At 37.8% G+C, this 288,358-nt stretch overlaps 1 protein-coding gene across 1 annotated transcript; it reads left to right on the plus strand.

The window, feature by feature from the left end:
• Window positions 1-2,535: 2,535 nt before the first annotated feature.
• On the plus strand, window positions 2,536-235,102 carry SPATA16 (spermatogenesis associated 16). Its single transcript, XM_061193423.1, has 10 exons — window positions 2,536-3,150; window positions 56,510-56,655; window positions 99,085-99,174; window positions 145,958-146,042; window positions 167,578-167,725; window positions 187,426-187,572; window positions 188,606-188,718; window positions 200,211-200,375; window positions 202,945-203,028; window positions 234,980-235,102. Exons 1-10 carry the CDS (start codon window positions 2,536-2,538, stop codon window positions 235,100-235,102), a joined length of 1,716 nt encoding a protein of 571 aa, XP_061049406.1.
• The last annotated feature ends 53,256 nt before the right edge of the window (window positions 235,103-288,358 follow it).

The following is a 288,358-nucleotide window of genomic DNA, read 5'->3' on the forward strand; positions in this document are numbered from 1 at the left end:
TTCTACAAGAAGTGGTTGTAAAGATAAGTTTATGTGTTCAAGAGATATGAAATAAATACAAAAGAGAGAGGTAATGCCGCTGTAGATGTTAAAACTGTTACTAACTACAACCAACTACAGATATTCTGACACATTTTAGCTACTGCTGCTTGAAGTAGGGAGAGAGTTTAGAAAAGATACGTGGGAGATACTATGAAAATTTTGAAATAGCTCGCCGACATTTCCTGTTTGTATTTTCGAAGCTGATTGTAAGAACAAATATGAATCAGAGATCCTTAAAATCAGATATTTTGAGCTTTAAACAAGTCTCAAGTGCTTCACATCTCTTTTGCATTGCAGATAGTATTTGACAAAGAGGGGAACACAAATGTAACTTGTATAGTATTCATAAGTATCAAGCTTTATTTGGAACTTAGCCACACTGCAGTATATAAATTTACTAAAATTTTCACATGACGCTTAAAAGAATCATACAATATGCGTGTGGGGCACTGGAGTTGTGCTACTTCCATTTCTGCATCTCTGCTACTGAAACTTATCAGTATAAATGTATATCTCAAGTGTCCATCCACTGGAGATCTTAATTCAAGGACTGAAGCTAACTTTTCTCAAACTAAACCATATGCAGCATAAAAGGGCAAACATAAGATAGAGTTGTGGCAGACAGTTTTTTCCTCACCACCCTGAGTAGCCACACTAGTGGTCCAAAAGATATATTGGATGCCAGCAATGAATCCAAGAGAGGAAAAGAAAACAGGACCTTTCCCGAAGTAAAGCTGTGGTAATGGGTCTCATGATGATCAGTCATGGCTATCTCCTTCAATATTGAGCATAACACAGACTGGCAAAATTTTTAATCTTTTAGGTGTCTTCCCCCCCATAGACACAAAACTCTAATACATCATTATAAATCACTGGGGAAATATTTTTCTACTATTCAACTTTTGCGAATTAACATCCAAGACAGCTGTTATTAAAATTATTTGGAATGCGATCTTTCATATGAGATAATTTGGATCATAATAGTAGATGTTTCAATACGGCCACGTTTGACCTAAACCTTTTTCTGATGACACAAGTACAGTGGTAGGGAGGAGGAAAGTGCCTCAAAAGTTATAGTCATACATACAGCTTTGTATCTTCCTGTACTTTCCTTAAGAATTACTGTGTCAAATTTCAGGGTCTTTTAAAGGTTTTCTGGGGCAAACCAGTCTCTCAAGCAAACAAATGAAAATAATCAACAACATTAACAAAATCGTAAGATTTGAGAAGCTAGTCAAGACTTTATCTTGAGTCAGGCACTGTCCCTGTAGTAGATGAAAAGAAACAAGAATGTTAGCTTTTATCTCATTATTATCTTATTGTAATACTCTGCCCTTCTTTCTTGCATTTTCTCTTTTCTTTGTGTTCTGATGTGAGTTTCCTATTAGCTATCCTAAAGAACAGCATGCTTTAGAGGAAGTACCCCGAACTAGGAGTTAGTGAGTAGAAGTCCCACGGAGGAAATAGCAATCCAGGTTCTGCTAATGACCAACAGTGTGACTTTGACAAGCAAATTACCCTCTCTATTCCTTAGTTTCTTTGAAAAATGTGGTCCTTACTCCTATTTATCCTACAGAGTTGCTTCCAGAACAGGATATGATAGGTGAAAGAGTCTTAAAAATAGGAACCAAACTGACTACATCATTATTAAGTCTTAACACATTTTATATTTTGAAACTAATCTAGAAGCAGAAATGGTATGCAGAAACCTTTGAGTCAAAAGACTGTTAATTTTTTGAACATTAGTGATTTAGGAAAATGCCTCGTCTTCATATAATACAATATTGATACCATTGCTACAAAAATATGAATAGAGTAGACTGAAGATGAATATGTGACTCCATATTTAATGAGAAGGTGAAGGCCATGTTCTTCTGCTTTCAAGTCCGTTCTGAATAATAGTTACCTTTAAAGCTGTTTAAACTTGAGATTCCCATTCCTAATAGAAGAAACAAATTGAGGAAACATTGCGCTCATAACACTTCTGGAACATTTCCTTTCAGAGGAAGCAGCTGTGGTTTCTTTAGACTCCCAAGTCTATTATGCAGGTTAACAGTATATTTTATAATGAGTTCTAGACCACCTGCCTTCCTGAGGAAATTAATATTGAGATAGATTTTTTTTTTTGTTCCTTTTTTGTCCTCAGTGGCTATGTATAAGCTTTTCCTATTCAATGAGTTTGGGCACCCCATAAAAATGTTCATTCAACGTTGTTCAGCTATAGATGGTTATTTTTTAAAGACATTGTCTAAATGTGTTTTCAACAAATTCTTGGTGAATTTTGAGACTGAAACATATACTTCTCTAGTAAAACAGTCAGCAGATGATGTACATACAGTTTTACTTTAAGGTGATAAATACCTATAATGAATTAAAAAGTGTTTTCAGTGAATTTGACTATAGTCTGACTAAATTAAAGCCACTGGAATTTCAAAATTTTTTTGTAATTATTTGTCTTCTTCTCACCCCTACAGGTGTTTCAGGGGGAAATCAATGGATTCAGGAAGCAGTAGGAGTTTGGAGAATACAGTAAATAGGGTCTATCCTGATCAACTTGTTCCAAAGATAAACACAAGCAAGGAAATGTCCACCTTAGCAAACCCACCCAGCATCCTGGAAATGCCACAAGAGATTAAGAAAAGCTGTGGAGATAAACAGGTAGAAATCACAGCTGAGCGAATAAAAATGGCAAAGAGCGTCAAAGAAAAACAAAGCAATGATTTAGAGAAAGTGGCCTTTAAACGGAAGGCAGAAGGTGAAGAAAAGCCAGCTGGAAAGAAACAGGCAAAGGTAATAGAACTTGACAGCCCATTGATCACCATGCCTCTGCCTCAAATCCCCTTAAAGAATATCATGGATGTGGAGGTGAAGTTGGTCTACGTTGATGAAGAGGACGTGAGCTATGAGTTTGTAGAGTCCTACATGTCCACTGGGAATCGGCCAACATGCCAAGCTGCTGAAATAGTAGTAGACCCTTTCCGTGTACCTAATTTCAGCTTTCTGCCTCAGATTGACAAATGGCTTCAGGTAGCCTTAAAGGATGCCAGCTCTTGCTACAGACAAAAGAAATACGCCGTGGCAGCAGGACAGTTCAGAACAGCATTGGAGGTATGGGATTAAAAAAAACATAGATTGGTGATGGGAAGCTGTGAAAGGGAAAGTTGTGATTACATTGAGCAGTTCTGATTATACTGTAATGAACAGCGATCATGGGGTGAAAATATTGAATGATATCAAGACTATGCAGTTCTCAGTTTACATAAATAAGATGTGCCTGCAAATTAATATGCTTGTGTGCACTTGACATATAGAAATCACCCCAAAAGCACATCTCATGCATTTTCTCTAACAAACTCTGCAGTGGGTAACATATATTAAAATGCAGTTGGTTTTGTAATTTAGATGTATACCTATAAAACCCATCAAGTTTTAGTACAGTGGTGGTGGGTAGAGTATAGATCCTCTAGAAATAGGCAGTTAATGAATATACAAATTGTCCCCTTTTGATATGTAGTCTTCATGATTAAACATAACCATCTTACTTTTTAGCATGGGCTGATAATTTATGTATAATACTGATTAAAAACAAAACAACACCATTTTACCTTACCATCAAACTTCCCATTCTACTGAGCTTTATGAATAATTATTTTTCTCTCTGCAAGCAGGTAAGTTGGTCAATATCTTGGCATAAAGAAATAGCCCATGGGCTAAAATAAATGTGAGAATCACCAATAAAACACAAAAAAGACCATGGGGAAAACTGCACCATCTCATGACCCACTGAACTTATAAAAGGACCAAAGTGTGTAACTAGAACTCCCACTGGCTTGGCAACATTCGTGACTGCATATTTAATTAACTACAAAAAAAATTTCAAGGCATTTTATATATGCCTGGTGGCCACTGGAGATTTAAAAAATGAGTTAAGACAAGGTGCCTCCCTCTAACAATTGGTGAGGGAGAGAAAGCAGTAAACAGTTAAATAGAGATGGCATAAAGGAGTGACTGATCCACCATGGAACCTGGGGCATGGGCAGGAGTCAGATGTGAGATGTTTGTGATGGATATTTAAAAAGTATTATTTACACTGTTACTTGCAGGTTAAAAATGACTACATCTACAATGAATTGTTAATGGACAATACTAGACAATGATGCCCCTAAATATTTAAAAAGAAATTCTAGGCACAAAAAAGGAGGCCCAAAGAGACATGAAGTGGTGAGACAGTGCACAAACAGATGCATCTATAAATATTTCTGTCCTTATAAAGGATCATTTACACAAAGAAGCAAAGAGTGATGCACTATGTAAACTTCTGAACTACGTAAAAAGTGCCCCCAAATTAAGTTATCCACAAACCACTGAGAACCCTCTGCTGTTCTTTGAGCTAATGACCAGAAGCCACTGACTGGGGAAAGGAAGCTAAGTAAAGACTCCAGGAAGAACCGTGGGCACTTCTGCTAGGGCTATTTTCAGGTGAAATTTGGGGGCGGGGCGGGGGGCGGGTATGCAGGGCTAAAGGTGTAATTTTATAGATAAAGGAAAAGAATCATTTTGGCAATGGGAAAAAAAGCCATAAAATAAGAAAGAACATAAACTTCACGTTAAGCCTAGGTAGAAGTAAAAGATATTTGCAGTAACTGGAAGAAAATATCCGCTTTTCCCATAAAACCCAGTGCTCAAAACTGTAAAATTTGAATCAGGTTTTAATGACCCCAAGATGTGCAACTGTACTGGAAAATGCTTGTGTTCTGACTCTGCTGTACACATCCTCTCTCTCTCCCATTCCCTCTCCCATTCCCTCTCCCTCTCTCCCTCTCTCTCTCCCTCTCTCCCTCTCTCTCTCCCTCTCTCTCTCTCCCTGCTTCCTCCCCCTCCCTCAAGGGTTTTTAGGAAAGTGTTGGATGCTGACACTAATTACTGGTAATTAACAAAAGTAATTATTTTGAGACCAAAACTTAGCTTAGACATCTGGCCTAGCTTTTGTCTAATTACCTTGGGAGTTAACTTTTGAAATCTTACCTAGAATGTCTCTTAATAAACCAAAGTTACTGGGAATAGAAAAGATTTTTAACCTCTTTAACTCTTTCCTCTCCTGAATTTAACTTCTCTTGAATTTAACTTCTTCAATACTAAGTGTTCTCAGGTATTACTTAATGCATCTCTTGCTTTTCCTTAGGTCCTAACAAGACTAAGATAGGATGGATGACAGAGACCAAGGCATATTGATAAGGATCACACCTGAAAGATAAATGCATCAATGAATATTTCAGTGTGTGAAGTTAGGATTAGATTTGGCTTCAAGTGACAGAAACCCAAAATACCTGTGTCTAAAGTGAGAGAGAAGTTTTTGTTTGTTTGTTTTCATATAAATGTTAGGTAGTCAAGCACTGGTATGGTATGATCATCAGGTACCAGATTCTATTTTGTTCCTCAAGATGTGACTGTGACCTCTTGATCAAAATGCCAGTTCCTGTTGGTGTCATCACGCCCACCTTCTAACCAGCCATAATAGGGCAAAAGGAAGGAAAGAGTCACCCTGCGTTCTTCCGAGCACACTTGATGGGAAGCTGCACACACCATTTCCATTTTTTGTTGTTGTTGTTGACCCAAATTTGGTCATGTGACTGCACAAAGCTGCAAGGGAGGCTGAAAAATATGGTCTTTATTCCCGATGGCCCAAACATTCATGGTCACTAACATTCTAGCTGTACTTTCATGGGGAAAGGAATAATTATTAATAAAGACCTATAGGAAAACTTAAAGGTCTGGGAATGTGCTAATCATATTTTTCTTATTCTTATTACTGAAGAAGAAGGGGAGAATAGGTATGGCTATTGAAGGATAACTAGCAACTCTCCCATGGAGTGATTATTACATAGGAGGCATTGTGAGGCATATAAAATGCTTGGCAACTGAGTGGTACAGAGTCAGCTGTAGAAATATACAGAAGACCGGTTGTGGTTAAAGGTAAGACCACAAAAAAAGAAAGAGAAAGTAAAAACGGGGGAAAGGCCCTGGAAATTTGTGAATATTTATTAATAGACACAATAATTTCCAACTTATCTAATCAACGCATTAGAATGTTCTGCTTATACATTAGTTTCCCTGTGCTCTTGACAAAGTATTAACTCCTTTTGTTTTTATAACATGGTCACAAACTAGACAGGTAAATTTCTGATAGTTTATAAATGAAAAAGATAAAAATGATATGCAGTGATTCAGAAGATAACAGTTTAGCTTCCAAAAAGCAGTCAACTTTAATCTTCTAGGATTTTAGAACACAGGAGGCATTTACTTAAATGTGCTTGATGAAATAATTTATTTTTCTGTGCTTCCTTTTTACTATATAAAGTTGAACCAGTTAAGTAGGTTAGATTAGTCCTTAGCTCTGTGACTAACTCATCAATCTTTGTTAAAATCAGTCATCAGACTTCCCTGGTGGCGCAGTGGTTAAGAATCCGCCTGCCAGTGCAGGGGACACGGGTTCGAGCCGTGGTCCGGGAAGATACCACATGCCGCGGAGCAAGTAAGTCCGTGTGCCACAACTACTGAGCCTATGCTCTAGAGCCCACGAGCCACAACTACTGAGCCCGCATGCCACAACTACAGAAGCCTGCGTGCCTACAGCCCGTGCTCCGCAACAAGAGAAGCCACCTCAATGAGAAGCCCGCGCACCACAACGAAGAGTAGCCCCCACTCGCCGCAACTAGAGAAAGCCCGCATGCAGCAACGAAGACCCAACGCAGCCAAAATAAATTAATTAAAAAAAAAAAATCAGTCATCACTTGCTCTTGTGTTTGAAATCACAGCAGAAATCATACCAGATGGGCAAAAGGTACAAATTGAAGATAAAAACCATAAATTCATATTAAATCACAGTTTTATGCCTAGATGCTATTACCTATAATTTTTAAAGAACAACTATATAAATTCACCCCCTATTAAAATAGTAGGGATTCTATAAAAAATAAATAAATAAATGTAAGACATTGGCCTCATGGGCCAATGAAGCATATTAGGCAATACACACTATTTCCAATAAATTGCTTGGCTGTCAACAAAAAGTAAGAATAGATTAATTAATAAACATGCTAGCTGTACTTTCATGGGGAAAAGAATAATTATTAATAAAGTAAAGACCTATAGGAAAACTTAAAGTCTGGGAATGTACTAATGGTATTTTTCTTGTCATTTATAAGTTAGCAAAGGTTCTAATAATTTTGTGGCATGCAACCTAAACCATACCATAATTTCAACCTTAATTATAGGATCTTAGTAATTGAGAGGCTTCCACCTTTTGAATTAGAACAGATCTATACCCACCCTTTAAGATTCACAGCTTCAAACAATCCCACTGAACCAGCCAAAGAAGACAGACCACAACTTATCCCTCACCAAACGGAACTTTCAATTCTTCCAATTTCATCATGTAGGAACCCCTTGAGGGTTCCACCTTGAGGTGCTAATATTTTTTTTTAATATCTTGGCGCTCCAGTCACTGATCTGTGAAGTTAGAGTAATAACTCACATTTATGGAGCTCTTTCTATGTGTCAGGTACTGTATTTTTCATTCTGGGAATATTTACGTTCAATATTCCATTTCACTTTCACAATAAAAATGTGAGATGGGACTAGTATTATTCTTCTGTTGCTAATGAGAAAACTAAGGGATAGATAGGTTAAGTAACTGGCTCAAGGATCAACAGCTAGCAGTGGTAGTAACAGGAGTAGTTGAACCAAGGTGATCTGGTTCAGAGCTCACCACCTTAACCACTATGCCTTTGCTACTCTAAGTGAGAGTTTGTTGGAATTACAGAACTTTGGACTGTGCCAGACCTGCAGAATCAGGATCTGCATTTTAACAGATCCAAATGGTCCTGGTACACATAGGAGTTTGAGGAGTATTACACCCTGTGAGATGCTGACCGTAGACAAATTTGCCCTCCAATTAAAACTGTGCAGTTTGGTCCCCAATGGAAAATGCTCTATGCCCCTGGCTAATTTCATAGGAAAGAATTTCCTTTTAAGCAATTTTTTCTATAACAATTGTTCAGAATTGGGGGATTTCAAGGACCTTAAAACTCTTGTTAAAAGTTGGAGGGGGGAGAGGATTGACCTTGTATTTGTATTGTACAAGAACATTACAAAAATTACCATCTATTATCATCATTATTTCATTAAAATATGGAGCAGTTGAACACCAAAAAGATAGAAAATAGAAAGGGCATACTCTCAAAAAAGGGCATACTCTCAGAATGAAGGATATTTTTTAAATAGATTAAAATTCAACTTTATGAAAAGTTGACTAAATTGTCTTTTTTTTTTTCCTTGCCCCTTGGATCAGTAAAGTATTGGTCTGAGAACCAGCTTTTGGGAATCACTGTTCTAGAACACATTCCCTTTATGGTAAACATTAGGTATCCAGGACGACTGAACCCGCACCAGGGCCTTCTTACACGATTACTTCCAGTGTAATGGAATTTGGTATGAGGCAGGTCCATTTTGGAGCCTATCCAAGGGGGTTTATTTAATGAAATAGCAAAGATATCTTATTATAGGGCAGCCTCACCTATAATTGCTCTGCTGAGAATAATTCTGTAGCAAATCTCTAGGGCATGAAAATGTGGACATCCCAGAAAGCTTAATTTAAATGGATTCTAACATAGATAGTTCCTAGTCCAACATAATCAGGAAATCAAGAGTTCACCAAATTCGCTGAATGCCTGAGCTGTCTTTTTACACATCTGTGGATTTGCATAGAGCTTCAGTATGCATTTCTTAAACTCCTGCTGGGGTCCAGGCCCATTTATTTAGATAATCATCACAACAACCCTCAAAGACAGATATTATCATTCCCATTTCACAGATAAAAAAACAAAAACAAACAAAAACTGATGCTCTAAGAAGTTAAAAAAAACTTAAAGTGCCCCAGCTAGTTTGTGGCAGGGCTGAGGTCAAATTCAGGTGCCTTGATTTCACATCTGGAATTCTTTACACTCTTGCTTTTCATACTTTAACGTTTATAAAAGTTGTATAGGAGTATTGTTAAAAATGCATGGGGTCTGTGGTAGAGCATCCAGATGCCTCATTTCATATAAGCTCCCAAATGATGTCCATGCCGGTGGTCCAGGGACCACTCTGAATAGCAGAGACTTATGCCACACCACTGGTAGGTTTGCAAACACCTGCCATTGCAGGCGAATTAGCAGTTAGCACTTCGATGTATCTAGCTCACATAATCCTAGGTGGCCACAAGGATACAGAGCTCTGATGGACAGAGCACTGAATATGGAGTCAGATTATCTGTATTGGATACTGCTTCTGGTACCTAATTGCTGTGTGACTTTGAGCAACTTTCTGAACCTCTTAGAACACTGTTAAGCAGGAATGATAAGAACTAATGGCCAACCACAAGGTGCTTTCACAAAGGACTGCTTGTTGGGAAACATGATGAACTCTAAATCCATGTTCAAGTTGTCACTGTGTTTCTCAAGTTCCTCATTTCCCTGTACAGTATGTATTTAACTTAAAACTTTAGCACCCCAAAGGATTTTGACCAATTCAGTAGTTTATCATCACTTTAATCCATATCCCTTTTTCCTTTAATTAACATTAAAAATGTATAGTATTCTTTTAATGATATATGAAATTCAGTCAAAGCAAGGGACCAAAATAATTCATTGCTTTTTACTCTATTCCCCCTTTCAGAAGCAGTGAACTAAATCAAACACTATTTTGAATTCTTAACTGCTTCTCACACAAAAAAATATGAGCTTTCACTTAAATGCACAAATTGTTATGCTAGAAATAGTTCATTTTTTTCTTAGTTGTCACATAAATTGACTCGAACTCTGTATGGTCAGAATTAAACACTTCAGTTTTTATCTTGATTGTTGCCCTCTTTGCTCCATCCAGGGGCACCAGAGCTAAGTATTTAATGATAAAAAATATTGTTTAAATGCTAGCAAATTTACATAGCAGGAAAATACAAAACAAATGCTCCTCTCAATCTCAAAAGCAAAAGAACAGAATTAGATATAGCCCTATAATTAAGCACTAATTAAATAAAACTAATCTGTAGAAGAGCAGGATTTGTCACTATAAGAAAAAAGTATGTTAATACCACTAACACCACTGGCTGTTTCAGCCTGACATAGTGCTAGATGCAGGGAATGACACAAATATAAATAAAACTTAGTCCCTGCCCTCAAGAAGTTTTCCCATTGTGGTAGAGTGTGGAGGGAAGAGGTGAGTAGGAGAATTTTTCAATAAATAAGACTATAGTATAATTTGTATCACATTTACAAATGAAAGAAGGATGACGTTTCATATAAAAAATATTATAAATCTTGTAGATTCTTTTTTTTGTTGTTTTTTTGTTTTGTTTTAACATCTTTATTGGAGTATAATTGCTTTACAATGGTGTGTCAGTTTCTGCTTTATAACAAAGTGAATCAGTTATACATATACATATATCCCCATATCCCCTCCCTCTTGCGTCTCCCTCCCACCCTCCCTATCCCACCCCTCTAGGTGGTCACAAAGCACCGAGCTGATCTCCCTGTGCTATGCGGCTGCTTCCCACTAGCTAGCTATTTTATGTTTGGTAGTGTATATATGTCCATGCCACTCCCTCACTTTGTCCCGGCTTACCCTTCCCCCTCCCCGTATGCTCAAGTCCATTCTCTAGTAGGTCTGCGTCTTTATTCTCGTCTTGTCCCTAGGTTCTTCATGACCTTTTTTTTTTTTTTTTAGATTCCATGTATATGGGTTAGCATACGGTATTTGTTTTTCTCTTTCTGACTTACTTCACTCTGTATGACAGATTCTAGGTCCATCCACCTCACTGCAAATAACTCAATTTCGTTTCTTTTTATGGCTGAGTAATATTCCATTGTATATATGTGCCACATCTTCTTTATCCATTCATCCGATGATGGACAATTAGGTTGCTTCCATGTCCTGGCTATTGTAAATAGAGCTGCAATGAACATTTGGTACATGACTCTTTGAATTATGGTTTTCTCAGGGTATATGCCCAGTAGTGGGATTGCTGGGTCATATGGTAATTATATTTTTAGTTTTTTAAGGAATCTCCATACTGTTCTCCATAGTGGCTGTATCAATTTACATTCCCACCAACAGTGCAAGAGGGTTCCCCTTTCTCCACACCCTCTCCAGCATTTATTGTTTGTAGATTTTTTGATGATGGTCATTCTGACTGGTGTGAGATATCTCATTGTAGTTCTGATTTGCATTTCTCTAATGATTAATGATGTTGAGCATTCTTTCATGTGTCTGTAGGCAATCTGTATATCTTCTCTGGAGAAATGTCTATTTAGGTCTCTAGATTCTTGACATAATTACAATCACCTAGGGGAGCTATTAAACACACACACACACACACACACACACACACACACACACACACAGGGTGCCCAAACCCACCCTCAGAAAGTCTTATACAATTGTCTGAGGTTCAGACAATGACCATGCTTGGGGTTCTGGTATTTTTAAGTTCCCAGAGCAGCTAAAAACAGTTGAGAACTGCTCACATAGAAGATCCTTCTCCTTTAAAATTACCTAAAATAGATGTTAAACCATGTGTGCTTTTTTAAAGGGAATTAAGAGATGTAATATCTAAACATTCTAAAGCTATTACAAAGCATTAAGAAAAATGTGAATGTCACTGTCGTGAAAATTTACTCTTTGGAAATTTACATTTAAAACAATCTTCTCATATTCACTTAAAAAGCAAATTAACTCAATGACTACTTTTCTATTAACACTAATAAATAGGTTGATACTAAACACCAGTCAGTGGTTAGTTAGCATGTGTCTCTAAATCCATCCCATTAGTGATGACCGAGCAAGATCTTTTCAGTGAGCAGGATCATTTTCATAGTTTACGGGTCGTGGTTAGGGGTTGGATTCAAATGACAGTTAACCTTAGGGTATTTTTAAATGCAGTTAACTCTGTTTACATTGTTGTGAATCAAAACTCAACCAACTCACTCACTGAAGTCTTACACAACCCTGAACTGTAATTCAATTTGATGATTCCATGTGGAGGTTCACACACATTAAAAAAAAAAAAGACGACTCGTATCCAAATATTGGATAATGTTGCCCAACATTTTTTCCACTATCCAACTTTCTAAATTTCTTGCAAGGCTTCCAAAGCCAGATAAAGTTTAAAACAGCAATCCTCTCTCTCTTTCCCCTACCCCTTTCCAGCTTTCATACACAACACAGTGTGATGTTCAAACAGACTCTGCATGTAATGAGCAGATGAGGGCCACTTAAATTTGTTCACAGGAATGTAGAACAGAGTAAGGTAGTGGTTACTCTTTTGATTCAGATGATCTAGAAGAAAGTTAGGGGAAAACTTCTATTTAATCATCTAGTTTGACACTTCGGTTGCCTCATTTGACATTCACTAAAATAGAGAAGACTTTCTTTCCACCTGAGAGATGATTCTGTTTCTATCAGAGAACAGGATGTAGATAGGCAGGGTGTAATAAAAAGGGGGAACCAAATTTTCATTACACTCAGTATGGTTTCCTTATTTTGAATGAATTGTTATGAGTACTGAGAACACTGGATTCATATGTACTTGAAGTCCGCCACCAAAATATATTTTATATCCAGAAATAACTTCTGGAGTACTTGCTTTGGGATATGATGATGATGATTCAAATTATGCTGCTAATCTATGAGTAATTAATCATTGATTTTGTGGGACACATTTTACTAAGAAATCAACCACAAATTATTAAGTGACAACTTTCTCACTACTTTCTGTCAACTTGTTGGGTGATGTTGGGGTAAGATCACATTATACGACAGGGATTTGGTTCTCAAGGAACTTAGATTCAAGCTTTAGAGAGAAGTTCTATAACTGTAAGGAAATTAGAAATCTATCAAGTGTTCAGTGATGTGCAATGGCCGTGTAGAACAAAGCTTTAGGATAGGAATGTTTGATGTAGCTTGTGATACACATTTATGAGCATGAACTCGGTGGCAGGCACTTTATCTATACTAACACCTCTAATTCTCACAGTAACCCAGTGAGTTGGGAACTATTATTATTCTCTATTAAAGATAAAAAGATAAAAATGCATAAAGTACTCACAGAAATGCTGAGAGGATTTGCGGTGAATTTAAAGGTTTGAATGAACCTCAAAAATAAATAACTGAATGGAAAAGCGGGTGGGTAGAGGGGACAGAAAATGAGTGTGATATTGGAGATAAACATTGCTAACAGGATGGAGAACTTGAGGAAAGATGCATGAAACCTAATAAGGACAGCAAAGAGATGGGCGGGCCAGAGGAATGCGTTATTATGAAATAAAGGTGGAGAGATAGAGCCAGATGCTGGATAGTCTTAAAAACCAGGCAGAGGAAATTGGAATTGGTATTTAAGGCAATAAGTGGGTTCTTGGATAGGGAAGTAATGATGTGGAAAAAAAAAAGAAGGATTGCTTGAGAATCAGTGAAAAAAATATTGAATAGTTACTACTTTATCAACACTATGCTGGTTACTACAGGAGCTACAAGGAAGTATAAGATTTCAGTCTTATAGCTCTTTATCCTTTCTTCAGTTACATCTATAATATAACTATACTGTTCTTATAGTAGACATTTTATTTGCTATAATCCAAGTGTTGATTTTGGGAGAAAACAGCCAGGGGGATGAGGGTGTGAAGGAACTAGAAAGAGAAAACTCCAGGGTAAAATAGAAATGTGTAGAATGTTCCTATGGAAGAAAGTGCAGGGCAGAATAGGGAGAAATAAAGCTAGAAGAGCAGCAGGTTGCCAGGGAGCCATGCATACCTTGTCAAGATCTTGGACATTATTCAGTAAATAACAAGAGGCCTCCCAAAAGCATTACTGTGGGGAATGATGATGTCAATTACATATTTATTTATTTTTGCTATATCACTCTAGTGTATGTAGAGAACAAAAACAGTGCTCAATCTCTGGGTTATATCTTATTACTGGGTTATGAAATCAATTTAATGGATTGCGACCAGGATTATGTTTAACTTATATCAATAGAATAGAAATACAATAGAAAATATCAGAGTTCATGAAATATTGGAAAGTTTTACTCTGTGAAAATTTTGATCCTGTTATATACCCAGGTATATCTATATCTATCCATAAATAGAAATGTACCTAGGAAGAGGAGAGAGAAATAAATTAATTTTGCTCTCTATCTAGCTGTGTGTGTGTTTGTGTGTGTGTGTGTGTGTGTGTGTGTGTCCTTGTTGTGATGTAAAATGTATTTCTTATCATGGATCTTGGTCAAAAATATTTGAAAGCCACTGGTTTAGAGGCAGATTTGAGAGGGAAAAGACTAGAGGCCATTAGCAGGTTATACCATGACAATCTTGATGAGAAATGTAAAGGGCAGAACCAGATAAGCAATAGTAAGTATAAAGAGGAGAAACCAAAATAAGGGAGGGAAGAAAGGAAGGGAGGAAGGGAGGGAGGGAGGGAGGGAGGGAGGAAATAAAGAGGGAGGGAGGGAGAAAGGAAAATGTTCACACCTTAGCGGCAGTTGAGAAACAAAGAAGCATTTTCTAAGTATCAAAGCGCCACCAACTCAGGAACCTGAGGTGAAGAAGATGAATGCAATTTTGGATGTATTTTGTGTGAAGGCTGGTGACAAGCTCAGTTGGTGCAGCACAGTTGTTGCCTAGAGACACATAGGAAGCACAGAGGAAAGTTTATGACCAAAGATAGACATTTGGAGGAATCATCCATACCTGATGTCACCTGAAGTGTAACAAGAAAGAGAGATGAGGAAAGAATCCTGGAAAACGTGAATAGTTAAGAAAAGACTACCTCTCAGATTAAGAAATAATGAGACAAAATTAATTAAGAGAGACCTCTAAGAAGTTACTCCTCACGGACTGGAGGCTTTAGGAAAATACCTAGTTACAGAGTTTCTAAAGGTAGCATTAAGAGTGAAAAATAATCTTTGGCTGTCAAAGGTCTATGAAGAGAACAATTTTAATGGGTATCACTGCAACTCAACTAGAAAGCAAGAATAGGAGTGGACATGAGCTTAGCAAGCCCAGAGATGAAGTATCTTGGATCTGAAAAGTTAGACTAACCTTGTTCATATGTACCATATTTAGAACGTGGACTAAAATTAAGCAAGCATAATTTGTACCCTGAGATTTCACACAGTGACATGATTAGTCTTTGTACCTGTTATATGGTTGAGCATATGATATAATCTCAGTGATCTCTGTTCAAAGAATAAACCATCATCTGAAACTAATGCCTGACTTCATTGCTTGTAATCAAGGGTGTGCTTCTAAGACACAGCCTTTCTCAATAAAGCTAACTGCCAAAAGCAATGGTGAGATTTGGAAAGGGAAGAAGTAGGCACAGTGTCTAAAACATTTACCTCGAATGGAAGACGAGAAATGGAACAGTATTTCAAAGGGAATACAGAGTGAAGGGCTGATTTTTACTTTTTTTTAAGGATATGGACACTGGACATGATTATATTGAAAGAGCCCTTAGAGACAGAGTAAAAGTAATGAAAAGATGATTGAAGGTGTGAGATCCCCCAAGGAAGTGTGAAAGGATGGGGGTCTGGAAACAGATGGAAAGTTTAGATTTGAACACATGGAAACCTGTTCCCCTGTGATAGGAAGGAAGAGTTTTTATGAGTTGAGGGTAAGTTGAGAGAATTTTTTGATTGTTTAATTGAGTCAGAAGCAGTTGAGGAATTTGAGAAAGATTGGACAGATAGCAGAGACAAATTAGACAAAGGCTAAATAGGATTAAGGCAGAGGATTCAGGGATCCCTAAGAAGAGGGACCATGAATCTATAGTGAGAACAAACTGCAATGTTATGTGATTTTCTACATTGTGTCTCTGAGCATCCAAAAGTTTTCATTGACTCAGACTTGAGGTTTTGATGAAATGGATGACAGGGCAGAACTATTGTGATTAATGATGAGAGAATGATTACCATGGTGGACTCTAGGTCTGGGCTGGGTAAGAAAGGACAGAACAGAGGGTATGTAGTGGCCCAGGGTCTGACAGTTAAAGAACAGGCATTTGAGGAGAAGAGAGTGAAAGAGCTGAAAGGCTAGAAGATTTGGTCAAGGAGTAGTACTGGAGTATAAGATTTGAGAGGTTATAAGTTTCATGAGATTGGGCTACTAAATTAGAAGAGTTCAGGAATTAAAAAAAAAAAAAAAAAGCGAGAGGCCAGGATATTAGATGAGTCATCCACAGCTGGATACTGGATATCTGAAGTCACTCAGGATGATGTTGTGACAAAGAGCAAAGAGGAACCATAATCCAGGTGTCAACTCCTAGGAAATGTGGGGAAATAATGAGGAGTTTGTTAGATGACAGTTAGAGAGGGTAGGATAGCCAGATGACACGGTGTTCTGTGATACTGTGCTAAGGGACAGGAAGGACAAAACCTCCATGTGACAGGGGCTCCCTGGAGGGTCCAGCTTAAATTGAAGAACATGGAAAGAACCTCTTGATAAAGGGTATGGGGTGATTTGTTTACAGTGGGAGGGACCATGACCCTGAGAGTAGACCGGAAAGGAAGGAAGGACAGATTTCAGAGAGAAGCCACAGAGCACAATTGGAATGAGACTTTGGGAATGTCTCATTCAAAGAGGGGTTGAAACATGCTTGGAGCAGCAAGTATGAATTATCCCTCCCCTCCATTCTGACTGGTCAGTGGTCTAGCCCAGGTGAAGGTAAGTATGTATCCACTTGTGCTGAGTCATAGGAAGCTCAGCAAGCCTTAGTCTGAAGGAAGAGAAGAGGAAAGAGGGTTTTCATACCCAGCAAAGTATAAGGATAATTTTCTTCTTTTTGTTACTCATACCTCTCCCATGTCCTTTTTTCCTGTGTATGTACAGCACTAACCAAAAAACAGTAAGGGGTTATTAGAATTACTACAATGATAAATTGCTTTCATAATACACCTTTGAAATTAATCAGCAAGGTTGTTTTTATATCTTGGCATGTTCATTTATATGTATTGGATTTTTCTCTTGTTTTTTGATATTTGGAATATTACTGAATAATAGTTTATGACTGCTTTAGGAGGAAACATATCAATACATATAGTGAGAAGCATACCTTTTTAATAAAAAAATTACCTTAATTTACCTGAGTGCTTAAAAAATTAATTTAAAATATTGATAAATAAGAATTCTCAGTGGCTTTATTAACATACTGTGTGTGTGTGTGTGTGTGTGTGTGTGTGTGCGCGTGTGTGTACTCTGTGCTTTTAGTATACTGTATTTGGGATGTTTCCTAGAGCACTGGCTTTGAGATAGGGTGATAATTATTTGCTGGCATGTAGGATTTAAACACAACAAATAAATTGTTTTAAATACCAAGCATAATGGTGAAAAATGAAAACTAATGAAACAGTCAATATTCACACTTTCTGATGCTTTCCTAAGGTGTGAATGTTGAAAGCTGGTAACCTCACACTAGTTGCTTCTTCTGTTTTTATTTTAATCGCTTTTTAACTTTAAAACTTCACCCAGCAATGGACCAAAAAAAATACCCGAAGTAGTTTAAAGCAGCTCAGCCCTGATACAAATCTCAAATTAGGAATGAAGGAGATGTCCTACCATTTGTATGGGTTATGGGAGCAGCAATCAAGTATCCACTTAAGCAAAAGAAGTAAGATATTATGATCTCTAGCACCAGAGACACATGTCATCTTAGAGCACGGGAAGCCATTGCTGGCACCAGGGGCCTGCTCAGCATTTCTGGCTCCCACAGACAGTTGTCCTCACAGATACTTTAAAATTGAGTTATTGTATATTTCTCTCCGCTTTATTGGCATGAACACTGAGGGTGCATTCTAAAACAGTCCCTACTGCTAAGTAATGGATTTAGGCAGAATTCTTGTCAGAGGAGGTGTCCAGAGAACAGGATCTCACATGTGGTGACGTCCATTTATGGCATCATACAGTTGCTGCCACTGCCACTAGTTAATTTAGGCTAAGGAGGAATATGAAAAAATGAAAATGAACGCCAATAGGCTTAGCTGAAGCTGAAGAGAGGTGTAGGTGGCTGTGATAGGTTTCTGACCCCCACTTAAGTGCATCCTGATGACAGTAACATGCACAGTGCAATCTCAGGTCAATCATCAGCTCACCCCTACACAGCGTGACTATCACAAGTGGGAGGTGTGCCACTCACTGTGTTTGGATTATATATTTTAACTTTCTCACTTATTTTTTGAATAGGTAATATATTCGCATAGTTCAAAATTCAAGAGGTATAAAATAGCATGCAGTGAAAAGTCCCCTTTCTAGCCCTATCCTCCAGCCACCCAATTTCCCTCCAAATGGGTAACCATTGTTTATCTTTTAAGTTAATAAATACAAGCAATATGGTAGTACATGATATTCTTTCTGCAACTTGATTTTACTTAGAAGTAAGTCTTAGAGGCTGTTCTATATCAGCATATATTTCCTCCTCTTTATCATTGCATAATATTCTATTATATGGAAGATATCTATTCCCCATTGATGAACATTTGGATTGTTTCCAGTGTTTTGCTCTTAGAAATAGTGCTGCAATTAATAACCTTGTACACATGTCATTTTGCACAAATGCAGGCATGTCTGCAGGACACATTTCTTAAATTAGAATCCAAGAGTTTGCACATTTGAAATTTTAATAAATATTGCCAAGTTATACTCCCATCAGCTGTGTATGAGAAGACCTATTTTTCTTTATTCTCACCAAACCAGGGTGTTATCAAATTTTTTAATCTTTTCCAAAATAATAGATTTTAAAAAATCAGTAGAAGATAAATTTGCATTTCTTTTATGGTGTATGAGTTGAGAATCCTTTCCTATGTTTAAGTATCATTTGCATTTGCTTTTCTGTGTATTTCTGCTTCTATGCTATAAACCCCAAATTTCTAACGGGTTGTTGGTGTTTGTCTAGGAGTGCAATGGTTTTCCATTCAAAACAAGTTTGAAAAGTACCTTTTGGGCAAATGAGTTTCCCCCTATACAATTCTGGTAATTCTTTGCAGAGTAGGAGAAAACGACTTCCCTTTAATTTGTGTTGGGTTATAAACTTGCATTAGAACTCAGTTACCATCCTTTAGGAGTGCCAGTGCTGACCTGATTGGCCATTTCTTACAGAGTGAGGTAAATGTCTCTAAAATGAAGTGCTCGTATTTTCAAGAAATGGGATAGTAGTTAAGCAATAACATTTAGAAAAAATATTCCTAGTCTATAAAAGTCAGAAAGCTCTTTATTAGTAGTAAGGTTCTTGTATAAAAGCATAATTTCTCTTATATTTAGAGACTGTAAAATCTTCGGCACTTTAGGAATTGTGTACTATTTGAGATTGTAACATTTTAGATTTTGATGTCGTTTCTAATGCATCAAGTCTAGCATTGTTCTCTCCTAGAAAATCCTTAGAGGAAAAATAAACATGGTAGAGGTTAATAGCTACCTAAATGTAGATTTCACTTGGAATATTCATCTAATAATGTGTTTTATAGGTAGTATATTAATTCTGGATGAATTTTTCCTTATTAAATTTTGTTGAAAGTGTTACATTTTAATTGCTGTCTTGTATAAACCATTGATTTCAGATAGAAAAATAATGTGACTCCTCCTATTACATATTTACTCTAGAACAAGAAACAAAAAGACTGTCAATAATGATACCCAACTTGGAATTCCCTCTGACTGGTGGGAGTGATTTGATGGAAAGGCTGTTTTTATTCCATGACATCAGTGCTGAACTTTGAGTAGCAACTGCCTCCAGGATTACTGTTCTTAAAAAAATACCTGAAATCTATATATGGATTACAGATACATAGGTAGATTTAAAAATTCTTTCTATTCATTCTCCATCTCTAAGATACAAAGGAGAGAAAAAACACTTCCCAGCCAAAAAAAAAAGAAAAAAAAACAGTAGTTTTCTATTGTCCTGAAATTGCTTCCATTCAAATACTTAGAGGTATAGTCTTAACTCTGATTTGTTCTGTTGTTTGTGTGCTTAAGTCAGCATTTATTAAGTGGTTAGTGTGTGCCAGCTATTTACTGACTACACCTCTTTCAGTTCTCACAACCACCCAAGGAAGTAGGATTATCATTAGCCCCATTTTGCAGATAAGGAAACTAAGGCTCTGGGAAGTCAAATAACTTGCTTAAGATCACCCTACCTGTAAGCAGTAGAGTTAGAGCCTGAACTTAGGCCTATGTGATTCCAAACATATGGTAACTATAACCACTACGTAATGCTGCCTACTTAGTAGTGGAGCCACTTTTCAAATAAAATCCTAAATAGAACCATGAGTGATATTCAAAATATTTTATAATCAACATAGCCAAATCACAGCATAATCATAAAAAGGGCACGCACTAATGAACAGATGCCTACAACGAACGGCTGAATATGAGCTCAATAAATTTAGACAAATAAAGTGGAAATGTTCTGAGGTGGCTATGGAGGGCCTATGACTCACCTCTGTGGCCTGCCCATCACAGGAAGAAGCTCATTCTATCCTCACTTCCCGTTTCAACTCCCACCTCACAGAAACTGGGGTTTGGTAATAATGAAAAAAAAAAAAAAAAAACTCTCATGAAGCCACATACTGTATTTATTAAAACATGAGCCAATAGAAAAGCTTATATTCCTTTTACTTGTACTCTTTGTAACTAGAGATTAATCCCTTTAAAAAATCTTTTGACTAGACCTAAGTCTAATATTTCTAGTATCATTTCATAGGGAAACCTGTCCTTGTATATTTCAGCTTAGAAATACATATACCTGCTAGGAAATATATGTCTGTCCTTTATGGTCATTTACTGAATGTTCACAACTGTATACTTACAATTCCCCTTTAGCTCAAGATTACTTTCCTTTTTAAAATGTTATGTAGAGAGTATAATGTCCAAGAGGGGATTTGGCTTTTAAACATTTGATTCATTCATTTAAACAGTTACCAGGTAAACCGCACAGTGGGAAACTGGATGTTATTCTTACTGTGAGAAAATCAGACAAGTATTAGAGGGAAGAGTGTAAGACAAGCCTAGTAATCATGAACATTCATGTATTGGAGCCTCAATACATCAGTGATTGAGCCAGTTAGTACCTTAGTTTCTTTTCAGAAAGCACATGTGTTGGCTTACTATACAAAGAAACATAGCTAAAATAAAAGCAAAGGAACACAAATCAAAAAGGGAATCAAATAGGGAAGGGGCAGAGGAAGTAGGACGGGAAACAGGAAACAAAGTAAATCAGAAAACCTATTCTGTGCTTACTAGGAGCCAAGGTGAAAAGGGAAAAGGAATTCATTTAGCTAGCTCACATTTACTAATTTTAAGTAATACTGACCCATAGGAAGAGATAGTCTTTTTATTACTACTGAGTTCTAAAAGAAATTTGTTACATAGGAATCTCTATGAGGAGTATCAATATCTTTTGAGATCATTGATTTGGAAATATAAGTATAATTTTAGGAACAAGCAAAAGCAATGGCTCTATTTTTGTCTCAAAATGCATAACTTTTGAAGGTTTTAATCTTGTGGCATTTGCGTGCTTAATATAATCTTAATACTTATAGTATCATCATATACATATTAACCTCTGGGAAATTTTTATTTTGTCTTGCAATGTCATTCAACAAATTTTTATTATGTGCCTGTTCTAGGTACATTAGGCTCTGGAAATGCAGTCCCAAACAGTCATATTCTCTCCCTTCATGAGGATTCTTGTTCAGAAATAAAAAAGCAATGAAAAAAAAATGTGGTGTGTGTTGCAGTGAAGGAAGAATGAGATGCTATGGCATCTGACAGCATCTAAAGCTGTGGTTCCCAGATTTTTTATTTCATGAATGAGTATAATGTTTTTTAAAGGGGGGTCAATATAGGTTGCCAATATTTTGTTAGCCAAGAAAAGTCATTTAAAAGAGAGAAAGAAAAAGGCACTGCGGTGGACCCTTTAACAACGTGGGCTTGAACTGTGCAGGTCCACTTGCATGAGAATGTTTTTCACTAAATGAGTACTTCAGTACTGCATGGGTGGTTGAATCCGCAGACATGGAAATGAGGATATGGACGGCTGACTGCAAAGTTATACGCGGATTTTTGACTGCGCAGGAGTTGGAGCCTCTGTTATTCAAGAGTCAACGGTACCGCCTTCTAACAACATCATTTCATTGAAAGGACATTCTAAATTAAAAATACAGGGGAGAACATAGTTTTAGAATGAAGGGCAGCTTGCCGGGGATGCGGGCCCGGGCAGCCACAGGAAGCCAAGGATACAGCATTACATTTAGTCTTCATGTCTCCATAGGCTCCTCTTGGCTGTGACAGTTTCTCATACTTTCCTCATTTTTCATGACCTCGACAATATTGAGGAGTACTGCCCTATTCTAAAGCCTCAGAGTCTTCTGCTTCAGTTGGCAGAAAAGGAAAGAGACAGTGGAGGAGCCACTTTAGATTCACAGAAACCCCAGCTTAGAGGAGCTGTCCATCCTTTTTATTTCTGGTATGGAGCAATGGAGATCACCTCTAGCGTGCAGTGCTAAGGCAACATTTCCAATTTGAATATTCCATTGGTCAGGCTGCTGCAGGCAGCCCGGCTTTAGGAAGACCATCCAGGTGGCTGACAGTCTTGGTGCTCCAGCCGGGTGTCAGGCCTGAGCCTCTGAGGTGGGAGAGCCAAGTTCAGGACATTGGTCCACCAGAGACCTCCCAGCTCCACGTTATATCACACAGCGAAAGCTCTCCCAGAGATCGCCATCTCAATGCTAAGACCCAGCTCCACTCAACGACCAGCAAGCTACAGTGCTGGACATCCTATGCCAAACAACTAGCAAGACAGGAACACAACCGCACCCATTAGCAGAGAGGCTGCCTAAAATCATAATAAGGTCACAGACACTCCAAAACACACCACCAGACATGGCCCTGCTCACCATAAAGACAAGATCCAGTCTCATCCACCAGAACACAGGCACCAGTCCCCTCCACCAGGAAGCTTACACAACCCATTGAACCTCACCCACTGGGGGCAGACACCAAAAACAATGGGAACTATGAACCTGCAGCCTGCAGAAAGGAGACCACAAACACAGTAAGTTAAGCAAAATGAGAAGACAGAGAAATACACAGCAGATGAAGGAGCAAGGTAAAAACACACCAGACCAAACAAATGAAGAGGAAATAGGCAGTCTACCTGAAAAAGAATCAGAGTAATGACAGTAAAGATGATCCAAAATCTTGGAAATAGTATGGAGAAAATACAAGAAACATTTACCAAGGACCTAGAAGAACTAAAGAGCAAACAAACAATGATGAACAACACAATAAATTAAAAACTCTCTAGACGGAATCAATAGCAGAATAACTGAGGCAGAAGAACAGATAAGTGATCTGGAAGATAAAATAGTGGAAATAACTACTGCAGACCAGAATAAAGAAAAAAGAATGAAAAGAACTGAGGACAATCTCAGACACCTCTGGGACAACATTAAACACACCAACATTTGAATTATAGGGGTCCCAGAAGAAGAAGAGAAAAAGAAAGGGACTGAGAAAATATTTGAAGAGATTATAGTTGAAAACGTCCCTAATATGGGAAAGGAAATAGTCAATCAAGTCCAGGGAGCACAGAAAGTTCCATACAGGAAAAATCCAAGGAGAAACACACCAAGACACATATTAATCAAACAATCAAAAATTAAATACAAAGAAAAAATATTAAGAGCAGCAAGGGAAAAGCAACAAATAACATACAAGGGAATCCCCATAAGGTTAACAGCTGATCTTTCAGCAGAAACTCTGCAAGCCAGAAGAGAGTGGCAAGACATATTTGAAGTGATGAAAGAGAAAAACCAACAACCAAGATTACTCTACCCTGCAAGGATCTCATTCAGATTAGACAGACAAATCAAAACCTTTACAGACAAGCAAAAGCTAAGAGAATTCAGCACCACAAAACCAGCTTTACAACAAATGCTAAAGGAACTTCTCTAGGCAGGAAACACAAGAGAAGAAAAAGACCTACAATAACAAAACCAAAACAATTAAGAAAATGGTATAGGAACACACATATCGATAACTACCTTAAATGTAAATAGATTAAATGCTCCAACGAAAAGACACAGACTGGCTGAATGGATACAAAAACAAGACCCATATATATGCTGTCTATAAGAGACCCACTTCAGGCCTAGGGACACATAGAGACTGAAAGTGACGGGATGGAAAAAGATATTCCATGCACATGGAAATCAAAAGAAAGCTGGAGTAGCAATTCTCATATCAGACAACATAGAATTTAAAATAAAGACTATTACAAGAGACAAAGAAGGACACTACATAAAGATCATGGGATCAATCCAAGAAGAAGATATAACAATTGTAAATATTTATGCACCCGACATAGGAGCACCTCAATACATAAGGCAAATGCTAACAGCCATAAAGGGGAAATCGACAGTAACACAATCATAGTAGGGGACTTTAACACCCCACTTTCACCAAAGGACAGATCATCCAAAATGAAAATAAATAAGGAAACACAAGCTTTAAATGATACATTAAACAAGATGGACTTAATTGATATTTATAGGACATTATATCCAAAAACAGCAGATTACACTTTCTTCTTAAGTGCTCATGGAACATTCTCCAGGATAGATCATATCTTGGGTCACAAATCAAGCCTTGGTAAATTTAAGAATATTGAAATTGTATCAAGTATCTTTTCCGACCACAACACTTTGAGACTAGATATCAATTACAGGAAAATATCCGTAAAAAGTACAAACACATGGAGGCTAAACAATACACTATTAAATAACCAAGAGCTCACTGAAGAAATCAAAGAGGAAATCAAAACATACCTAGAAACAAATGACAATGAAAGCACGACGACCCAAAACCTATGGCCTGCAGCAAAAGCAGTTCTAAGAGGGAAGTTTATAGCAATACACTCCTACCTCAAGAAACAAGAAACACATCAAATAAACTACCTAACCTTACGCCTAAAACAATTAGAGAAAGAAGAACAAAAAAACCCCAAAGTTAGCAGAAGGAAAGAAATAATAAAGATCAGATCAGAAATAAATGAAAAAGAAATGAAGGAAACAGTAGTTAAGATCAATACAACTAAAAGCTGGTTCTTTGAGAAGATAAACAAAATTGATAAACCACTAGCCAGACTCATCAAGAAAAAAAGGGAGAAGACTCAAATCAACAGAATTAGAAATGAAAAAGGAGAAGTAACAACTGACACTGCAGAAATAAAAAGGACCATGAGAGATTACTACAAGTAACTATATACCAATAAAATGGACAACCACGAGGAAATGGACAAATTCTTAGAAGAGCACAACCTCCCGATACTGAACCAGGAAGAAATAGAAAATATAAACAAACCAATTTTAAAATTGGTGATTATAAATTTAAAAATCTTCCAACAAACAAAAGCCCAGGACCAGATGGCTTCACAGGCAAATTCTATCAAACATTTAGAGAAAAGCTAACACCTATCCTTCTCAAACTCTTGCAAAACATAGCAGAGGGAGGAACACTCCCAAACTCATTCTACGAGGCCACATCACCCTGATACCAAAACCAGACAAAGATGTCACAAAAAAAGAAAACTACAGACCAATATCACTGAAGAACATAGATGCAAAATTCCTCAACAAAATTCTAGCAAACAGAATCCAACAGCACAGTAAAAGGATCATACACCATGATCAAGTGAGGTTTATCCCAGGAATGCAAGGATTCTTCAATATATGCAAATCAATCAATGTGGTAAACCATATTAACAAATTGTAGAATAAAAATTCAACACCCATTTATGATAAAAACTCTCCAGAAAGTAGGCATAGAGGGAACTTATCTCAACATAATAAAGGCCATATATGACAAACCCACAGCCAACATCATTCGCAATGGTGAAAAACTGAAACCATTTCCACTAAGATCAGGAACAAAACAAGGTTGCCCACTCTCACCACTATTATTCAACATAGTTTTGAAAGTTTTAGCCACCGCAATCAGAGAAGAAAAAGAAATAAAAGGAATCCAAATCGGAAAAGCAGAAGTAAAACTGTCACTGTTTGCAGATGACATGATACAATACATAGAGAATCCCAAAGATGCTACCAGAAAACTACTAGAGCTAATCAATGAATTTGGTAAAGTAGCAAGATACAAAATTAATGTACAGAAATCTCTTGCATTCCTATACACTAATGATGAAAAATCTGAAAGCGAAATTAAGCAAACATTCCCATTTACCACTGCAACAAAAAGAATAAAATTACCTAGGAATAAACCTACCTAAAAAGACAAAAGACCTGTATGCAGAAAACTATAAGACACTGATGAAAGAAATTAAAGATGATACAAACAGATGGAGAGATATACAATGTTTTTGGATTGGAAGAATCAACATTGTGAAAATGACTCTACTACCCAAAGCAATCTACACATTCAGTGCAATCCCTATCAAACTACCAATGGCATGTTTCATAGAACTAGAACAAAAAATTTCACAATTTGTAAGGAAACACAAAAGACCCTGAATAGCCAAAGCAATCTTGAGAAAGAAAAACGGAGCTGGAGGTATCAGGCTCCCTGACTTCAGACTACAGTACAAAGCTACAGTCATCAAGACAGTATGGTATTGACACAAAAACAGAACTATAGATCAATGGAACAGGATAGAAAGCCCAGAGATAAACCGACACACCTGGGGTGTGTGGGGGAAGGGTCAGCTGGGATGAAGTGAGAGAGTGGCATGGACATATATACACTACGAAATGGAAAATAGCTAGCTAGTGGGAAGCAGCCACATAGCACAGGGAGATCAGCTCGGTGCTTTGTGACCACCTAGAGGAGCGGGATAGGGAGGGTGGAATGGGGATGCAAGAGGGGGGGGATATGGGGATACATGTATACGTATAGCTGATTCACTTTGTTATACAGCAGAAACTAACACAACATTGTAAAGCAATTATACTCCAATAAAGATGTTAAAAAAAAAAAAAAAGAATTAAGGGCAGACTTTCACCAAAAAAAGGAAATAGGCAAAGAGAATTTTCAATCTCACCTTGAGGTATATATAATGTTTTAGCTGCAGAAAAATCAAAACAAAATAGTGCTTTGAAAGAAAGTATCAGGAGGGGCCACTTCAGAAAAGGAGAACAAGGAGCTCTCCTTAGAAAAGGTAGAACATTTCAACTGAGGCCCAAAGGATGAGCGTAAGCCAGGCAGGCAAGGAGGAAAAAAACCAAAACATTCCCTGTCAGGAAGGTTTAACACTGTCCCCTCCTTATTTGTGTTTTGTGGTTGCCCTAAAACAGTACCACCAGCTTAAACAGAATTTATTACCTTAGTCTCACTGACGAAATGAGACTCACGGACTAAAATTAAGGCCCTGGCAGGAGGACTGCATCCTTCTGGAGGCTCGACAGGAGAGTCTGTTCCCTTGCCTTTTCCCACTTCTAGAGGAGGTCACCTGCCGTCCTTGGCTCGTGGCCCCTTCCTCCATATCTACAGTGTAGTATCTTCAAATCCCTCCTGACTCTGGCATTGACTCTTCTGCCTCCCTCTTCCACATTCAGAGAACCCTTGCGATTACACTGAGCCCACCCAAATAATCCAGGATGATCTCTTTATCTTGAAGGCAGCCGATTAGCAACCTTCATTCCATCTGCAACCTTAGTTCCTCCTCTCCTTGTTGCATGACATATTCACAGGTTCCAAGGGGTAGGATGTAAACGTCTTTGGGAAGCCTGTGTTCTGCCTCCCACACCCTCTGACTCATGGAGAACACAGTATATGCTAAATTGCTTCCTTCTCAACTGCTGGCTTGTGAAGAATTGTGAAGAGTATGAGATATTACTTTGCTTGCAAGCTAATAGGATGGCCTGCCAGGGTTTGTGGATGGCAGTAGAAGGCATGAGACTCCTGGGTCACAGACAAAGGACTTTATTATTCGTGGCACAGCAAGCAGCATGAGCATCACCACATTTGCCTCGGCTCCCCTTATCTCCAAGTCCCACAGGAGTGATACGGATGAGGCCAGATGGATACCTCCACCCACTCTGGACTGTGTTATAGGAGAAGAACCTCAAGTTTAGGGAACCCGGATCATTTATAATGGGCAGTAAGCATGCCTTCCCTTTTTTCAGAGGGAAACACTACCTCTTTCTTCCAAGGCTGTTCAATATACAAATATCCTTAAAAAGATGATCCAGAACAAAGAGTGGTTACTACCTTGTTTGCAAGATGTATGAAAAAACTAGAGAACCTTGGAAAATTGTCCACAAATATCCCTACACTGCGTCTGCTTTTAATAACCTGGTCTGCAGCTTCTGAAATGCAGGGACTAGTTCTTTGAAAAACATTTTAAAATCAATTCATTTTAAGTTAAAAGGTTTTCTCTTTTCAAATACAATTTTTTCAGCTTTTTACTTGTTCAACTCAACCTCTCTTTATACATTGCATTGAAATATTTTTCTAGTGCCTAATATGTTCCTTGTTATCCTTGCCTTATCGTCAGATAATTCTGTATGAAAACATGTTGACTTTTTGGCTAGTTTAATAAACAAATGACTAATGGAAAAAGACAGCTTGACCTCAGTTCATAATGAGGAAATAAATATTGGCAAATTTACTAATGAGGGCCCTGATACAAACAGGTAATTATGAAGAAAACCAGGTGCCAATATGACCTTAATGTGAAATGTCATTCTATGAAAAGAGTGACTTGAGAGGGGGCCTTTACTAACAAGTGGAAGACAAACAGATTCATTCATTTCTACGTAATTAAATCCAAACCCATTCTGAGAGCAAAAGATGGCTGCAAAGTTAGAGACCCAGTTAAATAAACAAATGATTATATTTGATATTAGAAGTATCAACATTCATGAATTTGCTAATGTGTCTATTCCCTCTTTTTCTGACATTCTTTTAAGTTAAAACTACTGATTAGATAGGTTTCTAGTTTTAAGGGCAAAGAAGGTTACAAGGAAAATCTTAAAGTATCTAATGATAAAAATGAGCTGGATCAGAAGAAAAAGGAAATGAAATACATTTTAGCCTCTCTGTGCAGAAATGATGGTAGTAGATGCATATCAATAAGACATACTCTTTGAGCAACTTTTTCTTCGAAGTGGTAATACATAAGGCAAGTTGTCAATGTCCTCCTGTCTAGTTGTCCTGAGACCAACACTGTGATATCAGACCAAGGGAAAGATGGCAGCCTTTATTCCTAAAAGAGAGTTGCTCAGAAGCCAACTAGATTATATTTATACTCTACATATGTAGCGATTACAATCTTGCCACTCATATTTTATCCTATTAGTGGTTCTGAAAAACTGAAATAAATCACCATCCCTACTTTTACCATATCCTTGTGCTTCACTAGATCATTGCTCTCAGGTTAAAGATATCAATTTGTATACTATGCTGACAAAAGAAGCACTTACAAATTGCCAAGGAGCATGACAAATGGCAGCAGCTTTCCTTGACAGGTAAAACGCTGCAGCAATTCAGTGGAAGGCGTTTAGGAACCACAATCAGAAAACCTGCGTTTTAAATCTGGCTCGTCCCCATCAGACCTCTGTGAGCTCTAAGCCTCAGCTTCCTCATTTGCGAAGAAAGGATGAAAGTGTGACGCCCTGTCTCTGATCTCAGGGTGACATGATGTGGTGTTTGTGGAAGCACCTTAACTCATAAGGGTAAGACTTTTTTTTTTTTTTTTTTTCAATCTGGATTTCATTCTCTTTGTTTTATTTTTGTTTTGGAATTTTCATTGAGCGAGTTCAGCAGCACCTGTTAACAACAGGATTTTTAGTAAATAGTACATTTGAAAAATCAGTAAATAGTACATTTGAAACTATTCAGTAAATAGTACATTTGCAAAATAGTACATTAAATAGTACATTTGAAAAATAGTACATTTGAAAATTTTTTTAATCATTTGAAAAATCAGTAAATAGTACATTTGAAAAATAGTATATTTAGTAAATAGTACTATTTACTAAAAATCATTTAGTAAATAGTACATTTGAAAAATCAGTACATTTTCAAATAGTACATTTGAAAAATGTACTAAAAATAGTACATTTTTAGTAAATAGTACACTTAAATCAGTGATTATAATCCACAATTTATGACCTGCTCAAGTCAGAAATCTCCAAGCAGGTCTCACAATCCCACCCACGCCTTAGGGCCTGCTGTGCGGAAAGGGCTGCACGCACTGAGTACAGGAGGAGCGGTTTACCGGCCTCTTCCCATTCCCTCCTGCCTGGAGTCCCATTCCCTTCCCGGGCGCTCATCAGCGACCCACTGGTGCCTTTCTCACTCCCGACTGCAGCACGGCTCGCCATGCTATACCCCTGACGGTGTCAGCGCCTCATCCTCACCTTTCATGTCCTGACACAAACTGCCACCACCATTTCTCAAGGTCCCCTCAAGTCACAGAGACTCCCCCCATCAGAACCTCCACTGCCCCACTTCCTGCTGAAACGAATGGGCCCTATCCTTGTCTCCCCTACGGCTGTCATTGATACAGGCAATCATGCTCTCCGTCTCCTCAGCTGTGAACTCCATGTCCTCCTCTCCCTCCCAGTTCTTTCCTGAAGCTTCCTTTCAGGTACTGATTTCCTCAGCCATCCACAGATAAGAACATTTCAATAGCTAAGCCAAGATAAATTTGCAGCGGCCATCAGATGCTGCCTCCTGCCTCTAAAGGAGAAGAGAATGCTCCACACGAGATGGGTGTTGTCACAGCCTCTGTCAGTGTTTCCTCTAACTTTTAGTCACAACCTGAAGTGAATTATTACTTTGAAAGCAAGTTCGTCCCTTATGTCCAAACCAATTCTCTACCAAGGTAGTTTGAGTCTTATTTCTCCTCTTTGGTCTCCTCTGGAGCACTTGTCTATGATTTGGGCATGAGATAGAGGGAATCTCAGAGTTCAAAAGTCTTCTGGTCCAATTACATATCTACTTTTAAAAGTAGCATCACCGCCAGTGGGTTGTGCAGGCTGAAGGGAATTTGCTTCATCGTAGGCGATCTGTCCATCCTTGAACAGCTCTGACCAGGAGAAGTGTTTAACTGAGTTCACTGAAACCTGACTTCCTGAGTGTTACATCCTCTGGCTATACTTTCTCCCATCAGGACCTCACAGTAGCTTCCATGGTCACTCGCCTGTCTAGTACTATTCATCACTGCTTCTCCAGCATCTAACATAGGCTCCCAAAGCATAGCAGGCTCTTAAGAAACATTGGTTGAATGAATGAATGTTTGTGGCCCTTTCTACAGGACTGCAATTTGTATCTAAGACATTTGTGAAATATAATCTTGGTCTTCTCCAGGCTAAAAGTCCTTAGTTTTCAAAAGGAAAAGTTTCAAGTTCAAGTTACATTTCCTTTCCTCTGGGCTTTCTCCAGTGTGTCAAAATTTATCTCAGTAAACTATATAAAAATAAAAAATATAAATTACATAAAAAGATAAATTATAGTAAAAATATAAATTACATTTAAATATACATTTTATGTATATGACTGTATATAATCATGTGTGGGTGAGTATAAAATTCAGTTAATCTACTTTTCTAAATAAATAAAGTTATGTCAACGTATAGAGCATGAGTAAACAAAAACTAATTAAAAGCACTCTCTTAACTGAGAAAAAATATACTTTGGCACTCAAAATCTACTCACACCGAAGTGGTTTTATTTAGTATTATTAAATTTTTTGTTTTATACAGAGGCTTTGCTATAATATCATTAAACTATTTTTAAAAGAGAAATTTGAACCACAATTCTACCACCCTGCTGCAGCTGTTATCATTTTTCTGTTTCCCCCATCTTGTTCATATATAAAAATAACTTTGTTATTGTAAATATATGGTATACATTTTGCATTGTACTTTTTTCACTTAAAATTATATTGCACATATTTTTCATATTATCATTAATGTTTATTTTAATTTCATCAGCTTATAGTACTTCATTGATTTGATATACTATAACCATTTCCCAATTAGTCCTGATTTAAAATGCTTCCAGTTTTCTTTCTTTAGAAAATGCTGTTAGAAATATTGCATACATATAGATTTTCTTCCTAAATATCTTGTCATATTTAAAAATATTCCCTTCTCTCTATTATCATTTGAAAGGATTTTTCAGTTTCTATGCGTATGAGTTTCGGTTATATGTATACTATTTATTTCCAGTTTTATATCAATGTAGTTAAAAGCTAAAGCCTGTAAAATTTTGACTTTTAATTAAAATTATTCATTAAGCCCTAAAACATTATAATGTTTATAAATTTCACAGATATACTTTAAAAGACATAGCTGCTTTTAAAAATGATTAGCATTTTTTTCATTCTAAGAATATTTATAAATACCTAATTGATGCCAGGCACCAGGCTAGGAACCTGTGATACAAGAATGAACAAGACAGACCCCTGCCCTTATGGAGTTTAAGGTCTAGCAAGAAACAAAGAAGTGAGAATAAACTGTGATGAGTGTTATGATGGGACGGTTCAAGGCACTACTACCCTTAGACCCGGGCAAAAAGGGTCCTTGGCCTCGGCCCCAGGTTTCAGAGAACCCCACTCTGGCCCTTCCCCAGCCATGCTCCTTCTCACCAGGCAAAGAGACAGCAGGCATCTGTGGGGCATCCTGGATATGCCCATCTGGAGCCCACAACAACCACTAAACCTCCTGTGAGTAGCAGGGATGCCAGAATTCCCTGCTCAAAAGGTCCAAACCCACTCCTAGGGCCAAAGCAGACTTCTCTAGAACCACCTGCTGAATGTGGACGGAGCCTGTGCTTATGCATCTACCAGTGAACATGTAAAGCACAATGCTTGGGGAAGGTTGTGAACAGGGACTGAATGTGTGGTCTGGGTTGCCCACACCCAGGCAGAAGAAGCCCCTGGCAGCTCTGGTCAGAGGCAGGGGTGGGAAAGGAAGGAGGAGTGGCCACAGAGTGAGGGCAAGGGACTAGGCCACTTCTCCCCAAAGTCATGTTCCAGCACAGAGCTCTGAAGATTCTGAAAATTCTAATTTGAACCTTGTTTTCCAGGTGGTTTTGAGGATATATTTGTCAAGGTAGGAGGATGGAACATATTTCATTTAATGATTTGTTAGCCTGATTGATAGTTTTAAAATATTTAGACATATGGGACGTAAGCCTTCATTTGTATTCTTGCCCCAGGCCTTACAAATGTTGGGGCAGGCTTGGTACAAGGTGCCACGGGGACGCCTAACAGGAGGATCTAACCTTTGATGGGGGTGTCATAGAAAGCCTCTCAGAGTAAACCATGGTTCAGGAGCCTAGGCTCAGCCACATGATATTCCACTTACGTAACCACTACATTTATAGGCTAAAGGTGGAAAAGTCATATGCTCATCTTAATAAATGCCAAAAATGTATTCGATGGAATGCAAGAGACAGTCATGTTCAAATTAACACTTAAAACCCTAGAATAACAACATAGGTAGCACAATAAATGCTTTATCTATATGAAATTAAACACTGACATCACATATAAATGTTAAGTACCAACGGTGTTCCCTTTAAATTTAACCAAAGACAAGAATTTCAACTATCACTCAATTCTTTCACATGGATGTTAAATCTCTAGCCCATTCATTTTGGCAGACGTTAATTTCTTTTCCCTTTTCCAATGGTTTAATGAACAGTTTTAAGTGAGAAGAACTGTGCTGTGTCATTTACTCCGCCACTTTTTTAAAGTCCTTTACCTTTTTCTGGTTTGTCATCGTCGTTGTTGCTAGTCTATACACCCTCTTGAAGGCACGAGTTCCATAAAATTACTACCTGCTTGTTAAAATATACTTTTATTTATTTCAAATTTTCCTCTTTCAAGATTCAGTGGAAGCCTCCATTTTCCTCCTGATGATTTTGTATTTGTTTGGTCAGCCATTGCCTGGAGCTGGTGTTTAGACCAGGAAGCGACTCATTATTCTCCCAAATGGTTCCTGTGTCTCAGTTATTAACCCGCATCAGCTGGAGGCAAATGGCATTCCCTCTACCCTCCAGTCTTAACACACAGCCAGGAACCTGGCACAGGAAAAGCGTGGTGGTGGAAGTTCTGGCCTGGCTGGCTTCGAGGAGCAAGCAGTTAATTGAATAGAAACAAGTCATATGGCATTTTTAATTTGAGTAAGAATACAAGTCTATTTTAAAGTTGTTTGCCTGGTCACTGCCAGGCATCTGTTAGCTACTGTGTTTACAGATTTATTCTCTCTGTCTTTCTCTTTCCCGATGTCTCTTTCTCTTGTATTTCTAAGCTATAGATTCCCAGATAAGATTTTGATTTTTGATACTTGATAAAGGATTGTTCTTAAACAATGACTAAAGGAAAGACAAGACATCTTCATGAAGCAGCAGTTTTGGTGTTCCTTTCTGGCTCCTTCTCAAATTTTACAATAGAACACGTGAGAACTGGGATGCTGCCTATTCTCGAAGTGTATTTGCAGAGAAATCATCTCATTCCGAGCTTGTATGCGATACAATTCTCTTCTCCCCTACAATTTAGGACCCATGATAATTTTTTGGACATCAAGCATGTTTATGCAAAACTCTTCTACTTTAGCGAGAAGACAGGACTTGAAGATATGTGCTTTTGATCATCCCTGCAGGACCATTTTATAAGTTCGTAAATCAGGGAATCCACTCAGGATTTGTCTAGCGACGCCCTGTTTGCTTAAATTCAAAGTCTTGGCAAGATCAGAAATTGCCTAAAACTGATTCTCCCATTATTCATCAAGTATAATTTTGACAACAAAAGTGATCTCCAAGATACTGTTTCCATAAAATAACAAAATTCTCCATGGTGGCGTCCCCATATGTCTCCACTGGGCCTCACTTCCCACCATCCTCATCCTCCTTTCTCCTCCATTCCCATTAACCCCTACAGCCCCGGGTCTCAGTAAGAAACATCAAATGACAAGTGAAGGGCACTGAAGTGGCTTCACCTAGCATTTTGGAGTCTCAACATGAAAAGCCCATTCTTGGTTTCTCCTCCTTGAAGGAGAGGGCTCCATTCACCTCTGCAGTGTGCTTGCCTGCTTTCTGACTCTCCAGCCTTTGCCTAGGCTTTAACTAACTACTTGATCCTCTGAGGAATTTCTTTTCTGACCCCCTCCCTTCTGCAGGGTACTTCAGTGGATTCTGGTAAAAGGAGTCCTGGCCTGAGCCTAAGGGAATCTCTTACCTTAGGGCATTGCCAAAATATAAGGCTTGTGTTCTGTCCCCTCCCAGACTTCTGTTCTAGAAAATCAAGTTGCATACAACCCCACGCACCTAATGAATAATAAAAAGAACATTAAAATCACAAATAATTCCATAACTCAACAATGATAAACATTGGTGATATTTTAGGGTATGGTGTGGCATGGTATGGTGTGGTGTGGTATGGTATAGAATATGTAATACATGAGACATAATTATACTAAACAATTATTCATTGTGTATATAAAATTCAGTTTTAACTAGGTGTCATGTATTTTTATTTGCTAAATCTGGAAACCCTATTACAGCTCTAATCCCAACAGGCTTGTTTTCCTTCACATATATCCTGACCAATAATTTCACATTTTCACTAAAATAGTGTTTCAGGAATAATTTTGCCCAGGACATTGATAACATTTGCTACTCATGCACCGGGTGGAAAAATTGTTTCCTTTATTGGTTAGTACTATGTTAATGAAGAAAAGGAGAGAGATTTTAGTTTACACTTTTATGTTATTGATTGGGAGTTATAGCTTCAATATGTACTAACTACTTGATCTCTGTATACACCAATTATTTCTGTTGATTCTGAATACTAAGTGATGAAAGAAGACTTTTATTTAAAAGTAAATAAACGATAAAGTTGCCAGACAAATATCATACAAAAAAGAAATAAATTCATGTGGAAAACATATAATAATATCATTGCTTTTTCTTCCCTAATGCATTTAAAAAAATGTGAGAAACACAATTTTTGTAACCCTCTACAAAGGTTAAAAAAAATGTTATTTTATCAATGATGGGGTTTCGTTTTAGGGATGGAGCTTAGAGATTATTTTATTAATTTTAAATTTTTTGGCTTATTTTAAATGAGAAGTTCATCATGGTTATGTTTTTTTCTTTTTTATGTTCACCATAATATTATCGACAATGCACTCCTTGAACCTAGAAGTGATTTCAAGTCATAATGAGGACTGCATACAAGATATTTGTGACTTGTCAAGCTCACCAGAAATACAGAGAATTGCACCTGAACTTCTGCCCTATCTATATCAACTCACTGTCAATCTTTTGACAGTATCATATTTCAGACAGTAACTTTATAAATTTGGGCACCTAGAAAAATTCTTCAACAAACTAAAACATTTTCAGGCTGACATTAACGATAGACATTTTTAGGTATCACATGTAGGCCAGAAATGCAAAATGGGTTTGTGCTGCAAACTTTTCCAAGTTCTTGTAATTAGTGTAGCCATAATAGATGGAAAATAATGGCAAGATTTCCTTCTTCTCATCTGCAGACCTGTTTCCTTCTATTCATCACCACCAAAGGCTAGCGTGAAAGATAGCCTAAAGGTTGGGCATTGGAGAGTCTGCAGCTGCTCAATGGGTATTTTTGGAAAGTGATGTAGCATCAGGGCTCACCAGGACCCTGAAGGAAGATCTGCAATACTAATTCGGGGAAAAGCAGTTCTCATTCATTTGGCTTGTTCTGATATCATTTCTTGGCAGCAAAAAGAGACTAAGATAATGTGCAAATCTGACAATTGGGAAGTCGATGAGTTAAAGTAGTACTTGATATCATCTCTCCCTTCTGGTCATCTGGCGTCTGTGCTATTTTGAATATTATTTTCAGTGTTGAAATGATTTTACATGGTCAGAATCACTCAGGTATGGTCCGCAGTAAATATGACGTGGCAACAAGGAAAATCAGAATCAATGCATGTTTCTAGTTGGTTCAGCCTTCAAATATATTTAACCAACTGGAGTGTTTTTATACAAAGAACTCCCCATCCTAAAGATATGATGCTTTTAACTGTTTTTTTTTTTCCCCTCAATACATTTGTCCTTTTAACTTTGCCATGACTGATAAGGGGCAGATTCCTATAGAAAGATATACACATTTCCTATCTGAGACCCAGCACTATAGTACCAGCACTGTAGTAGCCAGCATTTAAATAGTACTAGATTATTTTTAAATGCAGTAGTTTAACTATATATAAAATAAATAACTAATAAGAGCCTACTGTATAGCACAGGGAATTCTATTCAATACTCTGTAATGACCTATATGGGAATACAATCTAAAAAAAGAGTAGATATATGTATATGTATAACTAACTCACTTTGCTGTACACCTGAAACTAACACAACATTGTTAATCAACTAGACTCCAATAATAATTTAAATAAATAAATAAAATGCAGTAGTTAAGAGAACACCCTCTGGGCTCTCAGTTATGTGAATTTGAATCCAAGCTTAGTTGTTTACTATGGCTTTGTGACCTTGAGGAAGTTATTTAAACTGCCTACACCTGAATTCATCTATCAAGTGAAAATAATAAGGTGAAAATAATATTGTATCTATCTTATAAGGTAATACAAGTAAAGGGCTTAGCAGAATTCATGGCATATGAAATAAATTTCATTTATTACTGTAAGAATATTATTAACAAATTTAAGTTACATTATAGTATAAGTCACTACAGAAGTGTTATAATTATCACATTTCCTCATGAATTTTCTCCCCTCACATATGACTAGCTAAAATATTGAGGTAGAAATATATTTTCTCCTTCATACATTTTTCTCCTAGGGGTTCCTGCTATTAGCTAGCGTATAGACACAGACAGGAGATGGGAAGTGTTGTCTTTGTGTTAAACCTATATTTCCCAAACAAGGTTAATACAGAAACTCACTTTCTATTTGTCTGGGTGAGTCTTTCCCTTTCTTTCAGAAATGGAAAACATTTTCACAGAGCCTTCAGGAGGCTCTGATGCGAGGGTATTATTGGTGAGAGAGAAAGTAATTGTTCCCTTCTTGTGCACTTGGACTGAGAGCCATCAAAGTAAGTTATCACCTGTTCTCACATCCCTTAAAATCCTGATAAGTTCTCTAGCAAAAGTACTCCTTTCTGTAATGTCTCACCACCTGCTCTGGGAAACAGCATGCCTGCTTTTACGCTGAAACTTCAGTGGTTGTGCTTTAAATAAAGTTTTATCCTTGTATGGAGGAATGACTTGCGTGTACTATAAAAACTTTTCTCTGCATAGATCCATAAATATTGCTTTCAAGTCCCTTTCAGGAATTCAGATCCTCTTATCATTGCTTTTATGCCTCTTTTTTCCCTAACATATTTAAACTTGGAGACGATACTATTTTTCCTAAACTCTCACCCTTCCTACCTTTTTAAACTAAAGTCATGAGAGAGAGATGAAGTCTGATTTGTAACGTGAGCTATATGCATTTGGAATCAGCAAACAAACCTTGTGAACAAAACATTTCAGAAAAAAACATACAAAGATAGGGGAAACACACTGAATTTGAAATGAGAAGAATTATTTTTAGTTTCTTCCTCGGCTATTTATGAACCCTGTGACCTTGGGCAGGTTACTAGATTTCTCTGAATCTCAGTTTTATAACCCACAAAATGGGAGTCAGTGGCTGCCTGACCTGCTTCTTAGAGCTTCGGTGAAGAGATAACGTATACAACGGTTATATAAATTCGAAATCCCCATGCAAATATTTTTAGTAGTACAGGATTAACTGTTCAGCTGCTCTCCAGAAACCCCCTTGAAAGGTTCCGAAGAGTTGCTGCCCTCATAACTGGGGATCATGCACTGCCCTGGCATGTTCACTACTGCCAGAACACCATACACCACATAATCTTTCCTTTGACATTCGAATATATTGATAAGAGAGGGATTGTGCAAAAACATACTGACATTTTACCTGAAAGATAAGTGAATAATTTTCCTTTATCCTATTTTTAAGAGCAAACTCTTAAAAAGTCACAATACTGATTAATATAATCCCATCTACAATAATATAATATATTCTTCAAACTTTTTACTATCCCTGACTGGCTATAAAACCTCAGCTATTTAAAATGATTTTTTTTTCAGATTTATAACATTCTATAAAAATTTTAGGAACAAAAAAATATTTTCTACTGAGCTAAAACTGGCCTAGCCTCATGGGTGTTTTTTTAAAAGCGTTATTCTCCATAGCCTAACCTCAAGGTGTTAGTTTAAACATGTATTCTGAGAAGGAAAATATCCATTGGTATTGCTAATTTAAGAAAAAAAACAAACTTGATACTAACCAGAATTTTACACCTGATATAACAGTATGGATTAAATGACCCCAGAACTCCATTCATTCTGGGCCTAGAAAAAAAAAATCTCTTGACAACCACAAACATTAATTTCTAGTATGCTTTAAATATGCACATAAATGTCTCTGAATGTTTAAAAAGAGAATTTTAAAAGACAGTGAGACATACCTGGATTTGACTAACTTAATAGTAACATATACATTGAAATACAGTGTATTAACATATACATTGAAATAGAGTATACCAGCTCATACCAATAATATAACTACATTGCCTTCTGATCAGATGTGCTAACCCTGCTTCTTCCTCTCCTCAAATTCTTTTTAGAAACATTTATCTCAAAACTGAGGTATTAACCAGATGCCAGCCCCACTTGAACTAAGAAGTAAGGAAGATGGAAGTTGCCTTAGGATAGCATTTCCCAAAATGAATTTCACAAAATTCTAGGCCCTCAAGATGTTCTTTTTAAAAAAATGAGTTTGTTGCAGGAAGGGAATTCTATGGTCAAATAAGTTTGTAAAATATTGTATGCCATATCTTCCTCTTAGATATTTGCATGTCTTAGTATACATTAGCATGGTAAGTAGTTTTAATAGCTCTAAACTACTAAAACTACTTAACATATCACCTGCTTATTTGATCTGAGAAACGTTTTTGATCTAATAACTCCTTAACCTTCTGTGGAACATACAATTTCAGAACTGTTTCTGTCCTGAAGGAACCTGTGGTACTGAAAGAAAAGGAAAAAAACCAGTGGTAGTAGAGACCCAGACTTTTATCTTGTATCATAACCCACGTGGCACACCTTCACATGAGGGTGAATGGATGAGGAATTTGAAAAAATAATTTAGAATTTAGAGAAAGAAATCTATTTCTCTCCTTGTAGTAGATTAAACTATTGGTTCCAATTCTTCTCTCCCACCCCCACCCAGTCATAGCATTATTCATCCACATCCCACCACAGTCTCAGCCCTTGACATGGGGCTTGGCCGTGTGACTTGCTTTGGCCAATGGGATGGGAGTGGATCTGAAATGATTGAGGCCTTAAATGTGCTTATCCAGTTGTCTTACTCTCTTCTACTCCTGGCTTTTCCATGAGAAGATCATGTCTCAGATAGCTGCTGTTATAAGCCCTAGTTAACCTAGAGTTAACTACCATCTTAGAGCCAAGCCTAGCTGAACACAGCCTAGACTGGCCAACCTTAGCCAACCTGCAGATGTGTGGACAAAAAATAACTGCATATTGTTGTATGCCAGTGAGCTTAGGGGCAGTTTGTTCTATGGTGTTTTCATGGCAATTGCTGAATTATATAGTGCTCCATAGGAGTTTGCTCCAAAATAATTAATACTGCTATAAATGTCCATAATAGCTAAAAGAGAACACGGTAATGAAATCAAGTGATGTATCACAGGGCACTGAATTTGTGGATCATTGTTTTATTAATTCCCTTTATTCTTAAGTTTTTGAAAATGATGTCCTGTCAAAAGCATAAAATTTTTTGGTATCTTACTTCTCTTAGTACGGTTATCCCAACAGTTTTAAAGAAAATATACCCTCCCAGACAGCTCAGCTTTCCCCACTTAAACAAAATGAAGTAATGAAAAACATTTAATTGACATGAATATAAATTTTAAAAGAAATACATCTGCAGTTTAATATATTAAGACCAAGGATTCCACAGAAACCCCAATTATTATCAAATGTCCTCAAAATATTAATTTTAGTTTTACTGCTATTCAGCAAAGGGGATGAAGAAGTACATCAAAAACTCTCCTGCCTAAGGAACTAGTCATTCTGACATGACAAACTTTGGCCCAGCAGGCTGCTACCAGCGAGTCCTTCATCCCTGGACCCCAGGCAAAGACCCTGTGTTCTTGACAAGAACTGTGCTCTTTTTCTCCCCAGAGCACCTCCATTCTCTCTTCTTTTTCTCATTTTTGTGCATCATCTAATCCTTCTTCTCTCCATGTCTACACGTTCTAGACTCCTCTGCTTCTAGTCATCCCTCTGTCTATAAAATGGGTGATTGTAGGAATTAAGTGATTCTTGTATGTAAAAGTGCCTTACCTGGTTGCTCAACAAATATTGATCTATCTCTCTCTTTTCCTGACTATCCTACCTGTCCTACCAATTCCTTAATGGTAGTCCAGCGAGCTATGGATAGATAGATAGATAGATACATACATACATACATACATTCACAGATATCTATATCTCACTAGACTACTATATAATCTGTCTCACTGCATGTCGAATATGAAAGAAGTAGTCATAAATAATCACTGCATGTATGAATATGAAAGAAGTAGTCATAAATAAGAAACCAGCATTAACGATAACTGTTGGGATTCACATTTGTCCTTCTAGGATTTGACTGTGACTCACATTAACAGCCAGCTGAGGAACACACTATCTAAAAAAAACAGGATCTAGGTGAGACAGCAGATCTGGATTTGAATCATAGCTTTAGAACTTACTGTCTGATAAGTTAGTACCCTCTCTTCAACCCAATTTCCTCACCTGAAAATTGGGAGTAATAATATTTAATAGGATACCATCTATAAAAGATAATATCTAATGGAATACTATATATGAAGAGCTTAGCACAATGCCAAACACACAGCCAGCACTCAATAGATGCTAGCTATTATAATTATTGTACAAGAGCTGAGTTTGTAAGTGATAATATATTTACTTTATAATATAAATACCTTGAAACAAGCACACTATTAACATTATTTTCATTTTAAAATCACTACCTTTATGAGCTGAAATGCAGAGACAAGAAGGAAGGAAGATTTATTGTATTAATTCATCTCACTCCCACCATGTTTCTAATCTGCTTTACACATCAGATAGCTAGAGTTTAGGGGTATCCCTGAAAAAAAAAAAAACTGAAGGTTAATGTGTATCATTTACATGCTTCAGAGCATAAGCAAATTACTGGCTGGTCAGATCAAGGTGAAACACAGTGGAATGAACTCACTATGGCCACGCCTCTATTTCAAGGCTACCTGTAAGGGAAAAAAAAAAAAAAAAAGATTGAAGCATAGCTATTTTAACAAATAGGAGTAGGAGTGATTAATTACTTTTTACTGTCATTCAACAGTGTGTCACCCAGAGAGCAACCTCATTTCTCCAATTCTGCTATAAATTTAATAGTGGTCACATCATGGCCTACTTGGCTGAAAAGCATTGCTCCTGAAACCCTGATGGTACTTTTAAGTCCACTGATGTGTGAACATAATTCTCTGTGTCTCTTAGCTCCACATACTCTGTCTCTCCCAGGGAGACACTTTAGTAGATCTACGTGGCACCATGTGGAAAGTTACAAGGGATGAGCTCTCTGATTCTTTCCTCTTTCATGTAACAAGATGAGAGAAAATTTAAAACCAATGGGTGTTATTCTATGGTGTAGATATTCTTTCCACTCTGTTAAGGGAGCATAAAAAGATATTTATTAAAATTGAAAACTATTAGTTATGAGACCATTGCAGTGTGAACATTTAGTTTGGTATCTAAAAAGGGATTGTAAAGATCCCATTGAAAAATTTGCAGGATAGGATGGTGGTTAGCCATTGTGCCTAAAGCCCATCCCTCTATTTGCAGTAACCCACAGGAAGAAATTTCTAAAAAGTAGGATCATCGCAAAGGCCTGCCAGACACCAGGTAGAATGTCCAAAAAACAAACCCTCAAGGAAGAACAGATGATGAAAAGTAGATTATCACCTATATCTACTGCATGCCCAACTCAGAGACTCATGTTCAAGGACTCATTTCTGGGGCTCGAAGTGCTATTTCATCCCCTAATTCCAGTATTAGTACTCTCTTTTTGTATCTATGCATAAATGTTAATCCCTTCAACATTTAGGAAATGGAAATGGACAAGTAATGGTTTATTTCACCTTGAGATATGAAGTTAATGAGAAGAAGAGGTGGTGAAAGAAAGAGCAGTGAACTCCGGAGGTTGAAGTTTCTTTGGTTTTTGGGTTTTTCTCCTTACAATTCTGCCAGCAAAGAAAGTTCTATATGTAGGTTCTAACAGTACCAAGGTGAGCTGCAAGGAGAACCAAGAAGAAGCTACCAACCCAGTCTCTAGTAAACATTTGGCTTGGACCAGGCTCCTGTGCAGTCAGACCTTAAGAAAGATTCTACATGGTGAAAAAAAAAAAAAAAGGAAGCATTAAACTCAGGTGGAATACTGAAGTCATGTTTTCCAAGAGAAAACCACTGGAAGTTTTCATGAGCAGTTCTACTGAATGTCCAACAGAGGCGTTAGGTACTAAGATTAAAAAAAAAAAAAAAAATTCAGGAACAGAATAATTTAGGACAATGAGCCTGATGTGGAGGAAAGAGGACTTTCCATTTAAAAAAAAAAAAATCAGTTTTAGCCCCTGTTAACTGGGAAAATCACTAGACTTCTCTTAGCATAAGTTTTTTTTTCTGTTTTAAAAAAATTATATAAGTTTCAGGAGGTTATCATTATAATTCAACATCTGTATACTACAAAGTGGTCACCAGCACAAATCTATCCATCCATCACCATGCAGTTGACTTTCTTCACCCATAGGTTTTAATACCTGTCAAATGGGAAAATTTGTTTTATCTACTTTGTGGAGATACTAAAAAGTTAGATGTAATTATATACATGAAAATGTCTTAGAAATTTAAAAAATTCATGAGTAATTCATGGAGTCTTTAATATCTTTAATACCTTTAAAGATATTAGTCTTTAATATTAGTCTTTAATATCTTCCCTGTTTTAGAGATTGTCCTCTGTATTTCCGATTTGATACTATCACTTATTGATTCTTATTGCTTCTAGTTTAAAATTATGCTGCAATTTAATTTTTGATTTCTTTATAATTTCTTTATTTTCTTCAATTACCTAATCTCACTGTTTCAAAATAACAAATGTATACTGCCTTTACAAATTATCTTTTCTATTTTGATTCAAGGGAACATCTTTAGAATTCAGTGCTAGGATGGGGAAAGAAATGCAGAACATGCCAAAACACCAGGCATCCATGACTGATCTCATAGAAATTAACAAGAAAAAGAGTAAGAGCATAAAAGACAAATGGTAAAGGATCTGAGCAGATAATCTATAAATAATGAAATATAAATGACTAACAAATATGCAAAAAAAGGTCTAGTCTTACAAGCAACTAAGAAAAGCAGGTGGTAACATTTTAAAGAATAATAAGAAGCCCACACTTTCTTAAAGAGTTACTGGCAAAAAAGATGGAAGTAAAAGCTATGAATTCTTTTCCTGAGTAAAGCACACAAGCACACAACACACTTCTATATAAGAAAAACTAAAATAAAAGCCCAGGACCAGATGGCTTCACAGGTGAATTCTATCAAACATTTAGAGAAGAGCTAACACCTCTCCTTTGCAAACTCTTCTAAAATATAGCAGAGGGAGGAACACTCCCAAACTCATTCTACAAGGCCACCATCACACTGACACCAATACCAGACAAAGATGTCACAAAGAAAGAAAACTACAGGCCAATATCACTGATGAACATACATGCAAAAATCCTCAACAAAATACTAGCAAACAGAATCCAACAGCACATTAAAAGGAACATACACCATGATCAAGTGGGGTTTATCACAGGAATGCAAGGATTCTTCAATATACACAAGTCAATCAATGTGATAAACCATATTAACAAACTGAAGAAGAAAAACCATATGATCATCTCAATAGATGCAGAAAAAGCTTTCAACAAAATTCAACACCCATTTATGATAAAAACCCTCCAGAAAGCAGGCATAGAGGGAACTTACCTCAACATAATAAAGGCCATATATAACAAACCCACAGCCAACATCGTTCTCAATGGTGAAACACTGAAACCATTTCCTCTAAGATCAGGAACAAGACAAGGTTGTCCACTCTCACCACTATTATTCAACATAGTATTGGAAGTTTTAGCCACAGCAATCAGAGAAAAAAAAAGGAATCCAAATCGGAAAAGTAGAAGTAAAACTGTCACTGTTTGCAGATGACATGATACTATACATAGAGAATCCTAAAGATGCTACCAGAAAACTATGAGAGCTAATCAATGAATTTGGTAAAGTCGAAGGATACAAAATTAATGCACAGAAATCTCTTGCATTCCTATACACTAATGATGAAAAATCTGAAAGAGAAATTAAGGAAACACTCCCATTTACCATTGCAACAAAAAGAAAATACCTAGGAATAAACCTACCCATGGAGACAAAAGACCTGTATGCAGAAAACTATAAGACACTGATGAAAGAAATTAAAGATGATACAAACAGATGGAGATATACCATGTCCTTGGATTGGAAGAATCAACATTGTGAAAATGACTATACTACCCAAAGCAATCTACAGATTCAATACAATCCCTATCAAACTACCACTGGCACTTTTCACAGAACTAGCACAAAAAATTTCACAATTTGTATGGAAACACAAAAGACCCCAAATAGCCAAAGCAATCTTGGGAATGAAAAATGGAGCTGGAGGAATCAGGCTCCTGGACTTCAGACTATACTACAAAGCTACAGTAATCAAGACAGTATGGTACTGGCAGAAAAACAGACATATAGATCAGTGGAACAGGAAAGAAAGCCCAGAGACAAACCCACACACATATGGTCACCTTATCTTTGATAAAGGAGGCAAGAGTATACAATGGAAAAAAGACAGCCTCTTCAATAAGTGGTGCTGGGAAAACTGGACAACTACAAGTAAAAGAATGAAATTAGAACACTCTGTAACACCATACACAAAGATAAACTCAAAATGGATTAAGGACCTAAATGTAAGGCCAGACACTATAAAACTCTTAGAGGAAAGCATAGGCAGAACACTCTATGACATAAATCACAGCAAGATCCTTTTTGACCCACCTCCTAGAGAAATGGAAATAAAAACACAAATAAACAAATGGGACCTAATGAAACTTAAAAGCTTTGGCACAGCAAAGGAAAACATAAACAAGACGAAAAGACAACCCTCAAAATGGAAGAAAATATTTGCAAATGAAGCAACTGATAATGGATTAATGTCCATAATTTACAAGCAGCTCATGCAGCTCAATATTGAAAAAACAAACAACCCAATCCAAAAATGGCCAGAAGATCTAAATAGACATTTCTCCAAAGAAGATATACAGATTGCCAACAAACACATGAAAGGATGCTCAACATCACTAATCATTAGAGAAAAGCAAATCAAAACTACAATGAGGTATCATCTCACACCAGTCAGAATGGCCATCATCAAAAAATCTACAAACAATAAATGCTGGAGAGGGTGTGGAGAAAAGGGAACCCTCTTGCACTGTTGGTGGGAATGTAAATGGATACAGCCACTATGGAGAACAGTATGGAGGTTCCTTAAAAAACTAAAAATAGAACTACCATACGACCCAGCAATCCCACTACTGGGCCTATACCCTGAGATAACCATAATTCAAAAAGAGTCATGTACCACAATGTTCACTGCAGCTCTATTTACAATAGCCAGGACAAGGAAGCAACCTAAGTGTCCATCCAGAGATGAACGGATAAAGAAGATATGGCACATATATACAATATATGGCACATATATACAATATACAATAATACAATATTACTCAGCCAGAAAAAGCAACGAAATTGAATTACTTGTAGTGAGGTGGATGGATCTAGAGTCAGTCATACAGAGTGAAGGAAGTCAGAAAGAGAAAACCAAATACTGTATGCTAACACATATATATGGAATCTAAATTAAAAAAAAATGATTCTGAAAAATCTAGGGGCAGGACAGGAATAAAGACGCAGACATAGAGAATGGACTTGAGGACACGGGGAGGGGGAAGTGTAAGCTGGGATGAAGTGAGAGAGTGGCATGGAATATATACACTTCGAAATGTGAAATAGATAGGTAGTGGAAAGCAGCCACATAGCACAGGGAGATCCGCTGGGTGCTTTGTGAACACCTAGAGGGGTGGGATAGGGAGGGTGGGAGGGAGACACAAGAGGGAGGGGATATGGGGATATATGTATACGTATAGCTGATTCACTTTGTTATACAGCAGAAACTAACACAACATTGTAAAGCAATTATACTCCAATAAAGATGTTAAAAAAAAAAAGAAAAACTAAAATAAATGAATTAAGTATTAACTAAAGATACTAGTTTAAAAAAAAAATTACAGAGAAACAAAGCAAAAACCCAAAAACACTTAGGAAAGAAGGAGGGGAAAAAAAATAACAAAGCCAACATAAAAACCAAAATCAATGAATTAGGAAGCAGAATAGGAGAATTAATAAATTAATCTAAGATTGTGTTGCTTTTAAAAAAACAAAATAATCAAACCTCTGCTATTCTAATTAAGAAACAAACAGAGAAAACAAAACTATATAGTACTGAGAGTGAAAAGGGGAATGACACCACTGGTACAACAGGCATTTAAAATGTTCTAAGAATGTAATGTTCTTCACTGTAATGACAGATTTTAGAGTCTGAATGAAACTGGTAATTTTCTAGGAAAATATAAATTAACAAAATTGATACAAAACACTGAAAACCTACACAGTACGATAATCAAATAAGAAAAAAAAAGAGGTGAAATGAGCTGGGCTGAAATTTTTTTAAACTATTTCCAAGTGTTCCAGAGTATTGAAAAGATGGGGATCTTTCCAATTTGTTTTATATAGCTAGCATAAGCCTGACACCAAAATGTGATGAACATAACTCAAAATAGATTATATATTTGGGGAAAAAATCTAACTATATATTTACTAAGTGAAAATAAATCAATATGAATTAGAACAGCCCAATTTTAAAATGAATAAAATTCATGAACAGTATATACATACACATGGCCAATAAACATGTGCGGTTGATTTAGTAATCAAATTAAGGTGAGGTGCCTTTGTTACTCATCTGATTAGCAAAGAATAAATAGATTAAAACATTGCTAATACGTAGTGTGCGTGAGGATATAGGAAAATAAGAACTTAAATACCTTGTTGGTAAAAGTGTAAAACTTTTCTGGAGACCACTTTCATGATGTATATTTTCTAAAATATGTTTTTTGGGTTCTAATATATATGCCTGACTCAGCAATTCTGATATGTGAGAGTACATTATAACAGATAGAATATGAAAATTTAGAAATGATCAAACGTGTAGGCAAAGATGTATATACAAGGCTGTTCAATGTACCTTATTTATGACATTAAGAACTTTCAGTGTCACTGGAGAAATTTCTCACTAGGAAAAAACATTAAATGGGGATCTGGTAAAATTATGCAGCCATTTAAAAAATGGTATAAATCTATATTTATTAATGTCCAAGATACAGTCAAAGAAAGAAACATAATAGTATGGATAATGAATAATATCATTTCGTAAATGGAAGGAGAAAGACATAGATAGATGACAGAGAGATGATAGATAGACAGAAAACTAGCTAATATAGATATATCCACACCAACATCTAACAGTGGTCATTTTTTAATAATAGCATTGTGAATTTTTTTCTCTTTATAATTTCTTAATTATCTAAATTTCTAACAGTTTAGTACAGTTCTTTTCATTATCTGTTAAAGAACCAGTTCTCTTTGGTGTTGGCTTTGTCCCAATCTGTTGTGGTATGATAACTTTATTAAACAGAGTAAAAATAAATTACTAGAAAAAAAATGAAGTAAAAATATGACATAAAAATACAAAAGCTAATTTTTATTATAATTCAACAAATATAATATTTCTCTATCAAACTACTATGAAAGTTTCTAAATGCTTACTCTGTTTCTGTGCTTATCTCATCATGGATCAGTAGCTCAGGAAGTGACACTGTAGCACTGGTGTAGGGATTAAACACGCAGACTCTAGGGCCAGACGTCTAGGTATGAATCCAAATTACTGTGTAGCCTGAGATGACTACATAACTCTCTAAACTTCAGTTTCCTCATCTGTAAAATGAGTAATGAGTGCTATGCACTGAATGCTTGTCCCCCCCAAATTCATATGTTGAAACTTAATCGTATATGTGATGGTATTTGGAGGTGGGGCCTTTGGGAGGTGATTAGGTCTTGAAGGTGAAGCCCTCATGAAGAGAATTTGTTCCCTTATAAAAGAGACCCAACTGAGCTCTCTGGTCCTCTTTCTGCCATGGGAGGTTACCATGAGAAGTCGACAGTCTGCAACCTGAAAGAGCGCCCTCACCAGAAGTGGACCACACTGCACCCTGATCTTGGACTTCCATGTCTCCAGAACTGTGAGAAGTAAATGTTTATTTTTTAAGCCACCCAGTCTATGGTATTTTGTTATAGCAACCTGAACTGACTAAGACAATGGGCATGAAAACAGTGATTATCAAATGAGGTAATAGATGGAGCGCTCTTAGAACACTGCTTGTAACACAATAAGCACTATTTAAATGTTTGCAATTATCATCATTATAAAAAGAAGTAGAGTTAATAGTAGAGTTAATATTGGGAAATAAAGCCAATAATTTAGTAGACAATCTTGAGACACTCTCCCAGAATGCAGTGGTGAAATAAATCAGAAAGCCTAATAGACATGAAGAACAGAGATGGAAATGCAACTTAATTACTTTCTTAAGAAAGAAAACATGGCAGTTGGGATGGGAACAATAATCAAAGATGTAAGTGAAGAAAACTTTTCTAAGTTAAAAAAAAAAACAAAAAACAAAACCTGGGTATGGAAACACAAAGACCTTACCTCTTTCCAGGCAAAACAGATGAAAATAGAACACATCTGGATTCATGGTAGCAATAATTTTGAATTATTGAAAAATATATCACATGCTTGGGGAAAACAAAGAAATTTCAACACAGGAAGTTCTTTTAAATTATGTCTAGTTTAATCCAAAAAAGTATTACTTTTTTCCTCCTCTGCATGCTAAATATGAGAACATAAATGGAGAACTATGCATTTACAGAGAAACGGTTATGTCTCAAGAAACATACACTCAGCCACATTCCTTTACATATATAAAGTCAGCAAAAATACATTCTCAGTTATGCATGAGCTCAGAGAAGTTACCATCCACATAACCCCTCTTTGAAAAATTACTTGGAAGTGGGGCTCGCAAACTGAAAGATGTTTACGAAAAAATAAATAATGAAGTCATAATACAAAAGGACCTGCCACCTTCTCCCTGTGAATATCACTAAGTACAACCCTCATCTCATGGCAAATGTCCTTAAATAAGAGACCACAATAATGAGAATGTGGAGAAACTGATGCATTCTTTCACAATGGCTGCCAAATAAAATTTCAGAGCAAACTTCATTATGAATTATTACCCTTCATTATAAAAATCAGTCTATAATTTGACAAGAAAAAAACCAAGAAAATTATTTCCCTCAGATATGATTAATCTTCTCATCCCAAATCTCAGTTAAACATGATAATAATTGTGCTAAAACAAAAGGAGGGGGATAAAATGAAAGACACTTAAACCTTAACATGATTATTTTTTAATTAAACTTTACTTTGAGATAACTGTAGATTCTTATGCGGTTGTAGGAAATAATGCAGAGAGATCCCATGTACTCTTTATGCAGTTTTCTCCCACTGGTAAGCTCTTGCAAGACTAGTACCATCACCAAAATATTAAGATTCAGGCATTCCACCAATCTTAAAATTTCTCCAACTTTACTTGTACTCGTGTGTGTGTGTGTGTGTGTCTTTACTTCTGTGTATCTACCCACCAAAGTCAAAATACCTTACAGTTTACAGTTCTATCACCACAAGGATTCCTTCCTGTTGTCCTTTTATAACCACAACACCAATTCCATCCCTAACCCCATACAATCACTAATCTCTTCTCTATTCCTATAATTTTGTCATGTAATCATACAGTATATAACCTTTAGGGATGGGTTTTTTTTCACTCAGCATAATGCCCTAGAGATTCATTTAAGTTGTGCATTATCACTCACTTATTCCTTCTTATAGATGAACAATACTTTACAGTATAGCTGTACCACCACTTGTTTAATCATTCACCATTGAAGGACATCTAGATTGCTTCCAATTTGGGGCTATTATGAATTAACTTGCTATAAACATTCATGTATGGATTTCTGTGTGAACATAAGTCTTCATTTCTCTGGGATAAGTGCCTAACGTGCACTTGTTGAGTTGTACAGTAGTTGCATGTTTAGTTTTTTAAGCACCTGCCATATTGTTTTCTCCACTGGCTGTACCATTTTACATTCCTATCAGCAATGTGTGAGTGATCCAACTCCTCACCATTCTCAGATTTTGGTGTTGTCACTATTTTTTATTTTAACCATTCTAATAGGTATGTGGTGATACCTCATTGTAGTTTTAATTTACATTTCTCTGATGACTAATGATGTCAAACAATAAACATGTCGAACATCTTTTTATGAGCTTATGTGCCATCTGCATGTCCTCTTCAGTGAAAAATCTGTTCATGTCTTTGCCCACTTTCAAATTGGAGTCTTTTTCTTAACTGTTGAGTTTTGATTCCATTATGGTAGAGAATATACTCTGAATTTCAGTATTTTTCAATTTGTTGATGTTTACTTTATTGCCCATGATATACTCTATATCGGTGACTTTTCCATGGGTGCTTGAGAAAAATATGTATTCTGCTGTTGTTAGGTGGAGTGTTTTACATATATGTCAATTACCATTGGTTGACTGTGTTGCTCAGATCTTTATGATCTTTGCTGATTTTCTTTCTAGTATTTCTATCATTTGCTGAGAGTGGGATATTGAAATATCCAACTATAATTATAACATGAGTATATTTTAATACATTTTAGATTTTAATTGAAAACATAAAAAGAAGCAGATCATATGAAAAAGAAATGCAAAGATTATATACAATACATAATTTATTATAAAAACATGAAGAGGATGTTAGGAAATATGTAAAAAATTAATGGCAATTATACATGGTGATAGGGTTATGGGTAACTTACTCTCCATCTTTAGATTTTTTTATAATTTCCAAAGCAATATAAAAACCTTAACAATTTCTGATTGGATGAATGATATATACTCTTATTTGTAGCTAATTGATAACTCAAAAAATGCCACATTTTTCAAGATTTATTGTTCTCTCCTAGACCTTCAGGGATCACTTAAAATTATGTCCCAGGAATATGGTGGGCAAACACTCATCATACAATATTCTAATAAGGGAGAATCTATTAGCAATATCAATCTTATTAATAATGATACTAATTAAAGAAAAATGTGTGGCTGTATTTTTAAGAATGGGACCCATAATATAATATTTAATCTTGGTTATTTCTGCTATTATTGGGCTTTATATTATTTTTATCTGTGTTTTTAAACAAAACTTGAAATTCCTTTTTGCCACAGTTTCTGAAAATAGGTTTGATATTTATTTCTTAAAAGAACTTTGAGATACCTTAGAAAAAGATTTTATAACTCTGAAGTATTGCCATCCTGTTTTCAGAAAACTATCAAATATATTTTGTAAAATATGTATTTTTTAATTAAAATTTGAGCTTGTGATTCTAATTTACTACTGAAATTTCATTTTAATCTACCTCCTTATGAAAACAACAACAATACACATAAGAGTCTTCACTGCATTTTCCCTTAAATATTATGCTTTTAACTTGTCCATGCTTCATTCAAAAATATTTTAGGTTTCTTTTCAAAACAAAAAACTAACACATAATTTTGTTTCCTAATTCAGTCTTCTCACTGATATACTATATCAGGTAGTTTAAAAGTTCTTATTGCCTTATCTCCATGAGTTATTTCACCAAAAATGTAAAGTGTATAGCTTTAGACAACTATAATTTGAACTAAGTCACCCTTCCTACATTCAAACAAATACATCTCACATTAAAGTTCTTCATCTTCTACAGAATTAACTTCTCAGTCTCTACAAATGTCTGCATGAAAATTTTAAAATTCAGCAAAATATATGGAATGTTCTTTATAATCCTGACACCAGTACTTTGTCTATATTTACTATAATTCTACCTTTAACTTCAACATATTTATAACAATTTGCAAAGCTTATTTCAAAGATGCCCCACTTTGGCAAACAAATAAAGCAACCTTTGATAAAATCAGAAAGTACTCTATCTTAGAGTACTTGACTGATAAACCAAGATCACCACAAATATACATAAGCTTACCCAGCAGGCTGCCTGTTTTCCCATTTTAATGTGAACTGAAAAATTATCCCTGTCTCTCCTTGCTGTCTTATAGTTTGGCTTCATAAATAAAGTATACTCTTTAGTGTGTTAAGATTGATCATTTTATTCCTTTTCTGGCCTTGAATCTCACAGAAGTAGAGAATATTGCAGACATTAGATCAGGCATTTATTCTTCACTTTACCTCAATGTTCATAGACCAAGTCTTTAATATTATTTAATCTGAAGGTCAGCTTCCTCTTACCACGTAGGATCTGAGTGTCCTTGTAGACGCTACTCCCTGAATGGCCCACACATTCATCCCACAAAAAGTGTGCCTGAGAAAGGAGACATGCCTGCTCCACCGCAACAGAGAGGGACACAAAGGAGGAAGGGGCAAAGGACACATGCAATGTGGGGCTTGTTTGTTTCTCTTTTGTTTCTTTAAGATTTTATGTGAAAAATCCATGAGATGTGAGCATTTAAGACTTGAAAAAAATGCTGATTTAATTTAGAGGATAAAATTAATCAAGAGGTTCTAGAATTTTAATATGATGATATGCTGGCAAATAAAACTACGTAATTTCTACTCATTTTGTTTTCTACTGATTTGGGCTTTATGAAGAGCTATGTCATCAAAAAACCTTTTTATTTTCCCCCTGAAAAACTGTTGCTTTAGGTATCTCTGGGTCCTACAGGATCAGATTGGCCCTACAGGATCAGAGGAGAGGTGCGGTCTCAAGCCGTCATGTTCAAACTATAACACTTTCTCTTAAATGATATTTTAAGGTCTGTTTCCAACTATATTGACATTCGTGAGGTCAGACTCTCAGGAATAGTTACTAAATCAGTGTTAAATGCTTTGTCTCTTTTATTATCAATTTTATCAGGTAATCTTTATAAAGCAACCAGACAACATTGACTGAGGTCATTTACTTTGTATCTTCCACAAGAGTCTTTGCTTTTTTTCCCCCCAAATAATTGAGAACTGTACTCTGAGGGCCCTTATAAGAACATGAATAGAATTTGATTCTTTTCTAAAGGATAATTTGAGGGGAAAAACTTTTACATTTGATTGTGTGCATATAGTTGTTCAGGAAAAGGAATAATAGATTACATATCTAAAGAGCTCTTATAATTAGTAAGAAAAAGATTATGGAAATAGGCAAGGAATAGAAAACAGGAATTTACATGGAATTAAAAATAGCCAAAATTTATTTAAAAGACCTATCTAATGCAAATTAAAATGTAAGGGCAGTAATTTTTGTCTGACAATTACTAGTAATTACTCAATAACTATATATTGACTGAAAGTATGTATTATAGTAACAAATTTCTCCCATCAAATTGGAAAAGACTTTTAAAAATGATATGAATTCTCAGACTTGACAGGATATCCAGGCAAAAGATAGTAGCACCAGGTAACTACCAATTCAAACTAGGGATGTTAAACATCTAGATTCTCCTTCAGCTCACAGTTGTTGGATAAATTAAGAAGAGAAATATATTTTCGAACAGAATATAGTCATTCTCAACCCATTTGCACTTTAAAAAATAATTGACAACAATGTTAAGGTAAATGAGGTTGCAAGGCAACCTCAACTTACTCTATAAAAGAAAAATTAGGGGACTTCCCTGGTGGCATAGTGGTTAAGAATCCACCTGTCAATGCAGGGGACACAGGTTCAAGCCCTGGTCAGGTAAGATCCTACATGCCGCGGAGCAACCAAGCCCATGTGCAACAGCTACTGAGCCTGCGCTCTAGAGCCCACGAGCCACAACAGCTGAGCTCGCGTGCTGCAACTACTGAAGCCCACACGCCTAGAGCCCGTGCTCTGCAACAAGAGAAGCCACCACAATGCGAAGCCCACGCGCCACAACTAGAGAAAGCCCGTGCACAGCAACGAAGACCCAACGCAGCCAAAAAAATTTAAAAACAGAAAAATTAGTTTAAATAATATCATTTAAATAAAAAGGATTTAGAATACAAGAAATTTTACACTAAGGTATATATAAATAGATATTAACTCCAAATATTACTATCCCTGGTAAGAAAAGCATAGAGGATATAGAAAAGAGCAAAGAAGCAGATAATCTGAATAAGGTCACTAAACAGAGGTGGAGTTTCTCCTCCCCCATCAGCCTTGATTCTAAGACACAGTAGAAAACTCTGAGGGAAAAAAAAAAAGTGCCGATCTATCCTTGTCATATTATTGACACTTCTTAATGTTTGGGCTTCTCCTCCCAAAATTAATTATTTTCTTCCTCTACAGTTTATCTGTGGTGCCCAGAAACCACTGACTTCCTGGAATTTTTATTAAGAATTCCACATTCCTGCCATGTTTTTCAGATACTGTGGCCTCCGCCAATAAATTCTAATAAATTTTCACTTCTTTTCTTTCAATAACATCCTAGAGAATATGATTCAGACACAAATTAATCACCGATCATGTTAATGGCTCCTACGAGTTTACTTCCGATACCCCTTATTATATTAAATCAACTTGATAGTGTGCTAGATCATTGCCCAGCTGGGTTTTCATAAAAGCACTGGTATTTAATATGATTTATACCTGGTTTTCTGCTAATATCTTTGCTTATTGTATGCTTTATTTTTAAAACAGACATTCTTAGCTAATGGCTCCCCTTTAAAATATATCATACTTTAAAAATATTTCACAGGAAGCATTTTACAGTAAAATATGTTACTGATATTACAGTCACTTAATAGTGAACAGGAACAATTTATTTAATTTCCAATCAAAATGTTAATATTTGACTTGTAGTTTGGAAAAAGTACATGTACATATATATGTTTTGCTTGTTTAAAAGATCAATTATATGTCAAGATTATTAGAAAATTTAAAGCACTGCATTTTTTTAAAGCTTTGCAGCAAAGGGGCAGCTCTGGGAAAACCATTTGAAGCATCTGCTGAAGATGTAGCAAGTGTGGCAAGTTTCATTGAGACAAAGCTTGTTACATGCTATCTACGGATGAGGAAACCTGACCTTGCCCTGAATCATGCACACAGGTAAAATGAAGTGTTAATAGCTACAAATAAGTACTATCTGTGCAAGCAGTGGGTATTATGTGAGAGTTAACATATTAACATATGTTAATCATTATGTTATTATGATTAACTTAGATTCCATTTAAATTTAAAGACAAAACAAAAAACATTTCTTTACTACTCGATTTATGTTAAACTAAGCAATCATAGAGATCACAAAGGGCATCTCAAAACCTAATGGAAGAAAGAGAACCATAAATAATTATCCATAAAGCCAGACAAAATAAAAAGGCAGATAACTGTAGTAGCAAATTACAGCAGGAAGAAAGGAGGGAACGAATAAGGTTAAGTAAGTGTTGAGAAGGATTTCCAAAATTGCCCAAAATACAGAGAATGGTAGAAGGAAATCCCAACTGTGAAACATGAGTAAAGACTCAAAAGCTTATTGCTTATTTGGAGATAGCATAGCTGCTTCAAAGGATGCTATGCAGGGGTAAGTGTGACAGCTGTCCAAAGGTGTGAAACACTTTTTAATCTATGTCCTTAAAGATTTCTTTTATATATTTCTATCCCTCTTCAGAACTCTGTCTTAGCTTGTGGCTTCCTAGAATCCTCAGGATTACCCAGCCCTATCTTTTTTTTCTATAAAAATGTCCTGTTTCCTAAAGGCCTTGCTCTTATCATGGGTAATATTCAGTTTAATCTACAGCAAAGATAAAGTGATTATGTTATGTCTTTCAAATAGCTCTTTTCTTAGAATTATGACGCCTCTACCCCTCCCTGCCTGGCTTAGAGTGATTGACCTAAATATTTAGTCTTGTTCATTTTCTGATCTCACACATCCTGGACTTCTTTTGGATACAAATAATAAAACTAATATCAACATGAAAACATAATGCCTGCCCTGTTAATAACCACGAGGAAACACAATTATCAATTATATTAATACTCATTACGTGAGCAGGAGATCTGCCAACATGCTAAAAATCATTTACAACTCTACATCCACAATGATGTAAAAGTTCCGCCAAAGATTCTTCATGGCTCTAAGGAGACCTCAAGCTTGTAGGCTTAAGCTTGACATCAAGGACAACAAAACCACTTTGAAATTCATAAGATAACCTGCTTGAAAGAAATTTTCTTGCTTTAAGTAAACTGCAGAACCTAAACACAGATTCTCTTTGACACCAAAGAAAATTAGACTCTATAGTTTCTGGAAACACCTTATGCAACCATCGTTTTCAAACCCAATATCAGGACATATGGTTATGTCAAAGAATTTCATTCCATTTCCATTTGAAAGGAAAAAGCCACTTGGGTGACTTGTGAGCTCAATGGAAAAAATATTTAAAATTGGAAATAGCCCAGAAAATCTATAGGCATACATAAACAATACTGAATTGAGATGCACTTGAAAGTAATTATTTATCACCTTCTCCACGGTTTTCACTACACATAAGAAGTGCCACCAAAATGGCCTGCATATTAAGGAAAATATCTCCTGGATATTAGAATGGTTTGATGGATTTTCAAATCGTTTTTAATAATGAAAGGATTCTAAATGGTATGGTCATGTCAATATTTAATTCAGTGTTATAAAAATAAGTAATGAACATTAATCAAAATTGTACTACAAGAAACAAGGATGCAAGGATTAGTTTCAATAGATTCACTATTTAGGCTTAGAAACTTTTATTTGAAAACTAAGCATGCTCTTTCAAGACCTTGAAAATTACTGAAGGGAGGATATATAATGATGAATAGTAAACTAATCTTCCCCATTATGCTAGGATTAACTTTTGTATCCTTTTTATTCTATTGTAAAATAACTTTTGCTTCTTTTTCTGAGTTGAACATTAAGAAATGGAAATCAATAGAGGTTAAACAGTCAATTCATACAATTAACAATGCACCAACTGAAATAAATCATTTTGCTACCCAGCAAAATGTCATATTGCAGAACTGCAGAAGACAGTGCATATGATTCTAATATTTAAATGTTTTTAAAGATCTCAGATTTTAAAGTAGAACCTGAAACATAAATATATTTCTCAAAATAAATAAATTAATCAGGATACTCAGTCTATAAATAGCCTACAACCATTAGTTATACACTGAATGCAGAATATTGCTTTTGTATTATTACCACATTGTGATGGTTGATACTAATCATGGATCAAAATTAAAATATTCCCTTTTTGCATTTATTTGCATTTGCTGAAGCATCCTTTCTTTAATTTTATGTAAATGTGAGGTCTACTGCATATCTTTAGGGGATTTGTTAACACAAAAATTAGCTTGAAAACCATCACATAGTTTTGCTTCTGATAAAAAGTAACTGCATATTGTTATGTCATGTAGAAGACTACAAAAACCATAACTTTATGGTTTTAGGTTCAACAAAGATACATTTTGAAATTAATTAGGCAAGTGTTGACATTTATGATAATAAGTAATACAAAGGCTTTAGAAACAACTGTTAACAAGTTTTTCTTTTTTTAAATAACATATCCAAAATGACAAATATGGATATCATTTTTTTTTTTTTTTACTTCAACCAAAAGTGATGCCTAGACTCATCAGTCGAACATATCAACTCTGTGCTCACTTCATCAAACTAGTATCATTGTTTATCAGTGGTGTCTTGAACATTCCTAAGACTGATTTCTAATTACTGCTATCTTATCAAGAATAGAAATCCTGCTATAACTCTTTTTCTATCATATAATTATATGTTTATATGTATAATTGTAAAGATTCTAATGATGCATATCAACTTTTTTGCATATTTCCCACCTTTATATTGCTGCTGTTTGCTTGTTTTTGCTGCAGAATTTTGATGCCACAAGGTGGCAGGCAAGATGAAGTCTAAAATAGCAAATATGTGGAAATGAGCCTCTTTTCAAAATTGTAATGGTGTCATCTACATTCATTCATTCATTCAACAAATATTTATTGAATGATCACCAAGAGCTTCTGCTAGGCAGTGGGGGTGGCAGTTGTAAACAGGAAATATGTGGTGTTTATGCACATTAGAAGAGGTAGCAAAGTTTAAAAAACAAATACTAATAAATATGAGAAAAAAGAGAGTGTGATAAATGCAACGAAGGTAATGACATAATTTCAGGTTGCAGAGGCAGCATTGTATATTAAATCAGAGCATGGAGTCTGAATCTGACTGCTCAGGTTTTAATTCTGACTCCCCCACTCACCAGTTAGCCTGAGTTTAATTCTCTATAAAATTGGGTTATAATAATATTACCTACTTTACAAATACTATATCACAAGGTTTTGTGAAAATTAAACATAAACCCATGGATTCTTTATTCCAGCCATGATAGAGTTACTGGTACTGGGCCTGCCTTCCTGCTATAAATAAGTATAAAACTGGACAAAATATATGAGACGACTCTGTTTAGGCACTGGAAAATGGTCATAGCAGGACTTTGATCCTTGAGAGAAGGACAGTATACATGGTGAGCCCCACAATTTTCTTAGCTTTTTGCTGGGGTTGTTTTCCTGCCCTTGCTCAGGGAGTTGGCGATCACGTTAAATGTTAAACTGAAATCTCAATGGGCTGAGGAAGCAGAGATTAGAATACCAGGCTGCCAAAAAAGCTGTAATTTACAGGGCAGGTGACCAAAGGAGAAATAGCTATGTGAGGGGGTTGGGGTTAGAAGACTGCATGAGGATTTGCTGCAGGTTCTTGGCCAATATAAGAAGTGAGACGTCATGTAGCAGAGACTGCCTGCTATGGGACTAAGTGCTAAGTGAAAATACCAGAGGACCTGCAGTGATGGGAGATCCTGAAGTACCAGTGTGAAGAGACCTCACTGAGTACCTAAGGCATTCAGCTCAAACCCCAGAAAGACCATGCTTTAAGAGTTAGTACCATGACCTCCAAAATGGACCACTCCTTAGGATTAAACTCAAAGGCAAAACAGACCTGCCTTAATAGAGACTAAAACCATGCATGACAAGAACAAGAGTGTTTTCCATTTAATTGCCTGATAGGAAAAATATTCAACAACTTCACAGGGATGATGTCATAATCTCAATTCTTTACTAAGTTTCATCGAAAATGTCCAGCATAAAACTAAAAATTTCTGTACATTCAAAGAAATAGGGAGATGAGACTCATATTTAAGAAAATAAACAGTCCGTACAATCAGACCCCAAGATGGCTCAGATGTTAGAATTGGTAGAAAAAGATTTTAAAGAAGCTACAAAAAATAGATCCAAAGATCCTGAGGCAAAGATGATCATAATAAGTGAAGAGATGAGAATCTCAACAGAAAAATAGAAACTATAGAAAAAAACCAAATGGAGATTTTAGCATGGATTAATGAAATATCTAAAATAAAAATATACTGATTGACCTTGACATCAGATTGAAGACTTAGTACTAAAGAAAGGATTAGTGAACATGAAGACAAATCAGTAGAAATTACCCCATATGAACACAGAGGAAAAAAAGATATTTTAAAAAATTAACCAATGCTTCAGTGACCTATCCTCAGAGACAGTAACAGGCAATCTAGCATACATGTAACTGTCCCAAAGGGAAAAGAAAGAGAGAAAAGGGCATAAAAGTAATTACTAGAAATGTTCCATATTTGGTTTTAAAAAAAGTAAAATCTAGTTAGCCCCAACTAAAATAAATACAAAGAGAACCACATCTAGAAACAGCATAAGCAAACTTTTGAAAACTCAAGACAGAGAGAAAATATTAAAGGCAGATAAAAGAAAACAACATGTAACACACAGGGACAATGATACAAATAACAGGTGACTTTTAATCAGAAATAATGGAGACCAAAATACAATGGAACAGGAAGTTTAAAGTGCTGAAAGAAAAATGATGTCAAACAAGAATTCAACAACAACAACAAAAATTCTTCAAAATGAGAGTGAGATAAATACATTTTTAAATAACTAAAGTTAAAAATTAATCTTGAGCAGATCTGCACTTTGAGAAATGATAAATATTTCAAGCTGAAGTAAATGACAATAGAGTAAAATTTGCATCTACAAAAAGGAATGAAGAGCATCAGAAATGGTAAATAAGTGAGTAAACATAAAACACTATATTTCTTCTCAAAATTTATTTAAGGATGAATGACTATTTAAGGAAAAAATAGTGTTCTATCATATTATCTAAGGTAAAAATAATAAGATTACATATTTTGATGCGCAATATTTGACTACAATATCACAAAAACCTGTGGGAGGAGGCACAACTGGAATTTTACTACTAAAGCTTTTACATGAGGTAGTACAATATTAACTCTAAGTAGCCTGTGTTAAATTAAAAATGCATGTTATAATCCCTAGAGTAATCATTAAAAATATTACGAGTATAGCTAGAAAGCCAATTATGGACTTAAAATTATATATACTAAAGAATATTTAATTAACTGAAGTCAAGAAAGGAGGAAGAGAAGAACAAATAATGGATGGGACACTGGAAGATAATAGCAAGACAATAGGTTTGAACAAAATCATTAATAATTACATTAAACATACTACACTAATTGACTAAACAATCCAATTATAAGGCAGATATCGTCAGTCTGGATTAAATCACAAGATTCAACTATGTTCTATCTACAAAAAGACATAGTTTGAAAGTAAAAGGAAGGAAAATGACATACCATACAGTAAACATAAAAATCTGTTTTTCTGTCAGGCTTGGCTATGTTACTATCAGACAAAGTAGGTCTCAAGAAAAGGAGTATTACCAAGGATAAAAATAAGGCTCAACAAAATTTTGAAAATTTGAAATTTGACAGAGCTTGTTCTCTGACTATAATGCAATTAAATTAGAAATCATTAAGATATCTAGAAAAACCCCTCCAAATACTTGGAAATTAAACAATACACATCTAAATAACCCATCAGTCAAAATATAAGAAAATAAAATAACAAAGGCTTGGATTTGAATTTCTGCTTCATCACTTACTAGCTTTGACTTTCACAAGTAACTTAACTTCACTTTGCCTCAGTTTTCTCATCTTTAAATCTAAGTAAACTGGTTAAAATCACTCCTAAATCTTAAAATATATCAGATTTGTATTTTGTTTCAATCCCACCACCAATAACGAATGCAGATTATTTTCAATGGTAATAACAGCATAAACTCTACATATGCATAGAGGACACTATTATTTTTAAAATACCCTTTAGATGTGAAAAGATGTTCAACATCCCTACTTATTGGAGAAATGCAAATCAAAACTACAGTGAGATACCACTTACACCAGTCACAACGGCCATCATTAAAATGTCTACAAATAACAAATGCTGGAGAGGGTGCGGAGAAAAGGGATCCCTCCTACATTCCCATTAGTGGGAATGCGAATGTGCTGCAGCCACTATGGAAAACAATATGGAGGTTCCTCAGAAAACTAAAAATAGAATCACCATATGATGCAACAATCCCACTCCTAGGCATATATCTGGACAAAACTATAATTCAAAAAGATACATGCACCCCTATGTTCATAGCAGCATTATTCACAATAGCCAAGACATGGAAACAACCTAAATGTCCATCAACAGACGAATGAATAAAGAAGATGTGGTACATATATGCAATGGAATCCTACTCAGCCATAAAAAAAGAACAAAATAATGCCATTTGCAGCAACATGGATGCAACTAGAGATCATCATACTAAGTGAAGTAAGTCAGAAAGAGAAAGACAAATGCCATATGATATCACTTATATGTGGAATCTAAAATATGACACAAATGAACTTATCTACAAAACAGAAACAGACTCACAGACATAGAGAACAGACTTGTGGTTGCCAAGGGGAAGGCAGGGTGGGGGAAGTATCAACTGGGAGTTTGGGGTTAGTAGATACAAACTATTACATATAGAATGGATAAAAAACAAGGTCTTACTGTATAGCACAGGGAACTATATCCAATAGCCTGGGATAAACCATAACGGAAAAGAATATAAAAAAAGAGTGTATATATGTGTATAACTGAGTCACTTTGCTATACAGCAGAAATTAACACAACATTGTAAATCAACTATACTTCAATAAAAAAATAAGATAAAATAAAATACCCTTTTTGAACCCAAGATATACTCAATAAAGTAGACAATTTGGAAACGTCTATGAAAATACAACTTTGGGGGGCATCATTATTTATAACTTTGAGGATAATTAAAATGCTCAGAGGTGATATGAGCTTAAAGCATTACAGAGATTCATGAGTTTTAGAATAAACTGGTTCATAATAGAAGTAACAGAAATTTTGAAAATTTCTTGCAGATCTCATGAAATGAGATATTTTAAATACAACATGCTCCTCTTTACCATAACTGAATGTTCAAAATTTGGCCAGGAGTGATATCAGAGATATGGCAGAACAGGAGGTTCCCAGCTTGTATCATCCCCTGGCAACAATAACTTGGCAGCCATTCACAAACAAAAAGTGTCTTTCTGGGAGCTTTGGAATCCAGGTAGGACACTGTGAAACCTCAGGGGGGCCCACAACCAAGGAAGTCTGTTTTAATAAAGCAGGCCCAAACCAAGGGGGATGGCACCCCTATAGTGTCCCTAGCAAGACTCAGAAACAGTTCTGACCCTGTGGATTTGGCTATAGCCCCATTTGACCTTGGTCCTGCCACCAGCACAAGATGCCAAGGAACCTAGGAGAAGTCATGCCTGCCTATGCCTCAGTAATAAACCCACAGCTATGGACACTGAAGTAACTCATGATCTGACTCCATCCCCTTTCAGCCACCATCGATAAGCAGTCCTACCAGCCCAGGGACCTGGCTGGAGACATACTTATTTGCATCCCCAGAGATCCTGAAATGTCCCTGTGACACAGCTCTAGCCCCTCCCCACTGCAGTCAGGGAACAGTTCTAGCCACCTAGGGATCTGGTGGGAGACATGACCATCCATGCCTTCAGAGCTATGACTTCAGATCTCATTTCCAGTTGTGTATCCTGAAGCAATCTTGGGCCTCAGTTCCAGCTCCTATTAGCCATAGTCCAGAGCCAGCCGGTCTGTCCAGGGACCCACCCAGTGGCCCAGTAGAAGCCCTTCCAAGGACTCAAAGAGAAGCATATCTTTCCACATACCTGATAACAGGACCACTGTCTGCAGACCCTGAAGTGGAACCTTGTACCAGCACCAGCCCTACTAATCAAGGTTCTAGAGGCAGTTCTGTCCATCCAGGGACCAAGTAGGATCCACACCAGCCCAAGTCCCTGGTAACAGGCTCACCAAACACAGAGCCCACTGTGAACACAGGAACAGCCAAGTAATCTAGCTCTAATCCATCTCAACTGTAATTCTGCAGGTACTCCCATCAGCCTGGGAAACCAATAGAAGCCAACATTGGAGCACCTAAATATGTAAGGCAAATATTAACAGACTGAAGGAATAAATAGACAGCAATACAATAATAGTAGGGAACTTCAATACCCCACTCTCAATAATGGATACATTATCCAGACAGAAAATCAATAAGGAAAAAACAGACTTGAATAACACTATAGACTAAGTTGGTATAATTGACATATACAGAACATTCCATCCAACAGCACAAGAATACACATTTTTTCCAAGCACACACAGAACATTCTCCAGGATAGATCATATGTTGGCCCACAAAGCAAGTCTTAACAAATTAATGAAGATTGAAATCATATCAAGTATCCCTTTCCAACCACAATGATATAAAACTAGGAATAATAATAGGAGGAATATTGAAAAATTCGGAAATACATGTAAATTAAACAACATACTCTGGAAAATCCAATAAAAAAGGAATCAGAAAATATCTTGAGACAAACAAAAATGAAAACAACATACCAAAAACTTATGTAATGCAGCAAAAGCAGTTCTAAGAGGGAAATTTATAGCAGTAAACAACTACATTAAGAAAAAAGGAAGATGTCAAATAAGCAACCTAACTTTACACCTCAAGGAACTTGAAAAAGAAGAACAAACTAAGCCCAAATTTAGCAGAAGGAAGGAAAGAATAAAGATTAGAGCAAAACGAATGAAAAAGAGACTAGAAAAACAATGTAAAAAATCAACAAAACTAGAAGATGTTTTGAAAAGATAAATAAAATTGACAAAATTTTAGCTAGACTAACCAAAAAAAGAGAGAGAGGACTCAAAATTATAAATGAATGAGAAGACATTACAGCTTATATCACAGAAATACAAAGGATCATAAGAGACTACTATGAAATATTATACACCAACAAATTGGATAGCCTAGAAGACATGGACAAATTCCTAGAAACATACAACCTGCTATGAAAAACATCATGAAGAAATAGAAAATCTGAACAGACTAATAAGTATGCATTTTGAAGCAGCAATCAAAAGCCTCCCAACAAAGAAAAGACTAGGACCAGATGGCTTCACTAGTGAATTATACCAAACATTTAAATAATTAACACCAGTCCTTCTCAAACTCTTTCAAAAGTAGAAGAGGAGGAAATACTTCCAAACTAATTTTACAAGGCCAGCATTACTCTAATACTAAAGACAAATAAGGACACTACAAGAAAGGAAAATTACAGGTCAATATCCTTAATGAACATAGATGCAAAAGTCATGAACAAAATACTAGCAAAGCAAATTCAACAGCACATTGAAAGGCTCACACATCATAATCAAGTGAGATTTATTCTTGGGATGCAAGGTTCCCAGGACATACACATATTAACAAACATGATATATCACCTTAAGAAAATAAAAGATAAAAATTATATGATCATCTGAATAGATGCAGGAAAAAAGCATTTGACAAAATTTAACATTCTTTCATGATTAAAAACTCTCAGCAAATTAGGTATAAAAGGAATGTACCTCAACATAATAAAGACAACATATGACCATCATACTCAACAGTAAAAAGCTGAAAGTTCTTCCTCTAAGATCAGGAACAAGATAAGGATTCTGACTCTTGCCATTTTTAATTCAACATAGTACTGGAAGTCCTATACAGAGCAATTAGGCAAGAAAAATAAATAAAAGCCATGTAAATAAGAAAGGAAGAAGCAAAACTGTCTCTATTTGCAGATGATATGATCTTATAAATAGAAAGCCTTAAAGCCTCCACAAAGAAACTGTTAGAACTAATAAATGAATTCAGCAAAGTTGCAGGATACAAAATTAATATACAAAAATTATTTGCATTTCTATACACAACAGTGACTATCCAAAAAAGAAATTAAGAAAACAATCTTATTTACAGTAGCATCAAAAATAATAAAATAATACTTAGGAATAAATTTAACTAAGGAGATGAAATACTGGTACACTGAAAACTGTAAGACATTGATGAAAGATGGAAGAAGACATAAATAAATAGAAAGGTATCCTGTATTCATGGATTGGAAGAATAAATATTGTTAAAATTCCATACTACCCAAAGAAATCTATAGATTTAGTGTAGATTTATACACTAAATATAAAAAAGTTCAATGGCATTTTTCAAAGAAGTAGAAAAAAATCAGTCAAAATTCATGTGGAACCACAAAAAAACTGAATAGCCAAAGCAATCTTGAGAAAGAAGAACAGAGCTGAAGGCATCAACTTCCTGACTTCAAACTATATTACAAAGCTATCAAACCAGAATGGTGCTGGAAAAGAATAAAGAGCCTAGAAGTAAATCCACATGTATATGGTCAATGAGTCTAAGACAAGGATGTCAAGAATACAAAATGGGAAAAGGTTAGTCTCTTTAATAAATGACATTGAAAAAACTGGATATCCACATGCAAAAGAATGAAATTAGACCCTTACATTATACCATATACAAAAATCAACTCAAAATGGATTAAAGACTTAAATTAAGACCTGAAACTATAAAACTCCTAGAAGAAATCATAGGGGAAAATCTCTTTGACATTGGTTTTGGCAGTGATGTTTTGGATATGACACAAAAGCACAGGCAACAAAAGCAAAAATAAACGAGTGGGGCTATGTCAAACTAAAAACTTATGCACAGCAAAGGAAATAACAAAATCAAAAGGCAACCTATGAAATAAAAGAAAATATTTGCAAACCATATATTAGGGGTTGCAAACCATGGCAAGGGGTTAGATATCCAAAATATAGAGGGAAGAGATATGGGGATATATGTATATGTATAGCTGATTCACTTTGTTATAAAGCAGAAACTAACACACCATTGTAAAGCAATTATACTCCAATAAAGATGTTAAAAAATTAAAAAAAAAATATATATATATATATAAGGAACTCTTACAACTCAATAGCAAAAAAAAAAAAACCCTGATTTTTAAAATGGGCAAAAGATTGGAACAGACATTTTTCCAAAGAAGACATAAAAATGGCCAACAGAGATATGAGCATCACTAATGATCAGGGAAATGCACATCAAAACAACGAACTACCACCTCAGACCTGTTAGAACGGCTATTATCAAAAAGGCGAGATAACAAGTATTAGCAACGATGTGGAAAAAGGGAACCCTTGTGCACTGTTGATGGGAATGTAAACTACTATAGCCAAAATGGAAAACAATATGGAGGTTCCTCGAAAAATGTTAAAGGAACTACAGTATGATCCAGCAATCCCACTGCTGGATATACAGCCAAAGAAACAAAGTCAGTATCTTGAAAAAACATCTGCACTCCCGTGTTCACTACAACATTATTCACAATACCCAAGATGTAAAACAATCTAAGTGTCTGTTGACAGATGAATGGATAAAGAAAATGTGAAACAGATACATACACACACACAATATTATTCAGCCATAAAAAAGTAGGGAATCCTGCAATGTGTGACAATATGAATGAACCCGGAGGACATTAAACTAAGTAAAATAAGCCAGACACAGAAAGACAAACACTGTATGATCTCACTTATATGTGGAATCTAAAAAGTCTAACTCAGAGAATCAGAGAGTAAAATATTTCTTGCTAGGGCCTGAAGGTGGGGAAAATGTGGAGATATTCGTCAAAGGGCATAAACTTTCAGCATGGTGACTATAGTTAATAATACTGTATTGTATACTTGAAATTTGATAAGAAAGATGCTGAGAGTTCTCACCACACTGGGGGAAAAAAAAAAAAAGGAACTATGTGAGATGTGAGGTGATAGGTGTGTTAAGTGATTGTAGTAGTCATTTCACAATGTATACATGTATCAAACTATCATATTTTACACCTTAAATACATATAGTTTTTGGCAAGTATGCCTCAATAAAACTTAGGGGAAAATTAAAATTAAAATAGCTAAGCTAAAAAAAAAAGTGGCCATTAAATTCAACAAGTCAATAGCATTCGATGAAACAAAATTCTCACAATCTTAGGTGAACTTAAAACTACAATACTAATAGTAAAACAAAAGAGGACATTGCTGGAGCCACTTTCTTGATATGAAAAAATGTTTAGGCTACTAAGTATCAGTGTTGATACTGCTTATAGGGGGATAATAATAGGAAACACAAAAGAAAAAGATGTGATCTTACCTGAGATATACATAACCCTGGGTACCTCACAGTGCTTTGCTTTGAGAAAACATATGGGTGACTATTTTGATGACACTGCCATTCATAAAAAACATTACATTACCCATGCTATTTTTCTAAACTCTTAAGGAAAGGGCTTCAGTTTAAATATCCCTGCTCTTCCTAGTCCTATCCTCTGTGATCCCTAAATTACAGGTTGTTACTTTCAGTTGAATGAAATAAGCATAGTCTGTATGTGTTTGTGTGCCTGTGTATGCTTGTATGTTTGCATGAGCTTGCAAGTGTGGAGAAAACAAGGGGAAATCATGGCATGCCATTTTAAGGATATCTGGTTGGACTTTTAGCAAGTAGGCACTTTGCCTCTTTGAAAACTTAGGCATATTAAAATACTGTGTGAATCATTAGTACATTTATATCTCTTTCTATTTTACCCCCATAAAAATATATTTACCTATAAAAAAGATGCTCTCACTGAAGATTGTATTAAACACTCCAAGTTTTCCTTTCAACCCTAAAAAGGAATATAAAACATGCCAGTTTCTATGGAATGGCAAAGATTGTGTTCACTGTACCATACTGCAGGGAACAGGTACAATACCTCTCTGCAGTGCAAAGCTGACCACGTTAAGCAATTGTTCTCAAGCAGGAACAAGAACAAGCATTTATTGAACACCTGCCAGGTAGCAGTTGTGAATTAAGCATTTCATATGCCATCTCAGTTAATCCTTCCAAGTAACTTCCTGAGAAAGTTTCCTTACTACCATTTACAGATGAAGGAACTACATCCCAGCAAATCTATGATATCACAGTAATTTTTCTATCTCCTAGATATTCTGGCTGTCATCACATTTCATCCTAAATTATGAAAATCATAGCATCTTTAAAATGTGAAGCGGTTCCCATACAGACAGTGGTGGCAGTGGGATGTGGTGGGCATTTTCCCTGTAATTAGAAAATCTAGGTGCAACTACCATTTCACTGGTTGTTTTGGAAAAGCCTTGATTTCCTCATGTATGATTTATGGATAATAATGCTTAGCTTGGCAAGTTAACTGTACAATATTGATGCAACATAGCTTTTAAATCACAAGACTCTAATCTACATGACCAGTTTTCACCCTTCCTTTACCTGAAGCCTGCCCCTTCTTTGTGATCATCACATGAATCAATAAAAATAGCCTTGTAAGGTAAATACATGGCCTTATTTCTGAAAGAAATAAATAATAAGAAAAAAGATAATGAAGATTAAAGCAAATAAATTCCAGAGAACAATTAAACATGGCCATATATTACCCAAGGAATATAAATGGCTAAGTGTCCCAGAGTCATTATGTGCTTATCTTAGTAAGAACCCAAGAAATAGGACTCTGATGGCTCAGATATCTTATTAGAAATTTATTTTCTGCAGAAGGATGAGGAGAAGGGGAGGAGGAGGAGGAGGAGGAGGAAAGGAGGAGAAGGAGGGGAAGGGAAGAGGGGAAGAGAGGAAGAGAGGAATGGGAGGAGGAACAGGAAGAGATAACAATGACCATGTCTGATACGAGAGGAAAATTTGAACACGTAGCAAAGGCAAAAAAACAAGCAAGCAAACAAACAAACAAAAAAACATAAAACATATTGACCCCTTCTTAAGTTTTCAATTATAGGCAGGTTCTGAAGCTGGATCAGATTCCTTGAGTTGCCTGTCCAAGTTGCAAAGATGTGATAAAAGGATCATACTCTGTTTATATTACAGAGTAATATAAACAAATATAGTAATGTAAATATGTAAACATATTTACAACCTTTCATGGTTATATTTATAACACTTTTCATTATAACAGAGCCTGCAATAGATTAATTAAAATAACCCCACCTACAGCATTCCTCTATTGCCTCCATGACCCTTTGCCATTCCTCCCATGGCTCCTCACAGGGACATGTCACCTCCTACCCTTACATCCAAGTTGACGGCATTGTACTTTACAATCATCTTGCTTGGTGTTTTATTTCTTATCCTAGCTTCCACTCTTCTTCTTCTAACAATTTAGGCTAGTCTTAACTCTGAGGTCAGTTATCTATTCAGCTTTTATCTTTCCTTTCCATTTACTCATTGAGATAAAAATGGTTCATAAATGAAGAAGCAGTATATTAGTGTACGGGAGTGGTATCTGATGCAACAATGCATCTGTCAATCAGGACCTCTATAAAACTTAAATCTACCAGTTATTGTTGGTTTGTTCCCTTGTTTTTGATTTCCATATGGTTCTTGGAAAACAGAACAGAGAGTGCTAATGCACAGTTCCCATGCTGAGTACTCCCTTCAGGAAATATTGTTCATTTCAGTCCTCGAAGCTGGCAAGAAGGCTGCACAGACACTCCTTGTGGGTGGGTCTATTCTTACATTATTTTAAGAGGATTCTTTTATATTTGTTTCCCACTTTCTAATACACCAGCTTTTTTTTTTAACATCTTTATTGGAGTATAATTGCTTACAGTGTTGTGTTAGTTTCTGCTGTATAACAAAGAAAATCAGCTATATGTATACATATATCCCCTCCCTATCCCACCCCTCTAGTTGGTCACAACCTACTGGGAAGCAGTTACATAGCACAAGGAGATCAGCTCGGTGCTTTGTACACCAGCTTTAAAATCCATTCTCATGGGTTGAACAAGTCACTTAGCCTTTCTGCAATTTCTTCCTCTATAAATTCTCACTGGGATATTAAAAGCATTGATGTACTTAAAATTTTGAAATGTTCTAAAATTTGTAATTGGTGTGGCCTGGGGTAAGTACACATAATGAGAAAGATGAAATATGTTTGTTTCTACTTCCTGAAAGGTCAACTGAGTTTTTTAAATGTTCTAGATTTTCAAGGGCTAATTCTGTAACTACAAGTAAAGAAAAATAGAGGAGCTGCAAGTTTCCTTGTAATGTAGTGAAACAAGCTTCAGCAACCAAAGGCCTGGATTTGAATCTCTGCACATCGTTGAGTAACCTTGACTTTCTCAAGTCATTTAACTTATCTTTGACTCAGTTTCTGTACCTCCGAACAAGGGATAATAACAATATCTTCCTCTACACTTGTAAAGGGGGTGAAAGGATATTATAGATATGAAAGTGTTTTGCAGGGGCGGGGCACAGGGTGGGATGAATTGTGAGATTGGGATTGACATATATACACTATCAATACTATGTATAAAACAGATAACTAATGATAACATACTGTAGAGCACAGGGAACTCTACCCAATGCTCTGTAGTAACCTAAATGGGAAGGAAATCCAAAAAAAGAGGTGATATATGTATATGTATAGCTGATTCACTTTGCTCTACAGCAGAAATTAACAAAACATTTTACAGCAACTATACTCCAATAAAAATTAATTAAAAAAAGAAAGTGTTTTGCAAATGGAAAATGTTTGTGCAAATCTTTTTTTTTCTTTTATTTACTAAATCAGAGTTTCTAAAAGTATTCCATCTGTCCTGCAAGATGTTCCACAAAAAAGAAAAGGACTCCTGTCTAGAAGTTCATGAAACAGGAAACCCTAATGCTTTCTTAGAGATTTATCAAGCACGCTAGCACATTAAGTCTGTGAGAAGTCCTACAGGCGAAAAAGTGATTTAATTTTTTTATTTTAACGTTTTTATTGGAGTATAATTGCTTTACAATGGTGTGATAGTTTCTGCTTTATAACAAAGTGAATCAGTTATACATAAACATATATCCCCATATCTCTTCCCTCTTGCATCGCCCTCCCTCCCACCCTCCCTATCCCACCCTTCTAGCTGGTCAAAAAGCACCGAGCTGATCTCCCTGTGCTATGCAACTGCTTCCCACTACCTATCTACTTGACATTTGGTAGTGTATATATGTCTATGCCACTCTCTCATTTCGTCCCAGCTTACCCTTCCCCCTCCCTGTGTCCTCAAGTCCATTCTCTTGTAGGTCTGCGTCTTTATTCTGGTCTTGCCCCTAGGTCCTTCATGATCTTTTTTTTTTTTTTTTTTTTTAAGATTCCATATATATGGGTTGGCATACGGTATTTGTTTTCCTCTTTCTGACTTACTTCACTCTGTATGTCAGACACTAGGTCCGGTCCATCCACCTCACTACAAATAACTCACTTTCGTTTCTTTTTATGGCTGAGTAACATTCCATTGTATATATGTGCCACATCTTCTTTATCCATTCATCTGTCGACAGACACTTAGGTTGCTTCCATGTCCTGGCTACTGTAAATAGAGCTGCCATGAACATTGTGGTACATGACTCTTTATGAATTATGGTTTTCTCAGGGTATATGCCCAGTAGTGGGATTACTGGGTCATACGGTAGTTCTATTTCTAGTTTTTTAAGGAATCTCCATATTGTTCTCCATAGTGGCTGTATCCATTTACATTCCCACCAACAGTGTATGAGGGTTCCCTTTTCTCCACACCCTCTCCAGCATTTATTGTTTGTAGATTATTTGATGATGGCCATTCTGACCAGTGTGAGATGATATCGCACTGTAGTTTTGATTTGCATTTCTCTAATGATTAACGATGTTGAGCATTCTTTCATCTGTTTCTTGTCAATCTGTATATCTTCTTTGGAGAAATGTCTATTTAGGTCTTCTGCCCATTTTTGGATTGGGTTGTTTGTTTTCTTGATATTGAGCTGCATGAGCTGCTTGTATGTTTTGCAGATTAATCCTTTGTCAGTTGCTTCATTTGCAAATATTTTCTCCCATTCTGAGGATTGCTTTTTTGTCTTGTTTATGGTTTCCTTTCCTGTGCAAAAGCTTTTAAGTTTCATTAGGTCCCATTTGTTTATTTTTGTTTTTATTTCCATTTCTCTAGTAGGTGGGTCAAAAAGGATCTTGCTGTGATTTATGTCATGCAGTGTTCTGCCTATGTTTTCCTCTAAGAGTTTGATAGTGTCTGGCCTTAACATTTAGGTCTTGAATCCATCTTGAGTTTATTTTTGTGCATGGTGTTAGGGAGTGTTCTAATTTCATTCTTTTACATGTAGCTGTCCAGTTTTCCCAGCACCACTTATTGAAGAGGCTGTCTTTCCTCCACTATATATTCTTGTCTCCTTTATCAAAGATAAGGTGACCATATGTGCGTGAATTTATCTCTGGGCTTTCTATCCTGTTCCATTGATCTATATTTCTGTTTTTGTGCCAGTACCATACTGTCTTGATTACTGTAGCTTTGTAGTATAGTCTGAAGTCAGGGAACCTGATTCCTACAGCTCCGTTTTACTTTCTCAAGATTGCTTTGGCTATTTGGGGTCTTTTGTGTTTCCATACAAATTGTGAAATGTTCTCGTCTACTCTGTGAAAAATGACAGTGGTAGTTTGACGGGGATTGCATTGAATCTGTAGATTGCTTTGGGTAGTATAGTCATTTTCACAATGTTGATTCTTCCAATCCAAGAACATGGTATATTTCTCCATCTATCTGTATCATCTTTAATTTCTTTCATCAGTGTCTTATAATTTTCTGCATACAGGTCTTTTGTCTCCTTAGGTAGGTTTATTCCTAGGTATTTTATTCTTTTTGTTGCAGTGGTAAATGGGAGAGTTTTCTTAATTTCACTTTCAGATTTTTCATCATTAGTGCATAGGAATACAAGAGATTTCTGTGCATTAATTTTGTATCCTGCTCTTTACCAAATTCATTGTTTAGCTCTAGTAGTTTTCTGGTAGCATCTTTAGGATTCTCTGTGTATAGTACCATGTCATCTGCAAAGAGTGACAGCTTTACTTCTTCTTTTCCGATTTGGATTCCTTTTATTTCTTTTTCTTCTCTGATTGCTGTGGCTAAAAATTCCAAGACTACGTTGAATAATAATGGTGAGAGGGGGCAACCTTGTTTTGTTCTTGATCTTAGTGGAGACAGTTTCAGGGTTTCACCATTGAGGACGATGTTGGCTGTGGCTTTGTCATATATGGCCTTTATTATGTTGAGGTCAGTTCCCTCTATGCCTACTTTCTGGAGGGTTTTTATCATAAATGGCTGTTGAATTTTGTGGAAAGCTTTCTCTGCATCTATTGAGATGATCATATGGTTTTTCTCCTTCGATTTGTTAATATGGTATATCACGTTGATTGATTTGCGTATACTGAAGAATCCTTGCATTCTTGGGATAAACCCCACTTGATCATGGTGTATGATCCTTTTAATGTGCTGTTGGATTCTGTTTACTAGTATTCTGTTGAGGATTTTTGCATCTATGTTCATCAGTGATATTGGCCTGTAGTTTTCTTTTTTGTGACATCTTTGTCTGGTTTTGGTATCAGGGTGATGGTGGCCTCGTAGAATGAGTTTGGGAGTGTTCCTCCCTCTGCTATATTTTGGAAGAGTTTGAGAAGGATAGGTGTTAGCTCTTCTCTAAAAGTTTGACAGAATTTGCCTGTGAAACCATGTGGTCCTGGGCTTTTGTTTGTTGGAAGATTTTTAATCACAGTTTCAATTTCAGTGCTTGTGATTGCTATGCTCTTATTTTCTATTTCTTCCTGGTTCAGTCTCGGAAGGTTGTGCATTTCTAAGAATTTGTCCATTTCTTCCAGGTTGTCCATTTGATTGGCATAGAGTTGCTGTAGTAATCTCTCATGATCCTTTGTATTTCTGCAGTGTCAGTTCTTACTTCTCCTTTTTCATTTCTAATTCTATTGATTTGAGTCTTCTCCCTTTTTTTTCTTGATAAGTCTGGCTAATAGTTTATGAATTTTGTTTATCTTCTCAAAGAACCAGCTTTTAGTTTTATTGATCTTTGCTATCGTTTCCTTCATTTCTTTTTCATTTATTTCTGATCTGATCTTTATGACTTCTTTCCTTCTGCTAACTTTGGGGTTTTTTGTTCTTCTTTCTCTAATTGCTTTAGGTATAAGATTAGGCTGTTTGAGATGTTTCCTGTTTCTTAAAGTAGCACTGTATTGCTATAAACTTCCCTCTTAGAATTGCTTTTGCTGCATCCCATAGGTTTGGGTCGTCGTGTTTTCATTGTCATTTGTTTCTAGATATTTTTTGATTTCCTCTTTGATTTCTTCAGTGATCTCTTGGTTATTAAGGAGTGTATTGTTTAGCCTCCATCTGTTTGTAGTTTTTACAGATTTTTTTCCTGTAACTGATATCTAGTCTTATAGCATTGCGGTCAGAAAAGATACTTGATAACGATTTCAATATTCTTAAATTTACCAAGGCTTCACTTATGACCCAAGATATGATCTATCCTGGAGAATGTTCCATGAGCACTTGAGAAGAAAGTGTATTCTGTTGTTTTTGGATGGAATGTCCTATAAATATCAATTAAGTCCATCTTGTTTAACGTATCATTTAAAGCTTGTGTTTCCTTATTTATTTTCATTTTGGATGATGTGTCAATTGGTGACAGTGGGGTGTTAAAGTTCCCTACTATGATTGTGTTACTGTTGATTTCCCCTTTTATGGCTGTTAGTATTTGCCTTATGTATTGAGGTGCTCCTATGTTGGGTGCATAAATATTTAAAACTGTTATAGCTTCTTCTTTGATTGATCCCTTGATCATTATGTAGTGCCCTTCTTTGTCTCTTGTAATAGTCTTTGTTTTAAAGTCTATTTTGTCTGATATGAGAATTGCTACTCCAGCTTTCTTTTGATTTCCATTTGCATGGAATATCTTTTTCTATCCCCTCACTTTCAATCTGTATGTGTCCCTAGGTCTGAAGTGGGTCTCTGGTAGACAGCATATATATGGGTCTTGTTTTTGTATCCATTCAGCCGTCCATGTCTTTTGGTTGGAGCATTTAATCCATTTATATTTAAGGTAATTATCGATATGTATGTTCCTATTACCATTTTCTTAATTGTTTTGGGTTTATTATTGTAGGTCTTTTCCTTCTCTTGTGTTTCCTGCCTAGAGACGTTCTTTTAGCACTTGTTGTAAAGCTGGTTTGGTGGTCCTCAATTCTCTTAGCTTTTGCTTGTCTGTAAAGTTTTTAATTTCTCCATCAAGTCTGAATGAGATCCTTGCTGGGTAGAGTAATCTTGGTTGTAGGTTTTTCTCCTTCATCACTTTAAATATGTCCTGCCACTCCCTTCTGGCTTGCAGAGTTTCTGCTGAAAGATCAGCTGTTAACCTTATGGGGATTCCCTTATGTGTTATTTGTTGTTTTTCCCTTGTTGCTGTTCATATTTGTTCTTTGTATTTAATTTTTGATAGTTTGATTAATATGTGTCTTGGTGTGTTTCTCCTTGGATTTATCCTGTATGGGACTCTCTGTGCTTCCTGGACTTGATTAACTATTTCCTTTCCCAAATTAGCGAAATTCTCAACTATAATCTCTTCAAATATTTTCTCAGTCCCTTTCTTTTTCTCTTCTTCTTCTGGGACCCCTCTAATTCGAATGTTGGTGCATTTAATATTGTCCCAGAGGTCTCTGAGACTGTCCACAATTCTTTTCATTCTTTTTTCTTATTCTGCTCTGCAGTAGTTATTTCCACTATTTTATCCTCCAGGTCACTTATCCGTTCTTCTGCCTCAGTTATTCTGCTATTGATCCCTTCTAGAGTATTTTTAATTTCCTTTATTGTGTTTTTCATCGTTGCTTGGTTCCGCTTTAGTTCTTCTACGTCCTTGTTAAATGTTTCTTGCATTTTGTCTATTCTATTTCCAAGATTTTGGATCATCTTTACTATCATTATTCTGAATTCTTTTTCAGGTAGACTGCCTATTTCCTCTTCATTTGTTTGGTCTGGTGTGTTTTTACCTTGCTCCTTCATCTGCTGTGTGTTTCTCTGTCTTCTCATTTTGCTTAACTTACTGTGTTTGGGGTCTCCTTTTCGCAGGCTGCCAGTTCATAGTTCCCATTGTTTTTGGTGTCTGCCCCCAGTGGGTAAGGTTGGTTCAGTGGGTTGTGTAGGCTTCCTGGTGGAGGGAACTAGTGCCTGTGTTCTGGTGGATGAGGCTGGATCTTGTCTTTCTGGTGGGCAGGTCCACGTCTGGTGGTCTGTTTTGTGGTGTCTGTGACCTTATTATGATTTTAGGCAGCCTCTCTGCTAATGGGTGGGGTTGTGTTCCTGTCTTGCTAGTTGTTTGGCATAGGGTGTCCAACACTGTAGCTTGCTGGTCGTTGAGTGGAGCTGGGTCTTGGCGTTGAGATGGAGATCTCTGGGAGATTTTCACCGTTTGATATTACATAGGGCTGAGAGGTCCCTCGTGGACCAACGTCCTGAACTTGGCTCTCCCACATCAGAGGCACAACCCTGTCACCTGGCTGGAGCACCAAGAGGCTGTCATCCACATGGCTCAGAAGAAAAGGGAGAAAAAAAGAAAGAAAGAAAGAAAAAGATAAAATAAAATAAAATAAACGTTATTAGAATAAAAAACAAAAAATAATTATTAAAAAAATTTTTGTAAGTAATTAAAAAAAAAGAAAGAAGAGAACAACCAAAACAAATCCACCAATGATAACAAGCGCTGAAAACTATACTAAAAAAAATGGACAGACAGAACCCTAGAACAAATGGTGAAAGCGAAGCTATACAGACAAAATCACACACAGAAGCATACACATACACACTCACAAAAAGAGAAAAAGGGAAAAAAATATATATATATCTTTGCTCCCAAAGTCCACCTCCTCAATTTGGGGTGATTCTTGGTCTATTCAGGTATTCCACAGATGCAGGGTACATCAAGTTAACTGTGGAGATTTAATCCGCTGCTCCTGTGGCTGCTGGGAGAGATTTCCCTTTCTCTTCTTTGTTCGCCCAGCTCCTGAAATTCAGCTTTGGATTTGGCCCTGCCTCTGTGTGTAGGTCGCCTGAGGGCGTCTGTTCTTCGCCCAGACAGGACGGGGTTAAAGGAGCAGCTGATTCGGGGGCTCTGGCTCACTCAGGCGGGGGGGGAGGGAGGGGTACGGTGTGCGGGGCAAGCCTGCGGTGGCAGAGGCCGGCGTGACATTACACCAGCCTGAGGCACGCCATGTGTTCCCCTGGGGAAGTTGTCCCTGGATCACGGGACCCTGGCAGTGGTGGTCTGCACAGGCTCCCAGGAGGGGAGGTGTGGAGAGTGACCTGTGCTTGCACACAGGCTTCTTGGTGGCTGCAGCAGCAGCCTTAGCATCCCATGCCCATCTCTGGGGTCCCGCTGATAGCCCCGGCTCGCACCCGTCTCTGCAGCTCCTTTAAGCGGCACTCTTAATGCCCTCTCCTTGCGCACCAGGAAAGAAAGAGGCAAGAAAATGTCTCTTGCCTCTTCGGCAGTTCCAGACCTTTTCCCAGACTCCCTCCTGGCTAGCTGTGGTGCACTAGTCCCTTCAGGCTGTGTTCACGCCGCCAACCCGAGTCCTCTCCCTGGGATCCGACCTCCGAAGCCCAAGCCTCAGCTCCCAGCCCCCGCCCGCCCCAGCGGGTGAGCAAACAAGCCTCTCGGGCTGGTGAGTGCTGGTTGGCACCGATCCTCTGTGCGGGAATCTCTCCGCTTTGCCCTGCGCTCTCCTTTGTGGCTCCGAAGCTTCCCCCCTCCGCCACCAGCAGTCTCTGCCTGCGAAGGGGCTTCCTCGTGTGTGGAAACCTTTCCTCCTTCACAGCTCCCTCCCACTGGTGCAGGTCCCATCCCTCATCTTTTGTCTCTGTTTTTTCTTTTTCTTTTGCCCCACCCAGGTACGTGGGGAGTTTCTTGCCTTTTGGGAGGTCTGAGGTCTTCTGCCAGCGTTCAATAGGTGTTCTATAGGAGTTGTTCCACGTGTAGATGTATTTCTGATGTATTTGTGGGGAGGAAGGTGATCTCCACGTCTTACTCTTCCGCCATCTTGAAGCTCCTCCCGTTTGTGCAAATCTTAACCTTAAAGTCACCATTGTGTTTTATTTTCAAACACATCACGTGACCAACCTAAAATTTTGCAAGATTCTAGAATTCACAAACTTCTTTTCATGAGCACATTTGCTCTAGTTAACAGTGTTCATCAACAAAGTGAAAACTATTTTGATAGTCCTCATGGGGTTGTTTTTACCCTCCTAATTTGTTGCCTTTACGTGCAAAAAAATTTCCACACAAGTCGTTAAAAAATGGACTAGTTTAAGACCAATACTAAAAGTGAGGAAGTCTAGGGAAATACAAGCTCCTGGTGAATATTAGATGTCCAAAAAATGTTAGAAATAATTAACTTTGAGGGATAATGGAGGACTATCCACATTTCCAAATTCAACCAACACCATTTTAAGGGATTAAAGCTTATTGCTACTGATTCTGCTTCCCATAGACTAAAATGTAAAATTGACATTTGGGTCTTATTCTCAAAGCAACTTCCTTCAATGTTTTCTCACACTCTCAGTCCTAAAGGTCTTTCTGGGGATCCTTGGGGAAGTCACAAAATAGGCCATTACATATAGGGCTACAAGTAGCAAGAGAGAAACCTGGAACAGGCCAGTTTCTGTTGGAGAAGGTGAAAAACATAGCCTAGATGCCTACCCTTATTCATTTCACAGCTCTTGCCAGCCTGTGTTTGATATTTAAAATTTTCTCTTTACTTCTTTGGATTCCAGATAGAAATCTCATGTTGGGTGAGCCTGACTTGCTCTCACTCTCACAGTTTACCTTAAAAGAGCTGACTACCTTAGAAATAAAAGTACAACTCTCCTATCCATCTTACTTTTCACAACTGGTGAATGTGTATTGCATGGATATGGATATTTTCATGGATATTCCATTAATATTTTATATCACTGACAACAGAGTACTAGCCTCAACAAGCATTTTGCAGATTCTGAGATTGTACTGTTACTGCTGTATTTACCCAAACCCATTCTCATTTCCTCTTTTGTTGCTATGGCAAGAATTCCTCATGTTCATCCTGTGACCTTTCCTGATTTTTCATAGAAGTCTGAAGAGCAGACATATGGTAAGTTACAACTGTTAAAGAAGAGATGACTCCTTAGTGGCGTTGCTTATGCTCTGCTCACAGGTCAGAGCTGTGACATATACATTTCTTAAGAATCTTATTCACTGGAGGAAATGCAGACCATGTGTCTTTCCTAGGTCACCTGAGGCAAAATAATTTGGTAATTAGATATACATGGTCTTATGATATTAACAATTATTAAGCTTTTAATAGGAAAGATGACTTTCCCACAGAAGACAGTTAATTTCACAGCAGTATTTGGGTTTTTTTAGTGTTTCACAATAAGAGATTAGGAGAAGAAAGAAATGTAATAATATAACTTTACTATGTATTTAACCTCATTCTTTTTGATTTTTTAGACTTTTATTTCTCATAAACTTTCCTTATAGAACCTGTTCAGTACATACAGGCTCTGAGAAAGCAGTTTTTGGTTTTTGCTGAAAGAAAATAATATGAGAATAACATTGATAAATCACATATACAGACCCCAAAAAAGAAGGGGGAAAGGTATTTGGTTTTAAGACAGAGGGCAAAAGGATAGTGTGATATAATGCAAATTATTAAACAAGTATGTCCCATGTGCCTCTTTATCTTCTTTCTTGTAGTTAAAGCCTTCATGCAAATTTTACTTGTACAGTGGTCCTCAAACTGGTCTTCTGACCCCATTATATTTTTAAACACTATTGAGGATCCCAAAGATTTTTTTTTTTGCTTTATGTAGGTTATATTTAGAAAGGTTTATCATACTAAAAAATAAAATTTTAATTATAAACTTAAAAATATACAGTTATTAATTTAATAACAGTAAACCCATTATATGCTAACATAAAATGCACACTTTATTAAAAATAAGTATATTTTTTAAATGCTCACAGGAGTAGCATTGTTCTACATTTTTGCAAATCTCTTTAATATATGGCATCATAAAAGAAAACTGGTTCTTATATCTGATTCTGCATTCAGTCTGTTGCAGTATGGTTGAACTATATGAAGAAATCCAGTCTGACACAAGATTTATTGTTAGAAAAGGAAAGAGAATGTTAATAGACTTTTCAAATAATCCTGAATATTCTTCTTTGATACTACACCAAGACTTGACAAGCAGTAGTTTCTTAAAAATTAATTGCAATGAGGATTCTGAAACCATATCAATCAACTTGTACTCTGCTTCATTAAAAGCCATTGGTCTTCCTTACACTTTGAATGGATTGTTTACCCATGCATGAGTTAGTAACATCATACATTGGTTACTTGGGAAATAATGCATCACTTGCAGATTTCTATTATGCAATAGTAAATTTCAAAAGTCTCACATGTTAATATCACCAGTATCATCAGAAAAGTCTTTAAGCATTGGGTGGCTGTCAAGCTCACAGTGACAGATACAAGTTTTCCAAAATTCTAATTTTTGCTTGAAAGCTCAAACTTTTAGTACTGGCAATAAATACTGTCAGTTGTGTTCCTTTAAGTGACAGGCACACTCATTTCATTTTCAAGAAATGTCTGCCAAATTCCAAGTCTGATAATCATAGTTTGCTAGTTGTTCTTCCAAGTAAAACATGATGTTCCATGGAAACAGCAGCTAGGTCAGCTCACAGATGCAAACAATGGCATGAGTGCACAAGTGCTTTTCCTCAAGGCAGCCATCATAGCTTGTTATGCTGGACAGAAGGGTTTTCTGCATATGTCCCATCTCATCACACCAAATATTAAAAAGACACATACTCAAGGGTTGAGATTTGTAATTTTGGGGGCGGCAAGTGCATGCAATGGTGAAGAATACACTCAATTTCTACTACAACCGTTTGCTATCACTGATTTGATTCCTGCAAAAGAGCCAGCAGTTTTACCCACCATGGCTTTTGCAACATCAGTGCAAATATCGACACAGTGAAAAAGGAAAATGATATCTTAACATTATTATAAAAATAATAATAATATTGTAACCTCCCCCTTAGCAATCTGAAGACCACACTTTGAGAAGCACTATACCAGTTTATAGCATACATACTTAGGATCCTCCCAGCCTTTGTATCTCTCATCTTTCTGCAGAATAGTTGCAATGACTGATTTCTTAAAAAGTGTTTCTAAATGAGGTATTACTTCACACCAGTCAGAATGGCCATCATCAAAAAATCTACAAAAAATAAATGCTGGAGAGGGTGTGGAGAAAAGGGGACCCTCTTGCACTGTTGGTGGGAATGTAAATTGATACAGCCACTATGGAGAATAGTATGCAGGTTCCTTAAAAAACTAAAAATTGAACTATCATGTGACCCAGCAATCCCACTACTGGGCATATACCCTGAGAAAACCATAATTCAAAAAGAGACATGTACCCCAATGTTCACTGCAGCACAATTTACAATAGCCAGGACATGGAAGCAACCTAAGTGTCCATCGACAGATGAATGGATAAAGAAGATGTGGCACATATATACAATGGAATATTACTCAGCCATAAAAAGAAACAAAATTGAGTTACTTGTAGTGAGGTGGATGGACCTAGAGTCTGTCATACAGAGTGAAGCAAGTCGGAAAGAGAAAAACAAATACCGTGTGCTAACACATATATATATGGAATCAAAAAATATATATATATGGTTCTGATGTACCTAGGGGCAGGACAGGAATAAAGACACAGACGTGGAGAATGGGCTTGAGGACACGGGGAGGGGGAAGGGTAAACTGGGACGAAGTGAGAGAGTGGCATGGAAATATATACACTACCAAATGTAAAATAGATATCTAGTGGGAAGCAGCCGCATAGCACAGGGAGATCAGCTCGGTGCTTTGCGACCACCTAGAGAGGTGGGATAATCACTGTGGGAGGGGAGACGCAGGAGGGAGAAGATATGGGGATATAGGTATATGTATAGCTGATTCACTTTGTTATACAGCAGAAACTAACACAACATTGTAAAGCAATTATACGCCAATAAAGATGTTAAAAAAAAAATGTTTCTATCATGTGCTTGCTTAGTAATCCCTAAAGCCTTAGTAATTTCTTCCATAAAATTAAAAATCTTTTAACGAATGAACAAATCCTTAATAGGATTCTGCCTTCCCCTTTAGTGAATTTATTACTTTAGCTAAGCAAATTTACATGGCACTTTTTATTACAGTTTACCATACTCTATCACCAAGTCATTTGGGGGCCACCCTTCCAATTTGGATTTTCTACCTCTCTTCCCTAAATGTGATCACTTCAAAGTGCAGCTCAAGACTCACTTCGTCCTGACGTCTTTCCAAAGTTTGCAGTTTCCTGTCATTTTAGATCCTCTACACAAACCTTTTGGTTTTTTCCATCACTTTCATGTGCCCACAACTGTTTCAAGTTTCACTTTATTTACTGTTGGTTATGTGTGTATTTCTATAATTTTTCACAATTGGATTAAGACTTCTTTTGGAGGCTAGTTGCCTAGAACCTAACATAGCTTTTTAAACAAACAAACAAACAAACAAATATATGCTGTTGTATTATATTCAAAGAAATGGCAGCACTTTTAAAGATATCTGGAAAATGTATTCTTTCCAAAGTAATGTGAGATGACACCTTTTTTGGCACAGGTCACAACAGGTTGAGACACACTACTTCCAGCCAAAGAGAACTGGATATCAAGACAGGAGATTTAGTCACCTTTGTCAACAAAGAGTTAATAAACATATTAGAAAACCCCTTTGAATTTCAAAGAGAAACCATTAACATTCTCAGTTACAGTATTAGTAATTAGTAGACTTCCCTAATTGGAGTCACTTTGAGTGGTGACTCCACTTATTTGGTCTATAAATAAACATTGTATCCAAAATCGAGAGCCTTTCCCATAATCAAAGTCCATATCCAATTCAAATTTGGCTTTCAATTTGTAAACTATAATACAGTATATAAACTAAGGGTTTGGCTGGAATGGTCACCCTATACGTAAATGCAATGCTCGTTGTGGTACATTTCCACTAATTTTGTTAATTCAACAAAGGAAAATCACAGGCAATTGTCAGAAGTCCAAATGTTTCATCAAGCCTAAGAGTCACATTAATATTTATCCTTTGGTATAGGAGCAAAAGGGGGTTTTATCGTAGGTAAAATACTGTTCCTGGAAGACATTATTAGCCTCCAGATCAAAAAATCATGATGTCAATATGAACAATTTTAATACTTAATACATGAATAGTTTTGATTGTGCTATCAAAAATCCCTCTAATTCTCATATTTTAAAAGAAATAAGCATCCCATTTCATTATCCAGTAAAACGATATAGTAGAATTCACTATAATTTATTTCAGTTCATTTTAAAGATTCTTGCATAATTGCTGGTTGAAGACAGCATAAAAAATAATAGAATGCAGGCAGACATTCATTTCCATACAATGGGGCTACTCAAAATATTAGTTTCAGTATGTATTTACCCTTCTGGTTCTTTTCTTTAGAACCTGTACAGTGTCTGGCACATGGTTTACTCTCAATAATTGTGGTTGAATGAATCATAAGTAATTTCTGGTAGGTTAGAACAGAGGGGAATTTATTAATTGTATTTTTCAAAGCAATCATTCTAAAATGCAGCCCACCCAAGTAACACAGAGATAGAAAAAAACATGTGCTATTTGTCATGCTGTTCTTGAACCACCACCACCACTACTCCACCTCAATATTACACAGACAGATGAATAGGGCTTTACATCTACAACTTTGGTTTCTGAATCTTGATAGCTTTTCTACAAGAGATGATTGCTGGTATTTGGCTCATGAACCCTACAGAAAAGATAATAGGGCCAACACTGTATTCTTTTTTAAGAGAAAACATCAAGAACAAAAAATGAAAATGTCAAAAGATAGGTTGATATACTGTATTACTTAAAGACTGTTTTGTTGGGAGAACTGACCAAGTGATTTACTAACAGCTTTTACTGGACAGTCTTTGGCTTACAATGTAGATGAAAAATAAATGGGAATCCGTTTCATGTTTACTCTATCTAGGCATTTGACAGATGGAGAAAAAAAATGGGAAGACACAATTACAGTCTACAAAAATGTGGGGGTTTTTTCAGGTTTTCAAATTATGAAAACTAATTTTGTAGTGGGAATTTTTTTCAAAGGGTCTACTTATCTATATCTCTACATCCTTTTATTACATAAACTGCCTTTCATTCCTCATCACATCTGCATACAGGTAGGGATTATGAAATTGTTTAAAGCTGACATTCAAATGGCATATAGGTGCAAAAGTCAGTGGAGAGAAGACCTTAGTATATTCAAGTCAAAACACATGTAGGTCTCCCAGCGAATCTTAGATAAGATTGGGTTCTCTGGTGGCTCCTGAGGAAGACTGTGTTCAGTCACTCAGTAACATTGCTTTATTCCACAAACATTCACTGAATGCCCATTATGTGTCACGAATTTGCTAGAGGTCTCCAATACAGAGTAAATAATAGAGTGAAAAAACTAAAAGGAATAGAGAGAAAAAGAAATGGTCTCCGTTGGTCAAAAAAGGCATATCACTGCCCACTTCTAAAGATCCAGTAGGGTGCCATACCTATTTTTGATGATTATTTGATATATGTCAACTGATGATATTCATGTTGATGAAGAATATGGAAGACTAAAATGAATATGGAAAAATATGGAAGCCCTAAAAGCTCCTTCTAAAGGTTCCTATTTCTTGGTATTGATGACCCATTAAATCTGTTATTTGATTCCCTTAACCTTCACTCTAGTCTTCTAAACAAGGAAATCTCATTCTCAATTTCTAAAGTAAAATATACTTAAACATTGATCCTAGTCATTATTTAATGTGTATTCACTATTAGCTCTATAAAGAGGACATACAATATTAACATCTCCCTTCTAACTATATATTTTTCAGAACTGTGACAATATAGTAATTTTTTAAGATATTTATCCTATTGACTCTTGGTCATGTCGAGAAATTAGGTATTTGTTGCTCACTTGAGTAATTCCATAATTCAATATTTTCCACATATAATTAATTGTAATTTGGGGGATAAAACATCAGGGATGATATTCAAGTTACTCCCCTATTTGGCTTCTTCTTTAAATTTGTTTTCTTCTGCTGTGCCATGTACATGCTGGGATCTCTAGAAATAGTTGAGAATGATTTCTTATTGTTGTTTCCCTAAAGAGTTAAGTTTGCTTTCATACTTTTGCAAAAACATGCTTTGCCACTAATTTGGCAGAGCTATATGCATTATTTGACAACAATCTACTGTAATTTTCTTATTTCAAAAACCAATGCCTTTAATTCTAATTTTATGCTCTAATACTTCATAAAATAGTTCCATTTCTCCCATGTAAATTAAATTGGGTCATTTCATTGTTCTGTTTTGCTTGTCAATGTAAGATATTTAAAGAGAGTACATGGACTTCTCGATTCTTCTCAATACATTAAGGACTGTTGTACTTTATTTTGGCTTTAATTCTAACTATCAATCTTTCGTAGTGAAGCAAGTGACCAAATAAAACACAACCACTAAGATTTCATTGAATCCTTGTGTAGTGACAGCACTATTGCTTAAGTCTCCTTTACATTCCTATTCCTTTCACCCACCCAGGAATTCTGGTTACTAGATTGAGATTTGGTATTATACCAACAGTCCATGGGGAAAGAAGTTCTAAGAAGCAACCACATGGAACAACTGCTGATCCTTCTGTAAATCTGTTACTGAGGACACAGATTGTTACATTATAGGACATCTTTGGATAAGGTGATCTTTCTGGTTGTACTACAAAAAATATTTGAATTGAGCAACTGGCTTATTTAAAACAAACTCCATGCCCTTCTTTCCATTAGCTACCAGCAAACCTAGAAGAAAACATGTAGTCCATGTCAACCAAACTCTTAGAATCTTGTGACACATCTTTTATGTACTAACGTCAACTAGGTGTCAGCTTAACTTCCCTATGTTTAATCTTGCCTTCCTCATTCAGTTATTTTTTTGTTTTATTTTTAATTGTGATGGAACATATGTAATGTAAAATTTACCATCTTATCCATTCTTTAAATGCACATTTATTTTGACTTAACTTCATAAATATTCTATAAGCTGCCTTAAAATCTACCTAAAACAGAACATAAATAGATAATAATATAATCACTCATTCTTCAATATTAGGTATTCTGAGATTTTTCTACAATATTTTAATTTTTTGGACCTTGTTATGAACTCTTTTTTATTTGTTAATGGTATGAATGTAACAAATACTGCTTGCCTATCTGAACAAAAATTATCTATGTAGGGAGACAATTCTCCTTGGGTTGTAAACAAGGCATTGACTGGCCTTTGCTCTGAACTATTGTTTCAAAGATGACTGTGTGATAAACAACCTTGGAAGAAAAGGCAAGTCTGCTTATAGGCTTGAAAGATGAAGATAGTGTCTCCCTCTAGACCTATAAACAGGCATGCTTACAATCCATTATAAAACATCTGTATTCTCTAAGCTCAGGATTCCTCTCCTATAATGCAACCTACTGAAATGTGAAGGCTGCACCTGGACTTCTTTGCATTGCTATCTGGGAATTTCAGCTCAAGGAACCAGTACAACAAAAGACTGATACATTGGCTACTGCTGCTGCTATGAGTAAGAAACTGTCCTTTGTCTCTAGCCTTGGAGGTTCAGGTCTTCTACAAGTACCCATGAAACTATGTCATGTTAACTTGTGAGCCTGAAAGTGGGGGAAAACTCAGACCCTTCACAGTGATCAACAATGTATTCTAAGAGATTTTTTGTGAATATCCTTGAAAGTCATTCAGCCTAATCTCCCACTCAGTCAAGAATTTCTTCTACACATCCTGACAGATGGCATTCTAAATATCACTTCAATGATTCCAGTAAAAGGAAACTCTTCTCAAAGCCTACTGCATCACTGGTTATTAAGTCCCTCCTTATCTTGAACTGAACTATCTGTAACTCTATAATACTGGGTTTTGCCAGATCTCATCTGTTTTTACATAGAATAATTATTCTGTTTTCCACATGGCAGGCCTTTGTATCTGAAAGTACTTACTTAGTCTCCACTAATCTTACTTTACTCTCTAAACATATCAATTTCATTCCATATTCTTCACACACTATGTTCTCTAGATCCACTGGACACTCTAGACACAACCCAAAATGGTGGTGATTCCCACTGATGTGTCTATATAGCTAAAGCAGAATTCAGTGGAAATATCATTTATCATTTGAACAGAATGCCTTTGATTCATTTAACATAAATTTTATGTACAGTTTTTGTAGCTCTATCATATTGTCCTATCATGTTTAGCTTGTGATTAGTTAAAATATTCAGACTTTTTCCACATGGCCACACTCAAGCCATGATTATATTTGTAAAACTGATTTTTAGAATCCATAACATAAGATTTTTAACCTGCCCATATCATTTTGAATTTTGCTTCTGTTATCAGTGATATTATTCTTTGTTAGGTAAAATTTATGCCATCTAAAAAATTTATAGGCATCCTTTCAATCTCTTAATCTTAGTCACTAATGGAATTATTATCCACAAAAAGGGCTAAGGACAAGCCATTAAACTTTCATAATAATCTAGACTATACTTCAACAGTACTCATCAGTTGTTCAACAAGTTATAATCTATTGAATGATGCTCTTATCCAGCATAAATATCACCATCTTATCCACAAGGATATAATGCTTTGGCGAAATAAAAATGTTTCATATCCCTGGCATTCTCTAGGTCTACCAACTATTTTTAAAAGAGTATGTCAGCATTTCACTAATATATTAAGAAGAATGTCATTCAGGAGAATGAGTCACCGCTAGTTTACTTTGCTAATGACTAAGCAAGGTAAAGGAAACTGAATTTAGGCATCTTCGCCTAAATAAGAAATTGCTTCCCTGATCCCTAATCTCATAAAAAGACTAAAGCCTTAAGCCCCTGAAGTAGTGATAACTAATGTTCTCACTCACAGATTTCAGGCTTCTGATTGAGATGTAGAAGCAAAACACATCTGTCTCTGGGGCAACAGGTATGAAATTCTCCTGCCTCCATTGCCGCTTTTGGATGTGGTTGGGAAAAGTCTATAATTTTATTGTGGTGATGGTTATAAACTTGTCAAAATGCATCAAACTGTACACTTTAAAACGGTGAATACTACTATATGTAGATTATACCTCAATAAAATTGACTTAAATAAAAATACATTAAAATAAGTTAATTTTCTAAAATTAGAGAATAAATGTAAAGATGTAAAAAAAGAACATGAAATCAATATTGCCTTTAAAAACAAACTGAATTTTGAAATGGTAATAATCACCATTAAAACTTAGGTCTAGAAAGATCTCCCAAGGAACTTGAGTGAAGTAAAGGTATCTATCTTAATCCTTGACTTTAACATTCTGTTTATCAATTTAATGCTTTTTTTGAATCAGTAATTAATCCAAGTCATCCCTACAAAAGAAAAGGACAAAGGCCACAATCATGTTGATAGATCCAGAGGATATTTGAAAAAAAATTAAGCATTTATTTCTGATAATTGGAAAATAATACTTTTTCTCAAATTAATTCATAATCATAATTATCAGTGAAATACTTAAGCATCCCTAGATCACCTCACTTATTTAAATTCCTTTTAAAAAAATTTTAGCCTATGCAGTAAGAGAAGGAAAAAAAAATGTAAATATTGAAAAGCAGTACCAAACTTCATTATTTGCAGATGATGTGAATAAAACTAAATTACTGCAATATTAAAAAACAGAGATACAAAACTAAGTAAATTTAAAATACATATCTAAATGCTAGCAATAAGAAGTTAGGAAGTATAATAGAAAAAATCCCATTCTTATCAGACATACATGTGGTGCTTCTCAAACTTTACTGTGCATACAAATCACCTGAGGGTCTTGTTAAAATGCAGATTGAGTAGGTTTAGGGATCAAGACTTTACAGTTCTAGTGAGCTCCCAGGTGCATGCGCGCACACTCACACACACGAATATTATCAGGTATAATTCTCATCGATAATTTTTAAACTTTAGAATTAATAAGAAATTTATAAAACCTCTATTTTCAAAAAGGTAAAGGAAGGTTAAAATATTACTGGAAGACATAAAAGAATATTTGAATGAAGAGAATGTCAGGTTCCTGGATTGGAAGACAATAGTATAAAAATGTCTATTCTTCCTAAAATTGCTTAATGCCTTTAACACCAATGAAAACCACTAAATGTGGGGGGTTTTGCAACGTTAAAAAATGAAGATTATAAAGTTCATCAAAGAATAAATATGCCATATGAGATTAATTTTTTCACAAAGAGATCATTAGGCAGTTTTTTCCCTTCCAGAGATTAATGACAAGAATTAAAGAGCAGAAGCAAGAAGAACTACAATCCTGCAGCCTGTGGAATGAAAACCACATTCACAGAAAGATAGACAAAATGAAAAGGCAGAGAGCTATGTACCACATGAAGGAACAAGATAAAACCCCAGAAAAATAACTAAATGAAATGGAGCTAGGCAACCTTTCAGAAAAAGAATTCAGAATAATGATAGTGAAGATGATCCAGGACCTTGGAAACATAATGGAGGCAAAGATCAAGGAGATGCAAGAAAGGTTTAACAAAGACAGAGAAGAATTAAAGAACAAACACCAAGAAGAATTAAATAACAAACAAACAGAGATGAACAATACAATAAATGAAAAGAAAAATACACTAGCAGAATAACTGAGGCAGAAGAACGGATAAGTGTGCTGAAAGACAGAATGGGGGAATCCACTGCCATGGAACAGAATAAAGAAAGAAGAATAAAAAGAAATGAAGACAGCCTAAGAGACCTCTGGGACAACATTAAACACACCAACATTCACATTATAGAGGTCCCAGAAGGAGAAGAAAGAGAGAAAGGACCCGAGAAAATACTTGAAGAGATTATAGTCGAAAACTTCCCTAACATGGGAAAGGAAATAACCACCCAAGTCCAGGAAGCACAGAGAGTCCCAGGTAGGATAAACCCAAGGAGAAACACATCGAGACACATAGTAATCAAACGGACAAAAATTAAAGACAAAGAAAAAATATTGAAAGCAGCAAGGGAAAAATGACAAATAACATACAAGGGAACTCCCATAAGGTTAACAGCTGATTTCTCAGAAGAAACTCTACAAGCCAGAAGGGAGTGGCATGATATATTTAAAGTGATGAAAGCGAAGAAACTACAACCAAGATTACTCTACTGGCAAGGATCTCATTCATATCCTTCGGAGAAATCAAAAACTTTACAGACAAGCAAAAGCTAAGAGAATTCAGCACCACCAAACCAGCTCTACAACAAATGCTAAAGGAACTTCTCTAAGTGGGAAACACAAGAGAAGAAAAGGACCTACAAAAAAAAAAAAAACCCCAAAACAACTATGAAAATGGTAACAGGAACATACATAGTGATAATTACCTTAAATGTAAATGGATTAAATGCTCCAACCAAAAGACACAGGCTCGCTGAATGGATACAAAAACAAGACCCATATATATGCTGTCTACAAGAGACCCATTTCAGACCTAGGGACACATAACAGACTGAAAGTGAGGGGATGGAAAAAGATATTCCATGCAAGTGGAAATCAAAAGAAAGCTGGAGTAGCCATACTCATATCAGATAAAAGAAACGTTAAAATAAAGACAATTACAAGAGACAAAGAAGGACACTACATAATTATCAAGGTATCAATCCAAGAAGAAGATATAACAATTATAAATATATATGCACCTAACATAGGAGCACCTCAATACATAAGGCAAATGCTAACACCTATAAATCGGGAATCGACAGTAACACAATAATAGTGGGGGTCTTTAACACCTCACTTACACCAATGGACAGATCATCCAGACAGAAAATTAATAATGCAGAGTGTCATACAGGAAACAATAGCTTTAAATGACACAACAGACCAGATAGATTTAATTGATATTTATAGGACATTCCACCCAAAGACAACAGATTACACTTTGTTCTCAAGCGCACAAAAAATATTCTCCAGGATAGATCACATCTTGGGTCTCAAATCAAGCCTTGGTAAACACAAGAAAATTGAAACCATATCAAGCATCTTTTCCAACCACAACGCTATGAGATTAGAAATCAATTATAGGGGAAAAAAATGTAAAAAACACATACACATGGAGGCTAAACAATACCTTACTAAATAACCAAGAGATCACTGAAGAAATCAAAGAGGAAATCAAAAAATACCAGAGACAAATGACAGTGAAAACACGACGATCCAAAACCTATGGGACACAGCAAAAGCAGTTCTAAGAGGGAAGTTTATAGCAACACAATCCTACCTCACGAAACAAGAAAAATCTCAAATAAACAATCTGACCTTACACCTGAAGGAACTAGAAAAAGAAGAACAAACAAAACCCAAAGTTAGTAGAAGGAAAGAAATCATAAAGATCAGAGTAGAAATAAATGAAACAGAAACAAAGAAAACAATAGTAAAGATGAATAAAACTAAAAGCTGGTTCTTTGAGAAGATAAACAAAATTGATAAACCTTTAGCCAGACTCATCAAGAAAAAAAGGGAGAGGAATCAAACCAGTAAAATTAGAAATGAAAAAGGAGAAGTTACAACAGACACCAGAGAAATACAAAGCATCCTAAGAAACTACTACAAGCAACTCTATGCCAATAAAATGGACAACCTGGAAGAAATGGACAAATTCTTAGAAAGGTATGACCTTCCAAGACAGAACCAGGAAGAAATAGAAAATATGAACAGACCAACCACAAGTAATGAATTTGAAACTGTGATCAAAAATCTTCCAACAAACAAAAGTCCAGAACCAGATGGCTTCACAGGTGAATTCTATCAAACATTTAGAGAAGAGCTAACACCCATCCTTCTCAAACTCTTCCAAAAACTTGCAGAGGAAGGAACACTCCCAAACTCATTCTATGAGGCCACCATCACCCTGATACCAAAACCAGACAAAGATACTACAAAAAAATAAAATAACAGACCAGTATCACTCATGAATATAGATGCAAAAATCCACAACAAAATACTAGCAAACAGAATCCAACAACACATTAAAAGGATCATACACCATGATCAGGTGGGATTTATCCCAGGGATGCAAGGATTCTTCAATATACACAAATCAATCAATGTGATACACCATATCAACAAACTGAAGAAGAAAAACCATGATTATCTCAATAGATGCAGAAAAAGCTTTTGACAAAATTCAACTCCCATTTATGATAAAAACTCTCCAGAAAGTGGGCATGGAGGGAATCTACCTCAACATAATAAAGGCCGTACATGACAAACCCACAGCAAACATCATTCTCAATGGTGAAAAACTGAGAGCATTTCCTCTAAGATCAGGAACAACACAAGGATGTCCACTCTCACCACTATTATTCAACATAGTTTTGGAAGTCCTAGCCACGGCAATCAGAGAAGAAAAAGAAATAAAAGGAATACAAATTGGAAAAGAAGAAGTAAAACTGTCACTGCTTGCAGATGACATGATACTATACATAGAGAATCCTAAAAATGCCACCAGAAAACTAATAGAGCTAATCAATGAATTTGGTAAAGTTGCAGGATACAAAATTAATGCACAGAAATCTCTTGCATTCCTATACACTAACAATGAAAGATCAGAAAGAGAAATTAAGGAAACAATTCCATTCACCATTGCAACAAAAAGAATAAAATATCTAGGAATAAACCTACCTAAGGAGGTAAAAGACCTGTACTCAGAACACTATAAGACACTGATGAAAGAAATCAAAGATGACAGAAACAGATGGAGAGATATACCATGTTCTGGGATTAGAAGAATCAATATTGTGAAAATGATTATACTACCCAAAGCAATCTACAGATTAAGTGCAATCCCTATCAAACTACCAATGGCATTTTTCACAGAACTAGAACAAAAAAATCTTAAAATTTGTATGGAAACACAAAGGCCCCGAATAGCAAAAGCAATCTTGAAGGAAAAAAACGGAGCTGGAGGAATCAGACTCCCTGACTTCAGACTATACTACAAAGCTACAGTAATCAAGACAATATGGTACTGGCACAAAAACAGAAATATAGATCAATGGAACAGGATAGAAAGCCCAGAGGTAAATCCATACACCTATGGTCAACTAATCTATGACAAAGGAGGCAAGGATATATGCTGGAGAAAAGACAGTCTCTTCAATAACTGGTGCTGGGAAAACTGGACAGCTACATGTGAAAGAATGAAATTAGAACACTCCCTAACACCATACAGAAAAATAAGCTCAAAATGGATTAAAAACCTAAATGTAAGACCGGACACTATAAAACTCTTAGAGGAACACATAGGAAGAACAGTCTTTGACATAAATCACAGCAGGATTTGTTTTGACCCACCTCCCAGAGTAATGGAAATAAAAACAAAAATAAACAAATGGAACCTAATGAAACTTAAAAACAGCAAAGGAAACCATAAACAAGACGAAAAGACAACCCTCAGAATGGGAAGAAATATTTGCAAATGAGACAACAGACAAAGGATTAATCTCCAAAATGTACAAACAGCTCATGGAGCTCAATATCATAAAAACAAACAATTCAATTAAAAAATGGGCAGAGACCTAAATAGACATTTCACCAAAGAAGACATACAGATGGCCAAGAGGCACATGAAAAGCTGCTCAACATCACTAATTATTAGAGAAATGCAAATCAAAACTACAATAAGGTATCACCTCACACCGGTCAGAATGGCCATCATCAAAAAATCTACAAACAGTAAATGCTGGAGAGGGTATGGAAAAAAGTGAACCCTCTTGCACTGTTGGTGAGAATGTAAATGGATACAGCCACTATGGAGAACAGTATGGAGGTTCCTTAAAAAACTAAAAATAGAATTACCATATGATCCAGCAATCCCACTACTGGGCATATACCCAGAGAAAACCGTAATTCAAAAAGAGTCATGTACCACCATGTCCATTGCAGCACTATTTACAATAGCCAGGACATGGAAGCAACCTAAATGCCCATCGACAGATGAATGGAAAAAGAAGGTGTGGTACATGTATACAACGGAACATTACTCAGCCATAAAAAGGAACGAAATTGGGTCATTTGTAGAGACGTGGATGGACCTAGAGACTGTCATACAGAATGAAGTAAGTCAGAAAGAGAAAAACAAATATCGTATATTAACACATATATGTGGAATCTAGAAAAATGGCACAGATGAACCAGTTTGCAAGGCAGAAATTTAGACACAGATGTAGAGAACAAACGTCTGGACACCAAGGGGGGAAAGTGGGTGGGGGGGGTGGGATGAACTGGGAGATTGGGATTGACATATATACACTAATATGTATAAAATAGATAACTAATAAGAACCTGCTGTATAAAAAATAAATAAGATAAAATTCAAAAAAAAAGGGTATGTCATTTTAGAAAGCATTGAATAAACCAATAAAAGGATAAAAACTAGGCTTTACAATCAGCACTAGCATTTTCATGCCAAATATCTAACTGGGCATATTATAATCACACAGTGAATGCTGCAATAATTATAAGGGAGCCAAAAGTAATAAACTGCCAAATATAATATCTCATCTCAAATTTCTAAACTTCCTTTTATAGGTAGACCTCCACCTGTCAGGGTAGACTGGGTCCTGGCCTTTTTGGTCCCTCTTCTGAAGCTGTGATTTACGTGGCTTAGTATAGGGTGGTGTTATGGTTTAAGAGAGCCTAGTCTAGTTTAGCAATAGTGATTTCTAAACTCATGTCCTCTAATGTATTTCTTCAGCACCAAAGAAAGGACTTGTAATTACAAGCAATTTTTTAAAAATCTATTCTTTTTAAAAATTACACTGAAACAGTGTTTATCTCATCAACCCTCACTACCCACAAAAATCTCCTCCTCCACCAAGGCCACTTTGATCATTCCTCCTCTCCCTCCTCCCTCTATTGTATTAAACCCCTCTCTCACACTCCTCCTGCCCACCATACCCCATCCTTTTCTTCAGCCTAAACCATTTTTATCAAAAGAACATGTCCGGCAAAGCGAGATTCTTTGGAGAATAGCATAGCAAAACCAAAATACCACATCATGGGCAAAGAGATGTCAAAGACAAGAAATGGTCATTCAGTAAGGATTTTGTCTCATCACATTTGCAGACATTTGCTAAAAATGCATAAGTGAATAAAGATTACAAAGTAAAAGGAAAGAATTAGCTTTCTTTTTGTGGAAGAAAAAGTTCTGGTCAGAGTCGGAAGACCCAGGCCCCTAGACAGAGCACTGTTCTTTTCACTCTGATCTAATTTTACAAGGAAGACCCAGGCCCCTAGACAGAGCACTGTTCTTTTCACTCTGATCTAATTTTACAAGATTACTTTTACACGGATAAAATACACAAAATGCTTTATAAACATACTTTTTTCTGAATTAATATAAAGTATTAGTAGTAGATATTAATAGTTCAGTATGGATGTGGAATAAACTTACGTAATAGGCTTTAAATTTCCAATATTTTAATCAGAAATCAACAAAGCAAATGGTCTGTGTTCTTGGGAGATTAATGTATTCATTTGTATAAATTACTAGTCATAGAATGCAGTAAAACTTTACTAACTCAGGCCCCGCTAATTCAGAAATCATCATAGAGAAGGAGTAAGGTAAAATATGAAGTGCTGTAGCTAGAGATGGGAAACATAATAATAAACTTGAAGCAGCATTGCAACTAACTAGTTTATGATTTTAGAGAGATCCCTTAGCCTCTCTGGATTCTGTTCACTTGTGTTTAAAGTGAGCTGAATTATTCAGTCAATCCATCTCATCGTCATATAATTCTATGATTCTATGTACGTCAGATAGATGCTTCTTTTTTTACTTTATTCTTTCTATAAGCAATGTTTCTAGGAATGGAATTATTCTTGTCTGCATTTTTTTTAGTCTGGAGTTCATGAATAGCCTTAAGGGGTCACATGAATTACCTAAATTTGGGCAACCATGTTTATGTGCATTTTTCTGGACAGAGATCCATAGCTTTCATCCGATTCTCAAAAAGCTCTGTGAACCTCCCCAGAAAAGATTAAGAACCACTTACTTCAATAATGAACTAAATCCAAGTGATTCTCAGCAACTTGTAAAAACAGGCTCACAAAAAGATTGCTTAATAATCCTGTGTTGGTTCTGTAACATTTGTATCTTACATCAATAACACAACACTCTATTATGATATAAGCTACACCTTAAACTTTAACTAATGGCTGTCTCCTCATTCGGTGATGAATCATGGTCTATATCTGTCTAGTTCACCTCATTATATCAAATGCCTTGAACAGTGCCTGGTTCTCAGTGAAGCAAGGAAGAGGAATGGCTGCCAGTTTATCTCTAGAGGAAGAGGGCAGCTATGGAGTGATCATCATCTCATCTGAGCTTGAAGTGAGACTGCAGAACTCTGAGATAATGAAAAAATCAGCAAGCAAGGATAGATAATGTTATCCAAAAGTCAAGCCTTGTAATTTCAATAAAAGAAAATGGAAACCCAAAGTGAACAAGGGTCTTACCAAAAGTGGCAAGTTCAGGACCAGATTCCTTACCCTATGGTACAGGGCTCCTTCCATTCCACTACATTGTCCAGCTGGGGGAAGACACAGAACCCAATGTGGAGTGCAAACAAACATGTCACCCAAATTCCAGTTCCTTTCTTTTAACTGAAATTCAGCAGCTAACAATCTCCTCCTTCATTATAGGTAGACGTACCCATAAATATGTCTACCTGTGATCTTTGCCTGATGTATTAATATATAACAAACAAAATAACACCACATCTTATATGTAATATAAGTTGGATTCAAATTTGTTGCCATTGTTATATCTATAAAAGTTAGCCTGTGTTATAAATAAAATTGCTTTTATCATGCAAACTTAATTTTTCAATAATGCTTGTTTATTTGTCTTAACTGACAATTACAGGAAGAAAAATGATCCATTTACTAGTTATCTTTTAAAATATATAGAATATAAAATTGAATGAATGTTATTTCATTCCTATACACTTCTGGTAATTGACTTTCAAAAGCTTAATAACATTTGCGTTTCTTTTATCTTTTCAGGAGCATTGTTTTAAACCCAGCCTATTTCCGAAATCACCTTCGTCAGGCAACAGTGTTTAGATGTCTGGAGAGATATTCAGAAGCTGCCCGGTATGTTTGTTATAACTTTTGTGAAGACTTATTTAGAGTTAAACTAATTTTATTCTCAGCTTCTGGTAATAGTGTAATAGAACTTTCCATTTCTCACATGGAATATGATTTTACCGGAATTATTGTCTTATAAACGTCAAACCAACAATTATTGACTATCTTTTTCTTTAATTAAAGCCATTCTGTGTTCATAGCTCTTAGTAAAATTCAAACTTTCCAGCCATGAGGTCACTGATAATGATGGGAAAACTTCCAGGGAAGATTAGAAATGAACTTGACCTCTTGCTCTCAAGTACATTCCTGATCCTGGTTGTAAGGACACAGTTTTGTGGCCATCTCTTTCTTGAGTTCTGGAAATAAAATCCAACCCACATAAAAAGGATACCAGCAGCCCATTTCTAGAGAAGACGGCATCAGTTATAACACCAAAGGTTGTTAGAGGTGTCCTAAAGTATTGTCTCTTGGACCCACAATATGTTTCATAAAAACCTGGTGAAGAAGCTCCTGATATTCTCATCCCCAGAACCTAGACTTACGGCAAAGAATTGCAAGATTTGTGCAACAGCCTCAATGCTACACTCAGAATTCCTTTGCACCTGTGACAACCAATGCTTTTTATTCCTGAGTCAAGATCATCATATCAGACTCCCCTTCTCTTTGATAAATTCTCTCAAAGAATTTTCTTCATCTCTCAATGTATAGGTACCTATTGTTTCTTACCCTTCCACTTTACCACCCCAGGAATTTATCAAGAAAGTGTGAGTGGTTTCTATACATACTCCAACCATAACTCCTAGGGAGAAATCCACAGTAATAGGAATGGGGAGCCTAGGTTGCTGGTGGTTACTATCTCTAGAACATTTGCAAATAACACTTTCTTGGAAAATGAAGTTTAAGAAATTTAAATAGATAATAGAATGATTCCATAAAATTGATACTATGAGTTTGACATGAATTCCATTTTATAAGATGGTCTTAGGAATTACTTGAACTCAATTAAACGATGGATATGGAAGGCAGAATTAATCTCAACTACTCTCACTTTGCAGTCAAACAACCAATATGCCACAATATCTATTTACCTGTGTGTTAGTGCCCACTTTTAAAAATTAGAATAGGTCTCTATCAATCTCGTTTTTACATTCTATTTTTCCTTATACTCTTTTCCTGAATGTTTTATCTTACATTACCCACATACGACGTCTTCCTATTTTTTTTTTTTTATTAGCCCTACTTTTCATTTTGTCTACTGGGTTGTCCCTGTGGCTTACTCTCTTCCCACACACACTATGCGAATGAGAAGGAATTTAAGCGATGATAGTAAGCTTCCTTCTGTCCCACACTTTGTAAAGGTCACTAGCTACAAATGAAGCTAATAAGCTCAGCATAAACAGATACAGTTATCTGTAAAATAGTTTTCTTTAAGAGGTGGTTCACTAATGTGTCTTCTGACTCTAATCAAAAGATAATAGGAGAAAGCTAGATGCAACTTCAGAACTAGATTGTAACTAGTTAAAACTGCTAGTAGTGTGCTGGGTTAGCTTGTACAGACTCTAGAGAGCCCACTGTTAAATATTCAGGAATATTGGGAGAGCCAGTTGTTAACTGTAGGAGAAATTAGCATTGCTGGGAGAATTTACACTATGGAAACTGGCAAATGCTACAAACCCAGGATTTTGGAGTTTGGGGGAGAGCCAGATACCAGTAGATCATTGACTATAACTTAATTGTATCAGCCTAACTGCTTGAGTTAAAGTGGTGATGAAAATTCTTTATGGTTCCTAAAATAAATGAATAAACAATGAGAACTTGAAAATTAGGAATTTGTCAGTACCTACCATGTAATATTGGCACTAAATATCCATTTACCTTGACATGTATATCCCTGAAGTGCAATAAGTGTATCTGTGTAATATCATTTGATGACTAACTTGACAATGATCCTTGAGAAAATTCCTGATAATTGTTGGCTATACTGGTGTGGACTTTCCAAAAGAGAAGCAGATACAAGTGTTTTTCATCTTGGTTTCCTTGGCAATTACAATCCTTAATACAGAGTATTAGTCATCCTCTTTTCCCCTCAAGGGAAAGAATACTATGAACCACGAACACGAATATCTTAGTGTCTCTTAGCTATTTGATTTCTAGTGTAAAACACTAAACACAAATCAATGTATTAAGCATTCATATTTATCAATCAATTGCTTGGATACTTAGGTAGTTTGGTTCAGGTCTCTTACAAGCACATTATATTAAAACTAATTGAAAAAGCCCACATATCAAGGTTATTTCCTCTAAGAAGCCAATCAGTCATGTTTCTGAGATTGAGAAGCACCTACTAAAGAATGCCACTACCATGTAACTTAGGAAGTCTTAAAACCATGATTCCCAGTGAAGTAGATCATCTTCCATCTGGTCCAAGACCATTTACAACCAGTCCCTGGAAACTGGGTTATCTAAAATTTTCTGAGCCTAACCAGCTCTATCCAGTAAGGAATACATAGAGAACAGTCCAGAAAAGATTTCTAGGACAGCTTCACAAAATCCCAGATTCTCAACCAGAGAGGCTATAGGAAATGTGATTAAATAGAGGGTATCAGTCAATGGGCGTATTGACTGATTACGACAGGTATTACGACAATGGGCAGATCCTTTTATTTTATTGGTCAATATCTTTTCAGAAACATCATACCAGAAGAAAGAGCCCGAACATATAAATGGTAGGAAGCTGAATAAAAATAAGGATATTTAATTTTGATATAGGCTCTGCAGGGATGCTGGTCACCCTTGAGAAGACACCTGGCACCAGTTAAATTGATGAAATCACATTTTCATACCATAAATCTAAGTTCAGATTACTGTAACCCCCACAAGAAACAGCCAACCTGTGAGGCCTTACCTGAAATAGCCAGTAGCCTAGCTCTTTAACATTGCTCTGTTTCCTTGCCTATAAAAGTGTACGTGTTGAGGGCTTCCCTGGTGGCGCAGTGGTTGGGAGTCTGCCTGCCAGTGCAGGGGACACGGGTTCGAGCCCTGGTCTGGGAAGATCCCACATGCCGCGGAGCAACTAGGCCCGTGAGCCACAACTACTGAGCCTGCGCGTCTGGAGCTTGTGCTCTGCAACAAGAGAGGCCGCAATAATGAGAGGCCCACGCACCGCGATGAAGAGTGGCCCCCACTTGCCGCAACTGGAGAAAGCCCTTGCACAGAAACGAAGACCCAACACAGCCAAAAATAAATAAATAAATAAATAAATAAATAAATAAAATTAAAAAAAATAAAATAAAATAAAGGAATTCCTTGGGGGAAAAAAAAAGTGTACATGTTGAAATAAAATGTTCTTGCTCAAATCTGTCCCTCCTCCAACACACACACACACACGCACGCGCACACACACACACACACACACACACATTTGGCCTACTTTCATAAGAAAGATGATAAGCCAAGAAACAATACGCAGAGATGTAAAAAAGCATACAAACAAAAGTCAAGACTATTTTATGAAGGAACTAATAACTTGATAATACGAACAGCACAATGTCTTTCATCTCTGTATGCTCACTGACTAGCACAGGCCTTGGCACAAACCAAGTTTGGGGTTTACAAATTAAACTAGCTAGTTTCTGAGTTTGTGATTACTAACCATTTAGCTGCATCAGTAAGGAGATATTACATGAAATTCTCGGTACAACCCTGGTTGAAAAGTAAATATTAAGAGTATGCACATAGTAGTAAAGTCATGTGATAGGGTCATGCCTCCTACAGTGAAGTTTCATGAGGCAAAAAAATAGATGACATTGCACCGAATCTTTATTTAAGACCACTCTGTGTAAGAGGAAGCAAACAGAAGGTAACACTAAGCGAGAAAACACAACAAAGCCTCTTTATCCATCACTAAGGAAGAATTAGCTGTGTGTTTCTACATACGTGAACTAGACCAGGAGACACTAGAGCAGGAGTAACACATTCAAATGCTTACAAAGCCCACGCATATGGTGTGTGAATTATAAGATAAAAGGGTGTTGTATGAACTACAGAAGACTGGAGCTCACTAACTAGAGTGACTGTACAATTTCTCTCTCAGACTGAACACTGTGAGAGTGAAAGTGGGCACATTTAAGAATTATACTAGGAAAACAGGCATAAACCAGGACTATCATTAGCACACTGGCCATATGGTCACCCTACCACTGGCCCTTCTGAAGGGAGTAGCCTTATTCACGTCCAGCTAATGCTGCTGTATAGAAACATAGGTTCAGTGTTGCAGATTTTTCAAGAAATAGTATAATAATTCAGAGCTTTCCAAGAAATTTCTTGACTTCTAAATGTTGGCAATCACTTCAAGTTTTTCAAACACGGTGTCATCATAAGAAAGCTGAAGTAGTCCCATTCATGAAAATGTAATTCTCTGAAGAATCAATTGGCCAGGTGACCAATTTGCAAAATTCACCAAATTTCAAGTTTACTAGAACCTTACTTTAAGAAATAATCTTACTGACAAATTAATATGAATACATTTTCTTATGTACATATTCCTCATGAATACATTCAGCAAATCTTGTTAATTTTTGAAAATTTTCAGTTTTTAAAAGCTATGGTTATAGGGCTTCCCTGGTGGCGCAGTGGTTAAGAATCCACCTGCCATGTGCTCCGCAACAAGAGAGGCCCGCGCACCGCAATGAAGAGTGGCCCCCGCTTGCCACAACTAGAGAAAGCCCTCGCACAGAAACGAAGACCCAACACAGCCAAAAATAAACAAATAAATAAATAAATTTATAAAAAAAAAAAAATAGCATCTGATCAGGCAGTGTTCTCCAGAGAAAGCGACCCAACAGAAGATGCCCATGTACGTGTGTATAAATATGTGTGTGTGTGTGTATATGTTTAAAGAAAAAAAAAAAGCTATGGTTATAGAATGATTTATTCTCATAAATATGTTCTTCTTGTGTGTATGATTATTACTCTACTGTTCTTGAATATTCTATGACTATTTTCTTCTTATTAACATAACCAAAATTTTAATTTGGAAGTTTAACAATTTATACTAATTTCTTTCTCATATTTTAAAAGCCATTTTTTTTGTTTTTAACATTTCATCATTTTTAAGATCCATTCCCCAATTTTTGGAGAGTGAGCAAATTTGCCTGTGTGATCAAATGTATTTTTAACTGTTTATAGCATTTACAACAACTTGTATTTAATGAGGAGACTTTAATAGCATTCTACTTTATCTCCTGAAGCTAGAAAAAGCCAAGATAGGGAAAATGAACAGTGAGCAACACAGCACAATCTGGGCTGTGGATCCCACAGAGGGGAGACTGAAGAACAGAAAGAAACTGTAGGCTGCAGAACCCTGGAGCCCTGGCTCCTTCGAATCCATCTGTAGGATTAATACAAATTTTTTAAAGAGTTAAAATAAGCTGTCTTAGTAAATAAGCATATTTATAAATTTAACAAATTGGTCATTTGACAAACTCATCATCTGATGAATTGATTGGGAGCCAACAGAAGGCTGTGGGCCACAGCATCAGATTTGAAGCTGGGAAGTCAAGTCCTCTCTCCAGCTCTAAAGGAATGCTGGAGTTGAATTCCTCAACAGTAAAGGCTGAGCTTCCTCCTACCAGCATGAGGATTCCTTCCCACATCAAAGTTTGTGCAAGGCCAGTTGGGGGAAGATTTTAGTCTAAAAACAGCAGTCCACTGTTAGAAAAAGGTGTTACCTTACAGAGTTCAACAGCTTTAGTTTACTATCTACAACAAATCTGTTCTGCTCTATATTTTGAAATAATATTATTTAGTGCCGTGTAATGTATGTAATATTGTGAGAAATAGAGTAAATAATACAATATGTAGTATAAAATTTTTTTAATCTTTGCCCTGCTTAAAGTACTGCACTAAATGACACACTGGATTTCGGAGCTATTGTATATTACATGTGCTTTTCAGGATTAAAAAAACAAATTGGTGAGATGCCACCAAGTTGTATCTGTCTGCTTGTTAATACACTAAGAATTTTCTCCCTCATAGTTATTTCTCAGCTTTGCCTCTCTCACGCTTGACCTCTGACAGTGCCTTTCAGTTCACTCCTATTTTATCATTTTGGCTACCTGCCATTCCCATCCTCCTTCTCTGCACTTGCCTTTTTTTCTTGTTTCATGACGCTTACCTTTTCTGAAAAAAATAAAAGTCCCTTCTTTGTCCCCTTGCTTCTGGTCATTAATAAGCCATTCTCCAAGCATCTCATTCATTCTGTAAGACTTTGACTTTCCTTGGTAATTGCCATTGTTTTAACTAATTAGTGGTTACATTTGTTTTTGCTTTATCTTATTTTTGATACTCTGAGACAAATTAGAATATTTGAATTTTCAAGAAATCTGCTCTATGGATGAATGTACAATGAAAATCTCAAACAATAAATTCCTTAAAACACAGATTCTTTTAGAAATGAATTGTCAGCTATGGCTAAGGTGTGACACATTAGAGTATCAATGTTTGAATGAGAATTAGTTTAAACACTTAAGGTCTGGGCTCTGCATGGGTATCAGGATGTTCTAGGGATGTTTCTTTGCCAGGTAGTATGTTACTGTTAAGCCAAATCAAAACATGATATTTCAAGATGCATGAATTCATAGCTACCCTCACTGACAAGCCAAAGAGTAGAGATTAGTAGAGGTGGGAGTAGGTAAGTTTCCTGAGACCCAGCAGGGGATTTGGGGATTTGATTTTGTTGTTGTTTTCTTATGTAAGTTGGTCCTACTGGAAATTGAAAATCATGCATATATAAATCACAATCTGTCAAAAGAAAAGGGTGACCCCAAAATAAACTGAAGTGTTTGTTCAGAAATCTGGTAACATAAAGCAGTGGTGTTGCTGTAGATAAGCAGTCACTCAGGGGTAGTAGTACAGTAGCAACAAGGAAGAAACTGTGTCAGCTTTTTTGGTGTCATGGAACTCTATGATTTTAAATGAGATTATTAGGTATCTTGCAAGGGAGGAGAATATACTGACAGGCAGACTCAAGACAAGTGATTCTGAAGAGATGATAGTAGTGTTGGGAGGTTATTTTAACAGTTCTGATTCAATTGGAAGTGTAAAATCCATTCATTCACCATGCAAGATGCTAAAAATACATCACAGGGTTTTTTGGTTAAAGTAAGTTCTCATTTATGCCCACAAATAGATTAAATGAAGACTATAGGCTAATTTTTATTCTTAAATTGGCCATCTGCCTGAAGGGCTTTCTTTCTTTTTACTGGAGGCAGTTCATCACTGCGAGAACAGCTTTAGTGTGGTCTGGCATTAGTCAGTCATACGTAACACACAGTTAGGCATGATCATTCCACCACTAAATTGACTTTCCTTTTCCCTACATATGACAAAGCTGCATGAACCCTAAGCACTGTGAAAATGTTGCTTCCTTATGTATGATCTCTAAAACTGACATTAATAAAGAGATATTTAGTCATTTCACATGACTTAGGTTAAATATAAGACTACAGCACACCCGATTTTTATATGTGTAAGGTGTAGTGTTTGTGATTTCAAGGAAAACAGTGAACACTAAAATATACTACAGCTTCAAGTTTCTAGCCATCTATTAGGTATTAAGGATTGAACATTCCAGATTTATAAATGTCTAATTTTATAATAAAAACGCTAAATGTAAGGCTATAATGACATCAGGTGGCTTAAAAAGTAATTCTGTTGCCTTAAGAAAAGTTTTGGACATGATCCAAATTATAAGCAAAATAACTGCAAGGACACATAATCTTACATAAATATAGAAAAAAATTTTACGCCAGGCTGTTAACAACAACATCTGAAAATCCGTTAGAGAAAAATAAACATTGATTGAGTTTGTGAATTCTCCATCTTGCTGATGTTTATCATGGTATTTTTGCCCCTTTTCTCTTTTGAATGGTATGCTATGCATTTGCATTACCTTTAAACATTTCTAAAATAATTTAGAAATGCACAATTCTTGGACTGTGTGCACTTTCTGAAAATATTGGTCTAGAAAACATGCAGCAGAGTACAGAGAAAGATTTCTCTTTTTTGCTATAGATCCAACCTTGCATCTTTTAAAAAGTGGGTGGAGCAATGAAGATAATGTAAGAGAGAATGCAGAAAAGCCCTAGAGTGTCACGTTTAAAATATGAAGAAATAAAGATCTCTTCCCTCCCTTCTTCCCTTTAATCAGACATCCACCTGATTCCATATTTTCTACAATAACAGAATGTAGAAAACCAATTAAACATTCAAAAGTTTAATCCAAAGGAGCTACAGTTTAACTCAGAGTTCTGTGCTGTTTTCTAATATCTAAGTGTTGCCAAGTGAATCAGAGTTTAGCCTGTAAATGTTAAAATTATGATAAATGGATCAAAAGCTCCATGTTTTTAATCTGTAAATTGGAGATAATAATAGCAGCTGTGTCACGGAGGTTATTATGAGGATAAATGAGACAATTTATATTGTGCACTTAGCACAGTACTTGGCACACCATAAACTCTCAATAAAAAATGAGCTATTATCATTGTTTCTGTTGTTGTTAACAATTAGAGCTCTCTGAAGATAGCTGAAGCTACCTCAAGAGACAATGAGTTTCTCAACATTGAAACCAGAATTTGTTGAGCAGTCCTTTAGCTGAAGTACTGCACTACGAGAGACGAGCTTGCACCCCAAGACTATTTGATCCATCTCACTCTGAGTCAGCACATCTGTGTTTTTGGAAAGATCACTGTTAACATAAGGGTTGAAGGACAAGATTCTCGCTGCTTTAAGGAGTTAAAAGAGGCAAGATTGTGACTTTAAAAAATTTTTGTGTATGAATATATTATGAATTTTAGCATCCTGTTTCAGTCTGAGTGATATTCCAATTATTCTTTAAGGGAGTTACAATGTGGAGGTCTCTGGGGTTGGCAGGTGGAACTTTAAATCACACAGAGAAAGAGAAGTGTTCAGTCACCTGGTTTTTATGCCAGTTCTCCCTTTTTTCCTTTCCTCAGTTCTGTCAAAAATAGCAATACCTTCACAAAAGATTTAGGCTGGAAATACTAACACTGCCAGAAACTGAAATTCTTCACCCTTCTTTTTAATACCCGCATTGGTCCATCACGCTATTTTGCACATAAATTAATTCTGATGCCACTAGTTGTGAAAATTGCTTAGAAGTCAAAAGTTCTGATTTTGTGTCTGTCTGCTAAAGAGGAATCATCTACACTAGAGAATTACAGTCAAGGCAGAAAGAACTGTGTTCTACTCCCAGGGCTACAAATGACTGGCTGTGTGTGACCTCGGGCAAGTTAATTAAGTAAGCTCTTTGAGTTTCAATTTCCTCAACAATAAAATGAAGATAATAATACTACCTTACAAAGTAAGCATAAGGATTAAATAAAATAATGAATATAAAACACTAAACTCAGTGCCTGGCACATAATAAGTCCTCAGTTAATTATTGCTGTTGTTATTGTTGTTATAAGCTTTGAAGAATGAGGTTTAAAATCCTAATACATTCACTCCGAATTAATTCTATTGAGTGAAACTTTGGTATAAACATTATACTACTCAACTACTATCCCAGTTTATCTCCATTTTAGCAGCTATCATCTATGACCTCCTGCTCTTTGCCAAACTTTATGTCAGATGCTTGTCTTGCATCATCTTTGTTCCTCACAACTCTGCAAAGAAATTATATTCTGCATTTTTTTTATTCTGCATTTTTTAGGTGAGAAAACTTAAGCTACAGTTTGAATGACTTGTCAGAGATCACACCATTGATAAGTAGCAAATCTGAAATTCGAGCTTAATCTTATCATCAAATGCCTATTCCTGCACACACACAAAAAAACACACTTGGTATTGTCAGACCTTTTCATATTTGCCATTTGGGTAAGTTTGAAATGGCATTGCCTTATTGTGATTCACATTTTCTTTTTTATTATTACTAATAAGCCTGTGCATTTTTAATATTTATTGGTTAATCATGTTTCCTCTTCAGTGATATGTTCATTTGTGTATTTATCCTTTGCTCATTTCTTATTGAATTGTCTTTTTATCATTAAATTTAGGAAGCTTTATATATTCTGTATACTAATAACTTTTGGTAATATGTGTTACAAGTAATTTTTTCCAACTTATGGCTTGTATAATCATACTCTTCATGATATTTTTGATAAAAAATAAGACTAAAGACTTAGTTTTAATGTAGTCATATGTATCAAATTCCTTTATGATTTGCACCGTTTGGGTTTTAAGAAATATTCCTCTATTCCAAGCTCATCAAGATAGCCTCCTGTATTGTCTTCAAAAATTTTGAAGTGTTCTCTTTGCCTTTAAAGTTTTGACCCAACGATAATTGATTTTTATGTATGGTGTGAGGTAGGAATCTATTATCATGTTTTTCCCTCAATGGACAGTCAATTATCTTGACATTATCTTACTAAATCCTTTTGCTATTGATCTTCAACGTTGATTCTGTCTAGATCAGTTTTACACATATGAATATGCAGATTTCTGGTCTGCATTCTACTGATTCATCTATTTGTCTGTTGCACTGCCAAGACTACACTATCCTACATAGAATGGTTTTATAATATATCTTGATACCTAGTAAAGCAAACCTCTCCAACTGATTCTTTTTCAAGAATGTTTTATTATTGGCCTTTTACTCTTTCACCAAAATGGTAGAAAGAGTGAATCTGAATTCCAAACCAGGATAGTGTAACTTCTGGTTAGGAATTCCCAAGGAAGACTTTCTTACTTTTTCTTGTGCTCCACCAGGATTCAAGGTCAAGATTGGCATGTAGTTCCACTATTTTGCTCTGTAAGAGTTTCTCCTAGCTCTTTCATGGAAAATGTTATCTCTTAAAGAAACCAATATGCAGGTGGTCTTCTATTCAGTCTTCACTATGCTTGGACCTCAGGCTATGTCTCCTTTCCCCTATGCACATGTCTTCTTAAAAGACAGCTACTAGACCAGTAAATATTAACCACAAGCAAACCAGCTGTCCCAAAATAGGAGAGACAGAAAAAGAGAATCCCAAGTTACTGGAAGAGAAATCTCTGAGCAGAAACCTCCATGGAAACCAGTGTTGGGATAGGAAAACCTGAACTGTAACTGACAAACTTCTGGAGGCTCAATATTGAAAACTTTGAGAGGTTAAAAATTTCAGGGTGTGGGGGGAGGGGGCTCCAGTCATAGGGAGACCCCTACACTTTTGTGAGTTTCATCTCCAGGTGCTCTACCAGGTCCTCACAGTGAATATGGGAGGAAAATTCCACCATGCTTCCAGCAGAAGGAAGGGAAAAGAAACCATTTTGAAATATGCCAGAGCATTCTGTTCTCTTTAGCAAGTCCTGCCTTCAAGTGAACCTACTTTACCAGAGCCTGACATACTGGGAGGAAGAGAAATACCCAGCTCCAGCTCATTCTAGCCTTCCAAATGAGGAAAGAGGAATACCCAACTCCAGTCCTTTTTTGCCATTGCATCACACCTAAATGGGGTTACAAACTGGGAAGCATTGGTGAAGTTCACAGTCCAGGAGCACAGGTTCACCTAATGTAAATCATAGACTGAGACCTAATCATAGAACTTCAGAATGCTTACCCTCCCCCAACACCTCACCACTACATACCAAAAGCCTATTTACTGCAGTTCCTTCTACCTAAGGAACTACCCATACTTCATGTCCCCCTTGTAACAGAAAGTTATAATGCATACTAAAAAGCTAAAAGACAGAGTATGAAGAAACAAGCATCAGAACCAGAATGATGTGTAGCAGGAATGTTGGAATTATCACAATGGGAACTTTTAAAAATATATAATTAATATACTAAGGGCTTTAAAAAAACAAAACATGCAAGAACAGATGGATAATGTAAGCAGAGAAGTGAAAATTCTAAGAAAGAAACAGAAATACTAGAGATCAAAAACAATGCAACAGAAATGAAGAACGTCTTCGATGGGCTCATTAGTAGAGTGCATATGGCTGAAAAAAGAAACTCTGAGCTTTGAGGATACGACAATAAGAATTTCCAAAATAGTACACTGAAAAGCAAAAAGAAAAGGGACTGAAAAAAACCAGAATATCTAAGAACTGTGGGAAAACTATAAAAAGTATAACATATATGTAATGGAAACACAAGAAGGAGAAGAAAGGAACAGAAGCAATATTTGAAGCAATGACTGAGAATTTCCAAATATTATTGTTAGACACCAAAACACAGATCAAGGAGCTTAGAGAACACCAAGCAGGACAAATGCCAACAACCTACACCTTGGCATATCATTTTCAAATCACAGAAATTCAAAGATAAAGAAAAAATTCTGAAAAGAAGCCACAAGAAAAAAAAAATCTTACAAATAAAGAAGCAAAGATAAGAATTACATCTGACTACTCCTCAGAAACCATGCGAGCAAGAAGGAAGTGGATGAAATATTTAACGTGTTGAGAGAAAAAAACCCACCAACCTAGAATTCTGTATCTTGCAAAAGTATCCTTCAAAAGTGAAGGAGAAATAAAACTTTCTCAGACAAACAAAAATTGAGAAAATCTGTTGCCAGTAGATCTGCCCTGCAAGAAATGTTAAAAAAAAAAAAAAAAAAGTTCTTCAAAGAGAAGGAAAATGATATGATATAGGTCAGGAACTCAGGTCTATAATACATAAATAAAGGGACAGCATGAGAGAATGAATAAGTGAAGGCAAACTAAAAACATTTAATTTTTTTTACTCTCAAATGAGCTAACTGATAAGTTTATTGAAAATAATAATAGCAACAATATATTCAATTATGAATGCTTGTGTCTATGTATATAGGCACCTATGCATGCTTACAGATTAGTGAAATGAATGACAACAATGATACAAGGGATGGGAGGGATGAATTAGGAATATTTTGTTATTTTAAGGTACTTGCACTATCTGTGGAATGGTATAGTGTACTAGCATATTTGAAAGTGTACTTGGATTAGTTGTAAATGTATATCGGAAATTCTAGGGCAACCACTGATAAAAGTAAAAAAAAAAATGTATAATTGATATGCTAAAAATGGAGGAAAAAACTGAATCATATAATATGCTCAACCAAGAAGAGAAAAGGCAGAAAAATTGTGGAAGACAAAAATAGGAAAAATGGCAATATAAAACAGTAACAAATATGGTAGATATTAATCCAACTCATCAATAATCATTTTAAATGTTAATGCTCTAAATATACCAATAAAAGACAGAGATTGTCAGAGTGGATAAAAAAATAATACCTAACTGTATCCTGTCTACAAGAAACTTAATTTAAATATAAAGACATATACAGATTAAAAGTAAAGGGATAGAGATATACCATGCTAACACCAATCAAAAGAAAGTGGGAGTATCTGTATGAATTTTAAACAGAGCAGACTTCAGACCAAGGAAAGTTTTCAGGGATAAAGAGGAACATTACATAATGGTAAATGGATCAATACTTCAAGAATATATGACAGGGCTTCCCTGGTGGCGCAGTAGTTGAGAATCTGCCTGCCAATGCAGGGGACACGGGTTCGAGCCCTGGTCTGGGAAGATGCCACATGCCACGGAGCAGCTGGGCTCGTGAGCCACAATTACTGAGCCTGTGCGTCTGGAGCCTGTGCTCCGCAACAAGAGAGGCCGCAATAGTGAGAGGCCCGCACACCGCGATGAAGAGTGGCCCCCGCTTGTCACAACTAGAGAAAGCCCTCGCACAGAAACGAAGACCCAACACAGCCATAAATAAATAAATAAACAAATACTTAAAAAACAAAAAAAGAATATATGACAATCCTTAATGTGTATGTGCCTAACAACATAGGATCAAAATATATGGGACAAAAACTAGATAAATGCAAAGAGAAATAGATGAACCGACCATTATAGTTGGAGATTTTAAGACCCCTTCATCAGAAATGAAGAGATCCAACAGGCAGAAAATCAGTAAAGACACAGTTGAACTCAACAACACCATCAATCAACTGGACAAAATTGACATCTATAGACTACTTCATCCAACAACAGCATATTATACAGTTTCCTCTTTCTCACAGGAAATATTCACCAAAATAGACCACTTCTAGGCCATTAAATACACCTTAACAAATTTGAAAGAACAGAAATCATACAATGTCTGCTCTCAGACCACAGTGGAATTAAACTAGAAAAGAATAACAGAAACATAGCTGGAAAATCCTCCAAATACTAGGAGGTTAAACATACTTCTAACTAACACATGAGTCAAATAAGAAATCTTAAGAGAAATTTTTAAATATTTCCAACGAAAAGAAAATGAAAATACAACTTATCAAAATGTGTATGTGCAGCAAAAGCAGTATTTAGAGTGAAATTTTTAGTTTTGAACGCATATATTAGAAAAGAAGAAAGATCTGAAATCAATAATCTAAGGTTTCACTTTAGGAAAGTAGAAAAATTAGAGCAAATTAAATCCAAAGTAAGCAGAGGAAAAGGTATAATAAAAATTAGAGCCAAAATCAATGAAATTGAAAACAGAACATTATTAGAAAAAAATCAACAGAACAAAAACTGGTTCACTGAAAAGATCAATAAAATTAACCAGCCACTAGCTAAGCTAAGAAAAATAGAGGGGCACAAATTACTATGTCAGAAATGAAAAAGGGAACATCACTACAGATTCCTTAGACATTAAAAGGATATTAAAGGAACACTATGAACAACTCTATGCCCACAAATTTGATAACTTAGATTAAATGGACCAATTCCTTTAATGACACAATTTGCCAAAATCCACAAAGAAGAAGTAGACAATCTAAAATGGCCTATACCTATTAAAGAAATTGAATCAATATTTGATAACCTTCCAGAACAGAAACAACCAGGCCCAGGTAGTAGGTTCACTGGTGGATTCTGCCAAACACCTAAGGAAAAATTATACCAATTATCAAAAATCTCTTCCAGAAGATATGACCAGAGAAAATACTTTCTAACTCATGCCATGAAGCCAGCATTACCCTAATCCCAAAATAAGACAAAGACATTACAAGAAAAAAACAAAAACAAAAATATATCTCTCATGAACCAATATCTCTCATGAACATAGATGCAAAATCCTAAACAAAATATTAGCAAATTGAATCTAGCAATATATTAAGAGATTATATACCATGACCAGATGGGATTTACCCTAAGTATGCAATGATTGTTCAGTATTTGAAAATCAATTAATGCAACCCATCACATCAATAGGCTAAAAAAGAAAAATTACATGACTATATCAATAGATGCAGGAAAATCATGTGACAAAGTCCAACATCCACTCATGATAAAAAACACTCAGAAAACTAGAAATAAAGGGGAACTTCCTCACCTTGATAAAGACTACCTACAATAAAAACCTCCAGGTAACATCATGCTTGATGAGAAACTTGAAGCTTTCCCACTAAGATCAGGTATAAGGTAAGGATGTCCCCTTTCACAACTCCTTTTCAACACTGTAATGGAAGTTCTAGCTAAGGCAATAAGACAAGAAAAAAAGTATACAGTTTGGGAAGGAAGAAACAAATCTGTCTTTATTCTCAGATGACATGATCACCTGTGTAAAAATTCTGAAAGAATTGACAAAAAACACCTACAACTAATAAGCAGTTATAGCAAGGTTGCAAGATACAAGTTGAACATACAAAGGTCAATTGCTTCCTATATACCAGCAATAAACGGGTGGAATTTGACATTTAAAACATATTACCATGTACACTAGCATCCAAAGAAATGAAATACTTGGGCATAAAACTAACAAAATATATTTGAGATCTACATGAAGCAAACTATAAAACTCTGATGAAATGTATCAAAGAACTAAATAAATGGAGAGATAGTCTATGTTCATGGATAGAAAGACACAATATTTTCAAGACGTCAGTTCTTCCCTCCTTGATCTACAGATTCATTCCCAACCAAAATCCCAGCAAGTTATTTTATGGATATCAACAAACTAATCCTAGAGTTTATATAGAGAGACAAAAGATCCAGAATAGCCAACTCGATCTTTAAGGAGAAGAGCAAAGTTGGAGGACTAACACTACCCAACTTCAAGATTTACTATAAAGCTACAGTAATCAAGACAGTGTGGTATTGGGGGAAAAAATAGATACATAGATCAATGGAATAGAACAGAGAACCCAGAAATATACCCACATAAAAAGAGTCAACTGATCTCTGACAGAGGAGCAAAGGCAATACAATAGAGCAAAGATAGTCTTTTCAACAAATGGTGCTGAAACGACTGGACATACACGCACGCGCACTCACACGCACACAAATCTAGACACAGACCTTACGTCATACACAAAAAAATTAACTCAAAATGGATCATAGACCTAAATGTAAAACACAAAACTATAAAACTCCCGCAAGGTAACATAGAAACTATGTTACTACAATGGTAGATAAATGTCATTAAACATTCGTCAAAACCCATAGGATATACAACACCAAGAGTGAACCCTAACATAAACTATGGACTTTGAATGATAACAATATGCCAGTGTAGGTTCATTGATTGTAACAAATGGACAATGAGGTGTGGGATGTTGATAGCGGGGGGAAAGTGTGAGTGTGTAGGGACAGGGAGTATATGAAAAATCTCCCTACCTTCTACTCAGTTTTATTGTGAACCTAAAGCTGATTTTAAAAAATAAAGTTTATTAATTTAAAAAATTTTTTTAATTTACATAATTTTTTAAAGATCCTCTAATGAATGCTAAAGTTAGTAGGCAAGCATTTGAGGAGAAACATGATATTAGCATAGACTCAAAATATCTCCCCAAATATTTCTCAATTGAAAAGGGAAACCTAGTAACTTGCTGGTGAAGAAAAATGGCAAATACTACCTTAATCAAATTATCAAGGTTAATATCACCAGTAATAAAACATCAACATTGTACCCCCTGGTTGTATGCAATGAGAAAGACAACATGTTACTTCTATAGTATTCTTGCCTAAAATACATAATTTCAGTCTAATCATGAGAAAACATCAGACAAATTCAATTTGGGACACATTCTATATAGTAACCAGTCATTACTCATTAAAAGTATCAAGGCCATGAAAGAAAAGGAAAGAATGAGAAAATATCAAAGACTGGAGGACACTAAGGAAACACAACTAAACGTATTATGGCATCCTGGATTAGATCCTGGAACAGAAAAAGAGCATAAAGGAAAAAAACTGGTGAAATTTGGAAAAGCCTGTAGTTCAGTTAATAGCAATGTGCCAGTATTAATTTCCTGGTTTTATTCATTGTACTATGGTTATGTAAGTTGTTAAAATTAGAGAAAGCTAGGGGAAACTGGGTGGAAGAATATATGTTAACTCTGTTCTATTTTTGCAATCTTTCTGTAAATTTTAAATTCTTTCAAAATAAAAAAAAAAATTTAAAAACACCTGTTTGTTATGTTTGTTTTCAGTCTGTGTTGTTTAAGAGTATCAGCTGTTCTGAGTAGGGTTTCTCTGATCATCTTATCCACCATAGTCCCAAATTTGAAAGCCAAGACTTAACATTTTAAAGACATATTTATCATCTTTCTCTCCCAGCCTATTTTGGGATATCCTTTGCCTGCTATAATTTAAGAACATGTTCTTTTTCTACATTTTATATCTCCTACAGAATCCATCTTAATTTTAGCTTCTGAAGCTTATTCTGCTATTCTTTTATACTTTTCTTTAACTACCTGAATCACAAAATCAGGTGCTAATAACTTCATTAGAATTGGGGTTAGACAGTCAGGATCAGCAATCCAGTATTTTCACTTAGAATTGTGTTGGCTTCAGCAAGACCCTTAGCCCCTATGAATGAGGATAATAATAATGCTAGTATCTGGACTCAAGTCTCTAAAAGCTATTATGAGAACCAACTTTCTCTTTTCCCCCAGGTTCCCTGACATCACAGTCTCTAAATTTTTTCCCACTTCTCTGACTTTTCCTTCCCAATCTCTTACTCCTAAACCCACTGCTTAAAAATCAGTATTTTCAAAGGTTCTATCCCCTTTACTCTTTTTTAAAACTGTGCATTTTCTTTTCCTTGGCCTGTCAATCGCCTCTCCTGGCTTCAACTAATCAATATAGTAATGACTCCAAAATTCATGCCTACATTCTCCGATCTTGCTCCCAGCTTCCACATTTATATATTCAAGCACCTTCTGGTTATCCCCATTTGGTTGTATTATAAGCATCTCAATCAAAACTTGCTCTAAACTGAACTCTTTATTGCTCTCAAAAACTTACTCTCCAGTATCTATACTGTTGAACATAAGGGACTGATTAATTAAATAGTGAAAATGCCCACAGAATACAATGCAACCATTTTAATTAATAGACAGATAATATTTACTAATGTGGAAGATATTCTCAAGGTATCATTCATTTTTAAAAGCAGGTTAAAGAACAATATGTGTAGTATGCTTTATTTAAAGAACAAATTTGGACACATCTCTCTCCAGACTAATTACTTCAAATGGCTCTCCATAATCTACAAAATAAATCCTGGCAAAAAAATTAACGGTCTCATAACTAAGACCCTGTTTATCTCTCTAGACCCCTTTACACACATACGAACACACACACGTGCACACACTTTTCAATACTGACATACTACCCAAGCACAGCATGCTGTTTCATGCTTGTGCACATTTTCACATTCTATCTCAGAACAGCTTTTCCCTCTTTGGTCACCTGTGAAGCCTTTCTTGGGGCCCACTCCCCTGGGAAGGTTTCCTTGTCTCCATTTTCTCCAAATAGGATCAATTATTCTTTTTTCTGTACTATTTCTGTGCCTTCTTTTTACAGCTACTAGTGCATATTTTATGTCGTAACTATTTCCTTAAGTGTCAATTAATCTTAAAAGACCATGGGTTTCTTGAAGATGAAGAACTGACCAATTCACCTTTCGTACCTTCACTACTCATCTTCACGACTCAATCACATTAGTCACAGTATAAATATTCGTGGAACTGAAATTAAAATGCATATGAAAGCACATATCACAAGTAGAGTGCTCTGAAATGAAAAATGGTATTATTGCTATTTAAATTCATGCTGTAACAACTGACATTTTAATCAGCATTACAAAGAACAAATTCTTCCAGAGGGGACTTCTTACCTAGATTAACCAAATCTAGAATCTAATAGTAAAGCAGGTAAGATCCCCTTAGACCAGATGTCTATATATAAAAATACAGAATAAAAGAGAGGCACCATCTTCCAAAACTTTATAAAAGCCAACAAAAGAATTTACTGGGAATAATTTGACCTAGACTCTGTAATGAAAACTTTATGGTTTTTATCTACATCTTACATGACTTGAGTTTCCCCAAGCCTTATCAACTCTTGAACACAAATCAAACCATAATAATGGCAGCAACTCAATATACTGGCTTATATCCCCACCTGCATAATATAAGACTTTACTTCTCCCCCAACTTACTTGGGATTCTTGCAAACTGACTCACATGCACTCCAGAAAAAGGATACAGTTGAATAACATGATAAGAAGAGGTTAGCATTTAATGTCGTTATCTAAGACCCCTCCCCCAAAAAAAGAGGTAAAGTCAAATATCCTTCAAAGTCTATTGTCCACTATCATCATGTACATGGTTTTGCGTATACAACATATATACGAATATGCTCACAAAATAGGTAATGTTTATTGTAATGTTCAGGAAATAATTCCAAAGAGATAATATATTCAGAAACCATCACTCAAGGATATCTCTGCTTGTAATACTTCAGCAAATTAATGAAGATTCTCTTTGTTGGCCCTTCTTTTTCATCCTCATCATTCCATCTTCCATAGATGACTTTATCAGTCCATATAACTCTTCCTTAGTCCTCATTTATCTAAGGTTTTCCTGTAAGGCTTGGAGGACTGCCCACTTGCCAGGCAGATGTTTGATCTCTTTGCCATTGATCAGGGAAACCGTTACATCTTTCTCACATTTTTAAAATAGGTTTCAAACTTGCAATGATCATTGCTGATTTGACTGACTCCATTCCCTGCCTGTGGGCTTAAGCTTATTGAATAAAATGGTGAGCTCACACTGGGCTCTATTTAAATCTTCATCTTTCCTTTTATCTTTTGATCAATATTTTGGAATCCAACTAGGTTAAATGCATGCATAATGTGACCTTGCTATTACTGGGGTTTCATATCAGTCTTGAGTCTCTGGGTTCCTCACCAAGGAACTGGGAACAAGTTCCAACCCCAGGGGCTAAAGGAACTCTCTATCTGCTAGCATAATGTGGATACTTCCTTAGGGATCCCATAACATTCTTTTCCTAGGTTTGTTGTGTTCTAAGTGTAATTGCTCAAAAGAATATCTTTGAGTCATGGGTCTCCAACAATTTATTTCTGTGAAAGATTTTGCTTTCCTCAAATAAATTCTGTAAAATCCTGGCCATGGCACTAGGTTCCTAAATCCCTGCCTCTCCTGCACGAATGATTGCATGCATTCAATCAGGGATGCAAGCCCTAACCCTTTGATGGGAAGAGTCCTTTCCTGAAACAGGAAGAGCTGAAATGGATCCCATCTGTACAGGGCCTTGAGACCTCTTGTGTCTCACCTTTTGATCATCCCCAGGTCAGTAGTAGCAGCTCAGAAGTTCATTAACAGGCTTACTATTAAATCTCTTCTGCCCGGAATCAAGTGGATTACATGAGTGCAATACAAAGCAGGGTCTCCACTACACTCACTGTGAATAGTAGATACTTATAATTCACATTGAACCACCCTGGCCCTCACTCCTCCCTACCAACACACCTAGAGCCCCATACCTTCCTTCAAGGGATACACTTATTCTCTTAAGGTTTTCATGAAATTTAGAATTTTAAGATGTTCTTGCTGCAGTCTACTCTTCTGTGAAATGGTATGATTTGTTTCTCCATGCCCACAGAACTGTTTCCTTCTTTCCTTAAAAACAACTCACATGAAAAAATACTTGCCAGCTGTTATTGCCTTCTGAAATTATTCATTTATTTTTTAATTTATAAATATGCTACCATTACTTAACGCCTATGGGCACATTTGCAAAACCAAAAACACAATTTAAAAAATAAGACAAACATCATGCAAACTGTGGTTTGGAATAAAAAAAGAGAGCATTGTCTCTGCCTATATTAAACCCCCTTCAAGCAAACATCTAAATAAACAGATGGACAGTGGACTGTGCCCCCAAAGAAATGTAAATGCTTCCTCAAATCAATACCATAAACAAGTTCAGGGTTGCAAAAGTTTCTCCTGAAAATGAAAGGGTGATCATCTTGTAAACTTAACATCTGCCATGCTAGAAGCTAACATCTCCCTTCTAAGGTCTTCCATGCATTCTATCCCAAAAGCTCAATAATATAAATACTACTTTAAATGATACATAATAAATGCTCAATAAACAAATAGTTGTTTGCTTTTAACATGCAGACCACTTTAATTCCCAACTCTTTTGCTTTCCTCATGCTGTTCCCCATACCTGGAATGTCTCTTTTTTTTTTCTTCCTTCAACCTTGCTGTGTTCTCTTTTTATCTTAGGAACAGTCAATAGAAATTTTACTTTATGTTAATGTAGTTGTTTGTGTGTGTTGAATAATCTATGAAGTAGTGAAAATACATCAACGTTTATTAGCCAGCCTTTCTGATTCCAATCTATAAATTAAAAGCTACAAAATGAGCATTTGGAAAGCACCATTTCAGCATAAATCAAGGCTTCTATGGATTACATCTCCTGAAAAATTCTATAAGACAGTCATACAGCAAGCTGTCTAAGGAAAAATACAGGTATCTCTAAGAAAATATATATCCAATAGAAAAAATGCACATGTATATGCATTTTTTCCATAGACTCCTGAGTCAGGGAAAAAGTTAAATCAAATTATAAGAATCTATTGCAGAATATTACTAAGTGAAAGAAGCCAATCTGAAAAGGCTACATACTGTAAGATTCCAAGTATATGACATTCTGGAGAAAGCAAAGCTATGGAGACAGTAAAAGTTCAGTGGTTGCCAGTGGTGGGGGTGAGGGAAGGGATGAATAGGTGGAGCACAAAGGATTTTTAGGGCAGGGAAAATACTCTGTATGATGCTGTAATGATGGAAACGTGTCATTATACATCTGTCCAAACCCATAAAATGTACAATAAGAGTGAACCCTAAGGTAAACTATGGGTTTTGGGTGATTATAATGTATCAGTGTAAGTTCGTCAATTGAGACAAATGTACCAGTCTAGTGGGGAATGTTAATAATGGGGCAGAGGGTATATGGGAAATCTCTGTATCTTCCTCTCAACTTTACTGTGAACCTAAAACTGCTCTAAAAAATAAAGTCTTAAAAAAAAAAAATCTATTGCAGACTACTATATAATCAGCTGTGCCTGGAAGAAGGAATAGAACAAGCAGAAAATGAGATTCTTGTCCTTGAATAGCTTACAATTCTACTAGAGAAAAGGTAAACAATTCTCTCTACAGAGTATTAAACAGGTTCACTGAACCATGGAGGGTGGCATGCCACAATGCATTCATGCTGTAAAACATTTCCCCTGAGATAATAGGCAATCACATCATTTATCATCTAAATTAGGAAAATTTTGAGAGTGAAAGAGGCCCTATTAATTACCCTAGGACAACAGGCATAGACTAGGACTGTCTTGGGAAAACCCAGGTGTATGTTCACCCTAAGCATGGAGTCAAAAACGCAGGCATCACAGTGCTGACCACTCTATCCTGAGGATTCCTCCTGAGCAAACATACTGCTCCCAAGATGTTTATCCATCAAGGCAGTCTAAAGTGTAGAGGAAAATGAAGGACAGGGGACCTAGAAGTGGTGGAGATCACTTTGTTTTTCTTTTCTATTCTCTTCCTTCTTTTTTTTTTTTATTGGGGTATAGTTGCTTTACAACGTTGTGTTAGTTTCTGCTGTATAGCGAAGTCAATCAGCTATATGTATACATATATCCCCTCTTTTATGGATTTCCTTCCTGTTTAGGTCACCACAGAGCATTGAGTAGAGTTCCCTGTGCTATACAGTAGGTTCTCATTAATTGTCTATTTTATACATAGTAGTGTATATATGTCAATCCCAATTTCCCAATTCATCCCACCTCCCTTTTCCCCCTTGGTGTCCATACATTTGTTCTCTACATCTGTGTCTCTATTTCTCCTGTGCAAATAGGTTCATCTGTACCATTTTTCTAGAGTCCACATATAGGCGTTAATATACGATATTTGTTTTTCTCTTTCTGACTTACTTCACTCTGTATGACAGTCTCTAGGTCCATCCACATCTCTGCAAATGACACAATTTCATTCCTTTTTACGGCTGAGTAATATTCCATTGTATATATGTACGGCATCTTCTTTATCCATTCCTCTGTTGATGGACATTTAGGTTGCTTCCATGTCCTGGCTATTGTAAATTGTGCTGCAATGACCATTAGGGTGCATGTATCTTTTTGAATTCTGGTTTTCTCAGGGTATATGCCCAGGAGTCGGATTGCTGTCATGCAGCTCAATATCAAACAAACAAGCAACCCAATCAAAATAATGGGAGGAAGACCTAAATAGACATTTCTCCAAAGAAGACATACATGGCCAACAAACACATGAAAAGATGCTCAACATCACTAATTATTAGAGAAATGCAAATCAAAACTACAATGAGGTATCACCTCACACTGGTCAGAATGGCCATCATCAAAAAATCTACAAACAGTAAATGCTGGAGAGGGTATGGAGAAAAGGGAACCCTCCTACACAGTTGGTGGGAATGTAAATTGATACGGCCACTATGGAGAACAGTATGGAGGTTCCTTAAAAATCTATTCTCTTCCTTCTACTGACTGTTTCTCTTTTAAATATCCTAGTTCGTATATCTCTCATTGCTAGTCATGCATTTTTTGGCCTGGGTGACCTCAACTGTCTGTAAAAGCTGACTGCCCAACCTGGTCCATACAGAAAGAGGATCAAAGAGGATCAGAATCACCAAGACCTGCTCTTTCACCAGGAGGCACGTCCAACTCATTTTCCCTTAGAAGTGGACTGGATGAGACCATCACACTTTATTTACAATGGGTGAGAGCACTGCACTTTTTTCAGCTACTCAGACATAAACTCTATGATCAACATCTTGGTATGTCCTTCCTGCCCCCTGCCACCCATCATCAGCCACAGTGCCTTTCACAAACCGAGTGGTCAATAGCTTTTGTTTGAATGAATGAGTAGATAAATGAAGTGATAGCTATGCCTAGAGACAGAAGAATAGAGCTTTTCTACCCTCCTCTACCTGCACAGAAATATCCAAAGGAGCAAGCAAATATCCTAGCATGTGTGCCATAGTTTGCTTCCCCAATGCACATTTTTTTCCTGAAGGAATAGATCTCAAAATATTTAATGTAATTCAGCGGAAAATTTGGTTTCACATGTAGAATCCCATTTTAACTTCAACAGCACATATGTGCCTCCCTTCATTTAACAAAATCATTAGTAAATAGTTACTGACCACCTACTATGTGCCAGTCACTGTTCTAGATGCTTGGGGATATGGCAGTGAGCAAACTTTCAAAAGTCTCTGTCCTTATGGATATTTTAACTCATTCATTTGATAATCGTGTAGCAAGTCTCTGGTGAATTCATAATGACGAATGAGATGTGATCCCTGCCCTCCTCAAAATTGTACTATATCAGAGATGCCTTTAAAGAATACCAATAGCTAATTCACAAGGGATGGTTAAAGGGCTCTAAGAAAAGCAAAGTGTTATGACAGGGTGGAAGACAAGAATAAAGAATATTTAAATGCAGTTACGGTTAAAGTAGGCTGCACGAAGAAAGTGGCACTCTCATTGCACTCTCACAAAACTATACTACCTATATTAGTTATAAGGTTCTGTAAGTTTTTCAAGTGCAAGAAATAACTTTACTGATAATGAGAAAATCAATACACTTTTGAAGCAGTCTCAATAAGCCTGTTTGGATATAAGCTCCTCAATGAAGCAATGTGTATTTCATTTTCCTAAATACCAGTGTTAGTGCCTGGGCAGAATAATAATTTGCAAATTGAGTGCTTCCCAAGTATCAGGCACTGCTCAATGTGCATTACATATAATGGCACATTTAATCCTCCTGACAATCCTATGAAGTTGGCAACTGTTATTATCTGCACGGTAATATGATGAAACTAAGGCACAAAGAGATTAAGTCACTTGTCCAAGGTTATACAGAGAACAAACGGCAGAGCTGAGATTCAAACAAAGGCAGTCCAGCTCCCACATCTGAGTTCTCAATCCCTGCACTGGATTGCCTCTCCCTTAATCTGATGAAAATAATTTCTTCAAAGTTATCAATGAAGATAATGCCTTCATCTTCAGAAAAGACACAAATGTACAAGACCATTTAATACTGCAACCAAAAGAAGTGACTAATTTGTCATTTTTTGGTACTTTAAGTCATTGAGGGAAACATTTTGGGGACAGGAGATTTTTTGATGCCTCACAAATTATCTACTTATTTTGAGATGTACCGCTGCCTTGAAAAAATTATATGCTTGAATGAAGGAAGGTATTGAGAAAGGCAGAAACTGAATCCTATAGTACCGACCCGAGACCAGGGGAAGGTGGGTTTCATCGTGGGGGATCTTTGGTGGCCAAAATACAAACAGAATACAGTGGAAGGAAAGAAAAGAGATGCCAGAACAGAGGCATGAACTATTTAAAGGGGTCTAGAAAAGTGCAGAAAGCAAATCTGAACACATCATAATTTTGCCTAATATCCTCGCTGAATACATATCACGCATAAAAATCAGCAAATGCTTTGATGTTACTTGTATAACCTTCTGCTATCTTGGAAGAGTGTGCCAGTCTTCCACCAGTGAGCTGTTAACACTTGGAGAACAGATTCTTTATTGTATCTTGGTGAGATTTTCACAAATAGGTTTTGTTGTTAGTGATGGTGTTTTGTTAAGGTGGTTCTTCTATTTGGATTAAATTGAGAATGCTACACATAAAATTGTTTTTAAAGATCCATTCTCCTTAGGTCACAAATGTCCTGTGTAACAATTTCGACCATATAAAGATGTTCCCCAGGTATAAGCTACCTCTCTCCCAGCTCTACATTCAACTCATTCTGACCTTTCACACCATTCCTATCCTTTCAGTACAGAAACCAAGCTTGCCTGAGTTGGGAGCATCGGATTCAACTTGCGACCCTCACCATCACCACATTCACCCTCTGGTTGACAACACTAATGTTAATAATAATGGTATCAACCTAAAATGTGTAGGTTTCATTTCATAGATTTCAAACCGTTTTACAAATGTTGTTACTTTTACACGCATACACACACCCCTTTCCAGAATATAGGTATTATTAAAAATCATCTTCATTCTAGAAATGGACCATAGAATGTTAGGAGGAAGACTTGGATTAAGTGACTTGTCCAAGGTCAAGCATGTTCTAAAAGAGTAAGAGGCATGACCCCATGATCTGGGTTCAGCCTTCACATAGGACCACACACGCACAGTTCCCCCTTTCCTTTTCTCCCTATTTGGTGCTTAGGTTATTACACCTGAGGGAACCTTTTCTAAGACTAACATACTCTTCCACCACTGGGCAGATTTCTTCTGGCTTGTCTTTTTTTGTTTCATTTTGGAGCCAAAAAATTATCCTGCTCAAGATCGGTAAGAAAAAATGCTCTTGATAATGTAGTCTCAACTAAGAAATGTTATGAAGTAAAAGACAACCTTAAAAAATTGAAAACCTAAGGAGGTCTCAGGAGAGGGGCAAGATGGCGGACGAGTAAGACGCGGAGATCACCTTCCTTCCCACAGATACAGTAGAAATACATCTACACGTGGAACTGCTCCTACAGAACACCCACTGAACGCTGGCAGAAGACGTCAGACCTCCCAAAAGCCGTGTGGATGAAAGGCTCTTGGTGCTCCAGCCAGGCATCAGGGCTGTGCCTCTGAGGTGGGAGAGCCAACTTCAGGACACTGGTCCACAAGAGACCTCCCAGCTCCACGTAATACCAAAAGGCGAAAATCTCTCAGAGATCTCCACCTCAACATCAAGACCCAGCTTCACTCAACGACCAGCAAGCTACAGTGCTGGACACCCTATGCCAAACAACTAGCAAGACAGGAACACAGCCCCATCCATTAACAGAGAGGCTGCCTAAAATCATAATAAGGCCACAGACACCCCAAAACACACCACCAGACGTGGACGTGCCCACCAGAAAGACAAGATCCAGCCTCATCCACCAGAACACAGGCACTAGTTCCCTCCACCAGGAGACCTACACAACCCACTGAACCAACCTTAGCCACTGGGGACAGATACCAAAAACAACGGGAACTACAAACCTGCAGCCTGTGAAACGGAGACCCCAAACACAGTAAGACAAGCAAAATGAGAAGACAGAAAAACACACAGCAGGTGAAGGAGCAGGGTCAAAACACACCAGACCTAACAAATGAAGAGGAAATAGGTAGTCTACCTGAAAAAGAATTCAGAATAATGATAGTAAGGATGATCCAAAATCTTGGAAATAGAATAGACAAAATGCAAGAAACATTTAACAAGGACGTAGAAGAAGTAAAGAGGAACCAAGCAACGACGAAAAGCACAATAAATGAAATTAAAAATACTCTAGATGGGATCAATAGCAGAATAACTGAGGCAGAAGAACGGATAAGTGACCTGGAAGATAAAATGGTGGAAATAACTACTGCAGAGCAGAATAAAGAAAAAAGAATGAAAAGAACTGAGGACAGTCTCAGAGACCTCTGGGACAACATTAAACGCACCAACATTCAAATTATAGGGGTCCCAGAAGAAGAAGAGAAAAAGAAAGGGACTGAGAAAATATTTGAAGAGATTATAGTTGAAAACTTCCCTAATATGGGAAAGGAAATAGTTAATCAAGTCCTGGAAGCACAGAGAGTCCCATACAGGATAAATCCAAGGAGAAACACACCAAGACACATATTAATCAAACTATCAAAAATTAAATATAAAGAAAACATATTAAAAGCAGCAAGGGAAAAACAACAAATAACACACAAGGGAATCCCCATAAGGTTAACAGCTGATCTTTCAGCAGAAACTCTGCAAGCCAGAAGGGAGTGGCAGGATATACTTAAAGTGATGAAGGAGAAAAACCTACAACCAAGATTACTCTACCCAGCAAGGATCTCATTCAGATTTGATGGAGAAATTAAAACCTTTACAGACAAGCAAAAGCTGAGAGAGTTCAGCACCACCAAACCAGCTTTACAACAAATGCTAAAGGAACTTCTCTAGGCAAGAAACACAAGAGAAGGAAAACACCTACAATAACAAACCCAAAACATTTAAGAAAATGGGAATAGGAACATACATATCGATAATTACCTTAAATGTAAATGGATTAAATGCTCCCACCAAAAGACACAGACTGGCTGAATGGATACAAAAACAAGACCCATATATATGCTGTCTACAAGAGACCCACTTCAGGCCTAGAGACACATACAGACTGAAAGTGAGGGGATGGAAAAAGATATTCCATGCAAATGGAAATCAAAAGAAAGCTGGAGTAGCAATTCTCATATCAGACAAAATACACTTTAAAATAAAGACTATTACAAGAGACAAAGAAGGACACTATATAATGATCAAGGGATCGATCCAAGAGGAAGGTATAACAATTGTAAATATTTATGCACCCAACATAGGAGCACCTCAATACATAAGGCAAATACTAACAGCCATAAAAGGGGAAATCGACAGTAACACAATCATAGTAGGGGACTTTAACACCCCACTTTCACCAATGGACAGATCATCCAAAATGAAAATAAATAAGGAAACACAAGCTTTAAATGATACATTACACAAGATGGACTTAATTGATATTTATAGGACATTCCACCCAAAAACAACAGAACACACATTTTTCTCAAGTGCTCATGGAACATTCTCCAGGATAGATCATACCTTGGGTCACAAATCAAGCCTTGGTAAATTTAAGAAAATTGAACTCGTATCAAGTATCTTTTCCGACCACAATGCTATGAGACTAGATATCAATTACAGGAAAAGATCTGTAAAACATACAAACACATGGAGGCTACACAATACACTACTTAATAACCAAGAGATCACTGAAGAAATCAAAGGGGAAATCAAAAAATACCTAGAAACAAATGACAATGGAGACACGACGACCCAAAACCTATGGGATGCAGCAAAAGCAGTTCTAAGAGGGAAGTTTATAGCAATACAAGCCTACATCAAGAAACAGGAAACATCTCGAATAAACAACCTAACCTTGCACCTAAAGCAATTAGAGAAAGAAGAACAAAAAAACCCCAAAGCTAGCAGAAGGAAAGAAATCATAAAGATCAGATCAGAAATAAATGAAAAAGAAATGAAGGAAACAATAGCAAAAATCAATGAAACTAAAAGCTGGTTCTTTGAGAAGATAAACAAAATTGATAAACCATTAGCCAGACTCATCAAGAGAAAAAGGGAGAAGACTCAAATCAATAGAATTAGAAATGAAAAAGGAGAAGTAACCACTGACACTGCAGAAATACAAACGATCATGAGAGATTACTACAAGCAACTCTATGCCAATAAAATGGACAACCTGGAAGAAATGGACAGATTCTTAGAAAGGCACAACCTGCCGAGACTGAACCAGGAAGAAATAGAAAATATGAACAGACCAATCACAAGCACTGAAATTGAAACTGTGATTAAAAATCTTCCAACACACAAAAGCCCAGGACCACATGGCTTCACAGGCAAATTCTATCAAACATTTAGAGAAGAGCTAACACCTATCCTTCTCAAACTCTTCCAAAATATTGCAGAGGGAGGAACACTCCCCAACTCATTCTACGAGGCCACCATCACCCTGATACCAAAACCAGACAAAGATGTCACAAAGAAAGAAAACTACAGGCCAATATCACTGATGAACATAGATGCAAAAATCCTCAACAAAATACTAGCAAACAGAATCCAACAGCACATTAAAAGGATTATACACCATGATCAAGTGGGGTTTATTCCAGGAATGCAAGGATTCTTCAATATATGCAAATCAATCAACGTGATACATCATATTAACAAATTGAAGGAGAAAAACCATATGATCATCTCAATAGATGCAGAGAAAGCTTTCGACAAAATTCAACACCCATTTATGATAAAAGCCCTGCAGAAAGTAGGCATAGAGGGAACTTTCCTCAACATAATAAAGGCCATATATGACAAACCCACAGCCAACATTGTCCTCAATGGTGAAAAACTGAAACCATTTCCACTAAGATCAGGAACAAGACAAGGTTGCCCACTCTCACCACTATTATTCAACATAGTTTTGGAAGTGTTAGCTACAGCAATCAGAGAAGAAAAAGAAATAAAAGGAATCCAAATCAGAAAAGAAGAAGTAAAGCTGTCACTGTTTGCAGATGACATGATACTATACATAGAGAATCCTAAAGATGCTACCAGAAAACTACTAGAGCTAATCAATGAATTTGGTAAAGTAGCAGGATACAAAATTAATGCACAGAAATCTCTTGCATTCCTATATACTAATGACGAAAAATCTGAAAGTGAAATTAAGAAAACACTCCTGTTTACCACTGCAACAAAAAGAATAAAATATCTAGGAATAAACCTACCTAAGGAGACAAAAGACCTGTATGCAGAAAATTATAGGACACTGATGAAAGAAATTAAAGATGATACAAATAGATGGAGAGATATACCATGTTCTTGGATTGGAAGAATCAACATTGTGAAAATGACTCTGCTACCCAAAGCAATCTACAGATTCAATGCAATCCTTATCAAACTACCAATGGCATTTTTCACAGAACTAGAACAAAAAATTTCACAATTTGTATGGAAACACAAAAGACCCCGAATAGCCAAAGCAATCTTGAGAACGAAAAATGGAGCTGGAGGAATCGGGCTCCCTGACTTCAGACTATATTACAAAGCTACAGTAATCAAGACAGTTTGGTACTGGCACCAAAACAGAAATATAGATCAATGGAACAGGATAGAAAGCCCAGAGGTAAGCCCACGCACATATGGTCACCTTATCTTTGATAAAGGAGGCAAGCATATACAGTGGAGAAAAGACAGCCTCTTCAATAAGTGGTGTGGGAAAATTGGACAGGTACATGTAAAAGTATGAAATTAGAACACTCCCTGACACCATACACAAAAATAAACTCAAAATGGATTAAAGACCTAAGTGTAAGGCCAGACACTATCAACCTCTTAGAGGAAAACATAGGCAGAACACTCTATGACATAAATCACAGCAAGATCCTTTTTGACCCAGCTCCTAGAGAAATGGAAATAAAAACACAAATAAACAAATGGGACCTAATGAAACTTAAAAGCTTTTGCACATCAAAGGAAACCATAAACAAGACCAAAAGACAACCCTCAGAATGGGAGAAAATATTTACAAATGAAGCAACTGACAAAGGATTAATCTCCAAGATTTACAAGCAGCTCATGCAGCTCAATAACAAAAAAACAAACAACCCAATCCAAAAATGGGCAGAAGACCTAAATAGACATTTCTCCAAAGAAGATATACAGATTGCCAACAGACACATGAAAGAATGCTCAACATCATTAATCATTAGAGAAATGCAAATCAAAACTACAATGAGGTATTATCTCACACCGGTCAGAATGGCCATCATCAAAAAATCTAGAAACAATAAATGCTGGAGAGGGTGTGGAGAAAAGGGAACACTCTTGCACTGTTGGTGGGAATGTAAATTGATACAGCCACTATGGAGAACAGTATGGAGGTTCCTTAAAAAACTAAAAATAGAACTACCATACGACCCAGCAATCCCACTACTGGGCATATACCCTGAGAAAACCATAATTCAGAAAGAGTCATGTACCAAAATATTCATTGCAGCTCTGTTTACAATAGCCAGGACATGGAAGCAACCTAGGTGTCCATCATCGGATGAATGGATAAAGAGGATGTGGCACATATATACAATGGAATATTACTCAGCCATAAAAAGAAATGAAATGGAGGTGTTTGTAATGAGGTGGATGGAGTTAGAGTCTGTCATACAGAGTGAAGTAAGTCAGAAAGAGAAAAAGAAATACAGTATGCTAACACATATATATGGAATCTAAGGGAAAAAAAAAAAAAAGGTCATGAAGAACCTAGTGGCAAGACGGGAATAAAGACAGAGACCTACTAGAGAATGGACTTGAGGATATGGGGAGGGGGAGGGGTGAGATGTGACAGGGTGAGAGAGTGTCATGGACATATATACAGTACCAAATGTAAAATAGATAGGTAGTGGGAAGCAGCCGCATAGCACAGGGAGATCAGCTCGGTGCTTTGTGACCACCTAGAGGGGTGGGATAGGGAGGGTGGGAGGGAGGGAGATGCAAGAGGGAAGAGATATGGGAACATATGTATATGTATAACTGATTCACTTTGTTATAAAGCAGAAAGTAACACACCATTGTAAAGCAATTATACTTCAATAAAGATGTTTAAAAAAAAAAACAAAAAAAAAATTGAAAACCTGTTCCATCAACCTTTTTTTTTTTTTTTAAATAAATTTATTTACTTACTTATTTTTGGCCGCGTTGGGTCCTCGTTGCTGTGCGCAGGCTTTCTCTAGTTGCTGCGAGCGGGGGCTACTCTTCGTTGCGGTGCGCGGGCTTCTCGTTGCGGTGGTTTCTCTTGTTGTGGAGCATGGGCTCTAGGCGTGCGGGCTTCAGTAGTCGTGGCTCGCGGGCTCTAGAGCGCAGGCTCAGTAGTTGTGGCACACGGGCTTAGTTGCTCCACGGCAGACCAGGGTGCGAACCCGTGTCCCCTGCATTGGCAGGCAGATTCTTAACCATTGCGCCACCAGCGAAGTCCCTCCCTCAACCTTTAAGGGGTCTCTAATTCCCTTTCAGAGTCTCTGTAAACATCTCTGAGTGGTTCCCAGCCCGTCCATCTTGTGGGAAGTGAGTGAGGGTGTTTGGGTTGTCAAAGCAACTGGAAAGCACAACTGGCATATAGAATGGGGTGCCCAGAGCTGCTGAACCTCCTGCAACGCACAGGACAGTCCCAAACAACACAAAATGTAACTACCTAAACTTTCCAAGAGGAACCACTGTTGAGAAACATCGAAAATGAGACCTGCTTCTACTCAGTTAAAAATTCAGAGGTATTAAGTATCTTTATTCCTTATTTGGTTTTATTTTATTAGTAAAATATCACAAAACTGTGAAAATGTACATCATTTCAGTAAACTGTAGTTTAAATGGGCATCTGTAAGCTGCCTTCAAAACCTCACCACACTGTATGTATATGTTGGTTCTATGGGAAAACTGATTCCAAGCTCCAAAAGAACGAGCTTACCATATTGGAGCCTGCCTATGCCAGCTAATCACTCTTTACCTCCCTCTCTCCCTCTTTACCTGTAGGTCCCAGGCGCTTGAGAAATGCGTAGCTGAGTTTAAGATTATGGTCCAGTTTCACAATATGATAAATAATCAAGACTGTATACTCTCTATGTATTCTGGGATTTTTTTTCCTACCCAAACAGAGATTAGGAGACAGAATGGCGAGCAGTAAGACCATACTTTTTCCTGACTTCTAGGGAGTTACAAGACAGTTCTGGCTACTTTTGCTGTAAGCTGTTCTTCTGCTATGAATGGATTTATTTCTGCTCTGTATACTCTTCTTTCCAAATGCTTTACATTTTATATTGGCTGTAACAATTGCTGGTGTGAACTACTGAAAGCAAAATTAGATTCAGGATAATCTGTTTTTGTACAGCCCAAAACAAAATCTCTCCTCTAGAGATTTTGTCCCTTTTCAGAATGACCTAAGATGACGTTCTTTCTTTCCTCCTAATCTTTCCACAAGAAGTTGGATAAAACTTTATGATCCTGTTCCAGAATAGAGAAACATACGTTCTGGGTTTTCACACATACCAAAAGGTGAGGGTGCCCTCTGCTGGTGAAGAAGTGTTCCAAGCATGGGGGCTCAATCCTTGGTCATGGGAGAGTGACCTGGGTTATGGTGGGGCAGGAGACAGGTCACAGGCAAGAACATTTCCCAGAGGAATGCTTCAGAAGGAAACCTTCAAGAATAAGTACTAAGCAAGCTTCTCAGGTTTATCAGGCTCCATAAATGCTCTTCAGAGAGTCAGGGCAGCACATTATTTAATGTGATACTGTTCTGTGATACCAGTCAGTCTCTACCCTAGAGTTATACTGTTGGCTTCAGGCTAAACCCGTTACTGTGTTATTATGTATGATTTCCTTGAGACTCAGTTATTAGTTCATTCATCTGGAAAAGGAAAGAATTCACGTTTAGATTTTTCTCTTCTCACAAGAGTAGTAGGAACTGCCTCTATGGAAACTGCCCCTAGTGTCTGACACTGGGTCACCCCAGGACCCGGGATATTACCACATTTAAGGACTCAGATGCCTTCACACATGCCTTTGTAGTTTGACTTTGTCCTTAGGAATGGTGCCAATATCTAATTTCCTATTAGCCTACGGTCACCGCCTAGTTTAAGCTCATCCATTATCTCTCAGGAGAATTCCAACAATGACCTCCCACCTCCAGTCTTCTCACCCTCAGATGCATCCTCTAAAGAGTTGCCAAGGTTCTCTCACTAAACCACAGAACTTCATGTCATTTAGTACTTAACACCTGTAGTTTAAAATTCAAGCTCCTTCATGCCTTCTCCCTGCTTTCCTCGCCTGCTCTAAACTTAGCAAGAAGGTCCTGCTGGGGTTTCCCACTCTTTCTTCTACTTCTAAGCTCTGCCCCTGTGTTCCGGCTGTACCCTATACCTAGAATGCCCTTCTCAGTCCTATTCTCCCTTTGCTTGACGAATACCTGCTCGTCATTTTAGGTTGAACTCCTTTAGGTTCTCATCTCCTTTAGGTCTCCCGTCCTGAACACATCAACCCTCTCAGGGGCATTTGTGTATATAGCAATTACCCCATTTGACTTGTTGTGATATAATTATCTTTGTGCACGTTTGCCTCCCCATTAGAACTTAACGACAGGAAATGGCTTATTCATCTTAGAATCTCCATCTATGTGGAATGAATGAATTCATAAAGTATTCAAATATGAGCCTAATAAAAGCATGTACTCAGACCTATGGCCCTATCAGGACTCCAGTTCCCCATAAACCCATACCTAAAAAGCAAAGTAGAGACACCCCAGTATGGCCAGAGGCTGTCACTGTCCCTGCTAAACCCAAGAGATCTTGGCTGGGTAAGATCCCACGTTACTTTCCCTACCAATAGTCCTTCAATTGTACCCTAACTTCTACAGGAAAAAGTCCAAACTCATCTGGAATCCAAGGCTACCATAATCTGTCCCCAACATTATTTCCTGGCCGTCTTCTTTTACACAAAACTTCTGCCTCTCCTCAGATTCTGCATTAATACTTTCCACCTTTAGTGCCCTTGTATGTAATATGTCTCTGGCCAAAGGAAAAAAAAAAGCTCCCTTTTCTTCATCACCACTTAAAAATAATGATAGCCATTCTTCAGGTCTTAGCACTCAATCAGTCCATTACAGCCAAAAGTAATCATTTCCCCCTTTAAGATTCTATAGCACTTATGCTCTGTACTTCTTAGTTAACATTATGTACTTAACATTTGCATAGTTTTTTACAGCTATAAAACCGTATTATATTTTGATTACTCTTTTCAAATATGGCTATTATATCAATACTCAAATTGGCAGCTCACAGAGGTCAGCATCATGTCCTTATACTTTTGAATGTTGCCATGACTCTAAACTTTATTGTAATAAGCATAATAAACATTTACCGATAATGCTGATAACCCTATTTGGGGGTCTCCACAAAGAAAAATTAATCATCAAAAATAAAATCAAACACACACATATAATCTGAAATGAGTTCTATTCATCTAGGCCTCTTCAACTAGACATATATTTTTCTATACGAGTAATAACACATTTCTTGATATGGCCAGGAAAGGAAAAGTTGACTGCGTCAGAGTAATAAGCCAGAACTAAGGAGAAAGCATGTCTGCTGGTGAGACAAGCATGGGATAGGGACAGGGGAGGAGGACCAGGCACCAACAGGAAATAGTAATTACCTTCACTGTTTAATCAATCACAGTAATAGAGTTTTTAGTTGTGGCGAGCGGGGGCTACTCTTCATTGCGGTGCTCAGGCTTCTCACTGCAGTGGCTTCTCTTGTTGCGGAGCACAGGCTCTAGGTGCACAGGCTTCAGTAGTTGTGGCACGTGGCTCAGTAGTTGTGGCTCACAGGCTCTAGAGCGCAGGCTCAGTAGTTGTGGCGCATGGGCTTAGTTGCTCCGCGGCATGTGGGATCTTCCCAGACCATGGATCGAACCCGTGTGCCCTGCATTGGCAGGCGGATCCTTAACCACTGCGCCACCAGGGAAGTCAACAGTTTGGCAAGAAATTAGCATCAAGGAATTCCAACAAAAGTTAATAAAGTCTTGTAAAAGATGCACAAGAAAAGAATGGCATTATGGAAATAGTACATTACCAGAGTTAAGAGGCCAAATTTTGAAGACAAATATATCTGTTTCAATTCTGACCCTTTCACTGCTTTTTTGGAAAACTAGTCTCCTCAATTTGAGGAACCTCAGTTTCCTCATTTCATAGCTTGGTTCTAAGAATTAAATGAGATGTAAAAGCAATTACTATATATATGGTAAGCACTCAAGAAATATTGGTTGCTGTTACAAATAACGATACTATTACTGTTGTTGCGTGTGGTGGTTATCAACTGAGAATCTAGAGACAGGCAATATTTGAAATTCCAGGCTAGTAGGCAGACAGTGAACTTCAAGAAAAACTCTCATCCATTACTGGACAATCTTGCAGGGGCAAGCATGGCTAGAACTCCATAATAACCACATCTGGAATGATAATCAAGGTAGGAACATATTAATTAGATTTGGTCTGCAAAAGGTAGAGACTTGGTCTCGGGGACAACTTTCAAAGAATTAAGCAATTAGTTACAGAGGCAGACTTGTTACAAAGGTCCAGAGATGAAACTATAACTTCTTCAATGTCCACCAACTACTGAAATGCATGAACCCACAGCATTATAGGAGCTGGGCCTCCTGCTGACCCTCAGATGACTTACGGGTAGTGGAGTGGGCGAGAGGATGACCAGGGCAAAGCACAAACAAAAGCAGATATAAATTACTGAGCACTGTATTCGTCAGGTTCTCCAGAGAAACAGAACCAATAGGAGATAAATATATAGAGAACTGGCTTATGCATTTATGGGGACCGAGAAGTCCTATGATCTGTAGCTGGCAAGCTGAAGACTCAGGAGAGCCAGGGCTACAGTTGTAGTCTGAGTTTAAAGGCCTAAGAACCCAGAGAGCCGATGATGCACATTCCAATCCAAGTGTGAGTCCAAAGGCAGGAGAAGACCTGTCTCAGCTTGAAGACAATCAGAAAGTGAATTCTCCCTTACTCAGCCTTTTTTGTTCTATTCAGGCTTTCAAAAAGTCGGATGAACCACCACCGCTCTGGGGAGAGCAATCTGCTTTACTCAGTCTACAGATTTAAATATTAATCTCACCCCCAAACACCCTCACAGAAGCGCCTAGAATAATATTTAATCAAATATCTGGGCACACCGTAGCCCAGTCAAGTTGATACTTAAAATTAACCCCACAGGCACCTACTATTTACCAGATACTGTAAGAGGCACTAGAATGGTAGTTTCCTGTGGTTTAGTCTAGAGCTGCTTCCAGTGTTTATGGAGATGTTCTGTGTCATTCAACATAGTAGCCACTAGCCACATGTGGCTATTGAGCACTTGAAATGTACCTGTGTTCCTGAGAAACTGAATTTTAACTTTTCATTTTAACTCATTTAGATATAAATAGCCACATATGGCTTAGTGACTACCATATCAGATAATACAGGTCTAGGGAAAGAGGGTAATAAACAAGTAAACCAACAAGTAATTACACAATGTGAGACTTATGCAGGAAAAGGATAAGGTTCTGGCTGAGGTAGGGCAGAACTTCTTTAGATAAAATGGTCAGAGTAGGCCTCACTGAAGAGGTTATCAATGTTTAAGGTAAAGCCTAAAGGCCTAAATCTTGAGAAGGAGCAGCCAGATGACTAATAGAGGAAATAGAGTCCAGGCAGGAGGAACCACATGCACAAATGTCCCAAGGTAGGAAACTTCGTATTTGCTTTGAGCAACTGAATAACATCCTCCTTGACTGGAGGATGATGGAAAATGTGTTGAAGAGGAAAACAAGAACAGCCTATTACAAGAGTGGGAGGGCACCATAGGAGCTTGGATTTTATTGAGGTAATTTACAGTTACATTTTTTAAAGATCATTGTGGCTGACTGCTGCGTGGAAAATATATGAGCCTGCAAAAAGATGCATCGTGTGTGTGGTTGCTTGAGTGAATTTGCTAGTTTGGCTCTTCTCCCAATCAGAATATAATATTTTTAATGCTAGTGTGTATTTGTATTCAAAAGGAATATGCACTTTGCATCAATATTAATTTATGTGAAAGTAATGGCATGTATATACCTACACTCTTGAGCTATTTTAAGTACAAAAAGGAAACAACCTGTTAAATATGTTGAAAATAAAGAAGAATTCTGTAGTTAAAACTATCCAATAGATACATTTCTAAGAAGTACCTATACCAGTTTCATAAATGAAATAGCTGCATACAAACTCCATAAGATTGTCCTTGGACTCTTGAGAGAGGTCAATTTCTGGTTGTAGAAGAAAGAAAAGGAGGAGGAGGAATTTGAAACAAGTTGAAAAGACAACCATGAAACTGACTAATGTCAAGCAAAGAGGACCCACAGAGAAAGATTAAAGCAATTGGAGTTAATTAATTAACCTAGGGAAGAGAAGATTAATAAATTATTGTGAGGATATGTAGAACTGCTATTCAGAGGATACAGTCTACTTGGGGTTGCAAGTATCACTGGATAGAAAACTGAAGCCTGCAGACTAAAACTGCAGAAGATGCGGTTTATGGCTGTGAAACTCTGGAATCAGTGAGGAAAGCAGAGTAATGTCCTTCCATGGAGGTCTTTAAAACAGAATAGATTCTCATCATCAGTCTCATTTTAAAGGTTTAAGTGTGATCCTGCCCAAAGGCAAGGTGCTGAACGGAATGATTTTTCAAGGTCCCAGCCAGTCAGCCCAATGAGACCACGCAGCTGATGGTGTGCTATGACTTTCTTTTGTTTACTCATATCTTACTGTTTTACACCACCATGTGGCCACACTGAGTAGAAATGCTATAAATTTTGAATCTGAACATAGGCCTTGAGAAATGTCAATAATTCTCATACTTTTAGAATTGCACAGTCTGTTTAGAAATATTCAATGTGTGAAGTCACCTGGCATGAATATCTTTATATTGTACATAGTGATCCTTTTTCAGTATTAATTTGGAAAACAACACTGATACTTATCGTATAAATAATAACATGTCAAATTCTTTTATTGTGTATTTGCTATTTGATAGAAATAGGATTTGATTCACAATAAGCTGAGTTCATGACATAAAAATCTTTTATTTTAGATGCATATATATTTGAAAGCCAGATTCTGACCCTTTTACATTTAACAGATGTATTAAGTAAATGTGACTTCAGAAAAAAATTTTTTTAATGAATTCAAATACAGTATCAAAAGAATGGTAGATTTGCTTGCAGAAAAACAATAATTGTTGACACATTTCTAAAGACATCATGTTAAAAATAATATTAGGGCTTCCCTGGTGGCGCAGTGGTTAAGAATCCGCCTGCCAATGCAGGGGACACGGGTTTGATCCCTGGTCCGGGAAAATCCCACACGCCGTGGAGCAACTAAGCCCGTGCGCAACAACTACTGAGCCTGCGCTCTAGAGCCCGCGAGCCACAACTACTGAGCCCACGTGCCACAACTACTGAAGCCCACACACCTGGAGCCCGTGCTCCGCAACAAGAGAAGCCACCGCAATGCGAAGCCCGCGCACCACAACGAAGAGTAGCCCCTGCTCGCCGCAACCAGAGAAAAGCCCACACACAGCAACAAAGACTCAACGCAGCCAAAAACAATAAATAAATAATATAAAATAATTTTTTAAAAAATAATAATAATTTTAAATCCAACACATTAAGACACTGTGCTTCCTGGTACTTTTCCTCTTTAATTTATGTAATAAATACATCAGCATCCGTTAGCATTTATTAAGCTCTCATATGAGCTGAATGCTGCATTGGATTCTACATTGGACAAATGAAATTGACAAAGCCCAGTCTGTCCCTCCATTCCCATGTCACCTCTAGTACAAAAGCTTTCTGTTAAATACAGACAGTGAGGTAGACCTAGGGCCAAACTGCTTGTGTTACAATCCTAGTAAACTATGTAAGTCTGTAGGCCTCAGGATTTTTGTAATGAGAATTAAATTTTTTTAGTTTAAATAAATAAATAAAATAATGCTTCATCATTTAATCAACAACTATTTACTGAGTGACGACTACACTATATAGTGCCACGCTAATAGTGCCAGGCACTATCCTAGGCACTGCAGAGAGAGCAGTGAATCAAACAGACAAAAACCTCTGCCCTCTGGGAGCTTCCATTCCAGTAAAGAGCTAGATAGTAAATATCTTAGGCTTTGTGGGCCATAAGGTCTCTGTCAATTATTCAACTCTACTACGGTAGCACCAAAGCAGCCACAGACAAAATGTAAACAATGCACAAGTGAATGAGCATTGCTATGTTGCATTAAAACTTAATTAACAAACCCAAGTGGCAGACTAGGTTTGGCCCACAGGCCATGGCTTGCTGACCCCCATAGTAGAGGAAGACAACAATAAACACCACCAAAATGAAAAATAATAAAATAAACACTATGTGGAATGGCGATAAATACTGTGGAAAAAGCAAAAACAAGCAAGAGTATGGATGGTATTGGAGTGTGTCAGGGTAATCCTTACTGAGAAAATAACACCTGATAAAGACCTGAAGGAGGTGAGCAAGAGAGTCAGGGGGTGTCTAGGGAAAGAACATTCTAGGACAGGGACTGTCAGGTGCAAAATCCCAGAGGCAATAGAGTACCTATTCTTTTTGAGGAAAGCAGGTGGACAGTTTGGAGCAAGTAGGAAATAAGATCAGAGAAGTAATACGTGACCAGATGGCATGAGGCTCAACTGCCATTTTAAAGACTGGTTTTCACTCTGAGTGAGACAGAAGCCTTTGCAGTTTTAAGCACAGCAGTGACCTACTCTGGTGCACTGATTTTAATGGGATTGTTCTGCCTGCTGTGTTGAGAATAGATGGAGGGAGAAGCAGGGAGTCCAGTTTGGAGTCTGTTGCAATAATCCTGGTAAGACATGATGGACCAGATGGTAATGCTGGAGGTGGTGAGAAGAGGCAGGATTCTGAAATAGGTCAAAGATAACCTGACCAGAATTTTATCTTGGATTGGATGGGAAATGTGAGAGAAAGAGGGGAATCAATGATGACTCCAAAATTTTTTGCCTGAGAAACTGGATAGATGGAGAAGACTACTAGAGCTTGGGGAAGAGGAAAAAAGGAAGATCAGGGTCTCAGGTATGGAAATAAGTTTGAAATACCTATTAGGTATCCAAGTAGAGATGTTGAAAAGGCAGCTTTTGTCAGAGTCTGCAGATCCAAGAAGAGGATTAAACTCAGGGTATAAATGTACGAGTTGTCAACCAATGGATGGTGTCTAAAACCATGAAACTGGTGAGATCACCAAGTGATTAAGTACAGAACGAAAGAGAATGGGTCCAAGCATTGGGCCCTGGGGAGCTCCAAGTTTAGGAGTCCAGAGAGATGAGGAGACAACCGCAAAGGAGACTGAAAAGAGCAACCAGTAAGTTTGGAGGGAAATCATAAAGAGCAGAGTTGTGGAAGCCCAGCAGGAAATAAGTGCTGGAAGAGAGAACAATCACATCAGTTACACCTGAGAGTATGTGTAAAATGAAGACTGAGAATTGAGCCACTGTGTTTAGGAGTGTGGAGATTATTAGTAGCATTGACAAGAGCAGTTTCAGTGAAGTGGGAGGAATAAGAGCCTTGTTGGAGTGAGTTTTTGTGAGGGGAGTTTTTGTTCTTTCGTTTGCTTGGGTTTTCTTTAAGAGAAAGAATTAAGTTAACTGGAAGGGAAGTGAATCAAGAGGGGTTTGGGGGCTATCTTGTTTTGTTTTAAGGTGGTAGAAAGAACAGCATTTTTGTGTGTTAGTAGAAAAGCCCCAGGAAAAAAGGAGAAATTTAAAGAGAGAGCAAGAGGGAAAGAGAGAAAGAGAAAGAGAATTGCTGGAGCAGTTTCCATGGGTGGGCAAGACAGGAGGCGATCTGGTGCAGAACTGTGGGTGGGCTGGATTCACATTCTGCATGTAAAGGGCTTATCATGGTACTCACTCAGCACTTAGTAAATCTCAAAACCCACAGATATTAAACTACTAGAGTCTGTCATACAGAGTGAAGTAAGCCAGAAAGAGAAAAACAAATACCATATGCTAACACATATATATGGAATCTAAAAAAAAAGGTTCTGAAGAACCTAGGGGCAGCACAGGAATAAAGACGCAGACAGAGGGAATGGACGTGAGGACACGGGGAGGGGGAAGGGTAAGCTGGGAGAAGTGAGAGAGTGGCATGGACATATATACACTACCAAATGTAAAATAGATAGCTAGTGGGAAGCAGCTGAATAGCACAGGGAGATCCGCTTGGTGCTTTGTGACCACCTAGAGGGGTGGGATAGGGAGGGGGGGAGGGAGACGCAAGAGGGAGGGGATATGGGGATATATGTATACGTATAGCTGATTCACTTTGTTTTACAGCAGCAACTAACACAACCATGTAAAGCAATTATACTCCAATAAAGATGTTAAAAAAAAAAAGCGTTGGCTAATGTGATCTTACGGTTCCAGTGCAGCTACAACATTCAGTAGATTAATGAAAGTAAGCTGAATAGAATAAAGATGATGACAGGAGGACATTTAGAAGCAACAGTGAATCACACTGACTAGCATCTAGGATATTGGTCTAAAGGAAAACAAAGATACCTGAGGAAAAGTAGGAAGAGTGATGGGTTACTGTTTCCTTTTGACTCATGAGGTGAGTTAGCCAAAACCAGGATCCCACAGGTACCTGACTCCTTATAGATACTCTGGGTTAATTAATTAATTATCTTTGCCCTTTAAAAACTCAGCATGATGAAAAACCGCTACTCTTGCCTCACAACTATTGCATGGTATACGTAATGTTATTTCCATGCCCTTTTCACGTTCTTCCACTGATTTCTACACTGATACATAAATGCTAAGCTGTAGGACAGAACCATGGTAGGGAACCAGACAAAGGAAGGTGGGTGGTAAAAGTATAACTGCCATTGCCACTGGGAATAAAATGGGGTTGGAGCAACTACAACCTAAATTGTGTTCCTAATATGAACACAGCTCTGTGCCAGGTACTGGAAGAAATACACTATACTTATGAAAAATATCCCAGCAAACATGCAGCTCTATGAAACCATAGTTTGTTATTTAACACAGGTATCTTTTTATGATTATAATAATTGTGCTTCACTGAGGGCAGGTAGCAAATTTCAATGAATCGTAATTCCTCACTTATTTCAATATAAATTTGGAGATGTGTTCCTTTGGAAAAAGACTTGAGCCCCCAGGTGTCATAAAATCATACTTAAGAAAGTAGCAGTTTGGTGGACTTCCCTGATGGCGCAGTGATTAAGAACCCATCTGCCAATGCAGGGGACACAGGTTCAATCTCTGGTCCAGGAAGATCCCACATGCTGCAGAGCAACTAAGCCCGTGCGCCACAACTACTGAGCCTGTGCTCTAGAGCCTGCGCGCCACAGCTACTGAAGCCCACACGCCTAGAGCCCGTGCTCCGCAACAAAAGAAGCCACCGCAATGACAAGCCCATGCACCGCAATGAGAAGAGTAGCCCTCGCTCCCCGCAACTAGAGAAAGCCGCAACGAAGACCCAACACAGCCAAAACATAAATAAATAAAAATTTTTTTAAATCATGCAAATAAATAAAATTTAAAGAAAAAGAAAGTAGCAATTTGACAACACATTATAATAGAAAAAGCAACTTTTGGAAAACATTAATAAAAATGCTAAAACTCCTAATTTTACAATGGTGAACTCAAAACCAACTCACCAAAAGCTTTACAAATGCAGGAAAGACCTAGAAGCACACTGTAGTGACCTACCTCCTCTTCTCTCACAATTGTTCCAATCCAAGGATGGCAATAACTAATATAATAGAAACAATAGATTCAGATTTTGCCTAACTCAAGATACTGCGCCTATGATCCAGGATTATCCTTAACAGTTTTTTCATGTTTCAGAATTGTAATGTTTCTTTCCTGAACTCTGCTCAGTAATTTTAGTACAATATGTATGTTGTCCCTGAAATATTTAAGGAGGCCTGTGACCAGAATGCATAGAAGCTGGCACCTGACTATTTTTTTTTTTTAAAGTTATGTATAATATCCTCTTGCTTTTTGGTTTATTTATTTACTTATTTATTTATTTATTTATTTTTGGCTGTGTTGGGTCTTCGTTTCTGCGCGGGGGCTTTCTCTAGTTGCGGCGAGCGGGGGCCGCTCTTCATCGCGGCGCGCGGGCCTCTCACTGTCGCGGCCTCTCTTGTTGCGGAGCACAGGCTCCAGACGCGCAGGCTCAGTAGTTGTGGCTCACGGGCCCAGTTGCTCCGCGGCATGTGGGGTCTTCCCAGACCAGGGCTCGAACCCGTGTCCCCTGCACTGGCAGGCGGATTCTCAACCACTGCGCCACCAGGGAAGCCCTGGCATCTGGCTATTGATCGACAATTATATCAATGCTTGCCACCTGTTGCTCAACCTAATAATTTGTTTATCTTAGAGTTAGGCAAACCATGCCAAATCTGACCCAGCACATGTGTTTAGTAAATAAAGTTTTAACAGAACACAATTACCCTTATTTTTTAACTTATTGTCTACAGCTGCTTCTGAAAGGCAAAGGTGAGTAGTCATGGCCCACAAAGCCTGAAATATTTACTATCTGGCCCTTTACAGAAAGAGGTTGCTCACCCCTGGTTTAACTAATAGCTGGTGTTCTCATTAAGCAATGTTTGTTTGAGCCATATTTACATATCCAAATGCTGAGGGAAGGAGGAATCAGAGTGCAGAATCAAGTCACCACGTCAGAGGACCCAACTTCTATGAATGCAATGTGTGCTGTCCTTGGCAGTGAGACTTTACATTCTTCCTTGATTTCTTATAAATCCAATGTATAAAATAGATTTCTATTAGGTGACAGGCATCTACATGTCAAGTAGACTTCCTTTTTAGGTTGTCAGGGGAAGAAAATTTTTACAAGTGTTTCAATCAAAATGCAAATATTTGAAATTTACTTTGCCCCTCTCTAGTCTGATTTTTATAACTTGTTTTCTACCCCGTACATGTCCACGCAATATGAAAACCTCCTAGCTCATTTTATCTTATCATTAAACTAGGGCTTTGAAAAATATAAAAGGATTTCTGAAAGATTAGGTATTCTTAAATTATTGCCAGTTATTTTGAAATGTCAGTGGATAGTTTCTTTCCAATACCACATGTGTAAAAAGAGAAATGCTGAGCTGCGTAATCCTTCAAATGGTGGTATTTTTTCCCATTGTTAACCTTTAGAGTCCTAATTTTTGTCTGTCCTGAGCGAGAATCTAAACATTCTAATTCTTCAGCGGAGTACCATAGTAAGTTTATAGCTGCTCTGCCTTAGACAACATATATATTTAGGGAAGGAAAATTTCTAATTCAATTTACAATTATGTCAGGAAACAACATGTATCTGCAGGCAAAGATAAGAAAAACATTCAGGGTACACAGTGATAGGTCTGCTTAAATAAATAAACTTTTGGTACTAGTGATTAGGTACACAGGATTATTATATGTCTAACTGGCCAACGTGACAATTTGGAATTACTTCCAGTCACATTTAATTGGATTTGGAATCTCTGGAGAAAAGAGAGGCCTAGCAGAGAAACAGCCATAAACGTAAACTGTTTTTCCAAAGGGTGCTAAGCAATGAATTAATATCCATTGCACAATAGTTTTTAATATGCCCTCAGCTTAAAAAGACTAATGCAGTGGTCATACACACTAGATTCCAAAACTAATTCAATTAAACACAAAGGCTGGGGGAGGGGAGTGTTTGTTGAATTGGAAATTTTTTATTTTCAATTTTAAGGAGACTACTTTAATCAGAGGTGAATAATCTTCAACTTAGGTAAAGTCTGAGATATGCTTTAGTACCAGTATAATAGTTAGCTATATATGCTATGCTAGGTTTGAAGGTGTTCTAGAATCTATAAAATATATGTTACTCTATAAATGCTTTGAAGCTTAATAAGAGGTAACCAAAACAAAGCATTCTCTCATAGTCTTTAAATATTCTTATACTGTACAAACAGAAAAGCAGTGTAGAAGACAAATGGTGTGTTGCTTCTCTTACAGTTTTAGTTTTGGTACCAAAAAAAAAGACCTACTTTCTACATTCTAAAATGTGCCTTATGCTTTGCTTAATATTAGTCTACTCAAATTTATACATTACAAAATCTTCTTCTTCGGTATTTATATATACTGCCTGTTATAGTTTTCCTTCTGTCCTATAAATTTGTTTTTTCAAAAAATCTGTCCTTGTTCTTAGGAGTGCCATGATTGCTGACTACATGTTCTGGCTCTGTGGAGGAAGTGAACAGTCTATAAGCAAGCTCATCAAACTATACTGGCAGGTAAAAATTGATGTCCCAACTAGGGAGGAGGAGCCCATTTCATTTTTAGAACCAAAATGAAGGATTGGTGCTTAAAAGACTGCTGAAAAAGGGAGCTCTGGGCATATCAATCAGAAGGACACTACTCAGTAGTAATGTATTTATAATGAAGTAGATTTTCTGAGACTAATTTTAAGGGCAAAATTCAAGGTTGTTAACCCTTGGCCCATACTTCAGTTTTACAACCCAATATAAATTTTAGACATCCCAGGAACTACTTTCCCAGGAGTGCTGCTATAATGACATGATCCTTTAAAAAATGAACACTGTATTTTCATAGATTCTTCTTAATCTATGACCTGTAAAAGCAGATGCTAGAAGTACTACCAATTACATAATAAAGGAAAATACAAAGATCCATTGTATTTGTGGGGTAACGTAGTATTTGAAACACTTAACCAGTAATAAACTGCAGATCATCTTTTTTATTTATTATTCAAAATGGCAGCAAGAAGTCATACCAAAGGTCAATTAGATGTCAAGACGAGAGTCAGAATTTCTTAGAATTATAAAAATTTAGAATTTACTAGTTCAGTCTCCTTCACAACATACAAATCTGTTCTTATCCTATCCTCTCCCCACAAATTGTCAATGACTTTCTGATGAAATATACTCAAAGTGAAGAGCTCACTTATCCCCCAAAAACATCTAATTTGCTAATTATTAAACTGTTTGCCTCATTAAAATAGATTTCTACTCCCTTAAAACTTCCATCAAGTAGTTCCCAGTGAGGCCACATGGACCCAATGGAAACCCACTTCCAAACAAAATATTTTCAAATATTTGAAAATCCAGTACAGAAGCCAACTCCCTCCTCCAAATCTTCTCATCTCCAAACTGTGTGTGGCCTTTTTTTTCTTTGCATATCAAGATGGCTTAATGTAATTGAACATGAACCTTTTCAACCAACTAGAATAAGATCTGCTAAAACACTAATATGAAAGTGAGAAATAACTGTCAACAGTCTTCTGATACTTCCTGATTTTTCCCACATTTTCACTATTGTGTCTTGGCCCCTAGTTTTCTGTTTCTATATCACATGTTGTCTTCAGTAAACAATGAAGTATTAGGTTTAGCATATAAAATTTTCATTAATTTATATGGTTCTGTCTAAATATTTGGAGCTCAATTTACCTAAAAATAAAGATTTAAATTAGTCCTAATATACTTGACACCTGTAAATTAACCTTAAAGTAGATAAAATTATTATTATTTCAAAAAACTATTAATTTGCTAGTAAGTGCAAGACTTTCCTAGGGGAGTCTGGAACATGCAAAATAGTAGTAGTTGCTTATGTATGTAAGTAAATAGTTGTAAAAAATTGCTAGATATGAAAAATAAGCAAATAATGTCTACTACATAGATATAGTAAAAGAAAAGGGCTTTTTATTAAAGTATTTCAGAGGCTTTTGAAGAAAGGTGGGAAAGGAGTTGAATCTTGAGGGTTAGATGATATTCAGCAGGCCTGGCATTTAGTAGTTCCCAAACGAATGTTTGTTTCAATTTATTCATTCATTAAACAAACATATATTGAGTACCTACTGTTTTATCTACATTGAACTAGGAAAAAATAGATTCAACGTTGGTGCAACCTAAGATAGGTTAAGAGCTTGAAAATTTTGTAAATAAATTTTTGTCTGTTTTCTTTAGCTTTCAAAGAGCATTAATATTCTTATTTTATTTACCTAAAATAAAATAAAATTTTTTACTAAAAAAAATCTCCACTTACCAATACGTGCATGTTTGCTATACAAAAAAGGAATTAAAAGGGCTTCCCTGGTGGCGCAGTGGTTGAGAATCTGCCTGCCAATGCAGGGGACACGGGTTCGAGCCCTGGTCTGGGAAGATCCCACATGCCGCGGAGCAGCTGGGCCCGTGAGCCACAATTACTGAGCCTGCGCGTCTGGAGCCTGCGCGTCTGGAGCCTGTGCTCCGCAACAAGAGAGGCCGCGACAGTGAGAGGCCCGCGCACCGCGATGAAGAGTGGCCCCCGCTTGCCACAACTAGAGAAAGCCCTCGCACAGAAACGAAGACCCAACACAGCCATAAATAAATAAATAAATAAAATTTTTTTTAAAAAAAGGAGTAAAAAGAATACTACTATTTTACTATTCTGCATTAATAGAAGATAACAAAAACCTATTTGTCCTTGTATTCTCTTTTTCTCCTTTAATTTGAAGCAACGTGGTATATTGAAAAAGGGTCTTCATCTGGAAGTCAGATCTGACTCAGTCCAAGTTCTAACACCAACATCTAACCTAAAACAGGCTAGTCTCTAGAGGTGTTTCAAGTAGAAAATAAGAGGTAACTAGCATAAGACATTTGAGAAGGTCTATTCTTAAAGCCCATCTTAGCTCTAAAACCTCATGTTTTCAGGTACATCCAAATATGATGTCATACACCTACTGAATGGGAGAAAATATTTGCAAATGATATGACTAATAAGGGGTGAATATCCAAAATACATAAACAGCTCATACAACTCAAATCAAACAAACAAACAAACTGATTAAAAAATGGGCAGAAGACCTGAATAGACATTTTTCCAAAGAGGACATGCAGATGGCAAACAGGCACCTGAAAAGATGCTCAACATTGCTAACTATCAGGGAAATGCAAATCAAAACCACAATGAGATATCACCTCAAACCTGTCAGAACGGCCATCATCAAAAAGACCACAAATAGCAAATGTTGGCGAGGATGTGGAGAAAAGAGAACCCTCCTACACTGTTGGTGGGAATGTAAATTGGTGCAGCCACTATGGAAAACAGTATGGAGGTTTCTCAAAAAACTAAAAATAGAATTACCATATGACCCAGGAATCCCACTCTTGAGTATATATCTGAAAAAAATAAAAACACTAATTTGAAAAGATACATGCACCTCAATGTTCATAGAAGCATTATTCACAGTTGCCAAGATATGGAAGCAACCTAAGTGTCCATCAAGAGATGAATGGATAAAGAAGACGTGGTATATATATATATATATATATATATATATAGTGTGTGTATCTATATACACATATATATGTATATATACATATGTGGCATATATACACACACACACACACACACACACACACACACACACAATGGAATACTACTCAGCCATAAAGAAGAATGAAATTTTGCCATTTGCGACATGGATGGACTTGGAGGGCATTATGCTAAGTGAAATAAGTCAGACAGAGAAAGACAAATATTGTATGATGTCACTTATATGTGGAATCTAAAAATAAAATAAGCTGGTGAAGATAACAAAAAAGAAGCAGACTCAGTGATTACTTACTGATTACCTCTCAGGGGAGAGGGAAGAGGGGAGGAGAAATATAGGGGTAGGAGATTAAAAGATACAAACTATTATGTATAAAATAACCTACAAGGATATATTGTACAACACAGGGAATATAGCCAATATTTTATAATAACTATAAATGGAGTACAAGCTTTAAAATTTTTGAATCACTATATCATGCAACTGTAATTTATATAATATTGTACATCAACTATACTTCAATAAAAAAACAAACATGATGTCACAAATTTAAGGAAATTTGTAACATAATTACAAATGTAATTATGTTATGGAAAAAACATGATTAGAAAACACATCCTGCAGATAAGTTCCATAAACAAAACCCCTCTAACCTGCCCCAACATCAGCACACCACACCAGTATCTCAATAGTTATATACTTCCTTCTGCTAGCCACCCTTTCCCTGATCTTAATTCAAATGCATACATCTTCCCACAAACCTTGCTCTGTTCTAAGTCAAAAGGGGTTTTTGGAACACTGCCAGAGAGTATGCAGTCCATGCCAACTTTAAAGACAGGGCTGTCCCACTACCCAAACCACCATGGCAATTACACTGTTGAATGTGAGAACGCCCCACACATCACAGACTAGAAATTATGTCTGCACGTACATTTGTAGACATCCATTAAGGCTGAAGAGATAGGGGCTATTTTCACTACTTTTGTAAGTGGAGAAGTTACTATATATCTGCCTTTCAACCACATAAAATCCCCACCACCCTGGTCAGTTATTCTCTTAGAGATGTTAAACAGGGAATGGAAAATTTCAGAATGTAAAAATTTAAGAACAAGTATACACCTACTCTCACAGATCGTTGACTTACAATCTCTTAGATGCAGAAGAACAGACCTTTGCTTTGGTGAGCTCAAGAACACCTTTCAACTGCATTAGGAATACTTTCCATGTCAGCAACTCAGCAAGGAAAAAAGGCATAAAGCTCGACACTATATGACAACTCATACTGGGATATATCACTTTCATTAAAAGTGTTTGCACCCGTTATTCTATAATAGTATCACCTCTTCAGAGCTAGAGAGAGTTGGAAATACCTTGTCACACCGTACCTGCATTCGTACTTCTACAAACTGATACTCATCTTCTGTTATCAGCCAGCCTCCTCTTCTCAAACACCCCCAGACCTCATCAAAATTCTGAACTAATTAGCAAAATGGGAAGTCCCTAGTCAGGCTGGGAATTAGCCATTTTGAAGCAGCGACTCTTATGTATTTATATGATGTTCCTAAAGTAATAAAATTATTCCAAGAAGAACTTTAGAGTAAACTCTAGTCTACCTCCCAAGCCCCCTGACCCTTAGATCCAAGGATAGATTTAATAGCCTCAGGAGCTGAGCTAGATTTAATAGCATCAGGAAATGTAAAAACAAACAAGGTTTCCTCTTCCACTCCTGTTTCCCTCTCCTGTTTTCTCACCTTCGTTTTCAGCCATGCTCTCAGACACGTGAGTTATCTGGTGTGCAGCTTTATCTCCTGCAATGTGAGGAACAGAGCCAACTCTGGTCTGCATCACTCAGCAAAGTGGAGTGAGAAAAGGCAATAACAGCTACTTTTGTTTCAGAACTCCCATGAAACGAGTACAGAGGAACCCCACTAAACAGGGGCAAGCTGCCTGATCAGTTCATTCCCCACCTTGATTGTTCATTTTAAATTTTCTTTCTCTTTCTTTCTTTCCTTCCTTCCTTTTACTTCCTTCCTTCCTTCTTTCTTTCTTTTCTTTTTCTTTCTTTTCTTTCTTCCTTCCTTCCTTCCTTCCTTTCCTTCCTTCCTTCCTTTCTCTCTCTCTCTCTCTCTCTCTCTCTCTCTTTCTTTCTTTCAAGTCATAAACCCCTCTGAGAATCTGATTCAACTGATAAGCATCCACTTAAAAACAATACTCATAAACACATACACAGAAAAAAATGTGCTTATTATTTATCTCATTGCATTGGAAATTGATCTACACATAGTCAACAAAACAGCATTGACAAGGAATTATGGCTTTCTCACACTTGTGAGAAGGTTGTACACTTTTTCTGGAATAAGAAACTGAAATAACATACTTGACATTGCATCAATGTCAATGTTTCATTTAATGGCAATAAGAGGTAAAATTCTGATTCACAAAGTCTGATAGCAAATGGAGTCAGAGCTCCTGTAGCTCACAATATCTCACATGGGGGATGTGACAAGAAATACCAAAATTCATATTACATCATTTCCTTTGTCCTCAAGTCAATGAGATTATCTTTGTTAACTTCATATTATCAAGGCTATCTATGTCAGCAATTTGTTTCCATTCTAAAGTCATCTGGACAAAAAATGACCTTCATAAGACATAAGCCATTTGCAGAGTGTCTGTAGATTTTTGTCTCTAGAAACTCTCCAGACTTTATCAGTCTCACCTCCAATATTAGAAAATTCAGATTTCTGTCTGACTCCACCAACCTCATTCAGAATAGCAGCTCGACCAAAAAAACTCATCGATCTTCAGCAGTATCTCTAATAGTAAATTCAGCATTTTGATCAAAAGATTTGCCTCATTTATGTAACTAAGATATGAGCCATTATAAAGCTAGTCCTGGAATGAACTTCTCACATCCAATTTGTTCTAAGAAGGGGTTTCTTTTCTCTTAAAAAAAAGTTAAAAGGATTAACCAAACCAAATCTCTCCTAAATCTCTTCTCTGGATTGCCAACACACTTCTCTAACAGGAAAGAACCTCATGGTGTGCTCTTATATCCTGACAAAGATTTACTGAAAAGGCAATGATTTGAGTTCTTGGCTCTGAGGAAGTTGAAGACTTTCACAGCAGTAGAAGGACCTCTTCAGGGATTGTTGGAAGGGCTGTTGACACTAACACGGGCCCATGTAAAAAGCCTGACATGTGGAGCATCTTTCCTTAGTGAAGCAGCAGAGGCTGAGGAAGTGCCAACTTCTCGGGGCCTCCATCTGTGCAGAGAATACCAAGACTTCCCATCCAATTCAAGTTGTACTTGGCATTGAAATGTGCACCATCTTAAAGATATCAATGGCCTAAATGGTTTCCAAGGTGGGCTCACCAAAAAGAAATATTTTTTGGTGTAATTAGTCTACTTTCAAGGGACAAAATTAGGAGCTGGCTGCCCTGAGAGACAAAAGATTTTCCCCAGGCACATGCTTGAGGAAGATGGTGCACAGTTTGCGGTCCCCTAAAGCCCTTCCATGGCTTTCAGGGGTTCACAGACCATAGGATAAGACACTTGCACTACTCCTTCTCTTTCCAACAGCCCTTTTTCACTTTGGTATTGGGCCTAACAGGAGACATTTACTGCTTCCAGCACTCAAAGCAAAAAATAGCACCCAGAATGTTAGTGTCATATAGTGCCTCCTCAGACGGCACTGTAGACATTCAAGCTTGAAACCTTTCCAATCCAGTGTCTCCAGAATCCTCTTAAGTTAGTGGATAGCCTTCTTCTTTACTTTCAAACTGTATTTGTCATTCATACTCATTCAGCACATATTTATCAAGCACTTATTAGTGACCATGTGTTAAGCACCGTGCTATGTGTTGGATATACAGCAGTGAACGAACGAGACATCCCCCTGTCTTCAAAAGCACATATTCTAGCGCAAAATACTTACCAAGAAAAACTGGGACTTAAATTAGACATCACTTCTTAATCTGTTTTTCTTCCACAATACCGTCAAAGTACCAAAAACCATCATGGTTTGACATGAAACTCAAACCAATAAAATTGAGAATATTTTGGTATAGTTGTTTTGTTTGCAATTTAAAAATTCAGTGCTTATGTTAATTCAACAAGTATTTGTGTGTGTGTGTGTGTGTGTGTGTTTTAAGTTCAGAATTGCAGACAACCTTTGTGCTTTAGCTGAGTTTGGGATTCATCGGAATATTTGGAGAAGGTTACAGTTTTCCAAGAGTCTTTTGTCTCATTGGTTTCTGTGCTCACAGGTGTCTTCATGCAAATTCTAAGGTCTTAGCTATTAGCTTCTTCTTTCAAAAGTGGTGATCAAGGTAGCAGCAAGCTAAAGGATTTCTCTGCACTAACCAGAGAATGATGTAGGCTACCTTAACACTGAACAGAAGTTGACCTCTTAGACTTAACTTTACACTCCAGTTCTTTGTTTTTCTTCTTGATATTGCAAAATCATCCCAATATTAGTCATTTACCTGGTAAACAGTTATGATATCTCAACCTCAGAATAAAAATAAAATCTTTAATATGAAATTACAGGCAAAGTAAGGTCAAGGAACCACAAAATTTTTATTATCTTTAACAAAACACCTACATATTCTGGAGAAGAAAAAATGTGTTCTCTCTAAAGATTTTCTTCTTGTGAAAAATTTTTCCACAGAAGGAACAAAATAGAAATACCATATGAGCATTTCTCTTAAATGGTCTGTATTTACAGTTTATTTATTTATTTATTTATTTAGCCTGTCAGGCAGAGAGTTTATAAAATATTTGGACAAGGCGTGTCTGAGTACAATCTAGGGCTTATAGTATTTGTTTTTTGTTGTTGTTGTTTTATATATTTTTTTTTGATAAATATATTCAATAAAGCCTTTATTGAATTTGTTACAATATTGCTTCTGTTTTATGTTTTGTTTTTTTTTGGCCACAAGGCATGTGGGATCTTAGCTCCCTGACCAGGGATCAAACCAGCACCCCCAGCACTGGAAAGCAAAGTCTTAACCACTGGACCACCAGGGAAGTCCCTAGGGTTTATAATATTTGGATTATATATAATTTGAGAAACAGCAAAGCTAACCTAAAAATATTTTCCCTATCAATTGCCATATATTATGCTTAAATTTCCACCATTTGGCATTAAGTCTCTAGTCATCCCCAAGTACTATGAAAAAGAAATTTTATCTAGAAGTGCTTAACTCATTAATGGGTGACCCCTAGACACAGTGGTGGGAATTAGTTTGAGACTTTCCTAATCTCTTTGGAAGCATGAAAACAGAATCCTGAAGGAACAAGATGCGGAAGGAAAGGTAAGCTCTGATGAGGAAAGGTGACAACGTTCTGGAATATAGGGAATGTAGACTGAGCAGAAGGGATCTTATGGAAGCAATGGATATCTGTGCTTCACTCTATGAAGGAAAGGAAGCAAAAGGAAACAGGCAACATAGAGCAGTAGAATGAGGTCAAACCTCAGATTCACAAGATATAACTTCTAGTTCCAATGCTAGGATTCAATTGTGGGTAAATCACTTCATTTCTGTATTAGTCAGCTATTGCTACAATAATGCTGTATAACAAATCACTCTAAAACTCAGTGACTTATAATAATCATAAGGTTAACTTGGGTTTGACTGATCTAGGCTGGTCTTGGCTGGGTGTGGTTAGGCTTAGCTCTAAGCTGCAAAGAGGCCCAAGTGTGATCCACATGTCTCTCATCCTCCTTAGACCAATGGCTACCTGATGTCTATTCTTCTTATGGCAAAATGCAGGATTCTAAGAGAGAAAGCAAAACCATAGAAGCACATTTCAAGCCTCTGCTCATACCATGCTTGAAACATTCCATTAGCCAAAGAAAAGCACGTGGTCAAGCCCAAGGACATAAATTCTTCTGCTTACTGCAAAGCCATGACAAAGCTGTTGATATGATATTGCTATAGGGAGGGGGGAAATTGAGACCAGCAATGCAATCTACCACAACTGCTCTAGACTTTAGTTTCAGCTGCTATATGATGAGGAAGCTGGCTTAGGTCAATGGTTCTCAAACACTGGTCCAGCTGCATCAGAGGCACTTGGGAAAACATCTGAAGTATTAGATCCTCAGAGTTGGGTGAGGTTCTGAAAATCATATTTGCCTACTGACCCCCTACTAGGTGATTCTGCTGCATAATCATGTGCTAGATGGTCTCTAAGGCCATTTATAATTTTTTTTAAGTTAATAACCAACTTAGCCTACCATAGAGTTTATGTAGGGCTTCCCTAGGTGCAAAGGTAGAGTGGCAGATGACCTGCACAGGTGATGCTGCCTACCTGACAATGTAACTGATATAATCCATAAGCCCCAGATTCTTCCCTCCCTCAGTCTTTCCACTATATATAGATGCCTCCAGTAAATGAGGCAAACTGTGCTTCCCATTTTTAAAGATCAACAACGGCTCTCCCTCTCTCACCATGATGTCAGTCAGGTTTTCTTGCCCACCTCCCATCCTGAAAGCAGACTCCTTGGCTGCATCAGGATCCTTGCCTACATTCAGTGTTACATCTGGACAACAATGGGCACTGCAATATTTTTTAGTCACTTGCCTACAAAGAGATTTGTCCATTAAGCTAGGCAATACTAAAATTCTCATTTTATGAATTCTCATACTTTTTAGTTAGAAGATAGGCTAAAGAGGAAGTGTCCAAATTGAGATGAGAGGTAAAAGAGAGCTTCTTTTCCTAGGTCTTAGATAAATGTAGAAATGAATTTCTCATCTAATTATTCATTCCTGTTTATATATTCTTTAATGATATGTTTCTATGGTTACCAGCGTTGTTAAATGCTGCCTGTGTTTCATTTTGCTTTGATGCTATTTGAGGTAGTATGCCAGTAAAAGAGGTTCACTTTTAAATGAAAGATGTAATTGAGGCATGTATTTGATCCAAGGTTGAGTGTTCCCGTGAAGGAGATAGTGACCGTGACATTATTTTCTGTTTGTATAGTTTTGCATAGTTTTTCTGTTGATGTTCTGTGAGTGTCCCAGGGACTAGGAAGGAAGAAAGGAAGTAAGGAAAAAAAGGAAGGAGGAAGACAGGGAGAGAGGGATGGAGGAAGGAGCCTCAACCATACACATATTAAATTCATGCATACATATCAGTACTATATATTTGATGGCATTGATTTGACCAGACTGTCAAGTAGGTAAGGTTGCTTTATATCTGCCCCATCCCTCCCTTCTCCCCACACTGTCCCTCCTCCTCAGTCCCACATGTACGTGTGAAGAGGCAAAGCCTTCTTTGAAAAATGAGTCAAACACTCAATTACTTCACCTCAGTGTGAATTCTAGTCAACCACCTCTTCGGAGGTTGTCTGCCTTTAAAACCCAAATTCTCACTGAGAAATATACGACTTTGTCTCCTGCTAAAACAAGTCAGGCATCCTGATCATACAAGAATGTGGAGACAGAGCCTCAGAATGTGCCCTGCAGGGGGCAGCACACTTCACTTGTACATCAGCCCTATCCATCTGCAAGTTGATAATCCAAGCTCCTTCGAAAAGAGTGACATCATATCAAGCAAGAAAATTAATCCTCAGCCACTCCCGAAGAAATATTTACTTAGTACTCTTCTTCAGAAATATATGTGTGTGTGTGTATATACATATATCTTTTTCATGGTGCTGGTTTGCTTTTGCAGTAATATCCATAGGTGATTAGACAAAGTCAGCTTTTCCTTTTCTTTTTTTCCCTCCTAAAAAGTTTTTTGGTTTCCGACAGTTCTTACAGGAGAAAAAAAAAGTAACCTCTAAATTTCTTTACATTTTCCTTCATTTGAGAATGATGTGGGTTTCAGAGATCTAAGGCAATTTGGGCCTTCTTTTACCTGAACAAATTTAGGTATAACTATTTGATTCCCAGAAGTCCTGTGGCTATTCTGCTCGGTTGCCATGAGGTTATTTTATTTATTGATACATAGAGGCTTTGCCTTCCAGTTCAAATTTGTGAACATGTTGATTCCTTCTTTGTTTTTGTTTGCATCCGAAAATCAAAAATTGTTATGAGCAAAACCAAATTTAGAGGGGTTTATGGTTATCTTTCATGTTTCCCACAGATACTTATGGGTTATTGATTTACAAGCTTGCTGATAAATTGAGGTCACATTTTTTTAGCAGTTGGAGATGTGGAATAACTATTCCATGAAATTATGAAATTTTTTAAGCTGTGTTCACCTAGGTATAAGATAATCTGTGAAGGTCAAAGCTTTTAATGTTTTTATTTATATTCAGCCATCTTTTTGATGGTATTGCACACCAATTAAAAATAAATTCTCCTCTTTTCTTGAAGTCATATGATTGTATTTTCCTCACTGATTTTTTTTCTAATAGATCTTTATTGGAGTATAATTGCTTCACAATACTGTGTTAGTTTCTGTGGTACAACAAAGTGAATCAGCCAAATGCATACATATATACCCATATCCCCTCCCTCTTGAGCCTCCCTCCCACCCTCCCTATCCCACCCCTCTAGGTGGTCACAAAGCACCAAGCTGATCTCCCTGTGCTACGCAGCTGCTTCCCACTAGCTATCTATTTTACATTCGGTAGTGTATATATGTTGATGCTACTCTCACTTCACCACAGCTTCCCCCTTCCCCACCGTGTCCTCAAGTCTATTCTCTATGTCTACGTCTTTATTCCTGCTCTGCCACTAGGTTCATCAGTACCTTTTTTTTTTTTTTTAGATTCCATATATATGTGTGAGCATATGGTATTTATTTTTCTCTTTCTGACTTACTTCACTCTGTATGACAGACTCTAGGTCCATCCACCTCACTACAAATAACTCAATTTCATTTCTTTTTATGGTTGAGTAATATTCCATTGTATATATGTGCCACATCTTCTTTATCCATTCATCTGTTGATGGACATTTAGGTTGCTTCCATGTCCTGGCTATTGTAAATAGTGCTGCAATGAACATTGGGGTACATGTCTCTTTTTGAATCATGGTTTTCTCAGGGTATATGACCAGTAGTGGGATCGCTGGGTCTTATGGTAGTTCTATTTTTAGTTTTTTCAGGAAACTCCATACTGTTCTCCATAGTGGTTGTATCAATTTACATTCCCATCAACAGTGCAGGAGGGTTCCTTTTTCACCACACCCTTTCCAGCATTTATTGTTTCTAGATTTTTTGATAATGGCCATTCTGACCAGTGTGAGGTGATTCTCACTGAGGTTTTCTCATCTGTAACGTGAGATAATAATGCTTGTTTTCCAGTGTTGCCTTAACAAATAAACAGAATTTATTTACAGCACATAGCCAATGTCCAGTGAACACAATTAATAAATGAGTTTTCCAGATTTATCAATGAATTAAACAAAATCTACATAGGTAGAGTGCAAGAGCGGGTTGCTCTCTGGTGACAGAGTCAGTTCATACAACCTGTGTCTTGTCTTCAAATTAAACATCCTAGGATTCTTTCAACTTCTTCTACAATATACACTTTTTTCAAGGGCATCCTTGACTTTTCCACTCAAAGTTGTCTTGCATAGCAGCCCGAGAGATAAAACAAATTCTTGGTAGAGAAAAGCCTGGGAACCCAGTTCTTGTCCCAATCTTACCATGTTGTGGGTGCCAGCCATCCATACCCTAAGACCACCAGTCAAGAAATACAATCAGGGACTTCCCTCGTCGTCCAGTGGTAAAGAATCTACCTTCCAATGCAGGTGACATGGGTTCCATCCCTGGTCAGGGAACTAGGTTCCCACGTGCCACAGGGCAGCTAGGCCCAAGCGCCACAACTACTGACCTCGCGCGCCTCAATGAGAGAGCCCGCGTGCTGCAAACTACAGAGCCCATGTGCACTGGAGCCTGCACGCCACAACTAGAGAAGAAAGAACCCGCACACCACAACTAGAGAGAACCCCATGCGCCGCAAGGAAAGATCCCGCATGCCTCAACGAAGATCCTGCGTGCAACAGTTAAGACCCAACACAGCCAAAAAAAAAAATTAAAAATAAATAAATAAGTAAAATATAAAAGAAAAAGAAATACAATCAGAAAACAACATACAGGGCTTCCCTGGTGGCGCAGTGGTTGAGAATCTGCCTGCCAATGCAGGGGACACGGGTTCGAGCCCTGGTCTGGGAAGATCCCACATGCCGCGGAGCAACTAGGCCCGTGAGCCACAATTACTGAGCCTGCGCGTCTGGAGCCTGTGCTCCGCAACAAGAGAGGCCGCGATAATGAGAGGCCCGCGCACCGCGATGAAGAGTGGCCCCCACTTGCCGCAACTAGAGAAAAGCCCTCGCACAGAAACGAAGACCCAACACAGCCATAAATAATAAATAAATAAATAAATAAATAAATAAATAAATAAATAAATAAATAAATAAATAAAAAAGAAAAGAAAACAACATACATACCGTTAGCAAAAGGAATATCTACTTTCAGGTAACTAAACAAAGTATAGAGATGAAACACACAACAACCACAACAAAAAGGGTCCTAAACTGTGTTGGCATTTACCACTGAACACGGGCTGAAGCTTGTTAGTAATACCCAGTTGTGCTTATGAAATAATTACTGGTAATACAGCTATGTATTCCTGTGATACCTTTTGGTGATTCATTTTAAGTCATCAAGAATAAAAGCTCTGTGGCATCCTAAAGAGTCTGGAGGCTGCTGAAACCCACACTTGTAGCTCTGAGTTTCTATCAGCTAGTGTTTCTCCAATGTGCAAGCAGAAAATTATTCAGGGTCTTTAGAACAAGAACATATTTTATATTCTATTTCCAAATTATATGTGCTTTGCCATTAAATAAGTTAGACCAACCCAAGCACATTATTAACTTCCCCCATCAAGAAGCCTTTCATTTAATTTTTTGTAAATGTTTCTCTTTGAGAGAGGCATGCTAATTGATAGCATATCCTAAATCTTATGAGCGGCTGGTGGACAAAACAGTCTTCTTATGGCCAGTAGGAGTGAAGGATAAATATTCTCTTTTGTGTTAGGATTATTGTTGTGAAGAGGATCTTGACCTGGTTTAGTTTTGATGTGGTGCATTTGTTTCTTTGTTAGCATTAGAGTCAAATTCTCCTTGTCTCTGAAGACAGGAATTAAACAGTCATGAAAAAAGAAAATGGAAACTAATACTTGATCTTATACTTCTAGGAAACAATCTAATTACAAAGATGAAAATTCTCTCAGTGTAAGAGAGAGCATTGGTTCAAGAGACTTGTGTTCTTGTCTTGCTTCCATCTCTAATTTTGTGACCTCAAGTGAGTCACCAGAACTAACAAGCCTCAGTTTCCTTGATTATAAAGTTGAGTGATTTTAAAATAATATCTTAGGTCCCTTCCATCTCTTTAGTTCCATGCTGAAGGGGCATGGAAATAAAATCCTGCTACAAAATCTAAATGATTAAAAATTAACACAGGGTAAATTTTGGGCATTAAATGCTGAAGTTATTCAGCTAATGGAAGCATCATATATAATCAAAACCTTAGCCCTAACCCCACTGGCGAGTGAACAGTGGAGTACATACACATACACACACCCACACACAATATGTGGTATATATATATATACATATGTTCTAAAATTCTATAATACTCTATACACTGCAAAACTAAGGTAAATTAAATACTTTAGAATTTAAAATGGTATTTATTGTGACTGTTTTAAACAGGACAGGTTGCAAAGTAGAGAATTCAAAACAGCTATATAAAAATTTGCTTAACTTTGTACAAGTAACCTGTCCATAGAATATTTGGTAATTTTCAGAAAATGCAAATAAAAATTTAAATACCTTGATTTACAATGCATGACAATATTTATAACTTTCATATCACTGGGCTAATAAATGCAATGGAAAAGCTGCCAAATATTCCTTTATATTAGAAAAATATGGAACTTACAGTGAAGGTTGTTTAATAAAAGAACTCTCATAAATCCAAGGAAATATTTCAGCATTAAAATGTTGGTTATCAAGGCAGGGGCAAAAATCAATGATTACATATTGTATTCTGACATCTCACTATATTAATAAAATTATCATAAAAATGTCAATCCAGGCTATTTCATAAATGATACTATGAAGAGGTTTATAGGTAAGTCTCAAGGTAAGATATTCTGCTCCTTAGGAAAATCTGCTCTTTAGGTTAAATCTAAACTTCAAGAAAATTGAAATCTTTCTAATTAAATCCATATATATTCAAAGGGATTAAGCTTGAAAAATATTGCTCAAAAATTTTATTTTTCCATTTTCTAGAAAATTCTAGGTATCATTCAAATTTTCATCATTATTAATATAATAACAAAGAGCCATATTAACCACTAAGGGCTAAAGGTTCCCATTCAATCATTCATAGCTTTCAAGTATAGCACTGCTTCCTTTGAATCTAATAATGTCAATTCTGAAGATAAAACAATACAATCATATTCGTCCACTAGGAATACTTACTTAGATGGACTTCAGGAGGATTAAAGGGTAGGATATATAAAAACATTTATCACACTGCTAAATGAAGTTATTTTATCTTAAAGTAGCTTTTTTTTCTTTACTTTTTTTATAACACGTAAGGCTTAGTAGAAAAAAAAATGGATTATGAGAGAGATTCCAATTTTCCTTTATTATTGTATACTAGGGTAGACTAACTACTACAACAAACAACTCCAAAATTTCAGTAACTTAAAACAATAAACGTTGATTTCTCACTCACAGTATAGTCCAATGTGGGTGTTCCTGGTTGGTTCTCCTCCAGTCAGCAACAGGAGAACCCATACTCCTTCCATCCTGTAGCTCAATCTTCCTTCACATCCTGGGAGTCTTCCTCTCTAGGCAGCTGATAAGGAAAGAAAATAGAAGAGGTTTCTATTCTAGGCAGGGTTTTATGGGCTAAGCCTGGAAAGAGTATCACTCCTGCCTACAAATTGGCCTTCACTCAGCCACATGGCCACACCTAACTGCAAGGGAAACTGCCTAACCACGTGTCCAGGATATATGTGTGTGTGTGTGTGTGTGTGTGTGTGTGTATACATGCACACATATATATATATTATAAAATTGTTCTAAAATTCTGTAGCACTCGCATATACTGCAAAACTAAATAAAATACTTCAGAATTTAAAATGATATTTATTATGACTGTTTTTAAACAGGAGGGTAAAGCCCAGGAGGTAAAAACATAATTTTCCAAAGAGAAAGTGAAATATAATATTTGAGACCCTAATTCTAAATTCCATAAAATTAAAAAGCTGTTTATCCTTAGAAAAGTCACTTATGCCTCTCCAAGTCACTTAAGTCATCTGCAATTCAGTGAATTGAGCTGGAAAATTCCCAAGGTTGCTTCCAGATCTAATCTTGTAAGTAAAGCAATTTACTGCAATTATGGTCAACCCAGATACCGGGAGCATTAAAGGAATAATTTGATAATAATATATAATAATTTTATCACATTTTCTAATTAGTGATGACAGGAATTCTACTTACTGACCCACCATCATTGGACACATTGTTAAAAGTTACAATTTATCCAAATCCTCCAGCAAAGAGATAGGGGAAAAAATTTCATGATTCTGTCATCCTGGAAATGTTTGAGGTTTATGGTTACTGCAAGATTTATCCTGAGAACTTTGGGTGCTCTTAAAAATTCACCAGGAAGAATCAACCCCTTTGGTTTAGAAGTTATCTTTTCCCTCTACTTTGCTTTTCCTTTACTCTTAATGGAGTAGCTCTCTCCCCGGTCTCTCCCAGTCTTTCCTGGTTTACAATTATCCTAGGCAAGTTGATTTCTGAGGTAGCAAAGGGCTCTTTTTTGCTTAGCTGAAGTATAAATAGAAATTATTATGTTACTGTTTGTAGAGGAAATGAGCTGCCCACAGACACTCTTGGTTTATGTAACTATAAGCTTTAAAACTTGCTAACAGGAGGATAACAATAGAGAGTTATTAGGACTTGCAAATGTAAACACCTAATTTCAAGGCTCTTTTTTGTGTTGCAGCAAAGAAAGCATAATTAATAGCAATGTACACTTAACAACAGGACACCTGGACTGATTGTTTTCCCCATTCTCTGCACACGTGCAACATTTATTGACACCGGAGAAATTCACACATTGGGAAAGAATGACTCAGTTGCAGAAAATTTTTGTCAAGTTAAAAACTATCATTTGAAATCTGCCTTCATTTTCAGTGAAGCTTACTTTTTTACAAGCTACAATTTCTCATCTGTTCTCTTTATTTTCAAAGATTTTCAAAAGAAAATCTTTGATAGTAAAAAGTAAACTAAAATTTATATTTTAATATCTATCATTCTTACAAAATATCTCAGTTTTTAAAAATCTTTACATTTAAAATCTTCAATTTGCACATATTAGACTGTTCTTGCATCATTAAAAATCTACAAACAACAAATACTGGAGGGGGTGTGGAGGAAAGGGAACCCTCCTACACTGTTGGTGGAAATGTAAATTGGTGGAAAACAGTATGGAGGTTCCTCAAAAAACTAAAAATGAAGTTGCCATATGATCCAGCAATTCCACTCCTGGGCATATATCCAGACAAAACTATAATTCAAAAAGATACATGCACCCCTATGTTCATAGCAGCACTATTCACAACAGCCAAGACATGGAAACAACCTAAATGTCCATCAACAGATGAATGGATAAAGAAGATGTGGTACATATATACAATGGAATACTACTCAGCCATAAAAAAGAATGAAATAATGCCATTTGCAGCAACATGGATGGACCTAGAGATTATCATACTAAGTGAAGTAAGTCAGAAAGAGAAAGACAAATACCATATGATATCATTTATATGTGAAATCTAAAATATGACACAAATGAACTTATCTACAAAACAGAAACAGACTCACAGACATAGAGAACACACTTGTGGTTGCCAGGGCGAGGGGGTTGGGGGGAGGGATGGACTGGGAGTTTGGGATTAGCAGGCACAAACTATTATATACAGAATGGATAAACAGCAAGGTCCTACTGTACAGCACAGGGAACTATATTCCATATCCTGTGATAAACCAGAGCAGAAAAGAATATGAAAAAAATGTGTATATATATATATATATAAAAATATATATGTATAACTGAATCACTTTGCTGTACAGCAGAAATTAACACAACATTGTAAATCAACTATACTTCAATAAAATACATTTTTTAAAAACTGGACATAGACTGCTCATGAAAGACAAGTCCAATTCTAAATTATCAAATTATTACCATCACAAAATGAAAACCTGATATTTTGGTGTCCAACCAAAAACAGTCAAAAATTCCCACTATTTTAAATAATAATAATTATAATATTTATAATTATAGTAATAATATATTAAAGCTAAATTTTTTCTAGATTGCTTCATAAATGAGTCATTCAATAAAGTAACAGAAATGTTATATATCTGTATATTTATATTTAAAATGCAATTTAAAAGTTTAAATATGTGTATTTAAAATTACATCACAATATTTCTTCTTGGGGCTCTAATAATTTCCTTTGAGAAAGTATCTCCATTGAAAGTTCAATTCTTATTCTTGCATACACACTCTGCTCACTCACCCACTTCCTTACTCATCTTCAAGATGGAGGGCAGAAGCCACAAAAGAACCCCATTTCTACTGGCTCTGAGTGGGGAGCTCTAGAGGGAGGCCATGCTCTAGCACATACTCTCCTGAGTAGAGAGCCCTGTGAAAGCCTGAATGCCATGCCTTGAGCATCAAGCCAAGAGCACAATGCCTTAAACAAGCAGATCAAGCTGCCACACAAAAACCACACCTCAGCCACTTGCAAAAGTAAAAAAGCCTAGTGTAGGCTCTTGGGCACGAGTTTTCCTGTCCTGCTGTGTGATGGCTTAGCAAAGCTACCCTGCCAGCAGTTACTTAAGCTGCCAGCAGTTGGAAAAGAAATGGGATGGAGAGAGTGTTTTCTTCTGTCCTGGACTTACTGGGATACTGTTAATACCTTTCTGGAAGCAAACTAGAGGATTAAATACCTTCAGTAAATTTTTTGATCCAGAATTTAAAGCAAAATATCTTCACCAAGATATTCAGAGAGACCACAAGGAAAGCTATTTGGATGTTAGGAAGTGTTATGGGCTGAATCACGTCCCCCCCCACCCCCCCCGCAAAATTCATATGCTGAAGTCCTAACCCCAGGCTGTAGATTGTGATTGTATTTGCAAATAGGGTCTTTAAAGAGGTAATTAAGTTAAAATGAGGTCTTTAAGTGGGATTTAATCCAATATGACTGGTGTTCTTATAAGAAGAGGAGATTAGAATACAGACACACCCAGAGGGAAACCCATGTGAAGACACAGGAGAAGGTACCTGGCCATCTACAAGCCAAGGAGAGAGGCCTAAGAAGAAATCAACCCTGTAGACACCTGGATCTCAGACTTCTAGCCTCTGGAACTACGAGAAAATAAATTTCTGTTATTTAAGCCACGTCTGTGAAACTTTGTTAGGACAGCCCTAGCAAACTCATACAGGAACTAACAGCTTACAAAACGCAGCAAAGTCAGATCAAGACCTTAGAACTGAGGTCTAGAACAGCTCCCTTCTTCAGCACCTCACTCCACACGAATCCAGGTACAGCTACTTACTTTTTTGGTCTGGACAGGCCATCCCAGGATTGGTTCCAGCAATGAACGTATTCTAGCATATTCCATGTTCCAGCAATGAACAATGAAGCACCAAGCTGGAGAAAACATTCTTCTACTCAATATAAAGGATCTTTACTTTCTGTTGGAGGACCAGAACCTGGTACCTAAACAGCTTGAGTTCTTAATCCACATCTCTGAATTCCAGACCTGCTGCCTGCATTCCCGCAGTTGGCCTTTCATAGTAGCATCCAGGGCTCAGCACCCAGACCTGCTGCACCCTCAGAATCCACTGCTGCATAATCCATGGCTACTTCCATCTAAGTGCTAGCTCCGGGTTTGGCATCACAATCATATTCTTTCCCTTCTAGTTCCTCAAACCTGGAAAGGACAGCGTTGTGGACAACATAAGTTCTTTCCCTCAGCCATTCAGAAATTTGTCCCACACCAAATTTAAATTGTAAATTAAAACTGGAATCCCTTTGAGGACAGATGCTTCTTTAGAGGTCCTTTGACCTGAATAGCTCAGCATTTGTATTAAGTTTTATTTCAGTGTCTACTCAGAATCCTAATCATAGCCCATAAGAAAGAATGTGACTTTAATATTGGACTTTGCTGGTGTGCTTGAGTGTGCACTAGTTATTTTTCTTTAAATCATAGCCATATGGTAAATTTTCTGTTTTGTTATGGTTCCCTTTTATTGGTGGGCATGCAGTGGGTATTTCTTGGAAATGGCCAATTTTTATTAAAATGTTTCTAGAAGAAATTTCTTTTAAAAAATTGTAAATTAAAAAATTGATCATAGGGGCCATTTGAAGTCACTGAGGAATGAAGTAGGCAATCAACAACTGAAATTCAGTTTCTCAGTTTAAAATCGACTCCTTATTGCTGTTAATATTAGTCTAAAACTTGTTTACAATATACTATACCAGTAATAATATAAATTGCTGTTTGTTAAATGATTTTTCTTTGTTGGAAACTTCAAATCTATTATTTTTCCATATTGGTTGTATACAACTTTTAGTTGTCAGGGAAAAAATTATTCCTATAACTAAATATGGATTTTTATAATATTCTTTTATGCTATTTTCAGAAAAATGTGATAACTATAGACACTTCTACTTTCTATTCAATGTTCAAGCCTTGTTAGAAGGAAAAGTTGTAGGAAAGGAATAAATTCCTTTTAAAACTTCACATAACTTTCCTTTTGGTCTGTTTCAAATAGTAATGGACCTAGTTAAAGCAGGAAGCTCAGGGTGATGGCAGGCTTTATGAAGAATGGTATCTTGCATGAACAAAGAAAATTTAAAGAAATTCTTAAATAGCTGAATCCATCTCAAATGGCTCTTGTGATCTGGAGGGAAGGAAAGCTTTGCTAGGAGGAAGTTGAGAAAGTTTTTTTTTTTTTTTTTTTTAATTCCAAAAGGCTTTGCCATGTATTGGAAGAAGAAAAATATACAGTTTGTCTAGTTTGTCATGTTATTTATAGGCAATACTTAAATCTAGATATTTTAATTTTTTAAAGTAAAATTGCTCATCAGTGTCTGTTCATAAGATAATTATGTTAGACTTAAGAATTTGATTTTTAAGATCAAGTTAAAAATGACACCTCAGAAAATAGGATTTTTATTTTTATCTTAAAGCAAGCTCAGTTTAGAGGAGTCTGTTTACAAACTTTCTTCATTTAATTGGTTTTCTTAATACGAAATAGTATTTCCAGAACTAATTAAAAGTTCATTCTAATGAATATTCAAGACCAAAATATGTTATCTTTGCAGTACAGTATATAGATTTTTTAAATCATCCATAAAGGTAATCATATTTTTTTATATTCTTAAAGTCATGTATTGTTACTGAGGCCAAATGGGTTGTTTGCTTCCTCTCAGGCCATGATTGAAGAAGCCATCACCAGGGCGGAATCTTTCTCAGTTATGTACACACCATTTGCAACAAAAATCAGAGCTGATAAAACAGAAAAAGTAAAAGAGGTTTTCATAAAAACTCATCCTGCATATGTGAAATATATCTACACAGGTAAGATTCAATATCTTCAAAGTATCAGCTGACAACTTATTTCCATAAAAAACAAATACAGGGATGTTTCTGATTTTTTGTTGATTATTTCAGTTTTAGGGATTTTTTTTTTTAATCTGATGAGTTGAAATGGAAAGTTATTTTAAGGTTTTAAGTAGACCTAGCCCTATAGGTCTAGCATAATATTCCTTGTGCCATCATGTTTCTTTTTTTAAGAGGAGAGGTAAAACCTAGAAACTCTAAGATTATAAAAAATGAAAGAATAACCTGTAGTAAAATATCACCTTTCCCCATATACTTCATCAGTAAACTAGGTGATTATAGTATTTTCCTGAATATGGATTTTTTTTCTCCAATCCCTGCTATCTCTACTTTCCTTCCTCCATCTATCTCACACCTCAAACGTCCCTCCTTTTTTACGTTCTTGGGCCACTGGTATCCAAGTGAGATCTGGATAGCCAGCCAAGTGTACACAGAGAACACAACACTAGTGGTGTCCTTTTTTCCTCTTTTTGTCTTTGGAAGCCACTTGCTTTCATTCATTCATTCCGAATACTTTTTTACTATCTACCATGTTCCAAGTGTTATTCTGAATTAAGACAAGAATTTTCTTGTACTAAATTAAGCCAATCTCTAATGGAGATGGAGATTTCCAGTTATCTAAGATACTAAGAGTTGTCACAAGCTTTTATTGTTTCTGTTTTACTGTCTTTAAATCACTGAGTCAAAACAATATTAAAGAGTATTTTGTTATTTTCAAAATAAATAAATTAACAATCAGCAATGACTACCATATTAAGCAAAATCTAAATACACACATCTAGTATCACATCCTCCTGTTAAGGCCCCTGCATTCCTTTTGTCAGCGTTTTGGGGCCAAGTCACTGATTTATATGATTAATAATATACTCCACTAGTGATCACTTTTAAGGTACCAGGCACTCTACGTTCATTATCTCTTGTTACTCCCATAACTTAAGAAGTGAGTAAGATGATTCTCATTTAGAAATGAGAAAACAGCTACCAGAGAAAACACTTTTTCCAAAGATACACAGCAAATCAGAAAATCAGTGGCAGCAGGCCTTGGATTTGAACCCATATCCTCGCATTGAACTACACTATTTCCATCTGATAGAAGCCGAGATGTGACAGAAGCATTAAATTTAGGTCCTATGGAATCCTTATTTCTTCCACAATGCTTCAAGCTCTTCAGAAGAAATATATTTTAAAAATATAACTAGGGATGATTAAATAGTGAATCCCTAAGGAACAATGAAAATTTAAAGGCAGAGAAAGGGAAGAGAAGAAATCACATGCATGCTATAATGAACACTGATGCTGATTTACTTAGTTCCAGCATTTTATAAGGAAGTAGATAAAAATGTTTTAGAACTCACAATTTTTGCTAATTGTTATAAATCATTTATCATTTTGTTATGGATATCTTCAAGGGTCTGGGCGGGGGGCAGAGAGGGGAATCAATACCACACAAAAGTTATGTCAATCTAGTATCATGGAAAATTAATCCAATTCAGCTATTTCCATATCTACTCTCAGATCCATTGGTAATAAAGAGAGATTCATCGAGGAGATTACCAGTTTGCCAATTTCTCTACTGGTAGAATAAGTTTAGTTATATTTAAGCTACTTCACAGAGAAGTCATGAAGATTAATTAATACTTAGGAAGCACTGTTGCCACTGAGGGTTTAAAAACAACAATAACATTAATAAGCCAGATTCACATCTCATGTAACTCCATCAAACCTGTTATCAAGATGAATTATGATCTGTTGGCAAGATGATTCATGCTAAAGGATCTTATACTTTGGAAGAGAAGATAATTATAAGTTACTGCTGATTGTTTCTATCATTTTATAATTACTAATTGCTGGAGTGTGACAGTGCTATATGAGAACAGAGAGAAGAAAGACAGTTTCTGGAGGAGAAGGGGAGGTAGTGAAGGCAATCTCGAATTTTAAATTTCATTAGGAGTGGTTAGGTCCTTCGCTCTATAGAATGGGTACTTTGAACTAACAGGCTATTACACTGATGACATTATTTGTCTCTGTTGCAAATGATTAAAGGGTCACTCCAAAGCCATTGCTGGAACGACGGTGAAACCACTATTACTAACTATATGTGCAAGTCTTAGTGGCATCTCTTCCTTTCCCCCCAGGTAATCCAAGGTGAGGAAGAGGGCAGGTCAAATGTGATCTTTAGCTTCTGGATATTTCTCACAGGAGGTGCAGAGTGGTGATTTGGGCAGGCATCAGTAGCCAAAGTCAGTAGCTAGAAAGTGAGTTACACAAAGAGAGATAGCGCCTAGAAGGGTAGTGACCTTGTTTTGTTGGCACATCCCAAACACCAGGATACTCCTTTTATATGCCTTCTATTTAAGAAGCTTCTGTGTTGCCAAAAATGTATTCAGTTATTTATTTCAACAAATAGTCATGCAGCAGGTGTGACTGGACAATCACACAGCAAATGTGTGCAAACATGAGACTTTTTTTTTAACCTACACATATTCATCTTTGGTCTGTCCAGAGCCAAAAATATATTCTATCCCACCCCAAAGGACTCAATCCCATCCAATCATTTCTAAAATTTAGTCTGTCTTCGGTAACTATCTAATCAAATTCACCAGCTTTTTCCCCCTTTCCACGGGACTTTCTTCTCCTCCTAGTCTGGTTTCAACTTTCACAGAGCTCGAGCCTACCCAAGGGTCCAAAGAAGCCCATGGGCATGTGAGGAGAGAGTCCTCTTGGAAGCCTTGTGCAGGCCAGCACAGCTGCAGATTATGTGGCTAGTGCAACCTGAGACAGATCTGTTGGCTTGAGCAGGACCTGATGGGCTCATTTATGTGACACATTAGGTCACCCAAGGGCACCTATATGAGTTCCCCATGCTACCTCCTGGTGTAAATGCTTCTTTACATGTACACCAACCACCCCTACCACACAAGTTGGCCCAGACTAGAACTACTTTCTAAGATTCCCTCTCCCTGCCAGAACGCGGAGTTCTAGATCTTACTCTAGAAATCCCCTCTACTCCACTGGAGACTGGAAGTCATTTCAGTCCTCTCTCCAACTTGCTATGCTATTCTGCCATTTCTCTTCTCCTTTTCTCCATGCTTCAGAATCCCAATAGCCTCAGGACAAGAAGAGGATCTACAATGGAGATGGGTGGTGTATTCAGTTATTCATTTAGTCATCAAACATTTATTGAGCACATATATTCCAGGCACTACACTAGGTAGTGCTAGAATATACCTGCTTCTAAGAAAGAATATGACTCTAGTAATTTATACTTCAGGGTGAAAATTGGACTATATTTTTCCTCTCTTCTAGAGAATACTTCACTTAAAACCTAAGCTCTAATTGTGGAATGGAAGGCTGAGTCTAATTAAAAGAATGATGGAGGAGAAAACAGATGAAGGAGCAGTTTGGGAATAGAAGTCCTTGCCACCGAAAGTGGCAAAGACTGGCTAGTTGTTTACCAAACTATTCTCTTCCCCCCCCCCCCATGCATGTAACTAGAATACATTTCCAGCCTCCTTTACAGTTCAGTGAGGCTTGTGACTCAGTAACAGCCAATGGAATGTGGACAGAAATACCCTGGGAGTATGACATTCCCAGGCCTGGCCCATAAACCTCTGCCATGCAGAACTCGCTTTCCCTAGCCACTGACTGAGTAAATAGGACTGCGGAACTAAAGAAGCTACAAGGCAAAAGAAGCTTGGATCCCTGAATGACCATGTGGAAGGCAACCCACTGAATACCCACACAAACAAAAACCAAAATTCTCTTGCTTTAGATCCCTAAGATTTGGAGGCTCTTTGTTAAATCAGGTAGCTTTACTCTAACTAATATACTACCTTACATCAGTGAAGTAGGCGGCTTCCTACTTCATCTGCAGTGTACACAATAAAATTCATGTGAACTCAGGGGAGGACAGATAAACATTCCTCCATGTGCAGTCAAATTCATCCTCAGAAACACTCAGAGTTTGTGTACATTCCCTTCTACCTCCCGTTCACTCATCCTTCCTTGGACAACTACAGGTAAATGTTCTCATACATGTGTGTTTGTACCCACTCACAGAAAAGGAACATCTGAGGAGAGACACAGATTCCAAATGGGAGATAGAACACAATTACATAGTTTTCTTTGCAGCAAGAGAAATTGAGGCCGTAAGTAAGAATTACAGAAATCATCTAAATAAACAATCAACAGATGAAGGTCAGAAAATCTGTACCTTGAAGATCTTGGATGAAAAGTCTACCTATCAAAGTTCTGCTGGATAAGTAGGTATTATCATTAAAACTTGGAGACTAATACATTTAGTTCTCCCAGCAGAGGCTGGCAGACAACCCTCCAAGACAGAAACACTGCCCAACTCCAGGTCACCTTCATCAAGCCTAGATAGTATTGAGTTCATTACTCCTTGGTTATGTGACAGTGCCATGAGCCCAGTAATAGCTGGCAGAGGTGGCGGTGATGAGCAGGAAGAATATTTATGATAGAGATCCCCCAGGCAGTGTATTCTTTCTAGCTAGCCCCTAATTCACAGTCATCCTTATCATGGATTTCCACATGAAAAATAGCTGCAAAGGGAAAAAACTATAAAAATGAATTCATTTTGAAATGTATAGAGATCTAAGTATTTTTAATTTTTTACTGAATGGACCAACTAAATTAGTGATTTATTATGAGAAAAACCTACTTCACCCTCCGTGGCAGGCACTAGGACTATACTGCCTTTATAACTTCTACAAGACTGATAAGGGAGGGTTAAAATTCAAATCTGCCTTGCAGGACAACCAGCCTTACATATCCTCAGGAACTCACTGTGCATTCTTTGCTATTTTGGGGATGTGGTAAGACCCACCAAAATCTTAAAGCCATATTATAATAGAGCTATACTGTATTATGTTTCACAGAGGAAAAACTTACTGAATTTTTAGCAGTGTAGCTATCCATTTTTCTTATTTAAGGAAAAATCCAGTTTGATTCATGCAGAGTAGTCAAGGTATATAAAACAAATAATTCACCAGCCCCAGAATTATTATGTTTTCATTTATAAAGATTTTGCTTGAGATTTTTATTCATATATTCCAATGAAATAACACAATTCTGTACAGTTCTTATTCTTGCATGATTGTATTTTAATAATAAAGTAATACAATAAGCATATCCTGTCTCCACTTGATGAAAATATCAAGATTTATTTGCTAAATAAAATATTCAGTAATGGATCTGTGCTTAGTAATGTTTAATAGAAAAGTTTTCTGGATCAGATATCAATTACTTTAACACTTAGGTAGATAGAGTCATATTTTGTCTCTCCAGTGCAATTTAACTCCCAAGAGCAAATATGTATGTTCAGAAGAATAATATACTGTTTTAAAACAGACCTTTAAAAATTGCTTTTCACTGAAATTTATAACCTTGTTCTTGTTCAGTCATCATTTACCAGTAAGGATAATACATTCTATGCTCTCTAAAATATAAAGTTAAAATTTCTCATTTTATTCTTTCTTCTTTAAAATGTTATAATTTTACCATGATCAAGAGTTTCCAAGATTAGACTATTTTCCTCTTTCTAACTCACTTTATCAAATGGAAACGTTTATAGAATTAAAGAGCCTACATCCCCAATATCATTATGAAAGTGTTACAGCTAGGTTGGTTATAAAGATGACAAATCATCTCATATTTGTACCACAGAATTCTTTTTAGAAACAGAGAATCATTCCCAAAGAAAAGAAATTCCTCATATATGGGGCTGAAGTCTCTGTTCTTAAAATATTAAAACGTTGGTCTTCCCAATGGGAAGTGTGGTGTTCTGGCACTGTTCTATCTAATCAAAGTAAACACGTCTCAGCGAGCAGCTCACTTGTCCTTTGCAGTAGCAGGTTACAACACCATTTGCCTCTGGTCTCCCTCATCTACTGTCTCTTACCATCTATGATTGCATTCCTCCTTCTAATTGCATAACTCTCTTTTAATTTCATTTTAGCTATAACAGGTAACAATAACCAAGGGACTGTGTATTTTGCTTTCTTCTTGTTAGTCCGTACTTCTTAATGCATCCAGTGAACCGACTTCCCGGGAGTTGGATTCATCTCTACAATTGGTAACTTGTACCTTTAGTAACTGATCACAGCACAGCTGCAGTTTCACACCATGGGTGGCAACCCAGGAATCAAAGGTTCCTCATCCTCCACCCTGTTATCCTTTCTCTTCCCAAACCACATGTTTCCATGAGCCAGGACCATTCTAGCAAATCTCATTTCTGACTCTGATTCTGGGATTTTCTTTTCCTCACAACACTTCTGACACCAAATTTGTGGGGTTTTCCACACCACTTCTCCAGCTCTCAGCCACCAACTGGTGTTTTAACAATTCACTTCAACTTTGGTACTCACTATCCAGAGTTAGCACAGATGTCACAGATTAAGGGCTCGATCCTACCAGACCGCCCCACCACCACTTCAGATGCCAATCACAAGTCCCAGGCCTCCTGTACTTCTGACCAACCAGCTATAAGTTGGGGGGTTCCAATGACCCCCAATTCAGGTTCTATAATTTTCTAGGATGACTCATAGAACTCAGGAAGTGGTTTACTTACTATTACTGGTTTATTATAAAGGATACAACTCAAGAACAGCCAAATGGAAGAGATACATAGGGCAAAATAAGGTGGGGTATGGGTGTGTGCTCTCACTGGTTGCACGACTCTCCCAGTACCTCACTGTACTTCACTAACCCAGAAACTCTCCAAACCCCATCATCTTGGGGGTTTTATGGAGGTTTCATTATGATTGACTAAATCATTGGCCACTGGTGATTAACTCAATCTCCAGCCTGCCTCCCCTCCCCAGAGCTCGGGGAATGGGGTTGAAAGTTCCAAGTTTCTAATTAAGCCTTGGTCTTTCTTGAGACCAGCCCCCATCCTGGCAGAAGCTATCTAGGGGCCTGCCAAGAGTCACCTCATTAGAACAAAAAACATTCCTACCATCCTCTATCACTTAGGAAATTCCAAGTGTTATAGAAGCTCTGTGCCAGGAACTGGGGACAAAGACCAACTATTTTTCTATGATACCACACCATCTCTCACTCATCGTAGATAATATCTTTGTGTTTTTTACTCTTGGGTGCAGGACACTATTCAGCATGGCTTTATCTGTGAGAATCCAGTACAGTCTGGGTTGATTTTGTATCCTTCCAGAGAAGATTTTCTTTTGATTTTTCCAAACCACATAGAGTACTACCAACCAGAGACCCTCTATTTCTAGAGCTGAGATTTCCTGGGCCATTTAGGTAGTATAAATTCAAACCTTACGCCTAGACTTAAAATTCCCAGAGGGGAAAAAAATCCTACTCCAGGCCCCAGATAAGTCAGACAAGTTTATTTTGTTAACTTCATCAATGGTTGGATTTTTTTTTATCTCCATCATTCACTGGTACCCCAGTCTCACCTTTGTTTAAGAATGCACCATGCTATATTATAATTGACTGTTTGTCTACTGCACGCACCAAATGGTAAGCAACACCATGGCATTCATTATCTTACCATTTTATCATAATGCCTGACACATTTATATAGACTCTGGTAAGGGGAGCCTATATTTTTCAGGTACATTAGGTAATCAATTCTTCATCTAAGCTATATATTTTATTAAGATTATTTCTAATATTTCATCATTTTGTTGCTGTTATGGATTAAACCATTATTTTCATTATACTGTATATTTTATTATACCTATATATTTTGATTGACCTTTTTAAATCTTATATCTGTTTATTTGGGGGTTTGTATATTTCCTTTTTTGATCCCTTACTGAACTCTTGTCTATACTAATAGATTTTCAGTTTATCCTCTTGGAGTTTCTAGATAAATAACCATCTATTCTTAAGTTATGACCATTTGGCCTCTTCACTTCCAAAATTGATATCTCTCATTTTTATTTCAGGTCTTATTCCTTTGGCCTGAAATTCCAAAGCTACAGCGAATAATAGTGGTTAAAGGCAGTCATTTTGTTTCTGAGTTTAACAGGAATAAAACAGATTAAAAGTAGTTTCACCACAACCAAACTGACTACTAATAGTGAATAGTAAAGAGTAATATCTAATAATCAAGATTATCTCCTTTTTAGATTTCCATATGTAAGCAATAACTTATCAAATACAAAACCAAAACCTTGCTGACTTTCAAATTTTATTTATTAACTACAGGAAATTACGGAGTCATTACCATAAGATCATTTGCTCATGAGCCATGATAATTCATGAGTAATAATAGTTCTTGTACATGATAATCATGATAATTCTTTGTTTTTTAATTGTCTTCAACAATTGCACTTATTAAATAAAAAAACTGTAGAACTCAAAAACCAATTTCAACAGAAAACAAAAGAAAATCTCTGGTCTCAGGAAAAGAAATTGCTGTGCTTCTCTGGGATGGTAGTTTGTTGTTGTTGTTCTTGTTATTGTTTTACCTTAGGAACATTGTGAATGAGATAGTTGATCTTCTTTACTTCTGGAAAGTATACAGGAGCTTATAAAATACATTCTGTGTATTAATCTCACCTATGGCTTCATCACCGGTCTCTTACTTTTCCTTCTGATCTTTTTTCTTCAAGCACTCTTTTACACATTTTTTATGCTGTATGTATTTATTTAAGGCAAGTCATTACACTTCCAGAGTGAGCTATAAACAAATAAGTAGATTACCAGTCCAGATAGTAAGGAAAACTAAGGCTTTCAGATTATGTAAGACTTTTATTATTCAGTATTAGTTAACTACCCAAGGGTCACTTTTTGCAAAATGTAGAATCTAATCGAAAGTGGAAAAATCATAATTATGATATAGATCAAGAAAAATAATGCTAAACATTTATTTTTTTTTTAGTTATTTCTGACATATACATTTTAAAGTAATAACTAGGATTATGACTTATTATACCAGAACATACAAGATTTTTAGAAATTTCATGTAATGTCTGAAACATTTATATTAACATATTTCCATACAAATACAAACTTTTTTTTAACATCTTTATTGGAGTATAAATGCTTTACAATGGTGTGTTAAACATTTATTTTTTATTATTATCTCATATACTTAAGTCTAGTTATTAGTAATAGTATTACAATAATGTTATAATAATAGCATCACTAAGACAGTCAATTTGGTATCTTTGTACTAGTTGTAAAAATTAATTATTCTTAATCCTCAAACTATTATGTTTCTTAAATAAGGAAATTATTCTTCTCAGATAGTCAACTTGAAGAATTTATAATATGTCTTACATCTCAGCTATGATATTTTAAGGATTCCATAGTATTTGTAGATATACTGAACTATTAGCTAAATCCCTCTATCAGAAATCTTTGGTTTCAAGTAATAGGAGTCACAGCTTAAACTGATTTCAGTATATTTAAGTTTTAAAGGGGTAGGAGGAGGCATGAAATACATTGATTTATAATACAACTACAGGGGGACTATCTTTAAGTACAGCTTGATGCAATAGTTCACTCACTGCTCTATTTTCTACAGTCAGCTTTCTTCTCAAGTTCTACCTGGTATTCCATCACCTGTACCATGCCCTCAAGCGCTAGGATCTTGAGTCATAGCAAAATTCCCAAATGTCATTACAAACTTCAAATCACACTGTCCCAAGAAGCAGTGAATATCTCTTCCACCCAATTCCTGGGACTCACTCTTCCTCATTGGCCCAAATTACATTATATTCTTATACTTGAACAAAACTGAGGTCAAGGTAATGCCATGGATTGATTCGCCTAAGTCAAATAGGTCTCACTTTTAGAGTAGGTAGGGAAGGAGAGAATTCTCCAAGGGTAAAAGAAGAGGGAAGGTGGGAATGCATGTTAGATATCCAACCAACCAATGTCCATTCCAATGGCTGCAGAAATACAGCCATTTAAGGGCATTAGAGCAAAAATATATTATTTCACTAACTGTGAATTTAATAAATATTGAAGGGAAGAGAAGTATCTTTCATGTTTGTTTGTCTCAAACCTACTTTGTTGGGGACGGAATTAAGGAACTTCCCCAGAATAAATACAATACAGCTGATTAAACATAAAACTTTGGAATCAATAAGAATTCCAAGTGAAATAAAAATGAACTATGTATAAATATCTTGTGTAATTATTTGTTTTTCAAAGTTTATAAGTGGGTTATGAGAGGCAACTTATATATACAAAGATCACTTTTGAAGAAGTAGAGCAGAGGCCTCAAGGGAAAATTAGGAATCTTAGGAATGAAAACCAATGTTTTTTACTTGCATCTGTAACTCTGAAATTATAATGAAGGTCAAAGGGAAAATACAATTTATTATACAAAGATTCATTATCCAAATAGCTTTCTCACACATCAAATGCAAAAATCAAAATACGCTATCTATGTTTTTAAAGTGGAAACTGTTTTGTTATTTATGGGGGCAATAATGATGTTAGCTGCAAAGTTGCTGCCTTTTGCTATTTTCTTGCTGATGTGAATTTATGGATAACTTCCAATATAGAAGTATTGGCATTAAAAAGTGAACAAGATAAAACTCAGAAAATGACTGGGTGGGAAAGAAGTAATGACAAAGTGTTGGCATTATGAAGGGACTGGAGAAGCTAAACTCTGAAACTGATCACTAAGACGAAGTCATATAAAACTGACATGGTCCCATCTCACACTGAACAACTGGGACCTTTAGAAATGAGATTTTGCTCTAGCCCAAAATGTCAGAACATTTTGTTATGGACAAAGGGCAGAGAAATGACATAGACACTGGAAAATAGAGAAGGAAATGAAACAGAGCAAGGAGATGACAGAATCCTAACAAATCTGCATATTTCTAAAAGACTTTTAAAACCTCTATGATTTTTCTTTTTTCAAAATTGCTCTGAGAAGTTTATCCACAATCTGTTGACTGTGGTTATGATGAGGTGTCCAACAGAAAATACTGATGATGGTGGTATCTATGTTTTCTACTTTATGTCCAGAGAGCTCATATTTTATTTTACAGATATTTAACTTCATAAAAAATAAGCAGTCCCTCATATATAGAGATGAGTCTGCTGATCTACAATCAACCGTTCACATTTTTGCAGATGCGTTTCGGTGCTGCTGACAGTTTAATTAAGCCAGATTCTCTGTTAATCCAATCTTCTTTGTGACTAAGAGTCCATATTTCCCAGAGAACAAGCTGCAGCAAGGGCCCAACCTGAGCATGAAACTAAGTTTTCAATCTAGGCAAAGCTGCTCTGTTCATTTGAGCATCAACTCCACTGAGTTACCTAATACGTATTATTTTACCTCACTCACCCTTCGTAAATTGAACAGAAACCACTTAAAGTTTAGGTAAAATAAAAAAACAAAGATTGTGTGATATTCTTTTCTAAGTTTAGTGACAGAGAGATAAATCCTATCTCAGAAGCTCTGAACATTTCATTAGCTTTGATTTTTTTGAAGTTCTATTCTTACTTGGACGATTAAAAATTCAGGATTGAGAAAACTTTGTTTTTATATTCAACTCAAGTATTGATTGAGCACCTACTAGGCGCTTGGGGCATGAAGATAACGTGAAGATGTGATCTTGAAGAGGATTAAAACTTATTGGAGAGATGAGACATAACCCCATGAAACATTAGGAGATTCACTCTAGAGTGAGTGGTATGGGTGTTCTTTTAACATCTTTATTGCAGTACAATTGCTTTACAATGTTGTGTTAGTTGCTGCTGTATAACAAAGTGAATCAGCTATACATATACATATATCCCCATACCCCCTCCCTCTTGCGTCTCCCTCCCACTCTCCCTATCCCACCCCTCTAGGTGGTCACAAAGCACCAAGCTGATCTCCCTGTGCTATGCGGCTGCTATCCCGCTATCTATCTATTTTACACTTGGTAGTATACATAAGTCCATGCCACTCTCTCACTTCGTCTCAGCTTACCCTTCCCCCTCCCCGTGTCCTCAAGTCCATTCTCTATGTCTGCGTCTTTATTCCTATCCTGCCCGTAGGTTCATCAGAACTTTTTTTTTTTTTTTTTTTTTTAGATTCCATATATCTGTGTTAGCATACGGTATTTGTTTTTCTCTTTCTGACTTACTTCACTCTGTATGCAGACTCTAGGTCCACCCACGTCACTACAAAAAACTCAATTTCGTTTCTTTTTATGGCTGAATAATATTCCACTGTATATATGTGCCACATCTTCTTTATCCATTCATCTGTCGATGGACACTTAGGTTGCTTCCATGTCCTGGCTACTGTAAATAATGCTGCAATGGACATTGTGGTACATGACTCTTTTGGGGTTTTTTTTGTTTTTCATTTTTGGCTGCGTTGGGTCTTCGTTGCTGTGCGCAGGCTTTCTCTAGTTGTGGTGAGCGGGGGCTACTCTTTGTTGCTGTGCGTGGGCTTCTCACTGCGGTGGCTTCTCTTGTTGCGGAGCATGGGCTCTAGGCGCACAGGCTTCAGTAGTCGTGGCTCGCGGGCTCTAGAGCGCAGGCTCAGTAGTTGTGGCACACGAGCTTAGTTGCTCCGCAGCATGTGGGATCTTCCTGGACCAGGGCTCGAACCCGTGTCCCCTGCATTGGCAGGTGGATTCTTAACCACTGTGCCACCAGGGAAGCCCCACATGACTCTTTTTGAGTTACGGTTTTCTCAGGGTATATGTCCAGTAGCGGGACTGCTGGGTCATATGGTAGTTCTATTTTTAGTTTGGGTGTTCTTTAAGAGTTTGGGTGGGGGGAGTACTGAAATACTCAGGTAGCCCTTTATGGACTAGGTGGGGCTTAAATTAGGCACATCTGGAAGTATAGTAATCGACTGAATTAAAGAAATATTGAGAGATTAGGTAGATGTTTCTGGGTGGAAAAGCACAAAGAAAAATTCAGAGGCAGGATGAGCACAGGCTAGTACAAATTAGTGAAATCAGCAGACCTGATGAGAAAGGTTTATACTGGAGAAAACATAGGAATGAAGAATAGACTGTGAAACACATTCACACAATTGAGAGCCCTGAATACCAGGAAAGAAGCACTGAAATTCCTGAGGAGTGATGTAACCATGACAAAGGTGATATTCCAGAAATATTCACTGGGTGGTGGTGTGGAGATATATTGGTGTGAAATAATACTGGTGGCAGTGAGGCTTGTTGGGAAACATTTTCTGTAATCCAGATGCTGTGTGATCAGAAATTTGACCAGGGTGGTAGCAATGATAATGCAAAGAGCGGGGTTAATATGAGTTGTATTACAGCGCGCAGATTTAATGAGTTTTTGAGATTCACTAAATGTCAGGGAATAAGAGGAAAGAAAAGTTAACAATGACTTCAAAATTTTAAGCCAGAATAATTGGGTGAATAATGGCCATCCCTTCAATATGCTGGTGAAAAGTAGGGACGAGAGATGTTGTGGACATTTAAAAAATCACTTTCAAGGAATATATTTGCTGTATTTGAGGTAACGTTTGTAATGGTGAGGAAATAGCAATGTCCCAGTAGGCATTTGGAAATGCTGTGTTTGAAATTGGTGAAATTTTGCAGATGAGACTATGGCTTTGGATCCCTAGTCTTTTGATTTAGAACAGGGGTCCCCAACCCCCAGCCGGTACCGGTCCACGGCCTGTTAAGAACCGGGCCGCACAGCAGGAGGTGAGCGGCAGGGAGAGCGAGCGAAGCTTCATCTGCCCTCCCCATCGCTCCCCGTCAGTCGCATTACCACCTGAACCATCCTCCGCTCCATCCATGGAAAAATTGTCTTCCACGAAACTGGTCCCTGGTGCCAAAAAGGTTGGGGACTGCTGGATTAGAAGTAATAGCGAATGCCACAAGAATAGAGAAATTGGACTTCCCTGGTGGCACAGTGGGCTCTGGTCCGGGAAGATCCCACATGCCGTGAAGCAACTAAGCCCGTGCGCCACAACTACTGAGCCCGCGTGCCACAACTACTGAAGCCCATGCACCTAGAGCCCATGCTCCGCAACAAGAGAAGCCACCACAATGAGAAACCCGCGCACCGCAACAAAGTGTAGCCCCCACTCGCCGCAACTAGAGAAAGCCCGCATGCAGCAACAAAGACGCAACTCAGCCAAAAATAATTAATTAATTAATTAATTAAAACAAGAAATAGGAAAATTCCCCCAAGAGTGTTAATATGAAGAACATATCAGTGAGCCAGAGACAGCTAGGAGGTGCACTGAACGAGATGCAGGAGAAAAAGGGAGGAAGAGGAAGCAGCATGTATATGTGTAGGAGAGATGGGGAGACGCAGAGAAAGAGGCAGAGAGAAAGACAGAGGGAAACAGAGGGACAGACAGAGACAGAGAAGAGACTGTCACTGAACTCCAGGGAGGTGACTTCAGGGAGGGAGGAAGGAACATACAGAAGGTCAAAGAGCATGAATGTCTTGAGTACCTGAAAGCTGGTCAGCTCCAGCCTCCTGGGGTACAATAAAAGGTTCTTGATAAACAGCAAACATTACCCTCTTTTGCTGAGAGTTGGGCATCTTTCATTTGGAGGATAAAGAATTGAAAGATCATGTTTCTACAAGAAACTTAATCTGCATAATCTATCTTTGATATTCTTTTTTAAAACATCTGCTTCCCTAATGGTACAAATTTGGAACTGCATCATACCTGCAAATTGATTTTTTAATAATAAATTTGGTCCTAGTCATCTAAGTTTCACCTGCAATTGTGATAAATTGTAAAGGAATGCATTAAGGGATTTATTTCTCCCAAGTTTTCTTCTCACGTGACAGGAGCAAAGAAGACATTTTTAATCAGTTCAACTTTCCTACCAAAGGACAATATATTCTGGTTAACTTTCATATCCATCAGAGGCACAGGGCTTTTCGGACGTAGGTAGAGGTTTATGAGCATAAAATTGAGAACAATTAGCACTCAAATTAATGTTACATGAGATTCAACATCTGGTAAGTGTGTCGTCATTTTGGGTCATAGACCACTTGCTAGGCTAAATGTTCATACAACTGCAATTTACTCTGCATACAAATGGAATAAAAATGATACTTAAAAAAATTTTTTTTAACTTAACAGTATGTATGTAGGGACCTCTCTCATTTCAAAACTTTGACTAGAATTGAACAACAGATTGAACAGGATGAAACATACAGCATCAAAAGGAACAGAAAATACATTTTTGCAAGTATATTTTATAACAAATTAGCTATAGTGCTAATATTAGTTTCTCTAGTTCATCTAACCACTGTCACTATTGATATAGGTCTCCTCTTTATCCATCAAATATTTAAGAGCAAGAAGAGGTCAACCTCTCAAAGTCTTTGTGCTGTTTATATAACAGAGCCCTCAAACATCGGCTGCTTCTGGCAATAGAGGGGCATCAGAAAATGCCAGATCTCAAGATGCCTCCTGCGACTCACCACAAACACCAGCCCATGCACAGCACACCCTAAACTATTCTGAACTTCAGGACTCCGGGGCCTCCAAGAGCACTTTAATGTAGACCTTAAAGTCCTAGAGGTGTCCTGCAGGGAACCCTCTCTGAGCTGGAAGCAGGTGCTGGCAGGAGGCTTCAGGGTACCTGGGATCCAGCGGCTTCTATGTCAACAAGCTACATATACTCTGGGTCTGTGGGGAAGTCAGAGCGTCCATAAAGCCTACCCACACCCATTCAGGGGGCCTCTGGGCATCCAGAGTTACCCAGAAAGCCAAGGCTCTCCCCAGAGGATGGCCCCAGACTTCACCACCAGCATGGCCAGGAGCACTGGGGCCTTCTAGGTCAGGGAGCAAAACCAGATTAAAGAGCAAACCATAGCCAGGGACACATACCTTCTCCTGCCCTCCGCCTCCAGAGTATGCTAATTCCTGAAAATACTAACAATCTAGACATGCCAGCATCTTAGTGCTAAAGAATAACCACAATCAAAAAAGAAATGTTGTTAGAGAAATGCAAATCAAAACTACAATGAGGTATCATCTCACACCGGTCAGAATGGCCATCATCAAAAAATCTAGAAACAATAAATGCTGGAGAGGGTGTGGAGAAAAGGGAACCCTCTTGCACTGTTGGTGGGAATGTAAACTGATACAGCCACTATGGAGAACAGTATGGAGGTTCCTTAAAAAACTAAAAATAGAACTACCATACGACCCAGCAATCCCACTACTGGGCGTATACCCTGAGAAAACCATAATTCAGAAAGAGTCATGTACCAAAATATTCATTGCAGCTCTGTTTACAATAGCCAGGACATGGAAGCAACCTAGGTGTCCATCATCGGATGAATGGATAAAGAAGATGTGGCACATATATACAATGGAATATTACTCAGCCATAAAAAGAAATGAAATGGAGGTGTTTGTAATGAGGTGGATGGAGTTAGAGTCTGTCATACAGAGTGAAGTAAGTCAGAAAGAGAAAAAGAAATACAGTATGCTAACACATATATATGGAATCTAAGGGGAAAAAAAAAAAAAAAAAGGTCATGAAGAACCTAGTGGCAAGACGGGAATAAAGACACAGACCTACTAGAGAATGGACTTGAGGATATGGGGGGGGGAGGGGTGAGATGTGACAGGGTGAGAGAGTGTCATGGACATATATACACTACCAAATGTAAAATAGATAGCTAGTGGGAAGCAGCCGCATAGCACAGGGAGATCAGCTCGGTGCTTTGTGACCACCTAGAGGGGTGGGATAGGGAGGGTGGGAGGGAGGGAGATGCAAGAGGGAAGAGATATGGGAACATATGTATATGTATAACTGATTCACTTTGTTATAAAGCAGAAACTAACACACCATTGTAAAGCAATTATACTTCAATAAAGATGTTAAAAAAAAAAAAAAAAAAAAAAAAAAAGTTGGGCTTCCCTGGTGGCGCAGTGGTTGAGAGTCTGCCTGCCAATGCAGGGGACACGGGTTCGAGCCCTGGTCTGGGAGGATCCCACATGCCGCAGAGCAACTAGGCCCGTGAGCCACAACTACTGAGCCTGCGTGTCTGGAGCCTGTGCTCCGCAACAAGAGAGGCCGCGACAGTGAGAGGCCCGCGCACCGTGATGAAGAGTGGCCCCCGCTCGCCGCAACTAGAGAAAGCCCTCGCACAGAAACGAAGACCCAACACAGCCAAAAATAAATAAAATAAATTAATTAATTTAAAAAAAAATGTTATGACCATTTATCAGGAGAATGAGCTAGTGTCCATTTTATTTTTACTTAATTGCCTTTTCACATGATCCGGTTATTGGCAACTTCAGTAAAACTGGTAAACTCTTGGTTGGATGTGTCTGTATGTGCAGATTTCAAAAGCAAAGAAACTTTCTGCACTCTTGAGATGGAGATGCTGAAATCACATTTTACCTTGTTTATAGAAATGAGCCATCCTTTTAAAAAGAGGCAAACACCAACTAAAGAAGCATCTAATACTGCAATCTGCTTTTAAAGTGCCTTGAAGTTACGCTATTAATTCTAAGAACGCTTGAGCCTTTGTTGTACTTTTCTAGACAGAGTAAGAAAGTGTTCTATCTAGAATTGTGTCTGTTAAAGCCATCTATGTATTGACATTGCCCTGCTTCTGTAACATGCTTCCCACTGATTGTCAGAGTGATGATCACTGTTGTAGGATTGTTTTGAGAGTTAAGCCCTGTGCTTCAATGTTCAGCAGCCTGACTCTCAATTCTGGTCCCTCCATTTGCTGTGTTGGGCAAGTTTGTAATTTCTTGAAGCTCCAGTTTGGTCATCCGTAAGGTGGGCATAATAATGTGTCCTGCTCTACATTGTTGTTGAATGAGAAAGATAATCTTGATAATGTGTATGGCACAGAAGAAATGTCACATAAATGTTAGCCCTCAATAATATTTAGTGGTTACCAGATCCTGTCACCAAAGACTAAATCATGTTTAATATATTTTTGTTCTATGCTTGTGTTTAAAAGGTATTTTGTAATATTTTCTTTTAATTATCAGCATACATGTTAACTCTCTGTTTGACAGCCGTATGCTATTTACTTAACCAAAATGTGCCAAATAGCTTACTGCAGTGTTTTCCAAACTGTGCTTTGAAAAATTGGGATTCTGTGGAGGGGTTCAAGGTGGCTATTGTGTGTGGGGTATAGAATGGGGTACAGTGATGAGAGTGCGTGGTCAGTGATCCAGGCTTCAAATGGAACAGCTCTACCTTTACCGACTTTAAATATTGGGCTTCTCAGTAAATTTTAGTTTGAACAAAGGGTTCTGCAGCTAAAAATCAGGGCGGGGAAGTCAGAGAGGGTGGATAAAAACACTCATGGTTTACTGCGTCTATTATTTTTTAAAGAAATACTACAGATAGCAAAGACTGTATTTGAAACACTGCCATTTGAGTTCTGATTCTAGATTAAAAATTGGCATTTAAATCATAATTCAAGGATATTTGGAATTTCATCTTTTTCCCTTTCTGGCAGTGTTAAATAGGGAGGGCTCATTAAACCCTCTGTTCATCATCCTTCATTTGAGAAGTCTATTGTAATAAACCAAAGCATTATTACACAGAATGAAAATGAATGAAGTAAATCTGGCCTCCAAGACCCCATGGTTGACATCTGTCCCTGTCCCAAAAGTAATCCAAAGTCAAGCAAGCCTAAAGCAGAGTGCAGTGGTTAGGCCCACGGTCTCTGGAGTCAGACTGCCCAGGTGTGAATCCTACTTTGTCCACTTATATGCGTGTTTCCAGACAAGTCACTCCCCTTCTGTGTACCACAACCTCCCGGTTATTTGTAAAATCAGGACAATAGCACCAATTATGTGAATGTATCGTGAGGATTTAAAGAGAATCCACACAAAACAAACATGATTACCAAAGGGGAAAGGGAAGGAAGGGAGGGATAAATTAGGAGCATGGGATTAACAGATATAAACTATTATACATAAAATAGATAAGCAACAAAGATTTACTGTAGAGCACAGGGAACTATTTTCAGTATCTTGTAATAACCTATGATGGAAAATAATATGAAAAAAATATATATATATATATAATTGAACCACTTTTTGTACACCTGAAACACAATATTGTAAATCAACTATATGTCAATAAAAAAAATTTTAATAGAACGCACACAAAATGTTTAGAACAAGGGAAGGTAGAAAATAAGTACTAAGTAAACATTAGCTCTTCTGGTCATTAAGAACAGAGTTTGTTTTAGAACAATTTTCTTGACACATGAGTTATTTCCAAGTCTAATTACAAAAGTTAGTACATTTATCATTTTAAATTTCCTTCAACTATAGGAGGGATAGCAACTAAATTAATTAGCCTTATATTTTAATTCTTACTTGGTAATTTTCCTCCTTCCTTTCATATAACATTATTTTCTTAAACTGTGAACAGAAAAATCAAATTCTCTTGAAAGGTGTCACACAGAAAAATATTAAGCCTGCAACCTGGTCCTGAATTTTGTATTATTTTGAATATGGGGAAAGAGGACCACATAACCTAGCCATATTCTATTGCTATACTTTGTGTATGTTTACATTTTAAGAAAAATATGAAGGATAAAGTGTGATTTTGATATATCACCTATTTGACCTTTTGATGCACATACTTTTACTTTGTATCTTTAATTTTTTCTGAGTATAATTCTTGAAATCTGGGGGGAAAATACCCTGAAAACAATAAAATGATAAATTCTTTAGTTCTTTTTCTGTCATATTTCAGACCTTCAAGGACTCCACGTGTTGCCTCAGACAGTTGACTGGTCATCTTTTCCTCCTCAACAGTATCTCTTGACTCTTGGGTTCAAAAACAAAGAAGATGGGAAGTTTTTGGAAAAAGTATCAAATAGGAAGTTACCAACATTTACAGGTAAGTCACCTGGACTTGTTATCTTTCAATCCTGTTTTAAGTTAGGAATTGTGCATTATTCATTAAGCTTTACTCATCACAAGCCTAGCATATAATAGGGCCTGGGCACCAAAATGTTTGTTGGGTCATACTTAACTCCTTCTGATCTTCTTTGTGGGTTAGTTAACAATACCTGGAATTCTGATTCCCGCAGGAGTGCCCACCTCCCTCACCCTAACCATCTCACCGTAACCATACCACCACCTATGCCTGATCACCGGGCACTTAAAGATTACAAGATTTTGTCATCATCCATCAGCAAACACAGAAGAAAATCGTGCAACACAACTATTGTATGAAATCAAACGTATAGCCAATGACCACCTTAAATCACTTGGATTATCTGCCATTGTATTAATATCTGTTCTACTCTTTTCTTATGTAATTAACCAAGATCTCAGATCTCCTGAAGAGTATTATAGTTAAATGGTGCTCAGTAATTCTAGTTGAAACTTTCAAAAATCAAGTAAACATTCACGTGGAGTTGAAGTCTCATACTTAAGGGCTGAATTCATGACCAGGTTGAATTTATCCCTTCAGCTCTACCCACATAATTAAGGATTTGTGCTTTGTCTGGCACTCTGTCCTCTGAGGCTTATCTCAGCTTCGAGCTACATTCAAAGTCAGTGCAATCTGCACACTTGATTAATACCTGGGAGGAACAAGTCAAGAATCAGACACATTTATGATGACATTTTTTTCACAACTCAGGAAAAGCATATTCTGCAGAGAGAGGTGAATTGTAATAGGCTGTCCCGTAGATCTCTCAGTCAAGAAACACAACAAAAGGAATAAATGATAGTCTCTAAAGGGCAATGTCTCCTCACAGATCTTTCATTGTTATACTTCTGGTCTTTGAGATGGGACTCGTTTCTATACTAAAGATTTCATATCTGTTAATATTGAGATATCTGTTTATAGCTTGCTAAGGAAAGCATTTTGAAATGGAAGTCTGGGGAAAAAAAGTATAAAAGTTTATTGTTACAATTTTTAGAACATAAAACTCCCTTCAGCCTGCTGACAAGAGAAGACACAGTGAGACACATGGAGACAATGGGGAAGCGAGTCTTGCCAATACTGGATTTTATTAGAAGCACCCAATCGAATGTAGGTATATAAGTCTTTTATATTTCTTCAACATATAAATATCAGACAATTCTAGAAGTATGGAAAGTTTATGGTGTAAATATTGCAAGTGTTGGAGGATTTTAGAAACTTTCACAGTAAATCTTATTTGCAAAACCCAGCAAAGTTTAGCTAATGATTTTATTCCTTTTATACTTTAAAATATATTAATCATAAAGCTACACTTTGCAATTTCCAGCATTTCTCAGGCTAGAGCCTTTTCTTTGTGGCTTCCTGATATCTAATTGAAGGTTGAATTGAATCTCTTGCTTCAAATCAATAACAAAAGTTTAGTGAACACAGTGCTTTCCCTATTTCATACATTTGCTATTGCATATAACCATTTTGTTGCCTACACAAGAATTCAGAACATTAAAAGCTAGCTCCTCCACATCAACTGATACATTGGATGCTACTCTAAACATTGGCAATTAATCTTTTTTGTTGTTGTTAACATCTTTACTGGAGTATAATTGCTTTATAAGGTTGTGTTAGTTTCTGTTGTATAAAAAAGTGAACCAGCTATATGCATACATATATCCCCATATCCCATCCCTCTTGCGTCTCCCTCCCACCCTTCCTATCCCACCCCTCTAGGTGGTCACAAAGCACCAAGCTGATCTCCCTGTTGCTATGCAGCTGCTCCCCACTAGCTATCTATTTTACATTTGGTAGTGTGTATATGTCCATGCCACTCTCTCGCTTCGTCCCAGCTTACCCTTCCCCCTCCCCATGTTCTCAAGTCCATTCTCTACGTCTGCATCTTTATTCCTGCCCTGCCCCTAGGTTCATCAGAACCTTTTTTTTTTTTAGATTCCATATGTATGTGTTAGCATAGGGTATTTGTTTTTCTCTTTCTGACGTACTTCCCTCTGTATGACAGACTCTAGGTCCATTCACCTCACTACAAATAACTCAATTTCATTTCTTTTTATGGCTGAGTAATATTCCATTGTATATATGTGCCACATCTTCTTTATCCATTCATCTGTCGGTGGACACTTACGTTGCTTCCATGTCCTGGCTATTGTAAATATTGCTGCAATGAACATTGTGGTACATGACTCTTTGAATTATCATATTCTCAGGGTACATGCCCAGTAGTGGGATGGCTGGGTCATATGGTAGATCTATTTTTAGTTTTTTAAGGAATCTCCATACTGTTCTCCACAGTGGCTGTATCAATTTACATTCCCACCAGCAGTGCAAGAGGGTTCCCTTTTCTCCACACCCTCTCCAGCATTTATTGTTTCTAGATTTTTTGATAATGGCCATTCTGACAGGTGTGAGGTGATACCTCATTGTAGTTTTGATTTGCATTTCTCTAATAATTAGTGATGTTGAGCATTCTTTCATGTGTTTGTTGGCAATCTGTATATCTTCTTTGGAGAAATATCTATTTAGGTTTTCTGCCCATTTTTGGATTGGGTTGTTTGTTTTTTTGCTATTGAGCTGCATGAGCTGCTTGTATATTTTGGAGATTAATCCTTTGTCAGTTGCTTCGTTTGCCAATATTTTCTCCCATTCTGAGGGTTGTCTTTTGTCTTGTTTATGGTTTCCTTTGCTGTGCAAAAGCTTTTAAGTTTCATTAGGTCCCATTTTTTTATTTTTGTTTTTATTTTCATTACTCTAGGAGGTGGGTCTAAAAGGATCTTGCTGTGATTTAAGTCATAGAGTGTTCTGCCTATGTCTTCCTCTAAGAGTTCTATAGTGTCTGGCCTTACATTTAGGTCTTTAATCCATTTTGAGTTTATTTATGTGTATGGTGTTAGGAAGTGTTCTAATTTCATTCTTTTCCATGTAGCTGTCCAGTTTTCCCAGCACCACTTATTGAAGAGGCTGTCTTTTCTGCATTGTATATTCTTGCCTCCTTTATCAAATATAAGGTGACCATATGTGCATGGGTTTATCTCTGGGCTTTCTATACAATTCCAACGATCTATATTTCTGTTTTTGTGCCAGTACCATACTGTCTTGATTACTGTAGCTTTGTAGTATAGTCTGAAGTCAGGGAGCCTCATTCCTCCAGCTCCGTTTTTCTTTCTCAAGATTGCTTTGGCTAATCGGGGTCTTTTGTGTTTCCATACAAATTGTGAAATTTTTTGTTCTAGTTCCGTGAAAAATGCCATTGGTAGTTTGATAGGGATTGCATTGAATCTGTAGATTGCTTTGGGTAGTACAGTCATTTTCACAATGTTGATTCTTCCAATCCAAGAACATGGTATATCTCTCCATCTGTTTGTATCATCTTTAATTTCTTTCATCAGTGTCTTAATAGTATTCTGCATACAGGTCTTCTGTCTCCTTAGGTTGGTTTATTCCTAGGTATTTTATTCTTTTTGTTGCAATGGTAAATGGGAGTGTTTCCTTAATTTCTCTTTCAGATTTTTCATCATTAGTGTATAGGAATGCAAGAGATTTCTGTGCATTAATTTTGTATCCTGCTACTCTACCAAATTCATTGATTAGCTCTAGTTGTTTTCTGGTAGCATCTTTAGGATCCTCTATGTATAGTATCATGTCATCTGCAAATAGTGACAGTTTTACTTCTGCTTTTCCGATTTGGATTCCTTTTATTTCTTTTTCTTCTCTGATTGCTGTGGCTGAAACTTCCAAAACTATGTTGAATAACAGTGGTAAGAGTAGACAACCTTGCCTTGTTCCTGATCTTAGAGGAAATGGTTTCAGTTTTTCACCATTGTAAACGATGGTGGCTGTGGGTTTGTCATATATGGCTTTTATTATGTTGAGGTAGGTTCCCTCTATGCCTACTTTCTGAAGAGTTTTTATCATAAATGGGTGTTGAATTTTGTCAAAAGCTTTTTCTGCATCTATTGAGATGATCATATGGTTTTTCTGCTTCAGTTCGTTAATATGGTTTATCACATTGATTGATTTGTGTATATTGAAGAATCCTTGCGTTCCTGGGATAAACCCCACTTGATCATGCTGTATGAGCCTTTTAACATGCTGTTGGATTCCGTTTGCTAGTATTTTGTTGAGAATTTTTGCATCTATGTTCATCAGTGATATTGGCCTGTAGTTTTCTTTTTTTGTGACATTTTTTTCTGGTTTTGGTATCAGGGTGATGGTGGCCTCGTAGAATGAGTTTGGGAGTGTTCCTCCCTCTGCTATAGTTTGGAAGAGTTTGAGAAGGATAGGTGTTAGCTCTTCTCTAAATGTTTGATAGAATTTGCCTGTGAAGCCATCTGGTCCTGGGCTTTTGTTTGTTGGAAGATTTTTAATCACAGTCTCAAATTCAGTGCTTGTGCTTGGTCTGTTTATATTTTCTATTTCTTCCTGGTTCAGTCTCAGAAGGTTGTGCTTTTCTAAGAATTTGTCCATTTCTTCCAGGTTGTCCATTTTATTGGCATATAGTTGCTTGTAGTATTCTGTCATGATCCTTTGTATTTCTGCAGTGTCAGTTGTTACTTCTACTTTTTCATTTCTAATTCTATTGATTTGAGTCTTCTCCCTTTTTTTCTTGATGAGTCTGGCTAATGGTTTATCAATTTTGTTTATCTTCTCAAAGAACCAGCTTTTAGTTTTATTGATCTTTGCTATTGTCTTTTTCATTTCTTTTTCATTTATTTCTGATCTGATCTTTATAATTTCTTTCCTTCTTCTAACTTTGGGGTTTTTTTGTTCTTCTTTCTCCAACTGCTTTAGGTGTAAGGTTAAGTTGTTTATTTGAGACGTTTCTTGTTCCTTGAGGTAGGATTGTATTGCTATAAACTTCCCTCTTAGAACTGCTTTTGCTGCATCGCATAGGTTTTGGGTCGTCGTGTTTTCATTGTCATTTGTTTCTAGGTATTTTTGATTTCCTCATTGATTTCTTCAGTGATCTCTTGGTTATTTAGTAGTGTATTGTTTAGCCTCCATGTGTTTGTATTTTTTACAGTTTTTCCTGTAATTGATATCTAGTCTCATAGTGCTGAGATATGATATGATTTCAATTTTCTTAAATTTACCAAGGCTTGATTTGTGACCCAAGATATGTTCTATCCTGGAGAATGTTCCATGAGCAGTTGAAAGTGTATTCTGTTGTTTTTGGATGGAATGTCCTATAAATATCAATTAAGTCCATCTTGTTAAATGTGTCATTTAAAGCTTGTGTTTCCTTATTTATTTTCATTTTGAATGATCTGTCCATTGGTGAAAGTGGGGTGTTGAAGCCTCCTACTATGATTGTGTTACTGTCAATTTCGCCTTTTATGGCTGTTAGCATTTGCCTTATGTATTGAGGTGCTCCTATGTTGGGTGCATAAATATTTACAATTGTTATATCTTCTTCTTGGATTGATCCCTTGATCATTATGTAGTGTCTTTCTTTGCCTCTTGTAATAGTCTTTATTTTAAAGTCTATTTTGTCTGATATGAGAATTGCTACTCCAGCTTTCTTTTGATTTCCATTTGCATGGAATATCTTTTTCCATCACCTCACTTTCATTCTGTATGTGTCCCTAGGTCTGAAGTGGGTCTCTTGTTGACAGCATGTATACGGGTCTTGTTTCTGTATCCATTCAGCCAGTCTATGTCTTTTGGTTGGAGCATTTAATCCATTTACATTTAAGGTAATTATCAATACGTATGTTCCTATTACCATTTTCTTAATTGTTTGGGGTTTATTTTTGTAGGTCATTTTCTTCTCTTGTGTTTCCTGCCTAAAGAAGTTCCTTTAACATTTGTTGTAAAGCTGGTTTGGTGGTGATGAATTCTCTTAACTTTTGCTTGTCTGTAAAGGTTTTAATTTCTCCTTCGAATATGAATGAGATCCTTGCTGGGTAGAGTAATCTTGGTTGTAGGTTTTTCCTTTTCATCACTTTAAATATGTCCTGCCACTCCCTTCTGGCTTGCAGAGTTTCTGTTAACCTTATGGGGATTTCCTTGTATGGTATTTGTTGCTTTTCCCTTGCTCCTTTTAATACATTTTTTTGTATTTAATTTTTGATAGTTTGATTAATATGTGTCTCAGCATGTTTCTCTTTGGGTTTATCCTGTATGGGACTCTCTGTGCTTCCTGGACTTGATTGACTATTTCCTTTCCCATGTTAGGGAAGTTTTCCACTATCATCTCTTCAAATATTTTCTCAGACGCTTTCTCTTTCTCTTCTTCTTCTGGGACCCCTATAATTTGAATGTTGGTGTGTTCAATGTTGTCCCAGAGGTCTCTGAGACTGTCCTCAATTCTTTCCATTCTTTTTTCTTTATTCTGCTCCCTGACAGTTATATCCACCATTTTATCTTCCAGGTCACTTATCCGTTCTTCTGCCTCAGTTATTCTGCTATTGATTCCTTCTAGAGTATCTTTAATTTCAGTTTTTGTGTTGTTCATCACTGTTTGTTTGCTCTTTAGTTCTTCTAGTCCTTGTTAAATGTTTATTGTATTTTCTCCATTGTGTTTCTGAGATTTTGGATCATCTTTACTATCATTACTCCGAATTCTTCTTCAGGTACGTTGCCTATTGCGTCTTCATTTATTTGGTCTTGTAGGTTTTTACCTTGCCCCTTCGTCTGTGACATATTTTTTGTTGTTTCTTTTTTTTTTTTTTTTTTTGATGGTTGGGGCTGTATTCCATCTTACTGGTTGTTTGGCCTGTGGGGTCCAGCACTGGAGTTTGCAGGCAGTTGGATAGAGCCGGGTCTTGGTGCTGAGATGAGGACCTCCGGGAGTCCTCACTCCAATTGATATTCCCTGGGGTCTGAGGTTCTCTGTTAGTCCAGAAATTTGGACTCAGAGCTCCCACCACAGGGGCTCGGCCCCAACATCCGGCTTGGGAACCAAGATCCTGTAAGCCAGTCGCTGGGGGTTCCTCCCATCCCCTTAGGTGTCTGTGGTCCCCCACCAGTGCCTGGTAGGTGCCCTAATTGTATGTAGACATGAATTCCACGTCGTCCTAGTCTGCCATCTTGACTCCGCCCTCCACCTGGCAATTGATCTTTATGTACCCTTAAGGTAAATTATCTAATCCCTTTCTCCGACCCAGGGAAAATATGCCCTTTCTACTTTCAGTCTTTAAAAAAGCCCAAAATAAGATCTGATTTATGCTGTGCTATTTTACAAAATTTAAGCTATTGTATTGAAAGTACATAAAGGGAACTCCTCATTAATGAGCTCTAAAGGGTGCAGATTTCCCCTTTTAAAATATTTTCCAAAAGGCCTTTAAGCTGGAAATTTTAAAGAATTCTTTTTTTGTGGCTTTAGTATTACATCATTGATTTGATGTTCTTACCTTACAAGGGGAACCAAGGGGGTTATCATAAACAGCTACTTAACATCTGTTCAGCAGTTTACCTGCTCAGTAACATTATTCAGCATTTTATAAAAGCTATAAAACCCCTAATTTATTTGCATGATTTGTAATTCTATGCATTACAAATCCAAAAGCACATTTTTACTGATTTTCCTACCACATAGCTTCCCCTTCCTCACAACCGTGTTCCACTCAATTATCTTCCCTATACTATTACTACTAAGAAATCCATCTCTACCTTAGTCATCTTGTGCTGCCATAACAAAATAGCATAGACTGGATGACTTAACCAACAGAAATTTATTTTCTCACAGTTCTAGAGGCTAGAAGTCTGAGATCAGGGTGCCAACATGGTCAGGTTCTGACAAACACCCTCTTCCTGGCTTGCAGTCGGTTACTTTCTCTCTGTGTCCTAACATGGCAGAGAGCAAGCCCTCTGGTGTCAATTCTTATAAGAGCACTAATCCCATCATCAGGCCCTACTCTCATGACCTCATCTAACCCTAATTACCTCCCAAAGGCCCCATCTCCAAATACATCACATTGGCCACTAGGGCTTCAACATAGGAATTTTGGGTGGACACAAACATTCAGTTTATAGCAATCTCATTGGCTCTATTGCAGATTTTGGGTCCTATTCACAACCTCTTCCAGACACACACACACACACCCGCCCCTCACCAACCACCCCATCCTAATTAGAGACATACACACACACATATCGTCACTGTCATCATCAGGCTCTTGCAAGCAGTGGAAGCCTTGCTAGCAAGAACCATCACCATATAGTATTATTTCACCTCATCTGCACATGGTTAGCCTTGCAGTGCCAGCGTGCTGGATGTTGGGGAGGTGATCTGTCTGTGCCCTGGCTCTTTGGGGTGATGCCCGCCGTACCTTGCTACTTGTCAGGTACCCGCCACATCATCATCTGTTGCCAGCTCAGATCTCCCAGTGTGTTGTGAATGCAGGTTAGGCCAATCTAGGCATCATGCACTTTTTAAATGCTTTTAACACATTTTCTTCTCATGTTTCAAAGGGCATTCTGGCCACTTAGAAATGTGTATATGCATGTATTTTTATGTGTCCATAAAGGAGATTTGAAAACCATAATGAACAAGATTCTTAGCATCTAATGAATAACTCAGTCTTCTTTAGAATGAGTCAGTACCACTTTGTTAACTGTGGGGGATTTCATCAACTTTCTTATGTTTGCGTCTATGGGAAACAGTTTTTGGAAGACTGTCTCAAAGAGCTTGAATGAAATTGAAGCAAGTGAGCCCACAGGTACCCAGGGACCACAAGAATATCCAAATCTTGGCCTCTAGGTTTCTCATTATATGCCCAACCACAGCTTCATAAAGCAGGACTGAATAAAATTGGCTGCAAAGGTAACCTAGCTTAATGAAGCAAGAAATGAGTTGGTGAGCAGAAATTATTCCTACATGGTACAATTAATTGTGACCCAAGAATCCCTCAACAGTGTTTTTAGGATCCCCTGAGGTGTGTTTTTTTTTTTTTTTTTTTGTCGGATGTCAAATGCCATCCACTTGAGTATTTAGGCATTGCATTGTCCTTATTAGCTGTGACCCTAGCTTGTGACACCTATAGATGAAGACTTTTGTCCAAGGCTGTGCTCTGGCTGTGTAACCCTAGGATGTCACTTAACCTCTGAGCTGTTTTTTTCTCATTTATAAAATAAGCTGTTATCTGCCATGCTCACCTCCCAGAGTTGTGAGACCAAAAGTATATAATCCACATTGAAGCACTTTGTAAAGTATTAAGAATTTTTAAAGTTTTAATTAATTGTATTGGTTTTCATTTGCTATGACAAAAGGACTGTTTTATAGACCTTTCTTTTTCTTTATAAATGCTGTATACTTTGAAATTACATACTCTTCTAAAATGAAGACTGTGCAAGTATCCTGTGGATTTTGAATTCTTTTCCTTAGATCACTGATGCACTCAGATCTCCTCACAAAGGCAGGATTAGAGGTGTCATCTCTAGCCATGGAGTAGATCTACTGCCCACAGTAGGGCTTGCCAGGGAACATGAATTTTCACCTCTTGCTATGAGGTGGTAGAAAGAGTTGGTGAAGGAGACAAAGACATTCCTGGTATAATGTTTCTATGTCTCAGAAAATAATTCTCCTTACACTCTGACACCAGTTTCCTTACCTTTATAGATTCCTTTGTTAGGCACACAGCACATGGCCAGACAAGAATGATTCTGGCATTTTCAGAGTTATTGTCTAAAATATTCTCACCTTCCTATCTGGTGTCTTTTAATCTCACTGAACATCAACCCCATTCAACTAGTAGCTCTGCTCTAATGGTATTTTTTCTTCTCTGGATCTTTGTACTAATTATTTCACGTGCTACTGAATGTTGCTGTGCTTTTCCATTCATTAACTTTACTGGCTGCTGTCAGTTTACACCTTATGTACTGTGCTTCCTGGGGTGTTAAAGAGTTAAAATAATAAAATCTCTTGCCAGGCATGAAGCTTCCTTCACAGGCTGACTTGCCAAAAAATGACCTAACTAGCCAGGTTTTGCATACCTTGTTAATTTTACTTTTAATTTCCTCCAAGTAAAGCACAAAAATTGTTTATATATGCACATTGGAAATGAACAATAATATGTGTTTCCTACCCCTTTTCTTTGCAATTAATGTTTCTATATGTTATGTCAAACGGAAATACATTCCCAATACTTGGGCTCTTCTTTTCAGCAGTATTATACTGTGCCACTTATTTTCCAAACATTCATCCATACCTGCTATTAAATCTAGACAATTGTCTGGCTGAAGCGTTCATTTGAACTTGCTATTTACCTAACCTTCATTGTACCTGTGTGAGGTTTTATCTTCAATCTTGGCCACTTTATTACACTCTATCCAGCAGCTAAGGAGCTCTCTGATCACTTCTGAAGTCTCATTGAGAGGGCTACTTCCCTTTAGATTTTGCCCTTGCTAGCATTAGATGTGAGCTAATTCCTTCATTTTTCATTATTTCCTTGATTTTCTTAAAGCAACAGCATTAAAGCATTCCTGCTGGCATTTACTAATTTTTATTTCTTTTTCACTTTATCTCCCAAAAGCCCCAACCTTGTATAGGTAAAATATTAATCTGTAGTTTCCTGATGACCAAAACGGCATTTGGCTTGGGGGGGGGGGAGGGGGAGGACGATTAGCAGTCAACTGTATCCTTTCCCTAGTGTCCTATTCATAAGGAGCACTTCCTCTTTTGCTATGCATCCAACAATCAAGCTAACAAAGCACCACTGCCTTCCACTATTTTTATTGTCCTGATGTTTTGGAAAATTACACTGATAGATTATGTTTCCAAGCAGGCCACAGTTGTTTCTGCACTTTGGAGTTAAGTCACTACACCACTTTCCTACAACCAGCCCCACTGTTTATTTTAAAGAAGGACAAAGAAAGTAATTTTTCTTCGGAAAGAAAACTGTTTCTCCTGCAACTTGCTTTCCTCTATTTGACAGTATCCATTGTTTAGCTACATGTTTAAACTCAGTGGGTAGGCTGGCTATTTCTTCAATTCAGAGAAGGGATCTCAAATCCACAATTTGCAGTCATTGCTCCTATAGGTTTATAGGTTTTCAGATAAATGATTAATTGGAAAGAACAAATTAGCAGGGATAAAGAGACATTAGTCAAATGGCAGAGACAGATGTTAGGAAGAAATACAGCAAATACAATACAACAGTGCTCAACCTTTCGTTATTACCAAGATTCTAGGAAAGCGCCAAATTCTAGAGGTTGGTGTCAATCAAGATATGTGTATGACATTTCAGAAAGGACTGCCTTCTAAATTCAAGTTAAAATTTCGATGCTCTTTAGTAATGCTAGTTTCTAATAATTTTTCTCCTTAGAAGAGAATATTTTAAGAAGGAAGAGTCACGTCTGCCTTCTCTAATTTCTGGGAAAAAATCTGTTTTATAAGTATGCACAAACTAAAATAGTCCTTGTGCAGATACTAAGCTTTAAGGTAGTAGTTTATTCTCCAACTTCTGTTTGAGATATTTGAATATTTGATATTTGAATATTTGAATTTTTGTATAGCTAAAATTCATATTTCTAGGGCCACATATCAAGAGATTGTGATTCACTGAGTAAGGCCCAGGACTCTTCCTAGTTAACCAACAAGCCTAGTAATTCTAGTGCAGGTGGTCAAAGAGGAAACCTCCACTCCCCGACCGCATAAAGGGATGCCGCTCATCCAGGCTTCCACTTCTAAGCACCAAGATTCAGAATGCCATCACCAAACTAAATCCTCCTGTGACTTCCCATTTCTCATCACCCTCCAAACATAACAGGAACCCTTAGATGCCCCCTTATGTCAGAAGTACTTTTTCCTAAACAGAAATGTGAGAATTTTATGATAAACTTTGTCTCACCTATCAAGCAGTACAATTTGTATTAAACTTTTTAGAGAAGGTAACATGTCCTCGCTATGGCTGGCAGTAGCAAACACAGAGGTAGGCCACCTTAATTATAAGTGTGCCCCATTTTAAGAAAGCCCAAAATACCAGTAGATTCATGGGGGTTGGTGTTCCTTACAAGTGCACAACTGTCTATTTCAAGATGGATCATGTCAGTTGCTGGAATGGTCCTAGGACCCAGAATAAATCACTAAAATGCCACAAGGAGAAGAGCCAGAGTCCATGGCCATCCAATGAGAACTAAAGATAAAAGCAGAGCTGGAGGTTTAATGTAAACCACTGGGCTAGACAGAAATCCACTTGCATAACATTTTTCAGGATTCAACTTGCATAAGAAATCTTTCTTTGTATAAACAAGACAGTGGGCAACTCTTAACTCTTATGATGCCTTGGTGACATAGATAAAGTCACCCCCGCTAAATGGACACAGCTCTGTGGGATCCCCACTGGGAGAGTGGAGCTCAGGTTCAATTTCCGTCCTTCTTTTCCCCTCATCCCAGATTCCTTAGGCAGGGCCACCTGCGAATCCTTCTCCACAGTCCCGCCAAGCGTTCCCTTTTATATATCAATACATTCATCTGTTTGAAGGAAGGGTACAGACAGTTCTCTAAAATAATAGAAGAAAACATTTATTTGCACTAGATACCATTACTTCAGAGGAGCTAAATATGTTATTACAACGAGACCTGACTTCAATCCCCGGTGAGAGGTTATTTCTGTGGTTTTGTTCTAAAACATTTCCTTCTACTGGGAGACTAGGGGAGTTTTCATGCGTGCTCAGGTGTGATGGAGAAGTTGCAATATGCCAGCCTCCTCAGCCAGCTGCAGAGAGTAAAGGAGCAGTCCCAGGTGATCCATCAAGCAATGGCTGAGCTAGCAACCATTCCCTATCTACAGGACATCAGTCAACAGGAGGCGGAATTGGTAAGCATTTGTTTTTCTTTGTTTAAGGCTTTCACAAGCCCTGAGCCAATAAAAGAGTGATATGGTCTGAAAAAGAATGTGACAATAAATGCAGTCTGAGGGCAAACTCCCCAACCCTCATGAAGCATTCTAATGAAGAAACTGGAAAATGTAGAAATGTGTGTGTGTGTATGTGTTTTATTTGCCCACCCTGACTAGCTTCCTTTTTTTTTTTTTAATAGCAAGACCTTTGTGATGTATGAAAATATGGAAGAGGGTTGATTATTCATATTTTGAGTCAGACTTTTTTGTTTCAAGTAAAGTGAAATTTTAATACATTGTTTCTTAACTCCAAGATATGTTAATACAGGATTCTCTTCAATGGAAAAGTAAGAGGAAAAAACAGTAATTGCTGGATAGAAAACTGACCCTACAAAATCATCCATAGAATTTTCTTAGTTACTTCTAATGTCACATATATGTTGGCAGTGCCAACACTCGCACGCATACGTAACATTTAGTTAAGAGAGCTGTCTTGAGGGGAAAATGTAGTCAAATGGTGGCGTGTTTTTTTTTTAACTGAATTGACCAGTTAACTCAGAAAACACAGAGCCTGTCAAAAACTAGTCCAAGAAATATCTTATAGAACAAATCTCCAAACAGGTGTGTATATTATAACCATAATTTATATTAGAAACAATAGCACGTCGTTTGAAAAACAATTATTAATCAGTGTGCTGGCCATTCAAGGAAAGGTAAAATTCACTCCATATAAAGCTCCTAATGTGTTGCTGGGAAGGGCTCTTTGAGCTCTAATTGAATGTAGCGAAAACTAATTATAGACCTGAATTGAATTCACATAGCAAGGATGAGAACAACCCAAACTCATCACCTGTAATTTTCAGATAACTAAAGGAACCCTCCCTTTTTGAGCTTTTAAAGTTGTTACAAATTAATCAAGAAATAAACTGCCAACATTTATAATGTTCATCTGAACCTGTAAAAGTATATTAAATAAATATTGATATTCAAAGTAAGCATATAAAACTGAGTAGCCAAACAATAAAACTCCACATACTAAACATTAAAACTATGAGAAAAAAAAGTCTATTAGTCAAGAATTTACTAAGTCAAAACTGGCAATAATACTTTCTAAACCTGTATGGTTATGTGCACAGAACACCTTCTAAAAGGCTAAGTGTTTATCCTACCATTCATAAGGCATTCAGGAGTGCAGTAAGTGTGGAGCTTTCAAAGTGCATATTATAGCCAATTTTAGATGATTAATGCTCCTCTGAGATAAAAGAAAGCGAAGAAAATGTTAATTTAAGAAGCTGGCACAATGTTGATCCTGTCTTCCTGAAAAGCACGTTCAAGATTTAAATGAAAAATACAAGGGAGTTTTCTGCACTTAGGTCTTCTTAACCACACATCTGCAGCCTTCTTTTTTCTGGAAATACTTATATTTCTAAATATACACAAAGAGCACAAAACTAGCATTATTAACATCGCTAACTAATGTGTTAGTGCAACATTCCACTACCTGAAACCTTGGAAAACAGGATTTCATGGGATATTTTCATAATTTATATATCTACTAGAAAAAAAAGTAAATATATAGGGATGTATATGTGCAAGCCAAATATTTAAAAATCATGTATCTTGCAAGGGTTCATCACCTTAAGTAATAGATTTTACTTTCCAGCTTCCAAGCATAGCTTAACCTAGATACAAATCCTCGAAATACCTTTTATGATGCTATATAAACAGTGACTACTCAGTAGAAGAGTTTTGAATGACTCGACCCTCTACCCTCCTGCTTAAGCTCTGCAACATCTAAAGAACAGAAAGATTATCTAAGGGTTCATAATGTTTGATGCCATGGTGAACTGAACTGGTATACGTTCTTTTTCAGAGAACTTTCTTTTTTAGCTTTGAATATCACCTGGCTTCATGTGGCCTCATTACTTTGCAGCCACATATAAAGTGTGTGTATAGGATTATTTTAAATTGGAATATGGCAGTTCGGGGCAAAGGGTGGAATGTTTTCAACTTGCCTTTGAAATGGAACCTAAAAAAGTAATCCTGGTTATTTTGAAATTTTAGAAAAGGAAAGAATAGTAAAAGAACTAAAATGAGCTAGATCCTTTAAGAGGCAATAAAACAACACAATTTTAGTATGGTCCTCTGGTGAGCTTTTGCATGATGCCTAGAATTATGATACATTAGCCTCAGGAGAAACTACTAAGATGTGTTCATGTACTACATGCCATTTCCTGAGAGAATTAACCACCACCTTCATTCTTTACAACCCAGATCCGTTTTTACAAAACATCAACACTTACTACATTAAAACCTATATGTTTTCTACAAATTTTCAAGAATCTTTCCATTGTTTCAGTATTTTATATCTGCAATAATACTTGGTAATGACTGAAGCAGAGATTAGGTGGCAGTGTTCATTGTCGGAAAGTTGAGTAATAAAATCATCAGCGTACAAATGATTTTTTAATTAGGTTTTAATCTGTGTATTTAGAGAAGTTATTTCTGTGTGACTTCCACACTGATAATTTTTATCTTGGTGCCACAGCTGCAGTCACTAATGGCAGATGCTATGGACACCCTTGAAGGAAGAAGAAACGATAAAGAACGTGTGTGGAATACAATTCAAAAGGTAAAACTTTCAGCTGAAGGAAAAAGACATATTATTCTCAAAGAAAATGTCCATCTTGGGTCAAATCTGTTTAAAAGATAAAAAGAAAAGGAAATTCCTTGGGTTGTTTTATTGGTTGTTTTCTTTTTAAAATAAATGCAGCTCTCTCCCTGGAAGTGTAGCCAAAATCAAATATGGATTTATTTAATCTGTTTCCTAAGGTCTGCTGCTTTTCTGACTGTGGTCATATGCTTTTATGGGTCTCTTATCACGCTCATTTTCATATTCTATTTTCGTTATCTGCTCCTTCATTATTGGTTATTATAGATATTTTTAAAGCCCTTTCATCAATGTTTTATTTCCTCCCCAACCCTTTCTCCCATAATTGTCACTTGAGGAATAATGGCTACATTTCAGGGAACGACAAATGAACTAGCACATTGACGTTTGGGGTGAAGGAGTAACGTACGGGTTGTTAGAAGTAGAACATCCCTTCATTGGTTACCTGAGTTATGCAAAACAAGCACTGAGATGCACCTGGCCCCAGCTACTCGGGAGACTCGTGTGATACCACGGGCCCCTCTGGCAATGCAGGAAGGAGTAAGTAGTGTTGGGTCTCCAGTCCAGCTAAAGGTGATAAATTCTGATCAATCTACTCCCCACTCAGTCTCCTCCAATCACGGTAAGAACCCACAAAGGGAGAACTGGTGTCAGGAGATGTGAGAAGAGCAAACCAAAGAAGCCTTCAGTTTAAGAGGTAAAGTCAGCCATGAGGGATTCCAATGCATCTGCAGAAATGTGTCTTCTGTAATCAATTCAGAGGCCCTATGATAAATGCATAGAACAGAAATCAACTGAACTCAGCAAATATTTGTTGGATATCTACTGTGCCTGAAAGAACACCGTATGTTAAGGATATTGTGCTGGACAAGACAGACACAGCCCCTGCCTATATGGGCCTAACCATCTAGGAAAGAAGACTGTTATTAAACAGCTACTTATAAGTTTACTAACTATTATATTTAAAAAGTGGGTGTTCAATGATCTGTGGGAACAAAGAGTGGAATATAATCTGGTCTGAGAGATCAGAAAATCCATCTCTGAGAAAGTGATATTTATAAAACATTTAAAGGATAGTAGTAGTTATCCAGATGAAAAGGTAGATTTCTACACAGAAGAATAAGTTTGTACCAAGAATGCTAAGAAAGCAGGGCAAATTCAAAACCTGACAAAGGAACGAGGAACATATTTCAAAATGAAGTGCAGAGGCAGAAGAAGTCAAATCACAGAAGGTCTTAAAAATTACGTTAAGGATTTTTTAAGGATTTGGTCTTAAAAACTATGTTTCGGGAAGTATTAATATTTATCTGATAAATATTTTTGAGACATCGCTAGGGCTGTAGTGGGAAAACAGATTGGGGCTACAGAAATTTGGGGAGGTCAGTTATAAGGAGGTGACTTGATGTACAGTGGTGGGCACAGAGATGGAGAGAAGCAGACAGATGTAATATTCAGGAAGCAAATCTTCAGGCCTTATTCTCTGATTGCATATGGGAGTTTAGAAAAAAGAAAAGGTTAGAATGATGCCCAGACATTGGGCTTGAGCCACTAGGCGGGGAATAGGAAGAGGTTCGCTGGTGCAAAGGTAGGAAGGAAATACTTCAACGAAGCAGCTTTTGGCTGAGAACATAAACTCTTTCAGAGCCCACAGAAACCACACCAGGTATTTGAAAGGGAATTTAATATACAGAATGGTTAACTGGGTATGAAATAGGTAACTGAAAAGGAAAACAATAATTCATCACCAAGGAAGCAATTAAAGGAAACAGCTACCACCCCCTAGGGCTGGAGAATCAAAGAGAAGAGGTTGCAATTACTAAAACTTAGAAACTTGGAGCAGGGACCTGGCTGGGCCAAAACTCACATCTCCTACTAGGAGGTGCTATTTAGCTGGTGCTAGTGTCCCTGAACTTGGAGGAGGGGTCGTGAAGGGCTGAGACTTAGACTTCTGAGGAATGGGCACTAACTCACTGGTGCTGATGGGGAGTGAAAGAAGGTAGTTTTAATGGGGGTAATCTGGCAACTTTTGGAAAAACTAGATTCCACTGCTACTACAGAAAAGAATGTATGTTTCTGGAGCAAAGAAACTTTGCTGAACAGATGCTCACGGGAACTCCAAGCAGACAGGAAGTCCACAGCAAATAACCAGGAAGCAGCAAGTCCCTCCTTTCTCCTTGGGTTTTACAGTGTCCCTCTATCGACCACTATTGATGGAGACAAAGAGCTGGCAAAACAGAAATGGGGTTTCCAGAGTTCCAGTCCCAGCATCAAAGAGCTAATTACAGAAGGGTGGATTTGGAATTAAGAGACAATAGGCTAATAACTAGCCCAAAAGTGCACTGAACTTAGGGTGCCGGCAAGATATCCAAGGTGAAGTACAGGAGTCTGGAGTTCTGAATAGAAAATTGAATAGAGATAGAGTTTTCTAAGTCATTGGCAAATTGGTGGTAACTGAAATCATTTGAGTGGATGACACGGCAGAGAAAGAGCGTATAATAAGAAGAGAGGCTTGAGGAGCACATTTCAAATTTAGGAGGAGACTAAGCAGGAATGGCAGGACGAACTGGAGCTAGAGGTAAACGAAATCCAATGTTCATGAGAGTCAAGCAATATAATTAAATATTTCTGCTGACTATAGAAATAATTGTTTAGCACAGGGGGTAGCAAACTACAGTTCACAGGTCAAAACCAACCAACCACTTATTTTTGTAAATAGAGTTTACTGCACACAGCCATACCATTCACTTAAGTATCATCTATGTCACCTTAGCCAAGTTGAGTAGTTGCCACAAAGACCATGTAACTCACAAAGCCTAAAATATTTACTATCTGACCCTACACAAAAAGTCTGCTATACCCTTATACCCTGGTTTAAAGCATTATCCCTCCCAGAAATATTTGCATTTGTACAGTAAATATTTATATTTGCAAATCCAAGAGATAACAGAATAGTCCAATTATGAAATTCCAAGGACTAGCCAAACAGGTGGAAGAGTGATTGACATTCGTCTATACCTGTCTGCATCTTGTAGACAACCACCAGTTTCACCTCACCCTACACTAGTGTTCTGATGCCCACATTCATAGGAGCATTTAGCCCGCAGCTTCCCGCTTTGCCCTTATTGCAGTTATCTATTGCTGTGTTAAAAATCATCCCAGGGCTTCCCTGGTGGCGCAGTGGTTGAGAATCTGCCTGCTAATGCAGGGGACAGGTTCGAGCCCTGGTCTGGGAAGATCCCACATGCCGCGGAGCAGCTGGGCCCGTGAGCCACAACTACTGAGCCTGCGCGTCTGGAGCCTGTGCTCCGCAACAAGAGAGGCCGCGATAGTGAAGAGGCCCGCGCACCGCGATGAAGAGTGGCCCCCGCTTGCCGCAACTAGAGGAAGCCCTCGCACAGAAACGAAGACCCAACACAACCAAAAATAAATATAAAAATAAATAAATAAATAAAAGATTACTATTAAAAAAAAAAAAAATCATCCCAAATATAGTGGTTTAGAAGGACAACGTTATCTCTCACAGGTCTATGTGTTGACTAGACTTAGCTAGGTGGTTCTTGCTCAGTGTCTCTCATGCAGTTCAATCTCGTGGCTTCTGTGCCTGGGGCTGGAGGAGTCACCTGAAGGCTAAAATGGACTGGACTCAAGACGGCTTACACATGTGGTGACAGCTGATACTAGTCAGCTGAGACACTGACTGGAGTGCCTAAATGTGGCCTCTCCATGTGAATTAGGCTTTAAACAGCACAACAGCTGGGTTCCAAGAGGAAGTATCTCGAGAGAAAGGAAGTATTTAAAAACCACCAGTCTTCTAAAAGGCTAGGCCCAGAACTGGCATAGCAACTGCCACCATATTCTATCGGTCAAAGCAGTCACAGGCCAGCCCAGAATCAGGGGATTGGAGAAACAGATTCCAATTCTCCAAGGAGGAGTGATATGTGCATTTGTGGAAAGAATGAAATGATAGCATCCATCTTGGAGATAAGCTTTAGCTGTAGAGCCATGGATCAGGGCCCCGGGCTGGAAAACATACCTGCAAGCAAGCAGGAGTCAGGAGAATAGTCAAGTCAAGGCCTCTGAGACTGGAACACATCAGAGCCACTCAACCCAACCACTGGGTATCTAGAAAGACTCACTGGTGAGCAGCCAATCTTTCCAAATTAAAAGCCCTGGTAATGATCCTAGCTTTCTAAATGGAAGCTCCTGAGAGGTCTTTAGGAAGATGTGAATGGGAAGGAACGCGGTGCCAAATTTTTCCCAAGGGCTTTTAATTTGGTCAGTGTGACTCTACAAAGCATGATCATATCACTTTCAGACGATTCCGGTAGCAAGTAAGTAATTTCCTTTTATGGCTACAGAGTTAATTTGCGTGTGCAGGAAAAAAATAATAATTTTTTAAAAAGCTAATTGTACAAGCTACACTGTGTTCTGAGCCCACTAGAAGTTGATATCAGCATCACCACCTCTGAGATCTGTTATCTGTAATAGAAACAGCTGTTGTACCTAATGAAAACACTTGAAATATTCATCTGAAGCAGAATTATAGCAGCACCTCCTAGTTCCACGGAGTTAAAGGGTCTGTCAGAATCCCCATTACCTAACACAATTTTCAGGGCTCCACTTTGTTACAGGTCTATAAAAAGACTGTCAAGATGAAGCCTGATTCATGAGTGCTGACCTCCTGTCTATATTTTGTTATCTTTGAGATTTCTCTAAGAACCCGGAAAGAGAAAGAATGAGACAATTGTGGGCTTTTTTCCTGATTCACCAGAACTAAAATACTGTGTATTCTTTATAGAGTTTTAGGAAAGTGGCTCTTGTTTTTGTTTGGCTTCACAGAGTATTGGCTTTCCAGTAATTAATTCCAGAAAGATATATGTATGTTGGTTTAGCTGTGCAAATACAAAAATAAGCAGATTGCGTCAAAAAAAGGGTAAATTTTCTTGTGTTGGAAAGTCCCATGCCATGACAGGACTCTTTAAGTAAGAGTATCACACTTTGCTTAGTTTTAGTCTGTAACAAAAATACCTGAGAAAACACACCCTTCTGAATATCCCACAGGTCCTGTTATCACACTGCTCATTCCTGCATTCAGTGATTGGGGCAGACACTGTCCTAGATGCTGGAGATATAGCAATGAAAAAGCAGTGCCCTCACGATGTTTGCATTCTGCTAGAGAAAAGTAGGCAATAAACTACCTAAAGAAATATGGAATATAAGTAATAAATGCCATGGCTGGAGAAAGCAGGAAAGGAAAATGGAAAGTACAAGATGACTGCAACTGCAATAGAATACTCAGGGCAGGATTCACCGAGGTGATAACTGAACAAATATCTGAAAGAAATGCAAACCATGCAAATATCTGGTGAGAAGCATTCCAAGTAAAAGAAACAGCAGACTCAAAACCCTAAGACTGGAGAGTGCCTGGCACGTACAAGGATCGGCAAGGAGGGCAAGGTGACTGGAGTAGAATGACATGAGTAATACGAGATGAAGTGAGAGAGCAGAGGAGGTAATGTTTTGTCAGACAGAAGAACAAAAAACACTCTAAGCTGCTGAGGTGAGAAGAGATGGAAGGGGGCAAGGGTGGAATCAGGAAGACGAGTTAGGAGGTTATTGCCATGTTACCGGAGAGTAATAACAATGGCTGGAAGCCAAGGTTGCGTGGCTTGAACCTTGAACCTAGATAGTGGCAGTGGATATGAGAAGTGGTCTGATTCTGTCTTCTATCCATAAGAAGAACAGACTTATTTACAGGGAGGCTAGTACAGTAAAAAGCACCCTGAACTAGCGATTCAGAGACCTGGGTCTGTCACACATTAGCTCAGAAGCCACATCCTTTCTCTAGGCCTCAGTTTTTTCATCTGTAAAATAAAAATATTGAGCTAGAAGATTCAAAATCCCCTCCCAGCTCTGAATAAATGGGTCTTTTGAAAGCCAGATCATCAAAATGAAAGAAGAGTTAATGTTTACTGAGCTCTTAATATGGGTCAACACTCTCCTATTCACTTTACATACACCAACTCACTAACCCTCACATAAGGTAAAAGGTATAATTTATTAAACAGAGAAGTTTACCAGTTTTCCTAAAGTCACACAGCCAGTAAGTGGTAGAACCAGGACTTGATCTGGCCTTAGAGCCTAATCTCTTTCTTGATAGAAGCTCAAGCTTTGTGCAACCTGAAAAAGCCCGACTGACCACCATTGTTTTATATATGGCTGAGCGTTCAGGTGTAAAGCCAAATGGGGAATTATGATGGCCTCCAATCAAAGTGGAATCTGGCCATAAACTAGCCCAGTTTATCTGTCTTCAATTCTCAAAATAAAGTTCTTTCAATCTGAGCCAAAGAAGTCACTAAGGAATTTTCGGTTTAGTCTACCTTTGTGATCCGCCCATATAGGATCCTCCTCCTCTGTACCTTAGTTTTCCATCTCTAACCAGAAAGAATACAGAGCCTCAATCTACAAAATCTTGACCATGAATTCAGCTCCCACTTGTGGAACCTTGGGCAAGTCACAGCCTACTGAGAAATACAGTGTGTTCATACCCTTACCACCTATAGAGCCTCTGATTTTGGGTTACTTAGCATTGAATCCTAAGGCCCATTATGAACTAAGCCTGAAGAGAAATAGAAAAAGGAATCTTTAGAAAAAGCAGTCTTTTTAAAAAAAAAGTGCCAACTGTTAAGTTGGAACATTCTTATTTCTTCTCACCAGAGACTCAGTTTAGAGAAACATTTAAGCAACACTGTCTACAACTCAGAAGACAAAGCTGCTGGCTCTTAATTTACAAAGTCTAAATTTCACACTGCAAAGATAAGAATTTAATCTGGTATGACATAAAATATTGTCTTATTCTGATCCGCCTCTAGATCTCTGATTTGAGACTAAATAAAGAGAAATAAAGCTTTGTTACTTTACAAGTAGTGAGAGAAATACTTCAGCATCTAATCATTATCCTATGAATTTTCATGAGAAGAAATGCTACCTTACAATTTCTTCAAATATTAAAATATAACACAGTACATCATAATCTTTAATGAGTCCAATGAATGGAGTTAAGGTAGATATCTTTAAACCATCCATATGAACTTATTCAAAATGATTTAGCTTTTGGAGTTCCTTTATCTCTTGAAATCTTAACTTATAAATCATACTCATCCTCACTGTCATACAGGAATGACATTCATTGATATAGTAATTTGGTCTTTTAAGATAAAAATGGGATAGAATTGTATGTCACTTAACAACTCTGTTCTGTGCAAGGCTGTTGACATAGGCAGAGCAAGAAGGGGAGAGTGCAAATTCAGAGATGGGCTGGGGCAGTTGGTTGAAGACGGAAGAACAAATTGGAACATTTTATTTACTTTCCACATCAGCATTCAAACCTGAGTCCTTCCAGGAGCTCCGCTGAGAGAGATTGCCCATGTGGCGCTATCATTCATCAGCCAGTCATCGGGGCTGACTAATAGGCGGGTGGGGGCTGCAGTTGTGTCTCTGACGGTGCTGCTGTCTTTTCAAAGATTCAGCAACCGTACCACTCATTTGCAAAGCAGTTTGTCCAGCAATCAGGCTTTTCCTGTGTGTCTTGTTCTTTAAGGAGTCTCCACAGATTTACCGCAATTTGATTGTGAATCTTCTCAGCTTCTGGTTATGGGTTTCCTCGTTAGCATATCCCCAAATTCCTTTAGAGCGTGTGCTCCGAGCACTGCTAAGCAGTTCCGTCCGTGGCATAATGCAGATCATCGTGCACAGAAACCAAAGTGCTCTTGTTGCTGACCAGGCCGAGGGGAAGGAGGCAGGCAAGCAAGGCCCAAGGGGCTGAAGAGGCCAGGTGCCGGGATAAATCACTGAGGTTCCGGGGACAAGTAAGTCTGTGCCAGTAGGCTTCTAAGCCGGCAATCGTAGTGGAGGAGCCACCGGCCAAAGCCCTGGCAGAACCTCCTGACTGTGGTCAGAGGCTGAGCCCTGGGGCTGTCAGACCTGGAGGGAGGACCTCATCCTCACATAGACAGCAAAGCCACGTCTAGCCTGGCGAGTGGAGAAAGCCAAGAGCCTTGGTTTTGGCCATGCCCCCTGGCCACTGTGCAACACTCCAAACAGATGGTGAATTTCAATCACCATTTAAACCAAACAATATCTTTCTCCTCTGACTTAAAGGAAAAAATATGTGGTTAATTTGTTAAACATTTTCAACAGCTGCGTTTGCTAATCATTCACTTTCCACCTGTACTTGGCCTCTCCTCCAAAACTGGGAGTACCTCTTTCATATACTTTGTTGGCTGAAATTATTCTAAAACTTTGAAGATTTGGCAGGAAATTTCTGCAGCAGAAGCATTTCTGTGCAGGAGTCGGATCTAGCATGGCCCTCATCTAGGGAGCATGAATCCAAGAGCTGTGTCTTTTTACCAGGAGCTATCAAGGGGCAGACAAAACTAATCAGCCATTTATCAGGTGCTCATATACTTAATAAAATACTGTGATATCCAACAAATTATCAAACTCTGTTAGTCTGAAGTTTGCTTTTGAATAACTATCACAATGGAAACATGCTATAGAAAAATTTATTTCAGGTAAATAATTAAGTTAATGTGATAAAAACTTAATAATGTGATGACAAATATCATCAGTGATGACTATTGATCTCTTAGTATATGCTAAGCACTTCAAGAAGTTATCACAGAGACTTCCCTGGTGGCGCAGTGGCTGAGAGTCTGCGTGCCAATGCAGGGGACACGGGTTCGAGCCCTGGTCCGGGAGGATCCCACATGCCGCGGAGCAACTGAGCCTGTGCGCCACAGCTGCTGAGCCTGTGCTCTAGAGCCCACGAGCCACAACTACTGAGCCTGTGTGCCACAACTACTGAAGCCCACGCACCTAGAGCCCCGTGCTCTGCAACAGGAGGGGCCCCCGCAATGAGAAGGCCGCGCACCACACCGAATAGCCCCCGCTCGCTACAACTAGAGGGAGCCCGTGCGCAGCAATGAGTACCCAATGCAGCCAAAAATTAATTAATTTTTTTAAAAAATTAAAAAAAATTATCACATTTAATGACTGCAACAATCCTATGAGAGATATGTCATTATCTCTCCTTTGAAAGACGAGGAAAAGAGCTTCGTAGAATTAACAAGGAAACAAGCCTACGTTTGTTAGGGACAGTATTTGGTTTTGAATCAGGTTTGTTTGGGTCAGAGTCTCTGTTCCTAGTCATTAGGTAGAACACTTATAGTAAACCAAATGCAGCTACTAAAAGTCAATGGCACAAAGAACATTGCCTGACCCAAGCTCAGTTTCTGTAAGACAACCAAAGAGACGATCTTTGAGTCTGCTTTTCAGCAGTGAGTGGGAGAGGAGCATTGCAGGCATCTGTCCTTCTCTAGATCACAGCTCACAGACCCAGCTGGCGACTTACCCAGACTGCTTTGCAGCAGCTGCCTGACCAAATCTGAACACTGGCACCCACTATCCCCTGGATCACGCTACTCTTACTGTCCTCCTTCACCACCTCTCCCTTTATAGACATTATCTGTTTAGGGTGCTTTGATAGGTCACCATTTTCCTTCTTCCTGCAACATCAGCACCCCAAGAAAACAGCTTGGAAGTCTCATTATTCCTGTAATATATCCACTGTTGCTCCAAGGGTCACTTTCTGGTGAGATATCTGAATAAGTATTTTGAAATGCACCAGGATCTCAATGAAAACATAATTTCAGAAGCACATATCACTGTAATCCCTCCACACCTTACCTCACAGCACAGAGGCCTTGTGGTCAGGACTGGACAGCACACTGTTTACTCCTCCACTTCTAGGACCGCCTTCCTGCCTGTCCTACTAGGGAGCTAATAATATAGGGAGGTGACTAAAACAGAAATTGGAAATGCTCAGATGATTCCAAACCTATCAGTGTTTTTATCTCTGTAAAGGCTTTTCAAAATGAATCTTTCAGAAGTTCAGTGAAATATTCTGGGGCAAGAGAGGGGAGCATATATCTCAATTTCATTTTGAACTGAAGAGGGAGTTTGCTGTTCATTCTAAAAGTTACTTTCTCTAAATTACCTAATATCTCTTTTGCTTGGCAGCCCAGCATTTACTGTATGTATTTTATACATTAAGTTTTGCAATCCTTTATAATTCTAGAGAATAACAAAATATCAGCTTATACCACTTGGTAGATAAATGAACAATAGGACATCTTCTCATTCTGTATTGAAAATGAGATTAATATAGAGTTCAGAGCAATTGACTTGTCACTCATTCAGTCATTTATAGTGTACTCATTATACCTTTCATCCTTTGGAGAAGGGTAAAAATAAAAGTACCTTTACATGCAGCCCTAAAGGAAGGTATGGGGTCATTTATCATTCCGATTATGACTTTCTTAAAATGGTGCATGTGGAGGAGGGAACAAGACTGTAATCAAAAACACATACAAATGCCATAAGCACCAACATGCCCATATCTCTTAGCATCATTAAAACTGGATGTGTAAAACATGTGTACTCTGCTAATATGGCTTTCTGCTGGAGAAGAGATTCTGGAGAAGAACATGAGGTGGCTGGTGAAAAGATGCATATGGACCAATGTTAGAGATCCTAACCCAGAGATAGGATAAAGTTAAGCTTCTTTCTTACTGAATTGAAAGGAATTCGAGAAGCTTTTAACTTCCCAATACCTCTTATGGAGAGGAGACCCCCTTCAGCTTCATTGATTCACTTCATCATACTGATGACGATTTTTAGAAGCAACTGGGAAAACAGATACAAGAAATAAAAGTACATCTACCTGAGGAACAGAGGTCAGAAATCATTTTTTTAAAGCCGTGATAAAGGGCTTCCACTTTCAGGAATATGGAGGAGACATGTTTTTACCTATTCCCCACATTAAGTGAAACCTTGGACATTATATACAAATATAAGACTCTGAAAGGTGGAATGAAAAGGGAAATGACCTAGAGACATGGGGACCTGAGCAATAACATGGTGATGAGTTCATTGGATTTTTTTTTTTTTTTTTTTTTGCCTCATACATTCCACACTTCTTGCTGACGAAACCCAGTAACCCAAAAACACTAATATGTGCAGACAAAAAAAAAAAAAACCCAACAAAATCCAGCTTCCTCCAGCCAAAGGACAAGGAAAAAGGCAGCTTAGCAAGATAGAAAGCTCTTAGGCAATAATCATCCTACTCCAGCCAAACACCACAGAAAAAAGATGGTGATCCAACCCCAGCCATGTCAGCAAAGCCCAAGTGAGGAGTTAGACTTCTTCCCTCACTGGGCTGTAATAAGGTGTCTCAACCTTCCCACCTGAAAAGGGTGGTGTCAAAGAAACTAAATAGGGAGCCTAGATGTTCGTACCCACTGGGTGTGGTGTCAGAAGAGGCCTAGTACACGGTCAGGATTTTCACCACCCACCAACAATCATGAGCCTGCCTCCTCGATGTGATGTCAGTGGAGGTCACATGGGGAGCAGTGATGAGGTACTGCTGGAGAGGTATCAGTGGAAACCTAGTGAGGAGCTTGAATGCTCATCCCAACCCAGAATTAATGAGGAACCTCTCCCTCAAGTGTCAATGGAGGCTGAGTGTGGAACCTGAACTTCTATCCCCACCTGGCAGTAATGAGGCAATATCCCTCCCACCTCTTGCCATAGCAGTGTCAGAAAATCCAGCTAAAGCAGAAGGCTTAAATAAGATCCATACTCTCATAACATTAATACCCCAATGTCCAGATTTCAATCAAAGGTCACGCATCATACCAAGAAACAGGAAGATCTCAAACTGAATAATAAAAGACAATCAACTGATGCTAACACAAAGATGTTAGAGCTATTATAATTATCTGACAAAGATTTTGAAGCAGCCATAATAAAAATGTTCTAATGAGCAATTAGAAATATCTTAAAACAAATTTTAAAATATGACATCAGACTGTACTACAAAGCTATAGTAATCAAAACGGTATGGTACTGGCACAAAAATAGACACATAGATCAATGGAACAGAAAAGAGAGCCCAGAAATAAACCCACACACTTATGATCAATTAATCTATGACAAAGGAGGCAAGAATATACAATGGGGAATAGAAAGTCTCTTCAGTAAGTGGTGCTGGGGGTCCCCGTGGCAGAGAGCAGGGTGAGAGGCCAACCGTGGCCTTCTCCCCAGGCCCTCCAGGGCCCCTGGCCTTGGGGCCAGCAGGTGAGCTGGGGGGTCTGGGGACAGGCTGAGGGCTGTGTCCCACAGAGCCCCAGAGCCCTCACCATGGCCACCCACCAGCTGGGCACAGGCCTTGAGGCAGCGGTGAACCCCTCCCCCCATCCCCGCCTCTGCGACCTCATGGCAGCAACATCTCCATGGGTCGCGGTCCATGGAGGCCTCAGCAAGTGAAGGATATGCACACTGCCATTCAGGCTTGTCAGCTCCCCCATCTCAGCTGCCCTCTGCTTCCTGCATCTCTCCAGTCTCCTAAATAACCACCACCACTTGCCCTAGAAATGGAATCTGGGCTTGGACCCAGCTGATTTGATTTGAGCTTTAAGCTCCCAAGTCCTCCGGCCCATCAGCCACCCCCGAGAGACTGAGGTTGACACCCAAGGAGACACCCACTCCACATCCCTGGTACAATGTCTAAGGAGCTACTATCTGGATTTGGAGTCAAGATGACCCACACCCTTGATTCACGTGTTCCTCGATGTGTCTGGCACAGACAGCCAGCCACTGTTCTAAAGATGACTTCCTTTTTTATTAATCTTCCTTTGAGAGCAAGAGGCTAATTAGAGAAGGAACTTGCAGAGCACTCTTCTAAAAAGTCAGAAAGAAACAAGAACACAGCCAGAAAAAATCGGGACTTAATAAATAATAAGCAAAGGAAATCATCAACAAACGAAAAGAGAACCTGCAGAATGGGAGAAATATTTGCAAACAATGGAACCAACATGGGATTAATTTCCAAAATATACAGACAGCTCATACAGCTCAATATCAAAAAAACAAACAACCCAATCCAAAATTGGGCAGAAAATCTAAATAGACATTTCTCCAAAGAAGACATGCAGATGGCCAATAGGCGCATGAAATGATGCTCAACATCGCTAATTATTAGAAAATGCAAATGAAAACTGCAATGATGTACCACGTCACACTGGTCAGAATGGCCATCATCAAAAAGTCTAGAACTAATAAATGCTGGAGAGGGTGTGGAGAAATGGGAACCCTCCTACACTGTTGGTGGGAATGTAAATTGGTGCAGCCACTATGGAGAACAGCATGGAGGTTCCTTAAGAAACTAAAAACAGAATTAACATATGATCCAGCAATCCTACTCCTGAGCATATATCTGGAGAAAACCATACTTCGAAAAGACACATGCACCCCAATGTTCACTGCAGCACTATTTACAATAGCCAAGATATGGTAGTGACCCAAGTGTCCATCAACAGATGAATGGATAAAGATGTGGAGGATACATATATATATATATATATATATATCCACAATGGAATATCACTCAGCCATAAAAAAGAATGAAATAATGCCACTTTCAGCAGCATGGATGGACCTAGCGATTATCATAATAAGTGAAGTAAGTCAGATGGAGAAAGTCAAATATCATATGATATCTCTTATATATGGAATCTAAAACAATGATACAAATGAACTTATTTACAAGACAAATAGACTCACAGACATAGAAAATAAACCTATGGTTACTAAATGGAAAGGAGAGGGGAGGGATAAATTAGGAGTTTGGGATTAAAATATACACACTACTATATATAAAATAGATAACCAACAAGAACCTACTGTATAGCACAAGGAACTACACTCAATATCTTGTAATAAGCTATAATGGAAAAGAATCTGAAAGTTATACATATATATGTATAACTGAATCAATTTGCTTTACATCTGAAACTAACACAACATTGTAAATCAACTATATTTCAATAAAATTTTAAGAAATAATTTTTAAAAAGTGGTGCTGGGAAAACTGGAACAGCTACATGTGAAACAATGTAATTAGAACATTTTCTCACACCATATACAAAAATAAACTCAAAATAGATTAAAGACCTAAATATAAGACTGGAAAGCACAAATCTTCTAGAAGAAAACATAGGCAGAACATTCTTTGACATAAATTGTAGCAATATTTTTTTGGATCTGTCTCCTAAGCCAAAGGAAGCAAAAACAAAACTAAACAAATGGGACCTAATTAAATTTAAAAGCTTTTGCATAGCAAAGGAAACCATCAACAAAACAAAAAGGCAACCTACTGAATGAGTGAAAAATATTTGCAAATAATATAACTAATAACAGGTTAATATCCAAAATATATAAACAGCTCATACAACTTAATATAAAAAAAAAACCTGATTAAGAAATGGGCAGAAGACATGAATAGACATTTTCCAAAGAAGACATACAGATGGCCAACAAGCACATGGAAAGATGCTCAACATCTCTAATCATCAGGGAAATGCAAATCAAAATCACAGTGAGATATCACTTCACATCTGTCAGAATGTTATTTGTGTTCTTTTTGAACACAAATATGTGTTCAGTGTTGGTGAGGTGTGGAGAAAAGGGAACCCTTGTACACTGTTGGTGGGAATGTAAATTGGTGCAACCACTATGGAAAACAGTATGGAAGTTCCTCAAAAAACTAAAAGTAGGACTGCATATGATCCAGCAATTCCATACTTCTGGGTATAGATCCCAAAAAAACGAAAACATTCATTTGAAACAATACATGCATCCCAATGTTCATAGCAGCATTATTTACAATAGCCAAGATATGGAAGCAACCTAAGTGCCCATCAACAGATGAATGGATAAGAAAGATATGGGGTGTGTGTGTGTGTGTGTGTGTGTGTGTGTGTGTGTGTATATATGTGTATATATATATATATATACACATATATACACACACACACACACACACACACACAAACAATGGAATACCACACAGCCATCAAAAAGAATGAAATTTTGCCATTTACAATAATGTGGATGGACCTAGAGAGTATTATGCTTAGTGAAATGTCAGAGAAAGACAAATAGTCTGATATCATTTATATGTAGAATCTAAAACACAAAAAAATGAATATAACAAAAAAGAAACAAACTCACAGATATAGAAAACATACTAGAGGGAAGGGGGGAGGGGCAGATAGAGGTAGGGGATTAAGAGGTACAAACTACTATGTATAAAATAAGCTATAATGATATATTGTACAGCACAGGGAATATAGCTAATAGTTTATACTATAAATGAAGTATAATCCATAAAAATTTCAAATCACTACATTGTATACCTGAGACTAATATAATATTGTAAATCAACTATACCTCAATAAAAAAATAGAGAATCTCAGCAAAGAAATAGAAGACTTAAGAAGAACCAAATAGAAATTTTAGAACTGCAAAATACAATAACCAAAATAAGAAACTCAATGGAGGGGCTCAACATCAGAATGAAGGGGAAAGAGGAAAGAATCAATGAACTGAAGATAAGACAATATAAATTATCCAATTGGAACAACAGAGAAAATAGACTGAAAAAAAAAAAAATGAAAAGATCCTCGAGGAGCTGTGAGTCTAAAACAAAAAATCTAATATTCATGTTAACAGAATCCCAGAAGGACAGGAGAAAATGGACAGGAATGAAAAAGTACCCAAAGAAATAATAGCTGAAAACCTCCATAATTTGGTAAAAGACAGAAAACTATAGATTCAAGAATTTGAGGGGCTTTCCTGGTGGCACAGTGGTTAAGAATCCGCCTGCCAATGGAGGGGACACGGGTTCGCACTCTGGTCTGGGAAGATCCCACATGTCGCAGAACAACTAAGCCCGTGCACCACAACTCCTGAGCCTGCGCTCTAGAGCCCGCGAGCCACAACTACTGAAGCCCGCGTGCCTAGAGCCCATGCTCCGCAACAAGAGAAGCCACCGCAATGAGAAGCCCGCGCACTGCAACAAAGAGAAGCCTCCGCTCACCACAACTAGAGAAAGCCCGTGAGCAGCAAGGAAGACTCAACACAGCCAAAAATAAATTAATTAATTAATTAAAAAAAAAAAAAAAGAATTTGAGTGAATCCCAAACTGGATAAACTCAAATTCACACCAGGATGCAGCATAGTCTAACTTCTAAACCTTAAAGACAAAGAAAGATCTTGAAGGCAGCAGAAAAAGAAATGATTCACTAACTATAGGGGAAAAACAATTCGAATGACAGTGGATTTTTCAGTAAAATATATGGGGGCCAAAAATAAGTGGCACATTTTTCAAATACTGAAAGAAAAGAATTGTCAACACAGAATGCTATACTGAACAAAAATATCTTTCAGGAATGAAGAGAAAATCAAGACATTCTTAGATGAAGGAAAACTAAGAGAATTTGTCATCAGATAACTTACCCTAAAAAATGGCTGAAGGAAGTTCTCTAAATAGAAAGGAAACAATAAAAAAAAGAACTGTAAAATATCAAGAAAAATGAAAGAACACAGCAAGCAGAAGTATGAGTAAAAACAATAGACTGTCCTCTTCATTATGTTTGACAGTGCAAGCAAAAATAATAACACAGTGTAATGTGATTCTAAATATATGTGGAGTTCTGTTTTTCAGTTCCACATATAAGGAGCCTGGAATTCACCACTCCATCCTAAAAACAAGTAAAAAGCTGAACAGACTGAAAAAATCAATAACCCTTCTTGGGCAAATAAGAGAGTGGACAACACAGGACAAATCACTGCTCCCAAGAAGGGAGAGACTAACAGGTGAATGCAGGGAGATGTGGCTTTCTGGAGCAGAGACTCATGAGCAGAAACTGCCATGGGAACCAGTGCTGGGGTTGGAAAGCTGGAATTATAACTGACAAATTGCTGTGCCAACAACTCTGAGTATTAAAAACTCTAGGGGGACTCAGTCATAGAGGGAGTCACACAATATTATGAGATTTACCTCCAGGAGCTCAACCAGGTTCTCACTGTAAACATCAGAGAAAAATCCCCTTGGGCCTCTGGGAGGAGGAGGGGAAAAGGAACCACTCTGAAATATGCCAGAGCACTCTTTTCTTCTTAGCAAGTCTTGCCCTGAGAGGAAACTAGTTAAACAGAGCCTCATCTTCTGGGATATTATCAGGGCCTAACTTACCTGGGGAAGGAAAATACCCAACTCCAGCCCACACTAGCCATCCTGTCCCACCTAAGGGGGGAGAAAAAACTGAGGAACACTTGTGAAGTTCACAGTCCAGAAGCATGGGCTCACTAAAAGACTAAAACCTAATCATAGGACTACAGAATGCTTCCCCTCCCCTCACAACTGAGGACCACATTACTAAAGGTCTATTTATAGCAGTTCCTTTTACCCAGTACATCATGTCCAGCTATCAAGAAAAAAATTACAATGCATACCAAAAGGCCAAAAACACAATTTGAAGAGACAAAGCAATCATCAGAAGCAGATATGGCAGAGATGTTGTAATTATCAGACTAGAAATTTAACACAACAATGATTAATACAGTAAGGACTCTAATGGATAAAGTAGACAGCATGCAAGAAAAGATGTGTAATAATAGCAACAATATATTCAATTACATATGCTTATATATATGTTTTAGGCGTGTGTGTTTTATAATACATATATATGTACATATATAATATATATTATACATATATGTATATATAATACAAATGCTTATGTTTGCTTATATATAAATAAAATGAATGACAGCAATGATACAAGGGACTAGAGAAAGGAATTAGGATTATTTTATTATTATACAGTACTGACACTACCTGTGTAGTGGTATAGTGTTGTTTGAGAGTAGACTTAGATTAGTTGTGAATGTATATTGCTAACTCTAGGTCAACCACTAAAAAAAGTCAAAAAAAAAAAAAAGTATAACTAATATACTAAGAAAGGAGAAAAAATAAATGAAGGAAGGTAAAGAGACATTTAAAAAGGCAAGGTTTCTTAACTTCAATAGACCCTAAAACAAAGACACCAGTAGACTGAAAATATCTGTATATCTTAGAACAACTACTAAATATGTTATACAAAAAACAGACTAAAAACACTCTAAATATATTAAAATGAAATCATAAAAAATGTTCAAGTATCCATAGGAAGGTAAGGGAAAAAAAGAGAAGCAAAAACCAAAGAGAACAAAAAGAAAGCAAAAAATAAAATGACAAACTAAGTCCTAACATACCAACAATTATATTAAATGTAAATGGTCTAAATACAAGAATTAAAAGACACAAACTGGCAAAATTGATTTAAAATTATAATCCAACTATATACTGTCTACAAATTCACTTCAAATATAATGACATGGGCAGGCTAACAATCAAAGGTAAAAAGATATACCATATAAATATTAATATAAGGAAAGCAGTAGTGGCTATATCAATATCAGACAAAGTAGACTTCAGAGAAAAGAAAGTGATCAGAGACAGAGAGGACATTACAGAGAGAAATATTATGTAATAATAAAAGAATCAGTCCACCAAGAAGACATAGCAATCCTAAATGTGTATGCACCAAACAACAGGGCTGCAAGATATATGAAACAAAAACTCAAGGGACTAAAAGGAAAAATAGACATGTCCACAATTATAGTTGGAGATTTCAAACCCTCTCTCTCATCAGTTGATAGAACAAGTAAACAGAAAAATCAGCAAGGATATAGAACTCAATAACACCATCAACCAATGGGATCTAACCAACATTTATAAAATAATCCATCCACTAACAGCAGAATACACATCTTTTCAAGTGTCCACAGAACATATACCAAAATAGACCATATCCTGGGCCATAAATAAACTCTGACAGATTTTTAAAAACTGAAATATTAAGGAAGGTTTTCTTCAACTGCAGCAGAATCAAACTAGAGATCAATAATAAAAAGATAACAGGAAATGTTCTAAATACTTGAATAGTCCATGGAACAAAAAAGAAGTATCAAGGAAAGTGAAAAAATACACTGAATTGAATGAAAATTAAAATGTAACATATAAATATTTGTGGGATACAGCTAAAACAGCACTGAAAGAGAAATTTAGAACGCCAAATGCATACATTATAAAAGAGGAAAAAAATCTCAAATCAATAATTGAAGCCCTGACTTAAAAACCTAGTAAAGGAAGAGCAAAATAAACCCAAAACAGAAATATAAAAGGAAATAATAAAGGTAAGGCTAGAAACCAATGAAATGGAAAACAGAAAAATAGAGAAAATCAATGAAACAAAGAGCTGGTTCTTTGAACAGATCAATAAAATTTACAAACCTCTTGTAAGACTAATGAAGGAAAAAAGAAAGAAGACAAAATCATCTATATCAGGAATGAAATAGGATATCACTATAGACCCTGCAGACATCAAAATTATAATAAGGGACTACTACAACCAACTCTACACATAAAAATTTAACAATGTAGATGAAATGTACCTATTTCTCAAGAAATACAAAGTACCATAACTCACCCAATATGAAATAAGTTGAATCACTCTGTAACTATTAATGACATTTAATTCATAATTTTAAGCTCCCCCAAAAGAAATCTTTAAGCCCAGCTGGTTTGACACCAGTTCTACACAATCTCTTTCAAAAAGTATAAGAGAAGGAAGCACTCTCCAATTCATGCAATAAAGTTAGTATTACCTGATACCAAACAGACAAAAACAGTACCAAAAAAAAAAACCAAAACCAAAGGGAAAAAAACCCCAAAACCCTGCAAACTAATATCTCTTATGTATATACCTGCAAAAATCTTTTTTAAAATTTTTACAATGTTAGCAAATAGAATTCAGCAATATATTAAAAGAATTTATGCCATAACCAAGTGAGGTTCATTCCAGAGATGCAAACAAGGCTATTTGAATATTTAAAATTCAATGTAATCTACCATATCAACAAAATACAGGGAAAAAAATCACATAATCATATCAATTGATGCATTAAAAAATTGACAAAACTTAACACCCATTCATGATAAAAACTCTCAGACAACTACAAATAGAAGAGGATCTCCTCAAATTGTTAAATAGCATCTACAAAAATCCTAGAACTAACATACTTAATTGTGAAAGACTGAATGCTTTCTCCCTAAAATCAGGAACAAGACAAGGATGTCTGCTCTCAGCACTCTTATTCAACATTGTGCTAGAAATTCCAACTATTGCAGAAAGGCAAGAGAAAGGAAGAAAAGGCATATAGATCAGGAAGGAAAAAATAAAACTTCGTCAATAATGTAGGTATTATTGTCAACACAGAAAAACAAAAAAAAAGTAAACCAAAAAAAAAAAAAAATTCTTAAGTGAGTTCATTAAGGTTACAAGGTAAACATACAAAACTCAATTGTATTTCAATATACTAGCAATAATCAGGGACAGTAAAATGTTAAATATAGTACCATTTACAAATTTCAGAAAAAGTGAAATGCTTTGGTGTGTAATTCTAACAAAACGTACACAGGACTTGTATACTGAAAACTACGAAACTGTAACGAAAGAAAGCAAAGATCTAAATAAATGGAAAGCCATGCTGTGTTCATGGATTGGAAGACTCAACATAGTATAGACATCAATCTCTCAAAATTGATGGTTTAATGCAATTCCTATTAAAATCTCTGCAAGAATTTTCATAAAGACAAGACTATTTTAAAATTTATGGAAAGCCACAGTAAACAGAATAGCTAAGACACTTTAGAAAAAGACTGAACTGAAAGGAATCAGTCTACTGGATTTCAAAACTTTTTATATAGCTACAATAATCAAGACTTTGTGGTATTAGTGGAATGATACACACAAAGATCAATGAAACAAACTTGAAAACCATAAGTAAATTCACATAAATATGCTCAATTGATTTTTTTATAAAGGCACAAAAGCAATTCAATAAAGCAAAGGTAGGCTTTTCAATAAATGGTGCAAGAGTATTTGTACATCCATAGGTAAAAACAAACCAAAAAACAAACAAAAAACTTGACCTAAGTCTGACACTTGATACAAAAATTGACTCAAACTGTAAAACTTTTAGAAAAAAACATAGGAGAAAATCTTTGGAATCTTAGTCTATGCAAAGCATTCTTAGACTTGACACCAAAAGTATGATCCATAAAAATCTAATTGATAAATTAGACTTCATCAAAATTGAGAACTTTTGCTCTGTGAAAGATTCTGTTTAAAAGGATGAAAAGACAAGTTACAGAATGACAGAAAATATTTGCAAACCACATGCCCAAAAAAAGACAAGTATTTCGATTTATAAAGAACTCTCAAAATTCAACAGTAAAAAATTAAAAAGTTAATTCAATTTGAAAGTGGGGAAAAGACATGAACAGACATTTCACCAAAGAGAATGTCAAATAAGCACATTAAAACATATTCAATATCATTAGCTATTAGGGAAATGCAAATTAAAACCGCAATGCGATAAATCACACCTATCAAAATGGCTAAAATAAAAATTAGTAGCAGCACTAAATGCTGGTGTCAATGTAGAGAAATTGGGTCACTCATACACTGCTGGTGGGAATGTAAAACAATACAGCCACTGAGGGAAACAATATGACAGTTTCTTTAAAAAACTAATTATGCAACTAACAAATGACTTAGCAATTATACTCTTAGGCATTTATTTATCCCAGGGAAATGAAGTCTAATGTTCACACAAAAACCTGTAAACAAATGTTCATAGCAACTTAATTTATAATAGCCAAAAATTGGAAGTAATCTAGATATCCTTCAAAGAGTGAATCATTAAACTGTGGTGCATCCATACCATGGAATACTGCTCAGCAATAAAAAGAAACAAACTGTTGATACACACAACAAACTGAATAAATCCCCAGAGACTAATGGAGTTATATACTATATGATTCCATTTATATAACCTTCTTAAAATGAAAAAATTATAGAAATGGACAAGATTAGTGGTTGCCAGGGGTTAAGGAGGTGGAGCCAGGAGGAAAGTGGGTGTGGCTATAAAAGGGCAACACAAGAGATCTTGTGGTGATGGAACTGTTCTATATCTTGACTGTATCAGTGTCAATATCCTGGCTGTAATATTCTACCAAAGTTTTGCAAGATGTTACCATTGGGGCAAACTGATAAAGAATACACAGATTCTTCCTGTATTACTTCTTACTGATGCATGTGAATCTGCACTTATCTCAAAATAAAAAGTTTAAAATATATATACTCAAACCTTCAAATAAATTATGCCATTAAATATGGAAAAATAAAATTTTATTTTATTTTTTAAAATATTTATTTATTTGGCTGTGTTGTTTCTTCGTTGCGGCACGCAGGATCTTCATTGCAGCACATGGGATCTTTCGTTGCGGCGCTCGTTGGGGGATGCGGGCTCTTCACTGCGGCGCACAGGCTTCTCTCTAGTTGTGGCATGCGGGTTTTCTCTTCTTTAGTTGTGGCGTGGGCTACAGAGCACGTGGTCTCTGTAGTTTGCAGCACACAGGCTCTCTAGTTGAGGCTCGAGAGCTCAGTAGTTGTGGCGCGCAGGCTTAGTTGCCCCGCGGCATGTGGGATCTTAGTTCCCCCACCAGGGATCGAACCCGCGTCCCCTGCATTGGAAGGCGGATTCTTTGCCACTGGAACACCAGGGAAGTCCCAAAAACTAAAATTTTAAAAAGCCATGATACATTGTTTCGTGAACGAAGTGATAGCAAGGTTTCATAATTGCGCTTTAACTGTATACTAAACATAATTTCTTTAAAGTGCTATCATTATGGGAATTTTCAATTAGGACTTGGTAATACAGTTTAGCAGGAAGTTTTTTGCACATTTTGTAACATATCACAGGCAGATGACTTAGATTTCCACATTGTACTTTTATGACTAAAATACCAACTAACATACAAAATTCACTAAATTTAAATGGAGAAATATGAGGCTTGTTTGTCTGTTTGAATGCTAGCCAAAAGCTAAAGGAAACTGCTATATTATGAGTAGCAGAAACAACTCGGTTTCAGAAACTAGGTTTATTTTAGAAATTAATTTCAAGCCTGTTTAAAAACAATTGTCATTCTAATAAGAATTAAAATTCAAACCATTTTGGATGATAAATATTTAAAAGCATTTGGTCTGGAAACTAAACTGGAACAGAGCAAGGAAACTAATGTTAACAAATCCACTGTGGTCCACACTGCTAACCGCTGGAAAAACATCCTCGTTCTGTAACCACCACTACAGTCATAGAAACATATTTATTCCTGAGGATCCAATTCTTATTTCATCTATCTTTTGTCTTCTTAAAAGACATCTTTAAAAGCTTTATTTAAAAAAAAAAAACTTGGGCTTCCCTGGTGGCGCAGTGGTTGAGAATCTGCCTGCCAATGCAGGGGACACGGGTTCGAGCCCTGGTCTGGGAAGATCCCACATGCCGCGGAGCAACTGGGCCCGAGAGCCACAATTACTGAGCCTGCGCGTCTGGAGCCTGTGCTCCGCAACGAGAGGCCGCGATAGTGAGAGGCACGCGCACCGCGATGAAGAGTGGCCCCCGCTTGCCACAACTAGAGAAAGCCCTCGCACAGAAACGAAGACCCAACACAGCCATAAATAAATTAATTAAGTAATTTTTTTTAAAAATCCTTCTCTTTTTTAAAAATTTTTAATTAAAAAAGAAAAAAATCCTCACCCAATTCCTGATGCATGAACATGTACAAACATACCTAATCTTCTCTCCTAAATCCAGACTACATGAAATCCAATAGGAAGTACCATTTCAAGCCCAGTGTCTTCCTTCTCCGCATAATTTACCCATGCGTTTATGTTTGAGATCAACCTCCTCTAATTGCCATTATTGTAAAGAAACTACACTGTTTCCCAAGGTGTATACTAAGCCTGTGCAGGGGGCACCAACAAAGTAGGGAGCATCAACCAACAGGAAAAGTGAAAGGTAGAAATCATCAAAGTTATGTATGAGGGGAAAATTAGAACTTAACTGAGCTATATGGCTTAGTACAGATCTCCTCAACTTACATTGGGGTTTCATTTCAATAAACCCATCATAAATTAAAAATACCGTAAGTTGGAAATTATTTAATACACCTAACCTTCTGAACATCATAGCTTAGCCTAGCCTACCTTAAATGTGCTCAGAACACTTAAACTAGCCTACAGTTGGGCAAAATCATCTAACACAAAGCCTATTTTATAATAAGTATTGAGTAGCTCATGTAATTTACGGTACTGAATACTGTACTGAAAGTGAAAACTAGGATGGTTGTATGGGGACAGGATGGTTATAAGTGTATGGGTTGTTTACCCTCCGGTCACGTGGCTGACGGGGAGCTGCAGCTCACTGCGGCTGCCCAGCATCACAGGAGTATCAGACCCCATACTGCTAGCCCAGGAAAAGACCAAAATTCAAAATACGGTCTCTACTGAATGCATATCATTTTTGCACCATCATAAAGTCGAAAAATTATGAGTCGAACCATCATAAGTCAGGGACTGTCTACAGGTGTATTAATTTGCTAACACTGCTGTAACAAAGTACCACAAACTGAGTGGCTTGAACAACAGAAGTTTATCATCACAGTTCTGGAGGTTGATAGTCCAAATTCAAAGTGTCAGCAGGGTTGGTACCTTCTGAGCGCTGTGAGGAAGAATCAGTTCCATGCCTCTCCCCTCGTTTCTGGTGGTTTGCTGGCAATCTTTATCATACCTTGGCTGTAGGAGCATCACCTCAACCACTGCCTTCATCTTCATAAGTTAGTCTCCCTGAGTGACTGACTGTGTCCAAATATCCCGTTATCCAGTCATTTTGGGTTAAGGCCCACCCTAAAGACCTCATTTTAACTTGATGGCCTCTATAAAAACCCTATCTCCAAATAAGGGTACATCCTGAAACACTGGGGGTTAAGATCTCAATATAGGAATTTTGAGGGAACGAAATTCAACTCATCCCAGTAGTGTTTCATTTTAAATGACTCTGGGAGGGAAAGGGCCACCCAGATCTTCACAGTGACTCTCCCTCCCCTCACCACATCTGAATGGCTCCCCTTCCAAAGCTCTATTAGGCCATGGCTGTGTGTCCCTTTCTGTTATCATCTCTCATCAGCTTTGCTTGTGTTGAGCTTCTTGTCATTTTTTTCCTTAGTTTGTCCCCATTTCTAACTATGTTCTAAAACTCAGTTTCTCCCCCAGCAATGCCCTTGGTCTCAAGGCCAGCCTTTGCATAAGAAATGGAAACTGGTACTATTGCTTTCACCTCTGGCTCACATGCCTTCAATTACCAAATGAAAATAGGTTGGATCTGTGTGCAAATGAAGTCACAGTCAGCCCCACAAAATGAGAGTGAGTCAGTAGCAATCTCCTTCACAAGAAAGCTCTCAAGTGAACAGAGGGTCTCCTGACCTCAGGGCATCCCCATACTTCCCACCTACACATAAGATACAAACCAATTTTATAGTAAAAGATTATTGGAGAAAATATTCAAGTACTTTTTATCACGCCTATACTGAAAGTGACTATGAAGTGGTTTAATGTGGGAAAACATTTTAATCTGTAAAAATGTTGCATTTTATCCTGGAATCTAGTAGAAAAATCTTAAGTTTCGATATGCTAAAAAAATCATTAACTGAGAAAACAAAAAATCTGATGATTGAATAATCTGAAGCAGTTAATAGGGTAAGAAAGAAAGTGTGCTATAAACTACCTTCTAATGTTAAGCTAATCCGTAATAGGGGTCCTTTGGATGCAAGATAAAATATTGATACATCTGGAGAAAAAGATATAGGTCTTATAGATATGATCATTTTATAAGTAAAATATAACGAAGTACTGAGAACCCTAGTATCCATGGGTGTTTATATCAACCAGTTCGATACCTTTCATTATATACAAAACTACAACAACAGAAATGGTTGGATCCCTCTCATTTCCATAGTGCTTCTCCAATGTGGTACAAGGCAAATTGCAATGTGTCCTTCTTCCACTGGGCACATTTCTGTAGAGTGAATCCAGGCCAAACTAAACATCATTAAAGTAGTACCTTAAAGTTGGAATGGATGTTAAAAGCTTCTTTAATCCAACCCCCGGCTCACACATGACCCAAATAATTCATACCTGCCAAAAAAGTCATCTAATGTTTGATTTCCAATCTCTGGTGATGAGGGTCACTATACCTTACCCTAAAACCCCTTCCATTTTTTATACAGTTGTGAAAATATTAATATAATATCTACTTTTTTACTCATTTAACTACTCATTCAGCTGTTTATCACTTCAACAAATATTTATTGAGAACCTATTATGAAACCACCAGGCACTACACAATGTGCTATTATAATCTTTGTGGAGGACTTAGACATTTATGAAGAGCTTTCCACAAACATCTAGCCATTTAATCCTCAAAAAAACCCTGTAAATAGACTCTGATTATTAATTTGTTATTTACACTAGAGATGAGAAAATTAAAGTTCAGAATTTAAGTCACATCACCAGTGAAAGAACTGAGAATCAAACTCGTAATTCTAGATAGTACTCTTTCAAATGTATAAACTAACACAAAACAAATTCATCACCCCTTCACATAACAATTCTGATATACCTAAAGATATCACAGATTCCTGTTATGTTTTCTCTTCTCCCCAGTAAACACCTCCAGATCCTCCAACGTTTCATCATACAATTTGGAGTTAAGACCCTGGACATACCCAGAACCGAGCATGATAGCCCAGATGAGACAGGACCTGACCAGAAAAGGGAAAAAACAATTGCCCCCTTTGAGACACATTTTAAATATTGTAGTCTATAATCAGATCAGTTTTGGATAACCAGGGAATACTGTTGATATACATTGAATTTGCAGCTAATATGTACTATCAGAAACTCGTATCTTCCCACTCCTTTCTCTGCTCCCTCTTAATTTTGTCTGTTATATAGTGGAATTTTGAGACCTAATCACAAGACTTTAAAGTATGTCAAACACCTACACTTAGCACAGTTACTGAGGCAGCAACCTCCACAGAGTGGAGGTCAAAAACACAAGGACTCTTAGATAAAGTTGTTTAGCTTTTAATTTTATTTCACTTTTATAGGTATGTTTTATTTATTTGTGTTTTTTTCTATTTACTGGGCATACACTTCCAGATTCAAGTATTAATACTACCACTAAATATTAGCAATTAAAACCTATGCAAATACTTCACATAAATTGTTTAATTTAATCTCATTAGGACCCTGTGAAGCAATTGACGATGAAGAAACTTGGGTTCCAAGGAATTAAATAAGTTTGCCCAAAAGTCACCAAGAACATGCTGGGGCTGGGATTCCAACCCAGATATATCTGACTTTGACCCAGCAGGCTGTCTCTCTGCCATGACCACCTTTTTGTTCTGAATAACTGAAAGCGTCATTTTTTGTTTGTCTTTCTTAGGACTGTTTAACTGCCAAAATGCTTTTCACGTGGTAAACTACAAAATAGTGGGTTGTTTTTTCTTTTCCATTAGGAGTTTTCATCATTCTGACTTTTAGCCTAGTACTAGGCTATTATTATAGGTCCATTTTTTTTAATGCATTCCTGATTATGTGACCTTTTTCTACCTCTTACATTTGTCACTAATCAAACTCATCCTTTTTCCCTAAAATTGTTCAATGAATTTTATTCCTTACCTCATTAAGATACCATCAATGTCTCAAATGAGAAACTTCACAGTCATTACTAATTCTGCTTGCCTTCTAACCCCAACACAGAATTTTTCATCAAGACTATAGCTCTTACTTCCCAAACGTCTCTTAAATCCTTGATGCAGGCCCCAATAGTATTTTTCATGTCATATTGCACTGGGCCCTAATTGATCCACCTGCTTCTAGTCTCCCTGGCTGCATTCCACCCCACACAATGCACCAGATTTATCTTCCTAACCACACAGCTAACTATTTTCAACTTTTTATAAGCTGACCCCAATCTATATTTCTTGCTGTGTATATCTCTACTCTCTGTCCCCCCATGCCCACATCTATGCTATGTGACCCACCCCTACCAAATAGCCCATGTTCTTTCACAACCTTGCTTTTATGGATGCCATTTCCTCTGTCTGGAATGAGTTTCTTGTCCTGGCAAAGACCCAGCTCCTATCACCTCCAATACACTTCCACATTCCTTCAGATAGAACTCACTGTTCTGACATTTTTGCTAACAGAACTTTTTGTACATAATTCTTATATAAACATTCATGCTTTGTTGCAATCATGTTTTCATTAACTGCCTCTCCTATGTGAATATGAGTTCCTCATAAACAACCATCTCGATATTTTTGCTTATCACCTTAGTACAGTGCCAAATATTGTACATAGTAGATGTTTAATAAATATTTGCATGAAAGAATGAAAGTACTTCCTTTGAGATCTGAGCTGACTAGAAATTTTCCTGTAATACATATTGGTCTATTTAGTTACCTCCACATTTCTTCCTAATTGGTATTATTTGTTTTTGTACTGTTAGAATTTCAACTTTGAAATCTCCTGTACTTCTCAGGCTGTCTTCTCTTTTATGGTTTCAAAGTCATCTTTGTTCTGAACTTTTGACTCCACAGTAAGTCATGACTGACAGACTTCTGTGCATAAGAATTTAAAAATCCTCAGAAATAGTCGATAACAATTTGATGAGGATAACTCTTTGATGAGGATTATGATTGACAACCATATGATAGGTGAGAATCTGCCCTTTTACTGAGACCTTCAGTTCCCCTCAATCATCTGGAATCCCTAAATTCTCTACAAACTCATTTGGTCTGATATCCACATCTCAGTAATGCCAAGTCAGCATTGGCACACAGATAGACAAGAAAATGTTATCTGCCCATTTTGCAAATGGGAAAATTAGACCCAGAATGACCAAGGAGACTATCTGATATAGTTAAGCAAGTAGACCCTACACTAAAAAGAAGGTCTAATAAGGCCTCTGCTCCAAAAACTGGCTCATTTCCTTCCTTACATGCTTGCATATTTCTTTGTGTTTTATTTCCCTAAGGGCTTTATAGAAATTTCTATCATTTGCAATCTGTTCTTCTTAGTTATATGAATCTATTTTCTCTTCAACCAGCATTTTTCTTTCCTTGACTTAAAAAAAGAAAATAAAGAACCAGCTTTACTAAAAACATGTTGCAGCTCTCCTACACTTCAGTAAGTACAGAAGCTAAAATTGACTTACTTTACTGCATGTTCTGTCATTCATCTAATGGTATAATCTAAGAGAATAACCTCTGGTTTGAAAATTGTAAGGGCACATCTTAAGACTGGACAAACTTAAATCTGATGTGAGTACAAATCATGGAATTTTTTGGCTTGGTATGTCCTTGGAAATTATCCGGGCTAACCCTTTCTTCACTAAAGGCTGGTGAAAACTGAAGCTCAGAAAGGCCAAGTGACTTTTCTGGTGTCACAGATCAAGATTACAAGCCAGTCCAAGAGCAGAACTCAACACTCCTGACTCCTTTCCCAGTGCCCTTTCTACTTTTGGCTGTTTCAAGTATGGAGACCACACCTTGTTATTACCTTGCCTAGACTCAAAGCTAAACAATGGTAATAGAATGATGGGATATGAAAGTGATTAATCTTTAAGAGAAAAGAAAGCCTTCTGATATGCTTCATACCAGTCATCACTTTGAGTATGGAAAAACACATTGGTTTCTGAACACACTGATGTCTTCAGCGCTATCATCAGAGAGTAGGATTGTTGAGGGTCTACCATATCCTAGTTATTGGGAATAGTGAACACCATGGACCTAGCTGCCTGCCTTATGGAGCAAGCCCAGACAGGAAGATAGATATTATACAAAACATTACAAACAATTAAGTAAAAACTTACAATATGCAAAGAGATGAATCAGCTGCTGTGGGAATATGTTACTGAGAGCCCCAACCTGGTCTGCGTTATCAAGAAGTATGTCCCTGAGGCACTGATGTTGAACCTGAAATCCAGAGGATATGTAAGGGTTCCAATGGGAGTATTCCATCAGAGGGCATAGAATTAGGAAGATCAAGGGTGCAGAGAATGCTGCACAGTTGTGTTTAGAAAACTGAGAGATGTACCACAGGGCTAAGGTAAATGTAGTGACAGGAGACAGAATTAGAGACAGAAGTGTAACCAGATCACCCAGAGCTGTGTAGATCATGTTAAGGGCTTGGGAATCCATTTAGGCATTTTAAGCAGGGGAAAATGTGACCAGATATATATTTTTAAAAGATCATTCCAGTATTATTAGGAGAATGGGTTAAAAGGATAGCATGTAGACAGACCAGGTAGGAGGTGAACACCTAGGCCAGGTGAGACATGTACATAGTCTGTACTCTAGACCTCCCACTTTAATTCAGCATTACTCTATTCCAATGACATAGCTTGTGTTTCTTCTTTGTCTTTTTTAATGAAAGGCAAACCAGTTAGTCAATACTGCTCTTAATAAACACAATTTTTAAAAAAGATAGCAGCCACCTAATGGATATTTTAAAACAATTATTTTTCTGTATCATTGAAGGAAGCTTTTTTTGTTGCATTAGGGTTGTAATTGTAACTGTATTTGGACTAACTGCAAACATTATCATTGTAAAGAGCTTTGATTTAAACCATACATTTTCAGTGCAAATAACATGAGTGAGTAATCAACTCTATCAAAGTAACAGTAAAGTGCCATCCATCGTGTTTATTTTCATTGTGCTCTATGTTAATTTTTTACTAATGGTTTTGGTATAAGTTGGATAGTATAAATGGATGGAATACATAGAATAATGCATTGACTTCATGACAGGATCCAAAAATATTCTGTCAAATCATTTTGATGATTGCTGCAATAATCAGATATCATAAACAACATGTACTTTTGGAAAAATTTACCTGAAGTAATTTTAGGATTTCAAAAAGAATTGTTTTCACATAAATAAATAATCTTATTTTCTTAAGGAAACCAATGGACAGTTTTCATCACCTTGTGTGATATAAGACCTAACTATAACATATAAATGAGTGCTACCATTTATTACTCTCTTTTTGACAATCTGAATTATCTTTTGGATATTACATGGAATGATAAATCAAGTGATTTAAAAGTAGAGCTCTAAATTGGAAAATTGAACTTGTAAAGTGCTTTTATCTTAAGGAGACGATATGTTAATATACCTTGAAGAGTAAGTGCTCTAGCTTTGAGCTAACTTTATGACAACAGGTTCTTCAGTGAGTGATTTTAGACTAATACAATATGCAGGTCTCGGGAATCAGGGTTAAGTATGAATTGTTTTTCATCATGAAAGCCCAACTCAGCATATATGTAAACTGTTTTACTCTGGCAAATACATTCAACCAACTGTCACTGAATAATGATAAGTTTTCTTTGGAGAAAGACAAATAATTTATTTCTAAGAACTATTGTTTTATATATCGTTATTTTATCTTATTTTATTTCAACTTTTGATTTAAAAGAGAAATGGCTCTTGCTAAGACAATGTGGAATATTCATTTTTCTCCCAAGTTGGCCAGGGGTATACCAATGCTAGAATCTCTGGTTTTGAGGGGAGTAGATTTTGTTTCATTATTCTTTTAGAAAATTGAATAATTTTCCACCATTTATTCCTTTTTGAAATCCCTGGTTTTACTGACCAGTAAAGACAGCAGGTGATGATAATCCCCAGTCCCATCCCCAATATGTAGGACTGAGTGGTAAAGCAAATTCCTGCATGTCTGCTTCACGTTCCTAAAACAAAGGACCCTGAAATTAAAACAAAAAGGGGGCTTTTATATTTAATTGTATCTGTCTCCGCCAGTTCTGTTCCAACATGGACCTGTATGTGCCGTTTACTTTTAAATTCCTCACCATTTTCCTAAGTACACAAAACCTGGGGAAACAACAACGAATCTTGCTGTATCTGTTTATTTCTTCTAGGTTGGACGAATTGAAGACTTCCTATACCAATTAGAGGATAGTTTCTTAAAAACTAAAAAACAGAGAGCTGCTCGGAGGCAAAAAAGAAAAATGAAGCGGCTTCAAACTGTGCAGCAAAGCTAGTCACTGGGGAGCAGGCGACACCACCGAGACGTTCCAGAGAAAGGGCCAATGGCATCCCGCCAGCCTGACTGTGACAGCCCAGCAACAAAGGCCTAGCGCCAAAAGAATGAGGTGGTGCTCCTCTTGGCAAAGACGGTCTACACTTCGTTAATCTCAACTGGCAGCAATAAATGTTCTCAGCAAGTTTGACCTGACTCTTGCTCAAATTCGTCTTACTTAGTTCAATAGCTTATAAAACAACCATTGCTGCTTCTTTCACCTGTTTTGCTCTTTCAACGTCGACTAAAGTATATACCAGGTCTATCCAAGTCCACTTATAGTGTATGTGCATATTCATGTGTATTCATTAAGGATTAGTCACATACCATATACAGATATGGACAATATAAATGCAGATTTTTTAAATTATAAAATGGATAATATACTTTCTCAATCCTTATAGAGATAGCCTTATGTGGTATGGCTGATATCATCAGTTATTTCACTAACATCTGTATTCTTTCCTCTGGATCCTTCATATCCCCTCCCCTTAAATGACTCAACACAAATGTGTATATTTGACAAGATAATGAGTCAAGAGCCATTACTCAAGACCTCAGTTAACACCAACAAGGAGGTTTGAAGATAGAGTAAGAAGATGGGACCCATATACAGAGTAAAATAAACAAGAAAATGTAAATTTTAAAAATAATGGAAAAAATAAGATCTCAGAGTACATTAATAACATGAAAAGGAAAAAAGGGAATAAAATATTTAGTGCTGAATTTTTCATTATACAGTGAGATTGTAAAGGAATCAATAATTTAGCCTTACGTATATGTTAGATTTGTGTAGTCATAATTATGCAAGATATAAATATTTTGAAACTTTGAAATAAATTACGACCTTGATTTCCCTGTGGACCATTTGCTTAATTCTTACCTTTATCAAATAGTTTCCTCTTTTACCCCACTCCACCCAGAGATCATCATCATTGCCATCATGTTCCCTCAGGTTAGTTATTAATATAATGGTAGTCAGTTAAAGACAGGGGCGTTTAAGAAACTCCTTTTTGTTTCTAGACTCACACCAGCAAGGCACCTCAGTTCTGTTCTCATAAGTACTGGAAAATAATTTCTTTCTATGGACACTTGAACCTATAACCAAATGTGGGAGTCTAAGACAAATGGCTCAGCCTCCCATGCAGCCAGTTTTGCTGTTATCCCTTTTGACCACTGTCCAGGAACTTCCTATTAATATATATATATATATAAGGATATATATATATCCTTATAACATCTCTAGGAAACAAAGCTTGTTGAGCTTTGAATTTAACTTCAGTGTTAAAATTTTATTTTCCAAAAGAATTTCTATGTTCTGTGAGTAATACTTTTTTTTTTTTTAATTGGGATGGAATCTTAGCACTGCCTGTTTTCTGAAAGCCTTGTTGATATTCAGTAGCTGTTCAACTGCTTTATCTTTGTTCTTCAAAAATTAGTGTTCTCTCATTCCACAGTGCTAAAAGATTATATTTGAAAATAATATAGCTACAATTATTAGATTATGGTTTCACTGTTTGACCACTTCCCCCAAATCCAATACTAAATATCCATTGGTTGTTTTTGGCTGGGGCTTGTGTAGGGAAAGGAAGGCAGTTCTAGTTGGTCTTAGGAAGGATGATATAAAATGGAAATCCAAAAAATTCAAAAGAAACTTTTTTTCAGAAAAAAATTAATCAACACTCATAGCTCTTCAACAAGGTATCAAATAATTAGAATTCTTAATAGGTATAACAGCAATGTCCATAGGAATGAATTTTGTTCATTGTTTCAACATTAGTGTCAAGAGCCTTGAATAGCAATAATGCAGATGAAGGATTTGTAAAGCAATATGATATTAGTGTAAAAAAAAATTAATACCAGAGAAAGCAAAGTTTACAAAGTACTTTCAGAATGCTTATTTTTATCAACTTCATAAGAATTTCTTCATGTATGCATTTTCTCCCTTTACAATTGAAGAAAGCAACACCCAAAGAGGTTAATGCCTTGTTTGACTCTAAAGACTTGTTCTGTCCCATATTTGCTATTTGAAATGTGGTCCATGAACCAACAGCACCAGCATCACCAGGGAATTCATGAGGAATGCAGAATCTTAAACTCTTCCCCAAACCTACTACCTCAAAGTCTGTATTTTTAACAAGCTCCCTAGGTAATTTATATATGCCCATTAAAGTTTGAGAATTGCTCTTTTACCATATTGGAAAATATTTTCCTGTCTGTTCAAAGTTAACGTGACACAGGGCCTGATGATATGCTACTCTTAGGTTTTGGTCCAAAAATATTTCCTAATATGATCATTTCTGCAAAGGTTTATGCACCAAAAGAACGAAAAATTAAAAGTTCAGTAATTATAGAAAATGTGTTTTTCCTCTGCCATTTTATTCTAAGATAGATAGGATTTTATTCTGTAACATTTCAAAAACATGAAGCAAAACAAAAGAAAGACATATGGGCCAAAAAGAAGTGGTATACACTTGATGATCAGACCAATTTAAATATTATTAATTGTATAGCTAGTCCATGACCTAAATGCTTCAATTGTTTCCTCTGTCTTCCCCTATCATTTCTCCTATGTCCCTCCATCATTTACTGACATATCTAGATGGGAAGCAGAGCTCTGCTGATCTCTAGAGCTAGGGGCAACTTATCTTTCAAAATATCTAAACAGATTCTTTCCAACTTGTCTACATCAGGGTGATCAATTCTGTCCATAAAATGTATTTGGGGAGGGAGTAGAAGGACGTGCTCTCACTCCCTCTTGCGAGAGCACCAGAATCACAACTGGCTGCTGGACAATCATCGACAGGAAGACACTGGACTTCACCAAGGAGGATACCCCACGTCCAAGGACAGAGGAGAAGCCACAGTGAGACGGTAGGAGGGGCGCAATCAGAGTAAAATCAAATCCCATAACTGCTGGGTGGGTGACTCACAGACTGGCGAGCACTTATACCACAGAAGTCCACCCACTGGAGTGAAAGTTCTGAGCCCCACGTCAGGCTTCCCAACCTGGGGGTCCGGCAACGGGAGGAGGAATTCATAGAGAATCAGACTTTGAAGCCTAGTGGGAATTGATTGCAGGACTTTGACAGGACTGGGGGAAACAGAGAACCCACTCTTGGAGGGCGTACACAAAATAGTGTGTGCATCGGGACCCAGGGGAAGGAGCAGTGACCCTGGGGGAGACTGAACCAGACATACCTGCTGGTGTTGGGGGGTCTCCTGCAGAGGCGGGGGCTGGCTCTGTTTCACCGTGGGGACAAGGACACTGGCAGCAGAGGTTCTGGGAAGTACTCCTTGGCGTGAGCCCTCCCAGAGTCTGCCATTAGCCCCACCAAAGAGCCCGGGTAGGCTCCAGTGTTGGGTTGCCTCAGGCAAAACAACCAACAGGGAGGGAACCCAGCCCCACCCAGCAACAGTCAAGTGGATTAAAGTTTTACAGAGCTCTGACCGCCACAGCAACAGTCAGCTCTACCCACCTCCAGAGCCTCCCATCAAGCCTCTTAGATAGCCTCAACCACCAGAGGGCAGACAGCAGAAGCAAGAAAAACTACAGTCCTGCAGCCTGTGGAACAGAAACCACATTTACAGAAAGATAGACAAGATGAAAAGGCAGAGGGCTATATACCAGATGAAGGAACAAGAAAAAACCCCAGAAAAACAACTAAATGAAGTGGAGATAGGCAACCTTCCAGAAAAAGAATTCAGAATAATGATAGTGAAGATGATCCAGGACCTTGGAATAAGAATGGAGGCAAAGATTGAGAAGATGCAAGAAATGATTAACAAAGACCTAGAAGAATTAAAGAACAAACAAACAGAGATGACCAATACAATAACTGAAATGAAAACTACACTAGAAGGAATCAATAGTAGAATAACTGAGGCAGAAGAACGGATAAGTGACCTGGAAGACAGAATGTTGGAATTCACTGCTGCGGAACAGACTAAAGAAAAAAGAATGAAAAGAAATGAAGACAGCCTAAGAGACCTCTGGGACAACATTAAACGCAACAACATTCGCATTATAGGGGTCCCAGAAGGAGAAGAGAGAGAGAAAGGACCAGAGAAAATATTTGAAGAGATTATAGTCGAAAACTTCCCTAACATGGGAAAGGAAATAGCCACCCAAGTCCAGGAAGCACAGAGAGTCCCATACAGGATAAACCCAAGGAGAAGCACGCCGAGACACATAGTAATCAAAGTGGCAAAAATTAAAGACAAAGAAAAATTATTGAAAGCAGCAAGGGAAAAACGACAAATAACATACAAGGGAACTCCCATAAGGTTAACAGCTGATTTCTCAGCAGAAACTCTACAAGCCAGAAGGGAGTGGCATGATATACTTCAAGTGATGAAAGGGAAGAACCTACAACCAAGATTACTCTACCCGGCAAGGATCTCATTTAGATTTGATGGAGAAATCAAAAGCTTTACAGACAAGCAAAAGCTAAGAGAATTCAGCACCACCAAACCAGCTCTACAACAAATGTTAAAGGAACTTCTCTAAGTGGGAAACACAAGAGAAGAAAAGGACCTACAAAAACAAACCCAAAACAATTAAGAAAATGGTCATAGGAACATACATATCGATAATTATCTTAAACGTGAATGGATTAAATGCTCCAGCCAAAAGACACAGGCTTGCTGAATGGATACAAAAACAAGACCCATATATATGCTGTCTACAAGAGACCCACTTTAGACCTAGGGACACATACAGACTGAAAGTGAGGGGATGGAAAAAGATATTCCATGCAAATGGAAATCAAAAGAAAGCTGGAGTAGCTATACTCATATCAGATAAAATAGACTTTAAAACAAAAAATGTTACAAGAGACAAGGAAGGACACTACATAATGATCAAGGGATCAATCCAAGAAGAAGATATAACAATTATAAATATATATGCACCCAACATAGGAGCACCTCATTACATAAGGCAACTGCTAACAGCTATAAAAGAGGAAATTGATAGTAACACAATAATAGTGGGGGACTTTAACACCTCACTTACACCAATGGACAGATCATCCAAAATGAAAATAAATAAGGAAACAGAAGCTTTAAATGACACAATAGACCAGATAGATTTAATTGATATTTATAGGACATTCCATCCAAAAACAGCAGATTACACGTTCTTCTCAAGTGTTCATGGAACATTCTCCAGGATAGATCACATCTTGGGTCACAAATCAAGCCTCAGTAAATTTAAGAAAATTGAAATCATATCAAGCATCTTTTCTGACCACAACGCTATGAGATTAGAAATGAATTACAGGGGAAAAAGCATAAAAAACACAAACACATGGAGGCTAAACAATACGTTACTAAATAACCAAGAGATTACTGAAGAAATCAAAGAGGAAATCAAAAAATACCTAGAGACAAATGACAATGAAAACACGACAACCCAAAACCTATGGGATGCTGCAAAAGCAGTTCTAAGAGGGAAGTTTATAGCTATACAAGCCTACCTAAAGAAACAAGAAAAATCTCAAGTAAACAATCTAACCTTACACCTAAAGAAACTAGAGAAAGAAGAACAAACAAAACCCAAAGTTAGCAGAAGGAAAGAAATCATAAAGATCAGAGCAGAAATAAATGAAATAGAAACAAAGAAAACAATAGCAAAGATCAATAAAACTAAAAGCTGGTTCTTTGAGAAGATAAACAAAATTGATAAGCCATTAGCCAGACTCATCAAGAAAAAGAGGGAGAGGACTCAAATCAATAAAATCAGAAATGAAAAAGGAGAAGTTACAACAGACACCGCAGAAATACAAAGCATCCTAAGAGACTACTACAAGCAACTTTATGCCAATAAAATGGACAACCTGGAAGAAATGGACAAATTCTTAGAAAGGTATAACCTTCCAAGACTGAACCAGGAAGAAGCAGAAAATATGAACAGACCAATCACAAGTAATGAAATTGAAACTGTGATTAAAAATCTTCCAACAAACAAAAGTCCAGGACCAGATGGCTTCACAGGTGAATTCTATCAAACATTTAGAGAAGAGCTAACACCTATCCTTCTCAAACTCTTCCAAAAAATTGCAGAGGAAGGAACACTCCCAAACTCATTCTATGAGGCCACCATCACCCTGATACCAAAACCAGACAAAGACACTACAAAAAAAGAAAATTACAGACCAATATCATTGATGAATATAGATGCAAAAATCCTCAACAAAATACTAGCAAACAGAATCCAACAACACATTAAAAGGATCATACACCACGATCAAGTGGGATTTATCCCAGGGATGCAAGGATTCTTCAATATACACAAATCAATCAATGTGATACACCATATTAACAAAGTGAAGAATAAAAACCATATGATCATCTCAATAGATGCAGAAAAAGCTTTTGACAAAATTCAACACCCATTTATGATAAAAACTCTCCAGAAAGTAGGCATAGAGGGAACCTACCTCAACATAATAAAGGCCATATATGACAAACCCACAGCAAACATCATTCTCAACGGTGAAAAACTGAAAGCATTTCCTCTAAGATCAGGAACGAGACAAGGATGTCCACTCTCACCACTATTATTCAACATAGTTCTGGAAGTCCTAGCCACGGCAATCAGAGAAGAAAAAGAAATAAAAGGAATACAAATTGGAAAAGAAGAAGTAAAACTGTCACTGTTTGCAGATGACATGATACTATACATAGAGAATCCTAAAACTGCCACCAGAAAACTGCTAGAGCTAATTAATGAATATGGTAAAGTTGCAGGATACAAAATTAATGCACAGAAATCTCTTGCATTCCTATACACTAATGATGAAAAATCTGAAAGAGAAATTATGGAAACACTCCCATTTACCATTGCAACAAAAAGAATAAAATACCTAGGAATAAACCTACCTAGGGAGACAAAAGACCTGTATGCAGAAAACTATAAGACACTGATGAAAGAAATTAAAGATGATACCAACAGATGGAGAGATATACCATGTTCTTGGATTGGAAGAATCAACATTGTGAAAATGACTATACTACCCAAAGCAATCTACAGATTCAATGCAATCCCTATCAAATTACCGATGGCATTTTTTACGGAGCTAGAAAAAATCATCTTAAAATTTGTATGGAGACACAAAAGACCCCGAATAGCCAAAGGAGTCTTGAGGGAAAAAAACGGAGCTGGAGGAATCAGACTCCCTGACTTCAGACTATACTACAAAGCTACAGTAATCAAGACAATATGGTACTGGCACAAAAACAGAAACATAGATCAATGGAACAAGATAGAAAGCCCAGAGATAAACCCACGCACCTATGGTCAACTAATCTATGACAAAGGAGGCAAAGATATACGATGGAGAAAAGACAGTCTCTTCAATAAGTGGTGCTGGGAAAACTGGACAGCTACATGTAAAAGAATGAAATTAGAATACTCCCTAACACCATACACAAAAATAAACTCAAAATGGATTACAGACCTAAATGTAAGACTGGACACTATAAAACTCTTAGAGGAAAACATAGGAAGAACACTCTTTGACATAAATCACAGCAAGATCTTTTTTGATCCACCTCCTAGAGTAATGGAAATAAAAACAAAAATAAACAAATGGGACCTAATGAAACTTCAAAGCTTTTGCACAGCAAAGGAAACCATAAACAAGACGAAAAGACAACCCTCAGAATGGGAGAAAATATTTGCAAACGAATCAACGGACAAAGGATTAATCTCCAAAATATATAAACAGCTCATTCAGCTCAATATTAAAGAAACAAACAACCCAATCCAAAAATGGGCAGAAGACCTAAATAGACATTTCTCCAAAGAAGACATACAGATGGCCACAAAGCACATGAAAAGATGCTCAACATCACTAATTATTAGAGAAATGCAAATCAAAACTACAATGAGGTATCACTTCACACCAATTAGAATGGGCATCATCAGAAAATCTACAAACAACAAATGCTGGAGAGGGTGTGGAGAAAAGGGAACCCTCTTGCACTGCTGGTGGGAATGTAAATTGATACAGCCACTATGGAGAACAATATGGAGGTTCCTTAAAAAACTAAAAATAGAATTACCATATGACCCAGCAATCCCACTACTGGGCATATACCCAGAGAAAACCGTAATTCAAAAAGACACATGCACCCGAATGTTCATTGCAGCACTATTTACAATAGCCAGGTCATGGAAGCAACCTAAATGCCCATCAACAGACGAATGGATAAAGAAGTTGTGGTACATATATACAATGGAATATTACTCAGCCATAAAAAGGAACGAAATTGAGTCATTTGTTGAGACGTGGATGAATCTAGAGACTGTCATACAGAGTGAAGTAAGTCAGAAAGAGAAAAACAAATATTGTATATTAACGCATGTATGTGGAACCTAGAAAAATGGTACAGATGAGCCGGTTTGCAGGGCAGAAGTTGAGACACAGATGTAGAGAACAGACATATGGACACCAAGGGGGGAAAACTGCGGTGGGGTGGGGATAGTGGTGTGCTGAATTGGGCGATTGGGATTGACATGTATACACTGATGTGTATAAAATTGATGACTAATAAGAACCTGCAGTATAAACAAACAAACAAAACAACTAATACTAAACTTTCATTGGGTTATTTGTATGGAAATATGTTAATATAAATGTTTCAGACATTACATGAAATTTCTAAAAATCTTATATGTTCTGGTATAATGTTATAAGTCATAATCCTAGTTATTACTTTAAAATGTATATCTCAGAAATAACTAATTTTCTTGTCAACTGCATTATTATGAACTTTCATCAAATCTTTAACCGTGGTCATTTTTAAGTCTTTTGTCATTTACAGACAGTTCTGGGTGTACTCTGATGCTTTTGTAAATATGTTCCTATAAAAGGGTTTCATCTTCAGGAAATTCATGGAAAAGACTCTGACAAGTACAGGTTTCTGGTACCTGACTGTACTGCTGAACTGAATGAATAAGCATTTTCAGAACTCTAATGAAAAACTGATGAGCTCATAAAAGTGCTAACAAAAGATCAAGATGAAAAAAAAAAATTAATTACATGGGACTGAGTGAACTGATGAGGATGAGTATAATTTTTGTGACTTTCTGGTTGAATTTAAAAAAAGAAAAAATCCCACAAGAACTCAGAGGCAAAGAATATACAAATCAATTTTCACTGCAAAGTAAAGGAGCTGTTGCAGTGGAGGATTACTGGACTGAATGTCAATATTATGACATAGTATGAGTGTGTTTCATGTTTGGTAATTGCAATCATTGTTGCTTTTGTTGTGGTCATCCATGTACAATGCTTGGTGTCAGTCTATTTATCTCTTGTAAAAATAAAATACAGTGTGTGTGAAAAAAAAAAAAAAAAAAAAACAGGGTGAGTAGAGCCATGGAAGAAATATTATTTTATATTACTTCGTATTATATGTATGAAGTATATCTGTGATTAAAATTATTTACTAAAATCTTACCAGATAATATTGTCACAAAATTGACTAGACAGCTTTTATTAACTCCAGGGTAATGCATAAATAATATTATATATTTAATTTCACTTTGCTTATTATTATTTTAAAAATTGGAAGAAAAAGAGGAAAGGAAAGTTAAGAAAATCAGCAGCGTCTCAGAATTAGACCATGTGTTTATTTCTAGTCACTTCTCCCAAAGATAACTGCCATTTTGAATTCTATTATCATATATTTATTTTGTTTTATATTTAAACAAAGTGATATAATACAGTATATACTATTTTACACCTAAAAAAAAAAAAAAAAATGTATTTGGGGAGACTGCCACTGGTATTATTCTGTAAGAAATAGTTCAAGTTCAGAAGTCCCACTCCCAGAGGAGGAATCCCAAAGGAGGCCACCTATGATCACATGAAAATCCTGTGTATCCTGATCCATGTCTTCCTTAATGTCAGGTACTTGATCATTCTCAGTCATTCCTTCATCATCCTTCAAGACACTTTGGTATTGTTTGTATGTGTAGGGGTTCAGAATATGTCATCCTAAAATATGCTACATTGGCATATTTATTATTTTGAATTAAAGGTACTTGAGAAGCTGCCAATGCAAGAAGAACATTCTGAACTTCCTTTGTCCCCCGAAAGCAGGAAATAAATCTCCCATATGAAAGGTACCCTCTCTGTACCAGGAGGTAAGACATCCTTACTGCCAGAGACAGGGAAATCAGGGCCATAAAAGGCTATATTAAACAAACCTTGTTATTTCTTCACTGTTTACTAACCCCAGCCCAAACACCTCTGCCTTGGTAATTATAAACAAATTTATTGTTTGTCTAAAAGGTACAAAAGCTTCCTGCTTTGGTCACTTCTTTGAGTCTCATATCTTTGTGAGGCTCCTGCACATACATACGTAAATTAAATATGTTTTTCTCCTGCTAATCTGTCTTTTTATTACAGGTGGATCTGAACCAATAACCTAGAAGGGTAAAAGGAAAATTATTTTTCCTCCCCTACAGATGTTTTTCTCAGCTTTTCAGTTTCAAATTTTTCAAACCTATGGAAAAGTGGCAAGAATAGTACAATATAACTGATATACCCTTGGCATAGATTTCCCCAATTATTAACATTTTGTCTCACGTGCATTTGCGTTCTCTCTGCTCCTTGTCTCTCTCTCACCTTCTCCCCTTCTCTCTCTCTCTCTCTCTGTCATCAAGTAAAACACATTCCATAAAAAACCAAATTGTTTCTTTTAGTAGAATTACCTTATCATGAATACACTATGTTAATCCCCCATTTGCAGGTCTACATTTGTTCTCTGCATCAAATCAGACAAGTGAGCACAGCTACTTATAAACTGCTGGGGCAAGTGGCTATGGACAGCACACACCACACTGTCCCTGTCTTCCTCCTCCCTGCCGGCCTTTCTGGAGCATTGCTTTAATGATCACAACAGCATTCAGCAGGGGCAGGGTTCTTGAAGAAGGAAAAGTAAGTAACAAATGCTGTTTGTTATTTGCTAGCAAGGTACAGCCTCAGAACTGGTGATTCATACTTTTTTGTATCTTCAAGGATGGCCAATCTTTTTGAGAACAGATGTTGCAATTTTTGAAAACAGCCAAATTTTACTCAGAACCCAAATCGGTGACTAGAGTAGATGGTCAACTGAGTAATGTTACTCTGTGTCCAAGACTGTGTGCCTCTCTGAAGTAATGGCAAGCACAAAGGCAACTGCACTGAAATAAGAAGAGCTTTCCAAGTGACTTCTCTGAAGAGAACCATGTGTACCTTGGTATCTACATGCTATTGATAGTATGTTTGTTTCTATATGCTTCTGATGGAACAGAAAATTGGATAAATTTTAAAACCTCTCTAGAAAGCAATTTGTCAGTGTGTATCATGAGCGCTAAAGATGTTTATACCCTTTGCCCCCAAAATTCTACTTTTAGGAAACTATACTAGAGGAATAATCAAATACATGTTATAAAAGTTTATATTCATCACAGGGTTATTTTAAATAGAAAAATAAAATAAACTCAACCAAAATTTTCCAACATAGGTAATAGACTAAATGATTAATGACAGTCTATCCAATGCTTAACCTAATCACAGGTAAAAATCTTATCATGTTAAAAGAAAAAAGATATAAAACTATATAAGCACAGTTATAACTAGGTTATAAAAAATATGCATATAAAAGACTGGAAGGACATACAATAAGATATTAAAAATGGTTATCTTTAGTGGAGACAGTTCTGGGTGATTTTATTATCTTTTCCATAATATTATACAATAAGTATATGTTCCTTGATAATAAGAAAAAAACCTTAAAATATGATTATTTAGTATCACTCTGCAGAGAAAGACCAATTCATATCAGCTTTTCTTTGCCTGTTTACAGGAAAAAAATTATATATTCTGAAAACTTGCATCTCAGATAATTGCTGTTGCATAGACAGAGGCCAGTGGAAACATTTTATTTGCAGAATTCTTTGTGGCATAAAAATTTTTACGACTACCTCCACCAAACATCCATGGGATACACAGTCCAGAAGGTCACTGAAGTAACTATCACACAGAGCACCAATTATGGTGTTTTACCTGCCTTTAAAAGTAACAAAACTGAAACTTCCCTGGTGGCACAGTGGTTAAGAATCCACCTGCCAATGCAGGGGACACGGATTTGATCCCTGGTCCGGGAAGATCCCACATGCAGCAGAACAACCGAGCCCGTGCGCCACAACTACCGAGCCTGTGCTCTAGAGCCTGTGACCCACAACTACTGAGCCCGTATGCTGCACCTACTGAAGCCCACGCACCTAGAGCCCGTGCTCCGCAACAAGAGAAGCCACCGCAATGAGAAGTCCAGCGCCGCAACGAAGAGTAGCCCCTGCTCGCCGCAACTAGAGAAAGCCTGTGCGCAGCAACGAAGACCCAAACGCAGCCAAAAATTAATTCATTAATTAATTAATAACTGATACCACATGTGAGTTGTCCCTATCTCCCTTGCTTGTGTTCCTCATAACTTTCTCCTGATTGTTTTGTTTCGTTCTTTCCCTGTACTCACAGGATATAACCCTACAAAATATGAGATGATCACAGACCAAAGTCCTTTAAAACAAAATGTATTGAAAGTTAAGAGACCACTGGCAGAGCAAAGCTTTGATTTATAGTGGCTTGATTCACTGAGATGGGGTGATGGAGTCCAAGTTCAATCAGATATTTCTCAAGTTGCCTGATCCACTCAGCAGTTCCCTGGGCTCTCGGGACATGGATACAAAGGACTATTGTGCAGCCTTGACAAGCAGCAGATTGTCAAGATGTAATAGAATGTAATGACACACCTGGGGCAGGCACCTATCTCTGACAAGTCATCAAAGGGAGGGAAAATCAGAAAACAGACCCAAAGAGCATATCAAAAGTTATAAATGTAAGCATATCCTGCTTGTGTCTCAATAAAAAGAAGCCAGAAACACTCAGACTGCATGACATAGAGATTAAAATTACTCTCTACGTACATTATTTAATAAATGGTATGGCAACGTGAAAATTAAATACTGGATATGCTCTTTTGTTGTGATCCTTTATTGATCCAGGCAATGTGCAGAACTAATATGCATTAATAGTCAAGACTTTAACTTTCTTCTTAAATAAGTGTTTGGGGAAGTAGAACGGTAAATATTCATTGAGAAATGGGAAGACTAAATCCCTGATATTGATAACAAGCCAGTCTTTCTCTAAGCCTTGTTCAGTAGGTTTACAGATATGAACAGCTATGTCAGGCTATTCCCTAAAACCAGAAGGGGAAGTTGCTGTAGTACAGCTGTTAAATGTAAAGCCCTAAGAAAAGTACCTCTCACAGGTACTGCTCAGTTCAAGTTAGCTGACGATGGTGGTAATCATGACATGGAAAGCAAAACGGGCTTTGATTTTGAAGACCTGGGTTTCAGTCCTAGCTGTGTTGTAATGACGGATAATAAATTTTTTCCCTACCTAATGAGGTCTCAGTAAGGAGCAAATAAGATAATGAAATATGAAATGATTTTTAAACACTGAAGCAATAATGCCTTTATTGACAGCTCACAATAAGCTAGGCATTGCCCTCTAGTCCTCACTACAATGCTGAGACAGGAAATGTTATTATCTCCTTTTACAGATGAGTAACCTGAGGAACAGGAGGTGAAGTACTTCCTTAGAGCTAGAAAGTATCAAAGCTCGAATTCAAACCCAGGCAGCTTTACTCCAGAGTTGGGACTTGACATTGTACTTCAAGGCTTGTGGCAACCTTGTGTCAAGCAAGTCTATCAGCGCCATTTTCCTAAAGCATTTGCTCGCTTCATGTCTCTGTGTCACATTTCACTAATTCTTGAAATATTTCAAACTTTCTCATTATTGTGATATTTTTTATGATGGTCTGTGATCGGTGAGTGATCTTTGATGTCACTATTGCAAAAAGATTATGACTCACTGAAGGCTCAGATGATGGTTAGCATTTTTTAGCAATAAAGTATTTTTTAATTAAGGTATGTGTATTTTGTTTAGATGTAATGCTATTGCACACTTAATAGACTACAGTATAGTGTAAATATTACTTTTATATGCACTGGAAAACCAAAAAATTTGTGTGACTCACTTTACTGCAATATTCACTTTACTGCAGTGGTCTGGAATTGAACCCAAGATATCTATGAGGTGTGTTTGTATCACCTCTCTGTGATATTTCTGTTTTTAAGACCTGGTGGGGGCTTCCCTGGTGGCGCAGTGGTTGAGAGTCTGCCTGCCAATGCAAGGGACACGGGTTCGAGCCCTGGTCTGGGAAGATCCCACATGCCGTGGAGCAACTGGGCCCGTGAGCCACAACTACTGAGCCTGCGCGTCTGGAGCCTGTGCCCCGCAACAAGAGAGGCCGCGACAGTGAAAGGCCCGCGCACCGCGATGAAGAGTGGCCCCCGCTTGCCACAACTAGAGAAAGTCCTCGCACTGAAACGAAGACCCAACACAGCCAATAAATAAATAAATAAATAAATAAATAAATAAATAAATAAATAAATAAATAAATAAATAAATAAATAAATAAATAAATAAATAAATACATAAATACATAAATACATAAATACATAAATACATAAATACATAAATACATAAATAAATAAATAAAAAGTCAGGAGCTCTTTAAAAAAAAAAAAAGACCTGGTGGGTCCCTGGTAACATTAGCATTATACACACTTGAGATTGCCCAAAAACAACCCCAGGAGCTCCTCCGTATTCAATACAGTAGCTGCCAGTCACATAGGACTACCAAGCCCCTGAAATGTGCCTAGTGCAACCAAATAACTAATTTTAATTTAAACTTTAAATTTTCCAACTTAACTTTTTAAAGTTAAATTTAAAAATGGACACAGTTCAGTTTTTGGAAAACTTGGAAATATATTTGGAACAATTTGGATATGAAAATCTACTTTTTAACTGTTAAATTTTATGAAATCAAAATACAGATCAAGTATACCCAAAGAAAAATTAGCATCCAAATTGAGAGATTCTGTAAGTGTAAAAAACACACCTGATTTCAAAGACTTAGTATTAGAAAAGAATGTAGGGAATCCCCTGGCTGTCCAGTGGTTACGACTCGGTGCTTTCACTGCCGTGGGCCCATGTTCAATCCCTGGTCCGGGAACTAAGATCCCTCAAGCCTCGCAGCACAGCCAAAAAAGAAAAAAAAAAAATTGTTGTACACCTGAAACTAACACAACATTGTAAATAAACTATAATCCAATAAAAATTTTTTAAAAAAGAATCTGTACTAAAATTGAGTATTTCAGAAAAGAAATGTAAAATGTCTCAACAAATTTTCTATTAATTACATGTTGACATGATAATATTTTGGATAAAGTGATTCAAAGAAAATGTATTATTAAAAATTCATTTCACCTGTTTCTTTTTACTTTTTTTTTTTTTTTTTTTACTGTAGCTACTAAAACACTCAAAATTGCGTATATGGCTCACATTATATTTCTATTGGCCAGCACTGGCCTGAACAATAACTCAGCTGGAATGAGGAGTTCTCCCCTTTTCCCAGCAGAAGGGGCTCAACAGGATCTTGACCTTCCTACCCTGGCTGTAAGCCCCCAAGGTTCCCAGAGGCAGAGCAAGCGGCTTTCCCAGACAACTGGCCGTGAAAGCCCTGGAGTCCAGTGGTATCCCCCCTTTGATGAGTTTGCTCTCATGTTTGCCCTATGAGAAATCAACAAGGAGGCAGGTCCTGCTCTTGGAATGTACACCCCCGGTGTGTCCAGCACAGTGCCCTACAGCCAGCGCTCCTTTCTGTGGACATCATGCATGCCACATCTCGCCGAACCTTGCTTGAAGTTTCCCTAAGCCTTTCTAACTCATAGAGCTATAGAATTGGCTTGGCTCCTGACAAATGGTGACCACAAAGGGACCCACCTTGCCCAACAGGGATTCCTGGGATCCTAGGAAAAGACTGAACTTCCTGCTAATAGGAAGGTAGGTACTCAAAGAGCACGGAAGTGTGATCTTATTGTAAATGTGACACATGTGTACTTACCACAGGAGAAGCTAAGGACATACTGGTTACATCTGTAACCAGTGCCAGCCCCCTGAGTCACATTATCCCATAAAAATATAAGTGGCAGCAAAGTGAAATTCCTGTACTAAGACATAATACTGCATTTAACCCAGAATAAAGCTAAAACGCAATATGATTTATATATTCCACGGACAGGGGAATCCCTATCCACTAGCAAGCATGACAAAGGGCTACCTAATGATGAGAAAATCCACCTCTGTTTAAATGCTAATTAAACATCTACTGAGAGCATCCGACTATATGACAGGAAGTGGGGTAGACATTAGGACAGTAACGTGAAATAATATAAAAAGCACTGGCTTTCTCATGATGAGATCTGCGTCTCAGTCTCTTAATCTGTGAAAAAATGATAACAATCCTCATATGGGTATTGTGAGCCTTAAATCAATCATGTATTTTAATTGCCTAGACAGTGTGTGACACATAGTAAAGACTCTTTTAGTGCCCTCCCGCTGAGAGATAGAAGAGTGAAAAACAGTGCCTGCCATGAAAGAATTAATACTATAGCCAGAGAAGCAGCAGACCAGCACAGCACTCATCCTAAGGCTCCCATGGCAATGCTGTAGCCCAGGTGTAATCGTGCACCTCTACAGTGGCAGGAAGAAAGGGGGGGCCACTGATGCATGTGCCTGTGAATCCAGGACAACCAGAAAGTGGACATTCAGAGGCAAGAGGGTTAGGAATATGACACAGAACATGTATGAAGTTGAACTGATATGATCCCAGGACAAAAAGTAGGAATTGCTTCCTTGAAGATAAAATTGCTTTCAGCTTGTTTTCTTGTCGTTTGCCTTTCTCATAAATGTTTAGCACAGAAAAACCAATTATTTGAGGTATTTAATGAGCTGTGTTCTAAATAATCACAATTTTAAACTAAATATGTTCATGTTTTACCAGAATTCTAGATTTTTGTAAAATAGAAACATGTCTTTCCCCTTATACTTTGCAACTAGGCATCTTTTTTTTTTTTTATTCTAGCTCAAAATCATAAATTTCTCCATCCCAGTCCCTTGGTTACAGACTTTTTCTCATTTTTCATGAGTTTTTATTGTTCCTGACGCGCCCCATTCTCCCAGTTCCCGCTCACTTCAATACCTCTTCCACACTGAACCCCCAGCAATCTTTCAGGATCCCACAAGTGTTGGTTACTGCACTGCTTCTCCCACCATCCGCAGCTCCCCATTTCTATAGAAGCCAGACCAGTTGGATTGCACAGACTTCAAGACCCAGTCCTGCCTAATTTCCTGCCCCATCTCCTGAGCAGTCCTACCCTGGACCACCCCATATTTCAGAGATGCTGGGCACCACATTTTGGCAATCTCCTGCCATCGTTACCTTGCTCTTACTCTTCCCTATACCCTTTCCCTTCTCATCTACCTGGCTTTCAAAGCCTCAGCTCAAAATGTCGCTTATTTTTTAAAACCTTCATCCATTCACTTCTCCTGTCTCCAACCCCCGGCGAACTATCATGCTTTTCTCAACATTTACATAACACTTGGTTCATATCACTAGCATAACTCTAGTCACATCATATTAGAATGAATTATATACAAATTATTTCTCTCAGTTACATCATGGACTTTTAAAGGAAAGGGAGATTTTTTTTTTATCCCTAGTTTAATGATGGAACTGGGCAAGATATCACCTTATAAAATCAGGGCAGCTAGTCAATAGCTCTTTAAAAGTGTCTAGGAGAGAGTGAATTCTCCAAAAATCTTATATAGAGAAGAAAAATAGGGGTGATGAAAGAGAAGGGGGATGTTTAGCAACTGAGTTTAGAATTCAACACAATTGGTTTTTAGCCTAGTTCCTACAGATGAAGTAGCTATGCTGTGACCAAAAACAACCCACATTGTTTCTCTATCACTCACCTAATCTGCGAAATAGAAATAGAAATACTAATAGTAGATCTTACCTCCCTGGTACTGCTCCAGGAACAAATAAGTTGAAAGAGTGCCTGTAAAATTCCAATTTTGAACTGAGTCCAAGGTCACTCCGTTTTTAAAAATGTATTTTTCAGAAAAGGAAAATTGGAAATTTGCTCTAAAATTTTTATTGAAAAAATATTCTCTTTTGTTGAATAATGATAGGAGATAAAAACATGCCACAGTTCCAACTCATCCCCCTTTGTTAATGAATTAAGCCACATCAAAATGCAGTAAAAAGGGTATAAGGGGCTCCTAAGAATCATTCAAATTTTTATCATTTTCCCTCCATAAAATGAGCATTTCTCTTAAAATGATATTACATAAAAATGGGATTTTAATGTATGAAGATTCTTTAAAATCACAAGACCACCTGGTAAAAGGGAGGTTTAAAACTATTTTTCCCTCCATAGAAATTAGAAATGAAAGAAATCAGAAATGAATTAAATTAGAAAATGCAAAATCAAAATAGCCATAAAATAAAATGTGCTCTCCAAATGTGGAAGTGTCAGGATATCCAACTCAAAGATGCCCACAGTTAAGAGTACTGGACTCTTGGTCAGCAGTGACCATGAGAATGAGAAGTTCTGCAGGAGTGGAAAGACCACATGGGTTATGCAGGAAGGCACAACTGCAAGGGAGAGACAAAGTGACTAGAAAACAGGAATTGTGACATCATAGCACAGTCAAAAACTTGAATTACTTGCCAACAAGGTACCTGCCATGAGAAAGAGTCACAGTAGACAAAAAATACAATAACGTTGAAAGGATGTTCACTTCAGAGGGAAATGGGCTCCTCAAAGCATAGGAAAAGGATCTTTTTGATAAATTTGTATTAATAGGCAAGCCTCAATGTCTTTTTCAAGATACGACTATAGTGATGAATAGAAAGCACTTCAAATTGAGAAGTGTTGAGATAATAAGCATAACACTTCATACATTGTATCTGTAAATATTTGGGGGATGTGAATATTTATCTTGGTCATCCCTGGAGAGCTTCAATTTGAAAAAACAATGAAAAATGTATGTGAGAACAAAATATCCAACAAAGATTCTTCCAGGGTATAAGCTGAGCACCTTGGAGAGTGTATCACCTCTGTTGTCCCCTAGGACACAGCTAAGGAAATATCTTTTCTTACACCCAACGTCACCCAAGTGCACTAGAAGAAGAACTGGGTCTCCCAAGGGACTTCATTCACTGTTAAGAGTCTTTTATAAACAAGAAAAATCTAGCTCAAAGTATTCAGTGTATTTAAGAAATCTACAAGGTCACAAATCTATGACTATTATCTCCCATTTGGCTTTTTCACCGCACTGCCAATATCAATACTAACAACATTTTACATTTGTGATATTGTGATTCATAAGAAATATATATTTGGTCTGCATCCACATTTCCTGTCTAACAGCTCCCAAAACGCTTGGAATTTCCTAAGTGTGGAGAGTGATAAAAGTGTCATTTGGTATATTAATGAGGTGACTTAGGGAAAGCACCAAAGGATGGGGGCTGGTTGCCAATGGAACCAACTATGCGATTAGAGGGTTGGAACTTTTAGCACCACGCCCTGACTTTCTGGGAGGGGGAAGGGACTGACTGGAGGTTGACTCAATGGCCAATGATTATATCAATCATGCCTATGTAACGAAACTTCCATAAAAACCCAAAATGGATGTTGTTAGAAGAGCTATGGGGTTGATGTACACGTGAAGGTCGGGGAGAGTGGTGAGCCTGGAGAGAGCATGGAAGCTCCACACCCTTTCCCCATACCTTGCCCTAAGCATCTCTTCCTTCTGGCTCCTCCTGAGTTACAGCCTTTGATAATAAATCCATAACCTAGTAAATTCTGGAAGCCACTCTAGCAAATTAATCAAACCCAAGGAGGGAATCTTGAGAAACTCTGATTTATAACCAGTTGGTCAGAAGTACAGGTAACAATCTCGGGCTTGTGACTGGCATCTGAAGATATGGTGGGTAGGGGGCAGTCTCCTAGGACCGAACGCTTCACCTGTGGGGTCTGATTCCATCTCCAGGTACATAGTGTCAGAATTCAGTTAAATTGGAGGACACCCAGCTGGTGTCTGGAGCACTGCTTGTTGCTGTGGGGAACTCTCCCCTCCATACATGTCGAAACTGGTCTCAGAACACGATTTTAACAAATATTAAATTTTCAAATAAAAGCTGGTCGTAGTTCCCAAAGCACGTTCATACACATTAGCTCCTTTGATCTTCAACACAGACCCACGCAATAGTTAGTGCAGTTACTTGCTGGATGAGAAAACAAAGTCTCTGAGAAAGAAGGTCAAACTCCTAGAAAGAGGCACATTGAAGATAAAAATCCAAGTCTTCTGGGTCCAAACCTACTGCACCTCCCACTTCCATTTTAAATTGCATAACGAACGTGAGGATGGTTCAAATCTCTGAGAAAGAACAAAACCTTTGACAAGTGTTCCTAAATTTTTTCAGAGCCCCTTGGAGGAGTCAGTGCCGTGTTTTAATCCCTGGGAGGGGAAGAGACTGGTGGGCTGAACTGTGCGAGGCGTCAGCAGCAGGCTCAGGCTGCAGATGGGCAGAGGGAGCCGAGACCAGGGTGCCACGCGCCAAGCGCAGATAAATATCCAAATCGGAAAAGAACAGCTGTAGCCCCTTTACATTGCGGTGTTAAAATTCTGAGCATATAAAGAACTATAAAAATCACAAGTAGGCTCTGGATCATAACAGGTGAATAGGGATTTATAATCTTTAAACTGCAAGGAGAATGGCTTACATTTGTACCATTTCCTATTTTGATTACAAGCATTGTCCTGAGAGCAGATTCATGTTGTGCCTTTTCTGATGCATTTTGCAATCCATCACAAAGAGAAACAGAATGATGATGCCGCTGTACATTCTTACATTCTTTGAAAGACAATAAAAGCCTGCGTAACTTCAGGCCTCTTTTTTTTTTTTTTTTTTTTTGCTTGTTTGTCATAACTTGATTGGGCAGTTGTTTTCTATTGTGGCCTGTTAGCTACCTCATTAATCTAGAAGGGTGAGATGGTCTGGACAATGAGCTTCTGGAAATTTTTAAAGGTTAAAGCAAAAAGCCTGCTACTCAGTGCTTTTCATGAACTAGCTGGGATATTAAATTCTGATATCTTGTTCCAGGGTCCCAGACTGTTTCATAAGAAATGGCACAAAGCAAGGCTCTTCCCGAATTGTTTTAAAATGACATTCTTCTTCTAATGTTTTCTGGCCCTATGTAGTTTATATGTCAGCAAGCCTGGCGGAAATGTCTACCCTCCCTTCCCTATAAAACTCTCCTACAACAGAATGGCCTTTATTCCTCAGGAGGGACTTTTTTTCAGCTCAGTCTGCTTTCCTTTGTATTATAGAAATTTCTATAAAATTGATAAGAACCTCTACAGCAACCAAATTCTCTATTTTTCTAGAAATTCATGAAATACAGTGTGAAGATACTGAAGCTCATATGCAAAGAAACAAATGCAAAAGTTTTAGAACCAGTGCGTCTGGGCTCTAGCCTGGCTATTAAGTATTATGGCCTATAGTAGAGCCATCACAGTGTGCACCTACCTGTATTATCGTGCTATATGTGTGACCATCTGGAAAACTATAGCTGCACCAATGCAAGAAAAATGAAAAAAAGAAAGACATGGATTACATTACAATTTTTCAGATGTTACTCAAATTCCCCAGTTGGGTAAATGCAGGAAGGACATAAAAATCCAGTAATTTCTAAATTAAAAAGGAAACATTCATTTTTCTTCTCTGTGTTATTTTCTTCACTCTTGATCCAGCTAGATTGCCTAGCCTTTTATAGCACAGAAAATCTATGGAGCATTAGAAATTGGTAGCATGCCCCCAGCTGACCTAACCTTATGGAATTGCACCCCTATCCCTATCACATATATCATACTCCAACTTCACCTAGGTGGCTTTGTACACAGGTGACAGTTGGCATCTGTGGGGATTTTCCCCTGGGAGGCTGCAAAGCTTGGGGTAAATTATGTCACATGTGGCTTATCTAGGAGCTCATGAAAGCATTTCCACACAGTGCTTTATGATGGATATGAAAGCCTCAGGAATTCCAGTTGGATATATAAACAGCCTCTTGTTTGTTATTCTAATTGTGGTCATTATACAAATGTAAATGAAATGTACACTCTGCTCTTCATTTGCATGTAAATTTAGTAAGCAGTATTTGAAAAAAAGTCTTGTCACCCACTTCTTTTACCAATCACTACTCTTCTCAGACAATAAATTAACTAACTCATTCATTCAACCATTCATTTATTCCACAGACATTTACTCTACTATGCACTAGACAGTGTGAGAGGGTAACAGGCATGGGATATACAAAAATGATAAAGAGATAGTCCCTTCCCTCAAAGAGCATATGTCTAGTGGGGAGAGAAGTAGATAAGTTACAAGCACTATTTGTTAAGTGGTGGAATTTGGGTACAAATAAAATTCTGTATCAGGAGACCCAAGCAGGCAGGTTTAACAGAGATAGTATTTGAGTTGGATTTTGAGGAATGAGTAGGACATTTCCAAATGGAGACAGCGCAAAGGACATACTTGATAAAGGAAAGAACAAAGGCATAGAAAAAATGTGTGTCAAGAGAATGCACGGGGGACATCCCTGGTGGCGCAGTGGTTAAGAATCCGCCTGCCAATGCAGGGGACATGGGTTCCAACCCTGGTCCGGGAGGATCCCACATGCCATGGAGCAGCTAGGCCCGTGAGCCACAACTACTGAGCCTGCACTCTAGAGCCCATGAGCCACAACTACTGAGCCCACATGCCACAACTACTGAAGTCCATGCACCTAGACCCTGTGCTCTGCAACAAGAGAAGACACCACAATGAGAAGCCCACGCACCGCAACTAAGAGTAGCCTCCGCTCGCCGCAACTAGAGAAAAGCCCACGCACGGCAACAAAGACCCAACGCAGCCAAAAATAAATAAATAAATAAATAGAATGCAGCGTTAGTTCTGCCCTCAGCAAAATTAAGTAAAATTAAAATTAATTAAGTAGGGGCAATCCACTTTCCTTTGCTGCCCCTTCCCCAAATCACATGACACAGGCAAATTCCAATACAAATAATTTGGGACTCTGCTTCTGTTCTCCTCCATTCTCATGAACAAAGATAAGATTTTGTTACTAACAATCACAAAGACAGCAACTAAATTGGGTCCCGTGCTCTTTCACATCACTGTCTCCCTTGATCTCATGGGTCTTAGGAAATAATCAGACCAGGCTTACTGAGAATCGCCAGCTGACTAAGGCCTACTTGGAATTGGGAATAGATGTTTGTGCCAGGGCATGAGAAGTTTTCAAGGGGGTCAGTCAAGATTTCAAACCAGAGTGTCCTCAGCTGTGCTGCTGTATTGCAGGGACTGGCTGAGCACATGGTCCCTGCCTTCTCAGGGCTGCAGCGGGGCTGTACCACGAGGTGGGAGACAAGACGACTTCTCAAGGAGTTGGCTACTGTCCCAGCAATGAAGTGGTACAGGGACTATATTTTCTGAAGATAAAATGAAAACATATGGCCTGGTAACAGCACCCAGTATCTGAAGGCAAGACCATCTTGAAAAACTGCCAAGACGGAAGGGCGCAGCAACCATTGCTCTGAGGGGGAGTTGTTCTTTATACCATTTCTGTCCAGTAACAATATGAGTCACAACATGAACCAGGTGTAATTTTCAACTTTCTTATAGCTGCATTAAAAAAACTAAAAAAAAGGTAAAATTCATTTTAATAATATATTTTATTTAACCTAATCTGTCCAAAATATTATAATTCTAAAATGTTAACAGCATTTTTAAAGTATTAGGATATTTTACTTTTTTTGTTCATACTAAGTCTTTGACATCCAGTATGTATTTTCCACTGACAGCCCATCTCACTTCAGACTAGCCACACTGCAAGTGCCCAACAGCCATGAGTGTCTTAGCAGCTATGATGTTGGACAGCATAGCTCTACACCAAAGGAGCTAGCTGTCTGTGGTCCTCCCTTCCCTGCACACTCTGTATTGATAGTAATACCCAAATAACCAAAGCATTAGCTAGGGTTAATCAAGACTCTGGCTGAGGACATATAGTAACTATCCTTGGTTCTTTTATTCATTCATTCATTTATTCACTTAATAAACATTGGCTCAGCAACTGTTATTGTGTGCCAAGTTAAGTGCTTCTTGTGGAAACACAAAATGAAATAAGAGGTCTCTGCTTTGAGAGTCTAGTTGAGAAGAAACAAGTAAAACAATAATGGTGCAATGCCTTGAATTCTTTTCCAGTGTGTGCACAGGGAGCCTTGGGAATCCAGGGGCAAGTCAGGGAATGAACAAGGAAGAGAGGAGAGCTGAGGAGCCATTCAGAGCACTGCAGGACTAGTGCCAAGTTTACTGGACAGTTGTAAAGTGAAAGGAAAAAGATTCCTTGGAAGAGAAAGGGAACAGGTGCAAAGACCTAAGGCACCATTCCACAGAAATCAAAAGTATAATCTGTAATAAGGAGGTTCCAGGGATGGCAGAGAATGTGTCAGGAAAGCTTGTGTGTCTGCGTTGCATACACCCCAACATAGTTTGGCACGGCACGGAACCAGAGAACCTGCAAGCATCCGACTCCTAGTTTGGAGTCTTCTGATAAGTTCCAGGCAACTCCCTGCAACTTGTTTTTAGATAGGGCCAGTAGATGTCTGTTATCAACGTTCCAGAATCAAACAAAAATCCAACAAATTATGCTGCAAATGTATATGCTATATATGAATGTAAGGTTCTGTCATAGTTATTCAAACTTACAATATTTTCAGAGCATAGGCTAGGCACTTAAGGTCAGGATGTCCTGCTTATAAAAAAGTTTTTTACCAATTCAGAGAACTCTTTGCTAAAATATTTTCAGCAACAGTAGCAGGATTACATTTCCCTGAGTTGAGTCCCTTTAAGACGACAGACAAGGTCCCTCCCTTGCCTACACTGCCACCTTCATCCCCAACCTGACACTCACTCAATCCACTGCACTCCAGTCATAGGAAATGACCTGTGGTTTCTGAAACACAGAGCTGCAGTCACTCTCAATTGCAGACCTTTGCACATATGACTCCCAGAGTGCACTAATTTCTACCTGACCGACTGCTTAAAACTCAGCTCAAAGCGCAACTTCCTTGAGGAAGGCTCCCCATCGTCCCAACTCTCCATCTGGGTGGGTGCTACTCTGATGTGCTCCCATAGACCCCAGTGAATATCTCTACCATTGTTTTTTCGGCCACTTACTTGTTATCTTCTGCCATAAGACTGTTAACTCCTAGTGGACAAAGTTTTTTGTTTGTTTGTTTAATTTCTATATCCCCCACCCCTATTCAATAAGTGATTGATAAATAGACGAATGAAACAATCAATAAACCATACTGTCTTTAGAACAAAAGGATTCAGGTTGGAAAAGTTATATGTTATAAATAACTTAAATACAGAAGGTAGAGTTATGGCAAATCAATCAAATTTTTTTTAAACAGAGTAATGCATGGTAAAGGAGATAAAGAGTTGTGACTAATTTAAAGGGAGACAGATTTTGCCTCAAGGTAGAACTTTCTGGACTTCCCTGGTGGTGCAGTGGTTGAGAATCTGCCTGCCAATGCAGGGGACACAGGTTCGAGCCCTGGTCCGGGAAGATCCCACATGCCACGGAGCAACTAAGCCAGTGCACCACAACTACTGAGCCTGTGCTCTAGAGCCTGTGAGCCACAACTACTGAGCCCACGTGCCACAATTACTGAAGTCCACGCGCCTAGAGCCCGTGCTCCGCAGCAAGAGAAGCCACCGCGTGAGAAGCCCGCGCACTGCAACGAAGAGTAGCCCCCGCTCGCCACAATTAGAGAAAGCCCGCACACAGCAACGAAGACCCAACGCAGCTAAAAATAAATAAATAATTTGGGAAAGAAAAAAAAAAAAAAAAAAAAAAAAAAAAAAAGGTAGAACTTTCTAACACCTAGGGCTGTCCCACAAAAGAATGCTCCCTCTGGGGGTAGGCAAATTATGTCTCTGGGCCAAATTTAGGCCACCATCTGTTTTTATAAATAAAGTTTTATTGTAACACATCCACACCCATTTGTTTACATATTGTCCATAGCTGCTTTCACAGGCAAAGGCAGAGTTGAATAGTTGCAACAAAACCCAAGGATGAGGAATTCCCTGGTGGTCCAGTGCTTAGGACTCCATGCTTTCACTTCCAAGGGCACAGGTTCCATCCCTGGTCAAGGAACTAAGATCCCACAAGCCTCGTGGTGCAGCCAAAAAAGAAAAAAAGAAAAAAGAAAAAACCCTAGGGCCTGCAAAGCCTAAAATATTTACTATCTGGCCCTTTACAGAAAAAGGTTGCTGGCCCCTGGTCTAGTAATGAGGTTGTGAGATTTCCATTGCAGGAAATACTCAAGTAGAGGCTGGGTCTGTCCAGGATGTGGAAGGAATATGGTCTTTAAAAGAGAGAATGGTTACCTTTAAATGTCCTCCCCTCTGGGCAGGTCTGTGATTATAGGCCTACTTTTCTATGACAAAAGCACATCATACTTTAATTTGTCTTTGACTGACAGCTCTATAATAGGCAGTATTGCTAGTGAAATGGAGCAGGACCTGTACCCTCCACCCCCCCCACCCCGGGTTCAAATCCTTTCAGTGTCCCACCCAAGTAGAGGATGGTAACTTCAGGCTGAGCACAAGATTCCTGGAACACCACCCTGTTACCTCACCACCAACCAATCAGAAGAAAGTCTGCACAGAGTGGAAGATAATGAAGACTCTGACCCCCTCCCCAAACGATCCGCCTTTAAAAACTTTCATGGGCAAGCAGAATCTTTGGAGTTGGTTCTTGGACACAAGTCAGCCTTCTCCCCAGGTTGCCAGCCTCCTGAATTAAGCAACCTTTCCTTTCCAGCTAACACTTGTCTCTCGAGTATTGGCTTTCAAGCAGCAAACAGCCAAACCTTAGCTCAGTAATACTAGTTATAGAAGAGGAAATCATCATATATACAGCCATGGTTTAGGTAATGCACCCGACTTCCTAAATACAGTTTACACTCTGAATAATGAGGGAAATATGTTTTTGGCTTCAAGCATCACCAGGAGGCTATCATAGGAAGAAGTCAGGAAAGATTCAAAGGAAGCCAAGGACTTAAACAGACTTAAAATGAGGCTCTCCCTCCGGACCACAGGTATTAAGCAGGGGGCAGCCCTTCAGCCTTTACTGTTCTTTATGAGGCTATGTGGTCACAGTGGAAAGGAAAGGGAGCCACCTACGAGATTATCTCTTCTGCTTGCTTTATTCTATTGACTCTCCTCAATATCATTGGAGGTCAAGTCTCCAAAGCTGCTTTTTCATCCTTTAGCAGGGTTATTTACTTGGAATGAAAAATTCTCAAACTGAAGCACTCTGGATGAAGAAGAATTCCTTTTCAGAAATCATTCCATTTTCACATATTACAATGCCACACCATGAAATGTTTTTAATGTTGAAGTAAAGCCATGTGTGTACATTCATTTGGTGTTCATTAGGAGGGTTGGAATGTCTGCATGCTTCCATATTTTCAGGTCTAGAGGATGTACCTTTGGGTAGATTAAGGAAGGAACTGCTGCATCAGGAGGAGAAAAGGCATTCCTGCATCCTGTTATTCTGGAGAAGGTGTTGCTGCAGGAAACTGGCCAAGGAAGGCAGGTCTGGGGGCAAGGTGCTCCCATTACCACATCAGTCAAGCTCAGCAGTCATCTCAGCACATTTCCTGCATTACCAGGTATACTGTTCTACAAATAAAGGAGGGACAGGAGCAAGTCCTAAAAACCCCCAATTTTAAAGTGGTTACACGGGCTATCCCCAAAGACACTTACCATCCCCTCTTCAATGATCTCCTCACCAACTATATCAAGACTCAAAGATGAAGGCAGCTGAAAAGACCCCAAATATTTCTGGTGGAAATTATTTACAGCTGTTTACTTTCTAGTGGTCACATTTACAGGTTTCTAGTAAATCCTCCAACTTTCCCTCCTATTTCTTCATGAAATGATTCTCTGTCTCCTCGTTTACCACAGCCTCTGTGCAAGTGAGCTGCACTCTTTCAGATTTCTGCCGACTCTTGTTATCAGTCTGAAGGAATTGGCTGCTTTAGGAGGAAAGGGAAGAAACCTCTCCAGCATTATGTAGTATAAGGAGAGGATCATGTAAGTTATAGCTGTCTGGGGTCAACTTATGCAGATACTTAGCATTTGTTCTTTCCTTCTTCTCCCCATCTCTCCCCCCTGTGCTGGAGGATACCTGCTGTAATAAAAAATAGTAGAGAAAATTTGCTCCCGTAAAGTCTTATTGAAATTTTCCATTGGAAGGAGCGACTGTAGGGGAGGGGAAACATTCGGTCAATGGGATTCAGAGTGACGCTCCCTCTTCTGAACTCTGGTGGCACCACGGTTCAGCCAATTGGCTGAACCAGTCATTGGCAGTTATCAAATCCTGTTCTGCTCTGTTTCCTGTGTGTGTCTACCTCATCCACTCAAGGAGGGTGTAAAAATTCCTTAAAGGCAGTCTAATCCCACATACTCTCCTTTGGACCTCCAATAGCTCCTAGCACAGGGCCTTCCACCCTGAAGTCATTTGAAAAAAATTTTTTGCTGTGCTACTTATGAAGCCTGTGAACTAGTCTGAATGCATTTTAAGAACTTTTAAAACTTTTAAGAGTAACCAGAACACAGAAGAGAAGGGGGCAGATTTTAAAATCCTTCCTTACTGGGATAGGCAGAATGATATTACTCCCAAAGATAACCAAGCGAATATGTTATGCTACATGGCAAGGGGGAATTAAAGTTGCAGATGGAATTAAGGTTGCTAATCAGCTGACCTTAAAAGAGGAAGATTTTTCCTGGATTATCTAGGTGGACCCAACATAATCACAAAGGTCCTTGAAAGGGGAAGCAGGAAGCAGAAGACTTAGTGTCAGAGTGATGCTATGTGAGAAAGACTCTGCTAGCCATTGCTGGCTTAGGAGATGGAAGGAGACACAAACCAAGCAATGTGAGATGCCTGTAGAAGCTAGAAAAGACAAGAAAAATTCTCCAGGGCCTCCAGAAAGACATGCAGCCCTGCTGACTCCTTGCTTTTAGCTTAGTTCTGAACAATAATAAGTTTGTGTTGTTTTTAAGCCACCAAATTTACGAAAAATTGTTGCAGAAGCCATAAAAAAACAGATTCAACTATCCTTGACTTATACAAAAGGGAGGAAAGTTTAATATTGAGGCATTTTCTTCCTGAGAGTTTCTGCCTTGAAGAGGGCCTTCAGTCTTGTTTGACCATAAAGTTTCTAAGTGATAGGGACTAAGAAGGAGTCAAGTGACTATACGGCAAAATCTTTGGCCTCCAAGGCCCTTGCATGTTTCAGGTAATACCTGTTGTGGAAGGCAGAGCTAGCCTTGCTCTCATATGAAATGAGCAGTTGCCTCTGTAGTGTTATTTCATGGGGAAGGATAAGGTTTCCCAACCTACTTCCCCAAAAATGTCCCTCCTCCTTCCCCACTGGGCCCTGAGAACAGGGAAAGTAGTATCGCAGGCAGTTGAACAGGGTACCATTCCTTGCTTTCTGTAAGGAAATCTTATATCTATGGATATCAGGGGTCTAGTTTTCACAATGGAAAACCACTTGCTGTAGTGCCTGCACAACAAAATGTCACTTCAAAGTGGTGTCTCCAAACCTGATAAGCATCGGATGTTGCCAACTGAGATAGGCTCAGAGCCAATGGTACTGGCTGGAAACACAAGGGGATGCATGGAGACACAGGTATTTTCCAAGCCAGGGAGGAACACAGAGAGAATTGGGCTCCAAGACGATCTTTGTTAATATCACAATTTTGCTTACTTTCAACACTTAAAGGGGCAGGCTCCCCAGTTCGGTCTTTAAAAGTTGATTAGCCTGGAAGGGCTGCCAAGGCTGCCTCTGTTATATCCTCTGAGTGAAATAGGAACCTCCAGTGTTCTTGTAATTGTTCAGTACTGAGGTTCAAGTCGAACACATTTATGGGAGTTGGCCTCTAGCCCACTTCTTATGAATACACACAAACGTACCTTTTATTGCTCAATAATGCTTTCCCTTTTGCAACATTTTATGAAACACTAAAAAAAAAATGGGGATTGTATTTTAATTTTTTTACAGAAGAAACCACAGAAATACCAAATCTTCCAAATGGGAACTTTTCTTGTCTGCTGCCTCAATCAAAAATTATTTGTCAAGGGACTGGTCAAAGCTTCAACATAACAACTCAAGATATTCATTTGGTCCAAATCCAACTGACTTACTCTCCAGACTGAGTTTCTGCATCCCTCTTTACGAGCCCAACCTCCTTCTCTGGGATGCTTAAGGTACAACGCAACAGCATTCATCAGTTCTATATGCCTATGGGATGTGCTCCCCACCGACCCTGTTACAAATCCTCATTCTCCCATCTTGGTTCCTGTCTAGAAGAACAAGAAGCTCTTTCATACATGCACACCTTTGCATTGCCACCTCTACATCATGACTCCAGTCCTTCATGAGCCCCCACCTGGACCACTGCAAGAGTTTCCTACCTAATCACCCTACCTCCATTATCCACATTCGACAATCTGAATAAGCACACTGTCATCACATTACTCTTGAAGGAGAGATACAACCGTATTGCCCCAGCTTAGATGCTCCAATAGTTCTCCATATTTCAACAGGTGAAGTTCAGTCTTCTCAACCTGGCATTCAACCTCATACAACCAGGCTCCGAATTCCCTTTCCAGATGTAGATCTCACTACGCTCTTTCATGAATTCTGCGCTGCTGACAATCTGGATGGTCCGGCACTCTGCAGTGTACCCCACACATGCCTTTATTCTTGCCACTTTGAGTTCTTTGTTGCAAGCCACAGAAACTGACTTTGGCTACCTTGGGAGCAAGGGGATGGGCTGGAAGGATGTGTGGACGTTCACAGACTCTGAAGAGCAAAGCACAGAAAGGACAGGAACCAGAGTTGTTCAGGGGGTTGCTCAGTAGCGGGAACTGTTGGACAATCTCTTCGGGGCACAGCCAAAGTGAATAAGTGAGCCCCAGATTTTTGAGTTTTCTGTTTTGTTTTGTTTTCTGCCGCTCTGCTCACATTCCAACTCCAGAGAGCATCGAATGGAACTGGCTTTGGCTGCAGGCAGTCAGAGCACCTTGATAGATCATTTTATAAACACTATTCAGTGGGAGAAGAGAATTCTTCAAAAGTAAGTCAGGGGCTTCCCTGGTGGCACAGTGGTTAAGAATCTGCCTGCCAACGCAGGGGACGTGGGTTCGAGCCCTGGTCCGGGAATATCCCACATGCCGTGGAGCAACTAAGCCCGTGCGCCGCAACTACTGAGCCTGCGCTCCAGAGCCCGCGAGCCACAACTCCTGAAGCCCGCATGCCACAAGTATTGAAGCCCGCGTGCCACAACTACTGAAGCCCACGTGCCTAGAGCCCGTGCTCCTCAACAAGAGAAGCCCGCACACTGAAACAAAGAGTAGCCCCCGCTCACTGCAACTAGAGAAAGCCCGCACGCAGCCAAAAATAAATAAATAAATTTATTAAAAAAAAAAAAAGTAAGTCAGAGCATTAGTGCCAGAAGAACAAATAATAGAGGCCCGGTAACCAAAAGCAACAAATACCTATGACACATTATCTCCACCTGGAATATTCATTTTCTACCTACCATTCTCTGCCCATTCTTCAAGACCCAGCTGAGATATCATTTTGAAGCCAGAGCCCATCTCTTTTGTTGTGAGCTTCCAGTTCAGAATGTGCTCCTCTCTTTCAGTGCTCCTTACTTTCTTCCTTCTTTCATAGTTTTTATGTTGTATCCCTTTCCTCACTAGGTTTGTAATGAGAAAAGTCACATCCCCTCTCTATGCTCCAGTTTCTGGATCTACAAAAAGGAGATAATAATAACCATTTCACATAATCATTGTGAGTAGGATTAATATCCATATGTAATGAAATTAGTTTAGTGTCTGCCATGTTGTGGTTGTTATTTTTATTAGCCTGTCATCATCATCATTATTATCAGTATTAACACTTTTAGACTGGGAACCATGATTTGTTCGTCTTTATGGACCCTAGTCAAATAGTTTACACACAAAACTATTTGCTACTTCTGGTGAATGAATGACTCAATAAAGTAATCAATTAATGAAGGAAGAAAAATCTGTAAGCTGAAATTGAAACTGGGATTTCAGTAGGCCTTCCCTTTCTACTTTTACCATCCAGTAAGGAGACCCCAACTGTAGGAGCAAGGATTATCATAGATGTTCTAAGAAACAGATAGGAAAAGAGCTTTCCATTGAACATTCTGTGGTTCTGAGGCAGTTGGAAATACAGCCCCAGGTCTGTTCTTTTGCTGTAATAGCCTCTGTCTGTAGGAGATTTTAAAATGGATAATGAAAAGAAGGAAGGAAGGAAAGAAGGAAGGCAGTGGGCAAACATTAATAAGAAATTTAGGGTGACCCATGGGATAGGAAACAGATATCCACCCCACCCCAACCTAGTTTACCAACTCTGACAGTGGCCCCCTTAGGAGCCATTCTTGGTGATACTCTGTGCAATAGTTAGGGATGTTCCTCAGGCATCCTTATCCCCCTTGGTTACCATTATGGGTCTGTCATCTATGAATTTATCTAAATCTTCTTCAAATCTATTTGTATGTTTAGTCTTTGCCACTTTCCACTTGTATTAAAGCTTTGCTTTAAAATTTAAATTTTAACCTAGATGGCTAGGGAAAAAAGAGAAAAAAACTCATCCTTCCAACAGAGAACTGGAGAAAGTTCCATTTAAATTGTACCTGTGCCACCCATTCAACAGCCTGGGCCAGGCATTTGCCCTCCCTGCTTCACCCTGATCCATTTAAAATTGATAGAATAACCTTCAGATTAGTACATTAAAGGTTAATTAGATTTTAACTTTTTCATGCCTCTCAGAATATGAAGGAGATTATATAAATATTACATCTTATTATAGATTCTAGATAAGAATCCTTTCTTCATTTGACTAAATTTGTATCCCTCACTGATCGATTCCTTGTCCTCCACACCATCATATTTTTACACACTTCAGATAATCCCTGTATTACCACAATGTGTGGGTGTATAGATTATGCACTATACTACTCTAGGGGGTGACATTCATATCCTGTTTATCATACATATGTCCATTCACCGTGAAAATTTCCAGACAAAATGTCAGTAAACCATCTTGGGGAAAGGGTACCTTTTTCTACTTCACACAAAGATATTAAGAAGACATTATGGGGACTTCCCTGGTAGGCGCAGTGGTTAAGAATCCGCCTGCTAATGCAGGGGACACGGGTTCGAGCCCTGGTCCGAGAAGATCCCACATGCCGCGGAGCAACCAAGCCCGTGTGTCACAGCTACTGTGCCTGCGCTCTAGAGCCTGCGAGCCACAACTACTGAGCCCGCGTGCCACAACTACTGAAGCCTGTGCGCCTAGAGCCCGTGCTCCACAACAAGAGAAGCCACTGCAATGAGAAGCCCATGCACCACAACGAAGAGTAGCCCCTGCTCGCCACAACAAGAGAAAGCCCGCGCACAGCAACAAAGACCCAACACAGCCAAAAATTAATTAATTAATTAATTAATTAAAGGAAAAAAATCCATGTTAAAAAAAAAAGAAGACATTATGACTGGATTTGAGACATCACTACTATGTCTTTCCCAACTTTTTCCTTGAGCCTTTTAATAAACTTCCATTTATTAGGTAGATTCAAGAGAGCTCAATGGTATTTTCAAATATAATACACATGTAGTAGTTACCTCCTGCATCAGACTTCCCACTCACTGCATACAGCCCTTTGAGCTGAGTTGTTCCTCTTGGAGCTGGTTTTTGAGGCCCAGCACTTCCTCTTCTAGATCTGGTTCTGGGTCCCTAAGATACATACTTTAATGCAGGTCTATACATTAATCCGGCTTGAACGTCTTCACTCCAGATTCCCCACGTCTGGCACAGAAATCTGTCTCAGGTTGGGTGAGAGGATGTGGGCAAATCCCTGGAGTATCATTAAATGTTGTTCCAATTAACAGTATCTTTTATTTTCTCCTCAAAAGGAGATGACCCCCTGGATTTGGCTCCTTTGGGGTACTGAAGGGTGTTTTTAACCCTTAGAGTAGAGCCAAGTAAAACATCTCTTGCTGTTTCTAGATTTAATATTTCCAGGTGGATTTAAGAAAACCACTATTATTTTGCTCTCGGTATGTGTACGTGTGCACACACACACACATTTAGATCATCAATGAAAAACAAGGTTTAACCATTTTAACAGGAATGGTTGTCATTTCACAGATTTGGGAGCCAGAATTCTCAGGATGATGCAAGCAATCATCCATCAAGTATTTAAGTGTTCTTACCTAAAACACTGCTTTTGTTGAAACCACAGGGGAGACAAAATCCTTGCCCCAGGATGAGAATGGAAAGATGTCAAGGTACTTACTCAACTAAACCTCATTTTTCTAATCTTTAAAATGATAATAATAATAATACCTACCCCACGGACCATTAGCTGGTTGAAATAATAAACATGAAATCTTTTAAGTAGCTAATATTCAACAAATGCTTATGGAAAACCTACTGCACTAATTAAAAAGAGAAACATTGTTCCTGTCTTCATGGAGTTTTACTTTTTATAGGGTTTTTTTTCCCTCAAGAGGTTTTTGAGCAAGGGAGCAACCAATGGTGTGCCAGAGGCAGTGTGTGTTGGCTTGCAAGAGCCAATTAATAAAATATTCAGAACTAGTTGCTAAACCATTGGTAGCTTGAAATATGGGAGTATTTGCACCTCAGAAATTGCCAAGCACTATAAATCAGCCTTTCTTTTCCCCCCGCAGAAAGCCCGTTTTGTAGCACACCGTTGAAAAATATGAAAGCATGAAAAATACAGCGTAGTGGTTAAGAACAGGGATTTGGAATTGGGGAGAGATGGATTAAAATCCTAACTGTACAATCTACAAGCTGTAAGTCATTTAGCTACTCTAAGCCTCATTATCCTCATTCATAAATGAGGAAAATGGATTAATACTGTAATCTATGTATGTTCGTCTGATCAGGTTGCCATTATAAACGTAGACTAGGTGGCTTAAACAACAGTTTTCTGACAGTTCTGGAGGCTAGAAGTCCAAGACCAAGTTGCTAGTATAGTCAGTTTCCGGGGAGGGCTCTTTATCTGGCTTGCAGATGGCCACGTTCTCACTGCATCTCCACATCACCTTTCCTCAGTGTGTGGGCATGGAGAGAGAGCAAGCAAGTTCTCTAATGCCTCTTCTTATAAAGACACTAATGCTACCAGATCAAAGTCCCACCCTTAAGACTTCATTTAACCTTAATTACCTCTTTAAAGGCTCTATCTCCAAATAAAGTCACATTGGGGATAGGACACATGAATTTTGAGGGGACATAAACATTCAATCCATAACACTGTCTCATAGGAAAATAGAATGAGGCACAGTATGTAAATGCAATGCCTAGCTGCAACGCTTCTCAAGTGCTCAATAAATATTAGCTATTATTACCATTACTCATTAGAGGAGTAACACTGGCTTTGTGGGGTGGTAGGAAGGGAGACTAGAAAGTGAAAGATTACAGTCAAGAGGATCATTAAGCAGACCGTTGGAAAACATCAGACAAAGACAGATCCCAATAAATGAAAAATTAACAAGATATAGAAATTGACTAGATATGGAGGTGATAAGAAGAAATGGTCAGAGTTAGCTCCAAGGAGCCTAGGTGGGAAGGAACTGATGGGAAAAAGACACCAGAAGATGAGAATCGGTTTTAGGAGTTTTAGGAGATGAAATGAAACAATTGAGAGTTTAAGATAATGGCCAAAAATATCCAAACTCCCCAATTTAAAATCCTGAGAGTATGTATTTATTCACCAAATATTTCTTGAGTTTTTATGCAAGACATGGACTATAAGGGATACAAAAATGGTTAGGATATGGTCCCTGTCTTTATGTGCCTATGGTCCATTATGGAAGAGGACATAAAAAGTAAATTGTCACTCAAGCTTGAAAGAGATTCAAATTAGGTGCAATAAATTTTCAAAAAAAAGGGAGATGGCTTCTTGCTGAGGATAAATTAGCATTTCATGGAGGCAGAGGGATGGAGCATGAAGGATAGATAGGAAGGTGTGGACTTAGATAAACAGTAAGATGTGGAAGAGGGTAGAGAAAGGCTTCCTCATAGAGGCATTCCTCTAGCATAAGAAAAAGCATTGAATTGAGAAAATGTATTCAGAGGGCAGTTCAGTTCAGCCAAAGCATGGACAGCCAATTAGAGAATAGTAGGAAATCAAGTTAGAGAGGTCATCAAAGACCAAACCACAGAGGATCTTAAAATCTAGGTTAAAGAATTTGAACTTGATACAACATTGACGAAGGAAATTAAAAAAGACACAGATAAGTGGAAAGACATCCTCTGTTACTGGATTGGAAGAAGTAATATTGTTAAAATTGTCCATTACCCAAAGTGATCCACAGAGTCAATGCAATCCCTATTAAAACCCCAATCTCATTCTCTACAGAAATTGAAAATAACAATCCTAAAATTCACATGGAACCATAAAAGACCCCAAATAGCCAAAGCATCTTGAGCAAGAAAACAAAGCTGGAGCCATTTCAAAATATATTGCAAAGCTACAGTAATTGAAAGATTATGGTTCTGGCTGAAAAACACATGTGAAGAGCAATAGAATAGAGAGCTCAGAAATAAACCTATAGTCAACTGATTGTCGACAAGCGTGGCAAGAACACACAATGGGGAAAGGATAGTCTCTTCAATAAACAGTGCTGGAAAAACTGGATATCCACATGCAAAAGAATGAAATTAGACCTTTATCTTACACGACATAAACAAATCAACTTAAAATGGATTAAAGACTTAAAAGTAAGACATGAAACCATAAAACTCATAGAAGAAAACAGGGGAAAAAAATTTGACATTGGTCAGGGCAATAATTTTTTGGATATGACACCAAAAACACAAGCAACAAAAACAAAAATAGATAAATGGAATTTCGTCAAGGTAAAAAGCTTCGCACAGCAAAGGAAACCATCAACAGAATGAAAAGCAAACTTACAGAACAGAAGGAAATATTTATAAACCATATATCTGATAAGGGGTTAATATCCATAATATATTAGGAACTCATAAAACTCAATAGCGAAAAAACCCCCAAATAACCCAATTTAAAAAATGAACAAACTATTAGATATAAAATAAGCTACAAGGATATATTGTACAACATGGGGAATACTGTCAATATTTTATAATAACTATACATGGAGTATAACCGTTAAAAATTGTGAATCACTATATTGTATACCTGTAATTATATAATATTGTACAGCAACTATACTTCAATTTTTTAAAAAATGGATGAAGGACCAGAATAGACATTGAGAAAAAAGTGAAGTGAAGGGAAAAACTGAAGGATGTGCCCGCTCTTCTGGCCACATTTGAGGACCTGTATGGGAAACTGCACATAAATGGCCAGGTCACCACTTACACTTTGGATGCTCTGCTCTGCCACACCCCCAGTGACAGGAAATTCCACACGGTGCTATTAAACAAGAGGACAGTCAGCCATCGGACCTTCCAGCCGCTCAGCCAGTCCCTGTGGGCTGAGTAACCTTGGGTTCAAACCATCCGTGGGTCTGAGTTGGAGGGGGCCTGCTTCTAGTGAATTATTGGCTTCCTAAGAAATCGGGCATCGTACTCCAGTGTACAGTATACTAACACTTGGTCTCCTTAAATTTCCAAGATCATTGAGCGCTGGCGTGCTGCCTTGAGACGTTCATATTCTGTGCCACCAGGAAGATCTAGATACAGGCAAGCAGAAAGCTCGGGCTCCCATGGGAAGGAGGCTTCCCCTTGTAAAGGGCTGAGGATCCTTGAAGGAACATGGTCACGGTCTCCAAGGGAACCCAATAAGCACTAACAGGAAGGAATTTCACTATAAGTGGCCACCTCCAGCTAATTTTCAGGGGAATAGTGGTCTGAAACCCTACTCTACCATGCTGGGAAATAGCCCAGGATTTTCTCACTGCTTCTATCATCATTTACCTGTGACCCTAGACAAGATACTTGAGCCCTCAGTTTTTCATCTGTAAAATAATAGTGCCTATGTGAATCTCCATATTGATTTGAAATTTTCATTCAAGGTTCAGTAGGGTCAAGTTTTCTCAAAAGTAAGAGAAATTAAAAGGTTCCTGAGAAAACTTGTTTTCTCAGCAGAACAAACAAAACCAGAATTTAACTCTCAGAACTGATAATAAGCCAAAATTTAAATGGCTACCACTTTGGTCATGGGCAATCCATGTGCTTTTCAAAATAAATGCCTATAAAAACCAAAAAAATTTTAAAATAAAAAATAAAAAATGGATGAAGGACCAGAATAGACATTTCTCAAAAGAAGATACACATATGACCAACAGATATATGAAAAGGTGCTCAGCTTCACTAATAACCAGAGAAATGCAAATCAAAACCACAATGAGATATCACCTCAAACCTGTTAGAATGGTTATTATCAGAAAGATAAAATATAACAGGAGTTGGCGAGCATATGGAAAAAAAACACTTGCACTGTGGGAATGTAAATTGATACATCCATTATAGAAAACAGTATGGAGGTTCCTCAAAAAATTAAAAATAGAACTACCACATGATCCAGCAAGCCCACTACTGGGTATATACCCAAATAAATGAAATCAGTATCTTGAAAAAATATCTACACCTTCATGTTCATCACAACATTATTCACAATAGCCAAAATGTGGCAACAACCTAAGTGTCCATTAACAGATGAGTGGATAAAAAAAGGTGGCCTACATTCTGTACAATGGAATATTACTCAGCCAGATAAAAGAAGGAAATCCTGCCACTTGCAGCAACATGGATGAACCTGGGGGACACGACGTTAAGTGAAATAAGCCAGACACAGAAAGACAAATACAGTATAATCTTGCTTACATGTGGAATATAAAATACTCATCAAACTCACAGAAGCAGAGAGTGTAAATGGTGGTTACTAGGGGCTGAGGGGAGAGGGGGATGGGGAAAGGTTGGTCAGAGGGTACAAAGTTTCAGTTATGCATGATGAATTTATTCTGGAGATCTCATGTACAACAATGTGACTATAGTTAATAATTCTGTATTGAATATTTGAAATTTGCTAAGAGGGTAGATCTTAAATGCTCTCACCAGAAAACGAAACTAGTAACTATTCAAGATGATGGATATGTTAATTAAATTGATTGTGGTGATTGTTTCACAATGTATATGTATATCACATCATCAAGTTGTACACCTTAAATATATACATTTTTTAATTGGCAATTATACCTCAATAAAGCTGGAAAAAAATTTTAAGTAAAAACTGCCCCCCCCAAAAGAACTTGAACTTAATTTATTGATAGTAGGAAGTGGTGAATCACTACCACACCGTTCAAATATAAGCATCTTTTACCCCATCCACAATTGATTTACTCAGACCCTTTCATTCTCCAAGTCTCTAAATAAACTTTTATCAGCTGTGCTGACTTTTAAGGTGCCTAATTCCTGGCATTAACCCTTTTGCAATTCCTTCAGCAACCAGGTTGTCCAAGATCCCAGAACTCTTCCTGATCTCTGGAAAACTAAACCATCTCCCGCCTTTAACTACCTTAGCTTTTAATCTCAGAATTTCCTCAGAAAGATTAAGCAGAAAAATCTGCTCTTCTCAATTCTTCTTGTACTCCCACATGCAGTGTGGTCTATGACAGTACTCCATATACAGTCCGTAACAGTTACTGAGCGAAAGAAAGAGAAGCTAAAGCATGGAGGTGACTTACCAAGAACCTTTAGAAGGTATTCGGGAAGAGGAATCAGAGGAAGAGTGTGGAAGCCGAAGTTTGTGAGGTTCCAGAGCACAGACACGTACACACCTCCCGCCTCCTTCACCAGCATTTGCACCTCTGCCTCTTGCTCCCCTCTGAGGCTGCGAATCTCTGCAGAGCACGCCCAGTTCCTTATTCAGGCCCGTGCCCGCTGTGGGCGGAGGTCACGGGAAGGACGCGACTGCCGGCTGACCTGGAGCTGAACCTGAGCGCTCGGAGGCTCCGCAGCCCCTCCCTGTCCTTGGATTGTACGTTCCGCCCACGGTTCCCACAGCTGGAGCGGGTTTCAGAGGCACAGGCTTGAGAGATCGCTGTGGTGTTGAGACCATCTTGATGGTGTAAGTGACTGAACCCAGTTAAGGCCTCTACAGAAACTTGTAAAATTTGGCAGGCGGGTGGGGTGATCTACCCGCAGCCGCGGGAGACTAGTCTGCTACGTAAGTTTCCTTGCTCGTTAAACCTGCCACCTACCAACTGGAGTGGTCTCCTCTTTCTTTAGTCTCTCCCTGCCCTCCGTGTACGGGGCCAGTTTCACATTTCACCGGGGGAATTTCAAGGTCGTGAACCAACAATTGGTGAGGCAGCCAGGGGACCGAAGAACTGGGCCTTGGGAAGGAGACATCCTGGGGGCGGGGAAGCCGATTTCGCCAGTGACTTCTTTGTGGGGAAGGGTGGCCCGTATGTTAGATGCTTGTGGGCCATCGAGTGAGTCAGGGGAGAAACCCCAAAACGCTGGCTGCTGTAATGCGTTTGTTTGAGGAACTGCGCGGGGCGAACCGCCGCAAAGAAGGGAAATAAACGGCTGCCCCAGTGGGCAGGCCTCTAACTGTGGGCAGACGGGCTGGACCCCGACGCCCAACTGGAGGCTGAAGCTCAGGTTAGACAATTGGAAGAAGAGCTGAGGATAGAGAAGGACGTGCAGTGTCCACGGCTCTGCTAGCTTCAGGGCTGGCAGGCGAGGTGGAAGAGCCGGGTAATAATTTGGAGGCCTTAGCGTGCGGGTTCTGTGAAGTGAGGAGGGCGCAAGCTGCCAGGAATTAAGGTCTGAGTGTTTGTAACAAAGCGGATTGGGACGGTAAGAGGTAGAATCCCTGGAAAAGTGAGGAGAGCCAAAGAAGGATGTTGCGGTGATTGACAGTGAAACGCCCAAAACGCCTCGAGCGGTATAACCCCTAAAACAAAGGAAACCAAAAGCACAGCAACAACAACGCCAGCCAGCATCCCCCAGTTCAGGAAACGTTCATGATGAGAGAATGTCCTCCCACTGAGCTTATTGATCTAGCTACCAAGTTCCAGCAAAAGGCCAGGGAAAGTATCCAGGCATGGTTCGTGGGGCTGTGCTATACGGGGGACGGTGACATTTCTCTAATGTCACTGGGCAGCAGGCAGAAAAAATGAGCAACATCACGGCACACCCTGCCTTCCCAGCGCCTGCTGGGTGTTAAGGTTGGGGGAGGAGGGTATTCTAGGAACTCACTCCCTCATAGATTGGATTATTCTAGCCTACCGGGAGGCTTGGCCCAATGATTGGGGGCGGGTGGGGGGGAACCTCCCTGGGCCTGTGCAACCCTGGAAATCTATAGAGGAGGTACAACAAATTCTTAGGGATTTGGGAATGAGACAGGCCATCTACACCCCTGTCTTTGAAGGTCCTGAATTGGCCACATTCACTGCAGGAATTTAAGTCAAGATACTCCAGTCCCACCCCAGTACCTGCTTTGGGATGTTGATATCCATTCCGAGCCCAGTCGTGGGAGAAGACATTTATGGTGTTGGGCAATTCATCGCTGGTCTGGGGGGAAACTGACAAATCCCCGGAACAGGTCCGGGCTGTGGGCAAGACCCAAGATGGAGGGAACTCAAAAAGCCAAAAGGCTATCCCAATCACCTGTAAAGGGTTGGGTAAAAGTAACCTGGAAGCAAAAGTGGTTTGACCTCACTGCTGCAGGGGCCCCACCTGAAAAGATAGAGAGAGGCAACCCAATGTTGTTTGGTCAGCCTATGGAAAGCTTTAAAAGCTGAACAACAAACAATTCAGATCTGCCTCACCTGCCCCTGCTATCCCTGATGCCCTTCCTGCTCCCGCAGAGGCTTCGGGGATTCATGCTCTGGATACATGATACAAGCCAAGATTGCCTCCAGGTGAGGGCCCTTGGGGGCCTCATGTTGAGCTCACATTCACCGTTCCCCAGAAATAAACAAAAGGTGATGGCTCTGGTTAACATTGGAACCAAATGTACTCTAATATCGTGGTAACCCTCAGAAGCAGCCATTGATGGTTATGGAGGGCAAATGGTTATGGTCAGAAAGGTCCCTTTGGCACTGCATATCAGGTGTTCTCTTGCACTAGAATACGAGGTTTTTTTCTCTTCAGTACCAGAGAACATATTGGGCATTGTTATCCTATAAGGTCGAATTTTGCAAATCTCTATCAGTGAATTCCACATCCAGGTTAAAGTAATCAAACCAGTGTTGAGGGGAAATGCCAGCTGAGAACCAGTTAGTCTACTGCCCCCTTGAAGAGTAATAACTGTCAAACAATATAAATTGCCGAGGACACAGCATAAGGAAATAGGAGAAACTATCCAAGAACTGCACTGCGTGGGTATTGTGCGCCCTGCCCCTAGTGCTTTCAAGAGCCCAGTATGGCCAGTAAAAAAGCCATATGGCTCATGGAGGATGACCATGGACTACCAAGAATTCAGCAAGCCCCCCAAGAATTGAAGAAGTCATCCATGTGGCTGTACCCAACACTGTACCATCTTAGATACCTGGCCTCCACCTTAGGAGTGGACCCTGCTGCACTAGACTTAGCAAATGCTTTTCTCGGTGTGCCCCTGGCCGCTGAGTCACCAGATCAATTTGCCTTCACACGGGAGGGGCAGCAAGGGACTTTAAGGAACTTCCCCAAGATTACCAACACAGCCCCACCAAATGGCATGGGAACGGTAGGCTTGAGATCTGTCCCTGTTCTCTTTCCCCACATCAGTAAAATGAGCCCATTACATTGATGCTAAAGTGTTAACATGAAGACTTGCCTGTACCGCAGAACACTCTGCAGACTTCACTAGAACATCTGTGAGGGAGAGGATGGGCAGAGAACCCACAGAAAATTCAAGGCACAGACCCCACTGCAAAGTTTTTGGGAGTCATTTGTGTCAGGTAAGATGTGTCTTGTCCCAGAAGCTGTGACTGATAAGGTGCAAGCCTAAATGGCCCCTAAGAACACAAGAAGTGCAAGCTTTTGTAGGAGTTTAGGGGTTTGGGAGGACTTTTATTTCCCACCTGGCACAGTGCCTCTATCCCTTCTACTGCCTGGTAAAGAAAGGGCATGGGTGAGACTGAGGATCAGAGCAGCAAGCTGCCTTTGAGAAGAGAAAAATACTTGTGAAACAGATCTGGGCATCATCTCCCAAGCAGGGCCACCATTTGAGGTAGATGTGTCCGTGAATCTGGAAGGTATGGGTTGGGCACTATGGCAGAGACAACAGAGGAGAGGGTCCCAGCTCTGGAAGGGGGCAGGAGCCTGATAAACCACCACAGGGCACCAGCTCCTGACAGCATACACAGTGCTCCTTCAAGTAGAGCTTCTCACAAAGGAACAGCATATCATGTGTAAGGATGTCCCCTCCTAGCAAGGGGAAAGTTGAGAATATCTTCCAATGACCCACCTCTGCCATGGCTCAGACTCCCAGTTTGACTAAGAGGCATGCCTATTTGCAACAGAGGAACCTCCTGTCTGCCAGCCCACTCTCTCTAGAAATACGGGGGCTACTTGACCCTGTAGAGTATGTAGATCCTGCAAATGCCTCCACCCCTATTCCGGTGGCAGCCCCTGCGGCCTGTAGGGAGGGACTGGGGGAAATTCCCACTGATGCCTGGTATACAGATGGGTCTAGTAGGGCAAACAACTTCTGCACATGGACTGCAGTCACTATTCAGCCCAACACTGATGCCATCTGGCTGAAACAGGAATAAACCGGTGATCACTCGTGAGCCCTGACTGTTCACTCTTTGCACTGATGGCTGGGCTGTTCTAAAAGGATTAACGCTGTGGTTTGCACAATGGGAAAATGAGGGGTGGATAACCATGAAGAAGCCCTTGGGGGTTGGGATATGTGGGAAGACATTTGGGTTCACCTCCAAGGGCCTAAACTGTCCTCACTGTCTTCCACGTCCCCGTTCATAAGTTACTGACACCCACTGGCAATCAGGAAGTTGATGTCCTAGCTTGGGTACAAGCCCTAGCAACTGACCCTTCGGTAGATACAGCAGATTGGGTGGGATGGCATACTGCCAAGGATGCTGTGTTGCCCTTGAAATACATTGACTTGATTAATGCAGTAATGGCATGTCCTATGTGTTCTAAACAAGGCCCAAGGCCACTGCCAAAGGAGTCTAGGGCTGTCCACTGGAGTTCCCAACTGGTGAGGGATTGGCCAGTTGATTATATTGGCCCCCTCCCTCTGGGTGAGGGTTCTAAATATGCCTGGATCGGTGTGGAGACTGTGTCTAGCCTAACCCAAGCTTCCCCCTGCCGCTGCACAATCCAGGCTGCCACTATAAAGGGTTTAGAGAAACTGAGTACCATGTATGGATACCATTATCGAATCAACAATGATTGGGGGTCATGTTTCAAAGGTCATGATATGCAAAGGGCAAGGAACATGACATTAGAGGGAGGTTTCATCCCCTCTATAACCTACAAGCAGCAGGGTTAGTAAAAAGGAAGAACAGAATATTAAAGCAGCAGATTAAATTACAGGTAAAACCACTTTGGCCAGCTGGACTAAAGCACTATCTCATGCCTTAATACATTTGAATGATCAACCAGGAGGACCTGCTGCCTCATACACCAGACAGGGGACCCCTGCCGAGGCACTCAACACTGTAAAGGTATGGAAGTTGCTGGAAACAGCCATTGCCCTGATTCTCACCTTGGATGTGCTATGCTGATGAGAATACCAAGCCCCATCATGACTGGGAAAGGCACTATCTACTGGAATTTGCAATGGGATGGGTGAGTTATTGGGCACCACTAGGTGAGAGACCTACTCAGACTCCGCTGGGATCCCGTTGTCCTGGTGCAGGCCAGACCTGTTGAAATGCACTATACCTAGAACTGAACGCATACTATTGGGGGTCCTGGTCTGGCATATCGCATCCGCATCCATCTCCTCAAGCCTGACAGTGTTGCTTCCCCTGGCCAATATGCATGGTGTGCACAACCAGGTCAAATTCCTAAAGCTGCAGCCACATTTACATCCAAGGATCAGGCCATAGTGTAATTCTTATGGAAAGGAAAGAGGCTCCTATCCAAGTTCCTACTAACTATCTGTCTTTTTTTTTTGGTTTTCAGGGAACAGCTTTTATTTATTTATAATTAATTAATTAATTACATTATTTATTTATTTGTTTATTTTTGGCTGCATTCAGTCTTCATTGCCCCGTGCAGGCTTTCTCTAGTTGCGGTGAGCGGGGGCTACTCTTCGTTGCAGTGCACAGGCTTCTTATTGCGGTGGCTTCTCTTGTTGCAGAGCACGGGCTCTAGGCGCGCAGGCTTCAGTAGTTGTGGCTCATGGACTCTAGAGCACAGGCTTAGTAGCTGTGGCGCACGGGCTTAGTTGCTCCGCGGCATGTGGGATCTTCCCGGACCAGGGCTCGAACCCATGTGCCCTGCACTGGCAGGCGGATTGTTAACCACTGCACCACCAGGAAAGTCCCTAACTATCTGTCTTTTTGACCTTAGACTTCTGCTTCTCCTGTGGTGTTGGGTAATGGAATGGGCACCTGATGACTGGTTTGGCACTGACTGGTCATGCTGCCCAGGTATTTATTAGGTAGCCCCAGATGGGGCCCAGTGGGTGTGTGGCACAAATCTTTGGCCATGGCTTCCACCTGGCTGGTTGGACCATTGCACCCTGGGTTTTCCCTGGGCACAGGGGAGAATCCACCCCATGGTAACAGAAACTGACCACCTCCCTCTCCTCAGGGCCAGATGGGCATGCTCTGTTTTCCACTGGTACAATCATTTAGCCACCACCTTTATTCCTTCCCTTGGCCTGGAGGACATTATAGCACACATAGAAGCCCTTATTAATTCACCCAGTAACACTTCATTAATAGCCAGCAAAGCTTGTCCTTACTGAACACTGAAACGTCTCTAATGAGAAAAGCTGTCCTCCAAAATAGAAGGGCCTTGAACATTATTACTTCGTTGCAAGGAGACACCTGTGCCGTTGTCCAAGCACAATGTTGCGTGTTCACACCTGATGAGTCTGCCCAGGGATCATCTTTATTAAATATGAGGACACAGGTGAAGGCCCAGAGTGATCCGACCCCCAGCCTAGGGGACTTAGTAAATCAGCGGTTCCCATCATGGGGCTCTAGGTGGAAAGAACTGTTACTGGGGAATTATTATCTTAATCTGTGTTTTCTCTTGCATGTGCCTGTATCGTCACTGTGGTATCTGCCTCCAGTGCAGCCAGACAGCCGCCAAATGCGCCACCTCCATGCTAGTGAAACCCCTTGCTGATCGCTCAGGGCGCCTTGCAGAAGAGGGCAGCATGTGAGATTGTAAGAGCCGGGCACAAGGGGAGGAGTGTTGAAAGAGGGCATCGAGAGGACACGACCACCAGTTGACCTGTAAGCTGAACCCAGGCAATCAAAGGCTCCTCAACCCCTCCCCTGTCCTTGGGATGTATGTTCTGTCCCCTTTTTTCACAGCCAGAGCCATTTTCAGGGATGCAGCCTTGAGAGAGCAATGTAGTGTTGAAACCATCTGGACAGTGTACGTGACTGAACCCAGGTAAAGCCACTGTATAAACTTTTAAGATTCTGGCGAGTGGGTGTGGAGATCTGCTCGTCCAGAGGCAGCCCAAGCCTGCTTATTAAACCTGCCACCTACCAGTCTGCAGTGGGCGGCTGCTTCCTTTTTCAGTCTTTCCTTGCCCTCCTTGTACTGGGGCCAGTTTCAGATTTCACCCGGCGAAGTTCCCAGGGTCGCAAAGCAACACCCCAGCACCTGGCCTTGGGCCTGACACAAATAGGTGCTCAGTGAATGGTGGCTGAAGGCAGGGATGGAGGGAAGGAGAAAAAGGAGGGAGAAGAGGGGCAGCAGGATGGCAGGGCACAGAACTTTGGCACTAAGACCTGCCAGGCTCCGTTACTTGGGTGCAAGTTTGCCTCCACTCTAGATTTTGAGCTTAAGAACAAAGATCATAATCTAGAATCCTCTATATACTCTTCCAGCCAAAAGGCCTAATATGGAATCAAACACAATAAAGCTTCACTAAATTGAATTTCCTCAGTGCAGTGAGTCTGCTCTTTTCTTTCACTTTAGGGAGGCTGATGGGTAGGCTAGCCATAATTTTTAAAATCCACAGATTTTTGTAGATAGGTAGCTGCTAAATTCAAAATTATAATGGGTTCAGTAGCAGGAGGAAGCACTATTACTACTACTGTTACTACTGCTGCTATTCCTATCTCTTGTGCCCAGGAGTATTTAAAGATTCCCATGGGTAGGGCTTCCCTGGTGGCGCAGTGGTTGAGAATCTGCCTGCCAATGCAGGGGACATGGGTTCGGGCCCTGGTCTGGGAAGATCCCACATGCCGCGGAGCAACTGGGCCTGTGAGCTACAATTACTGAGCCTGCGCGCACGTCTGGAGCCTGTGCTCCGCAACAAGAGAGGCCACAATAGTGAGAGGCCCGCGCACCGCGATGAAGAGTGGCCCCCACTTGCCGCAACTAGAGAAAGCCCTCGCACAGAAACGAAGACCCAACACAGCCAAAAATAAATATAAAAAAATAAATTAGTTAAAATAAGATAAAAAAAAAAATGTGGGCTGTGGTATCTTCCCAAGGGTACACTGGCAAGATTGAAAGATGTTCTTCATAGTACCTGTAATGGACTTTGAAATAAGTTTTTATAAATCTTGTGACTATCTTGTGAAAACCCTATTTATATTGCACTGTATTTTTGTCTTAACAGAATTGATTGATCATAGATAAATAGATATACACATATTTTTAATACTCTACAGTTTTTAGCCCTATTTTAGCATTTCTCCATTTGTAAACATACTGGCTACCTCAAAATGTGGAAGTAGCTCAGGCGTCTCAGAGTATAAAATAATAAAGATAGCATGAAACTGAAATGACATCATTGTTTTCTAGCCCTTAAATCATCTCAAAGTAACTACTCTTTCCTTTTAAATCTTCACTAAAGGTTTCTTATTGACTCTGTTTATAATGGCATTTCACTGTGGTTTGAAATTGTATTCTGCTGCACTTTAATCTAAATCCCTCCTGCATCAATTTCACTGCATTCTTTCTTGACCTATTGGTGTAAATAGAAACAAAGAGTCATTTACCATCTTTTATACTGGCCCTGCCTTACCTTTTGGCAGTGTATGTGGACAGAGTTCTTTGCTTATCATAGATGCTGAACAAATGTTGTTCAAATTTAACCAATCAAGTCAAGTGGATTTATACACGTGCACACACACACACACACACACACACACACACACACATACATATATATATAGGCTACTGAGCAAACTACTTCTTCCAAAACACTTAACGCATATTATTTTACAACATTCCTGTAAAACTTGTTTTTATTATCCCTGATTACGCAGCTGAGGAAACTGAGTCTCAGAGAGGCTAAGTAACTTGCCCTAGGTCACACAGCTAATGAATTTTAGAGTTGGAACTTATGCCCAAGTCTATCTGACCTCAAAGCCCTGTTTTTGGCTCCAGACTAGTAGTTAGCATCTCATCTTTGGTCCTGGGGCTAGATTTGGCTGCTTTTAATTGCCAGTAGACTCTACATGCACTTTTTAATGAAAACAATTCTCAACTATGAACAACTCTACAGAGAATTTGAAAAAATGAAGAGGAAATTTGAAGAGGTCAGAGCTTTGAAATTTTTTCCCATCATATTTCTTGAAAGTAATTGCTCAGAAAGATAAGGTGGTACTTACTTCCAGTAAAACTGGGACAGTCCCAGAAATGCTGACTCACTTGTAATGGAACATCATTCCTGGAACCATGTCCCATATAAAGTGGCCTGTCAGAGCTCTAGCAGACACAAGAGGGCCTCTGTGATCATAGCACCTCTTCCCCTTCACACCAGCCAGAGTGTTCATGGGACACCTTCTGTCTGCTTGATGCTCACGCGTTAGGTTTGTGTTAGAGAACCCAGCACTTCTCAGGTTGTATCCTAAACTATGTAGCTACCAGGGCATTTGTTTTCTTCAAAACGAACAAAGTTTGCTCATTTTTAATAATTTATTTTGTCTCCTTTACTATTTTTAGCATTTCATTTTTGGGGTTATTTTACCCTATTTCATTTATGTGCAAGTTTCTGTTTTGTTTTGTTTTGTTTTATTTTATCAAGCCACTTGTGGGATCTTAGTTCCCCCACCAGGGGTCGAACCCAGGCCCTCAGCAGTGAAAGCACGGAGTCTTAACCACTGGACCACCAGGGAATTCCCATTTGTGTAAGTCATTTTTATAGAGTTCTGTCCTATATCAGACAGAGCAGGAAGCAGAGCTCTGGCCACTTTCTCTCTACAAGACCCCCTGCCCCAAAATTTCTAGTACCCCTCTCTGGCCAAGCTTTGTAAAGATTCTTTTCTACTCTATCACTTCTCATTCTTTCTTCAGTACTCAGCCTTCAATCCACTATTCCCCTTACTACAGGAAAATGATCTCACACTTGCACCTCCAGAGAGTCACGTAGCATGGATATTTCCATTCCTTATTTGTTAGATTTCTGCAGTATGGGATTCTGTTTACCATTCCCTCCTTGAAACTTTTATATCCCTTGACTTCCTTGGTATAATTGTCTTCTCTTCTCATTTTCCTCCTGTTTGGCCAATCCTCCTCATTTTTATTCATATAAAATCTTTCATATCATTCACCCTTCTTTCTCCTGCATCTTAAATATTAATCATTCCTGGGATTCTGTTTCTGCACTTTTAACCACACTCTTCCTAGGTAACCTCATCCCCAATACTTCAAATAGGTCCACTATACTGTGTCTACCAAATGCTCTAATCATAATGAAAGCAAGGATCCCACTAATCTTGGCCTGAAGTACAGAAAATAATTAATAGATGTTTGTTGAATACATTAAATACCCATCTCCAGCCTAGGTCTTCCTCCTGAGCCCCAGACAATAAATACGTATATATGTATATGTGGGCATATATATTATATACCTACCTATTGGGCTACTCCAACTGAATGTCTTACAAGCATCTCACATTTATCTTTTTCAAAAATAGCTATTCTCTACTGGCCCCCAACCTCTTCCTTACCTTTGATTCTCTATTTTAGTAAATGGCACCATGCAAATCAGACACACTGGAGGTTGTCTTTATGACCACCTCTTCACCTACATGCCCTCCCCCCATATCTAATTATTCATTAAATCCATTTATTTTTCTTTTATAAATCGTTCAAGTCTATCTTCTCTATTCCACTTACTCACACGGCCGCAACCTTAGTTGAGGCCTTCATCCTTCTACAACTACCATGGCCTCCCTCTCTCGCTCTCTCTCCAGTCCCAGATCACCCCAATGCAGCCTCTACACTGCTGTCAGAATGTTTTTTTTCTGAAAACAAACCCAATCACGTACAGTTATACATCCAGTATCAAAAGTCCATGAATTTCCCTTTTCTCTGCCCTTAAAAGCACTGCAACAGGCACCTTTCATGAAAGATTCACTCAAGGCAAATGCAACCATACCCCGTAACAGGATTCAGCCAACCTTCTCTAATAGGAATCAGAGCCCTAGGTCAAGAGCACCCTAGATTCCTATGCTTCGTTCATGCAAGGGCAGTGGTGCCTGTGCCACATTCCTAGCCAATATATTTATCTTGAATAGTACTTATTTCACTCCTTTAAAATTATTGCTAGCATCCCTCAGGCTACCTAATAAACCCTCTAGTGCTAATTGAAATGGCAGAGAGTTAAACATTTACAGTAGCTACCTGAGTAGAGTCTTTCAGATGCTAACTAACCTCCGTTGGAGTGTGTATTTCTGATTAAGGTACTTCAAACATCAGCAATCTGCCCGTAGAGATAGGTTAAACTAACTAAACACACACATATGTATTACACTTTCTATGTTGAATAATTTTAAACTAAATTACAAACTATATAACATCCTGTTTTGCAGGGCCTTACAGGCGTGCCTAATTTGCCTACTGGGTAATTAAGCAGAGCTAGTACATACCCAACCCTTGGCATTCTTGTCTCAATGCTCAAGACAAGAAAAGATAGGCAACAGATGTTTTGTTAGTGAATAGACCAGTGACTTTACTAATGCATTAGGTATAAGGGCAAAAGTTCTGGATGGGAACTCAGAATTCATTTCATCTATCCAGGCTTCAATCTTGCATTTCTCCGACAGAAGCTAATATTAAGCTGAACCATATGAAAATGCCGTCTTCTAAGTGGAAAAACACACAGATTTTGGCAATTTTATATGGTTCAGTCTCCCTGATGCTTCTAAGCCACCTTCAGATAAACAGAGAGAAACTATTTTAAAGCACTTATAAGAATCAAATTCTATTCAAATGCTTAGTGATGAGGTCCCAGGAGGAGAAGCAGATCCTTACCTCTCAGTGTTGCTAGTGCCTCCAAACTCCTTAATATTCTTAATCATTCAATAAGGGGCTGTGGTTGCCACGAAGTTGTCACAGATCAATTAAATCCTGGGCATTTCTGAGGTGACATTCAGATTAGTGGGAGGATAAAAGGAAATCAATTCTTCCTTTTCAGCCTGCACGTGCCCACTGATTTCCTGGCGTGAATCGTGAACTCTCATTTCAAACACAAAGGCAAAGATGGCCTGTCCTTTCAGGGCCACTAGTTGATTGCTGAGGTGACGCTGGAAGAATAGAAACCCCAGGGGTCTTGCCTTGCCATTAAGGGCACTGACACAAAAAGACCTCTTTATACCAGGACTTAGAAAGAGGAGAGGACAGAATTCCTATTTCACCAATCCCTGAAGTAAATTTACCTTGAGAATTTGGGCTTCAAACAGGGATAAGAGCACCAGCCTTCATTTTCTGGCCTACACGTGAAGAGAAGTAATGCTTTTTGAGGAAGAGTGTCACTGCAGAGTGGGGAGGGGGAAGAAAGACGAGTCAAGGTGAGGCAAAGTGAATTCCACCATTTAATTAGCAATCACCCCTGACCTGCCAGACACTGCTAGTGTAATTCCTGAATGGCTGAGTCAAAGCAAAAGAGCAGGTAATTAGATAGCATGCTCTAGAGCACTAGAAGCATCACATTTTCAGGGTTTGCACTGAGAGCAAACTGGATATATGTGCTATGCTTTTAATATGTTTTGCTTTCCAGTTAGCAATCAGAGCTGATTTGTCAGTCATCCCACCTATAATGCATAAAGCACTGGAACATGGAAAAAAAGCAAGTTCAGAAAATCAATCATGCTTATATTTATATTCACTCAAGGCTGAGGCGTTGCAAAAACTGCCGAAATATTATCTTTCTCTTTACAAAGGAGCAGAAAGGAAGGGTGAGATTGCAATTCAATATAATGAATAAAACTCTGGCTGTTTGGGGAAAAGTACAATAGCTGAATATTTATGAGATTGATGATGGGAAATGCATTTCATATAGTCAGCAATTGCGGAAATATTCTACCAGTTTTAAAGAGCATAGGAACAAGTACATGTTCAAGAAATATAGAGTCATCTTTTCCGTATAAGGAGTTAACAGAAAATGTTTTAGGGCTTCCCTGGTGGCGCAGTGGTTGAGAATCTGCCTGCCAATGCAGGAGACACGGGTTCGAGCCATGGTCTGGGAGGATCCCACATGCCGCGGAGCAACTGAGCCCGTGTGCCATGACTACTGAGCCTGCGCATCTGGAGCCTGTGCTCCGCAACAAGAGAGGCCGCGATAGTGAGAGGCCCGCGCACCGCGATGAAGAGTGGCCCCCGCTCACCGCAACTAGAGAAAGCCCTCGCACAGAAACGAAGACCCAACACAGCCAAAAATAAATAAATAAATAAAATTAAAAAAAAAAAAAGAAAAAGAAAATGTTTTAAAATCTAGCCTTTTTATTGGATGGTAATTGGCAGAATGGGAATTTCTTATCTATCTCAAATAACCGCTTGAGTGTAACACGCTCACACAAGAGTGAAACTGAGTCCCCCCCAAAACCAAGGCCCTCTAAAACTGAGTTCGCCTGCTGAGTTTATGGTAGCCTCTTTATCCAAAACTTTATTCC

The sequence above is a fragment of the Eubalaena glacialis genome, chromosome 6 (assembly GCF_028564815.1).
Source record: "Eubalaena glacialis isolate mEubGla1 chromosome 6, mEubGla1.1.hap2.+ XY, whole genome shotgun sequence".
In the NCBI taxonomy this organism is placed as follows: Eukaryota; Metazoa; Chordata; class Mammalia; order Artiodactyla; family Balaenidae; genus Eubalaena; species Eubalaena glacialis.

Bases quoted from the DNA above. Each gene is read 5' to 3' on its own strand.
- SPATA16 (XM_061193423.1), top strand. From the start codon at position 2,536: ATGGATTCAGGAAGCAGTAGGAGTTTGGAGAATACAGTAAATAGGGTC. The intron at 187,573-188,605 runs GTAAGTCACCTG...TACAATTTTTAG, and splicing joins GAAGTTACCAACATTTACAG to AACATAAAACTCCCTTCAGC. The intron at 203,029-234,979 runs GTAAAACTTTCA...TATTTCTTCTAG, and splicing joins TGTGGAATACAATTCAAAAG to GTTGGACGAATTGAAGACTT.